The sequence below is a fragment of the Barbus barbus genome (assembly GCF_936440315.1).
Source record: "Barbus barbus genome assembly, chromosome: 16".
Lineage (NCBI taxonomy): Eukaryota > Metazoa > Chordata > Actinopteri > Cypriniformes > Cyprinidae > Barbus > Barbus barbus.
In genome coordinates, this window is record NC_136744.1 from 20,642,021 (window position 1) to 20,928,092 (window position 286,072).

Below are 286,072 nucleotides of genomic sequence, written 5' to 3' on the forward strand. Positions count from 1 at the left end.
TTTTATGCATGTCATTCTTAATAAAAAATGTTGGTTCCAGTAATATTTTAACAAAACTTCATCTTCCTCTGAAACAACATACATCAAATTATATAAAATGGATTGTCAATGGAGAACTTTTGCTTTAAATATGTAAATTTACTTTACATAGTTTCTATTTTAAATAAGTGCAAATACAAAAAAAAAAAAAAAAAAAGTAAATGTAATGTTAATTTCATTTAGCCCTAAATTACTTAGTTTCTGGCAATATTGTTGACTGCACAGATACTGAAATCAATGAAGAACTGACTGAATGTTTACTATTGATCTCTTGCATTATCCTGTTTAATACTGTAAAGCCACTTTTACACAATAGTGTATGACGTGCTATATAAATAAAGGTGACTTGACTTCACTTGAAACATAAAACAATCCAAAATATGGGATAAATTGTGTAAAATCCTTCAAAATTCCTTCACATTAACTAAAGTTTCTTAGAGTGTAGCCAGTTGGCAAAGGCTATTTACATTAACTCCACCCACCACTGTCTGAAAAAAAAAAGTTTCTTCAAACTTAACTAAATTAAGAATTTTTTTTCCATGCAATTAGTTTAGGGCTGTATAAGAAGACTAAAACAAGTTGGTTAAGTTAATTAGTTAATTTAAACAAATGTTTTGTCAAACCTACTAAATAGATTTAAGTTAATTACTAGCAACAGCATGAATTACATTTTATTACCATCATATGTAATATCAGATGAGCAAGTACTGGTCTCAGTACTAACATTAGCAGAGTTATTGCTCACTGAATGAAGGAACAGACATATATTGTAATATGTCACGCAGCCTCCCACAGGCTAAACACGAGCTCTCCTAGCACAATGGTAACCACAAAAGTCAAAACACAAAACTCAAAAACATAACAGAAACTCTTCTACATATCAATATACTAGATATCAATACTAAACACTAAGAAAGACAGACCAAGTAAAGCAGATTTAGCTTTTGATGCCTTTTTCCAATCTATTTGTTATGTGTATTCAGTGTAATGTGATCTATCTAGTTCTCCACTTCACCAATTCAGATATGTTTTGGCTTTAAGTGCATTTATTTGGCTACCTGTCACACAAGACCTTGAATTATATAGTATTTAACGTAGTTCTATTACAGATATCTATAGAAACTTTGTAATAATATATACTGCAGTGGTGTGAGGTGAAATGAAGAGGAGATGGTTTCCTCTTTCATTTCCAGGGATATTAAAGGATGAGATGAACTTTACCCAAGACTCGTTGCTCTATGCGGATCTATTTCAGTATTCTCAATATGAAACTCAAAATGCTAACAGCACAAGAACTTGCGGTGGTCAGAGTTTTCCTGTGGAAACGAGCTCTTCAAAAGCATCTCTGGGTTTGAAGCTGAAGGCAATTTGAATTTTGTTTTATTTCTGCTTCTACTGGGGCTTCAAAGAAGCTGTAAAATGTGAGAAAAAGAGGAAGAGGCAAAGAAAAGTATGAGAATTGAGAGTTAAGATTATGATGGGTATTATCAGCAGGGAAAGACATTGCCGATATCAAGGTTGTATAATTAGCGTAATGCTGAATTAATAATGGACCATATGACATCTCTCACAAATCCTCAAGCGATTCCCTTTGCCACATTCACTCACATTCACATCTTCAGACGATGTCTTAAAATGGCTTAAATGTAACTTTACATACACCACATTACATACACCGGCTACCTGGCATTTTAAAAAGCTGTGTAAAAATATTTACCCAATGAAAAAAAGCGAATATATTGACATTTACATCTTGTCTGCAGTGTTGTGTTCTTTTCTCAACCTCGATGATATGTAACAACACTCCAGTTGTCATAGGAGATTTAGCCAGATTTTTGTGTTCTTTTAACCGCATAATATGCATTTACATTCCATCTCTGTTATCATGAATCCCACACAACAAAAACAGCTCCGATCACAGCGTCCTCCATTCACCGGTTGTTGACGTTTGTAAATGCCGTGAATAAACACGCTATATAAGTAGTAAATGCTACACAATGGCAACTGGCAATCTTGTATAAATGGCTATTGAAAAGTACATTCGTGAGTGAATTTATTCAAATTCCAAATGGATTATAGCCTAGTGTGCCAAGAGTGCTCCCCTTATAATCACTAAAAATCTACACTCATCTTAGTTCATTGCAATCTCACAAAGTTCCATTATATTCAATGACGCTCTATGATGCGATTGGAGAGCAGACGTCTCTTTACGCTTTTGAACTGCTCATTGGTCTGCGCAGCGCCGATGCATCTCGAACAAGCCTAATCTCTAATATAAATTGCATCTACTACTTTTTGTTTGGTATAACGAGATGATTCGCAAGCGTGCAGAACTCAGCACTGAACAAATTCTTGGCGCTCAAAATGAGTGAAACTTTTGAGCAGTGAGTGGATTCGGACTAACTTAAACACCTCTGGTTAGCCATTGAGTTCATGACATCAACAGATATGTCTGCGATTGGCTACAATGCTCACGCCACAAAAAGCCTGGCCCCGCAGGTTGATGGGATTTGTTACATGTTTGTAACAGGAGGAACATGGGGCTGTTTTAAACTGCGTTTTTGAGACTTTGATACATCCCAGTTTAAAGTAGAAATTTTTAGATTTCCCCTACTTTAAAATATATTCAAATTCAAAAGAGTTATTTTAAATTGTAATAATATTTCACAATATTACTGTATATACACATACACAAACGTAATGATAAAGTAATAAATATCACTGATCATTTTACGTTGTTATAGAAAATTAATTTAAAAAAAGCAACAGCATTATAAATGCAAAGGGAATTGTAGAAAATTAAAATAACAGAATAAATTTACTAGTGGTTGATTGCATTCTTATCTCCACTCTACAAAGACATCGCATTTCCAACCACAAGCAGTAATGACTTCAGAAAGGACATAAAAATATGCTCCAATGTGAGCAGTACATACTCAGGGCATGATGGGTTTACAGTCAATTACAAGCTCAATACAGAACAAGAATATGAGATCAAATCAACAACCACAGCACTTAGATAACGCGTGTTCTGTGGCTGAAACAGCTCAAAGAAACCATTAAAAAGCATCATCTTCATTGCACGGCTGGGAAAATCAAGTGGACCACCTCAAAAATGTGTTTATTGGTTCATCAGGACTTCTTTTCATTTTATCTGCAGATGGCCTGGGAGAGTGATAATGAGATTGCATTTTGTTCTGCAATAAATTTGAAAGAGATTATAGCCTTTGAATTCACAGATACACAAATGCACTGCATTGCGGCAGGTCTTGCTATGTTAGAGCTGTTACACTGCAGGAATTTGCATCTCACACATCCAATTCAACACACACACAGGCACACTGCTTTAAAAAGACACTCAAACATGCACACACTTTCACACTTCATGTGTGTGTTTGCGTGCTGCAGTAATAGACAGTAAACCTCCACTGGCTCAGTCGTGCACTGCTTGTCACAACAAGTACCTGAGCATCTCTACAACTCCTCATAAAAAAGGCAGCAATTTTGTGCTAAAAACTTGCACATTTTCACACTGGTTTGGTATAAAAGATTAATTTCTATCATCAAAGCTTAAACAGAGGCTGTAGAGATTTCATCTCTTCAAAAACCTTTCATACTTTTTATATTAAACATACTTTTTCATCATACTTTTTATATGAAACTAATATACTTTTCATACTTTTTATATTAAACTAAATTTACAGAATTCAATAACACATCCTTTACAGTACAGTGGTGGTACCATGATACCGAATGATTACCATATTCATGTACCATGGTATTTACAGGGTACTCCAGGCTATACATTGGTCTCTTGGCCCGGTTAAAAATAGAGATCTCTCAAATACAGTATCTTGCTTTTTTCTAGGAAATATCTTAAGGTCTTTCCAGCAGATATCGGGTCAATACAACATCCCGAGAACCCATATCTTCAAATACCTTCAGATTTGTCCTTTTATACAGTCCCTGTCTGATAAGGGAAAACTGAGACTTGAATTGACAGGAACGGAACCGATTTTTAAAAAGATTCACCCAGTCTTTTTTCAAATGTAAAATATAAAAGGGAACCGTCCTCCACTGCTTTTGGTATTGTGATAAATCAGAAAGACTTCTAAAGTTGCAATTTTGCTTGTATGTTTGTTAATTGTTTATCTTTGTAATGCTGTATCTGTTCGTCTTTGGACAATGAAAAAACAACAAATAAATATATTTTAAAAATTCTAAGTTATTCAACCAGCAGTGACAAGTTCATTACACTTTTTACCACTTTGAACTGAATTACTGATGACAAAAAAAAACTCAAAACTGACAAAAAAAAAACATTAATATTAGGAAATCAACAAGGAAATCAAGATGTCAAAATATACTAATGACCAAAATTACAGAGTAAAGTACTTCTAATAACACTAACTGTTAAAAAATAACATGGTATTACCATAGTTCTGTGTCCAAAAACCCATAGTAGTACCACTGTATAATTTTTGAGCTAATACATTAAAATAAGGTCCTATAGTGTCACGGGACGTGGTTGTAGCAATAGCGCACAACGAAGGAGTAAACGTAAAGATTCTTTAATTCCAATTTGTAATCCATTTCATAAACATCAATCCAGGACAAAGACTAAGGAAGAACTGAGGACTTATAAGACTTATAAGAACCAAACAAAGGGAACTAATGAGATGATTAATACAACACAGGAGAATACAATGAAGGTGATTAACTAATAATGAGAACAGGAACCAAACCAAATAAGGGCAAACAGGATCATACACATGACAATTAGTTAACACAAAACATTTTTTACAATATTTATTAATGTTTTTTTTTTTTTTTACGGTAGATAATGAAAATACAACTGCTCATTGCTAGTTCATGTTAGCTCAGGTCAGTTAATAGACTTCAACATTGACCAAGACTAATAAATACCTTACGTATTTTGCATAGTTAGTTCATGTTAATTAATGCATACTTCTGGTAACAAAAATAACCTTACTGTAAAGTGTTGCCAATTTTTGATAGTTTTTTATGAGGTCTAGGACTTTCTAACACTAAAACACAGAATAAAGCTTCTGTTCTCGCACACAATTTCCCCACGAGTTTGAAAAAAACAAGTTCTCATTAACACATTTATCAGACACAAGAGACAAAAATAGGAAAGCAATTTTTCTGAACAGGTCATCCAGGAGACATAAAAAGGTGATATTGAGTTTCTGAGCTTCGATACCAAGCAGATGTTGTTACTACACAGTCAGTAATCAGCGCACCGATGTGGCTAGACAGGAAGTCCCATGTCGATGCCACACAGGAACAAATCTGACTGTTTTAAAGATGGTCTGAAGGAGAATGAGGAAAAAGTTCTAAATCTAACATGACATGAGTACAAACAAATTCATTCACCAGCCAGGAACTGAAGTTTCATGTTTGAATGTTTTAGCACAGTTAATATTAGAATCTTAAGCCAATGTCTGTGTTATAATGAACTCAATCCTTTAATCTCAGTTGGGAGTCTCATAGAGTCATCTATACTGATTTATGTACTGACTATTAAAGTCACAAATTCAGATGTCTCAGCTTTTAAACAAAACAAGCTAAGGAAAAAATTATCTTCCAGTGATCCAGTGGAAAGGTATGAAGGATATCACCAGTTACAAGACACCATCCCCCAGCACTCTGGAGAATAAACAACTGGCAGATGACTTGAACGAGTTTTATTATCGTTTTGAAAAATCACCCCACAACCGCCCTGAACACCTCTCCACACAACCATTAACACCTCCAGCAACCCCTCTCTCCCCCACACCTACAATTCAAATCAGCGAAGAAGATGTGTGCCAGATCTTCAGAAAGAACAAAAGAAGGAAATCACCAGGCCCAGACGGTGTGTCACCAGCCTGCCTAAAAATCTGTGCTGACCAGCTGGCCCCCATCTTCACACAGATCTTCAACAGATCACTGGAGCTGTGTGAAGTCCCCTCATGCTTCAAACGCTCCACCATCATCCCCGTCTCCCAAAGAAATCCAAAATTACTGGACTACAGACCTGTGGCCCTAACGTCTGTAGCCATGAAATCATTTGAAAGACTGGTTTTGGCTTCTCTGAAGGATATCACTGGTCCCTTACTGGACCCCCTGCAGTTTGCCTACAGAGCAAACAGGTCTGTGGATGATGCTATCAATATGGGACTGCACTTCATCCTGCAGCATCTGGACAGACCAGGGACTTATGTGAGGATCCTGTTTGTGGACTTCAGCTCCGCTTTTAACACCATCATCACGGAAACCCTTCAGAATAAACTAACCCAGCTCTCCGTCCCCACCTCCGTCTGCCAGTGGATCAACAGCTTCCTGACAGACAGACAGCAGCTAGTAAAGCTTGGTAAATACACATCCAATACTCGTACCATCAGCACTGGAGCTCCTCAGGGCTGCATTCTCTCCCCACTGCTCTTCTCCCTCTACACCAACGACTGCACCTCTAAAGACCCCTCTGTCAAGCTCCTGGAGTTTGCAGACGACACCACACTGATCGGCCTCATCCAGGACAGTGACGTGTCTGCTTACAGACAAGAGGTTAAGGAGCTGGCTGTCTGGTGCAGTCTTACCAACCTGGAGCTTAATACGCTCTAAACTGTGGAGATGATCATGGACTTCAGGAGAAACCCCCCTGCTCTCCCCCCACTCACCATCATGAACAGCATTGTGACTGCAGTGGAGTCATTCAGATTCCTGGGCACCACCATCTCTCAGGACCTGAAGTGGGATACTCACATAGACTCCATTGTCAGAAAGGCCCAGCAGAGGCTGTACTTTCTTCGCCAGCTGAGGAAGTTCAACCTGCCACAGGAGCTGCTGAAACAGTTCTACTCTGCCATCATTGAATCCATCCTCTGCACTTCAATAACTGTCTGGTTCAGCTCAGCTACCAAATCACAGAAGACTACGGAGGGTAGTCCGGACTGCTGAGCGAATCATTAGTACAACCCTCCCCACTCTCCAAGAACTGTACTTATCCAGAGTGAGCAAAAGGGCTGGCAAAATCACTCTGGACCCCTCACACCCAGCACACTCCCTCTTTGAACTGTTACCGTCTGGTCGACGCTAGAGCTCTGAGCACCAGAACGACCAGACGCAGAAACAGTTTCTTCCCTCAGGCAATCCATCTCATGAACACTCAACAATAAACATGGAACACACAACTATAATACATTATCCATTCACCACACTCACTTATTCTATTTTTATTTTCTCATTTCTAATTTGCACATACTTGACCTGCACATACATAGTTGTCTATATTATCTTTTTGCTGCTTTTTACATTGCCTATTTGGATGTTTGTATATTATTCTTTTATTATCTGTGTCCTGTCCTGTTGCTGTCTCTCTGTTGCACTGTGGAGCTTCTATCACTACAACAAATTCCTTGTATGTGTAAACATACTTGGCAAATAAAGCTCATTCTCATTCTGATTCTGAAAACAACTCAAAACAAAACAAAAATCAAAAGAATTCACTGGTGTTAATTTAGATAGTGATGTCACAGCTATATTTTAACAATTTATATAAGTATCAATGTATAGTTGTTTTAGTGTAGATTTATCAGTATAAGTCCTTTTATTTGAATTGATATTGATTACTGTGTTTCTTCCCTCAGTCAATACATCTCATGAACACTCAATAAATAAACGTGGAACACACATCTAATTCATTATCCATTCACTACACTCACTTATTTTATTTTTATTTTCTCATTTCTAATTTGCACATACTTGACCTGTACATACATAGTCGCCTATATTATATATTGGTTTTTTTTTTTTTTTTTTGCTGCTTTGTACATTGGTTATTGGCTATTTCTTGTTATTTTGTTTTATTACCTGTGTCCTGCCCTGTTACTGTCTTTCTGTTGCACTGTGGAGCTTCTGTCATTACAACAAATTCCTTGTATGTGTAAACATACTTGGCCAATAAAGCTCATTCTGATTCTGATTCTGATTCTGATAATTCAAAAACCCTCATTATTTTGTGCTAGAAATGACAGCTTTGATTACATTGTAAATTGTCAGCAGCAAACATTTTTGTAAAGAGAAGCTTTTCTCTACTTTGAAACTTGTCAAGCTACAAGCTGCTCTTAATTTAAAGCAGCTTCTCCAAAACTGGAGTATAGAACAACCCTTGTGTGTTTCTCTGGCAGATTTTTTTTTCTTCTGCTCATCATCACTGAACTACAAGAGCAGCTCTGTTTGGCCCCTCTGGCTGTTGGTACTGTGGAGAAGCTCGTTTATTTTCCCTTAATTTTGTGTACATCTTTTTGTTTCTTACAGAGAAAGAGAGGGAGTCTTCGTTAGCTGCTGGCTGACTGGTGCATGTTTAATATTTACTTTATACAGTGACATTAAAGAAGAAGAAGAAATGGAGGGAAAAAGAGAATAAAGTAGAATGTGGAGAGAAAGGCCAAGAAGAAGAAGGAGAATCATAGCGATTACAGCCTCTTCCTCCGTATCATTTTAACAGCCTTTTGACATTTAAGTCTGATACACTTCCACAAAGAACATATACTTCTACTCCTTGAGGAGAAGCTGATCTTTAAGTATGACCAAAAAATGGTAGAGGGAAGAAAGAGATGCTTTTTCTGTTCATGGTTCAGTGATGTTCACTGCAATCTACTGTTTAGAGCTGAAAGTGAGCACTTACTATTCTTTTTCAAAAGGTCACTTTCAGGTCGGCCACTTTGAGATATGTGATTAAAATGCCCAGCTGCTTAGTGGCCTTGCAATACAGAAATCACCGGACAGCTAATTAGAATTGATCCGATCTGCATGGGCTTCATTCCGTATTCCACACACAGACTCGAATCAAACACGAACCACCAACATCCTTAATGTAAAAAAGTGGACAAAAAAGTTAAATTACGATTTTCAGTGACTAACAGCCAAAATTTCAATCTGTTCCCAAAATATAGTATATGGACTACTTTTATGATGTTTTTTTCTTTCCTTAATTGGCAGATTATCAAAGATATTATTGTGTTTTACAGAATAATTATGAAATTTTAAAGCTTTTTAATTATATGTATACATTTTTTTTAAAAAACATTCTTAATTTTATTAAAACATTATTTGTACAATTATTTTTTTAAATAAATTTTACACAATGTTAAGAATCCAATTTAAGCCTTTTGTTTAAATATTATTTTTTGTGCATTTTCCTCGGGATATACATCATGATGGTTTGTTTGGGTAGAATGATAGATGACTAAAGTTTAATTCAATATGTTGTGAAAAAGAAGCAAGAGACATTCTGAGAAAACGTCACACAAAAAATCCCATGTGCATAATTTTTCTAATGTTTCCCCTGCATGTAAACACGAAATATAAAAGCAATTAGTAGAGACGGTCACATGCATGCATACACACTTGTGCACATGCTATAATGGCGTCAGACACAGCTGTTGAGCTTAACCCTAAAGGTGTTTTAGTGATTTGTCTCTCTGAGCTGTGTTTAGCTGTAGTCCTGAGGTCAGATATTGTGGTGAACTCACCTGCTAACTGATCTGCCTGAATCCTGTAAGAAACCATTTTATAGAAGCCATAGTGAACGGACTTTTGTTATTCTTAACACAAAGACAGTATATACTTCAAAGAGCATTCGAGACTTATTGTCAAGAGGATGGCTTTATGGATTCACTCTGCTTGTTCTGCACACACTGTGCCTTTCATTTGTTTGTTGTGCAGAGAATGATGTTGTTTTTCAGCCTGCAGGATGTTCAGAGACAGAGAGAAAACAACACGAGCTCTCATTCATAAACCCTTATTATAACAGCTTCTCTCAAATGTCATGGTGAGATCAAACACGCATAACACACCGCATTGCTTTTTGCTGATTTTGTTTTCAACATGTATATCCTTGTGTTTTTTGTTGTATAGGACAACAAAGACGAAAGCCTGCTGATTGAGATGATACCAGACATGAAATTGTACTTGCAAATTAGTTTTGTCCCATGAATCCTTTATATTTGTACACAGAATTACAACTTACTGTTATCTTGGCAGGATGGTAGTCATAAACACAACTGTTCAAATGTTTTTGATATTCTCTTATACTCACCAAGACCACATTTATTTGATTAAAAAGTAAAAATTGTGAAATATTACCATTTAAAATAACCGTTTACTATTTTATTATCTTTTAAAATATAATTTATTCCTATGGCAAAGCTGAATTTTCCGCAGCCATTACTCCAGTCTTCAGTGTCACATGATCCTTCAGAAATTATAAATATTAATTTCTTTAAAAAAAATTAAATTCTTTCTGACCCCAAACTTTTGAAAGGTTGTATATAAAAGTGATTTCAGCTCATTTATAATTGCTTCAACTGATGGTGCGATGGGGAAAGGATGGAATGCATGGAAAACTGAAAATCATATGAAAATTACAGATTATTTCCGTTTTGGAGAAAAAAAAAAAATCTAATTATAAAAACTAAAAATCCCAAAAAGGACTTCAAAGGTCACAGAACAGGCACGGTTTATAAAGCTGCAAGCCAGTGACCCACCTGGCCCTATACAAAGTCTCAGCTATACAGTCATACTTTCTCTTCTCCAGAAAAAGTGCTTTGAAGAAGTGAATGAGTCAGGAGAAAAGGTCTTTCAAGGGTTGCTGAGAACCACAAGGAGCATTATTGAACATTTTAGAGGAGAGAATTTGAGCTCTGAAAAGTTACAGCGTCAATATTTCAGCAGAGAGTTTTATTTAGAAGGAATAAAGAGGAGAACCATGAAAGATTCACTCAGGGGATGATGTTCCCTTGTCTCATGTGTGTGTGTGTGTGTGAGCGTGCATTTAAATCAGTGATTCTCCTGTGAACAGACCACTATCTCTGCCTGTGAGCACTGACAAACAAACTGTTGTCCCTGAACGTCTGTTAATTTAAAACAAAATGGGCTGTCACAGCATATCAAATCAGGTGTGTTGAGGAAAGCGTTTGTTCTCTGATGTTAGATCAGTATGAGCAGCCTAACAGTGTGAATGGGCTGTGTGTTTGTCTGTTGATGACTGGGCTGAATATAAATGAGAGATGAGTTAAAAAAAAAAAAAAAAAAAAAAAAAAAAGCAAGAAGACAAGAGAGGGTGATTTGTTTTGTCTCTCATTACTCTTTCATTATGTCTCTCAGATGCTTGTTTTCTGCATATTGTACATCATGTTTTAGTTGAACTCTGTTTTTGCTCTTTTGTCCTCCAGCAGATTCATTCTCTCTCTCTGCTTTCATTATGTCATGGATGCTTGGTTCTAGTTTTAATTTAAAGTTTTGTAATTTCTATATTAACTTTTAAAAACCCAATTCAGTTATTATTCAGTAAGTATTATTATTTTAAATGTTTTTTTGTTTTTTTTTGAAAATCCCAAAAAATCATAACGACACACAAGCATTTACAAACATTTATACTTAGAAATGTGAAGTTTCTATTTTTGTAAAAGCACTTTCAAACATTATGCCATAAAATGTTTCTTATTTGATCTGTAAAACTGTCACAGTCTTCCATCCTGGGGCTACTTTTGTGGATGAAAATTAGTTGTGGAGTTTGCTGTAATGTAAATAATGTTTAAAGCGGTCATCGGATGCCCATTTTACACAAGTTGATATGGTTCTTTATGGTCTTAATGAAAAGTCTATAACATATGGTTAAAATTTCTCAATGGTAGTGTAAAAAACACCTTCTTTACCCAGTCAAAATCAGCTCTGTTTTCAGCACGCTGATCTAGTCCAAATGCTAGTGAGCTCTGCTGACTCCGCCCCTCTCCACCGTGGAGTGACGAGCAGACCATAGATATGTGTAGATTCCCTATTCGACCGCTCCAGATACGTTGACGTGGCAGCCATCTCACATTCACCATAATAATCAATGAATATTCAAAGATATACAAGCATATAACTTGCTATTATAGACGCACACAGTCAATGCGCTCAAAGATTTGCAGACAGTTCCAAAAATGGCGGATGGCTTACGTATTGCGGCCTATGATCACGGCCCATAGAAACAGTGATAATGAGGCATCTAGGTAGATATATCTACGGAGCATACTAAACTTAGCCACAAAACTGGCTAACTAGCACATTATTAGGAAAGGCGATTTGCAAAGATTCATTAAAAACCTGATGAAGCTGGATCACGAATGATTTGCGTGAACATAGACGCATTTAGGCAGATCGAGGATCGGTGCATTCACTTCAAAGCGAAAATAACGTTAATCCTCTGCGTCTTCAGCGGCTCAGATCTGGGGAGTAAATGATGACTGCTTTATTCATTATAAAATCCAACAACAAAACGCCTCAATCGGACAGCTCTCAGCTCACTCAGGGCAGGTCTAAGGTAAGACGACCTTGTCAATCAACTCTCATGGGTGGGGCTTATACAGAACTACGTCATTCTGACAGGGCTCTCAGAACAGCCTGATTTGAGAAAGGGGATTTTTAAAAAAAACACTGATTTTTATCATTATAGAATGGATGTGTACACACACACTTCCAACACACATTTATGTTCAAACTACTTGTAAAGTGAATTTTGCACCCGATGACCCCTTTAACATCAATTATATGTGACCCTGGACCACAAAACCAGTCTTAAGTCGCTGGGGTATGTTTGTAGCAATAGCCAAAAATACATTGTATGGGTCAAAATAATAGATTTTTCTTTTATGCCAAAAATCATTAGGACATTGAGTAGAGATCATGTTCCATGAAGATATTTTGTAACTTTCTTACCGTAAATATATCAAAACTTCATTTTTGATTAGTAATATGCATTGCTAAGAACTTCATTTGGACAACTTTAAAGGTGATTTTCTCAATATTTAGATTTTTTTGCACCCTCAGATTCCAGATTTTTAAATAGTTGTGTCTCAAATTTTGTCTGATCCTACCCAAACCACACATCAATGGAAAGCTTATTTATTCAGTTGATTCAGATGATGTATAAATCTCAATTTCAAAAAATTGACAATTAAGACTGGTTTTGTGGTCCAGGGTCACATACTACATTTATGTTTAGTCATGTAGGACTCTTTTATTGGAAACAACTTACAAATGAGGAATACAACCAGCAATTTTTTGTGGTATTTGACATTATGCCGTAACTTGGAACATTGTGCAAAAGGATATTACATTACTTTTGGCATGTTTCATGACACATTCAAAGTGAAAAGTTCAGTAAGTGTTGCTAAAATTGTGTTCAGTTTTATTCAAAACAGATGAATGTGAACCTGTCAACATTTTATTGCTTTGCTTGTTGTATGGCAGCAGTTCGACAATACAATGTCTGGTGAAAGATGGTGAAAGGTCTATCGCATTTGAAAATAATGTACCACCTACACTAAACCCTACCCTAAACCTATCTGATAGGTTTAACAAAATAAACATTAGATAAAAATCATTTGCTGAAGCAACCAGGCCATTTTAGCTTGCTTCGGCAAGTCTTTGATGTCTTTTAGTTCTCTCCACATCACAAGTGCAATGCTGTACCAGGTGAGCTACTGAGCAAGTTTACTATGTCAAAAAAGCCATATATATGGAGCTATTTATGTGATGCAAATCTCAAAAAGTATTTGTTTACTCTTTTGAATAGATAATCAGCCCCTGCGATTATAATTTCTGTGAACAAGAATAAAACTTCTTGTTTTTTGTGTTGGTGGAAACTAGTGAATCAGCCTATATTGATACAAAAACTAATTTACCTGAGTTACAAAAAACTCAGTTAATACAGAGACTAAGAGCTGTCATGATTTAAACAAGCAAGTTTTCCACTATAACTACACTTAACAAGAAAAATACCTGTCTCTGCGTCTTGCTCCCTCTTTATCTTTCTATCGGTCCCAATTTAGTCTTTTTAACAGACTCCGATATATTAGAGTTCCTCTAGTCTCTTCGACCATGACTGAGGTGGTGCCGCTCGCATGGGACTTTTCCCACAATGCTGTGTAAGTTTGGATGTCACAGACAACCCACCGTGTTGTCAGACATCTTGACAAGACACAGAGGCATCATTTTCTTGACGTTACTATGGGAACTGAAAAAAACAAGCCCTCATTAAATGAGAAAATGACAGACGCACACACAAAGAAGCTCGCGCACACACCGAGACTGAAAAAATAACATTAGATGATGGCAGTTGACAGAGGATGCAACCAATCATACACAGACACACATGCACAAACAAACGCACAACTGCAAGTCAGGTAGAGAGAGAAAGAGCAATAGAGAGAGAAGAGATGACAAATGATAAACACAGGATCTTTTAGTTGATAGGGGACACAACAAAGCTGATGGGGGGTTTAGAACATTGAAATACTATTTGAGTTTCTGCACAGTCATCTCAGCTGGAGATTATTTTGCATATTGCATATGTAACAGTTTATGCTGTGATTAATGTCTGATGTTTCTCAGACTGAGAATCTGATAGAAATATCTAATAAATATTTAAATACAACATCAGTAAATCTGATTTGGCTTGCCAACAAGAGGTAAAGAGACTGTAATCCAATTTGACTGACAGACCGAACAGTAAATGTGCTGTGTGGTTTCAATGCCATGTTAAACATCCAGCCATGGTAGATACTCCATTAAATCACCACAAGACAAATGACCTTGGAGGTAACTGTCATAGGAATTTCTATGAATCAATCCATTTTAAATTCTAAAAATGATCAAACTGAACGTTCCAATACTGAATTCTAGTTTTTAAAATAGTTCCAAAGGAAGCTAAAGCATCCAGCATTGTGTGCAATATGCATCAAGCAACACAAACTAAAAAACAATAGAGACAGAGTCTCCACTAAGGGGTTTCAGTAGTAAGAGAAACCCCTGATCTGAAAAGTACAAATTAGATTGGTGATCTGGTTGTGAATTGAATTTGTACACTCTCCAAAATACTTCAAATTTGTGACAAATTGACAAAACATTTTGTGACGGAAAACCCTTAGCTATCGTGGGGCAGTTTTTATTATTGGGGCAGTTGTGGCCTAATGGTTAGAAAGTCGGGCTTGTAACCCGAAGGTCGTGGGTTCGAGTCTCAGGTCCAGCAGGAATTGTACGTGGGGGGAGTGAATGTACAGCGCTCTCTCCACCCTCAATACCACGACTGAGGTGCCCTTGAGCAAGACACTGAACCCCTAACTGATCCCCATAAATGGCTGCCCACTGCTCCGTGTGTGTGTTCACTGCTGTGTGTGTGCACTTTGGATGGGTGCAAACTCAGAGCACAAATTCCGAATATGGGTTATTCGACATACTTATTCCGACATACTTGGCCACATGTCACGTCACTTTCATTTTATCACTTTCTTCTATGGTAAAATGGGTAAGAAAATCTAACCAAATCTCATGAGAATTCATAAATATTGTAAAATTTGGCAATTTTTTTTTAAGTTTCTCCACTGTAAAAAAATATATATATATTTTTCAAAGTTGTAAATTAAGATTATTGGATTATATGTTTTACAATAAATAATTCCATTCTTTCAACTACTAAATTTCATGCATAATACAAATGTGCTATACTTGCCATTTCTTTGTAACTATTTATAAATTTGCTATTTGTAACTATTTTCCTTTTCAGGGAGAACAATTAACAATTAAAAAGCTGTTTACCCTATTCTTGTGCAGTATCAGACTAAACCATCAACTAATAAAAACACTAGTAATGAGTTAAAAAAAATATATACTTTTCTTCTTTAGACCCAAGAAAAATACACTTACTACTACTGACTGATACAGATATTTTTTTAAAATTTAAAAAGTGTTGGAAGTTGAAAAATGTGCTGCCAGACAGTATCGAGTTACTGCTGCGTTGCTCCAGCGATACAGAGTGGGGGAAAGATGGCACAATCTGTCTGGTGGAAAAGAGGAAATGTGAGATGCACACAAACAATACACTCTGCAGGTCTAAGACATCATATTGAGAGAGAGATTGAGAGATATGTGCGTCCCATTGTGCCGTTTATATAATGTATTGTGTATCTGAGCCTTGCTGTCTACCCAGGGCTCTGCTGGATGAGCACAGCTACACACTCTTTTGGAGCAGCAGAAGTTTACACACACAAATACACACAGCTCAGTTACACCAGGGATCTGCCGGTACCCATAAAAAGACGTTTGCACCCCGTTGAGACAACAAATGCTCCCGGATCTCACTCGAAAGACAGCAGGAGGCCGTGAGTATCAGGTATGTCCAAAAACACCTGTAGATTTCTGAACGTTTCTGAATTGGTGATTAGATTCTGGGACACAAAAGTATAAGACCACATTGTTGAAAACAATGTTTGTTTGTTTTTAGTCATTTTTAAGGGGAAAAAATACATATTTTTAAAATAATTTAAACTGGGAATAAATAAACAGATTTCTTTAAAGATTTCAAATAAATATTCTGGATTCTAAGAATGTTTGTGACACTGATATGAACAACTCTGTTGAGAAGATATTTTTTAAGATGTGTTTCAGTTTCACACAAATTTGTGGAGTTCATGCAGTTTAAGTGCTGCTGTCATTAAAGCAAAAGAAGGACAAACCAAATACAGAAACATTTTGTAATTCTTCAAAAACATTTTCACTTCAACTTTTCATTCAAACGGCTGATAATATAATTTGTATATGTTGTATTAAATTAGAAAAGATTGTAACAGAGAAGCATTTTCACTAGTGCTCTCAGACTTTTGTACGTCTGTCTGGTCTTTAATGGGCTTAGATTCTTTAAAGAAGATTTCTACGCAAATCTTATTTGATTTGGTGTGAATATAAAGCAATACACTACTGTTAGAGGAAAGAAAGGAGGAAGAAAAACCCTGTCACACACACATATACACCAATCAGACCACTTGCTACCAAAAAATAAATGTGCATCAGGGCGGACAGAAAGCCTGCTGGCAGAACGGCTTCAAAGCCTGCTCACAGTGTGTGTGTGTGTGTGTGTGTGAGTGCGTGCGTGCGTGAGTGAGTGAATGCTTCCACCCCCACACTGCCATTTTCACACCTGTTTCTATGTGATAAGACTCTTCTCCTTTATTTTACTCTCATGATAATAATGGCTTGTGCCTCCTAAAACATGCACACGTACATTTACCTAAATTAGGTCATAGCTTCTATTGTTTTTATATAAAACTAACTATAATGACTCGAGAAAAATTCTGACCTTATTTAGTTATTTATTTATGTTTGTTTCAGAATTTTATAAAAAAAATGATGGACCTGTGGTATGTGGGCTGTACACATTCTCTCAACACGCAGGTATTCAGATTTGAATCCGATCTGGGCCGTGACCCAATCCTGTTCCTTCCCTCTCTCCCTACTTTCCTGTTAACTCTATATTGTCTTTAAATTAAAATTACTTTTTAAAGATACACATTATTTTATTTATAAATACAACTTATTTTATATAAATGTAAAAAATTATTTTAGAATTGGAGAATATACACTACCATTCAAAAGTTTAGGGTCACTAAGGTTTTTTTATTTTAATTTTTTTTATTAATATTATATGAGCAGCAAATCAGTATATTACAATGACTTCTGAAGGATCATGTGACACTAAAGACTGCAGTAATGGCTGCTGAAAATTCAGCTTTTCCATCACAGGAAAAAGTTCTATTTTAAAATATAGGGAACAACTGTTTTAAATTGTAATAACATTTCTTTTTGTACTGTATTTTTGTCATAATATTATATATCGTGAATAAATTCAGCTTTAGTTTCAAAAATATTTAAAAAATCTTAACCACAAACATTTCTAACAGTAGTAGGCTATATATGATTTATTATATGAATAATTTTTCAGGGAGGTTTTAGGAAGTTCTGTCTGCAAATTTAACCCTGAAGTAACTGCACACTTAAACACACACATGTACAGTAAAGTACCTGTGCACATCTGTTGTTAACAAATAAAATAAAAAATCAGTTCCTTGAGCTACAGACTCTTACTCAATCCACATGTTGGTGCACACATATTCATGTAAAATTAAATAAACACACACACACACAAAAGGCTACAAGTGCAAAATCCACCAATGTTTCTTTCCTGTGCTATTCAGGATCAACACAAAAAACACAGACACAGATAAATGACAACCTGACCACACACACACACACAGAGAGACTCTCTCATCCCTCTGCCTGGTTATGATACTTCCTTAATCTAACATCAGCTTCAACTGAATGGGCAGCACATGAGGTTGTGTGTGTGTCAAAGAGATTAAGAGTGAATCAATATGAGCGATTGGTTGAACTTCTCGTTTCGTTAGCCAGCATTAATCTCTGTGATTTATGAGTGTCTTACATGCACACACACACACACATTCATGATTGTGTGTTTTGTCAACATTGCTCTCTGATTAACGCATATGTGCCGCTGCTGTTCTACATTAATCTCATTTACGGATCACACAAGTGAATCACATATAAGAAGCGATAATAAATGACAGAATGGAGAGATGGATGAGGTCAACACTTCAGAGGACGCCCAAATACTTGTCTAGGCTTGTGATTAAGCAAATCCATCTCAGTCCATTCCTGCAAATAAAAAACCAATACACTCTGAGGAGATGTCAGTGTAACCAGATTCCAGATGCATTGTAGCTCCCAAATGGAAATTATTCATTGAGCAGACAGAAACGGATCTACACCGCAGTTTAGAATCCAAATATTATTGGAAGATTTCAAGAAAAAAATATGAATGGAAGATCTTGAATTTCTGACTTAAACACTACGCTACAGCTTTAGGGGCAACAATACTGCACATGGTTCAAACATTTGGGGTCAGTATGATAAGTCTCTTATGCTCACCAAGGCTGGACTTACTTAGTGATATCATGAAATATAACTATTTAAAATTACTTTTTTGTTTTAATATATTTAAAAATGTAATTTATCCCTGTGATGGCATACATGGTCCTTCAGAAATCATTCCAGTATGCTGATTTAGTGATCAAGAAACATTCAACAAATGCTGAAAACAGTTTTTGCTGCTCAAATATTTTTGTAGAAACCACATTTTTTTCAGGATTCTATGATGAAAATAAAGTTATTTATACAGCCTTTATTTAAAATAGAAATCTGAAAACAATGTAAATGTCTTTACTGTCACTTTTGATCAATAAATTACATCCTTGCTGAATAGAAGTATAATATTCAATGTATTTCATTTACACATAAACTCTTTTCTTACCCACAATGCAGTGGAGGGTATGGGATACTAGTGTGTTCAATTACAGCAGGACCTCAAGGACAGAGGTCAGACGGAGAGGGAATTCCAATCGATCAGTACAGTGGACGGAGACTGACCATGCGGAGCACCGGGACTTTTCCCATGTGGGCTGGTCAACTTGTATTTCAGCTGTCCTGACTAAAATTAGGTAAAAGGTACACAACGATTTTAAAGGAAAACATTGTCACACCAGCCCATTTAAAACAATGTGGCCACATCTGATGGATTTTAAAACAAGTTGCTATTATTATGTATTTCTCGTTTTAGACATTAAAAAAAAATGTAGTTTGTCGTCCAGTTTAATTGTGCTAATTGTGTAATGTACACTACCGTAAAGAAGGTTTAAAACATTTTTAAAGAAATGTTATCAAAATAAGATTATTATAGGCTAATATTTCACAAGATTACTGTTTTTACAAAAAAATTAAAATCAAATAAACATAAGCATAAGAGACTTCTTTCAAAATTATAAAAAAATGTACCAATCCTTTGTACGGTAGGGTAAAAATGTTTCAGACTAGTGTTGGCCAATATACCGGTACAAGTGGCTAGACAACATCCTGAATTGAGAGGGGATCCCTGTTAACTGCATAAACTGACTAACGGTTATAGAACTTTTAAAAATATTAATTACACACAAGTAATTCGTTAAATGGGCAAGTAAACCAACTGTAACTGGACATTAACAGAGGCCAGGGACAGTGAAGATGAACTCAAAGCGGAGAAAACACTGTAGCAGGCAGAGCAAACTCACTTCACCATGCGCTAAATATTGGAAGAAAATCCTAAATACAGATTTTTTGGTGTGGGGGGGGGTATAAATGTATCTCTGTGGGGAACTGACTGTCTTAAGGAAAGTTTAGATGGTGTGTTCATTTAATGTGGTAGCCTATTTAAAAGTTCAGTGCTGCTTTGCTTACAGCAGTAACAAAGGAAATGTTGTGCTGTGCTGCTGTTCCATAAGCGCCACCCACTCTCAGAGACTGAATTTGCGTTCTCATTTAGCCTGTCTGCTGTTTCTGTTTTGTGCAGTCATGTTTTATGTTTAATTTTACAAAGCTAAAGCCAGAACATTCTGTTTCGGCTTCAGATTTTGAAAGTATACAATCTAATTTATATCAAAAACTGCTTTTTGTACATGTAACTTGTTTGTTTGGATTTTTATTAAAATGCAGTTGTTCTGCTACTGTTTTATGCATTCCAATTCATATAAAGACACAGTTAGGGCAAACCGTGATAAACCGTGAAACCACCAGCCAAAATCAATATACCTGTAAATGACCTAAATAATAGAGCAGGGACGGTTTGTATTTGACTGGTAAAGGTCCTAGGCAGTTTCGTAGGCCCAGTCCATCCCTGGATAACATCAAATTAAAAACGTTCCTTTTTCACAAACAGAAATGACCTTTAACTCAGCAAGCCCTTCAACCGTCCTTCTCACTCTCTCTATTCAGAATCTACACTCACACACAGACACAAGTGTAATCTTTGAAAAATGCAGATCTCAATCTAGAAAAGGATTATGGGATGCCACTCCACTCAGACTTGAGGGACAGACGAGAGTAAAGCGAAGGCTGAGAAAACATCCAAAACTTTAACCCTTCAACATGGCCAGCATGTTAACAAAAACCATAATAATATATCAATGACATAATGAAATAACATTGGCTGTGATATAGACGATTATTGCTTTTCGCCAATCACAGAACGCACATAAAAGGTGAACCTATCATTTACTACATGACTCCAAGAACTAACTAAAAGCCATTAAACCAGCACTCAGAATCAGTGAGAGTGAAACAAACTGAAATAACAACAACTGAACAAAAGTTCATTTTATCTAAATATTTTCTCACTCTAAAACTCTGGAAGTCTAAAAAATAATGAAAAGTCCTGCTGGTTGGCTGCGAGTGCAGAAACACTCTGCATGTGCATTACGTGCTTGTGCATGTGTAAAATGAGGAATATGTTGACTCTGTCAGACTGTATTGATCACCATTGGATTAATGGTTCCCAGTGTGTACACTGTAAGAGATAAACACATGCAGGAAAAAGAGTGATTATGTATATAACTGCATCAGTCAGCCTTGAACATTTCTAAACAAAACACCTATACCTTATTATCATTGACAGATACGGCCCATCCACTTTCCCACTCCAGCTAAGCCCCGCCTACTGTTTGTGTTTCCGAAACCAGCAGCATCTTAGACAGCAGAGCATCCTCAGCATCCCTGTGGCTGTGTTCATATCGAAAGCTACACTGCTATTTCATGCTCTGCCAAGTCTAGGCAGTTCATAAGACACCTGCATGCTGTTCAAAAGTTATCATTGATCTCAATGTGATACTTCAGTCTTTCTTTTGTCCTTTCTCTATGGCTCAAGAATCCACAGTCAGGACAAGATGCTAGCAGAGTACGGTATCATTATTTCACCATTTTTTTGAAAGATTGTTCTCTGCCTCTTGTCAGCTGGGTACCGAAGCAAGTAATCACACTACCCTCGGGACCAATTAAATGAGACTTCCCATCATTTCTCCAACAGTCTCACTTCCTGCACCACTAAACAGGTTAATTGAAATGATCAGTTATTCATTGTTCTGTCCATCTGTGTAACATTCTCTCTCCTGCTCCTCTTTAGATACCAGATTCAATTTAGATAAATAATGAATCCTCATCAGTCTTCTGCTGCTCGCTATCCAGGCAGTGTGTCAACAAACACCAACATTATTCTTTGTCTGTCTGTCTGTCCAGGAATCAGTCAATAAATCCATGAGTTGAACCTCCTGACTGTTTTTCTCTCACAGCCCACACACACTCACATCTATCTTGCCATCTAGCATGTTTTCGGTTCTCTCCGCTACACGCAAACACGCACATTCTATCATAGTGCATGGGGACTTTTCTTTGGCTTCCAACTGTTTTAAACTGAGCTTTTTATATTTTCTATCCCTTAACCTTTAACCTATCCCTTGAAGAAATATTTTTGGATTTAAAATAAATGTTTTAAAATTAAAGTTGGCATGTAAAAGAAGTAATGATGTTAAAGCCATGTCATGTAAAAGATAGATCCTTTCTGTATCTAAGTGAAACAGATTATCGAAAAAAGAAATATATGAGTGGGAATTTTGTTCAATTCATTGGTTGTTGTCTGGATAGAGGCAGATCTGAATGTGAGCTTCTAGTCAATTGTACAAAAGAGCCAGGTTTATGTGAACAAACTGAAGTGTCACACATCACCAGAGAAATCGATCATTTCCTCTGAAAATCCAGTTATGATATTCTGATTCAAAATTACAATTTCAAAATAAAAAAAGATATAAATACATTGTTGAATTGATCACAATAAGATCGATAATGCACAATGCACATGAACATAGATAGTGTGAATTTCTATTTCATGATGACTTTAATAGTTTAATATATTTAATATTAATAGTTGAAATAACAAAATTATAACATCAATTATTATTAAAAATGTTATTACTTCAATAATTATTGCAATTAATAATTCAGACTATTTGAAGAAAACAGTTATTAATATTAAACCTATCCATTTTTAATATAACAATAATAATAATATATTCTACAACGTTCAAATTAATAGTTTCATTCTTCCATGGAACACAAAAGCATACCCTAGTGAAAAATAAATATACTAAAATGCATTTGAAACATTCATTTCATGCTATACAAACTACAAATATATTTACATATTTATATGCTTAATAAAAATACGCTGCAATTGCAATTTTAGTATAATGGTATAAGGTATGCATAAAGTCTGCTAAATTTGAACAACTCATTTTTTGCTTAATGCATTTTAATTGTGCGAAAGTGCTGAAGTCTGACTAAAGATATACTGAAGTACATTTGATTGTGCTAAAGTGGAACTATAGCAAGTATACTTTAGGTACACTTTAAATATCTTGCATTTAAAGAATGCTATTATTCAAAGATCATAAAACCCTCATCATCAATATAGTGACACTAAAACATCATTTAGGCTTAATATTAAGAAATGTGCATTGTGCATAGGTAATACTCCAAATAAAGTTTAATTATAATTTTTATATCAGTAGCCTAGTCTCGAGCGATATGTCAGTAAATATGCTAATAGATTACTTTGTTTGTTTTTTACTACACCTAGCTTTATAGAATGTTGATAGTGCACTTCTTCCACCATAGTTCTCAAATCTTTTTCATGTTTGCACACTGCACACATTAACCAAACAGCAGGTTTGACATCAGTGACCAAAAATAATTCTCATAACCAATTGCAACATGCCAAATTTCAACATTGTTACATAAAACCGCTTCAGAAAACTTGGAATGTGGTGTACATGACATACAGACAACTTTTTTTCTTTTTTTTGTCACTCTTGGAGTTTGACAGTCCCTGGTCACTATTCACTTTCATTATACAGAAAAGATTCGAAAGAATGTCCTGCCTTTTCCTTTTGTGCTGTACAGAAGGAAAAAGTAAATTCTACAAGATACGAGGGTGAGTAAATGACGTAGATGACAGAATTTCTTTTTTGGGGTATAACTCTCCATATAAGGCATTTTTAAATATGCTTTATTAAAGCCATTTTTGCTGACAGGGACAATTAGCTGTTCCCAGCCATGTAGGTAATTACAGGTTGTACTATCCTTGTGGGCACAATTTGATCCCAACAACAATGGCAAAAGCTGACCCCACACACATCCTCCATATAGATAGACATAATGCTGAGGAAGTTTATAATGATGATACCCATAATGCCCCTGTGAAGTACCTTTTGCCCTCTCTCCAGGGCACAAATCTGAAACACAGCAGAAATACTATATACACAAAATAGGTGAACAGGACTCATTCAAAAAAGGGTTTCATCCATCCAGCTTTTCCTCTATTCATCTAATCATTTCCTTAATGGGCAAGGTGGTTAGGAGCACAATGTGAAAAGGCAGTTTTTTCTGTCTCATAAAAGACAATCATTACTCGTTTCTCTCTGGCACTCTTTGAAGTAAAAGGTCAAGTTGTTCTGTCTGTGTGAAGGACTGCACTGTGTTTGAGTAATTATCTCGGACTGGAATTGCCGTAGTGTTGGACTAATTATTTTTGCTGTTAGAACCCTAACGAGCAGCAGAACTGTAGGCGTGAGCTGGCGGCTGCTGGCAGAACATGATCAGTGCTTACAAATGATCACTAACAATTAGACAGTCTCCTAAATTTTGCACTAAAACACACATTCAGCCAAGCTCTAAATCACAAAACACTCAGCTGTGCTCCTAATGTCACCTTTGCTGCCAGAACAGGCTGAGTGCGGCTGAACCAAAGTCTGGTCACACAAACCTTTCACATCTGATTGCTGTCTAAAGATGGAGGAAGAGAGATCTCATTTGTGATTTTTCTTTCATGAGACTGAAGACGTTGAGTAAAACTTTAGAAGAACGGATGGATAGATGAATGATTTCACCCAAGACCTTTCTTAGCAACAGCAGAATTCTGAGAATTAGTTCTTATTAGACATCTCCATTTATACTGGAATGTTTTTTTCTTTATCCAGCATAATTCCAAAACTATTTTATTTTTAGTAAATCATTAAATGCCATTAAGTGATTGAGAGCACACAGAATTGGGTGTTTAAATATCAACAAACACTTGAGTCACATAATGGCAGTTACATACTCGGAGAATAATGGAATGGATGAAATGAATAAATTACAAAGATAAATGAGTGAAAAAATTGTTCAGATTCTATCAGCAAGGGAACACCACTTTTAGCAGTGCATTATTCTCTTTCAGCCTTTGTCAAAAACACTTATTCTCTGCTGTGAGTGAACAAAATTGAGCTGAAGTTCAAGTAACATGACTAAAAGTACCAATACTAATATTTCATAACAAAGTTACAAAGTATTAAAAAAAAAAAATGTTTAATTATAAATAGCCATGCATTGCTTAGGTTCCAAAACAGCTCAGGTCATTGCTGTCATCGATCTGTAGAGTAAATCAGTTCTCTTCTTACCTGTGTGCATGAGTAAAAACTTTCTGTTGGAAATATACTAAGCTGTTAACACGCAAGCACGCTCTCAAACTATTTCAGCGAGTGGAACAGCTGTAATCATGTTAGCACTAACTGGAAAGTGTAATCTTGAGCTATAAAGCATGCAGTCACTCGCACAATGAGGATGAAGTATGAATGCTCTCGTGTCTGCAAGGATTACCGCACAAGAATAGCCACTCAATCTCACGGTCCAATGCATATGCGAGACATGCAATGCATATGCACTCACATGTACAAAACTTCAGCCATATGCATACTTGCAAATATGTTCACATTGTAGACAGAATCTCACTCATTCTCTTAACTGCACTGTAATGCACACACATACAATGTAAAACCTGAGAAGCAAAATGGTTTAAATGTAAATGTCTTTAAATCTTGAATTTGGTAACACTTTATAATACGGGTGCACTAATAAAATCATTAATTTATTCTTAACTAATGCACAGATAATCATGAGTTAATGTAAGACTCATGAAGAACTAAACCATTCATTAATGATTACTACATTAGCAACTAATAAAAAGTCTATCTGATTAATAGATTAACTATAATGGCCAATAATTAAATGTGTCGTCATGTATTAATTCTTTACAACATAGTTTGAACTAATATTGTAAATTAAAGTGTTAATTACCACAACGGGTGAAAGCTACGCATTTCAACATCCAGTTGTCTGCTTTAATTAATCATTAGCTAATGATTTACAAAGATATCATTATGTTATGACTTTACTTGTTGAGGCACATGACTATTAATACATTGTTAAGTAATATGTCATTTTAGTTTTGACATCCACAATGAGACATGGATTTCAATCCCTCAGATTTTTGGGCCAAGTGGATTTTGAATGCAGCTTCCAAAAGACAAAAAATAGCCGAATAATATTTATATTTGATACAATCACACAGGCCTGATTAGATCATTCAGTGCGTCATATCATAATCTGCTAAATTGAAATCTGCATTCACTGGCTGGCGCTGAGCCAGATACAGACGCGATTTTACAGCAATGTGCATTGTAACCAATCACACACAATTTTGTTGAGCTTATGAATGCAATGACCAATCGGAGGCGTTCAAATGAGTCACCACTAAAATGCCGGTGTTTTCTTCACTTGCTCACTGACTGAATACCTCTTTCTGGCAAATTCTCTGGTCAGAAACAACAAAGTGCAGATGTGTGTATGAATCTGTAAGTAAGATTCACCTTTTTACCTTGTAATAAGATTTACTCATTTCACAGTGTAAACCGCTTCAGTGATTTTAATGGCCGTTTTTGAGAGTGCTTGAACTCTAGACTGTCAGTAAAAATGTTCTTTGATAATGTAAATGTTCTTTGCTCTCTTTCTGTACAATGAAAGTGTTATGATTAGTAGCCTAATTTGCAATGTTCTTATTCACATTAACTTTCAATGTTAAATTCACATTAAACATAAAGTCAGTCATATTAAAACTATGTTATGGCATGACACCCATATCTGATGTTAATTAAGTAAACAGACAGGTTTTTATGCATAGTTAATAGACTACATTATTAGGCTACTTTGACCATCGCCCACTATAGATCAACTAAATCTATAAAGGTGAGAATCGAGATATTCATATTTCATGATATAGTTAATGCGTTTGGGAATGTTTCGAATAAAACAGAAAAATAAATAAAACAAGAACATAAGTGCTATTGTGGCTGCTGTGTGTCACATGAGGTGTGTCACAAACCCCAAACCATAGCGACTTATTACTTAATTAGTTAATAGTCATGTGTCTTAACAAGTAAAGTCATAACATGATATCTTTGTAAGTCTTTAGTTAATGATTAATTAAAGCAGACAACTGGAAGTTAAAATGCATAGCTTCCACCTGTTGTGGTAATTTTACAATATTAGTTCACTTTAATTTACAATATTAGTTCAAACTATATGTTGTTAAGGAATTAATACAAGATGACGCATTTAATTAATGACAATTCATATATTAATTAATCTATTAATCAGATAGAATTTTTATTGGGTTGCTGATGTAGTAATCATTAATGAATGGTTTAGTTCTTCATGAGTCATACAGTAACTCATTATTATCTGTGCATTAGTTAAGAATGAATTAATGCTTATTAGTACACCAATACTGTAAAGTGTTACCAAATTTTTATTTCGCCATTGATCTTTTTTTTTTTTTTTTTTAAGTATATACATTAGTTTAAGGACAAAAAAAAATCCCAATGGGGTAAGAAAAATAAGATGATGTTTCATATTTTAAATGATATAGGTATTAAAAAGATGTAAGGTGTATTCTCAGAAAATTGTCATAAAATATATTTACATTTATTCATTTATATGCTTTTATCCAAAGTGACTTTCAAGTGAAGACAAAAGAAGCCATTAATAAGTAAGTGTTGTGACAAGTCCTGGTTAGCCTAATGCAGCACACATAAATAAATAAAAAATTTAAAAAAAAAGTAGAATAGAAATAAAATATAGAGAGCTAGTGTTAAAGGGTCAATATATTATTATATTTTTTATAATAAATAAAAAGAAAACAAGCAGATGGAGTAGAAAGAGAATACAGAATGCTAGTGTCAAGTTATATTTCATAATAAATAAAAAGAAAACAAGAATAGAAATAAAATAGATAGTGCTTGTGTTAGATGGTCAAGTTTTTATAAATAAAAGAAAACAAGACAGAATAGAAAGAGTATAGAGAGTGTTAGTGTTAGAGGGACAGACATTTCAAGATGCATTTCAGCGGTCATCGGCATCATAAATCCTTAATTTTATTTTTTATATATTTAGATTTTTTTTTTTAATTATGTACATTTATAACACTATACTTTGTATTATATCACATTTGTATCAAATTACAAAAAAAAACTAGTTAACGCTAATGCGAGGGTGTTTCTAATGCAGGGTCTATGGAAGGGATGGTAAATTTGACATCGTTCTCTCTTCTGACTGCCGTTATCAGTCTCTTTCAATTTTGTTCCTATGATTGAAAGTCGTGAAAATGCTATCGTAGAGTTTTCTTTTGCTATTTGAGCAAATGGGAATGCAAAAAATATATTTGTGGTACTCTCCCATTCACTGCTCTTGAAGTTTACCCAACTATGATGACTTCCGCTGCTGAGAAACCTAGAAATGTGAAGGTTTATTAAGCTACATACAGCTATCTTGAGGCTTATCAATTTCTTAAAAATGTCCTGTGTGAATGTTCCCAATCAGTGACCTCCATTTAGAAAGAAAGAAAATGTTACTATTGATTGCACCGTACATAAAATTTTTATGAAATTTGTAATTTAACTTAATTTAAATTTTGGGGGGTGCAAAATTAAAGAACTGAAATTAGGAAATGGTGCCTCGAAGGACCCAAGGTGGTTCCTGACCATTCTTAATAAAAGCGTTCCTCCAGGAACCATTAAATTTCCTCAGAGAACCACCCCTTTTAAAACGGTGCCTAGAGGCTCTACAGAGGGTTCCGCCGGCATGGCAAAGTGAAGAATCCCAAAAGGTGCCTCCAGGAACATTTAGTTTTTACAGTGTACCTTAGACCCGCCCTGAGTGAGCTGAGAGGGCTGTCTGCCATTGTGTCAGCTCCAGTGCAGAGGAAAACAAGAATATCGCAGATTAAGAGATTGAAGTGTTTAGTTGTTGGATGTAATAATGAATAAGTCGTCATTTACTCCCGACATCTGAGAAGAAGCAGAAGATTAACGTTACTTTCGCTTTGAAGTGAATGCGCAGATCCCCGATCTGCATAACTGAGTCTATATACGCACGAATCATTCGTGATCCAGCTTTATCGACAAAAGAAGTGACGGTTTTTTATTAATCTTTGCAAATCACCTTTGCTTTCCTAATAATGTGCTAGTTAGCCAGTTTCGCAGCTGAAGTAAACAGTACTGCTCGTCGCTCCACGGAAGAGAGGGGCAGGGCGAGCAGAGTCATGGGCATTTAAAGCAACACAGACTAAAAAACGGCTTGATGAAAACAGAGCTGATTTTGACTGCAAGAATGTGTTTTTTACACTACCATTGAGAAATTTTAACCAAAGTATGTTATAGACTTTTCATTAAGACCTAAAGAATCATATCAACTTATATCAAATGGGCATTCGATGACCCCTTTAAATATTCTATGCCGAGAACTTTAAATATTTCACATACTTTTGAAAATCCAGCGTTTAGTTGGACCCTGATAAGCGCTCGTCTTCACAGTTGTAAACTCGACGGCTTTCTTCTTTCGTGAGGGGGTTTGGCATCACGGCATCGTTGTTTCCAGGTGGAACATTAAAGAACACACACGTCTCCCAGAAATCCTGTATAATCTAACCAATCCGATGACGACTTCGACACTCCTGAAGTGTTTCCAGATAAGTGTACCATATGCATCAGACATTTAGCCATCGGTCTGTGGGTGTGACGTCTGAGGCTGAGACTAGGGCCGCATTAACCATTGGGCTCAGCCCCGGGGCCCGAGCAAGGAGGGGGCCCGTGATTGGCTGTGGAGTAGACTGACTGGTCACCAGTAGCGCCGATCGCCAAAGCTGAAGCTTATTTTTTTTTACTTAAGCTAGTATCTTTATTTTTTTTATATTGAAATTAGTAACAGGGGGGGGGGGCTGCAGTAAGTCATAGCCCCAGGGCCCAGCGCAGTCTTAATACGGCCCTGCACACAACAGTTCCAGATGGAAACTAAATTTGATGGCATCTTTATGACTGAGCTTTGTTTAGATCCTGTTAATTGGCATAGATGTTCTCTAACCATAGTGATGGTGATGGGGGCCCAAGAGAGCTGATTAGAGGACAGCACAGGTGGGCTCAAATCACTGTGCAAGAATCAAAGCTTCAAATCTGTACATGTACAACAATATTCAATATAAACTTTTAGAAACACTAAAACTGTTATACAAAAGAAGTACACATTGCAGAGAACAAAATAAACGTACACCCAAAAGAAGCCTTTCAACTATTCACACAAGCCCACACAGAAGCACACCCATACTCCTCACGCTGCAAATCTAAACCATGTCAGCTATCTCATCACGCTTGTGTGCCAGGGCAGCCATCTTGTCGGAGTGTTTCGAGGGTGTATGTGAGAACCACCTGCCGTGCAGACATGTTCAAATGCTTCTCTATATAACAACCAAACACACATTCCCTCCATAAACGCTCAGTATCGGTTCTCATGACTGACACCAGCCCACATCATGCTGGGGGTCCTATTCTTAGCCTCCAGTGGTTCTTCGCTGAATTACGGCATGTTTGGGTGGATTCTGTGACTCATTTGTTTTTATCTCTGTGCTGAAATGTTGAGTCAAGAATTGGACATCAGGAAACAGCAACATAAGGATGAGAGTAAAACTCTCTCAAGATGTAAAGCAAAATGGTAAAAAAGCGACATTTCAGAATCTCAGCTCACTCAAACACCTGTTGTGCTGACCGGGGAGCAGTGTGCTTTTAAGCAAACGTGAGCAAATAGTGCACTTGTGAACAACACTATAATGCAAGGACAAATACTGTTATTTTACACTATAAATGCAATGTGGGTACATTCATTTCTGAGTACCTCCAAAAGTGCTGCAAGTAATCACAATTTGTTTTGGACCCCATTTACAACTGTATATAGCACTGGCCACTTGAAATCTGATCACTGTGCAGAGGTTAGGAGACAGAATGATAGAGAGGAACAGAGAGAACGAGAAAGTTGAGGACTGTGTAAATTATTTAATTTGAAGATTCATTGCTTAAAAGGCAATACTCACCTGTAGCTCCGCCAACACATGAGTTGCACACTGTTCCTTCCAAAACAGAATGTCTGAGAATATCTCTCATGTCTACATGCTTGTAAGTCCTTATAATACTGAGAATGAAAAAAACAAAAAAACACCAGTATTATAAAAATAGACAGATGGATGGTCTTTGTCATCAGATAGTTGCTTCCTAGCAACCAATAAAATCTGCATTTGAGGAAAATAATACATTTTGTATATATATATATATATATATATATATATATATATAAAATATAAATTACTGTCAAATTCAAGGAGTGATGTTCTTAAAATCTAACCTACTGGGAAGAGTGAATGAACAAGTGATTGGATGAATGAATGAATGAATGACCTACACATGTATAAAAACTGAATTTTTCTGCTACACTCATCACAATTTTGACTTGATTCATAATATCAATTTAATCATTTACCATCCATTAATATGATCTAAAAATTCATAATATCAATTTAATCATTTACCATCCATTAATATGATCTAAAAATTCATAATATCAATTTAATCATTTACCATCCATTATTATGATCTAAAAAAAAAAAAAAAAAAAAGTGAAACTATACTTTCTTACCTCACATTTGGTTTGTGTCCAGTAAATCCTTCATATTTTTACACTTACAACTTCTACAGTCACCTTAGGAGGATGGTGATCATGTATGATACTGCTTTCACACTTGTAGCTCATTGTAAGTGTGTGTATGTTTAGTATGATTCTAATTATGTTGATGTAAATATTTTGGTTATCTAAAACACATACGCGTGAAGTTTGACATGCACTTTATTTAATAAAGACAAAATAACACTTTTGAAGAGGAACTGACTTTTGATGTCCAGTGAAAACACCACAAGCAGCTTGACGGTCACACTGCAGCACAGCAGTTTATAGCGCACAATGACCAAAATAACACAAGCTCTTGTGAAACGTAAAGTGCTTTGCAAGTTTCTTTCACTTTTGGCCTAGGTCAGGCTTTTCTTCTTCACGGGCTCCCTCTCAGTTCTGTGCGCGCCCGAAAGGAGCGGGATGCATGTATCGCTACGCGACGCGCGCAAGACACCTTCCCACGCGTTCCCGGGCGCGTCAGACCTGAGCGTGGAGCTTCTCACCGAGAGCTCGAGCTCACGCAGCTCCATGAGTTCCAGCTCGTGTTTGGCGGCGGTTTCTAGCACCCTCTGCTTGTTGTAATAGATGACGAAATTGTTGATGATGGGGTGGATGGGCAGTGCTATGGCGATCACCCCGCACAGGAAGCTGATGGCCGCGTTGCACCGGCCTAGGGTGGTTTTTGGGTAGATGTCCCCATAGCCGACGGTGGTCATGGTGATGATGGCCCACCAGAAGGACTGCGGGATGCTTCTGAACAATGTCTCCGGGTGGCTCTGCTCCATGGTGTACCCTAGCGCGGAGAATACGAAGATACCCACTCCCATGTACATGAGGAGCAGCCCCAGCTCCTTGAAGCTCCGTTTGAGCGCGTACGTGAGCGTCTGCAGGCCAGAAGAATGGCGCGCCAGCTTGAAGATCCGCGCAATGCGCATGATACGGAGCGCCTGCACCGCCTGCTGCACGTTGGCTAACTCCATCATGGCCGTGCCGAGGTACGTGAGAACCAGCACCACGTAGAACGGCAGGATGGCCAAGAAGTCTATCATGTTCATGAAGGAGAGCGCGAAGCGCACCTTGTTTGGGGACGATGCAAGGCGCAGCATGTACTCTACCGTGAACCAGACGATGCACGCCGTCTCAATGGCATCCAGGGCCGGGTGCTCAACGCGGTTCCCCTCGGAATCCTCCACCTGGAGGTCCGGTATGGTCCCGAGACACATCACAACAGATGACACTAGAATGAACAGGAAGGACACGACGGCAAGTACGCGTGCGGGGAGCGAGGACTCTGGTTTCTCCATGAGCTTCCAGAGGAACTTCTGCCACCTTTCATTGCGGCTCACGTTAGGGTCACAGTCCAGATCATCCAGGATCAGTTTCACCTTGTCTGCAATCTCTGCCAACTCTTCCTCCTTCTCAGTCAAGTTACTCTTGCAGCATTCGTCCAAGTAGCTCAAGTCGATCTTCCAAAACTCCATCTCTTTGATGAAACAAATAGGGCAGATTCCGCGCTTCATATGGATCTCTCCAAAGTAGTACACTTCCACGATGCATTTAAACGAGTCGGGATCTCTGTCGAAGTAGAATTCTCGTTTTCCAGGGTCGTAATCATCGCAGAGCGAGGAAATTACATCAAAACTCCGAGTTGAGCAGTTCACTAGTTCGGCAAGCCTGCTGTCCGGATAGCGGTTCAGAATGTCTCCGCACAGCACCAGCCGCACACCCCCGATGTTTACGGCGATTTCTTTCTCGTCGCTGCTCGACGAGCCGTTACAGTGCGCGAACCGGGTCCTCGGTAGCGTCCACATCCTCGCAGCCCTAGTCTCTAAACATTTAAATGGCGTTAAATGTTAGGAACGGTGAGTTGTGAGAAAAGGCGCATGGAGATGCAGGGTCCTCTTATGTCAAAAGAGGGTGCTGGTTAACTTCGTAAATACTAAAGACATGCTAAGAGAGCAAAATTAATCAATTTTGTCTTGGAAAAAAAAGCTTTGATAAGAAAAAGAATCAAGAGAATGCTATCTTGATTCAAGCAGATAACATTTCTGTGCGCTTTTGCGCAGTGAAAGCGCGCAGTTGGCACAGCAGTAACAGGACTCCCCCCCTCCTCCCTGTGCACCTCTCTCTCTTTCTCTCTCTCTCACTCCCTCTGTAACCCCCAATCCTTTATTAATATATCTCGTCTGGTGTTTCCTGCCATTTCCAACCAGTTTTTAACAACTCTTTTGCCCAACTTACAAAAGACCAATAGTAGTGAATAGAGAGCGATTTTAAAAAGGGGAGGGGTTGACTTTTTCTAACGTTTGATATATGTCGTTTCGGGCTCATTTCTGTAATTATTATTGATACTTTTTAACAGTTTTTCTCGCGCAACGCAAATTGTAATTTTCTGTCAATGGTGAAGTAACCAAAACATCGGTTATAAACAGATGAAAATATGGGCTCAATCTTGTCGTAAAGTTTTGTGATTACAGCTTGACAACTGTGGTAAAAATATATAGATGTAAAATCGTTTTTCTCTTTTCACAGGCAATTGTTGTGAAGCTCCGAGTCAAACAGTTTATTACACCAGTAACGTACATAAATCATATGGTTGTGAAAAGACAGTTGTTCACTCACCTGTTACTTGCACAGCCCACAAGATACTTGATATTCCCATAAAGTCCAAGTTGATTCATACATCACAGGCCTTTTTCACAGGAAGAGCATATGTGCTAAATAAAAACACTGAATATAACGTTTCTGAATAAGCATTAGTCACTCAACATTTAGTTCTCAGTCTTTCGGGGACAGGCGCTCACTGGCATCCCTGAGTAATTGCGCCACCCTTAGAAATTTCACTAGAATTGCAATATAGACAACAAAGAAAGATGTGCTTTTAATAGGTTTTTTAAACAGTTGACTGACAACTGAACATTTCCATCATTATCTAGGGAACTTGTACTGACAAGCTGAATATTCATTTGTCACAGTGGGAAACTGCTATTATATAGCTGCTGTTTCATGTCTTTTAGGCATATTTAAACTAAAAAATATGAAGGACAAAACAATTAACGGAACTGCAAGATTAAAAAGAAAATGTACAGTTTCTGCTGGGCAAAAAAATACATTAATTAATTGTAAATTGTATAAAACAAACATGACATTTATGAATATTTAGAGAAAAAGTACTTTTTAGTATCTGAAGCTTCGACTCAATCTAGCTACCCTATGACAACTTGCCCTAGTCTCCCCAATTCATTGAAGCACTGATTTGTTAAGCATTAACCATCAAGTCATAAAAATACATTGTATAATGTTACTTGTTTTCGGTGACTCCTGTGGTCAGCAATGATTTCAATCTGAGAATTATAAAAGCAAAAAAGATTAAAGTAGCAACAGAAGTGGTTCTAGTTTAGAAAATCAGACATTTTAATATTTCAAAGTCAAATAAATCACCATGGAAACAAACCTTCAGATGGGCTGGTATGTGCAAAATACACCACATTCAAAACCACTGCCGAAAAACCAGACAGACCTGGAGAAAATCCCATATCTCCACAGGTATGGCTTCATTCAGCTTGTTTACAGTGAAATATTTAATCCTTATTCAAACATTGCTTGTATAGTAATACAGCACAAAATAAAAAAATCATACTTTCCTGTAATGAAGCAGGTAGACAGTAAAAGCCAACTGAGTTCACTCAAATAACGAAAGGAAAAAAAATGTAAACTGATTTAATTTGGTTGTGCTAAAAATTGGAAACTGAAATGAATTCAATAAAACTACAAGTCAAATGGAAAACAGCCAGCCAAACTAGTTCCCCCATTTAATCTGGGCATGAAAGAAGTGTTCGACTTTTACACGGTTTTGGCAATGCAGTCAGACCAACTGGCACATGCCTATTATACACACACACACACACACACACTCATTCACACCAGTAGCTGTGCAGTTAATCCTCTGGAGTATATAGGAAGAGTTGAAGTGCATCAGTCTGTGGTGTTCATCCACCATACTTTAATTTAAAGTCTCTAAAAGCAGGAGAGTGAAGTCAGATTCACTTCATCCTCTCTCCTGCTTGTTTCTATCACTCTCAGTTCATGTTATTTCACCAGGCCGATTTTCTTGGCCTCGGTTTCATAGATCAGAAGCCTCCACATTTTCACTATAAACACTTCTGCTTCCTCATCCAGTACCTGTAGGAAACACACCCATGATTATCCACACAGTAATCTAACAAAAACATTAACAAAATCCAGGTCATAATTCAGCTCAAAATGAAAAAAAAATAAAAATGTTGTAAAACTACTTTGGTAATGAGAAATATGCTTAATTGTCATGAAAATAAATATTAAAGTATGAGATATGATACTGACGTGACAGGTTTTGTGAGATTCACCCAATATTATTTATTAGGAGTATGTGCAAATATCAAACCACTTTTAAATGTGCTATTTACCATGGCAACATCATCCAGAATTCCCTCTGGCGTGCTGTGAGCCATGACCTGCAACAAGACAAAACACATTAATACAGAGATTGGAAAACAGACAATATTCCCACTAAGATACAGACACAAACACACACCTTTGAACAGACGAAGTCAACTAGTGTGGCTTCCTCTTCTCCAATGTATTCTATGATTTTCTTATTGATCCAGGGGCGGATCCTCCTGTCCATCAATGTCTGTGTGGGCAAAAGAGTCAATACATTACATGCACACGCATCTACATAAACTGCTCAATTTTTATTATGAGCAATTACAAGCCACAATATACAAATAAACAGCCATTTAAAGCAGTCACAGTAATAGCTTGTCTAATAGCTTTTCTCTCACCGTGTCCACCATGTTCCAGTCCAGCGGATAATTAAACAGCTCTTGTTTGACTGTGGGAATTTTCTCAATCAGACTCTTAATATGTTTTCGTTTCTCTTCTGTGTTTACACCAGGCCGTGACCCTGTGACCTCTGCTCCATCTAGGCTAAGGCCTCCCCTTTCATCCTCACTGTAGTCGAGAGGTACCAGCTTCCTCTTTTTGGGCGCTTCCTCCGCCTCCTCCTCATCAAACTTATTAAAGACGCTGTCCACTGCTGCAAGAGCCTTTCGTCTTCCTGCCTGGGGCAATTTAGGACTGCCTGCAGCACCTGAGAGACAAAAAGCAGTTTGAAACCAGGAGAAGAAAGACTTTATGAAAAAATAAATATGAATACTGAATATGTACACAACCATTCAGAATTTGGAGTCAGTAAGATTTTTGTTTTGTTTTTAAAAGAAAGTCTCCTATGCTCACCAAGCCTGTATTTATTTGATCAAAAATAGAATAAAAACAAAAATATTGTGAAATATTTTTACAATTTCAACTGTATTCTATTTTAAAATGTGATTTTTTTTCAGGGTTTTTTGATAGAGTGAGTTCAAAAGAACAGAATTTATTTGAAATTGAAACCATTTGTAACATTATAAATGTTTTTACTGTCAATTTCGATCAGCAATGCATCCTTGCTATATTAATTTCTTAAAAAAAAAAAAAAAAAAAAAAAAAAAAAAAGGACGCCAAATCTTTTAATGGCATTGTAAATAAAAATAGACTAAATAAAAACAAACAAACAAACAAACAAACAGACAGACAGACAGACAGACAGAATTATGCCAAATTTAAGGATGAAAGTATCTATTTAAAAAAATCTGAATCGAGTTGTTCAGGCTGAAGTAACTACTATCGGTTTGATGTTTAAAACAAGGGCTAGGGGTCAAGCTCAATCATGGTAATAAAGTAATTCCTAGATTCCTAGTCCTATATAAGAAATGTCTCACTAAATCTGAATTTGTTGCACATCAGCTCCAATGCTTTTGTCAATTCCTTACAGAAAGAGCTAAAAATCGTTCAAGTAACACAGACCTAGTTTGAGACTGAGGCCTATTTTAGGCCTGAGCTCTTCTGTGGGCGGGGCCTCATGTGAAGGGTTCTCATGCAACGTGACGGCGTGGGGTGATTCGCTGCCAGGTGTGAGGGGCGTGGCATTGCCACTGGCTGACGAGATAGAGAGCGCCATTGGAACAGGTCTGAGTGTGGGCTTCAAGCATGGCTTGACCTCTCGGTCATCATCGTCCTCCTCTTTGTCTTCCTCTCGGTCGGTGATGTTATTGTCTGAGGAGAACGCCTCCTGCTCCCCGCCTTCCTTTCTCTGATGCTCCTCGTGGGAAATGTGCAGCACCTCCTCGCTCTGCTCTTGCTTTACAGGAGCCTGCTGCTGTTTCTCGGCCTCCTGCTCTATCTTTAAGGCAAAAAACAAAGTTAGATGCACAGACACCGACGAATGCAGACATAAAAATGCACACACATACGCACCCTCTGAAGTTCAGCATCAGGGTCTGGGTGTCCTTCTGCTAGGAGTCTCTGTCTGATCTCCTCCAACTCATCTTTCTCTCTTTTTCTGTCCCTCTCATCTAATTCCAGCTCTTTCTCTCTATCTCTCAATCGCTTCTGCAATGCACTGCCCCTGAGAGAGACAAAAAGAGAGCAAGACAAGAATTATAGACAGGGCGAGATAATGTATTTGAACACAACAGAATATATGGGTTTGACTATGGTCACCTACTGTAAAATGATCAATTTGAGAGTAAAAACTGCATTACTGTTATTCAGCTACCTTGACATTAAAGTATTTGCATCATTTCATTGGGTTTGTACCTGTAGTATTTGGGATCATCTCTGTCATCATCATAATCCTCCAGGAACTCTTTCAGGCGTTTGGCTTCTTTAGTCTGCAGGAAAAAAAAGTGTTTTATTTGAATAATTTTCTCTTGGAACTAATTAGGGTAAGACATGTATTGATGATTTTGTGGCCATTGAGTTTCCTACAGTGTGTGTCATTAGACTAATTTCCTTCCTTGTGCTATGACTCAAAAATATGACAAAAAATATCAGACAAAAAGATGGCAAAAATGTTTTAGTAAAAATATACAGATACATGGAAAAAAAAATCGTGAAAATCGTGAAAGAGTTCATTTTTTCTTGTAACTTATTTCAAAAAATGAAACTTTTATATATTTTAGATTCATTACATGTAAAGTACAACATTTCAAAAGTTTTTTGTTTTAATTTTGATGATAAGAGTTTACAGCTTGTGAAAGTCAAAAATCTGTATCTCAAAATATTAGAATATTTACATTTGAGTTTCAATTAATGGGTAAATTCCGGGTATCTCTTGTTCTTTGAAACCACAATAATGGGGAAGACTGCTGACTTGCCAGTGGTCCAGAAGACAATCACTGACATCCTCCACAAAGAGGGTAAATGACAAGGTAAGGGTAAGGGTGAGTTACTGTGCTTGATTGGCCAGCAAACTCACCTGACCTGAACCCCACAGAGAATCTATGGGGTATTGTCAAGAGGAAGATGAGAGACATCAGACCCAACAATGCAGATGACCTGAATGCCGCTATCAAAGCAACCTGGGCTTCCATACCACCTCAGCAGTGCCACAGGCTGATTGCCTCCATGCCACGCTGCATTGATGTAGTAATTCATACAAAAGGAGGCCCAACCAATTATTGAGTGCATAGAAATGAACATACTTTTCAGAAGCCTGAAATTTCTGTTTAAAATATCCTTTTTTATTGACCTTAATTTCATTATCTGTAAGCCATAATCATCAAAATTTCAAGAAATAAAGGCTTGAAATATTTCACTCTATGTGTAATGAATTTATATAATATATGGGTTTCACTTTCTGAAATGAGTGACAAAATATTGGCCTTTTTCATGATATTCAAATTTTTTTAGATGTACCTGTATTTTTGCTCTAAAGGAGATTTTAGATTTTTATAACGGGCATAATTCTACAATTGTTATGTGTTTTATAGATAAGTTATACAATAGAGGAGTTCCCAAATTTACAGTGAGAATTTTGGATTTTTGTTATGCTCATCAATTAATGTAAAATGGGGTAATTGTGTTTCTGCCCCATTCAGTGTATGTAATGGAGTCAGACAGGGAAGCATTTTGTCTCCTTTTTTATTTAATGTTTATTTGGATGATTTATCAAAGCAGTTAAATGGTTGTAGAACAGGTTGTATGGTTGGTTGTATCTTTTGTCATATAGTGTTGGTCTTCAACAGTCACTGAGGATTTGCTCTTGATATGGTTTAGATTTTGATATTAAATATAATGACAAAAAGAGTAATATTATGATTGTTAGGAATAGGGAGGACATGAAACTGATATTTCCTGACTTCTCTCTGTCTGGGAGTGTCCTTAAAGTATGTAATGAGGCTAAATACTTAGGGCATTATATAGCTGATGACTTGTCTGATGATAGGGATATGTATACACAGTGTTGTACTCTGTATGCCCAGGCCAATATGTTGATTCGCAAATTTGGTATGTGCTCAGGATATGTGAAGACTACACATTTTAAAGCATACTGTACCCCTATGTATACTGCCCATTTGTGGCAGCATCACAGAAAGAGCAACATGCAGAGACTTAATGTAGCTTGTAATGATGGTATGCGATTGCTGCTTAAGGTGCCACGATGCAGCAGTGCAAGCCAAATGTTTGTCAGTGCTGGTGTGCCAACCTGCATTGCTGTGATGCGTAATTGCATGTACAGATATATGTGTAGGTTATCAGAATCTGTAAATAGTATAATTTTAATACTGACGAACTTGGCACTAAGTTCAGTCAGGCTTTTTTCAAATATGTGGAATCATTGGCGTTTTAGCACACATGTAAATATGTGATATTGTGGATTCTGTCCTTGTGTGTGTATTTGTATGTTGTTATTGTTGTGTCTTTGTTTGGACCGAGTGTGTCCTTAATAAAGTTTTGATGATGATGATGATGATGATGATGATGATGATATGTACACTACCGTTCAAAGGTTTGGGTGCAGAAATATTTAAGAAATTAATATTTTTATTCAGCAAGAAAGCATTAAATTGATCAAAAGTGACAGTAAAGACATTTATAATCATATTATTTGTTGCATTAAACAGTTTAAATCTATTCGGCTACAATGGATGATTGCTTGAAATTATGGTTCATCCAACTGAAGAGAAAATAAAAAAAAAATTAACCATTTCTGCAAAAATACATAGCAAAAAAAAAGTTTTTACCTCTATCATCATGTGTATAAATAAACTCTGATAGGGAATAGTTTTTATACATATATTCTTACCATCTCTCTGTGTATTTCCTCTTCTCTCTCTGTTTCTTTACTGTAATCCCTTGATTTTTTCCTCTCTCTGATCTGCCAGTTCTTCAGGCGCTGTAAAAGACAAACATCACATTATCTTACGGTGTTTGGTTAACAAGCACAGATCTGTTTGTCCTGCATTTGAGAAGCAGTGTTCTGGAACGGCACAAATTTTCTCTCACCAGCCTTTCTGCACTTTTATGGACCAAAACCTCATACATTAGTTTAACATTACCATTTAGAGTAGATCAAATTTTTAAAGTGCAAAGAGCAAGGAAATCCATGATGTTCCATTATAATCATCTAAACGGTACATTTATGATTCCAAACCTCCTGATAGGCTACTTCTTTTTCACGTAGCTTCCTCTCCAGTTTCCGTCGTTCATACGCCTCCTCCTCATCTTCCTCACGCTCTCTTTTCTTCTCTTCTCGACTCTGCTCCCTTCAAAACACAACGCGCCCACACACAACATTTATTCTGTACATTAGAAACTAGCAATTACACTACTTACAGAATATAAACAACACTTACAAAGGATATAGAGACAAAGATACTCGCTGAACCTTTTACATGGTTCCAGAAATGTCTAAATATTCTACTTTAGAAGATTAATTAAATGAAATATTACAAATATTAGCTTTATTTAACACCTTTATTCTATATTTTATAATTTTTTTATTTATTTTATGTAAAACACATCATATTAATATTTTATGATGGACTGTTTTTGTTTTATTCACTCTTTTCACTCTAAGTTTTAGTTACTTGTTACTTTTAAAATTGTCGTATTTCTTTTAATTATTTATAAACTACAGTTTTGTGTGTTCTGCGCATTGTCATATGAAGCAACATGAGAAACACTACTTGAAAGGTGCTATACAAATAAAGTTATTTTCATTAGTTTTTCCTAGAAGCCTCTGCATTTCAAATGTGTATATATAGCTGAACTTTCAGGAATACACTAGCAAGTAGTCAACTTCTTTGATATGGACAGACATGCACTAAAAGCCACAAACTAATTCTGATTCATGACGTCTTTTAAAATAACATAAAATGGTTTTTGCTACGAATTTATAATTTAATGTGAATTATTTTCAAGTGAAACAGGAAATAATTTAAAAATAAATAAACAAAATCTTGCACATTGTCATAGTATGAAAGTGACTTGACATCTGGCCAAGTATGGTAACCCATACTCGGAATTTGTGCTCTGCATTTATCCCATCCAAGTACACAAATACAGCAGTGAATACACACACACCATGAACACACACCCGGAGCAGTGGACAGCCATTTATGTTGTTGGGGGTTCGGTGCCTTGCTCAAGGGCACCTCAGTCGTGGTACTGAGGGTGGAGAGAGCGCTGTACATTCACTCCCCCACCGACAATTCCTGCTGGACCTGAGACTTGAACCCGCAACCTTTGGGTTACGAGTCCAACTCTCTAAGCATTAGGCGACGACTGCCCCTTAAACTTGCACTTTATTATGCAAAATTATCTAAATTTTTGGTCAGGTAAAAAATACAGATGTTCGTACAGATTCAACAGTCATACACACCTTGATCTGCTTCTGTCTTTACTGCGATCGCGACTTCTCTCTTTCTCCCGCTCTTTCTCCTTCGTTCGTTCGCAGTCTCGCTCTCTCTCTCGCTCCTTCTCTCTCACCTTCTGTCTCTCTCTCTCCCGCTCCTTCTCTCTCTCCCGATCACGTCGCTCTTTCTCTCGCTCTCTCTCTTTGTCTCTTTCTCTCCTCTCTTTCTCAATCTGCTGTCGTTCTCTCTCCTTCTCCTCCTCTAGTTTCTGCAGGGTTCCGGTGGGGAAAGAGAGATATTAGTTCATGTAAGTGTGAGAACACACATATAGAACAAGGGCAAAGTTCCAGAATCACCCTGGAAACAGAAAGAGTTTTAAATAATGAAGCCAGTGTCTCAGTATGATGAAAATCTCATGATTTCAACACTTACACAAACAGATGCACACACAGTATTCCTCTCCCACATAAAGTTTCCCACAAATTGACTGATCCTACACTTCTTTATGTTAGTATCGAACTTGTACATCCTTACTCCAAACAAACTCTGTATTTCTCTCATAAATCAACATCAGATTTTAAAACAATGTTCATTATTTCCAATCACTGATTTATTTTTAAATCGGTTTTGCAGAGATCCGTAATACACTGTATCATCCAAATACATTCACTTTGGCAAAATGAATGAAATCAGAGAGGTGGAATCTCACCCAAGTGTTGTCTTCTGTTGTCCCTCTGGCCTCAGTCACCCAACAAATACAAACAAATATAAATATAGACGCTGACCATGCAGAGACAGAGGTTACAGAAAAAAACAAGTTTCAAATAGGTAGAGTATAAGAACTCTCTGCTCCGAATGGTGAACACTGACAAAAGAGAGGAAAAGAAAAAACAGAGAGAAATGAGGAGCATGACCAAAAAATGTGCACAAAAAAAGTGGGATTGAAAAGATGTTGGACTGATGCTAAAATTTAGTGAGCCAAAAAATTAATATGCAAAGTATATTTTTAGTGAACTTACCTCTCAATAAGCAATGAAAACTGGTTGAGACAGTAGCTTTTATTTTATAATTTTATAGATTTCTTATTTTGAGGGGGGGTATAGATAATACCTTTTTTTATTCATTTTTTCCACTTACACATTTATATTAGTCTGTCCATTAGTCTACCCTTGCAGTGAACCCTTAGGGCTATTTTTACTTCTGTCCCTTAAAGTTTGCAAATCCCTTTTTAGGTTTGCAGTCAGGTTCAATTAAGTTTTAATCTTAATAAGATGTCTTAATAAGATGGCATTACATTGTTAAATGATTAGAGACCTTTTTGATCAGTCTGTTTCCATCATACAATCAAGTAGATCAAGGAAAATTTGATTACTCATATGACGACAGTCTTAAATACACAGATAAGGGAAAATTCTATTCGGATAACATATCAGAGTTGTACTGTATTATTGTATCAAATATAATGTAACAACAGAAAAAACAGAAGAAAATAAATCTACAGATTTTGGAGATTTTTACAGAATCAGAGAGAAAGAGAGAATGGGACAAGAAAGAAAAATAACTTCTTACCTGAGGAATCTTCAGCTTGGTGCGTGCTGTGAAAGGGCGCCCCCCTCAGACTGCAGTGAAAAATACTGCAGTGGTTATTCAGTACTGCATCTCTCACCAAAACCACGCTTTTACACAGAGGACTCACAAAGGTTCACTGAGCTCTGCCCACACAACACCTTCCAAAAATATGGTTTATTGAGCAACTTCTGCTTAAGGCACACACTCAGGATTACAGTTTGTCTCCTGAGGTCAATACATCAGAGTATGTTACATTTCAGCGGGTCTTTATAACACTACTCAGTGCCACATTTCTGAGACCCAGAACCAGTTGCACCTTTGTGGATCCTCCAGAAGGGGGCGCCCAGGATATGAAGAATAGAAAAGGAAGCTCATACTTACATCCTCTATTCCAGCAACTTTTTCCAAAGCTCTGAGATTCATCTTGATTTAGTCACCATATGACCTCTACCGTAATGGTGGGGTTTAATGAACAGATTAGCTTTAGAGGGAGGTTTACAGTTCGTTCATGCACTTCTTGTGTGGTAAATCTATACTGAACTGGTCCTGCCCATCTGCTGTCATTGTTGCCACTCAGAGAAACAATCTAAGAGGCTTCAGCGATCTCTTTTCTATAATCATTCTTTTAGAGAACAGTTTCTAAAGTTGTAATCTGACAAATTTCTAAGCATTCGTTTTGTTAGCTCTTTTGCTTGGATGCTGCTAGGTGAAATAACACAACAAAAGAGGCATTTTTTATAATAAACGTGAACAATGTTGTTTCTTGGATTTAAAAATTGCCTCATGCAGCTTGTTTAAAATGGGCAGGATATCTCAAATTACTACAGATTTATTTGTGTGAATTTACTCTAGTGAGGTGTATTCTCAGTTATAATACTGTGAGTTTAGAGTACTCTAGATGTGGCCGTCTTCAGTCCACAGACTAGGCTAAGAAAAGGAGAGAGAGAAAAAAGAAAGTAGTGTGTTACCTTGTGTGTGTCTCTGAATTTGCTAATCTCTCTGGAAATCAGGTCTCGCTTGTCATCTTCCAGCTCCATAGCATTTATATCATCCTGAGGGAAAAAAATTGTCATACTGATTAGACCATGTGAGATGATCAATTAAATCTTAATAAATTACCTTTAAAAGCTATAATAAGATACTTCTTTCAAAGTAACAGTTACACCAAAAATTCTAAATTCTGTCACCATTTATTCATTTTTATGTTGTTCAAAACTGACTTTCATCTGTGGAACACAAAATTAGAATTTTTAATTACGTATCAGTTGATGTTTTCAATACAATTACAATAAATGGAGAATAAATACACCATAATAAAACATCATAAAATTATGACTTTACTGACTTCAATGCTATATCACTCTTCCGTGATGTCTTTTGAAAAAGTAAGCAAATAAGTAATACAGGTTTGAAACTACATGAGGGTGAGTAAATGATGAATGGTGAGTATTTCTTTAAGTAAAGCTTTCTGGAAAATGTCCCAGTATTTCATTTAAGTCATTGTGACAGGGCTGCTAGGTAAAGTAAAGTAAAAAGTAAAGTCGTGACGTATTGTCAAGTATGGTGACCCATACTCGAAATTGGTGCTCTGCGTTTAACCCATCCAAGTGCACACACACAGCAGTGAGTAGTGAACAAATCCACACACACACACACACACCGTGAACACACACCCGGAGCAGTGGGCAGCCATGCTGCAGCGCCCGGGGAGCAATTGGGGGTTCGGTGCCTTGCTCAAGGGCACCTCAGTCGTGGTATTGAGGGTGGAGAGAGCGCTGGACATTCCCTCCCCCCACCTACAATTCCTGCCGGCCGGGGGCTCGAACTCGCAACCTTTCGATTACGAGTCCGACTCTCTAACCATTAGGCCACGACTTCCCCCAGGTCAGTAGGGTTACCACGGTGAGAGTAAAGAATACCTCCTTCTGGTCTTTACGTTTCTTGCGTTGATGGGCTTCTGCATCCTGTGAGGAGGCTGAGAGCTCACTGGAGTATTCCCGGATCAGACTGTCTATGGCACCTTTCACCATCTGATCACGCCGTTTCGTCCCCTCGTCCAGAACCTCTTCCTCCTCTTCATCTTTAGCCACTTCTCCAGTCTGAGGAGCCTGTATAGGGAAAATGTATTTGTATGTGACAGACAATTATCATGGTTTACAAACTCCTTTTAAACTGGGACATTCTCTGAGATTGGCATGCACCCACAAGCTCTTTCAATCAATGAAACAGGTAAGAAGCAATCATATGAAAGATGTGTTCATATTGATGTAGAGTACAATACCATTCAGCTTCAGTTTTGAGTAAGTATCTTTTGCATAACACTATTTATTTAATCAAAAACACAATGAAAACAGTAATACAGTGAAATATTAGTTCAATTTAAAATAACTTTTCTGATTTAATATATTTTAAAATATAATTTATTCCTGTGACATCAGCAGCCATTACTCAAGTCTTCAGTGTCACATGATCCTTCAGACATCATTCTAATATGCTGATTTGGAGCTCAAGCTCGTTATTTTAATTAATGTGTCCTAGCTGAATGAAAGTATAAATTTTTTTGGTTTACCCCATTTCGTCTCCTCTGACTGGCCTTCCAGGTATCCAGCTGAGCTTTCGTCTTTGCGTCCACCTTCACAAGTAACTTCTTATCACCCACTTGCAGCTCATGAAGCAGTCGGAGGGCTCTCAGTGTGGACTCTGGCTCTTTGTACTCACAGAAACCAAAAGCTACACATACAAACACACATAAAAATCTATGAAGTTCACAATGTTGGGTCAGACAGGGTGGACAGAAGACACAAATTTAGAAATCTGAAGGTCTGATCTTTTTAAACATATTCCTGTTTGCCTAAGACAGCCCATGATAACAATTACTAGCATAATCCTTGATAGAGATCCTTAAGAAACATCTAAACTGCTGGGCCTAATGTAGTATTTGAAAATACCAATTCTTTAATAAATTGCATTACTAGAACTTACCAATAAGATCTTTGTCAATAACAGTGGACAACAAAAGACGGACACTATGTATTGGTGATTATTATAGTATTTCTTTATACCTTGCAGTTTTCCAGAAGCCCCCTGGACTCTTTTCCAGCTGAGGACTAAACCACATTTCTGCAGAAGAGAAGAAAAAGTATCTTGTGACAAGCTGACAATGAAAACATTCTGAGCTAACTGCTACATAACACAGACATTCCCATGAACATCAGGTCAAATGATGAATGCATTACTCAACTTAAAAGGAACATTTAAATTCTGTCCTTATTTACTCACCATCATATTGCTCAAAACTCACATGGACTTTCATTTATCTTCAAAACAAAAAATGAGGATATTTTTGGTCAGCGCACATACATAGAGCACATCAATCAGCAACAAACCTCATTGGTTCTCATGTGTCAAGTAAGTAAGTTTGAACTTCCGTTTACCAAATTTGATGTGCTCTATAACATAAGAGTGAGTAAAAGATGACAGAATTTTATTTCTGGAGTGAACTAATTCTATACAGGTGATGTGTCTGAGATTTAATATTACTGCGCAGATAAAACTTGTAGAATAACTTCCAAACACTCACCGCCAACAACTGTCGCACCAACATGTCAGAGGCCTTTTCTGAGATGTTTCCCACAAACACTGTGGTGGTCGGTCCTGTGTTGTTACCCATACCTTCCTCCGAGTCCTTGTTACGTGTGCCAATGGAGTCCTTAGTCAGCTTCTGAACCACTGGCACTGCAGTTTGTACCAAAACCTGCAGCATATTTCAGGAACAAACAGTAAAGTACAACTGCACAGAGTTTAATAAACACAACCTCTCTGACAGTTCCATGCATCTGAATTTGGATGCATAACACAGGCTTGAATGCTTATTATTTTAAATGATCAGGGGTAAAGCACCAGAAGATCTGGTATGGTCTCTGTATTTAGGATCTGTGTATGGCATACCTTAAATTGTATACATATATGGCACATTGTAAAACTTGATTTTCTTGGAAATATTCCAGGAAATTATTCTTAGGCTGGTAACTGGGTTAATATTCAAAACAAATGAAGGAAACCAAAGCAGTTTCTTTACATACCGCTGGAGAGGGAGTCATCATTCCCACAGGGACTGGGATTATTGGACTTGCTGAGGAAAAATAAAAATAAACAAACATTAAAAACTTCAATGTCAATATATATGAATATGTATATATATATATATATATATATATATCTTATCTTCATGACATACCTGTAGGAACAGTGGTGGGAAACCCAGCAAACTGTGAGGGGGAAATGCCAGGGGGCAACTGGGCTATCTGGTTTAGATGAGGGAAGGACATGTCTGCTGATACTCCGATCTGTCAGAGAGATTGAGAGAACAAAGTCATCTTAACTGTGATTTAACCCTGGGTTTAATATGAATCATACGAATCAACATCCATTGCATCCACAACAAATCTCTACAATTCACTATACCCTAGTTGAACTAACAGGTAGGAGGCTGGCTGGAAAATAAAGATGTTTCCTCTGTATTTACTATATTATTGATTAAGACTCACCCAATTCAGTTTTAGTATCAACGCCGCTAAAAATAAGAAGACCTCCTATCCGACAGAGAAATGGATATATAAAGCCACGTTCAGTAAAATATTTAATGTTTCTCTTTTGATTTGGTCATGCGTTCCTCTGATAATAAAGAGCATCCATAGAAAATACCCAAAATATCGTCAGCGACAAGAATGGCATTTCAGCATGAAATCTTTGTGTGTAAAGATGGGCGGGGCTTAGTGATCTAGTATGGATGGAGGGTTAACAATTATATTTCTCATGCTTTCTCGAGTGTTCGCTGAGAAATTTCTCTTTATCGATTATTAAAAGTTGTAAGTGTGATAGTCCGGGTTGAAAATATTGTCAAGAACGCTTCTGAAGCAACAGGTTGACGGCCTTTGCCACGTGGTACCTGATACTTTTCTCATCGCAAATCAGGAAGGACCAATCACATGTTTATGATTTATTCACTTTTATGATAGATGAAGCGGATGGCGTTTTTTTCAGTGTCAGATACAAAAATCGTTTAAATTAATGCTCAGTATAATAAAAACATCCTGAGATTTGAATGTGATCGAATTGAGTATTCTGCTTTTTGAGCCAGCAAGCTCCCCCTAGAGGAATGACGCTTTTGTGCTTTGGGAAAAATAATAAAAACACTCCGCCCAACGAGAAAATATCCCGGAAATGCTTTGATATACAGCACACAACGTCACATTAATGCTACAGCACCACCATACGTCCAGCTGACTTTTTCTTTTTGCAGAAATAGTAAACTATTTTAAAGCGCAATAATATCGCCAAAATAAAGCATTACCAAGGCAGTCTGACATAAACACAAATTCAACATGACATGCAAAATATGGCCATGTAACGCTACAATGATTATGACAGCAGCGAAACCATGTTAAAAAAAATCTTTAAAAAAATCTACCACCAGATGGAGCCAATATTTACTCTCTCTCCATATGTGTACTCTATTACAGATGGGTGATTAGCTAAACTAAACTGATCAGTCATTAAATCTCAAATAATTATCTATAAATATGTAGTTATGTTTAGAAGCCAACCTCTGAAATTAGGCCAAAGTCATACTGGTATTCCAGACATTTCTATAGAACATAAATATTCAGTCATGGACACTGGATCTGTTTTGACCCACTGTATCTGTAAAATGGGAATTTGTTGACGAGACATTAGACAAGCCAAAAAAAACATGCAGTCGGCAGTGCAGAGATGGAAATTTCCAACACCACAAAAAAAGCATCTCTCACGCCACTCATTCGCCCAAAGCCACGCTCGTCGAAACAAACCCACGCAGACGGAGCTTCTGATTGGCTGGAAGGCTGAGCTTCTGATTGGCTGGAAGGCGGAGCTTCTGATTGGCTGGAAGGGAGGTGTGTCATCGGGTGTGACGCAGGGTTGCCCGCTCTATGAATAGAAAAACGTGGTTCGCGTCTCACTGAGCGGACGAAGCTTCTTTCTTTTTTACAGTCTATGGTCTAAAACAATTGGATGCTGGAGGATTGTTAGATTTTGGTTGGCGGTTTTGAGATTTCACCCAAAACGTGTGGCTTTGAGCTCTACCTTCCGCTGTTCACCAACTCATGAATATGAATTAAGTGGCAGACTTAAAGAAAAACGTCGTGGCAGTTCTTTGAGATTCAACAGCCAGTCTTGAGCCAGAAGAGGAAAAGCCACATCGGGCGACAGACTATTCGTTTCAGTTTTTGTATTTGATTTCAGAGTCAGCATTTCAAGTCAGCATGGCCTTGAGAGGACCACTGTCTAGGTTATTGAGATCCTCGTTGAGTTCCTGCCAGCAGAGCCGATCGCAATCTGTTGCTATTTTGGGAGCTCCGTTTTCCAAAGGACAGGTAAGAAATATAGATTTATTTAATTAGAACTCACTGATGTATAACATAGTGATGTGACGATATTTTAACGATTTTCACTCAGAAAAGGAGAGGGGTGGAGCATGGACCCAAAGCCATCCGGGATGCGGGTTTGGTGGAAAGACTTTCAAATCTGGGTAAATACATCATCAGTGTTACTATGTATTTCTCAATCTAGATAGATATGGATCGGAACTCAAAGGGATAATTCATCCAAATATTAAATTCTGTCATCATAAGTTAAGTTACCCTCCAAAGGATGGGGACTGACCACTTAATCACGTTATTGCATCGTTTTTTCGATGCATTGAAAGTTACATATATTAAACTTTAACTGAGCGTAACAATGTTCGTTTTTAGGGTGAACTATGTCTTTAAATAAATTTGGTGGCGGATCAGAAAAAGATTAACTGTTACGTCATTCAACGCTCCCAACACAATCTGTTTTATGTAGCAATAATAATTAGGCTGTATTATTTTATGACTGGAATACTGTAAGTGAAAGAGTATCGGTCAGTGAAGAAGTTTTTGGATGTTGTCTGGCCGCAGTGAGAGAGAAAGGGAGGGGTAGGTTTTCTGTATGTGGGCCTACGTGAGTCACTGCAGTCCCGCCACACATTCATTCAGCTGCACATAACAATAGGCTTTCCTCATTCACAATAGACTTTAGTGGGGAACTTGAAAGCACAAAACACATCTATTCAAATTCAGGAACGATTTATTGGCCCATTCGCTCAGAAAGCGCCTTTGTATTTCACTGCGCTGCTTTAACATAGTCTTTTTCTGAGTAAAAACGCGGCTTTCAGATGTTAATAATGTGTCTGTGGAGCTTAAGTTTTAAGTCATTTTGCGTTCTGTGAATGACCCTTAACAAAAGGGATTTATTACAGAGGTACAGCAATGAGAAGAGAAAGAGAGGGGCAGATATGTAATGTTAGCCCTGGGACGACTGGCTTAAAATGACTGGAGAACATCCGTGGTTTTTAATTACAAGTTTCCATACTTAATTATTCCTTATGAACTAAATAAACAATGAACGTGTTATGCGTTATTTTATTCTCCCTGGAAATAATGAGGTTGAAGGGAAAACTTCCTCCGTCTACACGACAGCAGTACCACTAGAATTTCACGAATTTTGACATTTTCGATATACTTAAGCAAAAACTAATACTATTTTTTAAATGTTTAAGGCAAGCACTTAAGAGTAGTTAAACAAAATACAAGAAGCAGAACACAAAACAGTGCTTATTTCTTTGTTATAAACATTCATGCATTAAAGGTATGCGAAATATTCTATTCCATAAACGACTACTGTAGTTTTTCCTTAATAATATTGTTATTATTATATATAACCTACCGTGTTTGTATTGATACTCGAAAAAGATGAGCATTTTGACTTAATTTTGAAGTGTATATGTCCGAGCTAAAGACTCGTAATTTAAAAAAAAAAAAAAATTATAAAAAAGCACGCGAGCATGCACCACGTTACCGTCACTGCGCGCGCATTCACCAGTACTGGTAACGTTACTGTAGAGAGAGTGATCTCGTTACATCTCTTTAATTTTAGTATCGACTTGCTACCAGGGTATTACTTTTAACATGCCTAACAGCTACTGCTATTACAAATAGTAATTATTAAATAATTTAATAACAGAAAAGGCGGCGTAATTCGTCTTTAAAGCCAAATGCTTCAGAGTCATGACATTGCAGAGCTCCTGGTAGGAATGCGCGCGTCACTTCGCCTGTCTCGCCTGCAGGCAGTCAGCTGTTAATCACATAAACACCCTGCCCAGCGCAGGCTTGCTTTACGTAACTTCATGTTCCCCATGTAATACGATAGTTCCTGCTATCTTAAGCCTGAAATTTTTTCCGTCGGCGGTTATGAACAAATGACATAGCCTCGAAGAGAGAGACCCCGTTTCACCTTAGCTGTTATATTTATTTATTGTCTCATAAGCTCTTCTACAGACTTATTTCTCTTTGACATTTTATTGGGATTGTTTTTGGGACACTTTAGGACGTTGGATTGCTTGAGGAAAAAACCTTGATATCAGTATATATATATATATATATATATATATATATATAAAAAATATACATACATACATACATACACACACACACACAACCTAATGATGCAATGATTTAATTTAACATCACTTTAGCAGGCACTTGGCATCACATGTTTGGAGTTGTGAAAATAACCATAGCACCTTATATGGCAAGCATTCTTGACTAAACTATGTCAGATCTTACCTTATCCAATGCATCAGATATAGATGTCTTGCTATCTTTACCTACTGTTGGTTGTAAATGTCTTGCATATGGCAAGGTGTTATATTAATTACACAAAAAAAGAGCTGTAATTTAATATCCTCGCTCTCAAAATCCCCCCAAAAATCGGTTAAGCAAAACTGCACATGAACCCGAGTCTTCAAATGCAGTTAAGTCAATACAAACTTAACCCTTACCTCTGTCCTAATTTATGATGACCATCCCTCATGCTTCTAGCATGGTCAACTCCTTAATTCCCTCTTGTATTCAATCAAAAAACATCTAGTATTTTAAAAACACTTATTTAAACTTTAACTGGGCCACGGTATTCACGTCTATTCCTGTTAAGAGGCCACTTGATGGTATACTAGTCCATCATTGGTCATTTAAAATCTGATGAGTAATTCAACACTGTCACGAAGTCACTGTGGCTGGTCTGGTTCTGTCATCCTGGGCCCCATCAGCTGTTTAGACCTTCATCAGTGTCCACCTACCTTCCTACCTACATTTCTATATGATACTACATGGTCAGATTCATGCTGAGATTCAGTGACAGAACTTTGACCTGTCAATCAAACAGTCTTATAAAGAAGCATGATCTTGGTCAGAGTAGGCTGAAAGTATGGAAGCTTTAACACCAATGTTTATTGTAATGGTCACGTGAAGAAAACCTTGACTTGTCATTAGATTATTTATATGTCCCGTCTTGTTGTAGATTACGCTGTGCATGATTTTGGAGACCTGACCTTCAAGCATCTGGAAAAAGATGAGCACTTCATGCACGTGCCATACCCACGCACAGTTGGACGTGCCAATCAGCTGCTGTCGGGAGCTGTGAGTGGTGCGGTGGGGGCGGGACACACCTGCATCATGCTGGGTGGAGACCATAGGTACACCATTTTTTTTTTTTTCTTTATTTAAAGTATTAAAGTTTTTTTTTTTTATGTAAAATCTTGGGCTAAAAATACACTTATCTACAAAGCCATTTATCTCGGTATATAGTTATGAGTGCTTATAATTAGTTACTTATTCCACTAGTCTTTCCATTTATGTCTTTTTGGCACAAGTGCAAATGAATGTTGTAGCGCTCTGGCTAAACTGAGACCAGCTTTATCACTTTGTTTCTGAAAGGTCAAGGTTTGCCTTTTAGACTCAAGAAGGTGTTTGTATTTCCTGCTAGCTTAATCCCAAAATTTTCCAATCAAAACTGGTCTGACAAATGAAAAAATTAAATGTAATCTAAAACTGTTGAATTTGTTCGATTAAAGGCCAAAATCATCAAACATGAACATTTGTAATGCTTTCTTGCCTGCAGCTTGGCGATTGGTTCAGTAGAAGGTCACGCTCAGCAGTGCCCTGACCTGTGTCTGATATGGGTGGACGCTCACGCAGATATCAACACCCCTCTGACGTCACCTTCTGGAAACCTCCACGGCCAATCTGTAGCATTCTTACTCAAGGACCTTCAGAACAAGGTGATTAGCATTCGTGCACAAAATTACGTCAACAGTTAAATGTTGATATCATAGAATCTGTGACATGATTCCTTTCTCAAAGGAGGTAACAGTTGTACATGAATTTTCCACTTGCGTAGTTAGAAAACCATTTAGAACGTCTAAATCTGTTATCTTCTGCTTTCTTACCTGCAGATGCCAGAAGTTCCTGGATTTTCCTGGATGAAGCCTTTCCTGTCTGCCAGAGATCTGGTCTACATCGGCCTCAGAGATGTGGATCCAGGCGAGCAGTAAGCACACTGTTCTATCATACAGGATTTGACACTTGTTGCCTGTTCCCTAATGCCTATGCTACTAAATCACCAATTGTGACAATCTATAGGCTATTTATACAAGTGACATTACCTGTAACCACCAAGAGGGCACAAAATCAAATGTTTATAATGGTCAACATGAGACTGTGACTAAATCGGACACAATTCAGTGGTGAATCCACTATAGTGGATGAACTGTGTGTGTGCTGCATTTGTAAAGAGAAAACGGTATAACTACTTTTATTTTACTAACCAATATGATTTTATTGCTCTCTTAGTATAATCCTGAAGACCCTGGGAATCCAATATTTCTCCATGCGGGATATTGACAGAATGGGCATTCAGAGGGTAATGGAGGTCACTTTGGATCACCTCTTGGCAAGGTATAGTGATATTGCGAAAAACATACACGCTTATTTAACTAGTAGTGGTGCTTCTGTAAACAACCAGCAGCAAATTGCATTTTGCTGTTTATTCTCCATGTAGTCCTCCTGTGTGCTATTGAACTCTGTAAATGGGGGCAGAGTAGTTTTCTGGAGAGCTCACAAGTGGCCTTATTTAACCTGACTTGCATGTTTAATGTCACCTTTAAATACAATGTAGCACTTAATCTGTGTACACTACATCACAATCAAACAACTTATGTAACTTGTCATTGTTATTTGTTTTTATATCAGGAAACAAAGGCCAATCCATCTCAGCTTTGACATTGATGCATTTGACCCGTCCCTGGCACCCGCTACTGGAACTCCTGTTAATGGAGGACTGACCTATAGAGAGGGCATCTACGTAACAGAGGAGATCCATAACACAGGTACAGATGTACCATTCACATAACGCATGACTTTGAAATCAAATAAATCCTTTGATGCTAATGTTTTGTTTCATACTACACAGGTTTACTCTCTGTGATGGATGTGGTTGAAGTGAACCCCACACTAGGAGCGACATCTGAAGCTGTGGAGGTCACAACTAGCCTAGCCGTTGATGTCATTGCATCTGCTCTCGGTCAGACACGTGAAGGTGCACACATCGCCTTCCCGAAGATTCCAGAACCAAAAGAGGACACCGAGCTGCGGCTTTAAAGCACAAGATATTCATCGAGGACTTTGACAAACCAACCACTTTGCATTCCAAAGTCTAAAAGAACGACACTGAAGGGTTTGCAGAGACTGAGCACCAGACTAAAGATTTAATTTGAAGGTTACTGTTGTCTTGGTCAAAAAATTGTCACCTCACTGGTGAAGTGCTGCTATAAGCACATGAGTGAGATTTATTTTATTATACCTACTACCACTAATTTTGCTTTGGCTAAAAAAAGAGCTGGGATCTGGATTCTGTGTTTGAGGACTAATCTAGCAGAAACATTAATATTTTAAATTTTTGTCAGCTGGTATGGGATTAGTGGGTAACCCTGATCATGCTCTGGGACTCTGGGACACAAAAAGTGATCTAAAAGCAAATGTGCGTAACATATTTTTGCAAGCTGAGGTGACTGATTGATTTTCCTTTAATTTGAAACATGTTTGCACTTTTGGACCAGAACTGGTTTTTATCGTATTTCTATGTGTGTATGTTTGTTTTTGTATAGTAGGACTGCTTCTAATGGCTAATTTAATCCTACAGTTTTGGTTAGGTTGAAACGGTGATCTTTTTTAAATAGAGAATTTGAAGTAAGTTATTTTAGTCATTTTCATAACTATTTAAACATACCTTTGAAAAATCATGTATGAATGCATTTTGTACACCCTTTCAGATCTGAATTTACCACCAGTACCAGTATCCTCTTAGGGAAGGGTAGTTTGATTTTGTCATGTTTTTCTGTTTCAGTAAAAATGTTTTGCAATAAACAAATGTACTGGAGACAGACTGTGACTCACCTTTGATTCATTAGATTGAATGATGACCACATCAAAGAAACTATTATATATATAATAATTAGTAGCAGTCAGTATGTGGTGTCCACCAGCTGCTTTATGTACAGTGGAGATCAAAATTAGAGAACAATTTATGAAGACTTAGAAATAATGTAATCTTCATGGTTCAAAATTTGAAATAATTTTAATTGTGGTTATACCATGCTAGTAGAACAGTGTTTTACAAAATAACCAAGGCATTTAAATAAAAACCCTACACCACTGAGAACAGTAACCATTAGCATGAAGAACGATTACAACTAAAATTTCTGAAGGTTACAGCAGTCAAAAATTAGGAAGTGTAGAGACCCTTGCGTTGAATGACTTCAGCACATCTGTGGCCGCAGGACATCGCTAGTTTCTCACACTGTGCTGATGTGTGATCTTGGTCCACTCACTTTCAGTTGGGTTTAGATCAGGGCTACCCGTTTCATTATTTCAATGTTTTCAGCTTCAAATAACTGCTTTACCCATTTTGCTGTGTGACGGCACGGGGCAATGTCCTGCATGAAAATTGCAGGCTGATTGGGTCATGAACAAAGGGAAGGAACCGCATGTTGCCACAGGGGGTTCTGATAAACATTTGTATTCTCTCTGCCCAAATTCTGCTGCAGAAGACATCCCCCTCCTCCACCTTTAACTGACTTCTTTGCACACTTTGGGTTCAGTCTTTCTTTCCCCAGTTTGACACCGAACATAATGTTTCCAATCAGACCCAGATAAATTAAACTTGCTTTCATCACTGAAGTGAACTTTAGACCAGTTCTCCTCGGTCCACACAGTATGCTCCTCAGCAATGGTTAGTCTAGCCTTTTGATTCTTTCTGCTGAAGAAAGGTTTGCAGAGTGGGCTTTCAGTCCAAATTCTCGAGACACTGTATGGCAAGACAGATCCTTACCCTGTTCAGCGCTGAACTGGTGAGCAATTCCATCTTCAGTGTTGAACCGATTCTCTGCATTATCCTGTCCTCTCGTGCATTTGTCTTTTGCGGATGACCTGCCTTAAATGAGTTAGTGACATTGTAAAAATGCAATATTCGAGAAATCACAGATTTGGAATAACCAATTTTTCTTGCTATGTGGCTGCTATTGGCCTTCATCTGGACAACCTGTGGCAGACGGGGTTAAGCCACCTTAGAATGGCTCACCATTTTGCAAAGTCAGTAAAAACTGGAAAGTTAGGCTGCCAGTTAAATAGGGGTTGTCAGAGTTTAAAAGGACTCTTATCTCTTAATAGGCCCCTAGGGATTCTGGGCCCCTTGTCTAAGTCACTGCTTCAGTCCTCATTTGAAATCGGATTCCTGCCCCCCCAATTCCCTAGGCCTGTAACTATGTTCAGTGTTGGGGAGTAATAGTTACATGTAACGGAATTACGTAATTTAATTACAAAATAAAAGTAATTGTAATTAGTTACAGTTACTAAGAAAAAATGTGCAATTAAATTACAGTTACTTATGAAAATGTTAAGGATTACAAAGGGGATTTTTTCCACTAACACTCCCACATACAGATTTGATTGCTTTCTTTCATAAATTGCAGTGACTGCTCTAAAATATGAAACACCAATGTTTCATAAGTTTATAACATGCTTATCCGATAACTCATATTTCCTATATGGCTTTATGGATCTGCTTTATTTTTTTAAGATTAGCGTTTTTTTCTAAGGCATTGTTAGATTCCAGTGTTTCCCCGTCATAGCTATGAAAAGATTTGATTTCAAAACACAGTATCATAGCTATTAATCTATTTCTTGTTATGATTTTAAATCTGTATTTAACCTCAGAATGAGTTTAAAGTAAGTCTGATATTGTGGTGGCTGTGCTTCAAAGGGGACATTGAATGCCCATTTTCAACAAGTTGGTATGATTCTTTAGGGTATTCTTGAAATGGTCTCAGTGGTCGTGTAAAACAACACCCTTTTTACCTTGTCAAAAACAGCTCTGTTCACAGGGAATCATTTCCATGCATAACTCTTTACATGCTAATGAGCTCTTCTCACCCCTCCCCTCTCTTTTGTGGAAGAGCAAAGGTGATTCGCAAATAGTCATAAAAAATAAAAAGTGTGACACTTACTTCTTCTGGAGGTGCAGCTGGATCATGAACAGTGGGTACTGATCCATCCTTGAGTTTGAACTTTTTAACAAAACCTGCCTTGAATGGTCCCTCATTCAGAAAACAGTCTGGAGTAAAATGATTTGCGCAGCCAGACATTAACAAATTTAGTGAAACTGAAGTGACTTGTGGCCAAGTGTGGTGACCCATACTCGGAATTTGTGTTCTGCATTTAACCCATCCAAGTGCACACACAGCAGTGAACACACACCCGGAGCAGTGGGCAGCCATATTGCTGCGGCACCCGGGGAGCAGTTGGGGGTTTGGTGCCTTGCTCAAGGGTCTCAACTCAGTCGTGGTATTGAAGGTGGAAGAGAGCACTGGTTATTCACTCAAAAATCAAAATGGCTTGATAATTGAGACTGTTTAGGTTTTTGGGGGAATAAAAAATTTGTCTTTTTTTTTTTCATTGTAGGGTGGTTGTGTCCACACACTGCTAAGACACATTTATATGCAAATGAAGATATTTTGCATCCGATGTCTCCTTTAAAATTAATATATTATAATCTTAATTCAAGTGATGGATTTTGAAAGTCTGTCAGTAATCAGTGTTGAGGTCTACTGTAATGTTAACCCTGTCTGGTTTACATGCTTGAAAGTGATTAACAGTTGAAAACATTAGAAATTCAGAAAAGTAATCACATGTAATCAGTTACAGTACTTTATTAAAGTAATTGAAAAGTTACACAGGTTGTTACATTTTAAGTAGGGCAACTTGTAATCTGTAACCTATTACATTTCCATAGTAACCTTCCCAAAACTTATATGTTCCACCATTAATCCCTACATACATATCTCAGTTTAGAATGAGAAGTTATGTTTGGTTATTTTTCGGTGGACGCTAAAAAATATCAAACACTAAAACTGTAAGTTTGATCAGCAGTTTTTAATCAGTTAGGCTAAGTAATCATCCATTAATATTTAATAAAAAGTATTTACATTAAAATACAAAGTACTTGGAAGATATGCAGACCTTATAATCGTACTTAAATTTTCACATTTAATTAATCATTTAATTTTGTAATTTTAACAAAACGAACATTTAGATTAGGGATTAATCTTAATTTAATACTCACTTCATTGGAAGGCTATTCAGACACCTATAAAACAATGTGGAAACTTTTTAGGTTTCGACACACCTAGGTGTACTAATTTGATTAGTAAACTAATTTATTACTAAAGTTTAATTGCTCAAATCATTCAACTTAAGTATTAGTAACAGCAACGTTCACTTGTAATTTATTAGTAAGTGACACTAATAAATAATACAAATAAATTAATAACTCAGACAACAACTGATGCTACTCCCCACATATAATCCCATCACGACAGCATAACGTCAGGAGAATGTGATGGGGATTATAAACAATGTATAGCAGGTGAATAACCTGCTCACACCTCAGATCAATCACAAACACACAACTGTGTTTAACTGCTCTCCACTGACACTTCTGCTGTTTTGCCCTAACATGACTAGAAATGCCATCAGTCAGCTGGCAAAAAGTCAGTATGTCAAGGTGACCTGATAGCCCTGGACACTGGTATTTCCACTATAGCAGGTGTTGGTGTCACTTTATTCTCAATCATGTTTACAGTAATCTCTGCCCCCGTATCTGACAGGCTAAACACACCCCTTTCTCTTCCAACCAGGGCTTGTGAAGCAAGTGACGTGCATGTTTATAGCTGTCACTCTCTCGACCTGGAGTACACTCAGCAATGTTTTGACTGATTGGAGGAAAAGCTAAAAGGAAAACACACCCATTTGCTAGAACGAAACCCAAGATCTGCTACCTTTAATGCCACGTTAACACTTGTCACAAAAAAGTCTATTACACAATGTAATTCTGTCAAGATCATTTCGTTGAAAGGGACAGTTCACTCAGAAATGAAAAATCTGTCATGATTTACTCATGCCTCCCAGCCTGTGAGAAAAGAAGATATTTTGAAGAATTAATTTTTGTCCATACAATGAAAGTCAGCAGGGTCCAGTGCTGTTTTGGACCCCATTGACTTTTCCCTTGGAACGGCATTAGTGTAAGTAAATGACGACAGAACTATAATTTTTGAGTGATCCATCACTTTAAAATGATTGAGGTGTGTAAAAATGCAGACAGGTTGCATATATATTATTTGTCACTCCTTTTGCTGGATTTGTCTGTTTACACTGTCCATCCATACATCTACTAGATATGGCACCTTGTTCAAGACTGCTAAGGAGGGAGTAACCCCATCATGCCATCTTTGTACAGGTCCTTTTCCTCCAGCAGTCTGAATGTGACATGGTCACCATCTTCTTTTCACCCTGAGAGCAGTACTTACGCTAATACAGTTTAGCACTTAAAATAACCACCCATACACGTCCATGTGACACTCAGTGTCACAAAAGCATCCAGCATACCGTCATTGAGCCAGACACCCGTGATCATCAGAAATAAGAAGAGGGAACGGTGAAGTCTTATACAGTCTTGTGTGTCTCATTGCTTAATTGCGAAAGAACTTCAAGTAAACCACTCCTGCCAAGATGGCCAGCTCCATGATGATAATGACTGATAGTAGCAGTTTGTTTGTCACCAGTCTGTAATGACAGGAAGGAGGGATGTTTGACACAGTATATTCTCAGAAAGAGATTTGGAAACAATTCTAGTGATGTAAAATGTCTCACCGTCTGGACATTGCGCGCAGGATTTTCCTGCTGCGGCTCAGGTTCTCGCCAGTGTGAACCAACTGATGATGGTGTAAGAGCAGAGACATTGGGAGGGTAAGAGCAGAGGAAGAGAAGAAGTGAATTTATTGTAGACATTTTGCTTGTGCAGTTTATTATCTATTTGTTCAACAATGATAACAATGGGCGCTGGTCTAGATATCTCTCTCTTACTCTGTCTCTGGTGCGGTCCAGTTGTTCTCTCTGTTCTCCAAGCTCCTCGATGATGTCTGTGCCAATCTGGTCTGTCTCTACCGCAATCCGTTGACTTCGCTCAATACTCTTTGACGCATTATTTAGAGACTCTGTCCCCTGGATAAGCAAAGCACGCTGAGACTGCAGATGAGTCTGCAAAAACAAACAAAAATTCAAAAATTAATCACTGTTTAACTAAGACCTGCAGCATACTCAGTTATAAAACCAGTGTAAACCATATTCACTCATAATTTCTGACATGAAATATAGATATTACTTTAACAGAGCACAATTTTCATTTTTGTGTTTCAATTTTTTTATTGAATGGAAAGTGAAATTCATAACAGTCAAAAAGTGTAGTTGGCACTCAGGCAAGGGAGTGAAAATATATTATGAAGCGTTGGCATTTATCATGGAAAGAACCAGAGCTGCACTACCAGACACGTCTTATCTTTATATACACATAGATAAAAGGATAAAGATAATTATAGATACATTGATAATAATAATAAAAAAAAATATATATAGAAATTTTAAATTATAATAAACTTATATAGTGTAATTAAGAACATCATCTAACACGCCATAACAAAATAATCCAATAGTTATATAATGCATCCTTGTTCTTGGTTCATTTACTTTATTCACAATGCATCATGGGTATGAGTCTTTGTACTGTTGTTTGATTTTCAAATACTTTTTTGGCTTGGATTCAAATTATGTAATGCTGTCATTTATCTCAGTGCTGATTGGTGTGGTTCAAAACTTATCTTGTCTAGAATGTCTTACTGAAGAAAGACACTTCAAAATCAAGTGCTCAAACACACACACACACACACACACACACACACACACAAATACTCATGAATGTCCACTCAAAAGGAAGTATATTCTCTTCTTTTCAGGTCTTTCTGATGATCTTCACTTCCTCAGTTTCAAAGAGTTTAGAAACAGGACTCTTGGGACATAATGCATGACCTTGCTCAAGGCAACCTTGTGCGTATGCAACAGAGAGAAAAAAAAAAAAAAATTCTACATGCATCTTTGTTTGTTGAGCAGTGTTTTGTGTGTTTATGGCAAACCGGGTGGATCTGTTTTAGATCCTAGATAACCAGTTTTATTTTTTAGAATTACATAATACTGAAACTTTTGATCAATACACACAACTGTGAAATATTATCCCTGTAATCATTATAAGCATAAGTTGTAATCTTTGAAATACGTTTGCTGTGTCTACTTAACTCAATACATGAAACAATACACTACCAGACAAAAGTTTTTGAACAGTGAGATTTTTTATGTTTTTTAAAGAATTCTCCTCTGCTCTCCAAGCCTGCATTTATTTGATCCAAAATATAGCAAAAGCAGTAATATTGTGAAATATTTTTACTATTTACAATAACTGCTTTCTATTTGATTATATTTTAAAATGTAATTTATTCCTGTGATCAAAGCTAAATTTTCAGCATCATTTCTCCAGTCTTCAGTGTCACATGATCCTTCAGAAATCATTCTAATATGCTGATTTTTGCTATTCAAGAAACATTTTTTATTATTGTTATCAATATTTAAAACTGTTGAGTACATTTTTTTCAGGATTCTTTGATGAATAGAAAGATCCAAAACAACAGCATTTATCTGAAATAAAAAGCTTTTTTTGGGGGGGGAGGCTTCTTTAAAAGACAAAAATCTTACTGTTCAAAAACTTTTGACTGGTGGTGTATATATTGTGAAAAGCACTATATAAACAAGCTTAAATTGAATTTATTAATAAATAGATTGACAGTTATTTTGAATGCATATTTATGACTCACCTCAATCAAACAATACAAAAAAAATCTACACTCAATGTCTGATATCAGTTCACATCAGATTACAACCCCTCAAAATGTAGCACCGTTATTAAACAGAGATTGGCACGTTAGCAGCCTGAATCACTCACAACCTGCTTCATAACAGCAATACCTGTAGCCTGAGGTGAGCAGGCTGTTACTGTGAATCACGCAACTTGTGGAATGCAAGCAACTTTAAAGGTGTGTCATTAAAAAACACACAGGGAACATAGAGATCAACACATCAACGTACTTCCTGTAGGAATACCCTTTTGTGGTGGTGTAAAAGGGGGGTTGGTTTGTAGCCATTTCTAGCTGGATGAGAACTAGAAAGATGTAGAACATTTCTAGAAATCATCATTGTGCAATTGAGCAAGTCGTGACCAAGAAAGCGTAAATTTAGCTTGAAATCAAACACAACAGCCGCAAAAAGACAAATGTTTTCTGTGTAAATCAAATCAAAGATGATCAAATTAGTCTTTTCTCAGTTCCTCATTATATAAATGTGTTCTCTGCTGTCTTTAAAGGGTCAGTACAACCAAAACAGAAATCTGTCATCATTTGCTTGGCCTCAATGTTGGACCCTTCTTCCACCATGAAACATTTTGTGTTCCAGAGAAAACAATGTCATCTCCTAACCATAACCTTTTCAAATGTACCCGAGTGTGTGTAATTCATGACAGAATTTTCATTATTGACTAGATAGATAGACAGACAGACTACTCCTTTTAGTGAAGGTCTGGTTAAACGCAACTCACACTCTGGTCATTCTGAGCGGCATAAATCCCTTGTCTGCCATCTCCAATGTGACTAGAAAACCCTGGTGTTGTTGAGAGGCGTATTTCTCTCTGCAGTTTGGCCAGGTCTCGCCGGTACAGTCGAATGTTTGTTGACATGGGGGTTCTGAAGGATGATGGAGCCCCAAACAGATCCTGTTCCATGCCCTGAAGCTGGGAGAGACTTCACATATTCACTGATAAACTCAGAAGAGGCAGACAGACGGTTCTCATGTATCGTTCAGAAGTCTGGGGTCAAAAAGGTTTTTTATGTTTTTTAGAAGTCTTTTATGTTCACCCAAGTCAGCATTTATTTGATAAAAATATACAAAAATAAATAAATTCTTTATAACATTATAAATGTCTTTACTGTCCATTCTTAATCAATTTAAAGCATTATTGCTGTATAAAAGCATTCAATTCTTTGAAAAAAATCTCACTGACCCCAGATTTTTTAACAGAATAGTGCAAGATAGAATAAAATGAATGAGCAAATGTCCTGTGTAATTGTTTTGCAGTTGCATATACTTAAATTTCACATTTTTATAACAGTAATGTCATATACAATATAACAGCAGTACAATGCAACAATAGTAACTTGTACAGCCAATGTGATTGATTCAAAATACTTAACACTGACTGGATTTTATGTCCTAACAAGGCAGACCGTCAAAGGTTGTCTGAAGCACTACTGCCACCTGGTGTCTAAAAGTCGATAGTACAATAGTCTATAATTCAAATGAAACACAAACTGAATGCAAATCATTCCAAACCTTCACCTTCTCTGCTCTGCTCTGGTTAAATGAGCTATCAACCTGAACCCAATCTGCTGAGACCATCACAATTTTGTTTCCTCATCTATATTTCTAATAAACTTGGCATGGTAAACTACTATGAATACAGTTGGCTTTGTGATCAATTGCTTGTTATTTTTCCTCATTTGATTGTCGCATTGGATAAAAGCATCTGAAAATGTAATGTAAATGTCATCAAGGTGGTCACAGAACTGTGTCAATGCCAAAATATTTTAATGACAGAATATCATGAAAGTTTCCCATCGTTAACTATTGCTTAAAGCTAATGACAGCTGGCAAATCAAATGTCATTTAATATTTATACACACGTGGTCAGAATTGTTGGTACCCTTGGTAAATATTTTTTTGGTGAAAGCATTTTCTTTTCTTGATTTTGTTCTTGAAACCCTCCCAAACAACATGTGGTGATGTAGGTGCTGTTTGATCATTTTCTGACCCCTAGACACAATCTTTTTCTGCAATTCTCCAGCTGTGGTCCTTGGAGAGTCTTTAACCACTCTCCTTTTCACCGTACATTAGGACGATATAGACACATGTCCTCTTCCAGGCAGTTTCATAACATTTTCTGTTGATTGGAAATTCTTAATTATTGCCCTGATGGTGGATATGGGAATTTTCACTACTCTAGCTCTTTTCTTAAAGCTACTTCACTAATTTGTGAAGCTCAATTTTCTTTTGCTGCACATCAGAAATGTATTCTTTGGTTTTTCTCATTGTGATGGATGATTCTGTGAAACAGGAAGGCATGGCTGGATAATTTCATGTTCATAATCACCCTGGAGTGCTCAGAATTGTGAATATGAATGGGAATATACTTCAAAGATACTTTACTCATAAGAATTTCTATGGGTACCAGTAACTGTGGAAAAAACATTTATTTCATAATGATATTACACCCCATTTTAAATTCTTATTCTCCAATGAAATCTTAGATTTTTTTAAATAAAATATCAAAAGGATTAACAATGCACATATTTTTAGTGTTCTTTATCACCTTAATTATATGTTGTCTGCACTATGTTTGTACTTTCTGTACTGGTAGCTCATAACACCAAGACAAATTCCTTGTGTGTGCAAACACACTTGGCAATAAAGCTCTTTCTGATTCTGATTTTCACAGCCTTCTTTGATCATATTTACCAAGGGTGCCAACAATTCTGACCACGTGTGTGTGTGTGTGTGTATATATATATATATATATATATATATATATATATATATATACACATACACTCACCTAAAGGATTATTAGGAACACCATACTAATACTGTGTTTGACCCCCTTTCGCCTTCAGAACTGCCTTAATTCTACGTGGCATTCATTCAACAAGGTGCTGAAAGCATTCTTTAGAAATGTTGGCCCATATTGATAGGATAGCATCTTGCAGTTGATGGAGATTTGTGGGATGCACATCCAGGGCACGAAGCTTCCATTCCACCACATCCCAAAGATGCTCTATTGGGTTGAGATCTGGTGACTGTGGGGGCCATTTTAGTACAGTGAACTCATTGTCATGTTCAAGAAACCAATTTGAAATGATTCAAGCTTTGTGACATGGTGCATTATCCTGGTGGAAGTAGCCATCGGAGGATGGGTACATGGTCAGAAACAATGCTCAGGTAGGCCGTGGCATTTAAACGATGCCCAATTGGCACTAAGGGGCCTAAAGTGTGCCAAGAAAACATCCCCCACACCATTACACCACCACCACCAGCCTGTACAGTGGTAACAAGGCATGATGGATCCATGTTCTCATTCTGTTTACGCCAAATTCTGACTCTACCATCTGAATGTCTCAACAGAAATCGAGACTCATCAGACCAGGCAACATTTTTCCAGTCTTCAACCGTCCAATTTTGGTGAGCTTGTGCAAATTGTAGCCTCTTTTTCCTATTTGTAGTGGAGATGAGTGGTACCCGGTGGGGTCTTCTGCTGTTGTAGCCCATCCGCCTCAAGGTTGTGCGTGTTGTGGCTTCACAAATGCTTTGCTGCATACCTCGGTTGTAACGAGTGGTTATTTCAGTCCAAGTTGCTCTTCTATCAGCTTGAATCAGTCGGCCCATTCTCCTCTGACCTCTAGCATCAACAAGGCATTTTCGCCCACAGGACTGCCGCATACTGGATGTTTTTCCCTTTTCACACCATTCTTTGTAAACCCCAGAAATGGTTGTGCGTGAAAATCCCAGTAACTGAGCAGATTGTGAAATACTCAGACCGGCCCGTCTGGCACCAACAACCATGCCACGCTCAATATTGCTTAAATCACCTTTCTTTCCCATTCTGACATTCAGTTTGGAGTTCAGGAGATTGTCTTGACCAGGACCACACCCCTAAATGTATTGAAGTAACTGCCATGTGATTGGTTGATTAGATAATTGCATTAATGAGAAATTGAACAGGTGTTCCTAATAATCCTTTAGGTGAGTGTGTATATATATATATATATATATATATATATATATATATATATATATATATATATATATAGAGAGAGAGAGAGAGAGAGAGAGAGAGAGAGAGAGAGAGAGAGAGAGAGAGAGAGAGAGAGAGATATAGATAGATAGATAGATAGATAGATAGATAGATAGATAGATAGATAGATAGATAGATAGATAGATAGATAGATAGATAGATAGATAGATAATGTATTATGTCTGACCTCAGTGTGTTTCCCTACTGTCTACCACAGTGACCCTCAGCCTGTGTGTTTATATGCTAAACACTGTGGTATGAAATGTTCACACAAGTTCTTATTTGTTAAAATGTTTATTGAAGTTTATATTGTTATAATGTTTTAATTCTGTTATTTTTATATTTTCATTGTTATTATATTTCAAGCTTTGGCAATATTGTATTTTTTACAGTCATGCCAATAAAGCAATATTGAATTGAATTGAATTGAATTGAGAGAGAGAGAGAGAGAGAGAGAGAGAGAGATTGCACTGCCAAATAACAATTCCTAGCCAATTATTTATATAGGATTTCAGAAGTTTACAAATTACTATAGAAATTTTCACTTGACTTTTCTAAGCCTGATAATCATAATTTTAAGAATGTGTCCAAACTTTCAACCTATGCTTTCAACTAGTAGTGTCAATCCAGACCGACAACTAACTTACCATTTCTTCAGCCTCTGAAACACGCTCATCAAAGTCCCTGACAATCCTCTTCCTTTCCTCTGGACAAAAAAAACTAAATTTATTAATCTCATTAATGTGTTGACATTTACTATATATCACTAATACCATAATAACACAATGCAGATTACACTGAGACTGACATTGGCTCATAATGTTGAATCTGTAGCCTTTTAAGGCGGCATAATAATATTGAGTTAAAAGAAATTGAGTAAAAAGTTTGAAAATAAAAAAAAACTTAGGCTTAAAAAAAATACCAAAACCGTGTTTCTGTCCTACACTCTGATATGCACTCAACTGTCTGAATACTCTCTGTGCGTCCACAAAGCGAACAATATACACATCTGAAACGTCAAATCCTGCTGTCATGGTTGAGTTATAGATATAAAGAGTTAATTTACCTCCCTGGCACCTCTGCGCTCGGTCAGGCATCAACTTCACTTCATCATATAGCGATCTGTACATCTCATGCAGCTTTTCAAACTCCTCAGAAGACATATTGGAGCGATTATATCGAAGCCTAAAGCAAAGAAACGATAGTTCTCGAAGTCAATGTGAAGATAATAAAAGAAAAGCAATTTGGCGTTTGTTGTCGTCTGTAAATAGTGAGAATAATCGGCTTTTCAAGCAGATCCTCGGAACAGTAGCAGACGCTTCCTTGTCGGACCTCGTGATTATAGTTGGCTTTGTTTTTGCCTGAAAACAAAAAGAGGGAAAAAGACCCAAGACGTTATTTAAAAAAATATATAAACACCTACTATGCAGTTATATTATAATATTTATGTGTATTATTTATACTTTATGATACCTCATATTGCTAAATTTAACAAACGTGTGGACTGTTCAAGAGGGCAAGGATATGGACAGCTTGCGTCATAAATACATTATGGGATCTGTAGTTTACATTTTCCAACAAACCCAAATAAGCAGGTTTTGGAAATATGATCGGCCAATCTACTCTTCATCTGAGTGACATCACATATCTGTAATTAACTTGCATAAACGAAATGTTATATGCATGTGTCAATTTTAATTTATTTATTTTCTTAAATATGTGGGTAGATAGTATTTATAGAGTTGTAACTTTTAGTTTTAGTTACTTTTTCTTATTTGTAAGTCGCTTTGGACAAAAGCGTCTACTAAATGACAAAAGTAAGTAAAGTAAGTAAACGACTTATTAAGATTATATTATGGCTTTACTCAAATAAATAAATAATAGACGTTAATATTAGTTTTTAGTTCCTGGAAAAAAAATTATAAAATTCATTTGCAACACACTTTAGTGCCGTTTTTTTTAAATCACACACATACAGACGAGACGTAAAAAAAATATATATATAATAATATTACAAAAATGTAGTAGTAAATGTAAATGTAGTAAATATAACTAAAATAATAATTTTAAAATAAAATAAATGTTTAACAAGAATGACATCCATGACATGAAGATCCATACTATGTTGTTGTCCAGAAACTACAATCCCATCATTCCCTGGGATCACAGCTGTGGATGCGAGTGGGAGGCTGAACACATTTCACACCGACAGAGACAGACAGGAGTAAAGCAGGCAGTTTCATGATGCTTATGCTCGTGGTTATTGCTGCTAGTTTAGGGGTGGTCGCGCTGATTTTAAGGTTGTTTTCTCCTCAAATCAGGTAAGCAATTCTGTCTTTTTTGTCGAGAAAGATTTATGCTATTCAGCCTCATTCGTTTAAAAAAGACTGCATGCATGCATTCAGTCAGACAAGATTCATACATTCACAAGAGCATAATGTGCAGAAGGGATGAAAAATTATGACGTGAGGGACTAAGACAGAAATCCCAGTCTATGGATGTAAAGAAAGCCACTGAAGCGGACAGCCCAGAGCAGTATGAATTACATTCAAATCCGGTTAAATAGTCACAACTGTTAATCGAACCGAACACGACCTTTAAATAACAGGTAACACATTCTACATTTAACACGAGTTTATTTATCGAGTGTAAATTCTCTCGCCACTGTCTTGATGAAGGTTGTCCCGCCTCCACTTGACATGAGCTGCTCTAGAAACCGACCAATAGAATGGCAGCCTGGGCGGAGTCGTCCCGCCCCTCTGCGTTACGGCGCTGCGTCATTGGCTCCAGTGGTTTGGGGGAAGCTTTCTGCGTGGGAAGGATCCCTTGACAGCTAGAAGTGTTGGCTGAATACTTGTTTAGGACTGCCTGTTCTGAAAAAAAATAAAATTACTATATAATAATCAAACTGAATACAAAAAATACTTTTTTTTCTATGATTATACTACGATTATATTACACACATAGTACAGTTATACAGTTATTTATAGTACAGTTCTCAATATACATAGAATTACCTACATTTCACTGCTGGTTATACCCTGTATAATTGTGTATGTGACAAATAAAAATCTTGAAAGAGAGAAAACTAGAGAACATGGAATGACAGAATGGATTCCTGGATGAGCTGTTGATTAGGTCTTCCTTCAGATATTTGAACCCTGACCGCCTCAACTGACCAATCAGACAGCCATGAATAAATGAATTCTTTTCACCTGTTTTCAGCCTTACTGTGATGCTCTTTATAATATATTTCAATGCTTGTGTAGAAAATATGCAGCAGGAGGAGCGTGTCGATGCACAGCACGGTTAGATGGAAAAGTTGCCTTGATCACAGGAGCAAACTCAGGAATCGGGAAGGAAACTGCTTTAGATTTGGCCTCACGGGGTCTGTCTGACTCTTCAAAGTCTTTAATAAATACCTTACATCTTTAGAAATGCCTAATGAAACTATTTTAATAATTAAATTTGAATACACAATAACACTTCAGTTCTGTTTGCTGACAGGTGCACGTGTGATTCTGGCGTGTCGTGATGTGGAGAAGGGCGAAGAGGCTGCAACAGAGATCCGTATACGAGTGGGTGGAGCTAAAGTGGAGGTGAGGGAGCTGGACCTGTCCGACACCTGCTCCATCCGAGCCTTCGCTCAGAGATTCCTGCGAGGTATTGCCTTATGGTATCCAATGCAATGCAAGCAACAACCAAGATACAAAAGTCTTAGATATTTGAGTTTACACCTAATGACTTTTGTGTCTTCATTCAGAGGTTGATCACCTGCACATACTCATCAATAATGCCGGTATCATGATGTGTCCTTATATGAAGACAGTCGATGGCTTTGAAATGCATATTGGGGTCAATCATTTGGGTAAGTGTGACTAATACTTATATTTATATTAATACATGTCAGCAGACTGAATTTTGTCACAAGCAGGTAGTGCTTTTCTTACTGTCAAAAACAAGAAAGCAAAGGCCGCACACCTGTCAGGAATGATTTCAGGACACATTATGGTAAAATCTGTCAGTTAATTGGCACATTTTATGCATGGTATTAAGAAAATCAGGAGATATGGCAAATAAAAGGGTTTACGTATCTTCTGTAAATTATCTATGTACTCACGTCTTCACTTAAATTAGATGTTATGCAGTGTTGTTACTGTTCAAACTAAAATGGTTATGAAATTGTTTTTGTTTACTGAAATAAAGATTAAATTACACTTGAGTACACTTGGAGATTACTTGCGTTTTATGCATGGTATTAATAATATATCAGGAGAAAAAATAAGTTTAGAAGTTAACAAATTCCTGTGTTGTTTATGTTAACTAAAACAATTAAAAATTGAAATGTTTTGTTATATGAAATAGAGCTGAAATAAAATAAAATATTAGATGAAAAACCTGCCTTGGCAACTAACTGAAACAAAACAAGTTTAAGATGAATTACTGAAACCAAAGCTAAAATAAAATTAAAGCTTATTAGAAATGAAATTATATATAAAAAAGAAAAAGTGCTGCCAAACGATTAATCGCAATTAATCGCATCCAGAATAAGTTTGTTTACATAGTGTATGTACTGTGTATATTTATTATAAATATATAAATACACACACATGCATATTTAAGAAAAATATGCTGTTTATATATTAAATATATTTATACAGTATATGATATAAATGATGTGAATATAAATATATACATGTAAATATTTTCAAAATAAATGCTGTATTATGTGCGCATTTATATATACATAATAAATATACACAATACACACATATATTATGTAAACATGTAAACAACTTATTTTGGATGCGATTAATCGTTTGACAGCACTAAAATAAAACTAAAAATGTACAAAACGTTTAGTTCAAAATATGAATAAATATTAATTTAGCCCATAAATATACAAAAATAAGTTTTGACAATTCATTTCTGCACCTCTTTTCATTCAGGCCACTTCCTGCTCACATATGTCCTCATTGGTCTGCTAAAGCGTAGTGCTCCTTCACGAATCGTGGTCGTTTCTTCACTGGCACATAACTTCGGCTGGATTCGATTCCATGACCTGCAAAGTCAGGGCAGCTACAATAGTGGCCTTGCTTACTGCCAGAGCAAGCTGGCTAACGTGCTTTTCACACGCGAGCTAGCGCGCAGGCTCCAAGGTGAGTACTGCTGCACATCAAACAAGAATCTACAAAGAAAAGTGGAATCCCGCCTTGTAGAAGATGTCAATTTGACTTGTATTTCATCAGGGTCAAACGTGACTGTGAACTCTGTGCACCCGGGAACGGTGAGGTCAGAGCTGGTGCGTCATTCTACTGCAATGTCGCTGCTGTTTGCTGTCTTCTCAATGTTCCTGAAGACCCCGAAGGAAGGAGCTCAGACGTCTGTCTACTGCTCCATCGCTGAGGAGCTCCAGTCAATCTCAGGCAAACATTTCAGGTACAGCACACTTTAGAATAGGTTACAGTTTAAAGAGATAGTTCACCTAAAAATGAAAATTGTCATTAATTACTCACCCGCCTTTCATTCCAACCCCCTAAAACCTTTGTTCATCTTCGGAATCCAAATGAAGATTTTTTGATGAAATCCAAGAGCTTTCTGGCCCTTCATAGACAGCAACGCAACTGAAATGTTCCCAGGTCCAGAAACGTAGCAAGGACATCGGTGAAATAGTCCATGTGACATCAGGGGTTCAACCGTAATTTTATGAACCTACAAGAATATTTTTTTGTGCGCAAAATAACTCCAAAAATAACTACTTTATTCAACAATTCTTCTCTGCCTTATCCTGTCTGTTGCGGCTATAGAAGACTATAGAATACCCAAAATGTGTCACCAAAGACTATAGAATGCCTTGAAGGGAATTTGGTTGAACACGCATGTGCTGGTCTTGTTTACATACATGTGTCGTGATACTCTGCTTTGGTTGCCAATGACATCTACTGTCTGGACAAAATTTAATTAAAAACACTGAGACATTTCTCAAAGTATCTTTTTTAGTGTTGCACAGTGTCATTCAAGTTTGGAACAACATGAGGATGAGAAAATTACGACAGAATTTTAATTTTGGGGTGAACATGTGAATACATTCCCTATATTCCAAGTCTTCTTTTTATGTTAAGACCGATTAAAATTAAAAATCATCCATAGTTTCTCAGGTAATGGCATGTTATTAAACCTCTCTCTCTGTCTCTCCCACACAGTGATTGTGCCCCTGCTTTTGTGGCCCCTCAGGGACGGAATGAGGAGACGGCACGGAAACTGTGGGATGTAAGCTGTGAATTACTAGGGATTGAGTGGGACTGAAACATTCATTTGACCTGCTTTTTTCTTCTGTTTTTTTCAAATCCATGCTAGCACAACCCACCTAGTTCTTTCTGCTAGTTTTCTGCTATCATGCCCTTGTGACATACAAGTATGAGTTTCTTTGACTCGAGAACAAATCTGTGAAGAATTTTAAATTCACTGTTTTATTCTGTTTGTATTTTAAATGCTGCTTTAACGCCCATCTCAATATTAATCACATGAATCTGCATATTTGAAGTCTTTTATACAGATGTGCTTTTAACTACTGTGGTACATTCATGACCAGAGATGAATATTTAAATATATACAGTAAAAAAAATAACTTTTGTATTTCCCTTTCTTTATTGACTAAAATATACAAATACTCAAGGACACGTTGCAAATAATATTAACAGACAAGTGATAGATCAAGTTATTTTAATAACTTTATATTGATTTAATGGATCAAAATTATTTTTTAAATTTACACAAAATAAAATAGATAATTCGTTGTTAGACTGAAGTATTGTTTTGTGTAGATTATGATTTTTTTTGTACATATAATTATATTTTTAATAACTTTTAATTATAATGTAATAAGTTTAACATCACACTTCAGGAGACATTTGTTTGTGACTCTAATTGGATTCAGACACAAGTATATCCATTTCTTTGGCAACATGCTGTAGCAGTCTTCCTGATTTTAGTACATGCATAGTGACGTGACGTGGCCAAGTATGGTAACCCATATTCGGAATTTGTGCTCTGCATTTAACCCATCCTAAGTGTACACATGCAGCAGTGAACACACACCTGGAGCAGTGGGCAGCCATTTTTATGCTGTAGCGCCCGGGGAGCAGTTGCATAGGCCTTGTAAACAGACATAGTTCCTTAAAGGAATTGAATTCTGTCATCATTTACTCACCTTCATGTTATTCCATACCTGTGAGACTTACTTTCGTCTGTGGAACATAAAATAAGATTAAAGTCATACAGGTTTGGAATAATATGAAGATAAGTAAATGACATGAAAATTTTCATTTTGGGTGAAATATCCCTTTTAACATATCCCTAAATAAGCAGAAAAGCACCTTCCTTTTTAAACTGTGATTAACTTGACACAAAATATATTCACATTCAGAGTTCACAATATGAAACATTACAGGAGGATCAGAGACAGTTTAATCTGATTAACGTACTGTAAATATATACACATACCCTCTCTCACACATTCATAAACCGTGCACATAATTTCAGGGCGTTAATTGTAGGGTAATCTGTGTTGTAGACAAACACGTAAGCAACATTTCACTGATACAGTATATTTAGACAATAGCAACATTATACCCTGAATCCCTTACTTTCCAATTGCATCTGCTAGTTTAGAGTTTCGCAGTATCTAAGACACTGCGTATATTTGTTCTCAGCGCTCCCTCATCATAATGCCTGTAAATCACACCTTCCCTTTTAACAATACATTTTGTAGTCCAACCACATCTGATTGCAATCTCTAAACTGCTTTTTTTTTTGAGAAATGAAGTGACACTAAATTTATAGGGACACCATTGTAAACTTGCCATGAACTCCACTAAGAATTAATTTAAATGGCAGACTCCAGATAACTTCACTACCATATGACCTTGTTCCATCAGGAGGAGATTTAGTCACAGTGATTAGTCTTTTTGACATAAATGAGAAGAAAAATCCCTTTTCCTGAGGTAAGAGAATAAGCTCAGTCTAATACTAAAGAACACAGATGTGAATGTTGCCATAATTGTAAAATGTTTGGTCAAGTTTTCAGTTTTCTTTCTGATGGGGACTAATAGATCGAGAGGCCTTTTTCTCATTTCATCAGATTCTCAGTGGATGAGGTTTAGTAGTTGGACTGGTCCCAACTTGAGCTACATTGTGAATAGACATGATGTAACAAAAGTGGCACAATGGTGATTCATTTCTTGGCATATTATTTCACTCCAGCCAATCAAAGTAGAGCAGAATACTTCAGTGACCAATCAGAGTTCACAACAGGCATTGGTAGTGGTTATCAGTTATTGCCTTGTCATTGCCGTGGCGATCGTTTCTGATGCTCCGAGAGCCACTGGCGGCAGATGTCATGCATGACAGAGTCACCGGAGCTCTCAGCGGCCCGCATCACATCCTGTACAAATGGAGCCGCCTTCACAAGCTCAAGCTTCACAGCCTGGAGATACGCTGCCCGCAGCTTACTGCACTGAAGATATGCCTTTATCTACAGAGAAAGAGTGAGAAAGAAACAAGTGTGAATGAGAGCATAAGAAGTGAGAGAGAAAAAAAAAGAAACAGACTGAGAAAGAGAGAAACCGCACCTTGTTTTCTGGACTCTTAGATTCCAGAATCAGGCCCTCTAGTTCTTTAGCCTAAACAAAAGAAAAACAATTTTCAGGAATTTACACATAATATAATTATGTAATATAAATATATAGTGGTGGCCAAAATTATTAGAACACTGGTATTTTTCACCAGCTAAAATTTTTTTTTATATTATTTTAGTCAGTTATTTCTATCGTTTGCTGTAGTGTGAAAATATCAGTTTACATTTCCAAATATTCATTTTGCCATTAATTACATTACAATTAATACATACATATATATATAGATAGATAGATAGACACACACACACACACACACATATATACATATATATAGTCATGGCCAAAAATATCGGCACCCTTGGTAAATATGAGATGGGGGGGAAATATCATTATGAAATAAATGTTTTTCTCAAATACACGCTGGACACACTTATTGGCACCCCTAGAAGGTAAAATATCTCTGAAGTATATTCCCATTCATATTCACAATTTTTAGCACTCCAGGGTGATTATGAACATGAAATTATCCAGCCATGGCTTCCTGTTTCACAGAAATATAAATGGGAGGGAAAACAAAGCCCAAATTCTCTTAATCATCCATCACAATGAGAAAAACCAAAGAATATATTTCTGATGTGCAGCAAAAGATAATTGAGCACAAATTAGTGAAGTGGCTTTAAGAAAAGAGCTAGAGCAGTGAAAATTCCCATTTCCTCCATCAGGGCAATAATAAAGAATTTCCAATCAACAGAAAATGTTTTACGAAACTTCCTGGAAGAGGACGTGTGTCTAAATCGTCCTAATGCACAGTGAGAAGGAGAGTTTGAGTGGCTAAAGACTCTCCATGGACCACAGCTGGAGAATTGCAGAAAATAGTTGAGTCTTGGGGTCAGAAAATCTTTAAAAACAAATTGTCACCTACATTAGAGCCCTGCGCGGGACTGTTTTCTTAAACCCGCACCCGCCCGCTCCCGCTGAATTTCTGACCAGGACCCCCCGCTCCCGCAACCTGCGAGTTCCACTCCCGCCCGCGCCCGCAATGTTTGCGTCCACTCCCACCCGCTCCCGCGGACTTTCTCTCAGAGCTTGTGAAAAATGTTCAGAAATACTCAAACTAACTAAGTTAACATCCAGAATAACAGGCTTTAACCATGATTGCGTTTAAATAAGATGAAGTAATGCTAAACCAAAGCACCACATGTGACAAAAAACATTGAGTATTTTTTATTACCGTTATAAAATATTAACCGTTAAAACAAAAATATGGGCACCTCCGTTTTAAAACGTAGAGGCTACTGCATGATACACACATGCAACAAACGATTAATTAAACGATTAACAAACAATTTAACTCCTAACAGACAGTTTACCTGTAAGTACGTTAAATAAGCCAAATATGAAATAACTTTAACTTATTAAATAAATAAACACACAGAACTTAGAAAATAGGCTAGATATAATTTAAATTAAATACAAAACGAAATAAATTAAATAAATAGAATGCCTCAAGAAATCTCACAGATTTCACATTCAAAATAGCTTGCTTAACAGGCTATTGCAAAAAGGAAATAGCCTAAATAAATAGGCCTGCTAAAAAAATATTTAAAAAATAAAGTAGCCTACTTAAACAAATGTGATCACTGGGCCTTACATTGCTTACTCCATATTACTGTGAAGGAAAAGTATATTGCTGACTGACTGCAGTCTCAGACTTGTGCGTCTTTCTTCCAAGATCCGCCCACAAACACTGAATGCAACTAACGAAGTTTAATTCTTTCCCATTTTTTTCGGTGACAATTGAAAATTGTTTCCAGTTGTCTGACTTGCCTTGCTTTGCTTTTGTCATGTAAACAGCCGCTTTAATTTTCTTCTCAACTTCATGTGTTGACTCCATTTTTATTGCACGCCGACCGCCCGCTCCCGCGAGATTTGCGTCGGGTCCCGCGGGAGCCCAAACCCAATGCAGCCCTCTAACCTACATCATCACCACATGTTGTTTGGGAGGGTTTCAAGAAAAATTGTCCTAACTCATCCAAAAACAAACTCCAGCATATTCAGTTATCAGACACGACTGGAACTTCAAATGGGATTGGTTTCTATGGTCAGATAAAAAAAAAGAGCTTCTTTTCCGGACATCTTGTTTAGACACATGGCATCATAGATTCTATCAAATACCAACAGATAAAAAAATCAACAAGTGACTGATTCTGTTAGAAATCTTATAATGGGCCATGTTTGGATCTTCCAACTGTACAATAATCCAAACACAAACCTCAAAAACAACACAAAAATGGGTCACTGAGCACAAAACCAAGCTTCTGCTATCAAGAAGCACCGTCATGGAGCTGGGAATCTAAAGGATCTGGAGTGATTCTGGATGAAGGAATGGTCTCTGATCTCTTGTCAGGTGTTCTCTAACCTCATCAGGCAATATAGGAGAAAATTTAGAGCTGTTAAACTGGCAAATGGAGGTTTAAAAAAATATTGAATAAAATAAAGTGTCGTTAATTGTGGCCAATGTGTATTAGAGAAGAACATTAATTTCATAATGATATTTCCCCCCATTTTAAATTCTTATTATCCATTAGATTTTTGTAATTTTTTTAAATAAAAGATCAAAAGCATTAATTTTAATTTTCACAGCCACCTTTGATCATATTTACCAAGGGTGCCAATATTTTTGGCCATATATATATATATATATATATACACACACATATATACATACACATACATATATATACATATATATACACACATATATATATACACATATACACACACATATATATATATACACACACACACACACACATATATATATATATATATATATATATATACATATACATATACACACACATTTCCAGCATTAGTTTGGGAACTCACATCAGCTGGACTCTTATCAGCCACTGAGACACAGCTGAGCACAATAACATCACAGTCATGTTTAGAGGCTGTCCCAGACTCCCCTACACACTTCAGAAGCTGCCGCACAGACGAGTACTGACGCTGCCGGACAAGGCGTTGTCCGACCCGTTTGTACACCGCCAGTGCCTCGAGCTGGAAGTCCTGCATCACATTAAAGAAAAAGAGAATCAGAGTCAAATGTGAATGAGACAAAGATTCAGTGCGTAACGACTGTGTCATAACTGCTTACCTGTATTACTCGATATGCTATGCCAAAACCTTCCTCAATGTTCTTGCCTCCCAGCATCACCTGTGAAATTTGCAGAGAGAGGTTACAGTGCTTGTGAGATGTTTATTTTAGTTTCATTTAGATTTCATCTTTAGTCTCTGTTAGATTTATGCCAAAATGCACTGTCAACCAGTTTTGCCTTTTTTTAAATACACTGCCATTTAAAAATTTGACCTCAGTAAGATTTTTATTTTTTATTTAAATAGAATTCATGCTTTAAATTGATCAAAAGTGACAGTAAAGACATTTATATTATGTTACAAAAGATGTTTTTTTCTGTATTTTCAATCCAATAAACAAGAAACGTCTATCAAAGAAGTTTGCAAATCTGCATTAGGCCATGCATGTAGTGTAACTGCAGCCTTAGAGTACAGCACGTTAAGCATAATGTGCAGTTTGAACGTTATGAAATAGGTTAATTTTTAACACTGCTTCTATTTCAGTATTCTGTAAGGTTAATGCTGTAAATCATATCCATACAGTATCTCTTTTCCCACAATATGCATTACTCATACACACTTAGTCTCGCGGAATTCAAAACAATCAGCTCACGCAATCAGTGTGAAATCCATTCAGGGAAATACTTACAGTTAAACACTTAAACATAATATACACACAACACAAACCAGAAAAAGAGCAGAAATGTATTTTAGTCATCCATTTTAAATAGTTCATCAAAATATGTCTTACATTTTTTAATAGATATGCAGCATTTCCACTCTCCCCTCATTATAATATATTCTATCCTATAAATGCAAGACGTCAAGAACTGTCGTGAATGCAACCTACAGGTGTGGTTACGATTACTGTTTTTCTGTGAATTTTCACAGGTGAAATCTGGTAATATTAAATCCATCCACACCTTTAGAAAGAGATATGGAAGGAGATTCATCAACTAGATTATGCAACTAGATTGTGTTTATACAGAGGAGCATGCTTTCCTAGCTCACCTTGCAGGCCACGTCCACCTTCATGGGGCTGTTTCCAAACAGAGTGGGTGGGGCATTGTTCCCTGTGAGGGCGGGGCCAACAGCTGTCCTGGATGGTGAGCTTTCACAGCGGTGTAAGAAGCGTGTCACCTCCAGCTGCAGCTCAATTGTGTGTATGTGTCTGCAACATTTATGTTCCATAACCACATTAAAATAGCCCAAAGACAAAATACTGAGGAACATAATGAAAACTCTTATCAGTACTGACTATTTTAATTCAGTGTATGTTATTATACATAGTGCAAATAGTAGTAAATTATATTCACTACAAGTTGGCTTGCAGTTTGCACCTGGCTGCGTTTCATTTCTCCCAAATAAATATAATTCTAAAATCAATTTGACTAAGAAGTTTAAACCCTTTAATACCTGGAGACATCAGTGGAGCTCATTTTCTTCCTGAAAGAGGAGCTGTGTGATTTCCTGCGGCTCTGTTGCTCCTGCAGGTAAGTTCTCAGGTGCTCTTTGGCTCGAATCAGCCAGCGCTGTTGTTCTCCCAGCTGCAGATATGACTGAGCACCGTGAGAAAAGAAGCGGATACAGGTCATAGCGGCACGAATGTGATCCTACAAAGAGAGGGGAGAAAATTATAGCAGCATGCTATAGAAAAGGGGAAAATATATGCATGTGTATTTTAAGCACCATCATGAACTGCTGGAGTTGGTACAGAGAGTGGTAGTGCCCCCTGCGCTGGAGTAACTGACAGGCTGAAAGAAGGTAACGGCCCCAGGTCTCTAGTGTGGGGTCCAGAGTTTCTAACAGACCCTGCAGAGCCCCCAGCCGTCCACGTTCAAGACAGGGCTGAAAGATGCCCTCCAGAAACACACCCTCTGAACACTCCTAGAAACAGACAGAGATTTAAAAAAAAAACAGAAAAAGACAGAAACTTTATAAATATAATAGGGGTGGAATGGTACGTGTATCGATGTCGCCGTTTTAATGTCATAAAATGTATTTTTATTGTTATTAGCATAACTGTTGCAAATTAACATACATTTTATAATTTAAAACGTTTTTAATTTTTTTTGCTATACAATATATAAAAACTAATATGTAAACAACTTTTAAAAATGTATATTTTTTTTATGCCGGTGTCCATCAGCGAATCTGCGTTGTCATGGGAACATCCCAGCTGAAGATAATGGGAAAATTACGTCTCTCATTCTCTCTTTGCCAAGTGCATTCCAAACGACTAAATGACACGCATGTGCCCTGTTCACTCCAAAGTCCCCACTCCAAGGGGATAGGGATGATCACTTCCATTTGAAATTTACCCTGTGAACCGTACGGTTCGATACGCGTACTGTTCGACCCCTAAAATATAAACATACATGTTCCTCGTTTGTCATATAAAACATAACTCTAAAAAAGAAAAAATCAGATTACATATACAAAGTTTTCCATAAACTTGGGATTGGAAAATAGTTTTAGTGTTTTGAAAGAAGTTCACCAAGGCAACATTTCTTTGAACAAAAATACAGTAATATTGAATATTATTTATAATTACAAATTTCAAAGAATTGTTTTCTATTTTAATATATTTTAAAATGCAATTTATTCCAGTGATGGCAAAGCAAGTAATACAGCAGAAACCATTAATCCAGTTTTTAGTGTTAAAGACACTTCAGAATTCATTCTTATAAGGTGATGTGTTATCAATGCTAAAAACAGTAATGCTCCTTAATATTTTGTGGAAACCATAAAAGATATTTTCAGTATTTACTGATGAATAGAAAGTTCAAACAACAGCATTTATTTGAAACAGGCATTTATAAAATGTCTTAAATTATCACTTTTGATAGTAAAAAAAAAAAAAAAAAAGTATAAATTTCTTTTTCAAACAGTAGTGTAATTCTAATAATAAAACTGTGAGGTGTAAAGTGCTCTGTAACTTTGCAGAACCTTGTTCTGTATGTGGGTGAGTGCATCTCTCAGGCAGTCATGGCGCAGGTAAAAGCTGATGAGGCTTAGGTGTGTGCCGTAAGTGAGCTGGTAAAACAGACACTCCGGATAATAGCTGCACCGCTGAATTCTACCCTCTGCTCCATCTAGAGGAGCAGAATCAGAGAGAGCCTCCTCCAGCTCACGCAAAGAGGCCAGGATGTCCTCATCCACCGTCTATATAAAACAAAAACAAAAAAGACAGACAATGAGTTTAGAAACACTTTTTAAGGAAAGTCAAGGATCTTATCAAATCAAGTCTGTGTCTTCTGGGTCTGAGTGTAGCATTACCATGTTCAGAGTGGGTTTGACTGTGGTCTCCAGGTGCTGAACGATCTCCTGCAGAAGTCTCACTCCATGGTTCAGCTGGTTCCGATCTACTGGTGCTTTCAGACAGCGGCCAAACTTCTCCCTGGCCCCACTCAGATTTCCAGCCTTCAAAGACGCCATACCCCATGCCTGCCAAACTCCGTTCGGGTCTAGTCCACTCTTAGTCGACACCTGAGCATTATAAACAAAAACTAATTGATTACGACAGGTCACTAGATTTAAAAACCACATTCACTTTTAATGTATAAAAAAAAGAGCAGCATGAACATTCTGCATAAAATCTCCTTTTGTGCTCAACAGAAGCAAGAAAATCATGAATGTGAGTAAATAATGACATGACAGTCATATTGGATTGAATCTTTACTTTAAATCTCACCTCCACAGCTAGCTGGTAGTGTTCGGCCTCTAGCAGCTGGTTGCGCAGACGTGTCACTGCAGTCATTTCCTGTATATCATCCAGAGATGGAATGTATTTGTAGTTTGCACTGACTAGGATCTTCAACACGTCCACCTTACTGATGTAGCTGTGGACGAAGAGAAAAGAATGAGTTAAAAACAAGTGAAAGAAAGATACATTATATTTCAAAAGTTTGTTTTCAGTAAGATCTTGTACAAATAAATTCATGTTGTTATTCAGTAAGGACGCATTAAACTGATTGAAGACAAACAATGTCTTTGTTACAAAAAATCTCTATGACTTCAAATAAGACGTTCATTTAAATGTTCTATTCATTAAAGACAAAGTATCCTGAAAAAAAGTAATGTGGTTTGCACAAAAATAGTAAGCAAGCCACACAACCATTTTTTACATTGATAATAGTAAGAAATATCTCAAGTGACAAATCAGTATATTAAAATTATTTCTAAAGGATCATGTGGCACTGAAGACTGGAGTATTGGCTGCTGAAAATTCAGCTATAAATTACATTTTAAAACATATTAAAACAGAAAACAGTTCATTTAAATTGTAAAAATATTTCACAATATTATTGTTTTTCCTGTGTTTTTGACTAAGCAAAAGCAGCGTGGGTAAGCATAAGAGACTTTGGAACATAACAGAATCAATTTAATTCTCGTCTCACTCACAGTTTATGCTTTTAAAATTAAAATACAGAAAAAAGATACTACGTTCAGATTACACATGTAAAGGTGTGTGTTTCTCACCTGTCACAGAGTGCAGGCTCATGGGAGCATCCTGCATTTACGAACATGAGTTTGGCACTGAACAGCAGCTGACGCATCACATCTGTCAGCAGACGCGCATCCACCTCAGGATTGGTCAGTCTGCGGGAGAGTGAGCGGCAGTGGCCAATCAGCTGCTGCCCGCAGGCTGCGTGATCACTGTGTAGTGTCAGTATAGCGACACACAGTGATGCACTGGGTGCCTTTAACATAAACAGAGAAAAACTTCAGAAAATATAAATGAGCCAATATAAAAGAGATCGCATTTAAACCAATCACTGTCAAACAAGCTGCATTGTGAGTAAAGAATCACACCTGCTCATAGTAGAACTCGCTCTTCAGCTGCTGGTTCTCTGCTGGGTTTGGACTCAGGCGGTACTGCTTTCGTGGAACATCAGGCAGACTGAGAACCCCATTTAGGACTCCATCAACAGATGCAGGGCTGCCAGCTACTGAGAGATGTTTAGTTTACAATCTTGTAATCATCTGAGTAAAGGCACCAATATTTTGCCATACAACAAAAAAAAGAGATTTGTAAACCTCATGAGATGAGAATGAAAAATAGCTTTTGTGTGTGACATGAACCAAACAGAGACAAGTTTACCTTCCCCCCGTTCAAGCTCCTCATCTGAGCTGCAATAAACAAAACATGAGAAATCAAGGTACATAAGAATCCTAGATTAGGGCGAGAAGCATCAAATTTTCAGCTTTGTTACAACTAGATCCTATTCTGATTTCTCTTAATGGTTCTGGTTCCTTAATTGTTCTTTTAGTACTTATCACTAAAAGAAATACACAGAAATACAAAGAAATAGTAATTTTCACTAAAAGAAATGTTCAAAAGTTTGGGGCCTGTAAGTCTCTTATGTTCCCCAAGACTGCATTAATTTGATCATAAATACAGCAAATAAATAAATAAATAAAAATAATAATAATAATGGTTGGAAATATCATTACAATTTAAAATAGCTTTTCTATATTAATATATATTTCGAAATGAAATTTATTCTTGTGATGGCAAAGCTGAATTTTCAGCAGTCATTACGTCTTCAGTGTCACACGATCCTTCAGAAATTATTCTAATATGCTGATCTGCCGCTCAGAAAACATTTCTTATTATTGTCAGTTTTTTTAAATTACAGTTTAATATTTTTGTGGAAACAAAAATTCTCTTTTTTCAATATTCTTTGATTAACAACTTAATGCATCAATTTAATGCATCCTTGCTGAATAAAACTATTAATTTCTTAAATCTCGCTGACCCCGAACTTTTTTGTAAAAAAAAAAAAGAAAAAAAAAAGAAAGTAATTTCAATTCCATTTTCTCAAATAATGAGGTGATTTAGATAATAATAAACATTATAAAACAATTATTGTTTACACAGACTTTACAATGGCTTTCAGTTTGTTCAAATGTAGCTCAAATACAATCCAATTATTTGCCTTAATCAACTATTATATAGCAATATCAAATGAAAACAAAATTTGGAACCATGTTCCATTTAAACTACTCCAACAAAATTAGCTGCTGTTCAGTACTTTAAAAATCAAACAGCTGGTACAATAACTAAACTGATTTAAGTCTCATAACATAAGTAAATTTTAAGCTGTATGTGTTTGATTCACTAAAACAAATCAGTCATTAATCTGGGAATCATTGTACTCTTGTACAATCAGTTCTTAGCTACCAACCATATTAACAAGTTCAATGACACAAAATCCCTATGACCACTTGTGCACTTATGAAGTGTGTTTTTAAAAGGTGTTTGTGCATGTGTCTTACTCAATGTGGAAGAAGTTGTAGCACTGGTCACAAACTCTGACAGGCTCTTCAGAGCCCTCTACAACCATCTTCCTGCTGGAGCAGGAATGACACACCAGCCTGCCACAGCGTCTGCAATGGTGCCGTCTGTTAAACTGACACAGGAGAAGATTTACGTTAAGACTAAAATTCTTAAAGAGAGGCCTAACAGAGAGCAGAGCAGGAAATCACAGCAGGAGCACATCGTATCACATAAGATTATTCACAGCCCATTTCACATATACACTCTGCCTCTCTCACCATGGTGAATCTCTCCCTCTGGCACACCATACAGATGTGCTTTTTGTGGTCTGGGATCCAGTCCTTGCGGTCAGGGGTTTTTTCCGGAGGGGTGAAAGGGGTGGCCAGCTGCCGGATCCTCTTCCCACTGGGGCGTCTCTCACTGGAGGGTGTATGCATGGGTGTGCTGACTGAAGAAAGTGTGTGCAAACATGACTTATAAACTATAAGGTCTTTTTACCTTCCGGGTTACATGCTAAATAGAGTGTGGCTAAGACAAAAAAGCATGATCAGTGAAAGAGGTGTGGCTTATACCTGCTGATGGAGGAGGGGTGTGGCTTGGAGAAGAGCGGCCGCTCTCCTGGGCTGGACACTGCAGAAATGCATCTTGCAGACTAATGACAGAGTCTGATACAGAAACAGAGAGGAAAAGAAATAGATTAGTGAACAGAAGAATTGCAATATAATGATTTCAAGCCTCTAATAAAGCTAGCCTGACTACATCAGACTTCGTACTTCCGCTCAATTTCAGTTTGGATCTGTACTCAGTCTGATATAGCAAACCAGCTCCCAGATTATCTCCGGCTCTGCACCAGCCATCCAACCAATGAACAGAGGGCGGGCTGAGAGCCGTGACGTAGACCCTAAGCGCCGAATTTAAGATTGTAGTTTAGGTTAGGTATTCGCTCTGTTGTGGAGAATATTCCCGGCATTTGCGAACGAGAAGAGTGTTTGGTTCACATTTTGATTGGAGGTGATGTTGTGGCCCTACTCCCGACAGGTTTTGAAGTTTGAACTGGCACCCTTTTGACAGGTCAGTGTCTCCTTTATTTTCCAGTCCATGTCATGCTGTAATCTTGCAATTAAGTTGCAGCATGTCCGACAGACTCGAAATGAACAAAGAGCTGTGTTTAACAGAACTAATCCTAACTTTGACAGTTGGCTGCAAATATTTTCTTATTTGTCTCTACTGTCAAATATTAGTTTAGATGCACTAATTGTACCGTGGATGCGTAGATTTACTTCACATAATCTGCAAAAGTCGTTCACAGCCATCTTCACTCCGGTACTTCGCTCAATGGTTTTGTTTTCGCCACATACCTGTTTTTACAGCGGACGTTCCAACTCACCAGAACGTGACCACTCTCTGGGTGCATAAGGAAAATCAAGAGCCTTCTGGGCGTAATCTGCCAGTAGGGTGTCAATGTGTTGATTGGTGACGCCGGCGTCCTGAGTCGGCAGAAGGCTCCGTAGAGTGCTGATGGCAACAGTAGCCCAATCTACCTTCAGATTCATCAGCAGCTGCTCCAGCATGAGAAGCGGATCAGACAACAGGGAAAAATAGTCCTGACGAGATGCTTCCGGCAGAGTGAGTAGAACCTGCGACAGGTACACACACACCATGCTATTCTGTCACATTTCTTGTTGCATCTGAATCAGTGTGTTATTCGATTAGGTCAAACATTGTTACCTTGGAGCCAAGGTGAAGGGCATTGATGTGTCGCCTTCGCGCTGGGGTCATCTGACTCTGGAAGTGTAGGGTGAGGTAGTCTGACAGGAAGTGGCAAGCAGCTAATCCAGGTCTTCGATCCAGGGCTCGCTCACTAACCTCCAAACCCACAGAATCAGAGAGAGCCTCCAAGAGCTGCATACAGAGAGACACACAGAGTCAAGCTTTTTTTCTTATAACACTATTCAAAATTAGTTTGGAATATGACTTACAAAGCTAGTCGATATCTATATGCATATGTATAATATGGAAAGCCCGATTTGGGTTCAAGTCATTGACAGTATGAAATTAATTTACAAACTAAGTTTGTCAACTTCATACAGATACAATGGAAGCAAACAGAACACATAAAAACACATATACACACCTGAAAAGCATCTTCTGTGCGATTCTGTTCTAGGAGGTGTAGCAGGTGTTCGGTTTGCAGCTGCATTCGAGACTGATCGGAGACTGAATACAGCTGTACCCACTGGGTACACAACTCAAACTCCTAAAAACACACAAATGTATCCTTCATAATATATGCATTTTTTCATTAAAATTGACAAAATGCTTTCAAAAATACAAAACACTTTATAAAAATTCACTCTGATGATATCTAATTTCCATTGTTTCATAATCTAGAAAACATTTTGGTCTGCTGTAAACAGCTGCAGATACAGTGTAGTGTTGCCAAATCAAGGCAGCACAACAGGTTTCGGGCAAAAAAAAAAAAAATTACCTTTCTCTATTTCACACAGAATGGTTGTTACCTGAATTCCCTCTCATGATGCCTATCCTCCAAGAAAATGCATACTTTAGACAAATTTACAGCAGGGTCTGGTAGCATTAGATGTTATAGAAATCCATTACCTCTCTCTTTTTCATTAAAAATAGCTTTAAAGCTCTACAAATTCATTCTGGTGATGTTTCAACTCCTGTTTCATACACATTTTGGTCTGACATGAACAGCTGCAGATATACAGCAGGGTCAACAAATCTGACAAGGAAGATAACAGACTACCGAAATCTATTACCCCTCTCTATTTCACACAGAATGGCTTTAATGCTACCTTCTATCCTCCTCTGTTTTATATGGTAGAAAACATATAGAGCAAATATGACAGCATTACAGATTATCAAAACCTGTTATCCCTCTCTTTTTCACACAGAGCTGCTTTAACGCTCCTCAAATTGACTCTGGTGATGTCTAATCTTCTCTGTTTCATGCTCTAGAAAGCATTTTGGCCTGATGTAAACAGCTGCAGAAACACAGTGGTGAAAACGGCTGATTATTCCCATATTGCTGGCACAGACAAGTCAATACTACAAAATAATTCAGCACCAACTGGACATTTCAGTCACAGTAATGCAGCATCAATACATCCATTAAATTTATTCAATCATCACAAGAGAAAGACATGTTTCCACTGCCATTTACAGTAGGTTTACACAAAAGTCAGTTGTACTATCCAGTAATAGTTTTTCAAATCTTTCCATAGACTTACCCTGGCCTCTAGCATTAGACTGAATACAGATTCTGGATTCTTTGTAGACTCCTCCCTCAACTCCTGCCATGTCTCGTATGGCAATGGTGGCTGCAAACTCAGCATCTAAATGACAAAATTATGTCAACAGCCAACTTCTACAATATGGACTTTACAGTTTATATGTGCACAAAAACCGGCACAGATTGTAATCCAAAAACAACAGTAATTTCAGCCTCTATTTGGAGCTTATAAAAACAGACAGAAGATGACATGATACTGCAGTTTGTTTGTTTTTCTGTTAATGCTTTCTGGCATGTTTATGCACATTAAAGTGTCTCAACATAAATATATTATTTAAATTATGGGACCACAGTAATACATGGGTAAAAATACAAGCACATAGCAAAACAGAATTCCTTTTGCCAGTCTAATACTGATACAGTAAATAAGTAGAGCATTGCTGTGTCAGACTGACCCGCTGGTACATGTCCAGCTCATGTTTCCTCTGCTGAAGCTGCTCTCGGAGTGGATCCTGGGTGTTCTGATCACTGAGACAGAATTGCAGCAGCTCTAAACACTGTTGTAAAGGCCAACGGTCCAAACCCTGCAGAACCACACGTCCACGCAGCTCCCAGTCCCTTACACGAAACAACTGCTCCGCACTGCTGCATTCTTTACAAAGAGACATACACAAAGATATCTGCAAAACATGCCTGAACTGTTTAATTATGAATATTTATGGGACAGTTCTCCCAAAAACTTTTGTACTTTCAAGGATTTTTTTTATTTTTATTTACACAACATGCTGTCAAATACCTCAACCGAATAAATGAAATCAATTGATTAAAATGAATTCTCTGTCTGAACAAGTATTAGCTATAAAATTAAATTGACAAACACAAAAGATGCTGTAAATAATGCACGATACCAATATAACCCTCTTTTAAATGACTGGCTAGTGCATATTTGAAATTACATATCTCTTTACTGTCTATTGAAACAGTAAAGTAAAAATCACCTTTTCATGTTTGAACCCAGAATAGAATAAGGGGGTTTTTGTCACTTTATGTCACTTTTGATGGTAAAACTGGTAAATCCAAGGGTAAAAACTGTCCAGACACTGTGTCACCCAGGTAAATCTTACCTTGCAGGGCAGTGCATACCAGTAGTTTGTCCCGGAGTCCCCCCTCCTGACTGCAGGGTTGTGCATACAGCTCTAGGAGGTCTAAAGCTCTGTTCAGATCACCCATGTTTAGGGCTTGCTGGAAAGCCTCAGCAGCCATTGCTTGTCCCACATTGCTCTGCAAGCCAGAAAACAACATTCCCATCACAGGCTTCCCACAGAGAGCTGCCCCAAGACCGTCCTCTGCTTCCAACGAGACCCCTAGAACTGGCTCAGCCATGGTCCGTAGGTACATTCTCAGAATAGGGAAGTTTTTAAGCAGGGATTCCCCTTCCTTTGAGATCTGGTCTCCATCCAAAACCACTTCTTTACGCCCAGATCCACGAAAATAGCCTGACCAGCCAGAGGAGGTTGCTCGGGTCACGCCACCCCGACTGGCACTGAGGCAAGCCAGGGCGGCGACGAGGGGGGAACGGGACTTCAGGAAAGACAGCGCAGATGGAGTGAGGAGAAACGAAGAAGGAGGGCATGAAGATGGTGAGGGTGGGGAGGTGGAGAGACTGGTGGATGTAGCAGACATGTCCTCCACAGAGACCTCAGACTCAGAACTGGGGTCAGAGGTTGTGGCAGGGTCAGAGAGGTCAAGGGAAGGGGCGCACTCCTGAGCGTACTGCTGGAGAATTGAGGCAATGCTGGCTGGGCAGAACGCCCCACTGTTGAATCCCGCAATTCTTGGCTGCCCCTGAGAAAAGGTCACAGTCCCAGAATCCCAGAGAGGGAGAGTTTCACAGCAGCGCTGAACTACAACCTGTTGCACACTCAAACGCAGCCGCTCCTGCTGCAGGAGAGACAGAACCCTGCAATAAGAGACATATATGACTGATATGTACATTTGTAAAATGCAGCACTTTAAGACAGATCCTCATTTACCTGTCAGGTGATACCTGTCTCTCAAACAGCAGGAGAGAGAGAAGCTGGGTAGGCGACTGAAGCAACAGTAAAAGAGGATTTCCAAGTTTCACTTCTGTGGACTGATCTAAGATCAGATCACAAATATCAGACTCCGAGCTTTTAATACTTTAAAGATTCCAGTCAACAGAATTATTGAAATAGCATGTCTACTGTCTTACCTTCTGACCACTGACTGCGCACCAGTACTGAAGCCAACACATTGACATAATCAAGGAAGTTGCGTATGTAATCTGGCCTTCCAGGGGCGCTGTCAGGCTCAAATGGGCAGAGCTGGTCTATATACTGTAGGAGTTGTTTCATAGCAGTCCGCACCGGGTGGGAATCGAGTTCAGACTGCTTAAGACCAGCCTGTTCAGCCAGCGCTGTCAGGAGAGAGCTCCCCACCAGACCATCTACTACAGGGAAATAGAAGAAGCCAAAATTAATAACATACATTACATTTTAAAGGGGTCAGGCCACAGAAAATGGAAAAACCTTGGAATGAGAGTTGTATTTGATCTAATATGGCATGTTATTGCATTAAAAATTAAAAAAGTCCCTCCGAAGTCAATCCAAACCATTTAATGAATATAAGCTGCAAAAACATATTTTTCAATTAATTATAATTATGACAAGGTTTTAAGAATTGAAATTATGACATCAAAAATAAAATATGAAATGCCATAACTGATTCCTACATTTTATCTCAGGTTCGACCATTAATTTTTTTTATTTCAACTTTTTGTGTTGTGATGACTGTTTATCTCATAATTTTGAATTTGTAAATGGGCTTCCATTAAAATCAGCCAATGAGAATCAACAAAAAATAATAATATTTATATATATGGTTCAGTAATAAAAAGAATACTGAACCAAATTTAAGTGGATTTAAAATTTGGCCCATTATAATTTATACGGCCCCCTTAAATGTCTGTAGACTACAGAGCACAGAATAAATAAAAAAACTATGACATAATTTACTTATCATAACCAATATTTTAGACAAGAATACATTCTATAAGGTGCTTAACTACAACACAGTGAGCAAAAATTTTAACATTTCTAGGAAAACATTTTTTTTTTTTACTAATATCATCATGTTTTGTGCTAAAGAGTTTCAGTGTGTGCTGAAATTAGCACAAAGACAATGCCAACTTTGCTAATACCAGAGGTGTTGGTGGCAGAGGTCAGGGTTTGAAGTGTGACCTCTAGGCGCTGATTCAGGTTTAGCCGGGAGGCGATACTATCCTCTGTTAATGTTGAATGACAAGACAGCAGCACTTCCTGGGCACTACAGCCAAAGGGACTGTAGACAGCATTTTCCTCTCCATTACAGTCTAGAGTAGAAAAATGTTAAAATAAAGAGGTTATGTAAAATAAAACAAAAATATAAGTGACCATGCAACTGTAAAAAAAAATAAAAAAGTTTACTTGTTCCTTTGCTGGTGGAGGTTCTATTAAGAACCTTGCTGATTTGTTGCAGTACTGAAGGGAAGCCTCTAATATCACTGGTGTGAAGGACCTTTGGATCTACTACTTGCATACCTGCGGTAGGCAAAATAAGTCAGGACTCAGCAATAAAGATGGCCTAATAAAGTTGCTTGATGCCTACTCACCTCTGGCCTCCAGAAAGCTGCTAAGTCTTCTTTCGGCAGTCTCGAGCAGCTGCCTTGAAGTTTTCCACAGTGTGCACTGACAGCAAGAGAGGTCAAAGGCTGCCATAGCTGCAGGGCTCAACTCTTCCAGCAGGGGTTGCACGAGGTCTGGAGAGTCTACAGAGCGCTGCGAGAGCCAGTAATTGTCCCCTAGACAGGGTATCGGCCGGCTCGAGGTACTGAGTAAACGTTCGGCCACATCAGAAATAGAATAAAAGGCCATGCCTAAAAAAAGAAAGACAGCAAGTAGGACTATAGATATCAGTGATCCACAAAAATGTGACCCACTTTATTCATTTATGGGTTAGCCTTGGGTAATTATACTACAATTACACCACCCTGTATCATATTTGTTAAATAAAATCCAATAATTTCTTACAAATTTTGGGTTGCTAATTCCAAAAAATAAATGCCTGTTTTCCTCTAGCACATCACACTCTCTTACGCATTTCATAACATTTTTGCCACAACGACAATTCTGATGTTCCTCTGAACCAGGTCAGAACTATTTGTTAAATTCTAAGATGGTTTTTACATGCATGTTTGAAGACATAATTTTATGCCAAATCCAGGGGTTATTATAGTTAACAAAAACAAAAACTAAAATTAAAAGCATTAAAAAAAAAAAGATTTCATTACCTAAAATAAACATTAACTGAAATAAAAAAAACTAAATCATTCTTATTTTGTGAAAAAAAAACTGTATGCAATACAAACTTTTTATTGACATTTTTGAACTCAGCATCATCAATTATTTTTTTGCAAAACAGCAGAATTTATTTTCGGGCTGCACTTAGTGCTATATAAAAACAATCCAAGTCTATGGCATGTCCTCTTTAGAAAGGTAAATGTTTTTGTGCAATACCTGCAGCTGCTGCGCTCCCAATGCTTTTAAGTGTTAATCTGCTGCTGCTGCCCAATCTGGTCCTGCCTGCCGGAGCAACACCCACTGTGCCCAGACCCTCTGAAGACGAGGACGACGAAGAAAGTGACTGGCTCTCTATCTTTTGCTCCACCTGAGCCAGCTCGGTCAGGACCTCCCGGTACCGGTCCATAAAGACCAGTTCACCTGCACACTCAGAGTTCTCCAAACCATACATCGCAATCACCTAATAAACACACATATCACAAACACATGCCATTAAAGAAGCCCAAACAGATGGATCTGAACAAGCAATGGCTAATGAGGTCCACACAGAATAAATCAGTGCAGAAAATGCTAAAAATGTTTCCCAGATTCTTTTTAGACCTGCTTATATGCTGTCTGTACTCTTAATTGATAGAAAGGGGTAGTAATATGTCAACATGCAGTGACTTCATTATCATCACTGGAATGACATCATCTCTGGGGTTTTAAAGTAAAAAAATGACATCATATCTCACCTGCTGGGCCTCTATGTAGTTGCCTCTGCGTATGCAGGCGATGAGGAGAGACTCAGGTGGGGAGAGCATTGCGGGAACCAGCCAGCTGTGGGGTCCACCACACGGACACACTTCACTCCCGTGGCACACAGCCCCAGCACACACCCCGCCATCTGCAGAACAAGCAATGATCAATGTGAGTGTTTAGCCAGGATGTGGGAAGAAGTTTTAGTAGGTGTGTGAACTGACCTGAGGTGCTGGTGCTGACCTCCCCGTTCTGTCGTTCAGATGAGGCTTGACGCTCAGAGCGGTGCCGATGGTTTCTTCTCTTCCTCCGAACACCTGAACTGCTGCTGCCACTGCCCTGGCGTTTCAGAGGAAGTGCCGGACTGGGGAGTGGAGATGGGAGGTAGAAGCCATCTATAAACAGACACGCATACATTAATGCAGTGTTTTACTGTTCAAAAATTTGGGGTTAGTAAGATTTTTTATTTTTTATGCTCAGCAAGGCTGCGTTTATTTGATCAAAAATACTGTAAAATATTATATTATTATTATTACTACTACAATTTAAAATAACTGTTTTCTATTTTAATATCTTTTAGAATGTAATTTATTCCTGCAATGGCAAAGCTGAATTTTTAGCGGGCATTACTGGAGTATTCAGTGCCACATGATCCTTCTGAAATCATTGTAATATGCTGATCAGGTGCTTAAGAATCATTTATTATTGACAGTTGTGCTGCTTAATATTTTTGTGGAAGCTGTCATACTTTTTTAGGATCTTTGATTAATAGTAAAGATATTTATAATGTTACAAAACTTTGTCAATTTTGATTAATTTTAATGTATCCTTGCTGAAACAAAAAAAAAGACTCCAAACTTTTGAATGGTAGTATATGTATTAAACCCTTGCAACATGAATATCAAAGTACTACATCACATTTCTCACCATTCCCATTGTCATGGTTGCTAGTAACAATCTGCAATCTCCACTGGGCTTCTGCCGTGTATTTAGACAATCTCTGTAACCGGGCGCTGAATGTTTCCACTGTAACAGAACATCCTAGACTCTCTGCCAACTCCACATCGGCTGCAAGCGCCCTGCCATCCTCCTGCCCGACCCCACACACACCCTCCAAGCCCTCCTTCACCAGCCGCAGAATACCCTCCATAACACTTAAATCCACCAGAAACCCCCGACACCCTGACGTCAGGTGACCCAGCTCAGGGTTCATCTGATCAAAATCTCTACTTTGGATCTCTTCTCTCAATTCCTCCATCTTTCCACCTTCTTTTTCTGCACTTAAGACGATCTCAGCCTTGCTCATACTTATAGCACTGTTTGGTTTCATTTTCTCTGTGTTTGTGTCTGGTTGGGTTTCTGTGGCAGTGCTGATCTGATCTGATTGTGGGCTGAAGTCAGAGTCAGAAAGGAAGAGGAGGGAGAAAATATTCTCCAAGAGTTCCAAACGGAATAATGCCGGAACAGCTTCCAGGTACAGCTGACATTCTGATAGGTAGTGCTGGAATAGATCAGAGCATCCTGGGAAGAGTAAAGAATGAAAGGTAAACGGTGTTATCACATTTAGTTAAACTGCCATACACATTTACAGGAAAAGTTTCCCTTGTAAAAAGGGGTACCATGCAACAGTGATGTATACAATGGTTATTACTACCAAATTCATGGCATCGTTATGACATTTAGCAAATTATCAAAACCATTAAAAAACATAACGCTATGGTACCGTTTTGTTACTGCATTAAAAAAAAAAAAAAAGTTAAAAAAATGTATACAATAAAAATACAAAAAGAAATTATACACAAGTAAAAAGGTGGGAAACACCTATTCGATCTTTATTTTCAGCATTTTCCACATTGTAGAATAATGAATTCATCAAAACTATGAAATAGGAATGGGAAATACTAGATGATGCTCGCTTATTGTGACATTTAAATCATGTTAAATTCACTCAAAAAATTTTAACTGGTTTATAATCAAGATCAGCAGCACTGTCACCTTCGGTTGGCTCCTCCCCCTGACCCGCCTCTGTCTGCTGCTGATGCAGTGGCTCACAGTCCAGGCAGCCGGTGTGCATGTGTGCATTCACACAAATGGCATAGAGGGCATACTTCATGGCACAGAAGCCTCGAAACAGAGTGATGTTCCGCTGGACAGAGCTGCTGGGTGGGTCCACGAATGAAGGATCTCCTACAAACGTAGAACAAAGATTTAACGTTTTTGCAGATCTGTGTGTACCCTGCTGTGTCTTATACCTGTTCTTTGCAGCAGTTCCAGAACTCTGTGCTCCTCGTATTTGGCGAAGGGTGTCAGGGAGTGCAGCACATACAGTGCAGAGTGATGGTCCAGCATGTGTAAGTGATTCAGCAAGGCATCGTGGGATATCCCTCTGTACAAGTATGCATATCAGTAAATAAACAAACACATACTCTACCATTCAAAAGCCTGGGGATTGTAAGATTTTTTTTTGCCATCACAGGAATACATAATATTAAAACAGAAAGCAGTTATTTAAATTGTAATAATATTTTTTACAATGCTTTTTACTGTATTTTTGATCAAATAAATGCAGCTTTGGTGAGCACAAGACTAAATGATAGGTTAATGTATATAATATAATATATTCATTAGGTTAAATCAACCTTTTCACAAAAAAGAAAGCATATAACTGTTTTAACTCACGGGTTGTACTGGTCGCACCATTCTAGCACACCAAGTTGAGAGGACAGAGTGCAGGCTAACTCACTCAATACTGAATCATTCGTCTGGGGCTACAGAGAGATAGAGATAAAGAAAAAAAGAACTCAATCATCATTTACATTCACACAAACTAATGTGGAATTATATATATATATATATATATACATACATACATACATACACACATATATATTCACAATCTACAAAAATTGGGTCAACTCCGGAGACAAAAATGGAGACAAAAGATCACTTTTCTTCGGAATGTCATCTACTATATCTAATAGACTCAAACTAATTAAGGTGTACACCTCATAAGTGTTGCATTAGCAAACATGGCACATTTTAGAAATGCTCAAGTCAAGATCACACCTTAGCTGGAGGGGATTTTTGAAGTAAATATGGACTTCTAAAATTAGACTGTTCATATTGAACATTAACTATAATGAGCATGAGTGGCCCCTATTAGACAACAACAAAAAACTTTGTAACATTAGTTTTATTATATAAAATCCTACAGAAATTTAAAATCTATAAAGGCTATAATTTAAAAAAATGGCTAAATCTACCTGAAATTGCCATTTCCAGACTATCTATCCATGGTCATTTTTTGACAAGGTTATGTTACAAAGTACTAGGTTGCTAAAACAACAAATACTTTGTTGGTGTTTACTGTATAGCGGGTTATAGGCCAACATTTCTGTACAACTATAACTAATCTATTATTGTTGTATCAACCCCAAAGCACCTAAAAAAAAAAAAAAAAGTCTCGGTGGGTCATTCTTGACCAGAATAAGCTGCAGAGGGGATGTGACTTTGTACTAACAGTCATATACTGTATTTGACTACTGACCTGTTGGTTATGCAGGACTCTTAAAAGGGTTTTGGCAGAATCCAGGCTTTGACAATGCATCCAGCCCAACAATAACAAGAGGCGGGACAAAGGCTGAAACTCAGCCTGCAATAGTGTTTCCAGTTTGGAAAACTCCTCTCGCTTTATGAGATCTAAACCAGTAAGCTGCAAACAACAAGGATGTACACTGCAATTATAACACTAGAGGAAAAATTGTTGCTTTCATCTATACACTTTTATAAATGTTGTTTTTAAATTAATGAAACTTGATTAACTTGTAAAAGTCTCACTGACTAACTTCAGGAATTGCAGAAAAAAACTGACAAATTCAATTTCACACATTCACTTATTTATTGGCCTCTGTTTGCACCTACCAAGACCTGCTCCAGAAAGTGCTTTCCAGTGCTCAAACACTCAAAGTAAATGGCTTTCCACACCAAATGCTTGTCACCATGACAGCACAAGCCAAACATGACCCTTTCCAGATCAGGCAAGTCAACTAGAAGAAAATAGAAAATAGAGATAGAGGTTTTGACAAACAACAACACGATGTCTGCTTAAAAAAAAAAAAGATCACATGCAAATGGTGTGACAACTGAACATGGTTTGGGAGGGAACTATGACCACATGAGCAGAAGTGTCAAAGTAAAGGAGGTGGCACACACACCAGTAACAACCTCTTTCACTTCATTAAAACACAGCACATATATTGGAATCAATACCACTATTTATGGTGGCTCATATTTGCCTTTTTATACTTTAAATTACTGTTAACCTACAGTTGCTCTAGTTTTTGTTACAAGATACAATACCATTAAGACATTTATAATGTCACAAAAAATGTATTCCAAATAAATGCTGTTCTTCTGAACTTTCTACTCAAAGAATACTAAAAAAATGTATCATGGTTTCCAAAAAATATTACGCAGTACATTGATCATTAACAAAACAGACAAATCTATTAGTAATGTTTCAATGTCAGTATTTGGCTTCAAGATTCATAGGAAAAAAAATGACAGATTATTACAGAAACAAAACGTGATTCTGCACCTGGTTGTCTGTATGATCACAGTCAACTTAATTGACTCACCCGGTGTTTGTGGAGCCTCTCTTAGCAATTTCTCTTTGAGCAGTCTGAGCGCTGTGGAGCTGTACGACGTCAAAAGAACCTGACCCTGTGACCTCAGCAGACATCCCAGAATTCTCTCCTCTGTCATGGGCCCTTCTCTAGCCGACCACAAACCCTTCCAAAGGGTCTCTAGCTGAGCATTTGACCTCTCTGGCCCCCATGGTGCTAAGGCCAGCGCTGAACACACCTCTTCCACCCATTTCTCGTTCCTCTCTTCCACAGGCACGTTCACTCGCTCGGTGAGGTGCTGGATGAAGACGTCCTGTAAGGCGTGGTCTCTGGAGTGGCCTGAGTGCTGAAGGAAGCTGATGAGAGAGTGGCAGAGCCGCGGCTGCTGGCGAGTTAAAAGAGAACGGAGGCAGGATAGAACAGCAGCGCTCAGTGGAGGGGTGGAATCACCTGGAATCTTTCCCTTTACTTCCTCAGAGTACAGGAAGGCTTCATGCAGCTCCTATGGAAGATATAGAGCAAAGTAAAGACGGCACAAAACAAAAATTGTGATCATTGTTTATTCTTTATTGTGACGTATATCTTTATGAAATTACTTCTCAAATGTGAAAAAAATGTAAGATGACACTTGATTTTGTAGAATTGATTGGATCATTGGATTGCTGTCATTTGTTAATTGCTGTGATTGTTTACAGAGAAGAGTTGTTGTAAGGGCGGCACATTCATATTTTTGATTAAATATTATGAGAGCACATTTTGCACATTTGAAAAAAAAAAGTTATTTAAAATTTATATAATTTAAAACAAACATATGACTTTTAGTCATAGTGTATATTTCTTTCAGGACACACATATCATGTCTATAGAGGCTGTCAAAGAGATGATAAAGATCTCAGTAAAAGAAATGATTGAAATTTCCACAAAGCATACAAGACATTTTGCCTTAAGGTGCAGTTATATTTACCATTATTTTGCGAAATTACAAGGGCAAAATAATTTCAGTAGGATTCCATGCAATTTGTATTTTTGCTAAAGGCAAAAGATTTAACAAATCTTGGTTGAATGGACTTGACACACTGACCAACAAAAAACTGCTTGGTTTGAGATTGACTTCTGTGTAAACTGTACTTCATACAACACTTAAATTTATGACAATAGACCTTTTTTCTTAAAAAGAGTCTATTGCAAAATTAAGATTTTTTTAACATGGAAAAGGGATGCAATATTTGTCAGAATGGGAAAAAAAGTGTGAAAAAATAAAATGTTATTATACTGTATGTCTTGCTCAACTGTGCACATGTGCACAACAGCAACTGATAGAGTAGAACCTTATCAGAGTTGAAAGCAAACAAAAATAATCTGAGGTTTGTCAATAAAAAGCCATAAAATTGTTACAACAGTGTCAGCACTCTTACTTTATAATATGCTACACACTTGGAATCAACATAAAGTAGTTGGAATTTGTCATACCTTAAGCACAGACAGTGGCACATCTCCAAGTTCCTCTAGAAGCAACATGAACTCCAGCTCTCTCTTCACAGACCCGCTCACCTGCAGAAAAGGTAACCATAATCTGCATCAGGAAAAATAGTTACTAATAACAGTGATGAATGAAGCATCCATGAAAAATTACATCCAGCGGAAAACGCACACCTTTATTTTAGTCTGCTTTTCCAGAACTTGAAGCCAATACCAGGCCAGCCTGTGAGGGCTGCCCACTGTTTCCCACCTAGGTATAAACAAAAAAAAACAGATGTGTTTCCTAAATTATCTTAACTTTGGCCTCTTGAACCCTGAACTAAATTAAGAGTACCTCTTATAACGAAATTTTAAGTACCACAGTTTCCACCAAAAGTTACTATAACTATTGTAACCACTATCCACAGAAAGAGGAACATGGATTTGATTACATTATTGTTCTCGGTATTGGTTCATGTCGTTTATGACTTTAATGAGCATTCCTGTAGTTTATTCCTGTCAGGGTCACTCACCTGAGTGGGTATGGGTGGGTAACGATGGCTTTAACGATGTTGTGTGGGCCATGGGGATCATCACCGCTCGCATCGCCGAGCTGACCCACGCAGGCTGCCGCGAGCTCCCACTCACCGCGCGTCAAACACCGCGTGAAGAAGCCGAAGAGCTCGCGTCTGGAGGTCTCTTCTTCACGGCCAAACGGATGCATGATAGACAGTCCGCTTTGATTCAGCAGTCTGTTGAGGTCCACGGAAAGATTACTGGCCTCAGATGTGCCATGAAGTATTCCACATCTAAAGTAGATAGGAGGAGAATTGGAAGAAAAAATTATGAGCTGTTTTGTAACCATCTCATAAGTGAGATCAAATCAAAATCAGAATGTATGCACACATTTTTTGTAAAGATCCAGAAAAGCATTTACTTTTAATAAAATAATAATGATTAGATATAATAATACTAAATCCAAAGCCGACAAAAATGTAACGTTACACACTTCAAGTGAGAAGATCAGAACCGGTTAATAAGGTTAAAAACTATTCTTAAGCAGAAAAATTTACAGAATTGATGTCAGCATTTCTTGGATTTAAGATGTCAACGACTACTATAAGGTATTTACATTGCGATTAGTGTGATTTCAACTTTAAACTTATGTAACAGCTCTTAAAAGTGAAATGATGACAGCAAAACAACAGACACTGTCCACTTAAAATAGTTTGGAAGAGAGCAAATTGACTACACTGTCAGTACATCGTTTTACTCTTACGTACAAGAATGAATAAATTATTAAATTAGCACTCACGATTTGAGTTTGTCCTTTATATCTCAGACTAGAGAACAGGGCGTTCAAATGTGTGCCATCAGCTGTGTGTGGCCATGAGAGAGCCGAGTCACGTGACTCAATCAGCTGATCCACGAGCTGTCAGTTCAAGGGTCAAATAAATGACAAATGCATTGAAACTGTGGATCACAATGAGCTGGGCTTCTAATTAAATAACAATGCTTCTTTTTGGTGACAATTAAATTGCTAGTCATTATTTAGATGGAAATTCCTGATGTGATTGCTGATGTAGTCAAGTAATACCTGTTACTTTTCTCAGCGCTGGATAGATGAGCCAATCACAGTCGTTTGTGATAAAGGAATTTAAAAACATTTTATTGACATTCCTTTAGTTTAAATCTAGGTACTAATCATTGGGATTGACAGATTAAATAATTAAATTTTATTATGTTCAAAAGTAATCAATATGATAATTAAAAACTCGCCTAAAAACGCTTCACCTCCCTGCTCGACCATAATAAGCGACCCCTGGTGGAAGACAATTGGGAGATTTTTCGTGCAATATTTGTCTCCCAATAAATAAGCCATTTCTCCCGCAGTATAATACCTGCGGTTAATTTTGATGACCTAAAATATTTTGGATTTATTATGAAAATGTTTTTGTAAAGATGTAAAGTGCGCATGTGTCATTCAGTTATTCTGTCATTTAATTTAATTTAATTTAAACAATTAATGTCTTAACAGTCAGTAAATATCGTATTGAAGGTCTTAAATCGTAAATATTTTATTGTTTCTGTTGCTGCAGTACAGATTATTTGGGTTGATGTCACAATTGTTCTTATTTGTCAAAATCAAATTATTTTAATTTGAACTGAGAAATGTAAATTGTAATAACAGCCAGAATTAAAAATGCTGACATGCTGTTATTGTGGAAAAAAAACCTTGAGAATGACACTAGGAAACCTGATCAGTAATTTGCAGTTTATAAACCTTGGAAACTCTCTCTGGGTGATAAAAGCATGTAAAGAGCCGGACTGGTTGATGTTGGGACTTGGGAGCTAATTATGTCTCTTTAATATGTTGTCCATGTTTGTGATTCCACCATTATATGAGCTTATTCCCAAAGGGAATTAGGTATAATTTGTGCCTTTAATATATAAGAATAAGTAAAGTTATTCAAATAAAGAATTCAAAACTTAAGTTACCTGGATTTGCGTAATTTGTAGGCTAGTGTATTCCTGGAATCACGAGGCTTGGTATCTGTTATAATAACGATATGTGCTGAAGTCACTACTGTGTTTATATCATCATCACTCCCTGCCTGTGATGGTTACTATGGCAACGCAGTGGCGCGAGGCGGGGTGCGCGGATTCGACGCCGGTCTCGCGCACTGCGATGATCAATTCCGTGCGTGACAGCTATTGTCCTCGCGCTTGAAACATAACACCTGCACGACTAAAATAAAGCCTTTCGCGACCGAGGAAAGCATGACAGATAAAGGGAACATCCGAAACGTAAGTAAAATTACAAAGATTTTAGAGTTTATCCGCTACAGAGATTGATTGATTGTGCTGGCACAGGGACTGGTATATTTGACTGATAAATATGTCATATAGTCTATATTTGAGACTGCTACATTTATAAATGACACGACTTGGCAATTTGCATATTTATATAATTTGCAATATTAAAATAAACTGTAAATAGTGAAAAGGATGTTTTGCAGCGATGGGTTTAAGATATCGTGATGATTTTAAATCAGTACAAATAATAAATAATCATTCGTGTTTTGCCTGATTATAGCATTAGATATTTGAATGACGGTAAAGCACTATTCCTGCAGGAGGAGGACTATGCTGGGGAGATCAAAGGGGGTCTACGGCCGACCATGAGGCTGGTAGTGATGGGTATTGTTCACAAGCAGCCCAAAAGGTTCGTATCAGACACACCTGTCTATGCCTTCTCCAGCACATGCGTTCATTTGTCCACTGTCACATCCACACATCCTGAATGACTCGGTTCATTGAGGATGAGACGCGCCTTCACTGCGGTGACACAATGAGCCAGTTGTATCGGGGATTAAACCGTTTTAACGTCTCCAGTTCACACAGGAGCAAAAGAAAACATGGATGCCAACAGAGCACACTAGACATAGAACCCATTTTAAATGCTTGTGGGAAAACACCCATTTAACTGCAATACCACGTATGTGCATGTGTGTGTGTGTGTAATATTAGTATATGTAAAGTATGTATTTTTATGTAAATATATTTATACATACACTATATAGACAAAAGTATTGGCACACCCCTTTCGAACAGAAAAAGGCACTTCCAAAACTGTGGCAACAAAGATGGAAACATAATTCATGTATTTAAATTGTGTTGCAACAGTTTTGGAAGTGTCTAAAATATCTGTACCCAATATGTACAAGTCATTGGTGTTTGGTGATGAGTTTTTGACTCAAGATCTGCATTTAGAGTCACACCAGAGGTGTGCTTAGGACTTTGCTTTCTGCAGACTTGTTAAGTTCTTCCACAATGACAATCATGTCTTTATGAACCTTGTCTTATACACAGAGGCACTGTCATGTTAGATTAGAAAAGGGTTCTGTCCAAACTGATGCAATAAAATTGGAAGCAAACAATTCCCTACAATATCATTATATGCTTTAACATTAAGTTCACGAGTTCACACTTACATATAATTTGAAGGGGTAAGTTTAATGCGTATTTGGCGTGCTGTCCGGGGGGAGGGCTCCGAGCTCGGAGTTTGGCCCGAACCCAGAGTACTCCCCCCCTTATGTAAGTGCTTAGGACTAGAAGCGTGGAGAAGGGGTGGTGGAGGGATGCTGCAAACTGTCAATGGAATGAGGTGAGACTGCTGAGTGTATATATACACCTCTTACCATTGATTGCTGAGTGCTCTCCACTTGTGTTAATTATCTGAACGAGCTCCTCCCGAACTTTGTTAATAAAACATCATATTTGTACTCATGGAAATTACTAAGTCAGACTTGTTTATTAGATGGGGGTGTCCCAATACTTTTGCCTATACAATGTGTACTATACAATGTAGCCACATGCACGAAAAAAGTGCTAATTTGAAAATGTAAACATTGAAATTATTTTATTGATGTTAAATATTAACATCTCTGAAACAACCTGTATACATGAATGTATACCAACTAATCTAACACTTTTTACAGTGTATAACACAAATAAGAAGTAACTAAAATAAAATCTAAACCAGTGTGATGTTTGAGCATGGAATTTCTACAGGGAATACACATTTTCTCCACAAATTGCGGAAATTTATTCTTTTTACTTCTAAAAACATACTGTAAAATTGTATTGTCTGGTAACTTAAAGTTTTTATATATATATATATATATGTTTATGGGGTTTTACTGTAACGTTTTTACATTTGTTTTCAATTAAAATGATTAACATTTTTTACAGTGTTTTCCAGCTGCTGTTGTCCACTTCTGTTTTGCCAGTGTGGGAAAAAGGTCAATTCCCATGAAGGATTAGCCAGCCTGATCTGGGAGAAAAAGAAAAAAAAACAGATTGGACAATTCTGGCCATATTTGGCAACAAAGGGTTACCCAGAAACTGCTGGTTCATAATGTGATTTGTTCTGGAGCGTCTCAGATTCCAGAATTGACACAGTCTATTAAAATGATGCCTGTTTTTAAACTGATGTTAAAAATCTTTTTCTGTCTGTCTCTTTAGTATGGTAGTGTTAGTGGCATGCCAGTCTAAAGGAGAGGGGGATGAGGAGATCGAGGGTGATGTGGGTCTAGAGTTGAAGGTGAACTTTTCAGAAAAGGCTGTGCTTCGTAACGCTCGTCTGTCAGGAAAGTGGGGCGCTTCAGAAACCGCCCTGTCTTTCTTCCCTTTTGCTCCAGGAGAGTCCTTTAAGGTAAAGAATCAAAGTGTGTGTTTAGAGGTTGTGATCACATAATAAAGCTGAAAGGGATAGTTCACCCAAAAATGAATATTCTGTCATCATTTACTCACCCTCAAGTCCAAACCTGTATGAATTTCTTTGTTCTGCCGAACACAAAGGAAGATATTTTGAAGAAAGTTTGTAACCAGGCTGTTTTGGGTCACCATTGACTTCCATAGTAGGGAAAAAAAAATACTATGGAAGTCAATGGTGCCCCAGAACTGCTCTGTTTCCCACATTCTTCAGAATATCTTCCTTTGTGTTCAGCAGAACAAAGACATTCATACAGGTTTGGAACTACTTGAGGGTGAGTAAATGATGACAGAATTTTCATTTTTGGGTGAACTATCCCTTGAAGTCTTTGGTAATGTCCCACCTTTCTGTCACAATAATGTTGTTTCTATCTTCTGTCTCTCTCAGATGGAGATTGTGTGCGAGCACCAGCAGTTCCGTATTCTGGTGGATGGGCAGCCGTTGTGTGGTTTCACTCACAGACTGACTCAGCTCGCATCTCTCACTGCTCTTAGAGTCCATGGAGACCTACAGCTCACCAAAGTGGCTTGAGCAAGTGAAGAATGGTCTGCCATGATGACAGACTTTTCATAGAAGCAACTTAGCTGAGGTTTTAGAATCCTGAGCGTACTGTACACAATTGTCTTAAAGTTCCAGAACTCCCTCAGTTAATTTAAAACATTTAGAACTCAATTCAGTTGGGTATGTGTTTGTTTTGGTAGGCTAATTGGTCATTTTGTAAAATTTCTCCAGTGATTTTTATTTGTAGTGGAAAATGAGGCTGTTCAGTTTAAAATGGGTTTGCGTTTGTTTGGACACATTTGTTGGAGAAAATCTCTGAAGGAGCTGTGTTACCTCATGTGCAACCAGCTTTAATCAATCCAGATAGCATAAAAATTCAAATTAAGAACGATTTTCCATAAACTAGCTCAGATAGATTTCTTTCATATAGTTTTTATATTGCATAATTTACTACCGTTTTTGTTTGCTTTTGATTAGATATTTAGTTTCTTTGGCTCTTTGATACAGAAGCAAAAGTGCCTTCATTTGTTCCATTAGATGCACTTATACAGTAGAGAACTTTGGGTGTTTTTGTAGCAGTAATTGTTGTAATTCAAATTCACTTGCATTTACACATTTGGCAGATGCATTTATCCAAAGCAACTTACATTGCATTCAAGGTATACATTTTGATCAGTTCCTGCATTCACTTAATCAAACCCATAATCTTGACGTTGACAGCGACATTCTCTACAGTTTGAGATACAGGAATGTTTTTTGTTTGCCGGTCTTAAAAAAAAAAAAAAAAAAGTGTTAAATCACTTCAACAGAACAACTCAGAATCTTTTTTTGTTTATTCTTTGTTCATTTGAATGTACCACAGAACAGTTTTGATGGCATTAGGAACCTAAGGATTCATAACTGACACCCGAATGTTCACTTTTAAATGCAATTCCCTGCGATTGTATTGGTTTGAAGAAAAAGGACTCAAAGTCCATCTGAAGCCTATACTTGGTGCTATTAATCTACACACTTAATGCTGCAAATGAAGCATGTATTAAAAGCAAAGTCTACTTGAATGTTTTTTAACATCTAATAATTGCAATATGTACTGTAAACAGTAAACTTTTCTTAAAGAATTTGTAAGAAGGTCTGATTATTTAGGTTATTTAAATGTGTGTTCGGTATGTTTGAAAGAGACAGAGTGAGAGATATGCTCACAGGCATAGTGTGTTTTTAAACCATAGCAACAAACCAACAGATTTGTGAAAGACATGAAGTCAGTTCTGTTACCTGACAAGACAGCCAGCAGGTAAAAACATGCTAATGGCCCATAACAAAACCGCAGGTATGCACATCAAAGATATGATTGCCAGATGACAACTACACAAATGCAACTTTTATTTTACAAAATAAATTTCACAATGATCATCATTTATGCTTTCAAAGTACATTCACTGAATGTATAAGCTTATATCAAACATTAGATACAGACTTTATCAGGGACAAACTTTAGATTTGGGGAAATCTGAATTTTATATGGAAATATTCTATATGTTGACTTGAATGAGGTCTCATGTTGGCCCCATGTGTATTACCCATTTCATTATTACATTTTTATATTAATTTTTTTGTTACAAGCTGTATAACACCGTTTATTCATTTTCTTTGCACATACACAAATACCACATTTACAACTATTAAAACAGCACAATATTTCTAAATGGATGTGTGACAGACAGAAATATCAATTCAGCAAAAACAATAAAATTAACAATGCAACCAATGACCTAATTAAGTTAGTTTTCTAATAGCTTGGATCCAGTCCATCCTCTCTTCGGGTGTAGGCGCCTGAATGTAATAGTGCGTGTCCGTCTGAGTGATGATTTTAAAGAGGTTCCCCTGGACTTTACCTTTAACCCCTGAAGATTACAGGAAAGTGACCATTAGCTTCTGTGTTCACAGTGTTTACCTGTAAATATTACTGCTACCTTGACAACAAGACCCAAATCATTGCTGTTCAGTGTTTTCGGTCTGTGGCAAAGCCTCTACTTAATTTTGATTCATAACTGGAATTGCTTTGTAAATATTCATTGTGAAACAGGTAGTCATCAGACTTCAGACACTTCCACAAGAGTTGTAAGTCAGACTCACCTGACGGTGTGCCGTTATCATCCAGAGCAGACACAAGAGAGCAACGCAGAGATATACTGCCAACAGGAGTGATGTCATCCTGAGAAAATCAGCACAAAAATAAAAATCACATGATTTCTTTAGACTTTAGCATAAAATGTACTTATACAGTCTGTGAATTGCAGGTCAGTGTTCTCACCTTGCTGGGGTCATAATAGTGCAGGAAACCAGGCTCCGCTCTCAGAACAAACAATCTCACCTTCCAGTTTTTCACCTTGTGCCCCTGACACACACACACACACAAAAAAAAGACTATTAGCATCACAGATAGGCACTTTTCAGTTCAAAACTTCTTATAGTGGAGTGCTCACCTGTTTGAGCAGGTAACCTCTCTTCACCAATTTTCCACTGAGTTCCACCGCAGACCGAGACTTCTCTGCTTTCACACTGCCTCGCTTGAGGAAGCTTTGGGACTGTTTGAGAAATAGCCATTTGGTTTAGGACATCTTGTATCTAGCATAAATAAAAAATAAAACAGGAAGAAAGAGATTTGAAACTTACAAAGCAGTAGAGTGCAGTGGAGTCATCGAGGAACTGTTCTCCTAGAGCTGCGTTACGGAGAGCGTCTGCGCTCCTGATCCCGATGGGCCGCAGGGAGGCCTCATCCAGCAGTGCAGAGGCTAATGTTACTGCCTCCACACGGGTCAAGGCCAGCTTATTAAACACAAGCCAGTCCACCACTGCGGAGCCTACACACATACAAACAAGAAACGGTCTGATTGTCTGTGTTCACAAGTTCCAGACAGGCTGCCAGTCAGTATGCTGAATCACTCTAACATAGTTTCACAATTAGGTGGCGACAAGTTACACTCAATCATTCACTCAACAGATAGGTTCAAATACACTGAATCAAACAGGAAAAAACAAGCAACTAATTTGGAAGAAGAAAAAAAAAAACAGACAAATTAACTAGTTATATTATCTCTAAAAGGTAAGGAATCACATTATACTTCACGAGTTCACACTTACATATAATAATAACGGAGCAAGTTTATGCGTATTTGGCGTGCTGTCCAGGGGGAGGGCTCCGAGCTCGGTAATCATTCCCGAGCCCGGGGTACTCCCCTCGACCGGGGAGAGGGTACGAGCTCGGCATTTAGCCCGGACCCAAAGTGCTCCCCCCCTGAGTGCTCCTCCCTGTGCTGGGGTAGGAACCGGCTGTGGTGAGGAGTCGGGGTGGTGGAGGGATGTCGGAAGACGAGAGATAATGACGGTAAGACTGCTTGGTTATTTATAGGGATACTCTCTCGTGCTGATTGGATAGGTGGTGTGATTGCTGATGATGAATTGGCCGTGTTAATTATCTGCGCGTGCTCCTCCCGAAATTTGTTAATAAAACATCACATCATACACATACTGTCCACATAAAAAATTTGAGGCTAGAAAGTCACTTAGATTGCAAAAAATATATACATTTAAAATAAATGCTGTTCTTTTGAACTTTCTATTCAACAAAGATTTCTGAAAAGAATCACAGTTTATACAAAATTATCAAATCATCATATTAGAGTGATTTCTGAAGGATCATGTGACACTAAAACTGGAGTCATGGCTGCTGAAAATGTAGCTTTGCCATCACAGGAATAAATTACATTTTAAATGCAATTAAAAAAAAAAAAAAAAAAAAAAAAAACACATTTCATGGTAAATGGTAAAATATTGCTGTTTTTCTGTATTTTGATCAAATAAATGCAGCCTTGGTAAGCACAAGAGACTTCTTTCAAAAACATTTTAAAATCTTAACATTCCTAAACATTTGAACAGGATTTGATAAAAAAAATTAAGATAATCAGGAGAGAATGTAACCTCTTTAATGATGCACATTCATGCTCTGTGTAAGATCAGTGTGTTTTTGAGTATCTGACCTGAGAAACAGTTGGTGTAAGAGCTGCCCTGCTCAACATGACTGCACAGCCGGATACCATTGTGCACATCATGCATGGAGTCCACCACCTGACTGATAAACAGATACACATTTAGATATGATTTCACAAACACATTCACATATATTGACAAACTACATATATAGCGACCTGAGGTTGACATTGTGAAGCTGGAGTGATGTGGATCCTTTAACTTGTGAAGGGGAGGTGGTCAGTGCATCATCTGGGTTGAGGTTCTGTACCACTGCACCAATCGCTGCAGCCCATTCGTCACGTTCCTCTCTCATGCAAGCCTCCAGAAAGTGCTCCTCTGAAGTGCTGGTCTGCAGCTTCATCACCAACTGCAGGGTGTAAAATGTGGTTACTATGACAAAAGCCTTCAGTCACAGCACTAAACAAACATTTTACATTCTTGACGAGAAGCGGAGCACTGTCTTTTGTAAGAAACAATGTATAAATGAAACTGGCACAAACAACATGGCACAGAAAACTCCATCACTCGGGGTTTGATTACAGCCGTTACACAACATGGACTATAAATCTAAGACATTGCAAAGATTTACCGGGGTAAATAAAGTTTGCTCCTGACATGCTAGTGCATGTGAACATTGCAAAACAAAATAATGAAAGGTTCATTCATGTTAAGCATAACCAGAGGCTGTGAACATTTAAAGCACTTACTAAGACACACCCAGTGTTGGGTTTAGGGTTTAACTAAACCACTGATAAGCCAATTATTTGTTTGTTGACTGTGGAAATAACCAACTATTGCATTATATAAAGATATGCAGTTACTTTGTTATAAATTCCTTTACAGCAGATTATAAAACTGCAGTTTATCGTAACTTGTAATGTAGTTTTGTGGTTAGACAAATATTTAGCATAAAACATCACTTACCGGTCTGTTCTCATACTCCAGGTAAGGGCATGTGATTTTGCAGTCACTCAATGGTATCGTCCCTCGATGGCAGGAATCCCGTTTGCCATCCTCATATTTATAATACAGAAGTCTGTCCGATTTAAGTACAAACCAACGAACTTTCCAGTTTTGAACCACATGACCCTAAAAATGAACGACATTTGTTAATAAGCCCATAACAATTAGAAATTCATTTGTCAGTATATGGGTAGATAAAAAAGTTCAAATGTTTCTTACCCTTTTCACCAGAAAGCCCTCTTTAAGGACGCCGTTACTTTCTGACTTAGTGCCCATGTTAACTAACTGTAGTCTCAATAAGCAGGTAAGCGCTTCTTCAGGTGTTTTATAGCTGCTGCAGAATTCCTCGAAATGTGCGTCATTGCGCGCACCTCCTATCGGCGCCCCCGGGGTTAGGGCACACAATCAACGCTGAGCAAGAAAACTTTGTCTGGGCGTGAATTTGATGAGGAAAAAATAAATAATAATGTTTAAAAAAAAAATTGGAACTAGTAAAGTTTAATTAGGCAAGGATAGAATTAAATGAAAACTATTCTATGAAATCTTACAATGAACACAACTCTCCTTTGGGACATGCTTTCATGAGTCACCAAGACGCAGTCAGATTGAGTCATTGATCTAGTTCAGGTGAGATTCAGCAATTCAGTAACAGGATGTTTGTTGCTATGGCAGTGCAGCTTAGCCCTGACAATAACATTGTAAAACTCATGTACAAATTTTATTTCCTTGGTAAAAAGTGTAAGCTTTACCCTAATAAACCGTATCAGTACAACACCTCACATTAACAAATAGGCAAAAAAATGGTTACATTAATGTTTCGTGTTTATATTAAAATCAGATTTTTTAGAAATGTTATGAATTGTAATTATTTTTTAGTCTAAATACACAGAGGAGCCCAAGTTTAGTTATTTTTCTTTCTTTTGTTCCAAATTTGTCAGTATTTTATTTTAGTATTTTGTACAGCATTGTTCTGAATGTTTCTTCAGAATATTACCGAATTCTAAATGTTACCGTTACTGTAATCAAGTTTGACAAGACTGTTAGGAAAAGATTCTAACATTCTAAATTCCACACACACAAATTTGGACATAAAACTGGAATTTGCCAACAGGCATGAATAGCTGTGCCGAGACATTCTTACACAATCTGTGTGTGGATCGTATATGCTCAGAAATCAGCGGCCATACATGCACTGCATGAAGATGGTAAATTATGGCGAGAACACGGCCAAACAGCAGTTACCAAAAAACAAACAAAAGCTCTTTCACTGTTCATTCACTTCTGTAGTGCACTAGATGGTGCTCTCGCGCAGCAGTTGAGTATTCGGGAACTGACTCAAAACTGATTGTGTGAAATTTTTGACCAGCTTCGTTTTCTGTTATTTGGGGTAAACTATGCCAGTCTATAACATAAACAAGATATCCATTAAAAATCCCCTCATTGTTTTATGTGCTTGTAAAAGAGTTGGAAAATGTGAAAACTTCAGGTTGGGGAAGGTGTAGACCAGGGCTGTCCAAACACGGTCCTGGAGGGCCGGTGTCCTGCAGAGTTTACCTCCAACTTGCCTCAACACACCTACATGGAAGTTTCTAGTATGCCTTGTAAGAGCTTGATTACCTGCGTCAGGTGTGTTCAGGGTAAGGGTTGGCGCTAAACACTACAGGACACCGGCCCTCCAGGACCATGTTTGGACAGCCCTGGTGTAGATGGTGTGATGCAAATGAGCAAATTCTCAGTTTGAACAAGTTTGTGATTGCAGATCCTGGACACAAAGTTAAAATCCAGGACCTGCTGATCCACTTTTAATTGAAACACACAGGACAGACAAAAGTACTGCCCCCTGGTCACAGCTGTGTGTGTGTGTGAGAGAGAGAGAGAGACAGAGGGAGAGAGAGACAGACAGAGGGGGAGAGAGAGAGAGAGAGAGAGAGAGACTGAAAAACATTTCCGCCATATTAACTTTAATGATTACCATATTGACTTTTTTTCTAATATTTAAAATATTATTATTCCTTTTTTTCACATGACTTCAGCAATTTTTATTGTCTTTTATCTTACCATTTTTAGTATTTGATTGTATGGTTGCTATGGATATGAGACATTACACAAATACTTTCACACACAAAGATCAGCTGTTTTACTGGGATTTGCTGCAGCTGGGGGTGTGTCATCAGAAATAACCATTAACACTGTTCAAACAGTGATCCCAAAAGTTCTGACGTAAATTAACTCACACCCGGATGTAGGCCTTTAAAAGAGCAGCACAATCAGAGGGGTTATGAGCACAAACATTTAGATCCACACAAACATCCTTTGTCTGTTTATAATGTTTCCTCTGGGTTGGAGAATGGTGGTAATAAATCACCATATTATGTTATCAAGCCATAGTACTGTTGTCAAATCATATAAAACAAATGAAAGTGTCTTTTATGAACCTACACTCACACAAAATCCCATTCAAATTTAACACAATGGATTCTTTTACAAGCAATGCTATCTTTTTTTTATTTCTATAACATCAGGATGCCAGACTGGGATCAAACATCTTTGTGTATGCCTACAAAATACAGTCAATATGAACAAAATATTAGCTTTTAAAATATCTGTCTTGCATAATATCACGTCCGCTGAACTACAGCATTACTTAACACAGTGTACTTAAACATAAATACAATAAACGCTTTTAGACAAGCTACTGTGACCTGTGCAAAAAGAAAATCTTAGAAATGACAAGGCCTAGAAAGTTAGGTCACCTTGAATTAAGGGTAGCACAAAGGATGTAGAGAAGTGAAATGTGTTAACAAAAGTCTCTTTGTTGCACTTTCTAGTGGCCTTTCCCTTTTTCTTGTTTGTGAGAAGAAATAAGGGACATTCTGAAGGATTGAATTCCATGGAGAGGAATGTAACCCAAACCCTTCTAAAAATAAAAGCTTTTTAGATGGTGTTCACCCCAACACCAACACAGTTTTTACTGTACTTAAAAACAGGTTTATCTTCTTCCAAAAGCAAGCGAAAGTGCAAAAATCTTCATTAAATGCAAATATCTGTTTTTACAGAGAACAGATTCACATTAACTCAGCAGCACTGAAATTGTATGGAGATGATACTGAAAATACTGAACATAATACTTCATTTATGAATTCTGTAAAGTAGGCTAATTAGCTGACTGTCTGCTCTTTATTTGGCCATGTTGCTATACCGACAGTTGTAGAGCTCTGTGTAATACATTTTATTGCACATAATGTCTATGTATCCTGTTCCTGTGTTATGTTTTAGACAGTTGCGTGTTTTCAAAGTACACCACTGAAGAACATAGAATGTTAAATCTACAAACAGCTGAATACATGATTAGCAACACAAGGATCTGCAGAGGGTGGACCTGTAATCAATTTAGACCTGTAAATGAGTCATTTCTACCAGAGTTTTATACAAGCACTTTTTTACCCTACAATAACTATAATTGAAATAACCATACAATACTTAATTATTCAAAGATATAAAAGCTTTTGGAAGTTGCATTTAAAATCCACTTGGCTAAAAAAAGCTCTTTTCTTCATCCTCTCATTTTAGAGTCGACCAAGTCTGTGCCAAAACGTCACCACTTTTTCAGGATTAGCCATGGAATCCCTCCATTGTTCCACTGCCTCAGGAGAACTGCTGTCAGAACCCAAGAGGACCTGGAAATGAAGGAATACACATAAAGACTGAAACTTAGGGTTTATGAATGAAATTAATACTTTTATACAACAAGGATGCATTAAATCAGTCACAGTAAAAGTGACAGTAAACTGATGTATAATGTTTCTAAAATTATATTTCAAATTAATTCTGCTCTTTTGAACTTTCAGTTCATCAAAGAATCATGTTTTTTACAGAAAAACCAAATCTCCTTATTGAATAATTTCGGAAGGATCATGTGACACTGAAACCTGGAGTATATTACAAAAGAAAACATTTTTATATTTCACAATATTGCAGTTTTTTAAAAATCAAATAAATGACTTTAAACGTATTCCATACTAAATGTAGTGAGTTATAATACTGTATGTATTTTGTGCCATACTGACCTGTCCAAGCAGGTGTTTTCTCCGAACAGAGCCACGGCTGTAGAGTTTGACTGCCAGCTGCAGATTCTGGTCCTGATTGGTGAGGGGCAAGTGAAGCACTTCGACCCATTGGATCTGCCCCTCTGATGACTTCATCACCTTCGTCTTCCTCTTCAGTAAGACCCTACCCTCACTCAACAACTCAACCTTCACAAAGAAACCTAAAGAGAACATCCATTTGCACAGTTCATTTTATCAACATTGTCGTATTTGTCATATTCACTCTTCCATAACAATAAACTAAGGGGGGAAATAAATAAGAAATAAGAGGGCTTTCAGGAGGACAATTTAACTTATAATGAAAATATATTTAAAATGGACTAGGATGTAAAGTTATGTTATTGAGAGTGTGTGAAATGATGATTAAAGCTGAAAGACTCACTCTGTCTAAGAGGTGAGGAAGATGATGGAAGGTTTTGAGCACTGAGGATCTGGAGTTGCATTCGACTGTTCACTGGCTGGAAGCACAAGGCCAGCTGAAGCTCAGCATGACACACCTACAGAAACACACAGGTAGACAAAATATAGACACGGTAAGGTTAGGTGTTACGTTGCGTGTGTGTGTGTGTGTATGTGTGTGTGTGTTATGGCAGACTACCTGCTGCGACTTATTCACTGATTTATTGTTGAGACCCAAAACAATTTCTGACCCAGTAACAAACATACACAGCCATTATTCATGAAAAAACGTCCTCTAGACCAGATTCCACTGACTTTCATTCTGGAGCACAGTTCTGTCAAACACCTCATTATTGAAAAGACTTTCTTTTCAAAAAAGCAATTTTCCCTGTTAAGTGTATGATTTCAGTCACATGCACACACAAGCAAAACACGCTGAACCAACCGTTTCCAAATGTTCAAAAAAGTTGGCAAAATCAGCAAATAGTGCCATATCTGATACCTGTATGTGTGTATGGCAGTATTCAGTAGGCCAAACAATGTTTTGATGACCTACTTACAGTGAAATGTACAAAGATGATAAAGTGACAAATTAACACTCATTTTGCAGAATTAAATATCAGAATTTTTATATATATTATGTATAGGTATTTAGATGTTACTTATGATCAACTTATAAAATTTTATGTATATAAAAATGTGAAATATTTCTAAATAATATACAAACGTGCAAGTGTATGCACACAGACTAGCCTATTGTTCAGTTAGGGGTTGGCAAGATTTGTTAATGTTTTTGAGCCTTTTATGCTCACTAAGGCTGCATTTCTTTGATAAAAAAATACAGTAAAAACAGTAATATTCTGAAATATTTTTACAATTTAACATAACTGTTTTCTATTTTAATACATTTTAAAATGTCACATGATCCTTCAGAAATCATTCTGATATGCTGATTCGGAACATTTCTTATCATTATCAATGCTGAAAACAGACGTCTTTAATTTTTCCGTGGAAACTATGAAACATTTTTCAGGATTCTTTAATCAACAGAAATGTAAACATTAATTAACATTAACATTACTTACCATTAACATTAATTAATCACAAATTAATAATTGAAATATTCTGTAACATATTACTTATAGACAGATCAGTATTTTAAGGGTCAAGTTAATTCCTTCAAGAAGTGCTTTCAGCAGTATTGAAATGGCTTGTTTCAGTGTATTGATTTCGTCCTCTCTCTCGCTCTCTGTCTGTCTGTTTCAGCCCCAGTGACCTAAATATCACAGAAGAGACCTGAGCAGAACTAGTGCAGCTGTGTAATTTGTGATGCAAGTAAAATATGTGGTCCAGTGGGTGAGTGCAGCACTCTGGGTAATTGCAGGTGGAAGTTGAATTTTTTTTTTCAAAGAACCTTGCTGTCAAAATTAGGAAGGATCTGTAGAGGGAGAGACATTTGGGATTACATATGCAATCACAAAGAGATACAGCAGGTGAGGACTCACATGTGTTTTAGAGTGAGGCTTGAACTCCAGCCAGTGCTTTGTTTCCTCCAGCCCAAGAGTTCGCAGAGATAATACACACTCTCCCAGCGTACGCTTACGTGGTGTGTGAGCCTGCAGGCACAGCACCAGCGCAGATCTGCGTATCTGCTCCAAGTTAAGAGTGAACACGAATGTCTCCATGAAGACAGTGTCCTGAAAGCGAGACAGAAAGAGAGAATATATTGAGAGGGATAATTATCTACAAACTAAAAACACAACAAAACAATTCTACAAGCTCTACATGTGTTTTTGGTTATCTGAAGTACTATGTTTTTATGCAGCTTTGGTTGTGTGGGACTTTTCAGTCCAGCTGGAATGGTCATCATTCAAGAAACCCAGGAGGGACTGAAGGGAGGGCTGAATAATTCATCACAATTCATTTAAATGATGACAGAGCTTCCGATCTAAATATGCATTTTTTGTAATATCAATCGATGAGGTCTATGATTCCTGGGAAATATTTTTCTCATTCATCGTAATGGGAAAAATTGTGAAATATAGTTCATAAGTTTGGGTTCAGTACAATTTTTTTATGTTTTTGAATGAAGACTCTTAAACTCACCAAGCCTGCATTTATTTAACCAAAATACAGTATAAATATTACAATATAAATTCATTTTTAATTAAACAAATATTTTCTTTCTATTTATGTGACCCTGGACCACAAAACCAGTCTATAAGTAGCAAGGGTATATTTGTAGCAATAGCTAAAATACACTGTATGGGTCAAAATGATAGATTTTCGTTTTATGCCAAAAATTATTAGGATAGTAAGTAAAGATCATGTTCCATGAAGATATTTTGTACATTTCCTACTGTAAATATATCAAAACTTAATTTTTGATTAGTAATATGCATTGCTAAGAACTCCATTTGGACAACTTTAAATGTGATTTTCTCAATATTTAGATTTTTTTTGCACCCTCAGATTCCAGATCTTCAAATAGTTGTATCTCGGCCAAATATTGTCCTATCCGAACAAACCTTACATTAATGGAAAGCTTATTTATTCAGCTTTCACGTTATGTATAAATCTGAATTAAAATGTACCCTTATGACTGGTTTTGTGGTCCAGGGTCACATATATCTATCTATCTATATTTTAAAATTCAGTGTCACGTGATCATTTATAAATCATTCTAATTTACTGATTTGGTACTTTAACATTTCTTATTAAAATGTTTAAATGTTGAAAACTGTGCAAACCATGATACATTTTGTCAAGATTCTATGATGATCAAACATTTCAAAACATTTATTTGAAACTAAAATCTTTTGTAAAAAAAATTCTTTACTGCCAATTTTTATAAATTTATCAGCATCCTTTCTGAATAAAATAATTTATTTAAAACAAAAATATTACTGACACAAAGCTTTTAAATGATTAAAAAAAATAGTAAAATGTTTATATATTTTAAAAATATTAGCTAAATATTTTATTTCATCAGAGTACATGGCTAATTTTGAATGGCTGCCAAAGCAAAAAAGCACCTTTTAGAAGCAGATGGTATAATTCTGGCAGCAGGGAATAATGCTAATCATTTTAACCCCTTGATATCACCAGTGCTGAAGCTTGAATTGAATCTTGGCCGTTGTATGTTTTATGACGGCTGGATTTTACTCACTGTTGATGCTTCCTTGACAGAGCTCTTAAATCGCACTGGCTTGGTCATGGTGATGACTCCTTTGACCCCAATCTTCTGCACCTCCATCCCATCACTATACACACTCAAATCTGTACACTAAAAGAGAGGGAGTACCAAAATGAGAAAATAAATGAGAAACAGTGAGAAAGCAACATGTACAGTTTACGAGCTTTTACAACCACTAAAACCACTGTATGTCAACAAAGGACATTTCTCAGAGGACGAAAAGGAGACGGGGCCATGTTTGTATTAGAAAATAATTGACAGAAATAAAACAAAACAAATATTATGAAATATGAAATCAAACTGTGTGTTAATATTATAAACAGCTCACACTCTAAGATACAACCCCATTTGGTCACTTCCAAACATACAGTAAATAATGTAAATAAATTAACATTAATATATTATGTATACTATATATTATGTGTAAAATAAAGAGGCAAAGACAGACAGATATACACGGAGTTATTTTTCAATTATTTGAAAAAGAGAGATTAAAAATAGCTGGTTGGAAATGTGATTACTTGTTAAAGGTCTCTCAGAGCAACACAGAGGCACCATTCAGCTGGACTCTAGATGGGACACAATGGCCTGTTGTAGACTAGCAAAGTCTCTCCTGGATGAAATCATACCTTCACTAAGGTGATCCACACCTGCTCCACCGCCTCTTCATACTTCAGGTGCACACACACTTTTCCCGGCTCAAAATCCCGCTCATCACCAGACAGCGTGATGGACTCTACGCACACACACACACACCAACGCAAACACATAAATGTTTTATATATAATATTCAGCATAAGTCCTGTTGTTAATAAAGAAAAAAGGAACAGACCAAATTTAAAATCCAACTTTTTGCTCAGTGTTAATTAAAAACACTTTCAATTAAATTAGAAAAATGCAGAATGGTGGACAGAAATCCAGTATATTTTGAGTTTTATTATTTGTGTTATGTGTGTAAAGATCCACAGACCTACATTCTGAAAGTTATCTGAGGACTTGTGTACTGGACCTCAGGGAAAACATTTGGAAGTAATTACGGTGTCTGCCCTTTACGATTTCACAATCTTCAGTCATCTGAGTCTGTCCTGTGTGTGTGTGCGCGAGTTTGTTTGACAGTTTGTGTTTATGTGTGTACACGGTGAGGAGAGAGGGGGTAAGATTGTTGGGAAATAAATGGTCCAAAAAGATCCTGAAAAAAACTAAAGGAAAACCAAACAAATGAAACTGTAGTGGAAATTCCAAGTGATAGTGGAGCGGAACCCTTTCCAGAGAGTTCTATTGGAAGGGAGTTTTGAGGGTTCTTTTGGAATGAGCTTGTCTGCGGTTACGACTTCAGTGTTCCGTCATGAATGGTTACCTAGACTACGGCTGCTCCCAAAGGAATCCTGAATGGAGGATGTGCTGCTCTGGACACTGGATACAGAATCATAACGCTTGGAGGAACAAGAGAGGAATAAATGTTACTGAACAACAGCTCTGCAAATCATTAAATAGCAACGTATTACTGTATGTATACAGCACACTTCAATCAGCAATTTAATCTGTTCTGATTGATAAAAGACCACAAATACTTTTTAACTTAAAAAAAAGAAAGAGAAATAGAGATCTGTTACAGAATAGGAATAGAGATTCCAATAATAATAATGATTTCTGGCATACTAACAATGCATGGAAGTAGTATGATAACAAAGTGATTAATTATTATTAAGTTATTAATAAATATGAATATTGAGATAATTATTCCAGTAACAAATGCAACAAACCAGTTTTGAATTAAACTAGTAATATATCATTAAAAGTAGTTAATATATCTTGCCTTAAAGTTCAAAGTTGATATCCAGACTAACTAGTATAGTGTTTATATAAATAATGATAAATAATAGTCATAATAATGTTTAATAATTATTATATCCCTCTATAATATACACTGCATTTTAAAAGTTTGCCAGTTGTTAGGACTTATAAATAAATTATTACAAATAAATTATTCAAAATTTTGAACTTTCCATTAATCAAAGAATCCTATAAAAATGTATCATGTTTACATAAATATATTAAGCAACACAATCTTTATCAACATTGATAATAGTAAGAAAAGTCTCTTGAGCACCAAATCAGTGTATTACAATGATTTCAGAAGGATCATGTGACACTAAAGACTGGAGTAATGACTGCTGAAAATTCAGCTTTACCATCATATAAATAAATTACCTTTCTTTTTATACATCATATAATAATATCTCACATGTGAACAGGTGTATGGGTTCTCAGCAGCATGTGAACGATACAGTTTTATGGATTGGGTTGTTCAGTGTGTGTGCGTGCATTTGTGTGAACTCACCTGTACGTGGCTCTGAGGGTTTGACAAATCATACATGGAGAGACTGAGTTTCTGTTTGCCACTGTGTTCCAAACCTGTAAAACAAACAGACACAAATCATTTCATTCATTTTCCTCTTAGAAAGAGTCTTAAATACTTGCACTTCTGCAGTTGATTCAGTACATCACATTATGTAATAAAAGTGATTCCATTTTAAATGTCTTCCTCGGTTTGATATTTACAAATGTGCGTTCAGCCAGTAAAGCATTAGAATGATCTCAATATGGCCTCTCAACAATATGATCTGGGACACTGTCAGTGCAAATCTGCCATGAACAATTGGGGATTTAGGAGCAGGAATAAAACAGAAGGTTTATGCACAGGTGAGTAGGAATGTAAATATTTGAGGTTACATGCTGAGAAGTTACGTGCTGCTATGTGATGCTATGAGGAAGTGAAACAGCACTCTTAAAAAACAGCACACACAGGTAATAAACAGGCTTGGGATTTTAGGCAGATCTTAAAGTATCTCACATGTGTCAGGACTGTCATTGGGTCTGTTTTTCAGAATGGGGCGTCTCAATGAGCCTGGTGACACATAGCTGATCATATGACTGCTGTTTAAGGTCAAATCAGGGTCATACATCATTTGACCGGCTCCTGCGAGCTCTGCCTTCCTTTCTGCATAAGTGGTCCTTGTGGCACCTAAAATTATTTGTATCAAATTTTTAACAATAATTTAATAAAATAAAAAATATATATAATTAATTAATTTAATTAAACTAACTACATTACTCATAAAAAGTTATATTGCTTACTCTGTTGCCCAATGTTGTAGCCAGAGTACTGTGATCCTCTCGGCTGGATGTAGGAGGGTTTGAAGGTTGGGATGATGAATGGAACGTCCCGGCCGTCCGGAGGCAGTTTAGACAGCAGATAATCCTCTGATACTCCAACATTCTTCTTCACATCAGACTCAGCAGTTAATTTCGGAGCAGGAGGTCGAACCTTAATTACTATAAAACATTTAAATGTATACAAATACACATTTCATAACTCATATATGCAGTTATATTTATATACAGTGTTTTGTGTGTATGTATAACGAACACAACAATCATGAGAAGGTCTATAGGGGACAGAGAGACTTACTCTGAATCTCTGGTTCATTCTTGGACGTAAATGTCCTGCAGCAGTTTTTGATGTATTCTGTCATATTGAGGATCTGCACAAAAATCACAAACCAATCACATAAAAAGGTTGAAAATAAGATATTTATATGAATTTAATGAAACTGTCTATCAGTAAACAGAATTATATAATTTCTGGTCATCAAACATTTCCAAAATAATGTCAATATCATCACGTCCACTTATGTTTTGTGTGTAGTACAATATTGTGGTGGAAATAAATATATTTTCGAGAGAGAATAAATGGCAACATTGGTTGGCTGCTGTAGTGGAAAAGATGCCACAACTAAAATTACTGAAAATATGAGCTTATAAACATCATAATAATTTTCACATAATGTCACTAAATTATTTATTTCACTCTAGATTATCAACGTTTTATTCACGTAATAATGATTTTCCGTGGTCAGATTGAAAGTTGTGTTTGGGCTAACGTTACAAAAAATGAAAGTTGTGTTTAGGCTAACGTTACAATAAAACATTACAATATACAAATCAAAGACATCTAAAATTGATGATTGAGGCAACTGATGAATGATCAAGGCATTAACAACAGAAAAAAGCTGAGGCATAAAGTGCCCACAGTAGCCCAAAGCTGCAGAAATACATTTATAGCCTAAATATATAGGATATATATATATATATATATATATATATATATATATATATATATATATATATATATATATATATATATATATATATATATATATATATATATAATATAAGGTAGAAATTATTTTAACAATTAATATTAACCGCGTTTTTGTATAAGTTTGTACGTACCTGTGCTGCTGTCCGCGAGGAGATGAACTCTGAGTTCTCGAGAGCTGCAGGTGCTTCTGAAGCCTCCAGTGAACGGCAAAACTTCTGCCTAAGGTTGGGTCCTAGTGTCCACCGGTCCCTAACAAAATTTTGCTCAGGAAAAAAAACGCTGTCTCTTTGATCACTGTGACACAAACGAAGGTTTACACCCCCACACAGTCACGTATATTATGTATATTGATTCTTCAAATCTTTACACATTCAAAACCTCCTTGTTACTGACCCCTTGTGATGACTAATTTGTAGGCCTACATCAAAATTCAAGTCCTTATTATAATAATCGTCTCATTTTATCAAATGCCAAAAATTTCTAGGAATGAATCTAAATTTGCTAATAGTAAACACAAACCAACAAAAGTTCAGGTCATCAAATTTGTGTTTATTGATTGACCAGGCTCTTTACCTGTCAAATAAAAACAGATACACAGAGGAAATTCCGCACAGATGCAATAAGAAATTCTGAGTCAAAATAAAGACTTTTTTTTAGACTTCCCTGGGAAACAGGTGCGGAAGGTGCGCTGCAGACTCCTGTCAGAGATATATAGAACATTTTCAAAAACGTGATTTTATAGCACGTGCAAGCCTGGCAGCTCTCTCACTGCTTAGGGTCATCAAAGGTCAAGAACAAATTAAATCGGCGCTCAAATACTCACATTCACAGTGAGAAAATGTGACACAGGTGCCACTAAACGTAGAAAAACAAATCCAGCTTTACAAAAAACAAACAAAAACAAAAAAACAAGACACTTAAGGATCTGGAATTGTGGCAAGAAAAATCACAATGGGAAATATAGAACAAACAAGAAAAAACACAACATAAATATTCTTCTGTGTACGGGTATATGCGTGTGACTGCAGACGACAAAGACAGCCAGGAAGCCTAATGAAAAACCTGCATTATGAAATATCAGACATCAGCACAAGCTCCGCCCACTAGAGAGCAGACACAGAGAGTGATGACCACATGAGAGTCCACATCCACAGAACAAACAAAATGAAGAAATGCAGCTGCCTGATGGGTAGTGCAGTAACAGGAAGTCCAAGATAGAGGTATGGGGCCATGAAGAGGTGAGAGGTCAGAGGTTCATTTGTAAAGCCTCAGAATGGATGTTCAGAGACAAACATTGTGAGGCGGATGATTGAACTGCCTCGGAAGTTGATGACGTTGTTAACGGTAACCATCTCTAGATCTAGAACGATGGTCTTTGGTCCTTTAATAGGCCGGGCCAGAACCAAAGTTGCACTGATATTACTGGTTTGCTGTGGGGAAAAAGGGAAAGAATGTTTTCAGATTTTTTAAATTCATTCTGAGTCTGTCACTCTTTCTCTTCAGAGTTGAAACACTACTTGCCCACACAGACAAATTATATGAAAACAAACTCTTTCAACAATTTCAACTGGTATTTGATTAGCTAAGGGACTCATAGGACCCATAAAGATTGTGTGGTTTGGCTCCAGAGTAATTTTGAGGGAAAGTCTCACAGAAATCCTACAGCTCCCTCTAGTGGTCACCTTTATATATAAACTAACATTAAAAAGTATGCTGTCTGTAAGATGTTTTAATTGTTTTTGAAAGAATTCTCTTATACTCACCATGGCCGCTTTTTTAAATAAAAAATACAGTAATATTGTAAAATATTATTCAAATTTAAAATAAGCATGTTCCATTTGAATATATTTTAAAATGTAATTTATTCTTGTGATGGCAAAGCTGAATTTTTACTTCAGTCTTCAGTGTCACATGATCCTTCAGAAATCATTCTAATATGCTGATTTGCTGCTCAAGAAAGATTTTTTATTCTTCTTATTATTAATTTGGTGCTCAAACATTTCTTACTATTTCAATCAAATCAGTTGTGCTGTTTAATATTTTCATGGAAAGCGTCAAACAGCATTTATTTCAAATAGAAATATTTTGTAACATTATAAATGTCTTTACTATCACTTTTGATCAAATGAATGCATCCTGAATAAAAGTATTAATTTCTTTAAAAAAAAAAAAATGGTTGACCCCAAACTTTTGAACAGTAATGTAAGTGTTTTACAACAGGCATCAGTTATACAAACAGAAGTCCATTTACCCGCATGTAAAACTCTCGCCCCTCGTTGCCAGACTTGATCTGAAATATGTAAAATGCTCCAGGGTAACGTGTGGTGGCCTGCATTTGAAATATATCAGCAGGAACACTGCGGCCAGAAGACAAATCCATATGCCTGTACAGGATAGTGAAGGGTCGTTCCCGACAAGCAGGATTCTCCGCAGAGCACATGCACTGACTGAGAGAGAAAGAGAGAAGTATATTCAGAACATGGTGCAACTGTTCAACAAAAAGGCAAATGACTGACTAAAGCAAACAGATTTTCGTTTGCCAACATTCATGAACTCACTTGTCACTGAGCTCTATGTAAGGTGGATCACATCTAAGAGGGTCCAGACATGTGTAACCTCCCTGGAAATTGAAACACACTTGTGCTGTTGTACAGGTGTTGTTACCAGACTCACATTCATTGAGGTCTTGAAAATCAAACATACAAGAGACAGAAGTCAGGTTATTAACATCATCACAATCATTAACAGCAGCAAGAATAACTACAACGTCAAGGAAGCTAAATGGTACAGCAGATATGAAATAGCTACTCTTGTGTTAAAAAAAATTCTGCAAATGTCTAAGGTAAATAGCTAATGCCAATAGCAAATTATCTGAGAAAATGGCCATAAACATTTCTTACTCGCTATGAAACTTCTTCTTGATTTTATTTTTTTTAAAGTCTCTCTCTCTATACATACACACATGATTATTACTGTATACTCATAATGCATATTAAAGGCAAATTAAAATACATATTTATGTTTTAGAGGTTTAATATGAGAAATATTCCACATTTGTGTCAACAAGGAGAAATGCACCTAGGAACACTAAGAAAAACATAAAATATAAATGATTCAACAAAATCACATTGAAAGAAGCACACAAAATAAAAATGTAGAGATACCTTCACAGCTCCTTCCATCCTCATACACGTAATATCCAGGCGGACAAATGCAGGAAAATGATCCTGGTGTGTTCACACACGTATGCTGACAAAGGAAGTCTGAGAAACTGCACTCATCCAGATCTATGAATGGGTAGTGAAAAAGACAGACACATTACACTATCAATGCACACAATCACACATGAAAATTCAAGCAACACACATCTTAAACCTCTCTCTAAAAGTTTTAAATTGGTCCCCTGTCTCTCTCTATTCTTATCATCTCTTCTCCTCCCCTTATTACCATTGCAGGTGGTCCCATCAGAAGCAAGCTCGAAGCCCTCATCACAGGTGCACATGAATGAGCCGTACGTGTTCAAACAGCCATGTGAGCATGGGTTTGTCTCACACTCGTCCACATCTGGCGAGGCAGGAAGAGGAAGGATGAGGCACATGTCAAGATTTTCAGTAAACTATTCAACTAAACAATAATGATGTTCCTGTGTCTGTGTGCACCTTGGCATGTCCTGCTATCAGCATTAAGGAGGAATCCAGGGCTACAGGAGCATGAATATGAGCCAGGGACATTAGCGCACAGCTGCTGGCAGTAACCATAGCGACACTCATCAATGTCTAAAGAAAGGTGAGTTAGAGAGCACTAAATACGCAAACAGTAGTCACAACTGAATTAAGACATTGTTTGGTGTCAAATAAGACTGGGTTATTTCATTATTTAAACATCAAACAAACAAAGTAACAATTTGAATGGTCATATAATTAATCTTTGAACAAACAGTAACTGGACAACTACTGTTCAAAAGTTTGGGCTCTGTAAGAATTTGAATGTTTTTACAAGAAGTCTCTTACGCTCACCAACGCTGCATTTATTTGATTAAAAATTCTGTAAAAACAGTAATATTGTGAAATATTATTAAAATGTAAAATAAATCGTTCTATTTTAGTGTACTTTAAAATGTAATTTTTTCCTGTGATGGCAAGTCTGAATTTTCAGCAGCCATTAGTGTCACACGATCCTTCAGAAATCATTATAATATACTGATTTAGTGCTCATAAAACATTTCTTATAATTATTAATGTTGTGCTGTTTAACTGTTGTGCTACAGTTGTGCGGTTTAATATTTTTGTAGATGCATTTTTTAGGATTCTGTGAGGAAAAAGAAAGCTCAAAAGAACAACATTAATTTGAAATAGAAATCTTTTGTAACTTGACTGTCACTTTTGATTAGTTTTATACATCCTTGCTGAATAATAGTATTAGTTATTTTAACAAAATCTTACCCCAATATTTTGAAAAGAAGTGCACTTTAACACTAACATAATAAAAACTGGTTTATTACAGGATTTAGAGTGTACATGTTGTGTCGCATGTAGACATCACAAGTTAAAGCATATAACATCAAACTATCCATTCATAATGTCTGTAAATCTTACCTTGGCACTGTCCACCCACCAGCCAGTAGCCTTCAGTACATGAGCAGGTATATCCACCAGCTGTATTTATACACACCTGAGTGGGGTTACACTGGTGTGACTGTGCCTCACATTCGTCAACATCTAAAAAAAAAAAAAGAAAGATAGCCACAGTCAGCTCCCACTTGTGCGTTTCCCACCACTATCCACTTTAGAATCTCACCTAAAACAATTAATCTTGATGTATGTAACTTCACAACACTTAAACCTTTCATTAATTTCAGAATACTGAATCTGTCCCACTGATAGTTTGCCCTCTGTGGACAGATGTTCTTTACTTTAAGTTTAGCAGGTCTGTTACTCCTCGAACTCCATCCCGACCTCATAAATCTTACCTGACTATCACATTTTACACAAATAGCTAGTCTTGCAGAATGCATTTCCAAAACTGGAGTTCATATCTCTCTGCTCCACTCTCGCTCACACATTATCAGCACAATGCCTTATGAGGGCATCGTATGCTTTAAAAATACCTGAAAAAGCACACTTGGGTCTCAGACCATGAAGTCACATGTTTTAAATGCAAGCAAATGTTACTATGAAAGTGATGAGGGCGTGATGGATTCGGGGGTTGGGGACCGTGTGAAAGCCAGATAATTCGTTTCTTTTGGTTAAAGCTGCCAACAGTCTCACTGTTACTATATGGACAGAGTGATGCAATGGGTCCTGGCAAACCAAGCTGAAATTCCATAATAAGTTACTTGTGCACTTTAAAATTACCCATTCACTTGCATTTGGCATTTCAATGAAAGCATCTAACTGTACAGTGTAATCTAAAGGTAGTCACCTGTTTTGCATTACACCTACCTCGAACTGAACTTTTGTGTTAGCAGCTTAACTATTATAGACATCACAAAGCATATGAGGTGGAATCAATACAGCCAGGTCTGATAGCAGAGATGTGGCCACATGAGATATGAGGCCCAGCTAGGCCCCGGAGAGTGAAGGAGAGCATCTGGATTACATGTGTACGATCACACAAGTCTGATCTGAGGTGAAAGGATCTGGAGCATTCAGGGAATGCCAGCATTTTGGAGATCAGATCTGATCCAGAGACTGTGCAGTAAATTATGCACAAGATTCAAATGAGGGTCAGAGGAAAGACATGGTGTGTAAATGAAAGAGAGGGAAACATATCTGCATGTAAAAGAGGAAGAGAGATCAATTATATAAAATGTTGATGGGTGATATCATTCATGTGGTCAGAATCATGACTTTTACTACACTTTTAACAAGTTTATGGTACAATTCATTAAATTTAACAAGAGGCCCACAAACCAGATGTTGCTGAGGTCATTAAATCTAATCTTACCATCAGAGGTATTCAATCCCTTAAAAGTAAGCCCAGACAAAATCTAAAGACTTTACTCATATTTGGAAAATCTGCAATTCTGTAAAATGGATTTACACATGGTTAATGTGTTAAACTGCGCTCATAACGTTCTAATTGCTAGCTGAAAGCAAAATCAACAAATACGCAAGAGGATGGGGAATTTATATGAATGACAGGTATCATAATTCATACTCACACAACATGCTTGTCTTATTAAAGCAAAACAATTCATCAAACAAAAAAGACATATGCAAGAATAAACTTTTCAGACATGGAAAACGTGTAGATGATTAATATGAACAAACAGGTTGAGGTCAATCCAGGACCCAAGAATCTGGCACCAACTCAAAATTCTTGCTTCTATACGCACATCTTCATTCCAGAGATTTAATGTCCTTAATCTGTTGCCACACAATGATTGTTTAAATTATATCAAAGGCATTTACAGTCCACCTCTGCAATAGTTCAAGCAGGCCGGTCAAGCAACAGTTCCTATGTGAATTAGCTGGAATCATTATACTAACGTGAGGTGTACAGTGAGCCAGGGTAGCAATTATGTTTAGTGTGGAATGTCTAGTGCAGCCACAAAGAGAGTATAATTTGAAAGTGAAATACAGTAAAACACAATAGAACATAGAGAACATAAATGTTTAAATGGAGAAATTTTACACTTTTATCCACTAAATGAGCTCATTTCAAATTTGATGCCTGCTACGGGTCTCAAAAAAGTTGCCACGGGGGCAACAAAGGGCTGAAAAAGAAAGAAATTTGGAAAAGATTTAGCTGGGGGAACATCTAGCAACTAATTAAGTTAATTGACATCAGGTCTGTAACATGATTAGCTATACAAAGGATGTCTTAGAGAGGCAGAGTCTCTTAGAAGTAAAGATGGGTAGAGGCTCTCCAATCTGTGAAAGAGTGCATAAAAAGATTGTGGAATACTTTAAAAACAAAGTTCCTCAATGTCAAATTGCAAAGGCTTTGCAAATCGTATCATCTACAGTGCATAACATCATCAAAAGGTTCAGAGAAACTGGAGAAATCTCTGTGTGTAAGGGACAAGGCCGAAGACCTTTGTTGAATGCCCGTGGTCTTCGGGCCCTCAGACGACACTCATCGGCATGATTATGTCATTGACATTACTAGATGGGCCCAGGAATACTTCCAGAAACCACTGTCGGTAAACACAATCCACCGTGCCATCTGCAGATGCCAACTAATGCTCTATCATGCAAAAAGGAAGCCATATGTGAACACGGTCCAGAAGCGCTGTCGTGTCCTGTTGGCCAAGGCTCATTTAAAATGAACTGCTTCAAAGTGGAAAAGTGTTCTATGGTCAGACGAGTCCAAATTTGACATTCTTGTTGGAAATCATGGACGCCGTGCCCTCCGGGCTAAAGAGGAGGGAGACCTTCCAGCGTGTTATCAGCGTTCAGTTCAAAAGCCAGCATCTCTGATGGTATGGGGGTGCATAAGTTCATACAGTATGGGCAGCTTGTATGTTTTAGAAGGCACTATGAATGCTGAAAGGTAAAGATTTTAGAGCAACATATGCTCCCCTCCAGACGACGTGTATTTCAGGGAAGGAACGAAAAATACGTCAAAGACGACCACAAACTCTTCAGCAGCTGAAAACCTATATCAAGCAAGAATGGGACCAAATTCCAACACCAAAACTCCAGAAACTCATAACCTCGATGCCCAGACGTCTTCAAACTATTTTGAAAAGAAGAGGAGATGCTACACCATGGTAAACATGCCCCCATCCCAACTATTTTGAGATCTGTAGCAGGCATCAAATTTGAAATCAGCTCATTTTGTGCATAAAATTGTAAAAGTTTAAACTTTATCCAATAAAATTTCAGTTTAAACATTTATGTTATCTATGTTCTATTGTGAATAAAATATTGTCACGTGATTTGAAATTCTTTTAGTTTTCATTTTATTCAAAAAAAAAAAAAAAGTCCCAACATTTATGGAATTCGGGTTGTAAAAGCAATCACTTTTTCCTTATCTGAAGAATCAGAAATATCTTCAGCAACTCTTAGGAGCTGCTCAATTCTTTCAGTTTTATCTACACCATCCTACACTGACTTTGCACAGAAAATACAAATGCATAGTTGATACAAAAAAATAAATAAATAAAATCTTTATTTGATACTATTCAAAAGTTAGGGTGCAGTAAGTTTTGTTTTTTTGTTTTTTGCAAGAAATTAATACATCTTTTTAGAGAGGATTACTTGAATTGATCGAAAGATACAACAAAGACATTTAAAATTATTTAATTTTTTATAAAGATGTCTATTTCAAATGAATGCATTCATAATACAATCCTGTGAAAAAAAACTATATCAGGTTTTCCATAGAAATATTAAGCAGCACAACTGTTTTCAGAGTAATTTCTGCTGAGAATTCAGCTTTGCCACAGGAATAAATTACAACTTTAAAATTTTACCAGAGGAATAAATTACAGCTTTAAATCTACAAAAATATTGAATAATATTACTGTATGTTGATCATATAAATGCAGGAGAGACTTACTTAAAAAAACAGAAAAAAAAACTTACCAACCCCAAACTTATGAATGCTAGTGTATATTTAAAAAACAAAATAGCATTACATATAAAGTTCAATGAAATAATACTGACATCATACTTCAATTTCCAGACATCCCACTAATCTAGAGCACATTAATATGTCTGCGGTACTAGAGCCACTCCACGTTTGCTGACAGACACCAGTAGGCAAGTTTCAACTTGAAAAATCAAATAATTTTGGACATTTTTCAAGTTCCCCCCCAGAATAAGATAATTTAAGCTCTTGAATTTTGGATTTTATGCAAAGCATCCACATTCCTGAATCACAAGTGAGCTTTAGATCTTCTTTTCTCAAGTTTCGCCTAAACTGATCTGTCTTTCAGAGGTTTGCATGGATTTTAGAAGTGCCTGTAATCTTTACTGAGGTTAAAGACAGGATTGATGGGATTTATGATGCCACATTTCAGGCCCTGACTGGGTTGCCTGTTTTAGTCCTTTGAGCCTTAGTGCCACTGGCAAGAAGAGGGCATTCCCTGGCTTTTACAAACACACATGCTAACATTAAGATGAATGATGGAATGGTGTAACACGACGTACTTCCTGTACAATTTCTGTTCCATAACAGCATCCCTTAACATAAATAACAAACACAATGTACAAAGAACACAAATTGCACAGCTGCTCAATGACAGATCTCATTCAACAACCACTGACTTCATGTTAGGCATGAGCAACCACAGATGCTGAGATCGCAATAGTTTGTCTTTACGAAATGCTGTTGTACTGAATGTCTCAGTGGCTGTATAAGACCATTATCTGTGTCCAAATTTTAAGACAGCACATTACATTCATCTTTATTACTCAGTCCAAGTTTTTCCCAGGTCAGGACATGTACATATCCGCATAAGCGCATTCATGAGCATATCTGTGCATGTATCTTCTTTATAACATGATTGTCTCGGGCTTAAAAGGTAAAAAAATCTAACATCTTGTGATTCTGCAGAGGAGCAAGAGAAGATTGGAGAATGCATTAACTGCAAAGTCTGGCACCAATTCGAGACAAATCCACAGACCATATCGAAAAATACAGCAAGCAGTCATTCATGCTACCATTTATCATATGGCACGTGAAATAGGTCACCACGCTGACACGAGGAAAGACTCCGACAGCACAATATAACACCTATCTAGATCAAAGCAATAAATCCCAGGAGATATGAACACCACCACATTCAGCTCAACAGCTTCAACAGAAGCAGACCACATAGAGTCAGTTACAAACTGATGATTTACGACGGCGAATAAGACACTCTAAAACCGTCTCGTTGAATTGTAAAGTTGGATCAGAGTAAGCAGGGCTAAATGCCAGTTCCTGTGTGTCTTCCTGCCTCTTCACAAGATGTAGTTTGTTCTGAGGTTCCACAGTATTTTGTGGTTCCACACTAATGACTGATCCAGTCCAAATTACGAGATTCATTCTGCTGAAGTCTTTAAGATGCCACTCAGCCCACCGCAGCCATTACTAAATTACAGTCCAGGACTGAACTGGGTCTTTGCTTCATTTCAGAGCGAGAAGACCCATGGACCATTGCATAAATTGAAGTAAACATAAGACCACAACCTGATGTGACCCAGAGTGAGTATCGATAACGTCTCACAGAGTCTTATTAGCTTTTGTTATTTATTATAAACAAATGGCTTAAAATATTCCAGAATGTATGAAGTTCTTCTTGTGCACTAAACTTGGATTTGGTACCTTATCATGTGCATATTCTTTTAAAGCACTACGACAAGGCATGATAATGTTTAAACATCCGTTTTGTTATTATATTTAGTTAATATTGACTAATGTCTATTCAAATTGTCACTAGTAGGGTATTCTTGTTCATCAGATAATATAATATATTCAGTGACTAGTTTCTATTCTGTTAGTCACTAATGAATATTGATTAGATACTAGTACTTACTACTAGTCACAATCCCGATTCACTAAACTCACTCTCATTCTGACATACAGTATAAGCACACATAAAAAGTTGCTGAGTAAACTAAAGTTAATCTAATGTTGGCGACGATAGCCTTGTGGGCAGTGCGTCGACATGTAGCGCCGTTGCACTTCGGGCGTCCCAAGTTCGAGTCCCGGCTCACGGATCTTTCCCGATCCTGCCCCCCCCCCCCCCTATCTCCAACTTCGTTTCCTGTCTATCTACTGTCATATCAAATAAAAGGCAAAAAAAATCATCTTTAAAAAAAATTATAATAATAAAGTTAATCTAATAAGCAAATTTGGCATTAGTTGAAATATATTGTTACAGTGGCTCTAGTAATTTATGGTATAATTTTAACATATACGGTAACTTACAAAATACCAGCCAATTTACAAAGTCAGCAAAACACTAACTAAATGAATTTATGTTTCTCAAGACTTTAAAAGCCTTTTAAATGCAAATTAAATGAAGTCATAAATTACATTTTTGAAGATAGTAATTGTGCATGCATATATATATTTCTTTCCAAAACTAGAATTTAATATAAATATTTTTTAAATGGTTGAGCTGGTCTGGATGGTAAACTAAAAGCAGTCAAGATCATTATTTGGTGGGTCAGGCACACTAAGATCGGCTGACAAGAAAGAAATGTGTATCAAATCTTCTGGATTTGAATTTGCAACCTTTCAAGTGCCAACTTTAACTAACATTATCAATAAGTTTGGGATAGAGGATAGAGGAATGTATAAAACTTACCAACACATGTGCCATCGGCACCAAGTGTATATCCAAGGATGCAGGGAGTGGACCGGCTCACTATTGGGTAGCTTGGACCAGGGCCTGGACCAGGACCTGCTCCAACAGGAGGAACGTTAGGAATGATTGGTTCAGAGTATCCCAACGATCTGTCAGGGTAGGACTCTTCGGGATAGGAAGGCTCGGGATAGGAACGTGGACTGTTTTGGACATAGGATTGGGAGTAGAGTCCGCGGGGGATGCAAAGGTATCCACCGTTCTGATTTACACATTGCATGTCACCCCGACACGTGTTTGGCAGTGTCCGGCACTCATCAATGTCTGAAAGCATATGTTAGAGGTGGCATAAACAGCTGTATTTGAAACACAAGTTTCAATGAACATTTATATAACATGGTAGAAGTGCCACTAACCAATACACTGTCTGGCACGGCGGTCATAAGTAAATCCATCTGTGCAAGTCTGGAGAGAAACAGGCATTTTATAGTCATTCCAATAAATAAAAAGTAGTTTATGGAGTTCTTTAAGTAGTTATGTTGAAGTAGCTTGATACTGCTATTGTATGTTAAAGTTAATGTTTATGTTAAAGATGTACGACAGAACTGGAAAAACAAAAACAACAAGGCACTCTTATTATGACACAAGTTGAGCAACAGTGCCAAGCTTGAATGACTCAAAGAAAATGCACTTACCTGACTTTTCCCGGAGTGAATGCAGCATATGATACATATTAAAACGGACAACATTCTATAAACAAAAAACAAAATACCTAGGTAAATCATTCTGAAAACAAAAAACATAAACATGTTTAAGTTTCATTCATTGGAATAGGCACTGAATGTCCATTCAAAACCAGGAATATCATCAAACACTCTTCTATAAGTTGGATCATTTTTACAAACTTATTTTCATGGTTTACATATTCTTATGAAGCACCATGACAATGATAACATTTATTCCTTAAAATGATCTAATATCTGTTTTGATACTCTCTCTTATTGTCCAGTAAGTAATCCACTAGTGACTAACATCTGTTAAATATGTCACTAGTAGGGTCTTCTTGTTTTATCTTGGCAAATACTTATTCCAATAGTGACTAGTATCAATTAATTTACATATTCATCACATACCAGCACTTATTAATTTGGTAGTTACCATCCCAACAGTGACAAATAACTATTCCATTGTCGCTGGTAACAAAATAGAAATGTCTTGCCACAAAATTATTTTGGGATCTGTGGTTCAGATATTAACTGTTCACTTCTGACTAGTAGGTATTACCATTATTGCTATCCTTTCCAGTTTCACTATAGTAGCTATCCCATTGGTATTAGTATTGGTTCTATAGAAATTGAAGACAGCTATTTATTGGACATTAGTATGAATATGAATAATTCAGACTACTTAGTACATATGACAAGCTATTAGATAAACATATGACAAGCAATGATAGGAATTAAATCAGTGGCAGGTAGCAACTTGTCACTTGTAACAATGGAATAGTTACTTGTCATTACTGGAATGATAGCTAACAGCAAATGAATAAGTAATTAGCCACTATTGAAATAAGTAATAGTAGCCTATCTAATCAATAGTCAGTTGAAAGGTACTGGATTACTTAGGGGCAAGTCTGAAATAAGCACTATGGCATAAAATAGATAGAAGTTATTTTGTAAGTACTGCATGCTAAAACGGCTTGCTATGAATCACCAGCTGACTAATTAAACTCACCTTTTGTTGGTCGACCAACTCAAGCCACGTAGTTCAAATAACATGTTTATGTGGATTCTTGTGGTTCCCCTGGAAAGATCGTCACACCGTAAACCCCTCGCTGTAGGAAACGAGTTGATCTTTGTGGTTTTACTACCTTTACGGGCTCGCAGGACCAAAAGCGCAAAACGAAGTGCCCAAAGCGCCCTCTCCGCGTACGCGCGTTTACTTGAATGTCGAGACACTTGGCTTTGGTCACCCGATGCGGCCGCCCTGTCGACCGATGGCAGGAACGTGTGAGAACATTGACCAATAGTAAGAGGAGGGTCTTACTATATAAAAAAGAGAAAACTTGCTGTATTTCTCCGTACTCGGCCCACGGATCGTTTAGCAATGCAAATAAACGGGCCCCCAGAGCACTTGGCCAACAGCTGGATCCCATCAAAGACAGACAGCCCCCTTTGGAACGAAAGCGCGCACAGGGAGCTGCCACAGACCCAAACGAGGAGAAGGAAGAAGGCGGTGAGGAAAACCGAGCAGAGAATTTATAAAATGACGAATAATTAAATAGTAAGGCTCACCAGGCTGCTTAAATTTATAGGAGGCTACTGTACGTTATGGTGTGGAGTCCTCACGTCAGACAGACCCCTTCAACCATCATCACTATGAAATATTAGAGTCGTTCAGGCTGTTGGCAAAGTAACAAATAGTTACTTTAAGGACATCATATTCTGACTATAGGTGTGTAAAAGACAGACAGAACATGTATTTATATAAAATAAACTCTAGTTAGTGTATTTTGTAACCAGGTGCGAAAAGTAGCGGAATTTCGAATGTTTGTTTCACTTTTAAATATCAAAAATGTACATATCTCAAATAGCCTTTTTTATAAAATAGTTTTAGTTCACAAAAAGTTTTTTTTTTTCAATTAAAATAAATGAATATTAAACCGTGTTAGTGACACCAGAGCCGTTGAAAAACGTTTTGTAAGGGCTCTGAGTGACACTAAATGACAGTGTCTCACAATTTTTGGAATCTTAATTTTCTATTAACCTAAAAAAACAGAACCTTGATAGATCATTGTCCAAAATTACCTATATAGATTTGTTTAAAAAGTTGACTTCTGCCCACTGATTGGACATGACCACAGTAAGTGTCACCCAGACCTGCATCTTATTAGCTATTGGCCAGTGTAAATATGCTGAAATAGCCTTGTACTGCTAACCTTTGAGCTGTTGACACACTCAGCCCACACACTTGACTGGAAGGCTGCACATACACAGGCAAAATTTGTTTTTATTGTATCCTTTTATGTCAATTAGCTTTGCTTTTGTTTATTGATTAATTGGGTTTAGAATTTGGCAGCATAGCCGTCCAGATGTGGACTGAATTCAGCAGGGAAGACTGTGCTGGGAGACAGACAGTTTATTAGAGATTTTTGGCACCGATTAGGCTAGAAGATGGAGTCAGTGGTCACATCACTGGGTAGCACACTGTCACACTCCCTCTCTGCTTCTCTCTTGAAATAACTCAACCATTCAGTGGCAACTGTGTGAACTCAAGCACCAGGCTTAATACAGTATGGCTAAAGAGCAAGTTTTTTGAGAGTTGCATCAGTTACGAGTACAATGAGCCATTGAATGCATCAGTGATACGTTACAGAACTTTTTTTAAATCGCTCAGACATTCATTAGACTCTTAAATACAAATATTTTCAGATTCGAGGTGATCAAAGTCTGCCAGATTAACACACCCTCTAGGCAAAAGCCCATTTGGATTGAGATCTTGAGATATAAAAGAGGTTTAGACTTGATCTGACGCTGATAAAACAGACAGCAGAGTTATGATAGTTCAAATGTACACAAACTAACAGCAGGAAAAATGGCTGCAAGGAATGTGGGAGGCTGGAGCAGGTGTTCCCTGGTGAGGGCAGGGTTATTTTTTCTGGCTTTGCGAGTGCTGTGTGAGAAGAGTTCACATTAAAACCTGACACCTGCTTACATTCACTATATTCAACACCCTCAAAGTGTTTCCACCATCTAACGCAATGCATTTGCTTCAAAGCACCACAGATACATGCTAGGATTCAAATGTGCCACTACGACATAATAGAAATGTTTGTTTATACGAGGAATTAATAGTAATGCTTAATGCATTGATACATAATACACCTTGATAATAATGTCAAGTTACCGTTCAAAAGTTTTGGGTGTCTTTTTTTTTTTCGAGTCTCTTATGCTTACTGAGAACGCACTTATTTGATCCAAAATGCAGTAAAATAGTAATGTTGTGTAATGGTATTACAATTCAAAATAACATTCCAATTTGAATACATTTTAAAATGCAATTTATTATGCTACTTTCTGTTGATTTGGTGCTAGAATTACATTTCTTATTATCTATTATCACAGGTGGCTGACTAATTTTTTTGTGAAAACTGTCATACATTTTTTCAGGATAATTTGATTAACAAAGTGAAAGAAACAGCATTTATTAAATATGTATGCATATATGCATGTATATATACACACACATATATATATATATATGTATATACATTTGCATTTTCGCAGCCAACAACTGCGTGATGCTATCATGTCAATATGGACCAAAATCTCTGAGGAATGTTTCCAACACCTTGTTGAATCTATGCCACCAAGAATTAAGGAAGTTCTGAAGGAACTAGCAAGGTGTACCTAATAAAGTGGCCGACGAGTGTATATATAAAATATAGTAACAATTTATAAGTCTTTACTGTCACTTTTGATCAATAAAATAAACCTTTGCTGAAAAAAAGTTTTGAAAAAAAATAAAAAAAATCGTACTGACCACAAACTTTTTAATGTATTTATGTATATCCACAACTGGACTTTAAACTGGTTAAATGTTCCCAGAATCTATGCACCAGATTACAGATGTATTAGACATGGTTACACTACAATTGGAATTTCAGACAGGGTTTTCCCTAGACACATTGGGAAGGACGGACATTCCCTTTTGAGGTCAATCTGATCTGATAATGCTCTAGACCACTGCCTCCATAAGCACTTTTAAATTACAGCCTTGCGATTACAAAGTCTGCAGGGAAAAAAAGAAAACACAAATGCAAAAGATCAACAAATGCACTGTTTCCTTATAAGTCTTGTATAATATATGGAAAAGTACCGCACAATTTAAGTATTAGATGTACTTATTAATTACCAAACAGCAGGAGTTCCTTTTGCATAGTTATTAACAGATGTGTTTCTAAATAAAAACACTATTAGAAGTGAACTGTAACAACTTCGTATTAAAAAGCTCTTAAGTGGCTAAATAAATAAAATAAAAGGGAAAATGCAATTATGCATAGAAGAGAATAATTTATTCAGCAGAAAAGAGAAACACTGTTGTTGACTATCATTTTCATGAGCAGGCTTTCAAACTTCAAAAAGATTGATCAACTTTAAATAAACACCAGCGCAAAATATATACCCTAAAATGTATAAATGTATCCTAAATCTATATACTTAAGTGCACCCAACTTTTATGAAAGATATAGTAACAAAAAAGAGAATTACTAAGGCCATTTTCTCAAAAAACAATTCTTCATATTAGGCCTCAAGGAAATGGCGTTTTGGTTGGAACCCATTGAATTAGGAGTCTTGTGTTATAATAAACTAATGTTTATTATAACAGAGGTGTATTATGTTTATTAAACAATTTTAAAATATACAGGTCATTTTTACACTTAATTTGCACGTTCGTTTTCCTTTACGTGTGCATTTTTTCCAAATTGTATATACATAATATTTCTTTCTACCTTAGAAAGGTCTGAATATTGCAGATACATTTTATCTTAAGCCCACTGCATAAACAGTGAAAAATACGATTGATGTACAAATAAATAACATAACTGCACGCTTGTACTGCATGGGAGCAATCTAAATCCAAGATCAAATGTCACTTCTTGATTAACTGCTATTGTACCTGCCTTACCATACGGCCAACCATTCATAGCACTCAAAACGGGAGGATTTTGAAAGACTATCTGTAGCGTTTTTGTAGAAGTGGAAAAGGTTTAATAAATCCATTTGTGTAGTGGATGCCAGACAGCATCAGACAGTCTCTCAACACACTAGAAAAACATTAAACAGCTCTCTTTGTCTAAAAATGACAAGCTGAATGTTTGCACGACATTAAATAAATGTTGGGAGAAGGTCACAAGAATATTCGATAATGTAATCTTCCCCAGCTTGCAAACAGAATTCAATTCTGTCAAATTTAGACCTCAGTTTAGTCAAATTTAACAAGCACGGCAGCCCTTAGATGCTTTATCTTTCTTTTATTCCGATGGCAATCAGCCATTTTAGTAAATATTTGAATCCATGACATGGCCCAGTTTTCTGTTTCCATCTGCCGGAACGTAGTGTCCTGTTAAGCTAAAGTGCTTTGAGTGGCAGTACAGGTGGCTGATATCACTGCTTGAGCAAATTTTTGAGCACAGCTCCACCGCTGGCCTCAGCCGACACAGGTACAGGTGTAAAGGTGGGCAGGGCGTCTGAGATGGACTTCATAAGCAGGTGACCCCCAGCTCCTGACGTGCTGCCTGCACCTCCGGGATTAAGGAGGGGTACGGCTGCAGACCGGGGTGCCAGGAAGGGGTTTGAATCCACAGTACGCTTACCTGGGCCTGAAACACCTGAAAGAACACAGATCACAGATATACAAGGCCTGTTTGTACCAAGAAAGAAAGTTAAGGTAATAGCTATATTGCTGTTCAGACCAACAAGGGATCATAAAACGTAAAATCTAAAATCAGATGGATTCTAATTGGTTGTCAATGTCTGTATCGTTTATCAGGAGGAAAGCAAATGTTCTGAAAGTCATTCCAACGATATTGTTCCTCTGTGTTATTATCGTTACAGCTGTTGTGTGGACTTCCACATTTTCAAAGAGTAAGAACAATTATTAAAACTTAATGGTTAACATCCTTGGTATAAATGGGCCTGACCTATGAAATGTAAAGTTTTTTTTAAATCATGGACTCACCAATATTAAAATTCTGGCCAGTAATGATAAGCTGAAAATTATTTTCATGTTATAGCTGATAATTAACAAACATTTCATATTAAATTTTATACCATTTTGCAAAATAAATAAAAAAATAAAAATATTAAAAAATATATATTTTAAATAATATTATAAATGATGATATAAATATTTTAATTAAAGGTTTAACCTTCTTTTTTTAAAATTGCAAACTATTTATCTTGAGATGCACTGTGTATTACATTAAATATTGATACAAATAAATATATAAAAGACTAATAACTAAATATTTTCTAAAACTACAAATTCTAAAACTATAACTTGTAAAGTTCAGTAAAAATAGTGTAAACAAAAAACTAATATGGGCTAATAACAATAAATAATAATAATAATAATAATATGGTAACAATATATTGTGCATTTCTAGATTTGATACGACATTATACCTGATGCAGGTGTGCTTGCAGTACTCCAGCCAGGTGGGGGCGCACTGATGTCATAAACAGGTAATTTAGGGGCAGGAAGTGCAGGAGTAGACTCCACCTCCAGGAACTTCAGGAACATCTCAGAGAAGGACTTTAAAACACAGACACTAGTGTAAGAGGAAGATGCATGTGTATAATAATGTGCGTGTGTGTTCATGCATTTCTATGCGTGCCTACCGAATTGAGGTTCTGTGTATGGGTAGGCCTTTGGGGAGTGTTGGGTACACTCTGAACAGCTCTGCCTCCCAGCAAACTTGAGACCCATCCGGTCACCCCACTCTTGCCCTCTTCCTGTAACAACTGCAGAAAGAGAAAACAGTAAGTCAGTAGGACAGTAGAGCAAAGGGAATGTATGTGTGTGGGCTTTGGTTGTGTGTATAAAAAATAAAAATAAAAAGATTTTTCCTCTCTTACTCAAGATAACTGTGTAAAGTTCAAAGAGGTACTGCTACAAAAATGTGCCTGTCCTCAAAGCACTCAGACCAGAGCAAATGAATGCAACCTTTGAAATAAAACCACTGAATCAGACTGTATTACCAAAAAAGCAGACTGGGATTATTTTTAGTTTTTAGAGTTGTAAACAAAGAGATCTTGTGTGGAAAACTTAATGTGTAGCATAAAAAAAATTTGACAAAGGAGTGGAGTGGAGCAAGAAAATATGGGTTGAAATGGAAAGTGGATTGTGTGACCCAGAAACACACACACACACACTCATATTTACTTTCCCTCTTTCTTCTCTGGGGGCTGTTGGGTAATTCTGCTCACAACTTGCTGAATAGTTGGAGTCTCTCCTGCCAGACTCCAGCCTACTTCTATGGAATCATGGGTAAGGAAATGCTTTTGGTGTAAGGTTGGCATGAGCCTGTCATCTAATTAAGTCTTTGTCTCTCGCAGTCGCTAACTGCTGATTTCTGCCTGCTGTCTGTGTCTCATATTGTTTGCTTGCTTTATCAAACTCTTATTTCCATCTGTCATCTGTAATAAGAACCATCAGGATTGGACTTGAAACGGGTTATGACGACAAAATTTGAATATTGAACGGCATACTCAGTAAAACAAAATGAGAAAGTGAAAAAAAAAAAACCCATACAGATTTTGACCCTTCGAGGACAATAGCTAAAATGATTATAGCTTTTCCAAGAAAAAAAATAATTAAGCCACATCCTGCTTTATCATCAGAACTGATCGGTTCCTGTTATTGAGAAAATCAGCCCCACCAGGATCAAAATGGAAAAACAGCAATTCGAACAGAAAATAAATCAGCTCTATTAGCAGTCAGCCAAATGAATGTGGTCATATGCGTGCAGAGTTTCCGGGGATGCTGACGTGACATTTAGTACAGGCTGTCCTAACAAGACCAGAAACCTCTATACCCAGATTACGAGCAAGGACCGAACGTAACTTGAAATCATCCTTCAAGAGACTCAAACAAGGACCTTTTTCAAAAGGACCAGCGTGGGCAGCTTGAGGTTTGTGCCAAATTAAACATGAGGTAAAATGAGTGGAAAAGTCTTTTTAACATCTGATAAAAACCTTCACGCTGACATCAAACAAGAGATGATTGAAAAAAAATGTAATTACAGGCTGGGCGGAGAACCGAACATAAGGAGGCAGGAGGTCAAATATTAAATTCACACGTTTAACAGTCACGTTTCAAGGGTGAGACAAGAACTGGAGCAGAGCCACATTTGAGAGTGATGAAAAGTAGGAGGAATTTCACAAAACGGGCCAGACAGAATGGTGAATGGCTGTTCCTTCTCTTGGACTTGACGATATCTGATGAATGTAAATATGCAGGCACATACACATTTGCATTTGCAGAGAGGAATACTGGCATTTAAAAAGTGAATTCAAAAGGGAGGATTAAGAGAAATCTACAGTAGAGAGCGCTGACCCACCTCAGACACCTCATCTCGGTCCAACCCAAGCACATTGCCCATAAGCCTCAGCACCTCAGAGCGCTTGTTTCGGGGGGAATGAAAATAGCCCAGGTACAGATTCTTCATCAGAACCCTGTTTGAGTAGTCAATCATGTTAGATGATATTTCACAGCAACACCCTTTTGAAAATATTTGGATCTACATATATATATGAAATATGTTTCCAGTGCAGATGTGTTTTGGACGCACTTATCCACTTTGCCTTCGGTGCTGTTCAAGAGGTTCATCAGTTTTCTCTGAGCCTCTTCCAACATCTCCTGTCTCGCATCCACTGCAAAACACACACAGGTACAAGTTTAAGTATTTTGTGGTATTTTCCCAAACATTGCTGTCACTGCTAGGCTCATGATTTATGGGCTAATTCATAAAACCATTACATTAATAAAAATAATAATTTGCTAATGTCTGGCTTCTGTCAGATATAGCTGTGTGTCTAAGGGTCCAAAAACTTTTTCCTAAACGCACATGATTCTTTTTCATTTCTGAGTTTTATACATATACACACTACAATTCAAAACTTTGGGGTCAGAAAAATGTTTTTTTTTTTTTTTTTTTTCCAAAGAAAGCAATAATGAAGAAATTATTAATTTTGTAAAGTAAAAGGCATTAAATTGTACAAAAGACACAGGAAAAACATTTATAATGTTAAAATAAAATAGACTTTTCAAATAAATACTGTTCTTTTGAACTTTCTATTTAACATAAAATCCTGAAAATGTGTCATGACTAATGAAAATACAAAGCAGCACAACTGCTCTTCAAGATTGATAATAATAAGAAATGTTTCTTGAGTACCAAATCATTATATTAGAGTGATTTCTGAAGAATCATGTGATACTGAAGCCTTAAGTAGTAGTAATGGCTGGAAATTCAGCTTTGCCATCACAGAAATAATTGACATTTTAGAAGATATTACAATAGAAAGCAGTTATTTTAAGTTGTAATAATATTTCACAATATTACTGTATTTACTGTAATTTATCATCAAATAAATGCAGCCTTGGTGAGAATAAGAGACGTCTTTCAAAAACATTCTTACCAACCCCAAACTTCTCTTACATTTAAGTCACATTATTATGCTGAAGTTCCTTATAAAGTCATAAGTTTTATTTCTAGACAAAGCTAATTTTCCATTCACTGTTAAATTTGGATTCTGTGTTTGTGAGATACAGACAGAGCTTTCAGCAGGAGGTGGTATATGACTTTGTTATGCATTAATGCAAACAGTAGAGAACAAGAGTTTGTACTGAAATAATAAGTATGTGTGTCTGCAGCTTAACATAAACAGTAATAACGGTGGTATGGGGTTCAGTGTGTCTGGGAATGTCTCGCGGAGTAAAAAAGTGTGAGAATATGACGTGCTCTAAATGCCTTTATCACAAACGCCCCTCGCTGGTCCAGACCATTTGGCTCTTGAGAACCCTTTTCCTCTGAGACTTTACCTTCTGAGACCACATGAACTGAGCGATAAGAAAGGGTGAGAGAGTTCCAGTCTGTGCTAAACACCCTGGAATGTTTGTCGGCTGCACTTGTGCTTTGCTAAGCAAAAACGAACCTTTCTTGATCATTATGTCTATGGTCTCCTTAGTCGTTTTTTGACAGATGCAGAAAAAAATCCCAGCGCTCATCCCTCAACCTCCTCTCCCTCTCAGACTGACAGCACCGTATTGTTGATTTGGGGCTTGATACGGAAAGGGATAGGTGAGATAGAACGACAGGGTAGATGGAAAAAGAGAATCTTTGTCTACACAATTTGGCTTCTGACATGCCATAAATATTATCTCTCTGACAGAGAGGAGATGTGAAGGAATGCTAAACATCTATACCATCTACAGACTTGGCTGATCTCTGCATCTCTCTTACAAATACAAACACATGTGTTTCTTAATGTCTGCTCAGATATGAATCAAACTTAATCCACTACATAAAGCAGTCTCAAAGAGTCAAACATAATTTAATGGATCCTGATGTTCCTAGTCCTGTTGTCATTCACGAGAAAATGGTTTACAATGCTGCAAATCTGAGAAAATCTCAAATAATGTGCCATGAATTGTGCGTCAACTCTGCTTGAGAGCTAGTCTTTTCGCAAAACATTTTTGTGGCGTATTTTAGTGTTTTATGGGATTGAGTCTGCTGTAATGGATATGATATTATACGTACTGTGCAAAACAGGTTCATAAGGGTAATTAAATTAGCAGTCACAAAACAAAATGCTTCTTATTAATAAATATTATTTTTATTAACCAATAACCATTACATGAACTCAGTTAAAATGCACATTATGCACATTAATTCAATTGAATTAAATAAATTACTTAAATCTGAATCAAACTAAATTGAGATTTGAGAGATTCTGAATGAGAATCAAACTGACCCAGCCTTAGTTTTTTCCTGTGGTTGATTAGTCCCTAATGGCCATTTCATTTGAATTTTGTGTTTCTGTACTTGGTGTTGAATTGGGTTCTCTTTGAAACATTCGTTTGATTACACCACATCTGTCGCTTGACAGACCAATCATGACAGTGATGAGGGAGTCGCGCCTCCCCAATATATACACCACTGCATAACAGTCCCTACCTCATTCTCGTTCTCTTCCCCGTGGAGATCCTTTTGGAAGCTAGAAAAATAATTTCCTACAGTTGAATCGAAATAAGACTGAAGTTATTTTGTTTGGTCCTTCTCACCTTTTACAAAATCTAAGACCTACTCTGGGCCCTCTTGAAGACAACATCCGTGAGAAGGTTAAAAGTCTGGGAGTTATTTTTGATCCTGAATTAAAATTCGATAAACAAATTAACTCTGAAGTCAGATCCATTTTTTTGCAGCTTAAGGGGCTTCGCAAGCTGAAAGGTTTTCTCAGTTTTAATGATTTAGAGGTTGTTATTCATGCATTCATTTCAATCAGGCTGGATTACTGTAACGCTCTTTATGCAGGAATAAACCAGTTTTCACTATCACGTTTACAACTGATACAGAATGCTGCTGCTCGCTTTTTGACAGGGACAAAAAGAGGGAGCATATTACCCCTGTGTTAGCGTCACTTCACTGGTTACCTGTTAAATTCAGAGTTGATTTTAAGGTTTTTGTTTTTAAAGCACTTCATGGTCTTGCTCCAATTTATATTTCAGATCTTCTCCATTTCTATTCTCCTGTGAGAACGCTTAGATCGTCTTCTCAGAAGTTACTGATTGTACCAAAATCTCGTTTAAAATCTAAAGGGAACAGAGCTTTTTCAGTCCTTGGTCCTATGCTCTGGAACTCCTTGCCTTTATCCATCAGATCATCCCCTACGTTATCTTCTTTTAAATCATCTCTTAAAACATATCTTTTTTCTCAGGCTTTTGCTTAATTTGAATTTACTTTTTGTTTTGTCTCTGTTTGTTTTTTCTTTGGTTATGTTTTGTATTACTTTTTGTATCATTTAATGGTTTTAAATTTTAATATTGTCTTAATGCTTTTGTTAGTTGGTATTTTTGATGTCTTGCCTGTGGAGCACCTTGGTCAGCACTTGTTGCTTTTAAGGTGCTATATAAATAAACTTGACCTTGACCTTGAAGCTATCCTCAGCTATCCTCATTGAGTGGCCGCTAAACTTTTCACGGACGAGCTGATTTTTAGGTATGTTTTAGGTGCTTTTTGGTTGGGAAAATACTCTCTGTTAAAGTGAATATTTTCTTTCTGCTGTATTTTCTAGTGGGGACCAGTGCGTCAAGGCGGGTTCTCATTTTGTTTATCGAGCAGTTGCAGCTTTTTTTCTCTTAATTATTCCCTCACGTTAAGTGGTGTGATGGATCGGTACGATCTCAGCGCATTTACGGGAATAATTTGCTGTAAGACACGTTATTGAGAGGCATGTTGTGGTGATCTCGTTAATCTCACGGTGTTCGCATCTCTGTTATGGCGACTGCGAGCCCATCCAGCAGCACAGCAAAAGGGAAAGATCCCTCTCGTCCGTGTGCATGCAGGTCTATGATCTCGTCTAAAGACTCTCACCCTCGGTGCATAGCGTGTTTGGGAGTTAGACATGCACAGGCTGTGCTCGCTAATCCCGAGTGCTGCCCGCACTGCTCTCAGTTCCCTTTAAGGGTTTTGGAGCGCAGAGTAAGAGTCGGTGCTGCGAATAACGGGGATCTGAGTCTTTCCGCGCCTCCCGCGGAAATTAACAAGGTTGCTCCACGGGCCCAGTGCAGGACTTTGAATCAAACCCTTTGGCAAGGGACAAAGAGGAGGATGAAGATGATGAGGCGATTGCTCGTCTCTTAGAGGAATATTTGGAGGAAGATGAAGAGGATGCTATCCTCCCTCTTAATCTTTCTTCCAGGCCTGGCAGTGTGATGGGTGAGTCCTCCTCCCCCATGCCAGGGGAATGGGACCTTATTGAAATGTGTAGAAGAGCAGCTGCTAAACTCTCTATCGACTGGCCATCTCAGCAACAGGTCCAGGGTGCAGAGAGGGATTTATATGATGGGAAGAGACTGCCATCGCGTACTTCCCCAGTCAAGCAGCTGATACCAACCGTCCCAGCATGCGTCACAGAGATGCGGCGCTTCTAGGACAAACCCTTCTCACATAGGGTTCCTGTTAAAGGTTTTTCTAGGCTGGACGTTCATAATATGGAGGAGTTGGGGATGTCCAAACCACCTCCAGTCGAATTTTTGGTGGCAAGTCAACTCCACCCCAATCGACGGGCAGCCCTATCCTCCTCATCTCCTTCTCTGCCAGGATAGACAGAGAGGCTGTCTACTTCTCTTTTTCAAAAAATTTACCTCTCCTCTGCCCTGGCTGTCAGAGCCCTAAATGCCACCTCACTGCTCACAGCATACCAAGCTGAGCTCATGGAGGAGATGGGGAGGCAGATTCATGCTGGGTCACCTGATTCAGCTTTGTGGGAAGAAATCTGCGTCATTGCAGATCTCAACCTGCACTCATCGAGGGAGAAGGTAAGAAGTTCCTCGATGCCCCAATGGAGCCGAAAGCCCTTTTCGGGACTGCAGTGACAAATATGCGTCAGCAGTGCGACTTGCGCAAGATGGATGGGGAAGCTTTTGAAACTTGCCCTCCCAGGAAGCCGACTGCTCGGCCACCCCAACCCATGCGTCCAGGGTTTGCCTCTGCTTCCAGGGGGGGTCAGTCAGGGTACAGAAACCCTAGCCCCCTCCCCACCTCAGCAGCCAATGCAGGTGGAGGTTCACCCAAAACAGCCCAGCCTAGAAGCAAGGCCTCGTTTGCAGCAGCAGCGACAAAGCATCACCCAACTAACCCTCAGGGAGGGAAAAAGCGGCGGCCGACCTAACCTGTGGTCTGGCTTTGGGTCAAAAGAGGGGCTACAGTACTCACGGAGTCTCTGTAGCACCCCTCTGCACAGCGCAGGAGTCTTGTTCCCCCCCCTCCAGCAAAGAAGCATTGTGATTCAAGAAAAATGTTCAGAGGAAGGAAGTTCTCTTGTTGGAGTGTTGGCACCAGTTCATCCAGTGCCCCACACGTTGTTTCTTCCCTCTCCACCTGTGGGGTTATGCAAGAGAGAAGACGAAAGTTTACACAAGTGCTCCCCTTTGAAAAAAATAAAAATGCTCACGCAGAGAGTTGGCGCGCATGCGCAGTACACCCTTGGGTATTATCCACGATAGAACGTGGTTATCTTCTGCAGTTTGCTGTAATACCTCCACTTTTCAACAGTGTGTTAATGTCAACAGCAGAAGGGGAGTCAGCTCGGATTTTAGAGGAAGAAATAACCTCTCTATTGAGCAAAAGAGTAATTCGGGTGATGCCGCTAGAGGACAGCCAGCACGGCTTTTACTCCCAGTACTTTGTCATTCCCAAAAGAGGCGGGGGTCTCCGTCCGTCCCATCCTGGATTTGCAGAACCTCAACAAACACCTCAGAAAGTACAAGTTCAAAATGCTCACAGTAAAAACATTATACAATGTTATTCGTCTCAGAGACTGGTTTACATCAGCAGATCTGAAGCATCACATAAGCATTTACCCGGCACACAGAAAATTCCTCAGGTTTGCCTATCAGGGCACAGTCTACGAGTTTTTGACGGTTCCGTTTGGTTTAGCGTTGGCCACACAAACTTTTACGAAATGAGTCGATGCAGCTCTAACACCGCTGAGAATAGCGGGTCTCAGAGTGTCAGCTTATTTGGACGATCTCCTCCTCTCTGCTCCGTCAAGGCGGCAGGCGGAGATAGATACGAATCTGCTTGTGTCTCATTTAAAAAGCTTAGGCTTCAAAATAAACGAGACGAATAGCTGCTTAGTGCCCATGCAGGAAATAATTTACATGGGTCTCAGGCTGAACTCAGACCTGTATCAGGTGTTTCTATCAAAGGAGCGCATCAGGTCAATTCGTGGTTGTCTCTCCCTTTTCCAGAGGGGGAAAAAAAGTCCCATTCAGACTATGATTACGTCTTCTAGGCCTGATGGCCTCGGCAGTGTCGGTCATCCCATTGGGACTGTTGCGAATGAGAGAGTTTCAGTGCTGGGTAGCGGCACAGCGCTTATGTCCGAAGCGTCACCTCAACCGAAAAGTGATAGTGTCATTACATTGCTTGCTCGCTTTCCGCTGCTGGAGAGATTCGGCTGATTCGGCTGGTGGAAGCTATTATATTGAGTTATAATAGCATGGGTCTAAGTCCTCTAGAGGGGCTGAGGGCTCATAGTGCCCGTGGGTTAGCCACCTCGTGGGCATTGTTTAAGGGCGTTATAAAGAATGAACTGCTGCGGAGAAAGTGCACAATACAATTTGTTTTATATAAAGGGCTTTAAAAAACTCGTAGGATATAGTAGCCTATAGTTTCAGTTTAAAGAGGCTCGTGCTCGCCCCGTCACATGCTCTGACAGAAAGGATGCGTGTGAGGCTGACAGAGATGCTACTCGCGCTGTTTAATGTGTTTGAGATGTGCTGTTTTCCTTAATGTATAACTTACATTTCACAGGTATATTCTCCATCTGTAAATGTAAAAAAAATAAAAAAAATCATGGAAATTTTTCCATTTTGCTGTCAGAAGTGCATGAGCTTTTGCTTTGCGATTCTCCGCTAAACTTCACAGACTTCATTTTGAACGAGCGCCGTCTCACGCATGCGCGTCAAACAGACAGAGCGCAATGAAATAGGAGCGCAATAACTCGGACTATAAATATAGCTACATTTTGCTGAAACATTTGTAGTTGGACTATAAATGTGACATGTAGAATTTTAAACCTGTATGTGTATGTGTACGATAGCACTTACTGTAAAGTGTAATGGGGTAATCAAAATAGCCTTTTTACTTGATTATTCTGTGCTTTTTTATGATTTAAATTTTTTGTTCAGTAAATTTAACTTCTGCTTTAAAAGGATTATTTGTTACAATGTTAGAATGTAATGTGATTTAACCCTTTTTTGCACATAATATATGCCTACATGTTTACATTCACTTTATTTGTTTAATCCAAATCCAAAACACAGAGATATATACCGTATACCGCAAATCAACCAAAAAATACAGAGATATGGATTTTTGCTGGCCTAAGAAAAAAATCCCTGATTTTTTCACAAAATCCGATTTAAGATTTAAATAGATTTTTTTCCCCCCTACTTAACATCAATCTGCAGATGACAAAGAAATTGTTCAAAACAAGTTAACTTTATTTTGTTTTGATTTTCCCCTCTGAGATTTGATCTGGATTTCCCCCTTGGAGTTAAAGTGCAATCAGAAACAAGAAGCCAAAGAGACAAGATGGCAGTCCCTGCAATTGTAAACAGTGAAAATGTAACATAACATAACGTAACATAACATAAAACGTTAAATTATGTGACCCTTTTTGATAAGTTTACTTTAAACACAAGTTTAACATCTTGCTATTCAGTAGACAGGAGGTAGTTTCATCTCGAAAGTGAAAGTGAAACTAAAAAGTGATAGATTAAAAAGCAAGCGATTATCATGATGCCGGCTTAACATCGTTATGTCTATCAGCCATCGGCAATGGACGATGGCATCGTCTATCGGCCCAACCTATATGGCAAACGTGCAGGGGGAGGGCTGAGCCTGAGCCCATTCGGAACTACGGGAGCCCAGAGAGGAGCGTCGGCGGATGTTAAAGAGAAAAACGATTTTCATTCAAACAAATTGACGTAAACTACACATTCGAGTTAATCGATAAAATCGATTTATCGCCCAGCCCTCACGACCAGGAAAACGGCCTGAGGTGGAAACTGATTCTCTAGGAACCACCATGCTGGTAAAGCCCCTAATGTTGTCACAATAACAGCAGAAATACCAGAGGAATTATCTAAGCCAATATGGGAAATTCAAGTCGAAAGGTTGAGAACCACTGTCCTTGTTGAACAATGAGGTCAAATGCTGAGATGATTTCTAGTCAAATTTTCAAGCTCTGATTTCAACATAGTCATTCACTTGGTGACATTTGGTCTCACCTTGTTTCTTCAGATCTTCTATCTCTTCCTCTTTAAGGTCCAGCTGGTCAGTGAGGCGAGAGGCAGATTCTAGAGCTGCGTTTGCTTCATCCAGGTTTATCTAAGATTCCACACACAGACACAGAACATTAACATAAATACTTGTGTCAAACTCAGAGCAGAAAGGACAGGTTTGTACATATGTCTGTTTGAACTGACTTGCAGAGCGGCTGCCTGATCATGAAGATTTTCTGCTTTAGTTCTCCACTCTTCTTTCTCCCTCTTGTGTTTTTCCAGTTCTGCTGAGTACATGGCTTTTTCTTCTGTAAAGAGAGATCCAAATGTCAACACTGTTCAAAACTGAAGACTTATTGCAGATTCCTCTATTCCCCAAACATTTTTAAAAATAAATATCTGAATATTACACTCTAATATACATTTGTAATTACTTTAATAGCCTTCATTCCGTACAAGAAAGACTGTTTTGTTAATAAATTACAATAACACTGGAATAGCAAAAATAATGTGTGCACTTGCCTTGTTGAAACTGTTCTAGCACCATCTGCAGGTTAGAGAGTGACACTGCATACTGGTTCACCTGATCCTGAGAAGCAAGGAGCTGAATAAGTGCTTCATCTCTCTGTCTAACAGCACCATTCAGCTGCTCCTGAAGAGACTCGACCTGCAGGCTAGCCTGCTGACTACACACACACAGTTAGAGACATTAGTGAGGCTAATACAATATAATGAGTACACTGAAAAACAACCAACAACTACCTCAATATTTTTCACATTTCTTGTATCCATGGCAGAAAGAAAGACTTTCTGTGTTACTGATATAAAACACAGCTGCAAGCAGTGATTAAGGGGCCAAGCACAAATGAGTGCATCAGATCAGTTGAAAAAATTATGAACTAAAGACAATTGTTGTTAAAGCGGGTCTATGGGCTGCCATAGGATCAAGAACGGAAGTAGACGACTAAAGAGCAGGAGAAGAAGACTCAAGAGCAAGAAAAGAAGAGAGGGAGGTGGAGAAGAAGACGACTAATGGATGTAATAGATGTCTTTGAATCTTTGGTGCTTGGCCCCTGATTTTACACGCATATATGAGATGGAAACAAATTACAGTATAAAAAAAGTCTAGTGAGGCCAGAAAGACGCTGGAAGCAAATTCTATTTAATTTTTTTATTATGATTTATTTTTGGTGTTTTTTACTTTTATTAGGACAGGACCGTAATTTAGACAGGAAGCGAAAGAGGATCTGGAAAGGTCCACGAGCCGGGACTCAAACTCGGGACCCCAAAGCGCAACAGCACTATATGTTGCGAGCTGCCCATGAGGCTATTGGTGCCGACAGCAAATTCTGATTTTAAACAAGTAATCACACCAACAGACTAAAACAGACCCACCTTGCACTCTCCACAGCATTGGAGGAAGATGTTAACCGCTCTTCCAGGAGTGCCACTCTGCGTCTCAGCTCTCCCTCTCTGTCCTCAGCTGCCAAAGCCTCACGTGTGTTCGAATCCTCAATCTCTAACAGGTGATTGCGCAAACGCTCCACCTCCTGCTTCAGGCGCTGCTCTTTATCTCGTGTGTGCTGCAGCTATATACAAAAAGTATATGAAAGTAATAATCATAATTCATACTAATATAATAAGGTAACAGTTAATGCTTTCAATCTTTTAGTATTAATCTTTTTTGGTGGGGAAGTCATGGCCTAATGTTTAGAGAGTTGGACTCGTAATCCAAAGGTTGTGGGTTCGAGTCTCGGGCCGGCAGGGCTCTCTCAATACCACGACTGAGGTACCCTTGAGCAAGGCACTGAACCCCCAACTGCTCCCAGCACGCCGCAGCATAAATGGCTGCCCACTGCTCTGGGTGTGTGTTCACGGTGTGTGTGTGTTCACTGCTGTGTGTGTGTGTGCACGTTGGATGAGTTAAATGCAGAGCACGAATTCCGAGTATGGGTCACCATACTTGGCAGTATGTCGCTTCACTAGTAAGGTAATAAAGCACAGCAATGTAAAATTGGCCTTTGCTACCTCACTCTGAAAAGCAGTCGTCTCCATTTGTTTTTGTTTGAGGGCCATCATCACTTGATCTCTTTCCTGCTGAAACAACACTGCCTTCTCCTGCATGGACTTAACTTCATTCAACAATTGGTTCAGCTCACCAGATTTACCCTGCAGTACAGACAAAGGCAGAATAGGTTAACTTCACAACACATATAGAACTAGAACAGTCCAGAACAAGTTGTATGCCTTCATTTGCATTAACATTACAAATGTGAATTGTTCCCACTGCACTTATTTTGGAGAGTGGGTGAACAGGAGAGAATTAGAATGATAATACTAATAATTATAATAATTAAATAAAATTAAAAATTACTACTGTTCAAAATCGTAGGATGAGCAATATTTTTGTTTTTGAAAGAAGTCTCCTATGCTCAATAAGATTACATTCATTTAATCAAAAACACAGTAAAAACAGTAATATTGTGAAACATTACATAATATTTAAAATAACTTTTATTTTTTTATATTTTAAAATGTTATTTCTTCCTTAGAGAGCAAAGGAGAAACCCTCTGGTGCTCTTCGGTCACTTTTGACCAAAAAACTTTCTGTTTTGAATTTGTATCGGTTTCATTGGTATGGTACAAAACTTGGTGACTTTTATGGCATTTGGAATGTGAACACGATTGGAGAAAAATCGAGGGCTTGATTCGAGCCAGGCTAAGTGGTCATAAAAAAATAGTCACACTTGTGGTCTTTGGTCAAAAATGACCGACCATAGGAAATGAATGGGAAATTGACAAAAACACAAAAATTCTGCTAATTTTTGTGTGTACAATCTACAAATGTGCCACAATGCAGAAAAAAAGTACACCACAATGATGGGGTGAAACTCTAAAACATCAAGAGTGCAAAACCAACACATCCACTCACACACACACTTATACACACACACACACACACGTAACACACCTAACTGGTGTGATTGTAACAGCAAATATATCAAATAAAAGTAATAATTCAACTACAGTGCAGCAAAAAGTGGACAGCAATGAAGGGGTTACATTCTGAAACATCAAGAGTGCAAAACCAACACATCCACTCACACACACACACATACACACACACACACCTATGTAACACACCTAACTGGTGTGATTGTAACACAGCAAATATATAAAATAAAAGCAATAATTCAACTACAGTGCAGTAAAAAAGTGGACAGCAATGAAGGGGTTACACTCTGAAACATCAAGAGTGCAAAACAGACACATCCATCCACTCACACACACACTCTCAAAGACACATACACATACATACATGTACATATACACATTCAAATGAATTGGTATGGTTATAACCATATAGCCATAACAACTCAGAAAACTGAAATAAGAGATTGAAATCAGATCAGACCCAGAAGGATTAAGCTCTGATAAAACATTCCTGTTCATTTTTGTTACTTTTTATAGAATTTTAATATTTTGCATAACAAAATGCTTTCTCTGTGTTCAGGTTTGACTGTAGTAATAATAATTCAAAAACTGACGCTTTAAATCAACATTTCAAACAAACAAACAAACAAAAATCTAAACCTTTACAAAAAGTTGTCTTCTACACAACTTCTAAAAATAAGTATTTATGTCTAAAAACAATTAGAGAATTTATTGGCCTTCTATATAGAGCTCTATAGGAATCTATGGGCTAAACCATGGAATTGCAGATGTTTTTCTAATTTTACTCCCACCAGATAGCACTAATTGGGCTTCAAAAATTGGATTTTAAAGGCATTTGCTCCATTTTAAAATGAATTACTTCCAAAATTTAAAAGTAATAGAAAATATTTTATTTTTTATTTTCTCAATGAGAAAAATGTATCATAATTATAGCATAAATATTAATTAGTACAATAAAATTCTCTCAAAATACAAAATAAAAAATATTATTAAACAAAAATGTGTTACGTTGATTTTACTGGAGGAAAAAAAAGGTAAAATTGTAGGTGTCCGGTCACTTTTGACCATGAAGATCACAAGTGTGACTCCCAAATAAGGAGTACCAGAGGGTTAAGAATTTCTAAAATTTTAAAAAGGATTTTAATGTATTTTAATATATTTTAAATAATTTTTTTTGTATTTAAAAACACACAAATAGACAAACCTGCTCTTTATCTTTTAGCATCTTCTCTATGGCAGTGGCCTTCTCATTCACAGCACTGAACTGAAACTCTCGTTCCCGAAGCAGCAGTGACACCTGCATGTTGGTTTCCTGCAGGGCACGGAACTCTGTCTCTTTCTCGCGAGCTTTTCCCGCTATCGCTTCATTCTCCTCCTTTAGCTTCTTCACATCGAGTTCCAGTATCAGGGCACGCTCCTTCAGATTTGTCACAGCCTGCTTCAAGACCTCGTTGTCATTTTCACGATTACGTAAACTTTCACTCACCTAGTTTGGACAGAAAAATGTCACATAAGGTTAGGCTTAACAAACTTATTCAGAGATATTTTTAAGTGTATTTTAGTATCTGAAATCATAACACATTTCATGTGCATGACATTTTACTCTGCAATCTATATCATCTACCTATGGTATTCCACATCTTACAGCATTCTCTTCCAGCCATTCAACACATCAGAATTGTAAGTCACCTGACTGAGTTGGTCTCCCTTGGTCTTAATGAGCAGATCTTTCTCTCTGAGGGAGCGCTGTAGCGATTCTTGCTTCTCTCTGGCCTGCTTGAGCTCCTCTGCATGGCTTCTCTGCTCACTTTCAGACAGAGAAGCAGAATTTGACAAGCGATGATTGTTTTCCTGCAGAGTTCTTATCATGCTCTCCTTTTCTACTAAAATTCTCTGCACTGACTGCAACTCCTGATGTAGGCTCTCATGTTGGCCTGGTGGTGCTGCCCCCTTCAGGTTTGGAGGGGCAAAAGCCTGGGTAGCCTCCATAGCAGAAGCTTCTGGAGATTGCTTGACACTGCCAAGCTTCCCAAGCAGGACCTCTTTGGTACTACTCAGCTTGCTGATGGTCTGCTGCACCTGTGCCAGCTCTTGACTCAACAATCCCAGCTTTTTCTCTTTCTGCTCATAGCTCTGAATAAGTCTGTAGTAATCCACCGAGAGCTTTGAGCTGCAGTCGCTATCTGCAGAAACCTGCCCCTGCAGCTTGAGCAGCTCCTCTTGTAGCTGAGCAGATTCATGCTGCATGTTCCTCACAGTCGTGATCACCTGCTGCTTCCACTCCTCCATCTTCTTCACTTGCTGTTTAAGAGTGTCACGTTCTTGTAGGAGCTCCTCAAACTGGTTGCTGCTAACACCCCCCGAGCCACCACTTACAGAATCGCCTGCACCAGATGTCTGGAGGACAGAGACCAGGGTCTGACATTTCTGAGTCAAAGCGTCAATCTCGATATCCTTCTCACGAATGATGCGGGAGAGGTTCTGAATGGTCTCTCGAAACATCTCTTGACTGCCTGAAGGGTCGCTCATAGTGGAGAGCCGCTGGTTTTCTTGCTGGAGTTTCAACAAGGCGGCTTCCTTGGCTGCAACAATGTCCATAATGCGATGGTAGTCCGAACGCAGCTGGCTGTTTTCTCTGGTTTTCTCGTTGAGCACGGCCAACACCTGTTCACGCTCCACCGCATACGCCTGCAACTGCTGCTGCAGGAACACCACATCTTGACCATGGCCACCAGACACCCGAGCATGGAGCGCCTGGATTTCTAGATCTTTTTGAAGCACCATTTGCGAGAGTTTTCCCAGCTCATTTTGAGAGACCACAAGCTGGTCAAGCTGTCTGGTTAAAGACAGGTTCTTGTCATTTAGCTGGTTAATCTCAGTCTCTTTCTCCTTGATGCCTTTCACAAGCTTCTCAAACTCCACCTTTGAAAGGTCATGTTTCTCGTTACCGTTTTCGCCATTCAGCGACTGGGTCTTGTCCTCCTGTAAGATTTCTACGGACTGTATTTGACTCTGTCTTTGTGTGCTCAGGCCCTCCACTTCTGATTGAAGCAGGACAATCTCGTCATCCTTAGCAGTGATGAGTCTTTCGTAATTGAGTGAGCTTTGTTCATGTCTTGTCTGTGCTTGCTCAAGTTCACTCTGTAGCACCTGCAAAGAACGCTGGGACTGCAGCGTTGTGGCCTGCTGCTCCTCTGATACCTTCCTCAACGATTGGACCTCTTCTTCGAGTTGATCTCTGGCAGCTTTGAGCTGGGCCACCTCAGTCTCAAGCTCTGTGATGATGTCCAGTGTCCGTGGCTCTGACAATAATGGCGGTCTGCTTTGCTGGTCCCTCAGACGGTCTATCTCTTCTTTTAGATGGCTGTTTTCTTCCTTCATGGCTCCAAGCTGTTTGTCCTTCTCCTCCACCGACTTTCTTAGAGAGTCACACTCTTGAGTTGCTCCCAAGAACTTATGCTCTAATTCCTGTTGTGCTTCTGCAGCTTGAGCTTTTAGGATTTTGGCAAAGGCGTCCTTCTCCTGCAAAAGCTCTGAGAGTTGATTTTGGCCTGCCACAGTGATGTCCAGCATCTCACTGGTGTCTTTGTGGTCAGAGACCATCTGCTCCATCTCGCGCTTGAGCTCTGCAATTGCGAGATCTTTTTCCTGATTCAGTTTCACCATTCGCTCGTGTTCGGTCTGTAGCTCAGAAGCATCCAGAGAGCGTGCTCTAGTTAGTTCGTCAATGGTTTGTTGATACTGTTTGGCTTGTTCTGATAGTCGCTTCTCAATCTGGCTTAGCTCAGATTCTAACTGGCTCTTCTCTAATTTCAAGGCTTCAATACGGGTATCTTTCTCCAGGGACATCCTGCTTAGAGAGGCTTGACCCTCTTGGATCTGCTTTTCCAAACTGTCAATCTTTTCTAAAGCCTGAGTGCGCTCTTCTTTCAACTTTCTATTTTCAATTTTCAATTCAAAATCCTCTGAAACGGCCCTCTCGTAGGAGGTCTTCACTTCTGATAACTCTGTTCTCAAGTCCTGGATCTCTTTATCCCTTGTCTCAAGTACCTTCCTGTGTTCCTGTAACGCATTCCCCTGCTCCCCAGAATGACTTAACTTCTCACGAAGTGCAGTAAGGTCTGTCTCTCTTTCCTGAAGCGCCCTCTTGAGGTCAGAGGACTCCTGCCGCAGCTCTTTGCCCAGATCCTGTGACTTGCACAACTTTTCCCTCAACTCTTTTACTGTGGATTCCAGTTGCTGCTTTGCCATGTGCAGTTCATTCAAGGAGAAGGCACTTTGACTTAGCTTCTCCCCCTGAGCTTCCAGCTCCAGTTGAAGAGTTAGTCTCTGGTCAAGGGAGGAGTTGAGATCTGACTGGAGATGGGATTTTTCTGCATCAGCCTGGGTTTTCTGCAGGGACAGCTGTTCCTTCACTGCAATAAGATGCTGGAGAAAGAAAATTGTGTAAGTATGTAGTATATTAACTCAAATTCTAAACATTCAAAAGATCCAATAATTGTATTTTGTCTAATAAAATAGAAGCATACAGTGGTTAAAAAGTGTACCTGTGTGGCCTCCTGGTTCTGCTTGTCCAGCTCTTCCAGTTCAGCACTGAGTGTCTCTATATCAAGATGGGCTTGCTTTAGAGCTCGCTCCCGTTGGTCTAGCTGACTCTTTAGGTCTGAAACTTCCTGTGACAGTTCCACAACACTTTCTGACTCTCCTGCCTTGTGTCTCTCCTCGGCCAGGGTCAGTCTCTCAACTAATGCAAGCTAATAGAAGAAAATGAAAAAATGAAAACGGGTATAAAACTAATGTCAGTTAAGAAAAAATTACCATTTACATGATAACATGCAAGTGTCCTTTCAAAAAGCTGTTGAAATACTGATTACCCCATCTTCAAAGATTTTGTTTTATTACCAAACTTCTGTTCAAATTACAGGAAGAAACAGGTATTAGTGTGTACCATAATTTTGTCAATATACACATACCTTTCCTCTCTCCACCTCTTCGTTCTCTTTCTTGAGGGTATCAATGATGGTGTTGAGCTCCAGTATGTCAGCATGTTCTACTTCTGTAGGACTGCTCTGAATTAAATGAGAAAAAAAGTAAAAAATATTGACACTCATCCCACACTTACATTATTTACAGAGGCAACCAGAAAGTGTCCAATTACATTTTTAATCGACTGTTTTATATTTGAATCCTCAGCATCTAAATATTATTGGGCTACAAACTTCTAAACTGTCCATGAGGAACATTTTTAGCAAATTTACCTCACTGAGAGTCCTCAATCTAGCCATTTCTTTCTCTGCACCTAAAAATAAAATACAAAAATATAACAAATATGAGAGAGCAGTTTATGGATTTTCCCATCCTAGAACATATCATTTGATTATATAAAATTTCTTGTGTTCTCTATACCTGCCAGAGCTTTTTTCAGGGTTTGTATCTCATTGTCATACTGGGCTTTCAGCATAGACTTCCCTTCCTGTTCCTGTACTCGAGCCTGGAGTTCATTTACAGACTTCTGAAGGCGACTGTAATTCTGCAACAATTCTGTATTTTCTGCTGTAGCTTCCTCCTTTTCCCTCTCTAGCTTGGCCTTCTGATACTCTGCCTCCTCCAAACTGGCCAATAGATTGCTGTGCTGTTTGCGCTGAAGCTCCGCCTCCTCCTGTAAAGACTGAATGGTCGATTGCAACTCTTGAAGTTTGGCGGAGTCCTGTACTGAGGTTGATTTTTGGACAAAATTTCCACCTTCTGAAGAAGAACAACATTGTACTCAAAATTCAACTGTTAAGCTATTTTTAACCTACCAAATACAAAAAAATGTTATCTGCATCTAAAAAGTTCAAAAATGTCAAAAATATCCATAAATGTTCCTCCTCACCACTTTGAAGCTGCTCCTCAAGCTCCTCGATTCTCTCCTCATACTCTGCCAGCTCCTCTCTGTGCCGTTTTGAGATTTCAGCCATTTTCTGCCTTTGGGCGTCCTGCAATGCTGCCAGTTCGTGCTGGTGCTCATCCACCTCCCGTGCCATTTCCTCTCTCAGCTCCTGATTGGGTCAGAATCTCAGTTGGGTTAAAAACAGAACCAGGGCTGCGTTCAGCCCAGACAAAACGGTGCAAAATGTTTTTTTAAATGGAAACGGTAGTGCGTTGAACACCTTGTTCTGATGACGCAAGTGTTGCAACTATGGCAGCTGAGAAGGCCATTCTTTGTGTTCTTTTTGAATAATTTTCGGAGCTTGATGAAATCGGTATAAATACGTGTTTAATACTGCAAAATATGCTCAATGTTGCATTCACTGACATGCTGATTGGGCTCACACACACCCACCAAACAAGAGAAAATGCATCTCAAACCGTTTCCAGGAAACATGTCGTTCAACCTGGAAACCTGGAGCAAAACGTTGGGCACCGGTGTGAGCTTGAACGTGCCCCAGATTTCAAGCACTGACCAACAGGAAAGCACCTACTCTGTAACAATTCAAAAGTTTTGTCACCTTGATCATTCTTTGCATTTTCAGAACTTCACCCTGGTCTCCGTTACCATCAACTCCTGGTAGCTTGGATGCCTGATAAATTGAAATATATAAAATATATAATAAATAAATCATCTAATTCTACTATATAGCTCTCTTATGATATAACTGTAAAATTAAAAGTGACCTGAGCAACTCTCGTCCAATGGGCCACTTCAGCCTCTAGACGATGCACCTCATTGGAAAGACGGTTAATTTCCTGCTGTGACCACAGGACATCACTGAGGTCTACCTCATCACCATGGAAGCCTTGATGGACAGCTGTAGACCGGTGCAGAAAGGAAGACGAAGTAGTGGTAGTAGCAGCAGTGGTAACAGGAAGTACAGCAACATCAGAGGAGGATAAGCTGGCTGCAGCCTGAGCAGAATGTTGGAGTTTCTGAACCTCCTCCTGCAGTCCACTCTGACGGGCCTTGAGGTGACTGATCTCCACCTTTACAACAATATACATACACACAATATCATCAGTATGATTCTAAACTTTAGAAATTCTCCCACTATAATTAGATAAGTGTAATCCTTCTCTCAAAATGAATTGGAGTTAGTTTTGAGCCCAAACCTCTTTCTGTTGCAGAAGGGTTCTGTATTCAACTGACTGCTGTTTGACCTGAATCTCTGCCGCCTCTAGCTTCTCCTCCAACTCAGAGTTTATCCTTCGCAAGCGCTCATACTAAACCACACAAAAGCAAATACACCATTTTTTTTTATTATTATAGATGTTAATGCACGGACAAAATGTTTTGAAACAACTTATCCTGTAACTGAATTATTGTGCAGAATTAGGCTTTTTTTTTAAACAATGTGTGCAAATTAAAAGTAGAAATGTCTTCAGCACACAAAACATTAGGCCTCACGACAGAATTGAGAAATATCTTCAGCATCAGACTAGGACTTTTTTGTGCTCAATTAATCACCTCAGATTTTTGTGCTGCATATAAAGTCTCCAGTTCCTCCAATCTAGAGTTGGACATCTGCAGTTCAGAGGAAGCATCTGTAAGAAAGAAAAACATGCTGATTGCTGACATTTAATAAAGTCATGGTTGCTGAAATAGCTGAGCCTACATCTGTGCATTCAGCTCTATTACACAGCAATTGTCTCATAGGTGAACCATAGAGTGACAAATCCTTCCCATTTATCTAAATAAAAATATCTGATGAAAATGATAATGAGAACTTCTGTTCTTCTGTAAACTGTCCACTATTTCTAAGTCACTGAAAGAGATTATACACTGACTAACTACAGGACCTCACCGAATGAGAAGGTTAAAGGTGAACAATCTTTGCCAGGTGTAAAAATATCCTATTAAACCACCAAAAGCCTACTAGCCTACATTTGCATTTTCCACAGGAATCATTTAAAGTCATGGTTTTAAAGGACACATTATTCAATTGGTGGCTGACTGTCCCTTTAAATACCAACATTCCAGGAGGATCAAGTTCAAGTTATTTTATCCCAGCAACTGCACAGCCACAGCAGAATATTGCATCTATAATAACCAACAAGTACACTTAAATAAATACAGACTCTTAAGCAAATAATAAAAGCTATTAAAAAAACACAATATAAATAAAACTCTTGAGAGTGAAAAAAACAACAACAATATGCAACAGCTCTAAACAAGCTCTAAACAGTAAGGTTCTATTTCAACACGGTTCAGGTTCACATGACAAACAAGAGATATTTGCACACAAAGCATACTCCGTCTCAACCCCACCTGCAAATCTAATATATGCACCCAAGACTAACATTTAGGGATGGGTATCGTTAAGGTTTTAACGGTATTACTACTCTTATCGATACTGCTTATCGATCCGGTACTTTAACGGTATTCTTATCGGTACTTTTTGTTTTACTTTGTTTCTTTGTTCATATTCTTACAGTATCTTATCTTATGTATATAAAACACTAAAAATGCCTGCACTTCATCAATTTGTAAATGCACCAGTGTGCAGGTATTTTTAGTGTTTTATATACATAAGATATAGATACAGTGACAACATGAACAAAGAAACAAAGTAAAACAAACTGACAAATACAATAAAACAAACACACAAACGAAATGAAATAAACAGTGCTTTCATTTTTCCATGAAGGTCTACTAATATTAATGTTCAGGTAAGTAATAGTTACAAAAGTAATCAAATGAGCACTGCATAGTTTTCACTGTATGTACTGATAGATTTATGCTTATTAAAGCTATAACGTTGTTCAGATTAAGAGCTGTGGGTGATTTTCTCTTTGTATTTTGTTCTTTGATTAACATTGATGGCTCAAGCTCCAGTCTGACACTTTAAGACAATATACTGACACGCATCGGATTTTCTCCCAACTGTTCTCGTCCACTTAAAACATAAAAGTGAAGACTCTCATAACCGGCCATTTTGACACATTGTGTGTGTATTTTTTGGCATATTTTTGTGTGTTATTTCGACGCGCCCGAAGCTCAAAGTGTGCTTGTCCGTTTTGGAGCACGCCGCCGCGCAGGCACACGCGCGCACACATTTCAGCCTGGGGAACAGCATCACTTGTGCAGATTGTACTTTCAACGTTTTACTATCAAATATGTCCTGCAATGTAGCAACAGTAAAGACGGCATTTTATAACAATCACTGATTGAGCTGATTCAGATGTTAAGTTTTGGTTCGGAGGAACGAATCCGCGCCGCTATGAAGGGAAGGGAGTTGTGCTAGAAGAAATGCGGCTATAATCCTTGGAAGCCAAGATCGAAAAAAAATAAAAATACTTATCTTAATATAACAGCCACAGGCCTAAAGTGTGAGCAGATGTTTGAATAGTTGGTTCTCTCTTCTATCATAATTAAACAGGACTTTCATGTTGCGTGTGCTGAAGCTCATCCGCGTGAGCGCGATCTGGCTTCTGAATTGCGCATAGCAAAAATGCATCATAGACAAACGTTTGAATATTATTGCACATAAAAACAGCTGGCGACATTATATATATATATATATATATATATATATAGAGAGAGAGAGAGAGAGAGAGAGAGAGAGAGAGAACCAATAAATGTATGCGTGTTTTCTTAATTTCTCCAATACCGACAGAAGTACCGAAAACGTCAGAGCTTATCGATACTCCGGTCTTTCATAATTTAGCCCCGAGACCGATTTAATACCGAGTTTCGGTACCCATCCCTACTAACATTAACTTATTTTTAGGGACGCACGATATTTATCGGACAGATAAATTATCGACCGATATGAGAGAAAATGACGTCATTTTTATTGCTCCGATAAATAAATTACATCCGATAACTAGATCCGATAAAGATTGCTTGCTGGTAAATCAATCAATCAGTCTGATTTATCTGAGATTCATCTTCTTTCCGAGTGCAAGTGATTGCAGCTTTAAACTGCAGTTACTCTCAGCATGTGTTGTGCTCATTACGTCATCATTTGCGAACATGTCTTCGCCGGTCTGGAAGTTTTTCTCGGTGGCAGAGGAGGACAATGCCATTGCTATTTCCAACGCATGTCCAGCAAGGATTCCGAAAGGAGGAAACAAGGCATCAAGTAGGGTTGTGACAGTGAGGAAATTTTCCCACTGGTTAATCGATGTGTGTCAACACCTTACCGGTATCACCTCGGTGGATGGGGGGGGTGGACGTCGTTTGAGTCTTCTCTCTTTTCCTCACTTTCCTTCCGTTTTAAATAGCTTGTAAGCTCTGTGCGCGTTTTATTTTCACTTTCAAATTAGTGGCAATTCGGCGTCAAGCAGTTGTTTGTTTTTAGTTCGCTTGAGTTTTCTCACTTTCCTTTGCTTAAATAGCTTGTAGCACCGTGCTTATTTTATTTTCACTTTTAAATTAACGGCAATTCGGCATCAATTGCTTGACTTCAATTCAAGCAACGACAAAATACAACATATAGCTAACTTTTATTAACAAAACGAATAAAAATACACCATGCTATATGCCTAATATAAAATAACAGATAACTTACAAATTTTAAATATGCATGGTAGGCCTATACAAAACTGAAAATCAGTAAAGACTGAGGAACAAATAATTATAAAGCGTAGAACGTTTATTAGTGAGATGGAAGGTTTTGAGGCACGGACTGCATACACCTTGATGTAAAATAATGGGAAAAATATCACAGTTTAAATAAAATAAAAATCAGCAAATACTGTGGAACCAAATAGGCTAAATGAGAAACAAATGTTTAAAAAATAAATAAATAAATAGACCTTCTGATATCACCTTAGATAAATTGCAGGTCAACAGGCTTTTCAAAATCCAAAAATATTTTTAAAACGGGCGCTTTTACATTTTGTTTTGAAACTCTTCTGCCATCATCTTGTCTTTTTCACCTCACTCTTGTCAGTCAGCTCGACTCACTCTCCTCAGGTGATAAATGAAATCTGATCTGTGATGCGCAACTGTCGTTCGTTTGGTGTGCTGCATTGAGCAGCCGTGTTCAGTTTTAATTGTAGTGTCTGTTCTCTAACTGAACTAAATTATTTTTATTACTATTAAAAAAATCAAAATGACAGTGAGGGACGGTGCTGCGGTGGGCGAGTGATAACCGGTGTTGCGACTTGACTTAACCTTGGTATGAGGATGCACTTTATTTTTCTTGAGCATGTACTTTTGTTTTTCATTTTTTTCGAGGCTGACAAATGTCAATGCATTTTTTTTATAATGTATTTGAAAACACAATATTACTGTCTCAGAATTGTAATGCGTTACATGACTCCTGTATTACTTTTGAGTTACTTTCACCAAAATATCTACAGAAGTAGAACTTAACATTCTAAAATGACAAAATGTACTAGAGCCCTGCCCTAATGGCAAAGTGTTTATATTTCGTTATTAAGTTCATTTAGAAAAAACGTTTGGAGCATTTTTTGTTAATTAAATAAGTTTTTTCTTTCTTAAAGTAATGGCCGAGCGGCCAGCGGCAGACCGGCAGGCTGATCATAGCTTATGTTTGATCAATGTAGCCTTCTCAAATCATCATGACTTGCCTAAAATAAAATCTATAGATATACTAAAACAGTTCAAGCATATAACAATGTTTAAACGATAAGCCTAGATAAATGTGCGCTGCATCCAGTAGTTTGTGCGGAGAGTGGAAGCTAAAGCGCAGGACATGGAGGCACCAGCGCAATCAACTGCAATTTTTTTTCAATGGAAACAACTTTTTTGCTCATAAGAGTAATACATAATTCTGAACTGTAAAGGGTCTACTTTTATTTGTGTGCACTCACAATATCAACAAAACGTCCTTTTATCTTGAACAGGAGCGCCCCACAGACATGATAAATATATCTAAAGAAAGCTTTAAATTGCTACTTAACGAAATAAATAAAAACTAAAACAAAAACTATTTAATGCAATCGTTATCCGTGAAGATTCACTTCTCTCCAAAGGCACGTCTAACGAGGAGATGGCGAATCCTTACTATTTCCCTCGGACACATTCATGGTAATTACTTTTGCTGGGGCTTTTGCTTTATTGCGTGCATTTGAAGCAGAACTCTTCAGCTGCTGCTGACGGCTCGTTGCTGCTGCGGGACACTAAACACCGTCGAGCCGCTCTTGACAGTCGCGGCAGCATGGACTCATGTTGTTTCCACCAGCGCGGCAATTTTTTTTCATCAATAATTGATGGATGTCTAAAATATAAAGATAAGGAGAAGCCTAAAACAGGCCCGGCCCGCGTCTGAACTATGATGTTAATATTGGCCCGAAGCCCAGCCCTAGGGACATAAAAAAGTAGGAGCCCGACTTTAAATTAAATTTTAAAACATTATAATAATAATTGGGGGCTAAAGGTGTGTTGTAATGCAAGCGTTACTGAACATGTACCGAGTAAAATATTACTGAAAATTGATTAGTAATGCCTTACACTACTGCGTTACAGCAAAAAGTAATACGTTACTGTAATGCATTACTTTTGTAACGCCTTACTCCCAACACTGCTTAAAGACTATATAGCTTTCTCATCCTCGTGCACTAAAAACGTTGAATAGATGCATTTCTTTATGCATGAAATATTTGAATATAAATTTGTTGTTAATGAGTTGTTAATTGCAGATAAACCATAGTTCTGTCATAATTCTGTTAAACCATTTCTGTTACAAAGTATTGTGGTGCCTTAATAAAAAACATTTGAAGAGTCAGGACTGATGTTTGCTATAGTTAGGCCAGAGCTACTGAAATATCAGTTTAATCAGTGAATCTTAGATTTTGTATTCTCCTGGGTGCACAAACTGCAGATTATATGAAAATTATAATATAAAAATATGAATTTATCGGTATCGGTAATGAGAAGGACTTAATTATCGGTAAAAAAAATTCATATTGTGCATCCCTACTTATTTTCATTATTTAATGCATAAAATATGGATTTGAGAAAAACTAGCACAAACCGCAGGAAGTCTGAGGTTAAACAGTTAGCTAAACTAATTCACTACAAATGTAAATCACTACATTTGGGCATTAAGGAACTCCATAGGGAAATGCCTGCCTTAAAAACACAATAGGGGTGGAGTAGCATAGTGTATAATAGAAATAACTGTATTAAATTACCATTAGTTAGATGATCCTCTTGAAGTATCACGGAGCTAAGCTTAAGGCTACAGTTATGGCCATGGTTCACTGCATGAATCTTACAGGGCTTCACCCACAAACAGTTTTAGTCATAACACCACTCTACAAGTTAACAGCACCTACTAAATAACTACTTGATATTGTGTTGCATAAGAAGTGAAGGAGTCACTTAAATGTAGCCTTTTATCTAAAGCAACTTAAAACAATAATAGTGAGTTGCGACAATCCATCTAAAGCGCTGTCTTTCTCAAGGGCACATTGTATGTAGGTGGTCTCTGTTGTTGAGGAAGAGGACAAACCCCTACCAGGTGTCACATCTGCCACTTCCAAGCAGCCAGCCTAAAAACAGTGCTAATATACCACTGGTAACAATTTACAATTAGTTTCTACATGATAAAAGATAAATACTTTTACAGCATTTATTCATATACTTTGTTATTGCTATTTCTACATATAGCTACAAATATATTTTTTAACATTTCAAGTTATAAATATTAACATTATTATTACTTAATGTATAAGTAATGAGTAAGAATTAACAATAAATAATACTACAATTAACCTATATTATTAAATGCTATTCGTGACACCTAATGTTAACAAACATAATGTTTGGTAAAGTTGAAACACCATGTTTATGTCTAAAAGACAACAAAAGCAGATAATTAAAATGTTTTGTAAGTCTGCTTTAAAACAGGCAAGTCAATGCATCGTGAGACATGACATATTGACTCAAGGTCTGTCTGCTTTGCTGGAAGCTGCTGATCAAAGTTCTCTGTGTGCTCAGTGTGTGTCTGTCCACTCCTCCAAAGGTCAAAAAGGGCAGATTTATTTTTAACACTAGCAAGGGTTTTGTTGGTTAAAAAAAAAAAAACTGTACTTCTGTGTTTGCAAAATTATTGGGCCAGATAAAAGGAACAAGGCAGTGTTACACACCAAAGTACTTAATATTAAGTCCCCATCCACAAAAGAAAGAAACATCCAGCACTTTCTGGATTAAGATCAAGTGCCTAAACTTCAGCCGAAACTACATCTCTAATAGGGATTCAGCAGCTGTATGCAAAGAATTTTTTTTTGGCTCTGTCATTCACTATTCACTTTCATTACATGACTGCAGGTCCCTGACATTTCTTTTAGTGTTTCTCAGAAAGTCAGTCATTTAGGTTTGGAAAAGTATAATAATTTTCATTTTTGAGAACACTTTGCCTTTAATTTCTTCGACCAGATGCCGAATCCCAAACAAATCACATTTTAAAAAAAACTACTAGAGTAGTCATATCTCAACAATCAGACAAAAACAAGTGGCACATTTAACAGTGAGATTAACTATATTTAAATATCAAGCATAACTGGACTGACTGTATTCATAAACTAATCAACATAAACCTGTCACATTCATTAGTATAGCATATAGTTGTGCTCGCTAAATATAAATGCATAATAAGCAAAATGGGAAGTGACTGTTGTCAACTCACCTCCCACTTCCTCGGCGCTTTCCAGCAGAATATCTTTGGTAAAATTAGAGATCTGCCCGGTGAAAGAAGACAAGCTTCCCCCGACCTGACCCAAACTCTGACCCAGGCCAGAGCCTAACCCTCCCAGCCAGGACGACATGATGAGCCGAACCGGATCTAACCCTTAATTAACACGGGCCTCTCAGACACACAGACAATGCATTGAACACACAGATCCGTGCGAGCGAGGGCTTCATGTACTCAAGCTGATTAATAATAACTAGCGTTTTACGCTGGTTTGTTTTTAATAGACGTATTAATAGTTAATCAGCAGCGGATCCGGATTCCAGCTGGTTCAAAACTTCATGACATAAACAAAGACAAAACGCCGGGTTATACGTGTTAAATCCACGGAAAACACGAAGACCTGGTCGCCGGGTTATATCCACAAATGGACAGGCAGGTTTCTGGTACGGGTTTGTTTTGGGTCACTGTGTTTTTCACGCGGATAAAGTGCCAGCTCAACCGCGGCCATCACAGCCGAACTGATCATCCGTCAGCGGAGACGTGGACAGCACAGATGGATTATGGGACGGTGGAGGACCAACACAATCCAGCGCTCTCTTTCCACGCATTAACAGCGACGCCACTGGACAGAAAGAGTCCTGCAATCATGTGATAAAACAACTTTTGTTTTGGCCAAGTTTTGTCTTTAATATCTCTGAGGCCATAATCGAAGTTTTTTTGGGACACCAGATGTGGTGGTGGTGTCAAATATGATAATATTAAATGACATATGTATATGTACAGTGGTGTGAAAAAGTGTTGGCCCCCCTTCCTGATTTTTTACATGTTTGTCACACTTTAATGTTTCAGATTATCAAACAAATTTAAATATTAATCAAAGATAACACAAGTAAACACAACATGCAGTTTTTGAATGACGTTTTTTATTATGAAGGGAAAACAAAATCCAAACCCACATGGCCCTGTGTGAAAAAGTGCTTGCCCCCTAAACCTAATAACTGGTTGGGCCACCCTTAGCAGCAACAACTGCAATCAAGCGTTTGTTATAACTTGCAAGGAGTCTGTTACAGCGCTGTGGAGGAATTTTGGCCCACTCATCTTGGCAGAGTTGTTGTAATTCAGCCACATTGGAGGGTTTTCGAGCATGAACCGCCCTTTTTAAGGTCATGCCACAGCATCTCAATAGGATTCAGGTCAGGACTTTGACTAGGCCACTCCAAAGTCTTCATTTTGTTTTTCTTCAGCCATTCAGAGGTGGATTTGCTGGTGTGTTATGGATCATTGTCCTGCTGCAGAACCCAAGTTCGCTTCAGCTTGAGGTCACGAACAGATGGCTGGATCCTTCAGGATTTTTTGGTAAACAGCTGAATTCATGGTTCCATTTATCACAGCAAGTCTTCCAGGTCCTGAAGCAGCAAAACAGCCCCAGACCATCACACTAGCATTCAATTATTTCTCAAGCACCAAATCAGCATATGAGAATGATTTCTGAAGGATCTTGTGACACTGAAGACTGGAGTAATGATACTGAAAAGCTACATGATACAGCTTTGCCAACACAGGAATAGATACTTTTAAATACATTAAAAAAGAAAAACAGTCATTTGAAATTGTAATATTTCACATCATTACTGTTTTTACTGTATTTTTGAATAAAATGCAGCCTTGATGAGCATAAGAGACAATCTTACCAACCCCAAACTTTTGAACAATATAAAATCATGTATGTATAATTTATTATATATTAAAATATGCGTGTTATTTTTAATGTAATAATGTATTATAAAATATAATACATTTACTGTAGTAACTTCTACATTTTCCTCATCACCACTGAGTACTTCAAAAGATAGAGAGTCACAAAAGCAGCAGGGAGAATTAAGATCATGTCCGTGTTAATATTTATTAAGATAAATCTGCTTTACAGTGTGGGGAATACATTCTGTAATTTCCTGTAACAAAAATAGTCATGATTACATTTGCGTGAAACAGATGAATAAAAGACAAAGAATTCTCAACTGAATAAAACCACACATTTAAATTACACCTTAAATATTTCACTTTATACTGTTAACACTCATGCCAGATTTCACTGAAAGCATTCAATCATGTAAGGACCAAAACAGAAAATAAATGAAGTGAATGAGAGAGAAACAGAGTAACAGAGAGAGAGAAAGAACCGCCAAACAGCATGTCTGTGCAAATTGAAGATGAATGCATACTGAGGCACTGTACAGCAGCCTGAAATTTCCCTAAGCTTAAGCTTTATTAACCCTTACTAATCTCAAACAGGTTATTATGTGTTGTTACAGGTGGAAAGTCCTTTATCTCCCATCAGGATGATTGTGATGCATCTCTGGTGTGTATGTCAAAAGGACAATCATTACCCAAAGGTGTAGTAGTGCCTGAATAGAAAAACATAGATTATGACATAAACACAAACTCATCCAGTTTTCCTTAAATCTTTTCATTCTTCATTTCAACTTTCAAATACTCAATGTTCTGTATACTCACCATATAAATAATAACAAAGACCCTGGCCATGGGGTAACGTCTGAGAAAGATTCCTAGACGTATACTGGAGGAAAGAAATACATTTTAATACTATTGGGACACTGTAAAATACATTTAGCACGCACACACACACATAAAAAAAAAAAAAGATTTCCAGGGACTCAATTACCTGAAGCGGTCGATGGTACTGGCTGCTTTACGAACCTTCCCATACACTCCTGTACCCGGTTCATCTGCATCATTAAACAGGATTGGTGTGTTCCTCTGCCTAGCACCTATACACACAAAAACACACAAAAACAAAGCATCAAGAGTTAAATTATTCTACACAAAAAAGCTTGAGTTAAGTGGTTTGATTCAGCAGCAATTTTATTATTAATATGAAAAATGTAGTTTTTATTATAAATCTGAATTAACTTTTATATTTAGATTTTCTGTTTTCATTATAATTTTACACAAAGTAATTTGGTAATTAATTTTGCTGTGTTTATACTTTTAGTTTTAATTGTAGTTAATGATAATAACCTGTTTATTAAACCTGATTTTTTTTTTTTTAAAGAAGTCCCATAAAATCAGTTCTGGAATTTCCCATCCTGCAGTGCACTGACCTGGTGCCTCCATGGCAGCAATGTTGATGTGTGAGCTGCTGTTCTGACCACCCTGCAGGCTCTTCAGTTGTTGTTCCAGCCTCTCCAGCTGAAAGACCAGAGAGTTTTTCTCTGTGCCAAGGGCCTCTAACATGGTCTGCTTCTGAATCAGTGTCTCTGTCAGCTGGTGCAAACGGCCCTCCAGCTCCGTCTGACTGCTGTTGCTCAGAGCCTTGTTGGTCAGCTAGCAGAGGAATGGTAAAATTCACCATAAAAATTCAGAATCTTGGAGCAGGTGCACAGGTGTTTCTTTTAAAAATATTTTATTATAAAACCTTAATTCCTACATGGGTACCTGGTTTCTAAGCTTTTGGATCTCATCTTCTCTGTCTTTGACACGCCCCTGAAGGGTGATTTTAGTGCGATGATGCTCTTCCTCAATGTACTGCAGTTCCTGCATTAAAATGTATCAACATTTACTCATTATTAAGAATATTCTTCTTTTGAAAATAAAACAATGTAACAAACCACAATATACCCCCTCTAAAAACTTGGATGTGCTATCTATGTTTTTTTTCCCTCTCTCTCTCAATCACATACCTGTTTGGATCTCTCCAGTTCTGCTTCTGTTTCCTGTTTGGCTCTGATCTGCTGGGCATGTTGTTCCTGTACTTCTGCCAGCTGTTCTCTCCAGTTTTCGGTCTCTGTGAGTGCCTGGGTTTCCAGATCCTAGAGGAAACACGAGGAAAATCAAATATGCAGTGTGTGTTTGTATCTGTGTTACAGCTGGCTAATATATGTATCAAATATTCATGATATATTTCCAATGATTTTGCAGTAAATATTTTTATTGTATTCATATTATTTTAATTAAGAAAAATAAAACACGTTTGATGTCTTTCATCATAAAATATTTTAGCAGAATGTGAGCAAATAATGCTATTTATTTCTATGAATTATTACAGTGGTTCATATAATTGAAAATAATTAGATCTCCTTTTTAGTTGTGTTTATTTACTATAGCATAATCAATTCATGTTTTTGTCATATTTTTTAATAACATCAAACATTTATTATATTTCCAATGATTTGTCTGGAAATTCAAATGTTAGATTTTGCTGGAAATTTATTTATAACGTTTTTAAAAATAAATAAATACAAATAAATACATAAAAATGATCTTAAAATATTCTAACAAGATATAAGTAATTGTTATTTATTAGCATGTATTACTATAGTGATGCATATAAATGTAAAAGTATTTATAGAGTTGTAACTTTTTAGTTTTAGTTACTTTTTCTTATTTGTAAGTCGCTTTGGACAAAAGCGTCTGCTAAATGACAAAAGTAAAAAAGTAAAGAGTGTAAAGACCATCGACTCTACCGTGCGACTCCACCGGGCAGGGACACCGGCAAGGGATAGTAGTAGCTTTTTATTTAATTTTTTCATTGATATGTTTATTATTGAAATGTTGTTGTTATATGCATGTGTTAATTTTATTTAATTTCTTTATTTTCTTAAATATGTGGGTAGATAGTATTTATAGAGTTGTAACTTTTTAGTTTTAGTTACTTTTTCTTATTTGTAAGTCGCTTTGGACAAAAGCGTCTGCTAAATGACAAAAGTAAAGTAAGTAAGTAAAGTAAACAAAGCTGTGAGCTGTTAATTTAGTGTAGAATTACAAGCGTTTTACCACTTATGGCCTTTACTTGCAAAAAAACTATATTTTGGTCCTTCAGCCTTCAGTAATTTAAATGCAAAGACAAAAATATGAATACACACACTATATACACAATCAAAAGGCTAAAACATATCAGATTTTTAGGCCATATCACCCAGCCTTTAACTCTACACTGCGATAGTATATTTTGTACCTGTATCTCTGTCCGTAAGCTCTGTATTTGGGCCTGTAGCTTTTGAATCTCCTCTCTATGCAGCTCTCTCTCATGACGGAGCTCTTCGAGTTCAACTCCAGCCCCGGCCCCCTCCAGCACCTCCAGACTTGAGCCTTCCTTCAGACTGCTGATCAGCTTTTCCTTAGACTGGAGGAACAACAACCATGATCCTCCATACACTTATCAAACAGAGATAAAAAGTGAGATGAAAATAAAGAGAGAATGAGACCTGTAATATGCGTGAGGCTTTGTTTTTGTAGTCTTGTAGCTCTTGTTTGGTGTACTCTGCCGTGGATCGGGCGCTCTTGACCTGTTGAAGTAGTTCCTCAGCTCTTTGTTTCTCTTCCATCACCCGACGCTCTGCATTTGTTAATGACTCTGCCAACTGCTGCCGCTCGGACTCTACCTTCGCCAGTCGTGTTGCAAACTCACTCTGTGAGAAAATAGCACGTAATTTAGATCTACCAGATCCATCTTTTTATCTCTAGATAGAGTTTGCCACATAAATTCTGGTTCTGTTTGTTTCTATGACATCTGTTAACTCACTTGCATCTGTCTGTAGCTCTCCTGTTCTCTCTTCACTGCTGCTTCAGCGTCTCTTACTCTGTCCTGTAGTGTCTGTGAAGCCTGAGACTGAAGACTGCTTCCCTCACTGTGATCCTGAAGAATTCTAACACATTAAAAACAGCAAAAGAGGTTGGTTTATTCAGATAAGAGAAGATATAGATCAGCTTGTTTCCAACTAAACAAGAAGTGTTCTTCTGCTTCCATGAATTGTCAAAGAAACCCACCTAACCCTCTCGTTCTGAGCTTCCTCCAGGGCAGAGCTTCGGGCCTTCAGTAGCTGATCTGCCTCGTCCAGTCGTACTTTAAGGACCGCCAGCTGACCATCTTTTGCAGACAGGGCTTCTGTGAGGTCATCAACCTGGGCCCTCAGCTCTCGAACCGTGCGATCAACACGAGACTGGTCAGAGTTCCACTTTTCAGCACGAGCCCTGGAAACGTTCACCTCTACAAAAGTATTGGATTTTATAATTTAATGGCTTCCTAAGCTTTTGTACTTTGTAACAGTGTTGTTATAGTTAATTAAAACTAAAACTATTAAAAATTGTTTTTGTTAATTGAAAAAAATAATTAGAAATAATTAGATTAAACTGAAATAATTAGATTAAAATCTTGAATTGTTATTTTAGCAACTGAAATAAATTGTTTAGTTTGAAGTAATTAAACCTGAAAAAAACTGAAATAAAAATAGAAATATATATATATATATATATATATATATATATATATATATATAATAATAAATATATAATAAAATATATATATATAATAACTAATAAAATTGAAAAAAGCATATCAAATAATAGAATTAAAATGAAAACTGAAATTATAAATATAACTGCAAAAAATTTAAATGTTAATAAATACTTTAACAGCATATATTTTACCAAAAACACATTTATAGTATACAGTTCAGCAAACAGTCTCTCTGGCTCACCCTCCTGCATGTTTTTGGCTCTCTGGATTAAAGAGGCCATTTCCTGGTTGAGAGAAGAGACTTCATTGCGTAAAAGCTGGTTCTCGAGACGAAGGTTGGAGATCACTTGCTCTTGGCCCTGCTGCTGCTGCTGCTGCTGAAGCTCTTGAGGTGGGATCTCCAGCGCTGGCTGGGCCTCTGTGGGAACATCCAGCCCTGGATTCAAACTCTCATGAACATCAGCTGGACAGAACATATAAAATAAGAAAGTTCAAAGAGGATGAACTACATATTATCAAAACAGTAGTGTATCTTTGAACACTATAACACTGTTAAATGCAAAATTTAACAGATCTTAAAATTAATATAAATGTTTCATACTGTAACACTGTGATGCCTTAATTTTTAGCATTTAAGTCATTGATTTTTGTTTTTACATTAAATATATATTTGACAAAATAGTTAAAATAGTATGCATGACATTTTATTATCAATGACTTACTATCATAGCTTTTGTTAATATTTTGAATTAGATTTTGTATTTTTATTAGTAATTTTATTTGTTTAGTATTTTATTTAGCAATTTAGTTTTAGTAAATGTGCTGTTTATATATGTCTATATAGTTTTTATTTTTTATTATTATTTATCAGTTTCAGTTTATTTAGTTTTAGTTATTTTACTACTTTACATCAAACTAAACAAAAAGGAAAAATACTGCCTACTAGCTGAATTAAATAACATTTAAGTTTGCTGCCATTTCACCTTCACATGCTTTTTCATGGCAAACAAAAATTCAATAAATGCATTTAATTAAAATTTAACAAAACAAAACAAAAACTAGACAATTTTGCATCTCTATAAAAAAAATATTTAATTATACTTGCAAGACAAATTAATATAAATATTCTAAATATCAGTTTTTGGGAGTACAGCAAAGGTTATTAACCTGCATTGATATATAAAAAATAAAAATAGCCCAAATTTCTTGCTCTCAGATCAATGTAATGAATCAAATGATGTATGAAGTATGTTTTGTACCTTGGCTTTGGTCTCTGGAGCCATCCTCGGTTTTAACGCTGTGTGAGCTGTTCGAGAGAGAGCTGAGGCTGGAATTTCTGGACAGGCCCGGTGTTGACGACTGGGTTGCAGTAACAGAGGGTCCCATCTGCAGGTCGCCAGCCACAGAAATAGGGGGCATCTGGGTCTGAGCTGACCCACCTGCTGGACCCAAAACCTTAGACACTGTTTCTCTTCGGACCTCCTTTCTTTCGCTCTGCGGTGGGTCCGAACTATTCAAGAAGTCAAAGAGCAAATCATCGTTTACTTCTGGCTTTTTGGGTCGCACAAAGTTGGATGATGCCTTGCTGCTAGAACCCAAAGGTGTGGTGCTGGAGACATTAGCTGTACCGGCCAAAACGGTGGCTTTGGATTTCTTTATGTTCCCAGCAGCTGCGGAGATGAAAGCTGAAGTTCCATGGGAAGAGGAGGAGATGGAGTCCATGTGCTGTTGGGTGGAGCTGTAAGCGGCAGAGTTGTACTGGATCGAATCTGTGGTGTCAGGGCTGTTGTAGGACAGGGAGGACTTCCGAGTGCTTGTTATCAAAGCGCTGGCTGCACCCTGGTCCACTTTATTTAGGAAGTCCTCTGCCTTCCCGGCAAAATCAACAAACCAAGACATCCTGAGATCTTCTGGAAATGAAAACATGCATGCAGAGATGTTAAAGTGATGACATGCTTGCTAGCCTGTCACACCAGTTTCTTGCATTGAACAACTTTTTTGTGCTTTTAAGTTATAATTTGTAATTTTTATTAGAAAAACAGATAAGAGAGACCAACACTGAAGAGTCATATCTGTAATATTTGACTTCTTAAATGCAAACATAAGCATACTTCACATCCAGAGTTTTAAATCTCCTCTCAATAAGCATCAATGCTTGTAGTCTCTATTATGAAAACACATAGAAACTGTATGTTAATTTATTATACTAAGCATATTCCAGCAATAATTATTCATCTGTAGTTGACATTTCTTTATAGTTCTCCCTGATCAATGTTTGTTTACATGTTGCATTCAAATGCACTTAACACGTTGTATTCACACAAAACTGACGTCACTTTTAAATTACCATCCGCTACATTTCGTCTAGCTATCGATTAAATTACACTTGTTCATTTGTAGTGTAAATCCGCTAAACATTACAGTACAGTGCTAAGCATTACATGGTCAGCTTCATGTCTTCTGCCCAATAACTGCATTTAAGGTAATATTTTGTGTACCTGAAGGGGCTCTCGATCTCTCAGAAAGCGGTAAGTAAATCTTGCATGGTCATGTTTTGGAGGACATCAGGGGAAATTGTGTCTACTGGTCCCTCGATCGCTTATCGGTAACTGTTTTTATCCTGGTACTCATCCTGATCTAGATCCGACGTGACCGACGTGGACCAGGAACTACACGAAGGACCCAAAACAGTGCGCCCTGCACAGTGCCTGACTAGAAAAGGTTAAACGGTGTGGCTGTGCCTGATTGTAATTTGGTCAGTACTCTTTTAAATTATAATACCTCTGTGCATTCAGTTATTTTTCGTTGCCCTATTTGAAAGTATGAAAATAATTTTGATTCAAAATCTATAAATTTGTATATTAAATGAATATATGGTGAATATTTTACTACTTTGACATTTCATCATCAAACTTATAATATGAAAAACTAGAAATTTCTTTAAAATATTTCAGGTGTATTTGCTTTCTCTAATCAAAATGTTTCAAACAAAACATTTTCTTGGGATATCTACTGGCGATTATTTATAGGGTTTTACTGCATTTTCAATATCATCCAATTAAGTCTTGTTAAATTATTTTTCTAACACAAGATTTTCAAAATTAAAAAAGAACCTTCTGAAGAGTAAATACACAAGCACGTGAATTATGAAACAGTTCCTCCTTTATTCAGTCATCCTCACTCAAGATCGCTTATTTACAAGGCATGCCACAATAATACCAGAACGGACTAAAAGACTTCATCAATAATTAATGATCAATAACACTTACATCAGCTCTGAGGGAGACAGAGGAATATGGAAGGGGGGAAAAAAGAGCAGTAAAAAAAAAAAAAGTTTTCTTGTCCATGGCAGACACGTTTATTTGATCATTGTCTTACATGAAACAAACGTTTATATTTAGGGAGTGTGATGTCATTATCAAACTCCCTCTCTGATTGGTTGGCTCCTTGGCCTCTGAACCAGCAAGCAGAGTTAAGCAGGACTGTCCTAGCAACCCAGTACATATGAGTTGAGAGAAGAAAAGAAAAAACTTCAGAGCTTTTTCAGGAGGAATGAGGGAGCGAGGCAGACCCAATCACATTATTGACAACTAATTGCAACTTTCCAAAAAGCCCAAGATTTGTGTTGTCTTTTTTTAATAGTGTCCTTTAAGATAGTCATTCACAAGCTTGGATATAAAAGGGCCGTTTCTGAGAGTGTCTGAGAGGGACAAAATATGCTGAATACACTGGTACGAAAAGGAGAATCAAAGGTAACGCATTTCTGTTCTCACGTCTGCACACGCTGTAAATAACTCAGGACTTTTCATCTCTCAAAAAGTGACCCTTCGCAGGAAAAGACCTGAAAGTTCATCAATATTTCCTCTTACAAACAGGTGAAACACACACACAAACTCACACAGTCTCAGACACGCTCGGGCTTAAAGGTATGCACTTATTCTTTCTCTTTATCATACACTCTCTTACACACGTTCACATACTTTCCCCAAAGACACTCACACACAGGGGTGGCCGCAGCCGTAGACCCCCGGCACTGGTGTCCAATCATGCAGAGAGGATAAAAAAAACAAAAAACAAAACGTAGGTCAGATGAGTCCTCGTCTCTTCTTGTAGTCCTCCAGGTTGAGAGATCGGCGTGGTGCTCCATCTTTAACAGGTAATGCATTCGAACTCACCGACAAAGACTTTGATTCTGTGGATGATTGAAATCAATTGTAGATTTTAATACATCAGATAGGATCAGAATCATTTACACATCTGTTCAAAAGTTAGGGGTTTGATGTTTTTGAAATAAATCTCTTAAAAAAACAGTAATAGTATACTATATTGTTACTATTTCAAATAGCTTTTCTATTATAAGATATTTTAAAACGTAATTTATTCCTGTGTTGGCAAAACTGAATTTTCAGCATCATTACTCCAGTCTTTAGTGTCACATAATCCTTCAGAAATCATTCTAATACACTGATTTGATGCTCAACAAACAATAAACCTAATATTTCTGTGGAAACTGTGATCATTTTTTAGTTATTCTTTGATTAAGAGAAAGTTGAAAAGAACAGAATTTATTTGAAATAGAAATTGTAACATTATAAATGGTTCTATCACTTTTGATCAATTTAATGCATCCTTGCTGAACAAACTTATTAATTTCTTTCTTTTTTTTAATGCAATGCACTGCTTATTTTTGCTTTCAAAAATATTAAAATCAAATATGGCTATTAGATCTGAGACAAACTTACCAGCATTAGGAACCTGCAGGTCAATTTTGACATCAAAGTCATGAACTTTAAAAAGGTCCTCTGAGAGGTCACTGGTTGGCTTGGTAACGTCGTTGTCTTTCTGGTTAGGCTGGCCCTGCATAATAAACAAATTAAGCAAGTGAATTCTGGGTCAGAACAGGCTCATGTTGCTGTGGGCGTGTTTGTGCGCGTGTTACCTGTATATTAGCCTGCTGGCTGTTGTCTTGGCCTGAGCCTGAACCATACTTCTGGTTGAGATGAGCTAAAATTGCAGCATGGACTGAAGGATCTCTCGCCTGAGGAAGAAAGAGAGAGAATTCATTTTTTTCAAATGACCAAAAAAGGATGAGCTTAAGAGTGAAGAAAAGCAGCATAGCTGACAGAAAGATGCCTCACATTAGACACCATAGTTGGTTTACACTGCCGTCTGGTGAACGGATCCATCTGCTGGTTCTTCGCGTTCTGACCCTCTGCCTGAAACACAACCAGGACATTTCAGATTACAGAATGTTCTTTAGGAGAGTAACAGCACAAAAAAAAGGTCAAATAAATCACATAAAATAAAATCCTGAGAGGAACACCTACCACCAATGCCTTCTCAGACTCCACAATGTTCCAACTCCTATTCCTCTGGTTGATATAGCTGGAAAAGAAAAAAACTAAAAATTATTATGAAGAGGACAGGTTAGAGGTAATTAAAAAAAAAAATAATAATAATTACTACTTTCATTCTGCAAGGCCACACCAAATTGATAAAAAGTCACAGTAAATACAATGATAATGTTACAAAACATTTCTATTTCAAATAAATGCTGTTTTCTATTCATCAAAGAAAACAAAATCACATTTTCACAAAAATATTAATTAATATTTATTGATTTCAATAGTGATAATAATAATAAATGTTCCTTGAGCACCAAATCAGCATATTATAATGATTTCTGAAGGATGATGTGATACTGAAGACTGGAGTAATGACTGCTGTAAATTCAGCTTTACATAACAAAAATAAGTTACATTTTAAAATGTATTAATAATAATAATAAAAATTTAAAGTTATTTAAAACTACTGAGCTAAAACTATTGAGTAGTTGCCTAGTGAGTAATAATAGTAGTAGTAGTAGTAGTAGTAGTGTATGTGCAGTCATGGCCTAATGGTTGGAGACTTGTAACCCAAAGGTTGCGGGTTCGAATCTGAGGTACGACGGGAATTGTAGGTGGGGGGAGTGAATAACCAGCGCTCTCTTCCACCTTCAATACCACGACTAAGGTGAGACCCTTGAGCAAGGCACCGAACCCCCAACTGCTCCCCGGGTGCCGCAGCAATATGGCTGCCCACTGTTCCGGGTGTGTGTGTGTGTTCACTACTGTGTGTGTGTGTACACTTGGATGGGTTAAATGCAGAGCACATATTCCGAGTATGGGTCACCATACTTTGCCACACTTCACTTTACTTTCACTTTTCTGACCTGATGGCAGAGATGTTTTTGGTTCTCTGTCTGTCAAGTGCTTCTGCCCTCTCCTCCAGCTCATTCAACTGATCCTGCAGCACTTTAACCTTCTCTCCATCACCACTGTCCTCAGCCATGGCCTGCACACACAAGTTGCACAAGATGAGCATGAGATCTCAAATATGCGCTCAAATAGAAACACACACCAATTATCTACTTGTCGTGATATTTTAGAAACATTACAACCTTCTCTTTAAGAAGTTGCGTTTTCTTCATGGCGTAGTTTGGTGGAGCCTTTCGGAATCTGTCTTTTTCTTTGACAATCTGTATTAATAAAAATAAAAAACAGAACCACATTGTTATACATTGATAAAACTGACAACCAACAAAATATCCTATATTAAAGACAATAGGAAACGACATCACCGTGACATACATCCTCAATGTCTTTGTCATTGAATTTGTAGTTGACCGCCTCCTTGATGGACTGCTCTTTTTTGGCAATCTCATCCAGAGTAGGAAGCTGCATTCCTGCTAACATCATCTATGGGGCAGCAACAAGGTTACTACTGTTCATGCACATCCCATAATGCTAAAGGTTGACTGCAGTTCTACAATTAACCTAAAATGCAGCTACACAAAACTTACCGCCTCCCTCCATTTCATGAATTCGTTTTCAGTGAACTCCTGATTGGACACAAACTCAAGTCTGAAGACCCGCGTGTCATTTCCATGTCTGCAAGCATGCAATACACATTAAATCATTTTGGAAGACTAAAGGCTTTTTCACACCGAACGTGAAAATTTGGTGAGAATAATGCTTTTGAATTGAAACAACAGAACCCTATGGGTCTATTCACACCAGACACGACCATTTGTGGCACGAAATAGCGCAAATTATTATTTTTGTCCTGTTTTATATTTTAATAATAAAAAAAAATAATAATTACATTTATCGCACTATACTTTTGTATTATATTACCTTGCATTAAATTACAAACAACTAGTTAACACTAATGCAAGGGTGTTTCTAATACAGCGTCTATGGGAGTGACAGCAGTATCGATCTCTCTTCTGACTACCGTTACCCGGGGGGGGGGTCGTAAAAACAATACTGTGGAGTTTCTTTTTTGCAATTCACTGCTATAGAAAGAAGTTTACCTAACTGTGATATGTGAAAAAGTGAAAAATGAAAATGTGAAAAAGGTCCATCAGATTTGAGCTTAGATCACATTCCCGGAGCAGCAGCTGTTGCACAATCATTATTTCATAATGATATTTCCCCCCATTTTAAATTCTTATTCTCCAATGAAAGCTTAGATTTTTGTGATTCTTTAAAATAAATGATCAAAAGGATTAACAATGCACATTTATTTTCACAGCCTTCTTTGATCATATTTACCAAGGGTACCAACTATTCTGACCACGTGTGTAGCTCATGGTATTTTCTTAACAATAAAGGATGTTTATGACAAATTATAAGCAGGTGTAGTGTTCAATCCATTATAAAACATACAAAGAGTGCATGTCTGCCTATTACAGAATCAAAGTCAACTTTTGATCAAAATCAGAAGTTATTACAAGCACTCAATGATGGTTTTAAGTGGGGTTTAACCAAAAAAAAGTAACAAAAAAAAACAATCGCAAATTTTCAAGTGTAGCTACTAGCTAGATGCTAAATTGTACCTCTATTTATATTTTACATTTACATTTATTCATTTAGCTGATGCTTTTATCCAAAGCGACTTACAATTGCTATATATGTCAGAGGTCGCACGCCTCTGGAGCAACTAGGGGTTAAGTGTCTTGCTCAGGGACACATTGGTGTCTCACAGTGGATTCGAACCCGGGTCTCTCACACCAAAGACATGCGTCTTATCCACTGCGCCATCACCACCCACTAATAATATTTTAAGATATATTATTGAAAGCATTATAGATGGTTTGTATTTCTGGTGTAGAACCAAACTTTATTTATCTTAATTTAATGCTGTATATTGAGCAGCAGACTATGTTAAATCCATATATAAGATGGTACATATCCGAGGAAAAATGCACTGTTGGTTGGCGCCACCTAGCGTGCAGGCATGAATTAGCACAAGGCGATCAATTGTTTTGGCGCTTGGTGTGAAAGCACCGTTCGTCGGCAATTCGTCGCGCTTTTTTGCATCACGCTCAGTGTGAAACAGCCTTAAGAGATGAACGTATATACATTTAGTTTTCCAGTGCAAACTTACCGGAGCTGAAGGCCTTTATTTGTCCGTGTGGACCCCAACTGATAAACTTTAGCCGTCTCCACCACATCAATGATTTCAGCCACCTGCAGGATTTCATTTCAGAAATTCAATCTATAATTCTGTATATTGCACCTTATATCTTAAAATGTGTGCTTTCAGGTTGCATTTGTTTGTTGTGGCACAACAGCTGAAAGATGTTTAACATGAAAAGGATGTGAAATTTTGCACTGACCCGATAAACAGGCTTGCTGCTGCTGTTTCCAATGCCAATTCGAACAAAACAACCAGTGACAGTTTTAGCAAAGAACGGCATGTGACACCAGCGCTCCAGCTTGTGTCGGGACAGCCGGATCCGATTCAATTCATCTGGTAATGACACTGGCTGTGACTTGGGCGGAGCATCCTCTTTCCTAAAACACAGGTGCGTAGTTGATAACATGTGCATATATATACATATATACACCCACACATTAAAAAAAAAACAACAACAGTTTTTTACATTGATAAGCTGAAATGTAGCTTTGCTATATTATAGGAATAAGTTGCATTTTAAATTATAATAATATTTCACTATATTACTGTTTTTGATGTATTTTTAAAACATAAAAATTTTGAATAGTAGTGTATATCTCTATAAGCACATTTTTAATTACCATGTAATTATTTTTTAAATTATTTATTTATTTATTTATTTTTAAACTGATAATGCAAAATCATTTAAGCTGTCCAATTTGTTGCTTTATACTAAGAAGGTTAACATGTCATCTAATACTTACTCCTCCTCTTCATCAAAAGATGATGATCTTGAGCTGCGGTCACTCTTTACTGAAGACTTGTCATCATCATCTTCCTCCTCCTCTTCATCATCTGAGTAGACCTCACTTGTCTTCAGTGGCTGCCTTTTGGCAAGGAGCTCAGCTGAAATGTAAGATGTTATAAATCAGACACTGGCAACACTGGCTATGGAATACTAATTTTCTGCACAGTACACTTTATTCTGCTTACTGTATTTTTTTTTTTTTTTTTTTAAAGAGCTGGGAAACAGTAGGCACTATGCCCAATAAATGTTTCAAGCGTTAGAATGCCAAATTGTAGTAGCATCATGCTGTATGCGAGTGACATCTAGTTATCATGAATTCTTATTTTCATTCCCAGTTTGTTATTCAACATTGTTTGATCAACAATAAGAAATTAAAAACTTACCAGTTCTGTTTTTCCTCTTCTCTCTTTCTGCTTTCAGCTCTTCCATGGCCTGTGACTTCTTGTCCAGCTTCTCGTCTCTCTTGATCCGTCTCTCTTTGTTATGGGACATCACCTGCATGAACAGTAAGAAAAAAAACAAAAGTGTCAGACCATATTTGCATTTATATGTTTTTGGAAGGACTTGTTGTCTACATAGTTTACTTACCACCTGAGTGTCAGGGACCTGAGACTGTTTTCTCTTCTCCTGCTCCTCCTCCTGTTTCTTCTTCTTTTCTTCCTTTTCTTTCTTCTTTGCCGTTTTCAGTTTTTGCTTGATTTCAAACCTTGGGAGAAATGCATTGGTGATAAGCACAGTTTCTTTAAAAATGTATTAAATTCTGTCCATTCATAGGTAGATTGAAATAATTTCTGCACAATACAACCAGTGTTGTTATTGTAAAGTAAAACTAAAACTATTAAAAATAATTGTCAGTAACTGATACCTAATGCACTGGCTAATGTTAACAAAAATAATTGTTGATCATTAAAATAAATCTAAAATAAAATAAAATACAAATATTAAATTATAAAAAAAATTTAATTCAAAAGCTTTGGAAACTAACTGAAATCAGTTTAAGTACTAAAATGACTAAAACGTAAATTAAATCAAATTAAAGCAATATAAAATATTTAAAAACAACACCACATAACAATTACTACAACCTAAACTAAAATTAAATCCAAAATTTAAAAACAAAAGCTAATTCAAATATTAACAAATACTATTTAATAGTATATAAATAATAATAACAAAACACCGAATACAACATTGTGAATATTGCAATAATTTAATGCTCTTTTTATTTGCAATAACCCTTTTCTAAAGACATGTAATTTAGGCTAATTTCTCAGTTCTGCCTTTTCTTGCAAGTACGAAAATGGTAAAACAAATTCAGGCCTTGGTTGCTCAAGATATGAGCTCTGAAATTCTTCTCACCTCCTCTTGAGGACTTCTCTCTTCTCTATACGGTTAAACAGCTCCTGTTCTCTTTCTTTTTCCGTCATCTGCTCCAAACGGGCCCTGTCCTCCTCATCCCCCATTAGATCGTCTCCATAACCATCGCGGAAAACCTCATCCTCTGACGACGAATCAGAATCCGAGCTGGAGGATGAGCTGTTACTGTCGGAGTCTGACACCTCACCTTAAAAAACGTAAAGCAGGGAGAATCAACTTTACTGTTCCAGTTCCAGTGCTGTATTGAAACACAGCATTACAGAATCCAAATCGCTGCCTTACCCTCCTCTGGAGCCGAACTCTCTGCTGAACTGTCTCCATTTGAGCTGCCGGATGAAGCCGTCTTGCCCTTTCGCTTCTTGACTGTGTTCTTTTTTTCAGGCCCTTTGCTAGGCTTCCCTTTCTTTTTGGTTTTAGTGCCTCCAACAGTCCACTAACAGATCAATAGAACACAACGGTAACACATTTAATTTACAAGCACATTTTCACATGGACACTAAGGATTTACTTCAGACCCATAATAAAAGCATTTCAAATAAGCAACAGCACAGAAATAGCTCCCCCAATGAATTAAGTATTGTGGGATTTCTACAAGTTGATTTTGGAATCATGAACTAATATTAAACAAAACAAGGCATTATTTACATGGATAACCAACAAACAATAGTATATTTCTAAATTAACATTAACCTAAATGAATAAATTCTGAAAAAAACATGACTGTTCACTGTTAGTTCATGAAAATGAATGCATCTAAATAAAGATAACAAATTTAACCCATATTGTAAAGTGATTCCAGAATTATAACAGGGCTCAATTACGATTTCAACTAAAAAAGTGTTTAAACTCATGCCACGCATTCGAAAATGCATATTTCCCTACCACACAGTATGCAAAAAAAACAACAAAAGAGAAGTATGTCCGAATTCACTGTATGCGAAAAAGCACCCAGATGACTAACTATTTCCGGCGTGATTCTGAAGTGTGAATTCGATGGACACAAACATTATCCCATGAGGCCACAGGAGAGAATTTATGAATGCCAGTGAAACGACGTAACTGATGCTGATAAGTTATGTGACAATAACAACATGGTGTATATCAGAATTTCATTCATACTACCCATTAGGGATGTCAACGTTTAATTGACAATTGATTAATTGTCGGTAAGAGATGTAATCGAGATGTAATGGTCAATTAATGTGCCCCTATTATGGATTTCTTTTAAATTACCTTTCATGCAGTGTGTAACAAAGCTCTAAGTAAATGAAAATATCTGAAAAATCTGAAAGTGCACCGTGTATAAAGTTATTGTCTCTCAAAAGAAAGAGTCGACTCTAAATCATTGAAACGAGTCGTTTTTAAAACGAATCCCAAGCCGTTTCATGTTGACGTCAACTTGAAACATTAGCATATTGCACGCCCACTTGTTATGCGCGCAGACCTGCGAAAACTTGATTTTCGCATTGGTCTGAATGAAAGTGCAAATTCATTCTTTGCCACTAAATGCCACTTTAGGAGTGTTAAAAGCTCACAAACACTGCTGACCAATCACCGCAGATTAGCATCATGCAAAGGAGAGGTTTGGAAAAATTAATCGTTGAGCGAATTGTTTGGGAGTCGTTGAGCAAATAATGTAAAAATAAATGCATATTATAAGAAAATGAAAGTGTTTTTTGACCTTGCATGCATGTCAACCCCTTGTTGGGGACTACCAAAACCAAAATATGAACCTTTCATAACCCATAATAGGGGAACTTTAATGCACTTGCCCCACCCCAGACCTACAGTGGGGCAAATGAGTATTTGAAACACTGCCGATTTTTCTTTGTTTTCCCACTTACAAAGAATGGAGAGATCTGTAATTTTCATCGTAGGTACACCTCAACTGTGAGAGACAGAATATTAAAAAAATCCAGAAAATCACATTGTATGATTTTTAAATAATTAACTTCCATTTTATTGCATGAAATAAGTATTTGATCACCTACCAACCAGCAAGAATTCTGGCTCTTACAGACCTGTTGGTTTATCTTTAAGAAGCCCTCCTATCCTCCACTCATTACCTGTATTAATTGCACCTATTTGAACTTGTTACCTGTATAAAAGACACCTGTTCACACACTCAATCAATCAGACTCCAACCTCTCCACTATGGGCAAGACCTGTCTAAGGACACTAGGGACAAAATTGTAGACCTGCACAAGGCTGGGATGTGCTACAGGTGAGGGATCAGCCTAGAACTACACGGGAGGACCAGGTCAATGACCTGAAGAGAGCTGGGACCACAGTCTCAACGGTTACCATTAGTAACACACTACACCGTCATGGATTAAACTCCTGCAGCACGCGCAAGGTCCCCCTGCGCAAGGCAGCACATGTCCAGGTCCATCTGAAGTTTGCCAAAGACCATCTGGATGATCCAGAGGAGGCATGGGAGAAGGTCATGTGGTCAGATCAGACCAAAATAGAACTTTTTGGTATAAACTCCACTCGCCATGTTTGTAGGAAGAAGAAGGATGAGTACAATCTCAAGAACACCATGCCAACCGTGAAGCATGGGGGTGGAAACATCATGCTTTGGGGGTGCTTTTCTACAAAGGGGACAGGACGACTGCACCGTATTGAGGGGAGGATGGATGGGGCCATGTATCGCGAGATTTTGGGCAACAACCTCCTTCCCTCAATAAGAGCATTGAAGATGGGTCGTGGCTGGGTTTTCCAGCATGACAGTGACCCCAAACACACAGCAAGGGCAAGGAGTGGCTCCGTAAGAAGCATTTCAAGGTCCTGGAGTGGCCTAGCCAGTCTCCAGACCTGAACCCAATAGAAAATCTATGGAGGGAGCTGAAACTCCGTGTTGCCCAGCGACAGCCCCAAAACCTGAAAGATCTGGAGAAGACCTGTATGGAGGATTGGGCCAAAATCCCTGCTGCAGTGCGTGCAAATCTGGTCAAGAACTACAGGAAACATCTGACCTCTGTAATTGTAAACAAAGGTTTCTGTACCAAATATTAAGTTCTATTTTTCTATTGTATCAAATACTTATTTCATGCAATAAAATGGAAATTAATTATTAAAAAATCATACAATGTGATTTTCTGGATTTTTCTTTTTAATATTCTGTCTCTCACAGTTGAGGTGTACCTACGATGAAAATTACAGATCTCTCCATTCTCTGTAAGTGGGAAAACTTCGGGAAAATCGGCAGTGTATCAAATACTTATTTGCTCCACTGTATGTGGGTCATCTGACATTTCATACAGTTGAGCGATGACAAATATGAGGCAGGGCAACAACTCAATGCATGATGGAGCCTTGAGAACGTAGTTTGAATGTCCCTAAAATTCAAGATATGGGGCAAAAATGCCCGTTTCAGTTTTTGTCTCATATTCACATCAATGAGCACTAGGCTAAGTGCAATATGACAGGAGTGCAAATGTGATACTGATCTTATACAACATTTTAGTAAATAAGAAATGAATATTGTGTTATTTTAGACACAGTGTTGTCTGTTTTGCTCAATTTTGCTAATGAAAATATAAAGACAAAGCAGAACTTTTCGTCTCCGAGCAACACACAGAGGCATTTCATTTCTTAATGCATGTTTTGAACAAATTGGGTAAACCATTTGGTGTGTTGAACGATTTGCCATAAGCGCGTTGGATTTGAAGCGGTGCTGCACTGACCAATCGGTTTATGACATTAAAGTACAGCAAGAGCGATTCAAAAGCATAAGAAGCCGTCTGCTCTCTGTAGCTCTTGCGGTACTTTAATGTCACACACTGATCGATGTGATGGTGATGATCCGATTCAAGTCGAACAAGCCTAATGAGTCAATGGACCTCTCATAAAGAACCATTTACTTCACTCCTGAATAAATCAGCCATTTGAACGAATCAAATGAATAAATGGCTCGATGACTTAATCATTAAGACATTTACCACCACTTACTGGCAGTTTTAGTTTATTATTTAGAATATTATTTCATTAAAGGGGTCAGATGATGCGATTTCAAGTTTTCCTTTCTCTTTGGAGTTTTAAAAGCGGTTTGTGCATAGATAAGACCCCTAAATTTGCAAAGAATAAAGTCTCAAACCCAAACAGATATTCTTTATAAAAGTTAAAACTCGACCACGCCCACCTAAAACACCTCATTTAAACACTCCCCCACATGTCTACATCATGGTGTGGGAAAATTTGATATGAACTGATATGATGTCATTTCGAACAAAATCAGGTCGAAACGAAATTCGTTTTGGCAGATCGAAACCGCTCACCAAAGCGAACTTTCTGGGCAAGTTCGTTTTGGCTCCTAAACACCTTTGAGTTACCATTCATCTGTTGCGATTACGCAATCGGTGGGTGTGTTCTGGAGCTCCACCTTCTTTGACAATTTTTTTCACCAGGTTAATTTCTCATTCAACGGAGGTCAGGTGGGAGAACAACATCTCCAAGTCACTAGCAACATAAATACACTGTTGAATAGCTGAGCTCCCACAAATATATCTGCACCTGTACTATCGCTCGCGGGGAGACTTTAAACATTCAGAGAAAGCATTTAACTCCAAGAAAGAAATTGCAACGAAGCTTGGTGTCGATGACCTGGAGTTATGCAAAAAGCGACACAGAGAAACAGCAGATGCAAGTTTTCCAAAGTCATGAAAAGAATGAAATGAAAGAGTAAAGATATAAGGTATCAAGTACCAAATACATGTGTTTCAAATAAATGTTACACCATACTGCTGCTGCTCCTGCTGTTGTTCTTTCAATAAGCAAATTTAAAAGGCAGAGTAAATGAAATGCCAAAAGAACATACAATAATAAAACGTTATTTTTATCAAATCATGACACCACATAAAATGTAAAAACATGTAATAATTTATCCAGTTTAATAAAAGACCTAGATACACCATCATTGCATCGTTGTTGTGTTTAGGGCATACGCACCAGCATCACGACACATGTTTACATTAATCTACACCCCGCCTCCAGCAGCGCGGGGGTTTTGGAATATTCGAAAACAGTATACCGTCGCTCAGCCTTTTCGGAGTTCTATTTGCCCCAAACGAAGAACGAAAACGAACTTCGTTTGAAGTATATCGGGGCCTTAATTCACATATGCTCAGAGAGTGCTAGCAATTAGATCACGTCAGCATTGTAGCTCATTCTTGAAGCAAAGTTTAGCCTGAATGGTGATTGGAGTCACTGTTTTGGATCACTGCATTTAAACTGAGAATGCAAGTACAGAATGTTGGTGTGTGATAGAGTAAACAGTAATAGGACGTCACAATCGCGCACCTGACCACACCACACGCTACAAAAAATATAACTGCTAAAACTGCCAAATAATGAAAAATCCTAACAAAAGCTCTCGTTTATACAGGCTGTATATTCTTCTTTAGCTACTTTCAAAGCTATGGGTTAACTTTTGTCCAGCCGATCTAGGCGTTTTAAAACAAACACACAAAAAACCCAAATAGCCTTAAAAACAACCCTAAATAATAGGCTGTATAGTAGGAAGGCCTAAAGATTTATTTTCGTTTTGTTACATTATTTAGGCTATTTTCAAACGCGTCAAGTGTACAAATAAAAACAAAAACGTAAGAAAACACAATCCTATATTCCTTACTGAGCGCAAAGCAGCAGTGCAGCCAGCCACAGGTGCGGTTCCCGAGTGTTCGTGGTGCGCTAAACTGTGGCGCTGTTATAAAATAGCCTAAATTAAAGCATTTAAAGTTGGGGATAAAACATAGGCTAATTATATTTAGAATACAGTGATATATAACTGCTAATAAAAGGAATAAATATCAAGGAGTAAATCAATGAAAATTTCTTTATTGGTGAAAAAAATAAATAAAAAAAATTATACAACTGGTCAACCAATGAGAATGTCAGTCGACCAAGACGGCATCGACCGATTAGTCGACTAAAGTTGACAGCCCTAGTAATTTTTATAAACATTCTTAGAAAAAAACATTATTGGTGTGCATCTTGAGACAAAACAAAGGCTCTGATATCAGTATCGGCATTGTCTATTGGCCAAAACTAATTGAAAATTATCGGCATATCGGATATCGGCAAAAATCCAATATCGTGCATCCCTAATTGATGGACACACCGATGTAAGGTGCTGATGTAATGATTTAGCAGACATCCTAGAATACCATTAGTCCTGAGGTAAACCACTGGATTGAAAAGTTCACTCACAGTAACTAATGCAGCAAAACTGTGGTGGTAATTTAGTGCTTAGTCCCTTTATTTGTGAAGTGATAAAATTACATCAGATAAAACAGGCCAGTTGTGAGGAGTATGAACCACTGTGTTTCCCCAACTCTAAACTTTCTGATTGATATTTCTGGACAGTTCAGGCAAATGTATTGAATAGCCAAAATGTTTAATTGCACGGAAAACATCCAAAAAAATCAGCACCAACATTTAATAATAATAGAAACGCTTTATACCTCATCATCGCTGTCTGATGTCTCAGAGTCTGTGGAGGCGGCAGGTTTACTAACAGGCTCTTCCTGTTCATCAGAATCCACACGCTTTCTCTTGGCAAGAGACAGCAGCTCCTGCAAAAAGCAGAGGAAGATTGACAGTTACAATTTTTTTCAAGCACCAATTTATATTTTTTTGTACTTGATGAATCCCCTTTCTTTGCTGTTCATTAAAAAATAAGAAAATGGACAAGCTGTCATAATGGAATCTATCCTTCTCCACAAAATGTTGCTTTATGTTCAAAGCTTGTAGTGCAGGTGTGGCAGCAGAAACAATGCTGTACAGCTATTATGAAGAACAAAAGCAGTTGTACTATTATTTTAATGAACCTGAATAGTGATATGTGAGTGTGCCTGTCAGGGTGTCTGCTTATGTGCTAATTTTATCCTGAAGTACTAGAACACATAACACAGAGGGATTTGGGATAGCTATAATCCAACACTCTTAATAATAAGATACTATATGGCTAGAGTCTAATGCACAGACAGATGTCAAACTCCACTGAGCATGGGGTTTATAGTCCAATTATGACCTGTGATTAAGGGAAATGGTACTTATTTAATCAGTTAGTATTTATAACATTTCAGTTTTTCACTTTTGAACTTCTCAGCATATTATATGCATGCAATATCAAGTGTATGAAATTCAAAAAGAACTTGAATTTCTATATAGGTGTCAGTAATCACACTGTTGTTAGTGTTTGTACTGTGCTCTGTTTGTCTGCTAGCTGGCTAGCTCTATAATTTGTCAACACCATTGAAATGAAAATGAAACGCACAGGTTGTTGTGATGTATTCTAGGGATTTCTGCCTATAGGGGGCGTATCATGGTTCAAATTAATTTGTTCACCATAGAGCAGGGATTTTCAAAATGGGGCCCGGGGACCCCAGGAGAGCACAAGGGAGTGCTAGGGTGTCTGTGGGAAATTTTAATGAAAAAACTGTGTAAAAATGTAACACTAAATAAATAATAGAATGAAAATATACACATTATAGAAGACTATAAAAGTAACTCAAAAGTTTTAAATAAATGATGTGAAGTAAATAATTTAATTTAAAAAAATAGAATTGAAAAAAATTAAACAGTACAGTACCATAGGTAGTAGAAAATAATGCAATAATGTAACTTAAAAGGCGGCAAATATTTTTCAAAGCGTATTTATAAGTCTATTTAGTTATGTAGTTATGTATGCGTTTGTTTATTTACAAAATAAATTCGGTCTTTATACAAGAAACTGTACAGATGCATTTTCAATTTTAGGATGGGGTCCCTCACACACACACACGATCATATTTTGTGTTCCTTGGATAAAAGATTGAAACACCCTGTCACAAAGCAACAGAAATGTTCAATTATTTATTTCTTGTTATTTTTGATTAATTCAAAATTGAAGTTAAAAACCAAAACTGCACAAATGCTACTAATGACTAAATGAACTGCAAAACTGTCAGCTCTCATACCTGGCATCCCTACATTAAAACATTTTAATTTAGCTTAAATCAGCACAAATCAAATGATTACTTATTCTTTGCCTAATGGAATGTTTAAAAGTTTAAAGAAAGCAACTTTAAAGGGAAAAAACTAAACAATGGCCATTAGCAGTTTTCAGCACATCATAAAACACATCTGGTTTAAACTCTTTTGACAAAACAGTAAATTTTATTATTGAACGTTCCCATTTTTATTTTTCATGTGTCAGGTGACTTTTAACTGTCCAATTAAAAAGCTGCTTTCTGGGACGTGTTTTAGAACCTTCGGTCCGCTCTAGTCTCGCGTCATATTTCTACAGCTACAACATAAATAGAAGTTTAGCCGCGGCGCTGTGACGTCATGAAGCAGAAAAGGTTCTAAACGCACGCGGCCACTTTTGTAAAGCCGAATTACCCGCGTACTGCAGGCAGCAATAAAAAGCACGTCAAATATGCCAAATTCAGGTGTAATTGTCTCAAAACCAACACGACGCCCCAAAACAGGGCCCTGCTAACCAGCTAGCTTTCCCACATCACTTAGCATGGGACTTCAACACACACAGTTCTGATACCTTAGTGCCTCAGAGATCGGTAAACAGCGAGGTTTTTGGATCACATTCACATGAATGATATTCCTACCTGATCCAAATTATCATCGCTTGCACTATCCTCCGAGTCAGAGTCAATCACGACCCGACCTTTCCGTTTCTTTACATTCACCATGGTTAGCTGCCTGGCTCCCCTGTGTGTGTTTAAACAGCAGCGCCGCACTCCTCCACACAAAGGCGCTAGAGCTGCACTACGCATGCGCACACGTCGCCCCATAAACACCGACTACACACACAGGATCAGAAATGCGCTGTATCTAATAATTATGCATTATCTGTATACACACAGTTGGCGAAAATTATAATGATATTTGCTAATCGCTAAATGTGATGTGCGCGGGAATCAACTGCGAGAGATATTTGTTGTCGGTAGGACCATAAGGACGTGTGCTTGTTTCAGGTAAGGACAGATATATATGGCGCACCGTGATAGCATGTTTGAGTGGCAAAATGAGTAGTAAGACGCTTTTAAAGCCGTATTTATGTTTATTCGTTAATTTATGTATGTTTAGCTATGATTACACTCGGATTTTTAACATAGTTGTAACATGTAACTGCCATTAAAACATCTAACTTAATCACGCAGTGGCTCTTTTATGTGTTGACTTGTGAATGTCATATAAAGTCAAATGAGATTTATTCCTATTGCTCATCAAAGGAAACGTGTAAGTGTTGGCAACAAAAAGAGACGTCTGTAAGATATTCACATGTATTATGTATTGTATTATGTACATATTTTGTGTTATGTAACGTTACCGTTGTGGGTTTCAGTCTTTTGATCGCAGGAGACCCCCAAACTAAAATTGTAATGCAGCCATATAGTTCTATGTATAAAATCCCAGTTAATCCTAATTAGAAAATTATATACCGTGAACCAATTTAAAAATATTATTTGGAAAATATTTACTGTTTATTAAGTTACAATTCTACATATATATTTTTTAAATTTACTTTAGTACTGTACTGTTTTTCATTTAAATATAATTTTTATTATTTATTTTAATATATTTTAATTATTTACTTATTTTAATCCGAGTTTTGTTTTCACAATTATTTTAATCTGTTTTGTACTATTTATCTAGTTATTTTTGACTATATAGACATTTAGAAGCTATATAGATAGATGCCTTTTAAATTTGGGGATGAGGGTGCATGAGAACAATTATATTTGGAAGTCTGTGGTACCTAAAAAACTGAAAACCCCTGCTACAGAGCAACTGAAGTTTTCAATAATTTGTTCTTGTTATTTGGGATTATTAATCCGGAACAGAATATTTGTAGAAATACCACCTTTAAATTCTTATTCTACCTTGCAGAGTAAACCCCTGCTTTAGATAACAGACATTTTAACTTGGATTAGTGAAAACATTAGAATTCAGAAGATCAACCGACATGATATATGATGGTAAATAAAAAAAAAAAAAAGGTATTTCACTAAATATGTTTCCATTTTTTTCAGGATTCTACTGGATGCTTGATCTGATCGGAAGAGCTACTACTAGTAAATGGCTGTGTCAAAGACAACATTAAAAACTCTGTTTGGAGTTTATGGTGTCATTCACAGACAGACTCTGTTATTGCCATCTACCCTGAGATACTCCGTTATACTGAGCACCAGAAGCATCTATGAGCGTGATTACCGCAGACCAGGCCAGCCTCCAGACACCCGCTGGCCCTGGCAAAAAATACAGTTCGATTTCTCCAAAGGTGTGGAGGGTATCAAGAAGCACATTGGGCTGTTGAAGGATGAGTTTGTCCAGCGCTGGACTGGACCTGAAGGAAGGCCGTTAATAGATCACATGCTGGAACAAACACGTGTCCAGTGGGAGTTCCGTGGACCGGAGAGTCTCAATCAGTGGGTGGTGTCATCCGATCAGGAGATTGGGGGTCACAGTGAGGCATACATCAAACTGGGCAAGAACAACACCTCGTGTTTGCTGTACGGGACCTTGTGCTCCACACCTCCCCGTGATGGAGAGACTCGATACAGTGGATACTGCACTCTGCTATCCAAACAACCGCTGGTCAGTGCCGAGATCCAACATCTCTCCATCTGATCCATTATTCAATTCCTTGTCATTATCTTTTAGACCTCTTATGCACTTTTCTTATTTCTGCATGGGTTAAAGACTAATCTTTGTATAGGACATTGATAGCCACCAATTTATTTGTACAGCAGGTATTAAGAGCTAGTTTTAAAAATATTATGGAAAAGTGTTGATGAAACTGTAATATAAAGACTTATTCCATTTAAAATTGTATTTCCATTGTTTAGTAAACTCCCATCTGATCTGTAAAAATTGCATGAAAAACAAGGTTTAGACAGGGTTTAGATTAATCTTGGATTTGCACTTCCATTCAAAAGTTTAATGTATCATGCTCTCCAAGACTTTGATTAAAAATTCATAAAAAAAACATAAATATTATTACAATTTAAAATAGTTTCTATTTTAATACATTTTAAAATATAATTTATTCCTGTGATGGAAAAGCTAAATTTTCAGCAGCCATTACTCCAGTCCTCAGTATCACATGAATGATCCTTCAGAAATCATTAATTACATGATTTGGTACATATTAAGAAACATTTCTTATTATCATCAATGTTCAAAATTGTTGTACTGCTCAATATTTTTGTGAAAACCTTTTTCAGGATTCTTTGATAAATAGAAAGAATGTTCAAAAAAACATTGTTTATTTGAAATAGAAATCTTTGTAACACAATGAATGTCCTTGTCACTTTTGATTAATTTAATGCATCCTTGTAATAATATGTTATAAATGTTATAAAACTCTAAAAGCTTTAGAGTATGTTATTTGCATGCATTTAAACTGAGCAGTGAAGGAGCAAAAATATATAATTTGACCTTTAAAACATTCCTTTTGTTTGCAGGCCTCATTTGACAGAAAAAAAATATTTGACTGGTCAAGTTTCAACACGTTACATATGCGTATTCGGGGAGATGGAAGACCATGGATGGTAAACGTGTCTGCTGAGACCTTCTTTTCTCATCAGAGAGATGACATCTACAGTTACTTCCTCTACACTAGAGGGGGACCCTACTGGCAGGATGTCAAGGCAGGTCTTAAACAAATTAACATGAATGAACATCTAGAACACACTTCATCTGCAGTTCATATAAAAGTGCATCCAAATCAATCCGTTTTCACTACTGTTTAAAAGTTTGGTGTCAGTAAAAAATATTTAATTATTCAGCAGAGAAACATTGATCCTTTTAAATAATAATAAAAAAAAAAAACCTGTTTCAAATAAATCCTGTTCTTATCAATTTTGATTATTAATCAGAATCATTAAAAAAAAAAAAAAAAAAAACTTAACTGCAAACACTTGAATGGCAGTAATATTTAGTCCAAACTTCTTACCTGTTAACACTTTTACAGATCCCGTTCTCCAAGTTTTTCCTTTCCAGCCGGGGAAGAATACAGGATGACCAGCATGCCCTCTGGTTAGATAAGGTCAGCATGGCTTTCTTGTCTCCTTATAGTTTATCTCGTAATTTATATAAGCATTTAATCTTTGTTCTTTTTTTCCCCCTGATTATATATTTATGAGCATTATGACACAGATTCATTATAACATACTTCAGACTGTTAAATCAAAACTTGTTTGTGCTCTTAGGTAAAGAGTATTGGTTTTACATTGGGGGATAAAGCAGATGGCCCATTTCAGCTGGAGATTGACTTCATTGGTCTGTGCAACGACCTTGCCCACTCAGAGGAGTTCGCATATGAGCTTTACAAGAGAAACCCAGAGACCTAATTGGATTAAAGTAGATTCAGCAATCGTAGAAGACAGACAGACACAGATTTATTAATAAAACTTCAATGGACTTTTGAAGGCCAAATTTTTTTACACATATACAAACACGCACACACAAATAATGACCACATTTAAGACAAAGAATTACAAAGTGATCATTTATGAATATCGCTGAAGTTCAAATAAACATTTTGTGTGACCAATGTTTTACTGTTTTTGTCTTTACAATTAATTGAAGCTCAGTACAAATAACCATTCATACTAAAAATACATTAGGGCAAACACTTTCTTTTGACACGTATATCAAAACAATTTAAGAAGCATAATATCCTTATCTATATATGGATTTAAAAAATGAATGCTTTTGTTGGATGACCTCACCTCATACTAAGCATATTTACCTAGCAAAAAAACAAGTGTTTACAGAAGAGCAAAAATATGTACAAAAGTTTGGAATAGAAAAGACAAAAGCTAAACATGTACAGTGAGAGTCTAAGATAGCAAAACAGTAAAAACGCTGGAGTTAGGCCAAGATCAGACCTCGCCTGGCACCCAACATCTTCTCTTTCTTTTGTTTTCGGTCTTCTGTGTGCTTGGCACGTCGCTCCTCTCTGAAAATTAAAAGGCAAAACATATTCAAAGTGGAAAAGTTTCATTTCAAATAATGAGGAAATTCAAATGTATGCTAGAGTTTAAAGGTTTGGGGTAGTAAGATTTTTGTTATGTTCTCGAAGTCTCTTATGCTCACCAAAGTTGCATTTACTTGATCAAAATACAGTCAAATAATATTGTGAAGTTTTGTTACAATTTAAAACATTCTAATATGCTAATTTGCTGCTCAAGAAATTTATGATCAGTTTTGAAAAAGTTTTTTTTTTAACCTCGTTACATTTAAGATTTGAATATAAAGTTCAAAAGAACAGCATTTATTTGAATTAGAATTTTCAAATTCTAAAAGTATTTCCCTAACAATGTAAAAGTCCTTACGATCACTTTTGATCAATTAAATGCATTCTTGCTGAATAAAGGTACCCCCCCCCCCCCCAAAGAAAACTGACTCGAACACTAGTGACCAATCAGTGCACAACTAAAATAAGCATCTCACCTGGTTTGAACTTGGTGCTGTTTATAGTTTTTCTGGTGTGAAGGAACAGTCACACCAGAATCAGTGTGAACAGATTTATTAAGTGCTGTGCTCTCCTGTTCAGCTCCAAAAGGCTTCAGTTTTCCTGCAGAGGTAAATGAAGACAAAGAAAAGCAAGCAGATACAATTCAGTTCAATGAAGCACTGCCTGACATGATAGTTCTGGGCATGTAATTCATATTTTTGTCTGATTGTGGACATACCTTTGTGTGGTTTGTAGGCGAGTGGACGAGAGAGACTGGCCTTCAGATCAAATGTGTTCTTCTTGGAGACACCAGGGCTGACTGACATGCTGTTGTTCCCATTAAAAACAAATGGAGTAACTCCTGCAAAAAAGCAAGCAAAAAAAAAATTCAAACCAATGCTTCACAAAATCTTTTTTTTTTTTTTTTGGGGGGATAAATTATTATTACTCTTACTAGGTGTCTTGATAGCACCAACACTTTTATTAAGATCAGGTTTGGTAGGAACTTCAGATTTCCTCCCTGGAGTGGAGGTATGAGGGATGAGAGGAGACATACGAGCTGGAGTCTTTACCAGCGAACGCTTGTATTCGTTATCGTGAGTGGTTTGTGAGAACCTAGAGAAGGAAACGCAGCAGTCAACATTTAAGCACAGCTGTAAAAATCGGTTCTATTATAATAAACTATGTTCTATTTAAACACTTTAATTGTCAAAGCTTGGCTTTAGCACCTCAATTTTAATATTAAAAGCATTATAAACTTAAGCAATTAGAGCCCATATTTACCGGACATTGATTTTATTAGTGGTGAGGATAGTTGGCCTGAAGGCGGTGCTGTCCTTCAAAGCAGACTTGCTAGCAGACTGCTGAGTGAGCCTGCGTTTTTCTGCCAATGTTTTTTTCTCCTGCACTCCAGGACTGAAGAGAGACACTCTGCTAGCAGGCACCTTCTAATGGGAGACAATACCAAAGTTTACTTATGATTCGGGTCAAAGTTTCAGAAAAAACATACTTGTTTGACTCTCACAATTTACAATTCTATTTGAACAAGATGTGTTTTTTTCCCACAATTTTATAAAAATTATATTATTTGACAACTTGATAAGGTGATGAATCATGACACACAGATTGATACTACAGCTGATATTCAAGCTGTTTGGTGACTTACAGTTTGAGCCTTTGTTTCAACCGACTTCATTAGCGTCTTCTCTGACAGAGTCTAAAATTACAAAAAAAAAAATAAACCACTAATAAACAAAACATTTGAAACTCAAACTACACTGTTCAAGCCAGTGTTATTTTAGTTTTTAAAAAATAATAATATTTCATAATATTTTTGTTAGCTACATCAGTTATAGTTCTAAATATAGTTTATGTAATATTTATATTTTGTTTTATTTCAATTAACAATAAAAATATATGTTTCAATAGTTTTAAGGTGACAGTCCACCTAAAAAATTTTATATTTGTCACATTTGCTCATCCTTATGTCGTTGCAAACTTTTTTTTTATTTTACTTTTACGTTTTTTTTTATAAATAGTGTTTCCATTTTTTTCTCCAGCGGAAGTCAATGGAAATCAAAACTGTTTGGTTACCAACATTCTTCAAAATAACTTATTTTATGTTCCATAGAATAAAATAAGTCATACAGGTTTGGAACGACATGAGGGTGAGCAAACGATGACCATCCCTTTAACGACAATAACACTGGTTATTATTATTTGACAGGCCAGGGTTTCACTCTCATTGTTACCTTCAGCTCTTTGACAGAATTCCTGAGCACCTCCATTTGTTTGTTCTTCCTTTGGACATAAGAATCGATGGACTCCATCTTTTTGAAGTGAGCCTCATGGAGTTTCTTGAAGTCTAGGGAAGAGTGATTTGCAAATACATTACTCAAGGGCAAAGCTCAGAATATTTGGTTACATGTTTAATGCTCTCAAGTGAAACAGTGAACTGAACAAGATACTGTCTTTTGAATAGTAAGGAACTGGAAAATATATTTTGTTTCATTACTAGGAGTTGTCGGCCGCAGTGCAGGTTTTCTCTTCATCAGGCCCTCAAGACGAGGGATTTTACCCACTGTTCTTCTCCCTACACCTGCAATATATACATTTTAATAGTCAACACCACATACGTTGTGCAGGAACAAATCACAAGGTAGATCTTGATTAAAAGGTTATTTAATGACGTCTACTCTCAGTGAGCAACTTAAAATCAAGGCGGTTTTAACCTTTAACACTTGTCTCTGCAGGAGCACCTTCAGAGTCTGGATTGGTTTCCTCTGATTCTAAAACTTTCTCCACAGGATCTTCTTTATCAGATGCTTCAGGTGGAACTGGTGTCTGTGTGTCCTTGGGTGAGGACACCTTCCTCCTCTTGGAGCCCCTTCGGCCCTCCTCTTGTGCAGTCTAAATGTAATATATAAAAAAAATGAATTACAAAACCCAAGCCGTGGATATAACTAAAAGCAAAAGATGAAACCTTCCAGATTGAAAATAAAACTGCAGCCTACATATGCTCAATAATACCTGAGCAGTGACAGGTGTGGAGTCACAGAGCGTTCTCTTGGCAGTGCGGCCTTTTCCCCGGCGCTCGGTCACAAACGTTGCAGTGTGCGCGCCCTGCGCGTCCGCGATGGATGCATCCTGAAAAAAAAGCATTGTAATTTTGTTACAGCAACTCTTCCCATTTCAGAAAGATTATGAAGACAATAACGTTACACAAAAATAATACTCACATTTTCAGATGTCTGCTGTTGTTGTTGTGAAAAGTGTTCTTTTAAAGCTTTCAACAGCTTTTCAGCCTAGAAACAAATAAGAATTGAGCATTTAATAAAGTAGATTAGATTGTAAGTCGCTTTGGATAAAAGCGTCTGCTAAATGACTAACGTTAAATGTAGATAACGTTCAGTCACAAACTAACTAAATGAAAGGTTTGTGATTTGGCGCATAAACGCCACCAACATAACGTTATGTCAAAATAATTTAACTAGTAAGTTACAGCGTTCGTATTAAAACATATTTAATGAATCTATATTCGCTCATGCAAAATACAGGTCATTTAGTAACGTTACCTTCATATTTGCTTTCAGTCCAACCTTTTTCGCGAGGCGCTGCAATTCCGCATATTTAAGCGAATCCAAATCCATATTGTGGATAAACTCAATGTAAAATCTGCAGATTATTTATATAACTGTTATACTGAAATTGTCGACTATGTGATCCACAGCTAGGTTTGTTTAGGTGGGACTGCCGTTTGAAAAATAACGTGTTTCAAAACCAGCCTTTTCGGCTAGATGATTGGTTGAGATGCCAATGACGACGTAACGCTACATCCAATAGGAAGTGGCGTTTATGTCTCGTCGGTTTTGATTGGCTTAAAGGTTTCAGCAAAGGCGGGGCGGTTTAGGGCGCCACCTGAAATTCAAGCCCATAAATGAATGAACGTGGTTGCGTCTTTTAACTTGTGTGAGCTAAAACAACAAAACTTGCGTATGTAATCATGTCGTGCAGCACTCGTAGTTTTCTCGAAAGCTCTTATGATATCGGTCCATGTGACTCGACACAGACTAGTTCAATTGCAGATCAGCTAAGAGCGGTGAAGGACGGAGAAGTCTGTATGGTAGACTATAGGAACTGCAGTGTTCTACAATGCATGACATGCAACACAGTGCTTGGAGACTCTCTCGGCATCTGTGGGCAAGTCCAGAGCCTCCACAGTATAATTTGTTTGAGTAAGTTGTTCTAGGAATTCTTTTAAAAGCATGCAAATTCTGACGATATGAATGCAGCATTGAATACTTTTGTAAAAAGCACCAAAGTCCAAACACGTGGGTGACTGTGTTGTGATGAAAACCACTGCATTTAATCTTTCCCTTTGAAGAAGTTACTGAGGATGTGAGGGTAAACAAAAAGCTGGAGATGAGTTTGAATGGTCATCTGTCTTTCTCGTAAGTATTGCTGTGTGTTGATCTCAACCATTTAATCGTATGTCCATCATGTGTATGTGCTGGGTGTCCCATTATCCTGTGGTTTCTCTGTCTGTAGGACCTACCAAGTCCTTCACTGTGCTGGTTGCCAAGGTGCCGTTGGCCTGGTTGTTCACTCCACCCCAGAGCACCTGTCTGCTTTACGAAACCTCTTCCTTTTACGAAAAGAACTGATAAACTGGTAGGTGTAATGAAGTGAAGTGACATACCGCCAAGTATGGTGACCCATACTCAGAATTCGTGCTCTGCATTTAACCCATCCAACGTGCACACACACAGCAGTGAACACACACACACCGTGAACACACACCCGGAGCAGTTGTTATTAATTTGTTATAATGTTCACACAAACATAAGTGCACTTCTATTTATAAGGAATTGTTCACCCAAAATGAAAAATTGCTAAAAATCTATCCACCCTCAGGCTATCCAAGATGTAGACAAGTTTGTTTCTTCTTCAGGACACCTTTAGAGAAATGTAGCATTACATTATGGGTGCCGTCACAAGCAGGGTCCAAACAGCAGATAAAACATCATCATAATTTACCAGTAATCCACACAACTCCAGTCCATCAATTAATGTCTGTGAAGTGTAAAACTGCATGTTTGTATGACTGGAGTCATGTGGATTACTCGTGAATTACTGTGATGCTTTTATCAGCCGTTTGGAATGTCATTATGCCGGTCACCTAGTTACTGCTAATGTTACATTGGTGAGCAAGTGATGTATTGCTAAATTATTCAGAATCTGTTCTGAAGAAGAAACGAACTCATCTACTGTCTGGATAGCCTAAGAGTGAGTAAATTTTCATTTTTTTTATGTACATTTTTACTTTTGGCTGAACTATTCAATTAACTTTTTTTTTTTAACAGATTGTCAAATTTTTTACTTTTAATAATGAAAATTGAAAATTTAATTTTACAAATGTTTTACATTTTAGCTACATGCTAAGAAGTGGCACATGTGTTAAAGCCTCCAAAATCAACTTCAAACACAGACTCCTGGACAAAAATATCAAAGAGGTATTTATGCCCATAAATATTGTTTATTTTACAGAAGGGGATCAACGTTATATTTTATTCAATTATAGTATAGGTTGCCTTTACAGATACTCAACTCAGTTGGGTTAAACACTGTGAATTTTTTTTTTTCTTTCTCCTTTTTAGCTGAAGCAGGATTTAGAAGCTCAGCTGAAGCAGGTGAAGATTCTGGAAGGAATGATGGAAAAATTGTCCACACACAATGTAAGCTAAAGAAATGCCAGGCATTGATGTGTACAGTTATGTTATACCTGCTGAAATAAAGTGTATATATATTTTTGTATTATGTATTGGATATCAGTTTCACTCTTTGGAAATGTTTAAAATGAGTGAAATCCTAACTAAATTGGTTATTGTATTTATTTACACAATTGTATAACAGTAAATAAAAATGTATATTGTTTTATTAAAGAAAAACGACTAATCTAATCTCTTACACTACCAGATGAATATAACACTGAAGAAGGAAAACACAACACGTTTATGATTGGCACCATGCTGCTTTTTTTTATTGCTAAAATTTAACATTTTTGTACAAAATCATGCAGGGCGCATCTGTAATGCATAGATCAGACCAAGCATAGAGTTTCACATTCACCAGAGGCAAAATCAGCAACGCAAATCAGGTCATCAAAGCATAAACTTATGTTCTGCACTATCTGCATTGAACATGAAAAAACTTCTCATTTTATTCCATTTAAACTCACAATTGTTACTTTTGGTAAAATGTACTGTATCTTGCCTCACAGACTTGTTAAATTTTCATCATACAATACTCAAATCCAAAAAAGTAAAATTTATTAATACATCTGTGAATGACTTACAGCAGCAATAAACCTTTGGGATTTCATGCATTTGTAAAGAAAGTCACAATATTGGTCCACTCATAGATTTATCACATTTCTGCATAAATATGTTCAAGCAAAGCTTAATTATTGCATGCAGCACAAAAAATTTGTCCACTTCTACCATGCATCAAATGTTTTTTGCACTCTTATTTAAAAAATACTAGTCAATTAACAATGGATCTTTTTAATTTTGTGAATGTATTGTGGTATATTGTTTACCCACGATTCGCTGAGACAATGAATCATCAGAGTGTCACAAACTGCTACCAGAACACTGCTCATATTGCTGTTAATGAAAATAAGCTGTAAATATACATACAGCTTATGTGCGTCCCACAATGGTTTGTATGTAAACATGCAAGGTCAATAGAAGGGCATAAGCCCTGCATATATACTACCTGTGAACTTTCTTCCACCTGTCCAAAATAAAAAAGGTCTTTCATATTTGTCAGACCCTTGGAGCTACCTTCACATTTATTTGGTGTCAATGAATAATGGGGCTGTTAACAACTAGTTCTGTACTACCAAATATGAGCAATGGGATGTTCTGGATAAAACACTTACCACTGTCACAAATATGCTACAGATTTCTATTTCACAAACACCACTGAACAATTCTGACACTATAATTCATGCATAAACTGATTATTGCTTCTAAATGTTGAACCTAATACACATCATGGCTTGCATATCTTTGAGTATATTTAAAAATATAGTTTGCATTCCAGTCATTGAGGTATTTATCTACATTATAATGCTTTGATAACTGCTTTATGCCACTTAATATACTACATGTTACTTTAAAATCTAGAGTTTCTGCTACTAGGAATATTCTACCCACAGCTCTAGTCTGAGACAACATTACCTGATGGAGAATGCAATAGTAGAGGTATGAATACAAACACAGTTCTAGGTTACCTATCAGGACGAGAATACTTTAGTCTTTGTGTCCGATTATTACAGACCAAATAACGTTTCAGGAACAACTGTTTCCAAGGAATTATCTTGAAACAGTTATTAAATGAAACTTCACTTCTTCTAAGCCACCGAGCCAAATTTTCTGCCCGTTAGGGACTGTCGTTTTGATCCGAGTCAACTATTTTGGGCCCAGAACTTAATTTTGCACAGTACAAACTAGGACAAACTCACACAGTGCTTATGAAACATATGTATTTCAGCATGGCTAGCTGCACGTCAATACCAACCGCCATTTTTCTAACCCTCAGTATGCTACAACACATTATTAACTAATAGTGATTACCTGTGAATAAACAACTGTGTTTGCCGATTAAAAACTAAAACGAACAAACTGAGCATGAGTGAAAATGACTCGCCTAGTCGCCTCTTAATCAAATCGATCAAGCTGTAGATGCTGCATCCATGGTGGTTACTAACTAAATCATTATCTGCCTATTAGATTTTCTAAACAACTTTATTATAGCATATACTGAATGTCACTACGGCTATTAAACTCAGCAAGCATCGCTACCGTACATGCATGGCCATGTTTATGCTGGCACTACGAATCCCGCCACCCTAAAGCAAGCGGATGAAACTATACATCATTTAATGGAAGACATTGGTGATTTTGTTGTTTTTGCGAACAACTTGTCACTTGTTTGTACAATATACATATTCATCTCAAAACAAGACAAAGGAAATAAACAAATATTGCACATTTCCCACACTGAGGCCTCACTACTCTTTCTCCCATGAAAATTCATACTCGGTCCATGACACTCTTAATTCTACCAATCCATATGATAGAAACTACTGTACAAACGAAACAAAAACTGGGTACATTTTCTCAACACAGATGAAGTTAAATTCCTATGTTCACAGTGCACTGTTGCTGAGAAACAAGCACAGGCTGTGACCAACTTGCCATAATATATTTTAGATGATACATTAAAACATACTAAACTATTAACAACTATTTAAAAACATTGTGACCAGGGTCCAACATTTAACCATTCTACTGCCTTTCTTCAGGCCTAATGAGGATGATAACCATGAGAATGCTACTGAATTAAAATGACACGCTTATTTCACTCTGTATATTTTCTTGGAAAACATGTAGGACAAATAGATACTGGCAGCCAAACCTTTGGAATAATTCAAATGGTTTTGATTTTATGGTTTTATGCTCACCAAGGCTACATTTATTTGATCAAAAACACAGTAAAAACAGTAATTTTGTAAAATTATTACAATTTGAAATTGCTGTTTTTTATTTTTATATATTTCAAAATGTAATTTATTCCTGTAATGGCAAAGCTAAATTTTCAGCATACATTGCTCCAGTGTCCTTCCGGACACAATCTAATATGCTGATTTGGTGCTCAAACTTTTATTTATTTATTTTTTTAATCAAAATTTAACATTTTTGCTTCTTAATGTTTTTTTTTTGTTTTTTTTATGGAAACTGTGACACACTTCCTTGTAAAAGTTCATTTAAAAGTTATAAGTATGATTTTAAAATAGAAAGAAACTTTTATTTAGCAAGAATGCATCAAATTGATCAAAACAATGTTACTAAAAAAACCTATTTCAAATAAATGCTGTTCAATTAACTTTCTATTACTCAAAAAAATCCTGTAAAAAAATATGTCGGTCTCAAATCTAAAGCTAATTTGAACACTAACAACAATAAGGATCATGTGTAGGGCTGTCGCGATTCGTCGATTTTTAAAAATCGTCGACTTCATTTTGCTCGCGAAAACTAATCTGCCAAATACCGGAAGTGGCGCATTTCACAGACGAGTATCCTTAAAATAAATTATTAGACAATTTTCCAAGGCTGGATGATGTATTAAACCCATTTAAAATCATAATTAAGCATAATTGTGAATTCACAAACGCTATGATTTAATTGAATAATTATATGCGATGCAGTTCTAACAGTATATGCTCTTTAATTATTTCCATGTGTGTAGTTAAGCACGTGCGTCTCACAGTAGCTCCACAGAAACTGTTATCATTTACATGTGGAGCGTCTCAAACTCATCTCTGTGTGTTGTTGTGAGTTTGTGTATATTATAACGTTCATCTGGGAACGCATCGTGCGCCATTTGGTAAATCATTTATAAATCTACACAAACACAGGATATACATCGCGATTTCAAAATAAAAGCTCAACCCCTCACTCTGAGTTTACACGGTTTGATGTCCGCATATTAATGTAATTACAGTGGCTATAGCATTTATGTCTTAAAGAAATGGCCATATATTAAAGATTAAGTGGATATTTTGATTAAATGGTGCTTGGTCAATATTAAACAGTAATGTGTAAAAATAATCATCAGGCCATCAGCGCCCCTGCAGGCCTTTGTTGTGATGCGTAATCTACATTAGCTCTATTGTTTATAATACATTATGTATTTTAACAGTTTTGTTCAATAAAACCATATGATTTCTTGCTTTCAAATACTTTATTTGAAATAATTATTATTGCATCATTGGTATTATATATGTATTTTAAGTAATTTTAAAAGCTTTTGTTCACTAACATATATATAATAAATAATAATAATAACAAATATATATATATATATATATATATATATATATATATATATATATATATATATATATATATATATAATAATAATAATTATAGGGCCCTATGAAATCAGTTTTATTTCCAAATTCATTTTCTTCCATTTTAATTTTTCTATTAGTCGATAGATTAATCTAAATAAAAATAGTCGTTAGTGGCAGCCCTAATCATGTGAAACCAAGTAACGTCTGCTAAAAAATTTAGCTTTGCCATCACAGGAATAAATTACATTAAAAATATTCAAATAGAAAACAGTTATTTTAAATTGTAATAATATTTCCTAGTATTACTGTTTTACTGTGTTTCATCAAATCAATGCAGCCTTGGTGAGCAGAACAGACTTCTTTCAAAAATAGTTAAAAAACTTAATTATTCTTAATTATTTGGCTGCAAGTGTCCAACCAGTGATCTACAAGGTCTCTATATGATTTGTGTGATATTCCAAACCTATTAATAAAATAACATACATGAAGTGAAAAGAAACGTGCTCACTTCTCTTCCAACTGATTTCCAAACCATCTGACAGAGAATGACTCATTTACATTACTGTGTGAAAAGCATGTGAATATAATTTGATCGGAGTGCTCGCTGTGTGGGTCTGAGCTGTGGTAACTTCTGAGGTAGTAAAATAATTATATTTCATCATGTCCTGCATCTCATTAGCGCCCCAGCCCCACTAGAAAGGTTTAACTGTGGAATTTATAAAGCTTATGCTCAGGTCAGTGTGCCACTGTCTGTCTTGGTTTGTCACTACAAGTACATAGAAAACATGGTTCGTGGTTTTGCAAAAGCACCAATATGAGTTCTGAATTAAGAGAACAGCTATCTGTCTACAGTTTGTTGTCGCAGAAATTAAATTTTTCAGCCATTTTCAAGACTAAATAAATGACCAAATAGTGCTTTACTGGTAGGTTTAAAGCTAAGCCATGGAAATAGACAATCGAGAGACGGGAGCTTTTAAAAAAAAACGTGTCTAGGCACTTAATCTGCAGATAATAAAACCGTTGGATGAAGGTACTTCATCTTGCTTGCATGATTTAGTTTTGAAATGTGCATTTGTTTTACCTGCAAAGCAAGTGCGCTTCCACTATTTCCATTTTCACTTTTAACACAACCTGCAACCATATAAATACTACACTGGATTTTATTTATAACAAATATGACCAGAAGATGGCTCTGTGCTGTGGCACAATTGTGTTACTTTTTTGGACACATGAAGAGTTTATGGTTCTTTCATGGATAAAAACAACTTCAGTTGTCGTCTCCAAAGTGCAGAGATGAAATGTTCATAGACCAATGACAGTTGGTATGCTGAACAAACATTTCCCTGAAATAACGCTGGAGGAGTCAACTTATCGGGATGGAGAGCAGTTTGAAGAACAAAGACATGACGGTCTCATCTGCACAGAACGGACATATGAAACAGATCAGATAAGGCAAGGAGGTAGGGTTGGGTTGACAATATTGATTTTAATTCATCTTTATTTTGATAAACCAATATCAGTTTTTAAATCCCAAGATCAATCTTTTAGTTTATGCTATTTTGTTGATGCATGAATAAAACTTCACTAAACATTATTTGTAGCACATCTGCCACCCAATAATCACAGTAAGCCCTAACAGTATTAGCTTTCAAATCATGACAATTTTATGACAAAACTCAAACTATAAATACTATTTTGACAATCTTTAATATTAAACATGGAAAAAAACAGTACAACTTGCATGTACTACAAGCAATTTAAATGTTTGTTTAAATCAACCTAAATTTTATTGAAGTGTTTTAACTTATATCGTATAAATCAAACTAAATTTTTGTGTTGGTGTTGGCTTTAATGCTAAAAATAAACAGCAATTGAATTTAAAAGTTTGGACTTGTTCATTTAACCTCTAATATTATTGAAATGTACCAAATGACAGGGTTCCCTGTATAGTTTATAACATTAGTACATAACTTGTATACAGTGTATCCAAATGAACTGAAATCATAATTTAATAAAGTATCTTGTGTTATTTTTGCTGCACAAATTGACCTACCTGGTCATGAGTTCCTTTCAATACTGTTCCTTTCTCTTCTTGATATGACATATGAAGGGCACTGTTTTGATAAGACAAAGCAGGTTAATTAAGATCTGCATTCTCGTTTAACAATGTAGTTATTAGTTCTTGAGGATTTATGAAAGGAAAGGACAAAGTGCTTGGAAGAACAATGCAAATGAATATTAATACACAACCAAATAATGTGCATCTCTTCTCCTGCACAATGCACGACCATCTACCGAGTGACGCAAGTGCTGGAATGCGAAACTGCAACACAAAGACAAGCTCCTGTAGTACATGCCAACACTCATCGTGCACTTACCGTCTCCGGTGATCTCGTGCTGGTTTCGAACCGAGTGAACTGGAACTAAAAGTCACCTCCATCATACTCGTCGGTTGAGTACGACGGGCCAGGCTCTGCTATGTTCGCTGAGCCTGGCCCCGCTGCGCTGCTGAGGCGAAGGACTCCGCGCTACGCCATTTCGGTCCCGTGTGCTCTCTGCTCTGCTGCTGCAGCGCTCTTCCGGCGCGCATCGGTGTCTGCGCTCCGATTGGACAGCCGAGCGCTCCTTCAGGCGAACAAGACCCGCCCTCTGGGACAACAACAGAAACCAGTCTCACAGGTGAAGAGAGATTTTGATATGAATGAAAAATTAACAGCAGCATTATATATAATAACCAAGAGAAAGGTAGAAAAAAACGCCACAGAGAATCAAAAACACAACAAGAAGACACGTGAACTTTTTTTGAATAATTCACATACTTAATATTTTGTTCATGAATATTTAGGAAAAACTTCAAAATATTTAAAGTCACGATAGCTTTGAAGTCTCTTATGCTCACCAAGGCTGAATTTATCTGATCAAAAATACAGTAAAATTTTAATGTTGTGAAATATAATTACAATATCCTCCTGAGAGCACATGAAGGACACTTTAATGAAGGACATTAAAGTGCATGTGAAGACAAAGGATACATGTGTAACCAATGAAAAAAAAATCTAAACACCACATGATGGACTCTTTTCTCTGCTGCGTTCAGGGAGACGCTTCCGCTCCATGAAGGCGAAGAGAGAATGAGGAGGAGCTTCTTCCCGCAGGCCATTCGGAGTCTTAACCTCTCTCCACTCTAAGCACATCACCCCACACTTCCACTTTGCACATTTTTCAATTACAATCTGCACTAATTTGTAGAAGGTTACGTAAGGATAAATGAGTGGGACTTACATACCATTTGTCTTTGTCTTTAGTATTCCTTTTACTCACTTATACACTTACTGCACTGCACAGCACACGGACACTTTATCACTGACATACACTTTACTTTTTATAGAATCTATATAGAATCATATTCTATTTTTATTCTTCATATCCATTTTTATTCTCACATCTATTTGTTATTTTATTTTATTGCTAGTTTATTTCTGTATATATGTTTACTGTACTTTTTCTATTTGTATTGTTGTAAACTTGAGGTTTTTCTTAATTTTGTTGGACAATTTGTTGGACAGTCGTACAATACATTTCACTACATGTCGTACTATGTATGTATATGTATGTGACAAATAAAATTTGAATTTGAATTTGAATTTGAATTTGATGAAATTCCAAATATTTGTAGCAATAATGTTGGGGAAAAAAAACAGGGTCCTTAAAGTGGATCGCCATTCAGATTGACATTCTACTACACATGTCTGACCGCCTACTTCATTAATTCCATAGGTAAAGTGTACAGATAGGCCTGTGCTCATTTGTGAGTTAAGGCCGCGGAATGACAGTCTCAAAAGAATCTGCAAATACAAAAGCATGTATTTATAGACATTCTTAAGGCAGAACAATAATTCAAAGGACTCACGAATTGTTATGCATGAAATAACGGGTAGATACAGTATTTGAGAATCATTATGTGAGCAAAGAAACAATAATGCACTTGCCGTGTGCATGTGTGGATCTCTCGAGTGCATTTGTGGATTGTGTGCGCGCGTGTGGATCTCTTGCATGCATTTGTGGATCGCCCTGTGGATCCTTGGCATGCATTTGTGGATTGTGTGAGTGAGTGTGGATCTCTCACATGCATTTGTAGATCGTGTCCGCGAGTGTGGGTCTCTTGCATGCATTTGTGGATCGCCCTGTGGATCCTTCACATGCATTTGTGGATTGTGTGCATGAGTGTGGATCTCTCGCGTCTTTGCGGGAGGATTTGATACTGTTTTCACTCCATACATTTCTTATTATTATTAATGTTGAAAACAGGTGAGCTGCTTACTTTTTCAGGATGTTTTGATAAATAGAATTTAAAAGAAAAAAAATAACTGCATTTATTTGAAAAAGAGTTTTTCTAAATGTTGTGGGATGACTTAACAGTCATTTTTGATCTATTGAATGTGTTCTTGCTGAAGAAAAATAATAATTTCTATAATAATTTAAAAATATTACTGACCCTAAACTTTTGAACAATGGTGTATGTGTATGGAATTTAACTACAATTTTTTATGAGAATATTTAAAATATCTTTAAATACAGGAGATTGACACGTGTGGCGGGAGATTTGTTTGATTATTTTGCATATAAATAAGGACAGATTACTGGTTGAATAAATGGATGACTGTATTAATAATATACAACGCGTGGAATGCAAATAGCTAAACAAAATAAATATTTAAAAACCTGGCAATAGTTTTATTGTACTAGCACTGAATAAATATAGTAGCCTGTTGGTATGGCTTGACTTATGCAATAAAATAAGTTAAATGAAGGTGCCTAAAACACGGAATGCATTAACCTTTCCAAACCGGTTTTGTGTAATGTATGTGCCTGAAGCTTGGCCACATTATGTGTTTTGATCTCACACACACACACACACGCAAGCACGCACGCTTGCCTCCTCCCCCCTGTGCTCTGCGCGTGCGTCTGTCTGCGGTACAACATCAACAGAATGAGCTCTCCTCGTTCACTATCAGAAATTAAAACAAACCCTTTACATCCCAAGTAAATAACTCTGTATTTAAGTATTGAGTGCGTTTCAACCTAAATCTCACAGTCGCCTTATCTGGACTAAACTCCGCTGTTGAAAGTGGTAAGACATTTTCTGCGATTTCTTGAAATTAGATTATGTGCAAATGCAACAGTGCTAGGCCGCAGTCTTATGATCGAGCATGCATTTGTTTTTATGGGCGTTAAGATTCATTACACCCGATACATTTTTGTTGCATTTTAAGGCAATTTGGTTTCAGAATGAAAAACAACAACATGTCTTTCAACCTACATGTTTAACAGCAACGCTTCCGCAAAAGTTGTCTATCAATAAAGGCTGGGCTGCAAAACACCAGAGCGACTAGGAAAGATTATTCTCTATCATAAACAGGATACAAAATCCTTTAAAAACTAACAATAACACATGCATTTTTTATGCTGGTTTTAGTGAGACCCGATTGTGGTACGAGCATTGGCAAGCCAGTAGTGCTGCATGCATGTGGGTCTTCTTTATCAGTGTCCTGTGCATGAGACCAGTGGTGATGGAGTTCTGTATGGTTGACTGGGTTTGAATGGGGATAAATCGGCTGAGCAATGAGCCTTAAAATAACAAAATTGATGTAGTCACACACAATGCAAATCGGTTTGATTCAGTAAGTTTCACTGATTTGACTGTTGTTGCCATAAAAGGCTTTACAATGCATCTAAAAAAAAGTTACCAACTCTTCAAGTAAGCCCAAGGCACAAGTGAAAGTAGCCTACACTTATAATATGAGCCATTTGAGGAAGAGTTTATGAACATACAATAAGTCGATTCATTCATTGTAAGAACAGTGGTGTCGGTAACTTACAGTAACATCAAGTTAGAACTGGCCAGGATCTAAAAACAAACAAATTTTCTTTAAAGGGGTCATATGATGCTTTTTTAAAGATCATTATTTTTGTGTATTTGGTGTAACAGAATATGTTAACATGCTTTAATGTTCAAAAAACACATTATTTTTCAAATACTGTACATGATTGTAGGTCCTCTATGCACCACCTCTCTCAAATGCATCGGTTTTTACAAAGTCCCTCCTTCCGTCAAGCGCAGTCTGCTCTGATTGGCCAACTGGCACAGTGCATTGTGATTGGCCGAACACCGCAAGTACTCGTCGGAAAGTAACGTCCCTTTCCATAATCGCGAGCTTCATCTTTCAAAATAAATGTAAAGACAGTTAATAATGTCCTTAGATTTACCATAGACTGTAAAAAAAGAAGGATGGATATATCCTTTCACTATAGAAAAGTGAAGCAAATGCATCTCAGTATGGCCGCTGCCATCTTGAGTAAATGACGTCATTTGGAGCCCGAGTCTGCGCAGTAGAGATTCGTTTGGAGCCCAAGTCTGCGCAGTAGAGATTAGTTTGGAGCCCAAGTCTGCGCAGTAGAGATTCGTTTGGAGCCCGAGTCTGCGCAGTAGTGTCGTGAGGTGGAGCCGCAGTATCAAACTCCCGCAGACCCAATCAACCATAACGGCACGCCCCATTTTTATAGCATCAAATTACTAGCTAAAATCAAACTCATCACAAAAACGAACAATTGAACATATGATAACAACTACCTTAAATGACCAAAACCATATTTCGGAAAATTGTATTGGAAGTGTAATTAATTTTTTTTGACTGAAGTCCCATTCGTTTACATGGAGAGGGCGGGGTTTATGACCTGTACTGCAGCCAGCCACCAGGGGGCGATCAAAGAGCCCACAGCTTCACTTTTCAGGACGAGTGAGACACATCCGAGTTTTACCATCAGTTCAAGCCCGAAAGGGGAACAGAGTCGCGTGACAGACACAGTAATGAAGCTCGTATGTGTTTGCACACAAGCCGCGATTAAGAAAGATGTGTCCCTGTCTTTCTTCCTCTTACACACGCGTGCGCGCACACACAACAAATAACAAAACATACAGTCGCTGATTCAGAAGCGCCAGATTGTCATAGCAAAGTCAGAATTACCTCCTCTCCTAGGTTCACGAAATGCGTTCTGTTGTAAGTAATCTTAATGATTCCTAAATGCATCTACTTTCGGAAGGCCAAATAAAGTGCTTTTGCTTTCGCCTAGAAACACACAGCGTCTGCCTGACATGGCTGCTTCAACAATACTGCGGTTACTGAAACCAAGCCTTCTTTCTTTGCGTGAACATTTGGGCGGCGTTATATTTCCACATTGTGACGTAGACATGTGGGGGTGTGTTTGAATGAGCCATTTTAGGGGGGCATGGACGAGTCTTAACTTTAAAAAAGAATATCTCTTTGGTTTTGAGACTTTAGTCTTTGCAACTTCAGGGATCTTATCTATGCACAATCAGCTTGTATCACTCCAAAGAGAAAGGAAAACTTGAAATTGCATCATATGACCCCTTTAAAACGTGTTCAGACATCACAAATGTGATATTGCAGCATATGGGTCCACACCAAAAGAATCTGCAATATTGTTTACTCTCTTTTTGTAATTTGTCCTGCAGACCTGGTAAAACAACATTTTGTCCCACCTTATTGCTGGAATGACAATAAACTAAATGTGATTTGACTTGTAATAACATGGTATGGTGTCTTGACAGTGTCTTAAAATACCATGGTATATTAATTAATTCAGTACCCAGTGCTCTGGATCTGTTTGGACAGGATTAGTTTACTAAGAAACCTATTATCACATAATCTCATTAGATATGTGTTTAATACATCACATTAAGCAAGAAACTTGCTTTTTGCATTTTTAATTTATCAAATGTAGTTGGTTGTCTACATATTCCATCCACTAAGACAATTTGCATACTGTGTACATACGGCATTCATCCTGAATTCTGCAGAAATAGCAAGATAAGTATGGTAGTAGTATCTATTGCAAACATTCTGAGCTTCTGAACAACCTGTAATGATTAACAGTAAACAAAGATGTAGAATAATGTATCTGTAATAAGCATTAAATTACTAAAGAGGGATTGACACAAAAATCTGGTAAAAATCTTTTATGTGGTAATAAACATCCTGATAGAAGTATACACTAAGGTGCATCTAAAAAAATTTGAATATCGTGAAAAAGAATTTTTTTTTCTGTAACATTTCAAAAAGTGAAACTTTCATATATTCTAGATTCATTACATGTAAAGTAAAACATTTCAAAAGTTTTTTTGTTTTAATTTTGATGATTAGAGCTTACAGCTCATGAAAGTCAAAAATCCAGTATCTCAAAATATTAGAATATTTCCTAAGATCAATCAAAAAAAGGATTTGCAAAACAGAAAAGTTCAAGTTCTTTAAAGTATGTTTATTTCTGCGCTCAATACTTGGTCAGGGCTCGTTTAGCACAAATTCCAGCATCAGTGAGGTGTGGCATGGAAGCGATCAGCCTACGGCACTGCTGAGGCACTACTGGTGAGACTTTAGTTTCGACTGTTTCTCATCTTTCTCTTGAAAATTCCCATAGATTCCATATAATATCATGGTCAGCAAAGCACTTGGAAGTGGTTTTGGCACTCTGGGCAGGTGCTAAAGTCCTACTGGAAAAGGAAATCAGCATCTCCATAAAGCTTGTCAGCAGATGGAAGCATAAAGTGCTCTAAAATCTCCTGGTAGATGGCTGCATTGACTTTGGACTTGATAAAACATAATGGACCAACACCAGCAGACGTCACAGCACCCCAAATCATCACTGACTTCAGAAACTTCACACTGGACTTCAAGCAGCTTGGAATCTGTGCCTCTCCACTCTTCCTCCAGACTCCAGACCTTGATTTCCAAATTAAATGGAAAATTTACTTTTATCTGAAAAGAGGACTTTGGACCACTGAGCAACAGCCCAGTTCTTTTTCTCTTTAGCCCAGGTAAGATGCTTCTGACGATGTTTCTGTTTCAGAAGGGGCTTGGTAGCCCTTTTCCTGAAGACGTCTGAGCATGGTGACTCCAGCTTCAGTCCAATCCTTGTGAAGCTCTCCCAAGTGTTTGAATCGGCTTTGCTTGACAGTATTCTCAAGCTTGCAGTCATCCCTGTTGCTTGTGCACCTTTTCCTACCCAGTTTCGTCCTTCCAGTCAACTTCGCATTTAATATGCTTTGATACAGCACTCTGTGAACAGCCACCCCTTTCAGTAATGACCCTCTGTGACTTACCATCTTTGTGGAGGGTGTCAATGATTGTCTTTTGGATCATTGCCAAGTCAACAGTCTTCCCCATTATTGTGGTTTCAAAGAACAAGAGATACCCGGAATTTATACTGTAGGGATGGTCATTTAATGAAACTCAAATGTAAATATTCTAATATTTTGAGATACTGGATTTTTGACTTTCATGAGCTGTAAGCTCTAATAATCAAAATTAAAACAAAATAACTTTTGAAATGTTTTACTTTACATGTAATGAATCTAAAATATATTAAAGTTTCACTTTTTGAAATAAGTTACAGAAAAAAATGAACTTTTTCACGATATTCAAATTTTTTGAGATGCACCTGTATAGTCATGAACAATGCATGATACACTAGCTTTTACAACTTTTTTGTAAAGACTTTTACAATGCTAAATTGTTATTTTGAACTCTCTAAAAATCTATAAACCACGGTTTCCACAAAATTATTAAAGGGATAGTTCACCCAGAAATTAAAATTATCATCATTTACTCGCCCTCATGTCGTTCCAAACCTGTTTGAGTTTGTTGAACATAAAATAAGATATTTTGAAGAATGCTGGTAATCAAACAGTTGGTCGCCATTGACTTCCATATAATTTTTTTCCCTACTATGGAAGTCAATGGGGACCAACAATTGTTTGGTTCTTCAAAATTCTTAAAAAAAATCTTCTTTTGTGTTCAACATAAGAAAGAAACTTATACAGGTTTGGAACAACATGAGGGTGAGAAAAAGATGACAAAATTTTAATTTTTGGGCTATTTTGAACTATTCCTATTCCTAGCACAACTGTATTAAACATTGATAATAAGAAATGTTTCATGGAGCAGCAAATTGGAGTAATTTCTGAAGAATCATGTGACACTGAAGACTAGAGTAATGGCTACTGAACATTTGGCTTTGCCATCACAGGAATAAATTACATTTTAAATTAGAAAATAGAATAGAATTTTTTTTTTTACTATTTCACGACATTGCTGTTTTTAGTGTATTTCAAAAACATTAAATATTGGCGTATTTAATACAAAACCTCCATTAGCAGTCATTTAGTATACATAAGACCTCATTTTTTTAAGACTCATTCTTATAGTGTGTTTGGAACTTGGTGTTATTTGTTTTCCTGCAGGTATCTAAAGTGTAACCAAGTAGAAGTGCAAAAAAATTGAGAGGGGGAAGAGTGGATCTGGAATGGCCGGAGGAAGAAGAGGAGCGAATAGAACGACATATTGTCGTTCTCCGCTGAGCAGTGAGACAGGTTCCGTTGGCAACGGTAACCACTCCACCAGTTCACCCGTGACAGGTGTGAGGTCACGAACCAGGTGGGGGCACGTTTGAGCAAAATGGTACACATAATAAACTAATGTTCTGTTGCTATGATAACATTCACCTCCAATGTTTAAAATAAAATGCTGTGCGGTCATCAGGAATGGATCCGGGACGGGAATGTCCAGCCCTCCGTTGGCCACTCAGACAGTGGTACCACTGAAGCACTGTAAGATTCCAGAACTCTCCATGGACCGGAACGTCCTGTTTGAGCTCCACCTGTTTGTATGCCATCTTATAGCTCTGTTCGTGCATTATGTCAACATCTACAAAACAGTGTGGTGGTATCCCCCATCGCACCCACCTTCACACACCTCTCTAGTGAGTCACATGTCATAAGTCTTCAATAAAACTCCACAGAAGCATCCAATGTTCATTTTTCCATAAAATTAAGTTCTTTTGTCTCTGCAGAACTTCCACCTCATTGATTATAATATGTTGGTGTTCACCATCATAGTGCTGGCTCGCAGGCTAATTGCGGCCATTGTAAAAGAGGTAATGTGCATTATCTCCTATCTCTTCGTTCCATTTTAATAGCTTTAAAAATGAATAAGTTTTGCATTCTATTCCTCTTCTTTGCTCCAAAGTCATCACAAAGTGGGAAGTTGTCCTTCCCCCACTCTGTCTTCCTGGTGACGGCACGTTTTGCCGTTCTGACTCTTGCAGGATGGAGTCTGTGTCGTTCACTTATTTATCTCTTCAAGACATATTCCGTACTCAGCCTGCTCTTCCTCTGCTATCCGTGAGTAATAAATGTACACATGACATGTTTACAATTGTTTTGTGAGATTTCTAAAGTGAAAGTGACATGACATGAGGCCAAGTATGGTTACCCATACTCGGAATTTGTGCTCTGCAATTAACCCATCCAAAGTCCACACACACAGCAGTGAACACACACCGTGAACACACACCCGGAGCAGTGGGCAGACATTTATGCCGCGGCACCCGGGGAGCAGTTGGGGGTTTGGTGCCTTACTCAAGGGCACCTCAGTCGTGGTATTTAGGGTGGATAGAGCGCTGTATGTACACTCCCCCCACCGACAATCCCCGCCGGACCTGAGACTCGAACCCGCAACCTTTAGGTTACGAGTCCGACTCCCTAACCATTAGGCCATTTCAACAGGAATCCATGTGATCTTGAATTTCTTGTTAAGGTGAAAGATTTCCCTCACTGATTTTGCATCAGGTTCAAGTTGGTTGCACAAATTTGCCACGTTGGCCAACAGAAAGGTGGTTGGTTTGAAAGTGACTTCTGTGTGAGATATTAATAATGCCCATGAAATTCTATTCTATATAAAATCTATAGACAGACAGAGATAGATAGATAGATAGATAGATAGATAGATAGATAGATAGATAGATAGATAGATAGATAGATAGATAGATAGATAATACTTTGATGTTTTGGCTGGTTTATGTATTTAAATGTGCATAAATGTGCAATTATTTTAAAGTAGATTTGAGTCATCCATTCAGAATTTTAAAGTCATAGCTATCTGTTTTATAATATTTGTAATTAATTAAATTGTAATGTATTGTAATATTTCATCTATCTTTCCCCCTCAGGTTTGGAATGTATATCCCTTTCTTCCGACTCAGCTGTGACTTCCGGAGGACTGGATCCATGTCGCCTTTGGGCAGCATGAGTTCTAAAGAGGTGAGCAGTGCTGCTTTGGGCCGTGGGGGACGGGACTATCTGTCCGTCCTGAAGGAAACATGGAAGCAGCACACCAGTCAGCTGTACAGTGTTCAGCCCATGCCCACCCACGCCTGCTGCCTCTCTCCTGACCTCATCCGCAAAGAGGTGGAGTACCTGAAGATGGACTTCAACTGGAGGATGAAGGAGGTGTTGGTTAGCTCCATGCTCAGTGCCTACTACGTGGCATTCGTACCTGTTTGGTTCGTCAAGGTGAGTGCATCGACAGGTGGTCTTTTGTGCATAAATGCACATACAGTGCATACAGTGTGTGGATTAAGAGAACAGGTTTGGTTGATGAGGGTCCGTTGATTCATGTGTAATGAGTCGATAAATTCAGATCAGACCGGCTGTAGGCAAAAATCATTCTTGGTGTTTAAACCAGCATATGCAAATTATTTTTCCAGATATTATTCTTATTGCTTTCTATCTGCCCTCAATGCAAAACTTTGGTTTTAGCGTCATGGGTTTTGTTGAAATTCTTCTGGAGGGAGTTTGTTGTATTAAAAAGAGCATCTGTCAACTGACAATACATTTTTCAATGCAAACTGCTACAAAACAATGAATCATCATTTATATCACAGTTGTTTTAGCTTATGATGCTCATTGCTTATGTTCATTTTAATATGCTGATTTGGTGCTCATGAAACATTTCTTTTTATTATCTGTGTTGTAATGTCAGTCAGTATTAACAGTTATGTTGTTTCATATTTTTATGGAAACCATAATGCGTTAAATCAGGTTTTCATGAATAAATAATTCAAAAGAAAAGCATTTATTTGAAATAGAGCTTTTGTAACATTATAAATGTTTTTACAGTCACTTTTGATCAGATTTCATTGACTAATAGAAGTATTAATTTATCAAAAAAAAAAAAGCTTTTGAACACTAATGTGCATCAAAAATAAGCATTGTGATATATAAAGACATGCTTATGTATATTATAGATTTGTGTGCTAGTGTGTTATACGTGGCACAGCACATTTTGGCTGAAACATAAATATTTTAAATAAATTGCTTTACATTCGTGCATATGGCTCCTTTTTAATTTTTCTGTTTGTGTGTAGAGCACTCAATATGTAGATAAACGCTGGTCCTGTGAGCTGTTCATCCTGGTATCTGTCAGTACCGCTGTCATTCTGATGCGGCACCTGTTACCTCCCCGCTACTGCGACCTGCTCCACAAAGCTGCCGCTCACCTAGGCTGCTGGCAGAAGGTCGACCCTTCCCTCTGCTCAAACGTCCTCCAACACATGTACGTCGTACCTGGGGTTATAAAAATGGCATAAGTTTAAGTTGTGTTAGGTTTGTTTGTGTCTTTGCTGGGTTTTGGTTAATATTCTTTTTAGTGCTAAAATGTAATAGCAGGTGCTGAATGATTCCAAATGCATTTACAAAAGAGCCTAATTTAAATTCTTGTTCACAGTCTGATGTGCTCTTGGCCTTAAAAGAATACCTGCATTGTTTTGCATGTTTCAACATGTTCTTTTGATCTTGGGTGTTGCCATCAACAACACATTTATTTATAGCTTGTTAAATGAATTTGAAGCCAAGCCTTTTTTTTTTTTTTTTTTTTTTTACCTACATTGGTTTTCAAAAATCACAACTAGAACAGATTTCTGTTACGTAACTGATTTTAACCTGTTTTTGCAAAATAATATTAACTCATTGAATTTATTTATTTTTTGCATGTAAGATTCTTCTCAAATTGTGTCAGAAGGCTTTGCTTTTAAGCACATTTTATGTTTTTATGACAATTTTTATTTTTTTTTGTAAGGTGTAATAGCTTTCTTTTTCTGTTTTCTGCAGATGGACAGAAGAGTACATGTGGCCACAAGGAGTTTTGGTCAAGCACAGTAAAAATGTTTATAAGGCCATGGGCCATTATAACGTAGCAGTTCCCTCAGATGTCTCGCATTATCGTTTCTATGTAAGTATAAGCTGTAGATGAAATCGAGAATAAGTTTTTAGATTTTTTAGAAACATTATTACAAAGAATAATATATTAATGGGAATGATATTGCAATAACCACTGTTCCCCTCTTTTTTTCCCTTTCTTTTAACAGTTTTTCTTCAACAAACCTCTTCGAATATTGAACATTCTTATAATCCTGGAAGGTGCAATGATATTCTACCAGTTATATTCACTCATGTCTTCAGAGAAATGGCATCAGATGATATCATTAGCTCTAATATTATTCAGTAATTATTATGCCTTTTTCAAACTGCTCAGAGACAGAATAGTTCTGGGAAAAGCGTATTCGTATTCAGCCAGTGCCTCCAATCAGAAAGTCAGTTAGACAAGGATAAATTGTCAGTCATCACAGATGAGCAGAAAACATGCATGAGAGCTGTTTATTTTTTCTACAAGTGCATTTCTGTCTATGTTCTGACTTGCCATGAAATAAAAAGGAATCATATTTTTGTACTATACTTCTCTGAAGTTTTCTTTTAAAGGACATTCATGTCCTAGTCAGACACAATTGTGTTTTTCTTTATATTTCATTTGAATGTTTATTTTGAATCAAATACTATTTTAAAACAAGTGAGCACTAGTTTTATCATTATTTTAATATTTCTCAGGTTTATCATTAGTCTGTTACTGTACCATAACAGCCTCTAGATGGCAACAAACATCTCTCAAAGCTAAAGATTTCGGTCAATAAGCTGTTTCGTTTTGTGGTATATAGTGTTTTATTAAAAGCCTCTATATAAATAGCTAGCTGTGTGGATGAGGTTTTAATAATTCTCGTGGATCTCAGCGTCTTATTGTGATTATGCGCTCAGTATGGCGAAGGTTCAGCTCTTGAATATTAATTAGATAATCGGGACGCTTCTTTAATGCAGTCCAATAGCAAAAGCGTGTCTCGTTCATATTAGTAACGAAGCTTCACCATAGTACTAGTCACGCTGGAGACGGCAAGCACTTGGTATCTGTTGTTATAACGGACCGCGTATCCTGAGTTACTGGAATGGAAAAACCTACACGGGCGCCTTAAATTTTCGCTGGAAAGCTCAAAGAGCCTCATCCTTGTCCTCGAGCCGGTGAGTAAATCGTTTTGTTCAGCGATATGCCTCATGGGGCATCCTGTGCAAATCCCTTCCATTCAAAATAACCCTCTTCATCAAATGAAAAATGCATTCGGTTTTGCACTGATAAACACATCAAGTCATACGCTAAGATTCTACAACTGCAAAGAAAAAGTCTAGCATGAAATAATACAGGACGACGCTAAAAATCTTTAAAATTGTGCATTAATTAAAATTGTGATTTTGGGGCTGATTTATCTAAAAGCACCATGATTGACCCAGATTGTTTAGTGCTTACAGGCAATAAAAAGGCTATTATAATGTACAATCTATAATATACAAATATCTACGATGCACATATTAATTTATTATATGCAGGGTTTATGCTCTATGTATATATATATATATATATATATATATATATATATATGTATATATATATACTTTTCTATAAAATCTAATTTATTTTACGTCTTCCATTGATATAGAGTTATTGGTGGGCAGGAACATTTGCTCGAAAATTAATTTATAGTTTTTTACCCAACTTATGAGAACTTAAACAATAGGGATACAGTTAAATGTTTTTATTCTAAAACAATAGCTTTTCTTTAAAATTTTCAATTTTCAAAAATGTCAGTGATGTACTTACAGCAAGTTACCTGGCCCAATTAGTTGCAGTTTCTGAGAAACAATATTTAATATTGGTGTACTTGCAGTAATCATATATATATATATATATATATATATATATATATATATATATATATATATATATATATTAAAATTGCTGCAATTTAATAAAATAAAATAAACATATAAAAAACCTAATGGCAGACATATATTATTGTATCCCTGGCGGATGGACAGCAGGCAGCCGGGAGTCCCAGAGAGATCTGAAGCATGTAAAAATATTTCAGCACTGGAGCGCAGCTTGATAACACTGTATTTCTTTACCCAGGGTGAGAAACATAGCAGCAAAATAAACAAACCAGAAAATACCAGAGAGGCTTACTTTATCCATAAAGTTTGGTGGAGTTTGAATCAAGCTCCTTCTTAAATAGGACGATAAGAAGGCATGTCTTGGTAACCAGTTAAATTTATTAAGCATGTTATCTGATATCGTTAACATGGCTTCATGCAGTCACACAAAATTTGAATTTTCCATTCCATGTGTTAGCAGTTCAAGGTCATATATTAATAATTGCTGCCTGTCCTGTAAATGTTTAGCACTGGTTCTCACTGACCTGCTGTAATGATTGAAACCTGTTCACTACAAAGCTAAAATTGACTTTAGTGCAGTGATACCAATGGGACTAAAGCTTGGGACAAACCTTCATATTTAGGGCCCCACATTATTTAATCTGTCTCTGTAGGGGCCCGTATTATTATGTTATGCTCCTGTTTGCCTTCCCACCACAGCCAAAGCAGAAAGAGCTTAAACTTTTCCCATTAAAGTAGATTGCTTTACAATAATGTCAGTGTTTGGTTAAGACTAGTTTATATAACAATATTTTTGCAATTTATGTGGTGCCTTTTGAAAGAAATTGCACACTATGTAGCCTATACCACTAGTTTAGGATCAGCTCTTGTTGTTTTTTCATACTTCTCAGTAGCTGAGAGCTCTTGTCTGTGTGTCTTAGAAAGTGCCACTGCCCTCATGGAAGACAAGAGGAAGAAAAGGAGTCCCAAAGTGTCCCTTCCCCAGCCCCCTCCTCCACCAATCAACCCTCGAAAGCTCTCCGTTCTCCCGGCGAGTAAAAGCGCCACATTCTCGTTGGGTTTACCCCAGCCCCCCTCCCCTAAACCCAGGGGCAAGTACAAGAGATCACTGGGGGCAATGGGTCTGTCTAAAGAAACTCTCGCTGTTCCTGTGGTTCCCCCCAAAAACACAAGGTTTGTGTGTGTTCTTCAAATGGCATATCATAGATGCTAATTTGGTTTGAGTTTGTAATTGATATTTCCAAATTGTGCCTCATGAAAGTGTCTAACAGTGACTCTGTTTCCATTTGTAGGCCTCACAGAGAGAAACCCAGAGCTCCTCAGCCTGCCGGATCCAGCCGCGTGTCCCAGTCCTCCTCACCACTCCAGCACTCATTCCTCACTGACGTCTCTGATGTGAGAGAGATGGAGGGAGGACTGCTCAACCTGCTCAACGACTTTCACTCTGGAAAACTACAGGCTTTCGGTATGTACTAGAGTTTTATTTAGAAGCCTTAGTAGTTTTGGCTTTACTGTTGAGGTATTTTTAAAGAATGCAAAGGTGTGTAAGGGTGGCACCTTTACAACACCTAATTCATCAGCGAGTTGATTCAGATTTGAGAAGTCTAGAAAGGTACTTTCTCAGTTCCCATGGGTGTAACACTGTATTTGCAGGTAAGGTGTGCTCCTTTGAGCAACTAGAGCATGTGAGAGAGATGCAGGAACGTCTGGCCCGGCTGCATTTCAGTCTGGACAGTCATGTGGAGGAGCTGTCTGAAGACCAGAGAAAAAACGCTTCGGACCGCAATCTAGAACACTTGCTTTCTAATGTAAGATATTTTTTAATCTTCTTTAATAATGCATCTCTTGTTGGGTTGCACAATTAATCTAAATAAACTGAATTGTGATATGGCTTAGTGTGTTATCAAATTGCAAAGGCTGCAATTTAAATAATTTTTTTAGTCATGTTGATATATAATCACTGCATTTTTGGCCAAACTGTGCAGCTCTATTAACAAGCACAGCAAATCTGGAACTTTTCCTATTTTATTCGCAATTTTAATTTCATTGTTATCCCAAATCGTGCAGCCCTAATCTTTTGAGTATTCATACTGAACCTTAAACCACAGACATTCATTTTCCCACAAGTTTATATTTGTTCATTTCAGTAGACGCACACACATATTAGTAGAGTCTGGATCTAATGGATATGAAACACCAGTCTACTTGTTCTCTCTCCACTATTCAAGCACTCTGACTCTCTCACACGCAGATACTAAAGGACTGGACACAATAATACCCTGTATATGAATACAGGCCTGTGGCTGAATCTTCTATTATCATCCAAATCCAAGTGTCGCTGTCTGACTGTATTCTTTCATCAGTCTGTGAAGGGCTGGACAGTTGCTATTGATAGTATTTCCCTTCTAGCTGTCAGCTCGGTGGTATGTGGTAGAGAGCCCAGCAGATTATAGTGTGTGAGTGTGTGTGTGTGTGAATTTCATTATGGGTGGTTCACTTAGTATTACAGAGTGTATAGTTGAATCTTAAGCAATTAAATCATGTTTTCCCCATATTTTCATAAAGCTTATGTTAGGACTATTAAGACTTTTGCATTGTATCAGTATTTTTAGGACAACTAAGCACACCCCCTCACCATACTCCATAATGCATCTCAATAATTCACGTTATTGATTATTGACTCTCATTAGATTCTCATTACTGTACTACAGTATTTTTTAATCAGCATTAATTAAAGGCAGCACTACAGATACTACCATGATCTTTTTTTTTTTATCCCCCCCCCAAAATGTTAAATGTAAATAATACATATTTATTTATAACAATATTAATGTTATATTAATACAATATTTATTTAGATATTATTGTACTACAGTAATTAAAATTGGGAGGCAAAAATGATCTTAATAAATATTAAATTAATTCCTTTTTCGGGGTAAAATGTGACTTGGACATGAAATTAAATTCATGAAAATTCACCCATTTATTTTAATATTAGTGTCCAGGAATTCACAGAAGCTAGGTGATAGACAATCAGTGTTAATAACATCTATAAAACAAAAATAAACAATTTAGGATATATTAAATTATTATACTGCTAGGGAATGGTATAAAGAAAAGCATTTCTGCAGAGCAGTTTGTAATTTTTGAAAATGGACAGCCTGTACAACACAAGTCATCTCAGTTTTTGTTAACATACAGGATGAATTCCAGAAGAAGCCATTGTTTGAAGTCTGTTGCTATACTGATTCTGTCAGCTCAGCAGTTATAGATTGGTCTTTTTAAAGCATCAGTGATCAGTGATTTTAAAGCATCAGTGATTATATTGATTTTTTTAATGCATCTCTGTTTTTTCTCCGCTTAGCTGGAAGAATTGAGCAGCTCAATGTATCCTTCCATATTATGGATTGTATGTATTAAAATATGCCATTTTACTTTACCTTTGACATTAACCCCCAAAGTGTTTGGAGTCCTTAAAATGTTAACAAAAAAATAATGATTAAGTCCCATTTTATGCAAATAAAATACAATGTTTATTGACTTTAACAAATCTTTCAGCTTAATCAGCTCTGGTCAAGTAAATGTTACATGGTGTTTTCCCAGGATTTCTGTTTATCCAGAAAGGGTTTGTGTTACACTGAAAGCTCTCACTGCTCTCAGCTAAGCATTTAGTTTTAGTTTCAGTACAACCAGGGATTGTGTTTCTCAAAACATCTTAGCTGAGATTATTCTAAGATCAGTTGTGTCCTAATGGAAGCCTAATGGATAAGTCCAGTATATGTGCAGGAAGAAAGCTGAAGTCAGCATTTTTATGTGTAATAGGAGCTCCAGAGCTTGTACATTACCAGTGCATATCTCCTTAATGCGGTTTATCCAGACAGAAACTCCACTTGGCGGAAAATCAAGACTTACCTAAGACCTGGGTAAGCGGGAAACCAAACCCAGCTGACCATCAAATCACTGTGCCGACCAAAGCCCAAGATGGCCTGGCTACAACTCAACTGCAACTTAATGAAGCACCATCATCGTGATCTGTGTCTAATGCAATGCTAAATGACAACAGGAGCATCAAAGCACATTCTCCATGAAAAAATGGCACTTCTTGTTTTTCAAATGTTTTGATCTTAGCATTTAAATTGTAATATTTCCAATTTTGAGCCTGAAAGCTAAATTGCATCCTCTTTGTTACAGTGTTTAAGTGGTTTATCTGGATAAATAACTGTTCTTACTTTAGGGATTGCATGAGTTGATTTCAAATGTTCAACAATGTCAGAAGTGAATGAGAAGATGAACATTTACATTATCAGTCAATCATCATTTTTATTAACACAATTGATTTTAGTTCATCAGTGTTCTCTGGAAAGATATTGTAAATGGCTGTGGAGTAGCTATAAACTCACTCAGGACTGTTTGAAATCAGTGATCTTAGTGCCTCTTCTCAGTGTCTAGATTACATTGATTGTTTTACCGTAAGGTTTTCATGAGACTCTTAATGATGAAACTGGATCTTTTTGTATATATTTGTACACTAAAATAGACATACACTTATTTAAAATAATGTTATATACCTTGTTTGTAAACTGGAGTTTAAAATAGCTATTTAATGTTGATCTAGGAACAATTATGATAGAAGTTTGTTATTCTTGATGCCACTGATGGAAATGTACAGTATTTGTGTGTTATCTTTGCTTTAAAGTGAAAACATAATGGAGTCAGGCTTACATTCCAGTGGGTAATTCTAGAATTAGAAATGAGTCGACTAGAATTCCTCCATTTCTTGGAGCGCAAGACTGTATTTATACCATGTAGATTTGCAGTCTCTACCCCAAAGCACAAAAGAACGGAGTACAGTAACATCTATAATACAGGTCAGAAAGTTCTGACAAGCCACAGTGGATGTAGGATGAAACTACTGGAGAAAAAAAACTGTGACATAGTCCATAATACGTTACAACCTCACTAACGTCTGTCCCTATAAAAGCCAGTCTTCCCATTTTACACCAGTTTCAGTGACAAACCATCAGCACAACATCTGGACAGGTTTGAGGAAAGGCTAATTATCTACACCAGATTGAATTTTTATATATCATGATGCAGTAATATCACTTTACAGCCGACCTCTGCTACGCCTACCTCCACATATTTCAACAGAGAGTCAGTACTGTTGCCTTGAGGGGAGGTCTGTTTAAATTGATATCAGATTGATTCATGACGGGTTCTGATCCTGCATGAGCATGTACAGGCCGGTTTCTCTTCCCTCACTGCCTGAGTCTAAAGCATTGAAAGAGTCATTTGAAAAATTACATTTGTATTCTTTCTGTGAATTTCAAATATTTCAAAAAGAAAATATTTGTGTGCTTTGCTTTTCGTCCATGTCTTGTTTTGTTTAAGAATGTATATAAACTATTTTCTATTTGTGCGCTTTAAGTAATAAAACTTAATGCAGCAATTCACTCACTTTGACTTTGGACTTTTTGTGCAATTATGGGACATAACCGTTTGTTGAATAAAAGTCATAGAAGCTAGAAAAACAAATATCATGACCTCCTTTTATTAAACAAATGTTACAAATAATAAAAGGATATTGCAAAAGATTAAAATGATGATAGGAAAATAAGTTTTGTTTTATTTAAAGCATTTTGATTGGACAAAGGAAACATGAAGAAACACCTGAAATATTTTTTTAATAATTTGTTAGGTTAGAAGTTTAGAAGCACCGAGAGACATGGCAATGCACTCAAACCAAAGTAGTGTTTGTTGTTTTATTATTTACCTCTGTTTTCACCAATTTGTGCTATAAGACCAACTAAATAAAAAGCCTAACATTTTAACATGTTGTAGAGTGATTAATGGTAATGGATTAATATCTCTTTCAAACAGCGGGTGGCGGTACTGAGCTGCAGGCGAATCTGTTCCTCGGTCTGTTTACAGGGGAAGAAATATACACACAATATACACTATGAACCAACAGAAATGGATTCAGACATTAACTCGATTTCAGGTATTTATTATTATTATTATTATTTTATTACCATTGGAGATTCTCAAGTGTGCATGTATTTTTGGAAATATTATCTAAGTAAATTGCCCTGTGTCGGAAAAGAGCCTGGGTAAATTGGCAGTTTGTGTTGGTTTACAGTCACCAAGTTCATTGTTTTCATTTGTTTATAAAATTGTTGGAGTTTATCTGATTTTCCTTAGTCCTGAGGTGTCTGTATTTTCAATCATTATAATAAATGATAATAAACATGACTAGAGCAGTATCAGGAAAGTAAAGCTAATATTGCGTCCTCTCCAGGCTCAGTGTCGTGGTTATGTTTTGAGGAAAGGTCTGAGTTTGGTTCGGACTCAGTTTGAAGAGATAGTGCGAGAGATTGATGGAGGATTGGATCACCTGCAGTGGAGAGGAAACATCATTCCCAGACCTCACTTCACCGACACTGTGAGCCTCTCTCATTGCCCATATCCCCTCCTGTCTTCTATTAGTAATACATCATAAGCTGTTTATTTGTTACTCGTAGAAAGTATGCTTTAAAGTTTCTTTATCCCTTTTAAGATTTTCATATAATGTCTTGATGTTGCATAATGATATGTGTATAATGTAATCTACAGGAAAGCCTATTGCTGCAGTATGAGCGCTCCAGGTTTCAATCCCATGACTTTCTGGATGATTCAGAGAGGGAACAGAAAACAGAGAATGAGGGCAGTGAGAAATCTCTCCCACAGTCTGAAATTCAGGTACCAGAGAGACATGAAGCTACTGAAACAGCCAGCAGAGACACTTCCACATCTGTCGATGGTATTGTGGACAAGAGAGGAGAGAATGTGGTCATACAAAACCTGATGGATGAATCTAATACACTCTGCAGTTCAGTGAATTCAGATGTCAGCCACTACAGCTTATTTCAGACAGGTGCTTTGAGAAGAGATTTTATTGCTAAAAAGGAAATACAGAGATTTAAAAAAAACAGACAGTACTTGTGAGACACTTATGTACTTGTGTTTTGTTTTGGCAGGAACACATTTGCATTCAGTTTTTAAAGACACAGCTCATACTCCTGACTCTCTGAAGCAGCAGCGGAGCACTTTAGCCATGGAGCTGCTGTGGATTCAGCAAGCAATCGGTAGCAGAAAAAAAGTGAGAAAAATTGAGAATTTTTAACATTAATGTTTATATGTCTCTCTGTGTGTTTTATAGTCTGTAAAATGATTCTGTTCTGCTTCTTTTGTAGTATCTTACCCTCAAACAGAGAATGGATGTGCCACACTGATACTGGACCAGTTCTGAAGCGGACCAACATTTTATGAAATGTTTTCTGATTATTTCTGTATTATTGTGTCATTTACAGCACAGAATGTTTGAGAATTTTTTTAACTATATTTATTTATAAACTTGTGTAGTCCATAGACAGGTTTGTGTTAAAGAAGATTTTTGTATAAATGGCATTTCAGAAATAAATATAATATGCACAAGGAATGGAGATAGGAGAGATATGAATTTTTTATTAACAGAGGTTGCTAATTGCGTCAATGCATAAGTCATCAAAATTCTGATTGGTTCTAAAACCTAGATAAACTTAGACAATTTCCACATATGGACACAAGCTTGAAGCATATCTTCTGATGATTATTTTAGTGACAAGTGATCAGAGGTCCGACGCAATACGTCTCTCCAAAGATGTATATCTGATACGCTGGACATCGGCTGTTTGAACGTTTGTCCTGGACTGTCTGAGCTCCTCCCTGTACAGACAGATACTAACACACATACGCAGAGAAACACTTATCTTACTTCAAGGTTGCCTCAGCCCTAAACCTGGCATTATCAGGCATGGTTACACACACAATGAGAGCAGCTTCTTAGAGAGGAGAAAGGCAGACTAAAGCCATAATCAACTTATTCTCTAACATGCATAAATGTAACTTTGATTAATAATTATTCAAGAAATATTCAAATTAATATTATTATGAAGGCCATTGTAGATCTGCCATCCACTTCTTCACCCTGTACACATACCAGCACTTAAAGCGACAAACTATATAGCAAATTTCGGCAGCATGATGTAAACTAGGATAAATTATTTCACTGCTCTATATATTAGGTTGGAAAAATACAGTTACTTTATTTGTTTGCACATCATATAGTACAACCCCAATTCCAGAGAAGTTGAGACATTTTGTAAAATGCAATAAAATCAAAAATCTGTGATTTGTTAATTCTCTTTAACTTTTATTTAATTGACAAAGGTACAAAGAAAAGATTCTCAATGTTTTCACTGACCAATATGAATGTATTTTGTTTTTGATGGCTGCAACACACTCCAAAAAATTTGGGACAGAGGCAAAATAAAAGTGAAAAGGTTATAGAATATCCATGTAAAACTGTTTTGAAACAGTTCACAGTAAGCATGTGAATTGGTAATAGCTATAGGTATCATGTTTGGGTATAAAAGGAGCATCTCAGTCTTTGCAAGCAAAGCTGGATGTTGGCTCATCGCTTTGTGCCAAATATCACGAGAGAAGTGTCAAACAAATCAAAAATCACATTTTGCAATTCAAAATTGCAAAGAAATTAGGTCTTTCACCAAGTACCATACATAATATTGTGAAAAATTCAGGGCATCCAGAGAAATCACAGTACATGTAGGGCAAGGCAGCAAACCTCAGTTGAATGTGCTTGACCTTTGAGCCCTCAGATGGCATTGCATAAGAAACCGTCATGCTGCGGTGTTAAATATAGCCACATGGGCTCAGGAGTACTTTAGAAAACAACTGTCATTTACCACAGTATGCTGCTGTATCAAGAAATGCCACTTGAATATCTGTTTCTCTAAGAGAAAGCTATACATCAATTATATGCAGCGATGCTAACGGGTTCTCTGGGCCAGAGCTCATCTCAGATAGTCAAAAAGACTATGAAAAGAAAATGTGTGCTGTACTCAGATGAGTCCACATTTCAACTTGTTTCTGCGCAAAATGGATGGCAAGTTCTCAGTCCCACAGACCAAAAGGACCATCCAGACTTTCATCAGTAACAGATGCAAAAGCAAATGTCTGTCATGGTATGGGGGTGTAGCAGAGCAAATGGCATGGGTGACTGGAATATGTGCAAAGGTACATTGACATGGAGGCATACACTGGGATTGTACCGAGACATATACTGCCATCAAGATGATGTCTTTCATGGGAAGTCCATTATATCATGACAATGCCAGGTCTCCTTCTGCAAGTGCTACAACAGCGTGGCTTCGTAGAGACAGAGTGAATGTGTTAGACCGGCCAGCAGATCTGTCTCCTATTGAAAATGTATGGCTCATCATGAAAAGGAGAATCATGAAGTGTATAGCAAATCACGACTGTTTGATAGTTTATATCGGCATAGAGGCATAAACTATATTATCGCCCAGCTCGAATCAGCTAAATCGGACTAGGCTTTAACGTTTGAAGATATTTAGGTATTACAAACATACTTTTAAACAATTGTGAAGAGCTATACTAATAAAATTGATTCAACTGGACAACATACAATGCACAAAATAATAATAATCTCTGTACAGTTACAGTTACAAACTTAAATGTTTTTGTTTGCTGTTATATAAGCTTATATACGCTTTTGACTAGTCAATGTCAAATATAATTTCTTGCTGGTGTTTATTTATTGGTAATGATAAACAGGGGGCTGTTTTTCTTCTTTATCACTCCACGGGTTCTTTATGTCCCTGTGTTTGAATGTTTGTGTTGTCTGTGGGTGATGATAAGAGGCATAATTCACTAAAGACACGAACAACCTCTTCAAACAAACACCTTCAAAATTTTCGAATTTCGAAACCTATTTATTTAGCATATTCAAGTAGAATAAAGTGATTCATTTCAATTTCTAGAGAAATAGAAGTGAAATTGTCTAGATTATGTAATTAATAATTTTAAGTTATATCTGCTGCCCCCTCTCTTCCCTTCCCTCACCGTCTCTGTCTTCTTGTTGCTGATTGTAAAACCCCACAAAGGCCGCCGCCATAGTTAGTAACGCTGCCATGGCAACCAGGAAACACTCCAGTGTGTGCGCGCGAGGGAGGGAGTCTGGGTGAGGTGTTTGAGTCTCTCACACTCAGTGCTTTAATATTAGAAATATACACTGAAAAACAGTCATCACAAATAACAGACCTGATGAATCTCCAGGTGATTAACTGGATTACATAAACGTTCTCTGTAAGTAGTTTTGTGAGTGTGTGTGGATTTACATAAACGTGAATGCTTCTCTGAGCTGTAAGTGAATGAATTTATTAGTTTTTTTATGCATTTAATGTGTGAATGAGTTTTGGATTTGTACTTTTACAGTGTTGTTAACACGTTTTTGGTTCAATTTTGATGGGATAAGTAAGTTATCCTTCAGTTTGTGTTTATTTAACAGGTGTGTGTTAATGTGGCTAGTTTTGGGTCATGGCATCCACTGGTGTCACTTATCACCTGCCTCCAGTCAAGAGTGTGATGGTCTACAGAAATGGAGACCCCTTCTTTTCAGGTTAGAACTGGTTCTGAAACGGTTTTGGTGGGTTGTTTTGTTGCACACACAGTGCTTAAAAATGTTACTGTATAACTGCAGTGATGTGCAACATGTATTTTATTTCATCACTTTCACAGCACTCTCAAAAACATGCATATGTCTAAAATGAGACTGTGTGTGTGTTTTAAATGTATGTCTCTATATGAATGTCTTTCTGGTTCAGGAAGGAGATTTGTGGTAAACCAGAGGCAAATCTCCACCATGGATACATTTCTTAATGACATCACTCTTAGTATCGGAGCTCCATTAGCTGTTCGAACTCTCTATACGCCACGCTACGGTCATCGGGTCGCAGACCTTGGTGACCTACAGCAAGGAGCACAGTATGTGGCCGCAGGGTTTGAGCGCTTTAAGAAACTAGAGTAAGTGTCAATTCATTCATATTGAGAATAAGATGAATAATAATGCTTTCCATCAATGTTCAGTTATCTGAGACTCAGAGGTCTCAGTGTTTGGACACTTCAGCCACACTTAACATTGTACGAATTACAATAAATGTCAGTCAGTGTTGTTGTTGTTGTTGTTGACTAAAACTTTGTTTTCAGAAATTGAAATAAAAGTATTTGATGAAAAATAAAAAAACTAAATGAAAATGAGAAATGTCAGGTAACTGAAATAAATATGATGAAATAAAGAAGTTTTTTACAAAAACTACTCCAACTCTGAAAATATATAATTAATAGCTAATATATTAAATATATCAAAATAATAAAGATTATAACAGTATATAAATAATAAAGTTGTACTAATTTTTGTATCCAATTGGTATTTTTAGTAGATGTATGAAGACACTTTTTTCAGCTCACATTTTATATCCTAAGTGTTGTGTTCTGTATCATTTTAATTACAAACCAGTTTATTAAATGTAAATGCCCTTAAATTAAAATCCCTTCTTATAGAAAATGACCTTTTCGAGAGGTGTTAATATGAAATTAAGCTTAATATTCTGATAATGGCTAAAAGATGCATCATATTTTGCTTGTCTTTTCTGTATATGTTTAGTTATCTAACTGCAGGACTGAAGAAAGGTCCACTTTGCAGAGTTGTGGAACCAGCCCAGGTAAACATGTGAGAGTTCAATACTTCTTTACTGTTTATTTTTTATTCAGTTGAATAGATCTGTGCAATTAACTTATGTCATGGTATTCTAAAGTTTAAATTTAGGCATCAAAAATCATACAAGATACAGTCAGTGTTTCTGGTTTGTTATGTTGTGTTTGTGTTTTTTGTTGCTGTGGATGCTTAGCTGAAATGTGTCATAAAGAGGAGGAGAGGGAGTGAGGGATGTGATTGTCCCTTCCAACAATAGAAGGCCAGGGGAGACACGCTGCTCGTGTTATCAGATTAGAAAGCTTGTTAGGGCTTGTTTAAGTGCCTGACCCCGTAATGCTGCACACAGAGCTGCTAAAACCACTGTTAATAATAGTCTTGAGAGCAGGGGACACTGACTCAGCGTCAACACACACTGCATCTTTGATTTTACGCTGATGGAAAATCGCTGGCTGCACATTAACCTGCTTATTACACAGCTCATTATTAAATAAATAAATGGACCTGAAATATTGATTTCCAATTATTTTATAATGTCGCGATAAAGAGGTCACAAAGTGATATGAGAGACATGAACCTTTCAGGGAAATTAGTTTCTTCACGACCAGTTATACAGTTTAACTGTCATTATACAAAAACATATGACCTTAGAAATGCTGCGACTGACTAATCAGATTCAAGTATTCTGATTGTAGTTGACATAATACATTGCTAATTAATATGCAACTCTTTTCCCAGGTTAAAGCGCTTGTCAGGCATAATGTGTCTGCAAAATGGAGGAAGGCCATCACTCTGCCCTGCATCATACAGTGAGAACTCAGACATTTAAATGCACACTTTTCTTCTGTTGACCAGTTTCTCTTATCCTTTCGCAAGAGATCCAAACTTCATTCTCCTCTTCACATTCACATAGTGTATTTAGGAATGGAGACATCCTCAGTCCTGCCATGCGTCTGATCATTCCCCGCCACATGCAGAAAAATCTAGAGCAGATCCTGAGCCTCATTTCTGAAAAAGCCATGCTTCGCACAGGAGCCGTGCGCAGGTATTCAGTCACACATAATGTTTGTTTTATAATATACTTATGAGGCATGCCATATTTATATCCTCACACATTGTATAAGGTTGTTTTCATTTCCACAATCAATTCACCTTTCACCTCTCAGGCTTTGTACTCTGGAGGGTTACACAGTGACCTCCATAGAGGAGCTGGAGAGTGGGCAAAGCTATGTAGCTGTGGGAACAGAGAGGTTCAAGAAGCTTCCATATGTGGAGATACTGCTGAACAAAGCAACAGGCAACAGTGCGGACAGGTGATGTTGGTGAATAATTGGGATAGACAGTAATGTTGGGACAGACAGTAAGTTTTTTTTAAGGAAATTAATACTTTTATTATTTATAATAGTTCCTATGCACTCTATTCATCAAAGAACCCTAAAAATGTATCACAGTTTCCCCAAAAGTTTAAAGCATCACAACCAATTTCAACATAGATAACAAAATAAATGTTTCTTTAAAGACTTACAGAAATGATTTCTTTAGGACCAGGTGACAGTGAAGACTGAAATAATGGCTGCTGAAAATTCAGCTTGCTATCACAGGAATAAATTACATTTTTAAATATATTCAACCAGAAAAGAGTTGTTTTGATTGGAATTTTACTGTTTTACTCTATAGCAAATAAATCTAGCCTTGGTGAGCATAAAAGACTTCTTTCAGAAACATTAAAAAGTCTTAAATAATCCAACATTTTGAATGGTAGTGTACGTATAAATAAATCAGGATCTGTCTGTCTTCACTGTAGACATTATGCAGGAGACAGAGGATTACAGAGAAGAATTGAGGTACTTTTTATATCCAATATACAGTGGAGTTGAATTGCATCTGAGAAAATGATTAGCTTTTTAACTAAAAACATAGCAAATCATAAAAAATTTAACATTTATTTGAGTAAAAAGATTTATAAAAAAAAAATTTAATCTAAAACTTTATTTCCAGGGCTAATGTGGTCTCAGATTTATGGACTCCACTGTATATTTAATTTTAATATGTTAAGAAAATATATTTACATGAGACAAATTGTTTTATTGAAGTTCTTTAATATTCTGTTGTGACGATCCAACTCAGAGTAGAAAGATGTTTCCTCAGGACAGCCACAGTGACTCCACCCTAATGAATTCACCTGAGGTAAAAACCAAATACATTGTTATTTTCAATATGCATTGTTATTTATATATATAATATTGTGTAAATGGTGTCTGCTTTCAGAGGCAAGGCAGGCGTGTAAAGTCCACAGGAGATGAGGTGGAGCGAGAGAGCTCCCCTCAGCCGGTTAAGAGGAGAGGAAGGAGAGGAGAAAGAGAGGAGAACTCGGTTTTCTACGCCAGGCCTGTGAGAGTCCGCAGACACCCTCCCACAAACAGACCACCTCCTAGAGCTGCAATAGGTGGATGCTGAATAAATAAAAAATAGTATCTCATTCTGTGTCTAAAATGTAACTTTTTATTAAACTGGTGCATTCTTTCTTGTGTGATATTGTTTAATTGTGTTAGATGAGCCCAGTGTGTTTAAGGCCTCTGAGAGCAGGATGAGGGAGGAGGTTCGATATGCTGAGGAGGTCGCAGAGGATGAAAACACAGCTGTAGAGCTTCCCATTGACCAGGTACACCTCTCATCTTCTGTCTCATCTCATCTCGTCTTCTATAAAAAAATTTATAATTTCAGAGAGAAGCAGAAGTTGTGGAGGATGAGGAGCTTCTTGAAAGGGATCAGTTTGATACAGCCAATATAAATCATGTGAGTGTGTGAAATACACAGGAATTGAAAGTAATGATGACTCGATCATGAATTAACTCACTGTTTCTTGTATTAAAGAGGGATTCTACACAGACTGAACAACACAGGCCATCAGCTGATCTCTCCAGTGAGAACGGAGAGAAAGAGTTTATAGCATCAGAGAGGGAGACATGGGACGACACGTCAGCTCCACAGAGAGAAGCACAGCAGGGATACACGTACAGCAAAGAGTCTCGGCACGATACAAACAAACATGATGCTGTAAGACACACTGCATTGAGCATTGACGTTTTTTGCATTTTATTATTTGTGTTTCACTTAGGCGTGCACAGAATTGAATCAGCTTAAAGTATATGTATATTTAATAGAATGGTTATGCTATTATTATACTGTATATTATACTATCAAATCATGCATTGTTTTTCAGGCCTGCCATCTATGTACAGTAAAAAGCCTTGATGAGTTGAGATCTTTTCTTTCTGTTTAAAATTAGGAGTCACCCACACGGCATTCCAGATCTTCTTCATCATCTTCATCACCCAAAGTCTCTGAACATTCCCCACGAAGTGAAGTAACACAGCAAGAACCTGTCAGTTTAAGTTTTAAACAATATATTTAATACATTTAATCATACATGCAAATGATGCTGTAGTGTTTTGAAATATATTTTCCCTTATATAGTGTCATTTAAATTAAAGGCCTGATATGATGGTACACTCTCAAAAAAGGTACCAAACTGTCACTGTTGTGGTACCTTTTCAAAAGGTACTAATATGTAGCATTTAGGGGAAAATAAGGTACATATATCTTTTTGTACAGCCTCAGTGACAGAACTATTTGATGTGTGAGACTTACATATTTTGATATTATTAGATTTGTGTGTAAATATTAACCATCTAAACAATTTGTTGCTCTGTGTGTGTGTGTGTATCAGACTGGGGTTTCCCATGAGGAACAGACAGACAGGGATGCAGAGCGACCTCTCCAGGCTGAAGATGATGCAGGAGACAGAGACACACCTTTACAATCCACACACATTCTCTGAACATGGAGTTCACTATGAAATTGGCATCGTTTTAGTGAATGAATGGCATTTAAAATAATGTACCCTTGAAAATGTACAGTGATCTTACAGCATGCAGAGATTCACTGAGAAGTGTTTTTTATTTTTTTATTTCTTCTGTTTAACAAAATAAGACCTCTGAATGTAAAAGACGTTTAAAATAAATGTATTTAAACACTGGGCACTTTCACATTATTAATATGAATCCATATAAATATCAGTTAATAATACAATATATACAAGTATTTTGTGTGTTCCACAATCCACATACACTTAAAAGTTACTTTTTCCACAGTTGCATTTAAAGTGCAAAACATTTGGATTCCACCAACATGGTTCAAGTACAGATATAAAGTACAACCATCACCTCTTCTCAGCACAAGTTCACAGCACATACTGAAAATGAAGCAGCACAGATATTGTGTCAGATGAATGTGTGTGTGAGGTGTGATCACATAGCTGGAGCAGATCCACAGTCCTCATTAACCTCATAGTACAGTGGCACGTTTCAAAGATCACTTATGTTGTGGGCTCCTGCGCCATCTGTCTCAGAGACAGAACTCAGCACGCACACAGTCACTCCAGACATGATGAGTAACATACCCAGCACAGCTCCTACATGAGCAGAGACAGAGAGTCAAAGACCTGTGTAGCTACAGAGAGAGAGAGAGAGAGAGATGTTAGTAGCACAGAAGCTACTTACTCTTTCCTCCAAACTCTTCTCCAAGCAATTTACCCTTTAATTACATGAACAGAAATGTGAGGGAGTTCACCATGGGAACAGCCTTTTTTCAGGAATGGGTTTGAGCCTCCCCACAAGATCGCGACCAACAACAGACAAAACACTTCACCTACAGAGAACATTATTAGGACAGACATTATATTACATGCATTAAAATCAACAGTCAATTCAACTTTTAAACCGCAACGTGGCGCTTCTACATTAAACTATTCAGAACAGTAATTATTGTAATTGTTATTTTATGTTTACTCAATAAACAGTTCAGAAAAAGCACCAAAATATCTTGTTTTTTTAAGATATAAACGTATTTATATGCAGAAATACGAGCAAAGCATCACTCGCAGTTTTATCACCAATGACTGTAATTTTATCTTCAACACTGTGGAGGTGCACTCAGTTATTAGTTTAGTTAGACACAGTTGTAGACAACATTGTCAAAACCTTTCAAATACTCAGAAAAATACACCGCAGTCTTACTTGTTGACACCATTTCTATTCTTCCGCAAGCAAAGTTCCTTACAGAGCGACGAATCGGCGAGTCACTATGGAAACGGACGCTAAGAAAAGGCTCGCCATGCTGTTAATAGGTGTGTTCGACGTCATGCAGCGCCATAAAAACCGATCGGCGGCTGACTTGAAGCAGTGCATGCCGGTTAGAATTTTTTTTTATTATTTTTTATTATTATCAAATGCATATATTGAACAATTAACATTCAACAGTATAATAAATGTTACAAACATGGTGTTCAGGTTTCCTGGAAGAAAAAATTTAATAAAAAAGACTAAAATAAAATAACAACAATAACAAGGAGGGTATACATAAATAATCACAACAATAAAAAAAAGAGGAGTTTAGTTGGTTGAGTGTGTTCATAGTTTTGATTGCTTTCCGATCTCTTCCTTGAAGAGTTTCAAAATAAATCCTCAAATGAATTTTGAAGTGGGAAATATTGGGCTTCCTTTCTGACCATTTACATTTACAATTTACAGAAAGAAAACAGTGTAATGAAATACTCTTTGAGAGAAGCAGTCTTGATCAGCGGAAGTTAAAAGTAGCTAGTTAGTGTATTTACTTGTCTTATTATTGTTTATAGGGAAGTTGTCATTGCCAGGAGACGCTTGTTTTGTTTACTATGTGGAGACGTGTTGATATCTCGTTTGGTCTCTTTCTGTCTCACATATCTAGTCAGTGTAAAAAAATATATATATTAAACAGGTTTGACTACTTTAGTAATTTCCATGAGTACAGATCTTAATGTTTAAGCATATAATGATATTTTAGGGAATTGTGTACTTCTAATTTTATAGCAACAGTTTGGACAGAACCCTTGTCTAGTCTAACATGACAGTGCCTCTGTGTATAAGACAAGGTTCAAAAAGACATGATAGATTCAGTCAGTGTGGAAGAACTTGACTGGTCTGCATAAAGCAAAGTCCTAATCTCAGCTGAACACCTCTGGTGTGACTTTAAATGCAGACCTTGAGCTGAAAACTCATCACCAAACACCAATGACTTGCACACTATATGGACAAAAGTATTGGTACACCCCCTTCTTTAGAACATATGGAGGCACTTCCAAAACTGTGGCAACAAAGATGGAAGCATAATTCACGTATTTAAAAACTGTATTTCCATCTCTGTTGCAACAGTTTTGAAAGTGTCTAAAATGACTGTACCCATATATAAGTCATTGGTGTTTGGTGATGAGTTTTCGGCTCAAGGACTGTAAGTCACTTTAATACATATGAAAATTGCATGAATGTAAATGTATCAGCGTGTCAAATTTACAGTAGTTACAAGATTGCAATTATAACCTATTCAGCCCCCCCTCTCTCTGATTTAGTATATTTTGCAGTCATCATGCTATCGAATAAAAAATATAATGGATAATAAAATATTTTTTATCAAGAATTAAACAAAATAGTCAATATAAAGAACAATGCTCACAGCCATATGATTTCAATTCATTTCATACCTTCACAGCCACAGATATCCCACAGGCATTGTCTACTGATTTTTACCTGACAAACTATAAACTGGTTTCCACATAGTTATGAAATACGCTAATAATAATTATACGTAAATTCTTAAGAAAAAACTTTAGCCTTACCATATCTGACAAAGTCATTTAAAGACAAGTGAAAGTAAACAAAATCATTTACAGTGTAGCCAACTTAGCAATTTTGTTGCTAAATTTAGCAACTTTTCAGACTATCCTAGCAACTTTTTCTTTCAAAAGCACCTAGCAACAAATTTATCAATTTTTGAAAATTATTTGGCAACTTTTGATAAGTGAAAAAAGAGGAAATCAAAGATGCCAGCAGTACACACATCACATGAATGAAGTTAGCTGCTAGTTGCAATTGTTCAATTCAATAATGATAATAATTGTTCATTTATGATACACTTTGTTAGCTTGTACCTGCGATTGTTGATCAGTTAGTACTCTGTAAGAAAAATGGAAAAGATACTAGTAATTTTCTAGGACATTATCCATAATCCATTCTAACCCTGTAACCTGAAAACACAGGTTGTCAAAAAAAAAAAAAAAAACAATATGGAAAATTCTTTCATATTAACATAGTAGATTGTGTCCTATTATTACAGACTTTTCTTAGAGTGTAGCATACTAACTAATTACTAATACACTGATTGTTGAGAATGTGAGTATTAGTAGTTTACTAGCTATTTAAAAAAAACTTAATTTGTAATCATTCAAAAATGTAAGTGTTCAATAATAAAAATACAGTTATTTATATTTTAATATTATATAAAGCATATTATTTTACAAACTAACCTAAATTAAAAAAATTTGATGTGGCAAAAATTTGCGTCGTGATTACGCAATAAGGTCATTTAGCAACTTTTAGCAAGTAGCTTGCTTTAGCAACTTTCTCTGAAAATTAGTTGGCAGCACTGGTAGTGCTAGACTGCACCTGGACGTGATGCTACTTCCTTTCACATTTCACTTGTTCTGCCACGTGACCGCACTGGTTTCCAACAAAAGAATGACATTTGAAAGAGCAGTGAGCGGGACTCTATTCATAAAACCTATTTCCTCAAGCTATCAAGATTGAGCACCTGGTTTTACCACCTGCCAGTGTCCGTTGGCGTTGGGTATTTCCTGCTCGACCATAGCACCACAAACAAAGACATCAAGACAGCTGGCTTAATGGCATAGAGGCTACTCACTCCGCGTTGCAGCCAAACTTGTCCATTCATGGGGCTGAATCTCAGAGATGTTTCTTTGTGTTGCACCTGGATCATCAGTGTTGGTAAGGCGAAACAAGCATTTTATAATAGAAGCTCCCGGTTCTTTTTATATAAAATCTTTTAAAGATTTTTTTCATTTATTTTTGTTATTGATTTTTTTATGTATAACTTATATGATTAATTAATTCTATATGAATATTACAATCATTGACATTAGTAATATTATACCGTTCACTTACTAATGCGTTTTTATTTTGAATGTGGTTTTGGGTCTTGCCTCCACACATTCACCACGTGTTCTTTTGTCAAGACGGCTGTTTTGTTTCGATGTCTGTTAACCAAAAAAACTTGGCTATGTTATGAGCAATTCTATTATTATATTTTATTTTGCATGTGGATTTTACAGCTTTTTCTAAAATGAACAATAGGGATGTTATGTCCTTTACTTGTAGTTGATGTGCCGCTGTCGTGATGTTTACAATTAACCCTGTAACAAGAGGGATATATCTTCCACTGTTTTGTAGAAGTTTGACAAGAAAACAAGATTCATTTTTCAAGACACTAAAACCACAAATCTATATTTATATAGAGAAAAAAATTATAGATATGTTTGAATTAAAAGATTGTTGCTAATCTGTTAAACTGCCTGATCATATTTTCTAGCCTCTTTTGGGGTGAATGTTCCTGAAAGGTGTTTGCTGGCAATCCGAGGTCGTCCAGCTGTACTGGGCTGTGAGTTCACACCTGATCCTGACCTGTCCAGTTTGGTGGTTACCTGGCAACGTCAGGAGGATGCACGAGTCGTCCACAGTTTTTATTATCAACAGGACAAATTGGACAGACAGAGTCCAGAATATCACAATCGGACCTCATTGTATATTTCTGAGCTTGGTAAAGGAAATGCCTCTCTAAGAATGCATCCAGTTGGACCAAAGGATGCAGGCCGGTACCTGTGTCAAGTGAGCAATGCTAAAGGGACAGGAAAAGCACTGATAGAACTGGACTATGGAGGTATGTTTTAAACTTAAAATAAACAGAATATTTTAAAAAGCTTTTTATATTTATTATAGCTTGAACAAGAACATAGTTTAACTTGAGGTGATTGTAACTTAATTTATCTTATTCCATGGTTTGTCTGAATACTCGATTCTGATTGGCTGGCAGGTGTTGATTTAAATTTGTTTAACTGCACAGGTAGTTCCAGGTCAGTTTAATCACCGTTCCATATAAATATTCTGCTTTAATTGATGCACACAAACCAACACACATCACTCGAAGTGATGTGACAGACAGACAGACAGCTTATTCAGTGCCGAGTTGTGTAGAATGCCATGTTATTTGCTACTGTATTTACTCACTCTCTGAATTTGTGTGTTTTTCAGCCTTTTATTCAGAGCCCAGGTTCAACATTCATGTGAACTCCACTTCTGTGACAGTGCAGTTTGAGACAGAGGGTTTCCCCAAACCTGAGGTGATCTGGCTGGAGGAACACAACCAGAACCTCAGCTATCACCTGGAGATCCACGACCAGACAGAAGATGGACTTTTTTACATAAAAAGCAGCTATGAGGTCCAGAAGCCAGTGGTTAATGTCACATTTACACTAAAGAACCACCTCCTGAACCAGAACCTGCAGAGATTGGTGTTCCTCAGCTTTGGTAAAGACCTTCTTTCGCTCTGAAGTTTTCAGAAGGCATTCGCTATGGAATGGGGTCAGCAATGTAAACTTGTGATTTTAAAATTCAAATCTATGCATGCACCATCAAAATGGAAGTATAAAAGCCATTGTAATCATGGTTTGTCTATAATGAATGCATGCTATATAGAATTAGATGTTCAAAGCCGGTGAAAATGACGCTGAATATGTGCTATATGACTTAAATTGCTTAAAAATACCTAAATGCAGCTGGAGGTATTACCAAACGTGAGGGACTTTGTAAATTCAATTCTGCAAAGTTCTCTGCAGGCACAGATTCTACGTGTCTGTGCGCATGAGGCCATGCTTATAATCGTACAATAGTTCATTGTATGTCAATGGAAACACATTCTTCTCAGAAGAAAAGAATGTAACAGTATGGTTTTTAACCAGTTTTGCTGGTTAATTCATCCTCATACTACATTACAACTTAAATGGAAAAGCAGGCTTATACGCTTAAAATTACAAAAAGAAAAGATGATAAAGGAACTGGCGACATAAAAAATTGGTGATTTCTTCTAAATATAGTGTTTGGGGAAAACCCCCCATTGACATCAGGTTACAGTGAGTTATTTTTTTACATGCAAATCATACTTGAAAATTTGCATGTAAAAAATTTGCATGTTTGAAAGTCTAGATTGTGCAGTAACTGTAACATTTAGGTTAAAGTCGTGACGTATTGTCAAGTATGGTGACCCATACTCGAAATTGGTGCTCTGCGTTTAACCCATCCAAGTGCACACACACAGCAGTGAGTAGTGAACAAATGCACGCACGCACACACACACCGTGAACACACACCCGGAGCAGTGGGCAGCCATGCTGCAGTTGGGGGTTCGGTGCCTTGCTCAAGGGCACCTCAGTCGTGGTATTGAGGGTGGAGAGAGCGCTGTACATTCACTCCCCCCACCTACAATCCCTGCCGGCCGGGGACTCGAACCCGCAACCTTTCGATTACGAGTCCGACTCTCTAACCATTAGGCCACGACTTCCCCTTGTGTCACAGGTGTGTCACTACTTTGAAATCAGAGAAAATCAACCAAAAATGTTATTGAATTTTCCATTTTTCCTTTTTAGGACTGAATAAATAATATTCATGAAATGTATTGCTGTCTCTGTGTGAGCATAGTTTCCACTCTACTAGATTTTCAGGACTAGAGAATGAAAAACAAAGCTCACTTTCTACTAAAGGGTGATTTTATCTGTTCAAGACACAAGCTGGTTGTGGCCTATTTTTGAATTTCCTACATGTCTGCAGAGTTCTCGAATATCTTTTGTAGTTTTCAGGTATTAAGTTTCTGAAGCTTGATTTTTAAGTTGAAGTTAAATTATCTAAACCCAGTTTAACAATAGTTATAGCTTGAGGTAGGATTGATGCAAGCTTTGATGTACAGCTTATATCTAACAAATGCATCTTTTTTTGTTTCAGATGAGGATGAAGATGGAAGCACTGCCATCATTATTCTCTCAATACTGAGTGTCATTCTGTTTGCTGTTGTGATGTTTTTACTATTAAGAAAACAAATAAAGCCCTAGTTATGATCCTCCAATCTCGTTGTCATCACTATAGTCACTTTCTGGCATGTTGAACCATAATTACTCCAAAATAAAATATCTGGCATTGTTTATGGCAAAGAAAAAAGGAACTGATGTTGTTCTAATGTACAAGTGATATAATTATTTACTTGCCATAGTGCTGTTTCAAACATACGACTTTCTTTCTTTTGAAACACTAAAGACGACCTTTTTGACCGTGTATACAGTGAAAGTTAGTTGTGTCTAGATCTCATTAACTTTAACTGTATCAACAAAACATTCTTTTTTGAGTAAGCCAAGATCCAGATTATAAATTAAGATGATAATCAGATGCCCTCATGGAATTTTATTCCTGTGTGTTGAGTCAGCTGTTACTAAAAATACTGATTTGCGCTGAGCTGCCTAGAAAGAGATTTAAAGGACTATATATTTTTTGTAAGCTACAATATTGAATGAGAATGAAAAAAGCAGTGTAAACTTGTGGGACTTTTAGCCTGACAAGCGCCAGGAAAAATCTCTTAAACAGGCAACAGACAGAGTGCAACGGTTGGTATTGGGGTGGTTTGTAATGAATGGATGGCATAACCAATGAATGTTTAAGCCCTTTCTTGTTTGTTAGACAAAAGTTAAGTGCTCAGAATTTGTGTTACTGCTCTAAGTATCATGAACAAACTTAAAAATCTGCAGAAGTTTAGTGTATTACTTAAATTAAGGTATGATGTTAATTCGATTGACTTTAACTCATACAGTTCAGAATCATGTTTATTGCAGTGGTTTAAATATGAAATATTTCATTGAAAATTCAAAGTGTGAGGACAAATAACTTTGTTGATGAGTTATATTTTAAATAAATTTCATATGATGGATTTTGATGAACATTTAAAGAAAATACTTCTAACACACTCATATGACTCCTACTTACAGTCTGTTACTTTGTTGGCATACATGCTGTTCATACAACCATTCTTGAGTAAAATGACCTTTACTGAAGAATTTTATGCAAGAATGATTATGAACAGACATGTGCTCTGCTTGTGTTTCATCAATATGACCATGTGATCATGGGCCCATTGTATTTTGGTGGGTAATAATAGCTCAAATGTCAAGTTAAACCTGCAGGTGATGTACAATCACAATAATGCAACAAGTTGAAACATACATTGAGTATAGGCTAGAGCAGAGGTGTCAAACTCTAATCTAAAATCTAAATCTAAAATCTGTCCACAGAGAAGGGTTCAATCATCCATATTCTATAAAATGGATATATATTTTTTTAAATGATGAAAAAGAGCTTGTCTTATCAAAAGCAACACTTGATAGTTTAGAAGTTGTGTCCTCGCTTTTTGTCAACACTGTCAGACATTAATTAAAAAATTTAAAAAAAATCAGGCAATATCAGGGGAAGCTGTCACTCTAATGGACCCCTTGCCACATTCCACCTCTGCAGAGTACATCAGTGTCAGGCTCTGATACGTTTTATACTTTTATAATATTTTAAATCCTAATGTTAATATTTCCTGTGTCACAACCATGATATGTCAACACCATCTTCCAATTTGAAGTATTTAGATGATTTTATTCTCCTGAAGCAGGTTTTATTAGCATCTAGTGTCAACAGAGAAAACAAAATGGCTATGAATTGCATTTGTTTTGTAAAAGAAATGGCAAATTTGTCAACACTGTCAGATGTCAACACCGTAAGATTTTCTGACAGTGGTGACAGGCCAATGACGGAGTTGACACCGAACTTGAAGTCATCATATTTTTTTGGTTTTCATTTTTAATTATATTAAATATAAAATAGTGTTTAATTTTTCTAATAATGTATAAATAAATATAGAGCATATATTGCTTTTGTTGATTGATAGTCATCATTTTACCAGAGTTAGGGCTGAGGGAACAAGGCTGAGGGAGCACATAACTGCATAAAACATATCTATATATAAAAGAGTTTGTATTCTGATCATATATGTTCTGATATTTTTTGGATAATTTGGATACATTTTTAAGATGTTTTAATGTGAATATTAAAATCCTAGTGAATGTAAATGGGTAGAGGTAACAACTAATTGCTTTATTTGTTCATTTTTCTGTTTTTAATACTTACCTTGTTACCAGAGCAGGTGTACAGCTGACATTTAAGAACACTTAATTATAAATCACTTAAATGTGAATCTTGAATAAAAGCTTTATAAACAATAACATACTCACTGTTTGTTGTGTTTGTTTTAATACAGTAATTGATTGATTCAATGTATTAGAAAATGACTACAAATTCTGTTTTTTGTCACCACTGTCAGATGAATATTTTGATAATGTTTGATTATGACGTTTTATTTTTGTGGAGGAATTGATGGTCACATGTGAAAATGTAATCTGTCTGCTAACATGAGAATGTGTTTTGAAATGTTAAAAACATCTTGATTGCAAAATAAGTGATGGCAAGGTAAAAAGCACATTTTGATCAAAAAGACAAATGTTGGGAGGATAAATCAAAGCATCGCTCAGTACATGTAAGATGTACATGTAAGGTACAAAAAAAATGTAGTTTAATTTGTCTGAGTACATGGTTTTAGTTTTTTAATATTGCACCTGTTTTGTCCCACTTCTCAAGAAACAGTGTTTAACAACACTATGAAAGTGAATAGCAGGTACAATAATGGTAGTGCAACCATAGATATCTATGGGTACAAGATGCTATAATATCCTATTTAAATATCTTTTTATAATTTAAAATGTTTTATGTGTAATTATGTTACGATAATTGACATCAGTTTCAGTTCAATTGCCAATATGTTTTTATGGTTTATATTATTTGGTACACACTTGATCTTTTGTTACTGCAGGGGAGACCGAGGGCTGTAACACATTTTGTCTTAATGTCTGTTAACCAAATCTTGGTTTAAAATTATATATTTGGTTTAAATCTTGGTTTAAATATATATTTGTAAAGTACAGAGGGTGTTGCTGTGACTACACTAAAACTTGAAGGGGTAATTATAATTCACCTTTAAATGAAACCAATCATTTACTTTGCAGCCACGTGTACATGTCGTTTGTTTCTTCACAAAGGAAAGCTTACATTTGGAATGAAATGAAAGGCTAGTAAATTTTTATTTTTGGGTGAACTATCCTGTAATTTTCGCATATAATCTCAAACCAAATAAGCTTGTGAATAGCAAGTTACGTTTTACTTTTAAAAAAAAGACCAAACAAAATTAGAAATGTGATTAATTTTATATATAGGGAAGGGAAAGGGAAGTAGTGTGTGGCCAAGTATGGTGACCCATACTCGAAATTTGTGCTCTGCATTTAACCCATCCAAGTGTACACACAGTAGTGAACATACACCCGGAGCAGTGGGCAGTCAATGTTGCGGCGCCCGGGGAGCAGTTGGGGGTTCGGTGCCTTGCTCAAGGGACTCACCTCAGTCGTGGTATTGAGGGTGGAGAGAGTGTTGGTTATTCACTCCCCCACCTACGATCCCTGCCGGATCTGTGACTCGAACCCATGACCTTCGGGTTACAAGTCCGACTCTCTAGGCCACGACTGCCCTCGGTAGAAATCGTGTTTCCCCCTTGGGCCCCTCCATTGTCGGGCCATTAGAATCATCCTATATATATATATACAGTGGTGTGGAAAAAGTGTTGGCCCCCTTCCTGAGTTTTAATTTTTTTGCATGTTCGTCACACTTTAATGTTTCAGATCATCAAACTAATTTAAATATTAATCAAAGATAACACAAGTAAGCACAACATACAGTTTTTAAATGAAGGGGTTTTTTTTATGAAGGGAAAACAAAATCCAAACCCACATGGCCCTGTGTGAAAAAGTGCCCCCCCCCACTCACCCGTTAAAACATAACTGTGGTTTATCACACCTGAGTTCAGTTTCTCTAGCCACACCCAGGCCTGATTACTGCCACACCTGTTCGCAATCAAGAAATCACTTAAATAGGACCTGCCTGACAAAGTGAAGTAGACCAAAAGATCCTCAAAAGCTACACATCATGTTGAGATCCAAAGGAATTCAGGAACAAATGAGAAGGAAAGTAATTGAGATCTATCAGTCTGGAAAAGGTTATAAAGCCATTTCTAAAGCTCTGGGACTCCAGCGAACCACAGTGAGAGCCATTATCCACAAATGGCGAAAACATGGAACAGTGGTGAACCTTCCCAGGAGTGGCCGGCCGACCAAAATTACCCCAAGAGCGCAGCGACGATTCATCCAAGAGGTCACAAGAGACCCCACAACAACATCTAAAGAACTGCAGGCCTCACTTGCCTCAGTTAAGGTCAGCGTTCATGACTCCACCATAAGAAAGAGACTGGGCAAAAATGGCCTGCATGGCAGAGTTCCAAGATGAAAACCGCTGCTGAGCAAAAAGAACATAAAGGCTCGTCTCAGTTTTGCCAGAAAACATCTTGATGATCCCCAAAACGTTTGGGGAAATACTCTGTGGACTGACGAGACAAAAGTTGAACTTTTTGGAAGGTGTGTGTCCCATTACCTCTGGCGTAAAAGTAACACAGCATTTCAGAAAAAGAACATCATACCAGCAGTAAAATATGGTGGTGGTAGTGTGACGGTCTGGGGCTGTTTTGCTGCTTCAGGACCTGGAAGACTTGCTGTGATAAATGGTACCATGAATTCAGCTGTCTACTAAAAAATCCTGAAGGACAATGTCCGGCCATCTGTTCGTGACCTCAAGCTGAAGCGAACTTGGGTTCTGCATCAAGACAATAATCCAAAACACATCAGCAAATCCACCTCTGAATGGCTGAAGAAAAACAAAATGAAGACTTTGGAGTGGCCTAGTCAAAGTCCTGACCTGAATCCTATTGAGATGCTCTGGCATGACCTTAAAAAGGCGATTCATGCACGAAAACCCTCCAATGTGGCTGAATTACAACAATTCTGCCAAGATGAGTGGGCCAAAATTCCTCCACAGCGCTGTAACCGACTCCTTGCAAGTTATGGCAAACGCTTGATTGCAGTTGTTGCTGCTAAGGGTGGCCCAACCAGTTATTAGATTTAGGGGGCAAGCACTTTTTCACACAGGGCCATGTGGGTTTTGATTTTATTTTCCCTTCATAATAAAAAACTTCATTCAAAAACTGCATGTTGTGTTTACTTTTGTTATCTTTGATTAATATTTAAATTTGTTTGATAATCTGAAACATTAAAGTGTGACAAACATGCAAAAAAATCAGGAAGGGGGCCAACACTTTTTCACACCACTGTATATCATCCATCATTCATATACATACTTTTTTTGCCGCCTTGTTATTATTACATCTTTGGCAAGTCACTTCCCATCTGCTCATGGCTTCCAACTTTCTTCCTCTCTCTTACTCCACATCCAGCATGAAGCTCGTTTAGCCTCCTTTCCCATTCTACGAGCAGCATGTTTCTTGCTCTTCTTGTCCATGCCTAAATCTGACATCAGCCGCCATACTGATTGGGCTACAACCTATTTCCACATGAAACAGCCATGTCTGCCATCTTTTGCCTTTAGCACTCTTGAATTAAAGGCTGAGTGATACTTCAAGGCCTTCCTCTCGTGAGCCTCATCAAAGCCCTCCTCCCATGGCACAGTCAGCTCAATTAAGATGATTTTCCGGTCTTTGGCTGCCATAAGATGATGTCTGGGCAAAGAGCTGTGTGAACCACTTCGGGGAACTGCAGCTTCCTTCCGATGTCGACTGTCATTTCCCAAGAGTCCGTGGCCTGCAGCAAGTTTGATTTTGCTAATGCCTTAATTACGGAGAGACTGGCTCCCTCCTTGATGAAAGAGATAGCTTCCTTGCCTGTGCCGCCTAGCCTCTTCTTGCACCTCTCATGCTCAAGTGTATCGGCGAGGGACAAGAGCACCGTGTCGTGGCGCCACCTGTATCGAGCTTGGGTTAAAAATGTTTTACACCCTGACAATATGTGTGCCAGTGTTCCCTTTTGACAGTAAATCTTGCATTATGGGTCATCCCTCAATCCCCATGGATGCAGCTGAGATGGTGAAGGAAGGGTCTCATACACAGAGCGCAGTAGGAAGGAGATAAATGTAAATGATGGCAAATTCAACATGATAACTGGTTATATATTATGCATATCTTCTTTACAAATATATGTAGCCTATTTGAATATCAGCAGATTTGTATAGTCAAATGCCTCTGAGTTATACATTATCCAATACAGACAGCTTATTCAGTAAAGAATTGTGGAGATTTTGAGGGGGGTTTAAATGGACTAAGTTATTGCTGGTGCATCTTTGCTTCACACACAAATTCAGAGAGTGAGTTCTGTAACCTCTGACTTAACTCACTGTCTGAATATGTGTGTGTTTCTCAGCCCTTTATTCACAGCCCAGGTATCATTCATATGAACTCTACTGTGACAGTTCAGTTTGAGAGAGAAGGTTTTCTCAAACCTGAGGTGATCTGGCTGGGGGAACATAACCAGACCCTCAGCTATCACCTGGAGCTCCACGACATGGACTTTTATTACATAAAGAGCAGCTATAAGGCCCAGAAGCCAGTGGCCAATACACTAAAGAACCACCTCTTAAAACAGAACCTTCAGAAACTGGTCTTCCTCAGCTATTAATTGTAAACCCCTTCTTTCAAACTACATTCATGGAAGGTATTCATTATAGAATGGGGTGAGTGGTGATATTAAAACTAAAACCTTTCAAAATAGAAGTGAAATATAATAGCCATTAAAACATTCATTGTCCAAAATAAATGTATGTTGTATACAATAAGATATTCAAAGTCACAGTGAAAGTGATGTGCTTCATTACTAAAAGGATTTAAACATGGTAAAATAATTTAAAAGAGCTAAAAACTATGACCAAATTCCTCAAACATCTGAGGGGTTGTGTGTGCACGAGGTCATGTTTGTTATAATAAGAATAACAGTCCATTGCATGTTAATGGAAAAAACATGTTTCACATCACCACAGAAGAAAAGAATGAAACAGTCATTTAAAAAATATTTTTACTGGTTAATTTAGCCTTATTCCACACTACCACTTGAACAAATGTGCTGTCACCTAGGTTAAAAGTACTGTCATCTAGGAGGAAATGTGTTAACTGTTTGATTCTTTTCCTTTTTTTTTTTTAACCCAGTTCCTTGTTTTTTAACCAAGACAAAGACTGTCTTAAAAAGATGAAACTGAAGGCCATAGTCATTTAACACACGCTTTATTTGATTAATAACCAACTATGTGAAATTATTGCTACAGTACATGTTGTGTTAATGCATAATTAATGGATAAGCTAACAGAAGGGTGCTGGGTTGTGATTTATTCTAAATGTAGTGTATGGGAAAAAATAGCCATCAGCATCAGTTTACTCTGCATGATGTTTGAAGCAAGTCATACAACTAGCTGGATTCTACCTCGTTTGTACAGATTTGTTGTGTAGCCGTCATTCAAGTTATAATATGTCACTGATTTGACTGCAGAGATTACATTTAGTCAAAAAAATTCAAAGAAAACAAAACACATTTTTTCCCATGCAGGTTACTTAGTTTTTACTGCCCTTTTGTAAGAATGTACTGAATAAATAATTCATATTTGTGAAATGTATCACTACCGTGTGAACAGAGTTTCCACTGAACTGGATATTCAGGAGTTTCATGAAATGATTAAACTTTCAGCTCACTGATGCTCAATGGGGACTGCACCTTTTCAATACCCAAGCTCACTGGGGCCTTTTTATGGTGTTATTGAATTTCCTACATGTCCCTGCAGGGTCTTCAAAGTTTAACAGTAGATCTCAGGTATTAGGATTCGCTCCTCAAATAACATGTGCTTCAAGCTTGACCTCAATACAGAGTTAAATCAAACCCAGTTTAACAATAATTATGGTTATGATGTAAGACTGATACAGTCTTACATGAGATGGAAGTATCGCAATCACTGTATTATTGCCTATGAAAGTCAGGGGTGTCCAGTGTTGTTTTGGATCTCATTAACTTTCATTGTGTGGACAAAACAGTTGAAACTCTTTATATAATCTTTTGTGTTCCACAGAAGAAGGTACGTCATGCAAGTTTGGAATGACATGAAGATGCATAACTGATGACAGAATTTCAGTTTTTAAAGTTAACTACCAGGATATAAATGTGATGATAACCTGATGCCCTCATGAAACTCTATTCCTGTGTGTTTGTGTCTGTTTTCACTACTGTTTACTGTTAAAACTACTGTTTTCAGTGAGCTGCCTGGAAGAGAAACATAAAGATCATAACCTTACGCATATACATTATGCATGTAGCATATATATATATATATATATATATATATATATGTATATATGCATGCATGTAAAAGAAGTATTGAACACGTCACCAATTTTCCCAGTAAAAAAATAAATAAATCACCAGATGTCGGTGACATCCCAAGTAATCTATACATACAAAGAAAACAAAACAAATAAGTTCAGAAATTAAGTTATGTGTAATAAAATGGAATGACACAGGGAAAAAGTATTGGACAACTGAAATTAATTTAACACTTCGTATAAAAGTCTTTGTTGGTAATGACAGCTTCAAGACGCCTCCTGGAGAAACTAGTCGTGTGCATTGCTCATGTGATTTTGGCCCATTCTTCCACACAGTCTTCAAATCTCGAAGGTTCTGTGGGCCTCTTCTATGAACTCTGATCTTTAGTTCTTATTTTCAATTGGATTCAAGTCAGGTGAGTAGCTGGGCTATTCTGGCAGCTTTATTTTATTTTTCTGAAACCAGTCGAGAGTTTCCTTGGCTATGTTTGGGATCATTGTCTTGCTGAAATGTCAACCCTTGCTTCATCTTTATCATCCTTGCACTGTAGGTGGTGGGACTGAACCAGCTAATTTCCACTGACAAGGGGCATGATTGCTTTCTAATTACTGAAGGATTTCAGCTGGTGTCTTGGCTTTCCATGCCTTTCTGCACCTCCCTTTCTTCATGTGTTCAATACTTTTCCCCTGTGTCATTCCATTTTATTACACATAACTGAATTTCTGAACTTATTTGTTTTGATTTCTTATAGATTACTGGGTTGTTACCGACATCTGGTGAAAATTTCAAGTCAACAGCACCTTTAGAAATTAATTTACTGAGAAAAATGGTGAACGTGTTCAATACTTAATATACCCGCTGTGTATATATATATATATATATATGCTGTCCTTGTAGACACAAATATTAATAATAATATGGCACAATATATATATACATTTATTATTATGTATTTGATGATAAGCTTAAATTGTTCAATTCAACAAAGCCATCAACATGGCTGTCCCTTCCCTATGTTTATTGTGAAACAAGAGAACAGAGAATTAGGATGACACCTATTTTTGAAAAGGTTTATGGACAGAGTGCAACGCTTAGAATGTGTGTAATTATATTCTGGATTTGCATGGCTTAAAGTTCACCTGATTGTCTTCATAGTTCTATTACTGCTTAAGATAACCAGTACAAATTCAACATATGCAGATGTTCGGTGTATTACTTATGTCAAGGTATGTAGAATAAGTAATTTTACCTTGTAGTGTACAGAATCATGTTTTGCAGTAGTTAAAATATGAAATATTTCATTGCCAATTAAAAGTGTATAAACATGGTGGTATTGTTATATTTAAAATAAATTCCATATACAATATTATAATTTTTTTTAAATAAAACTGCACAACGGTCAATAAATAAATAAGCTGTAAAAAGATTAAGAAATTACTTTTGGAACATATCCATATGACTCCCACTTACGGTCTCTGTTATTTGTGTAAATTATTTAGAAATCCATTCTTGCGTAAAATTAGTGCATTTTGCAATTATTTTCATTTTACGCAAGAACAGTTTAATGAGCATGTGCTCTGTTTGCATTTCATGAATAACGCCAGTAATGTTTAGCACAACAAGTCGAAACATGCATGCAGACATTTTGGGAACAGCTACAACACCATGCATTAACACTCATGGTTCATCACAGGGAAGGTCTCTGCTTGTTCTGCTTCTGCACTGCTAACCAAACGATGCCAATAACCAGAAGAATGCAAACCACTAAGAGGACAGCAAGTACTATGATCATATGGCCTGTGGTGTCCTCATCTGAAACAGAAAAAGATAATTTGGTTTAATGTGTGACATCTGTTTGATAGTGTCAAATCAACTGTTAAATCCAGATCCAAATCTAAATCAAGTATTATAATCACAGCATATAAAAAGCAGACGTGCTTGCACAAAATCATTCAAACTTATTATTACAAAAACGTCTTGAGCTTTACAATCTCTAAGAGGAAAAATAGCCATCATTATGCAGGCAAATATATTTTTGAATAAACTGAATACAGCTTAACTATTAACATCACTGATCCTGTTGACACACTGGTGGGCTAGTTCTACATCCTTTGTGCAGTATAAATGTGCTCTTCACTGATGGACAATGTTTGCAGACTGTAATGAGGCTACAGAAGCTGCAATCATAATTTGCCAATAAAATACCCCAAATTGCAAAACAGCTGCCATGATTTCAAGACACAATGCCATTTAGCCATATAGTTATGTAAATATTTTTCATAATTAGGACTGCTAATTATGCGTTTCCCAACCCTTTTCTTGGAAGCACACCACAATACTCTCTTCCTAATCAAAATCCCTGATTTATTTCCTGACACATCAGCTCATTAGTAGTGAGTCAAAACTACAATACTGCATCCGAATATGCCTACTTTTCTACTATATAGCATGTGAAAAACAGTACTGTTTGTCTGAATACAGAGGATTAGGAGGTAGTCACACTAAAAAGAATCTTTTTGAAAAGATGCTGTAGAATTCAACTTCATATCATGAATGTTGCAAGGTCTGTAGAAATGTCACATGCTCACATCTAGTGTGACCACAGCATTACTCCAAGATTCTAAAGTGTGCATCTGGAATCACTTCATAATCCAAAGAAGCTATGGGAGACAAGTTGTGAAGATCAGTGTCAGCTATAGTCTGCCCCGACCCAGATTCCACTCCACAATAGATATTTGATCATGCTCATTTTCAAAAATGGTTTAATTATTATAGAGATGATTAAAGGAGCAACTTCATTTACATTAAGGGTAGTAGACTGTAATTTAAGGTTTGAGATTAGGATGTTCGGGGTTCATGGGCCAACATGGTGGATGTAGTACTTAAACCACCTACGAGGGGTTAGATCAAATGGAAATGATTGTTCAAGCCCATAGCCCACAGGCTAACCCTAAACCTGACCATTAACCATTAATTATTGGTTAATAGGAGTGCTGATACAGGAACATCTCATACTTGGGTAAATTACAGTAAGTCTGACTTTAAATTCAAACCATCTAAAAACACAGAGTCATTCTCAGTTTAACAGTTTAAATTGCTAGTAATTACCTTCTGGTTTTGAAGAGGGTGTAGCCAAAATAATAAACAAAATAATGAACAGTCTCAGTTTCAGTGCTGCACAGGAAAGATAAAACTGCACTATGAGATAACACTCCAAAGTTGTGTTACCAACGCTCAAGCCTCTTTAAATCATCCAGTACTTAGATGAATTTAATTTGCCTTTGCTTTCTTCTACATTATGAAAAAGTGTACAAATATGTGCTTCCACCTCTATCAGTCACATCAGCATTTCATAACAGGAAAAAATTATCTATGTATCAACTGAATCATTGTCTTATCTTTCCATAATTATTTGCTGTTAGACACGTTTAAAATCCTGCCAAAAGCAGACAAAGGAGTTCTTTGTAATATAGCAAGAAAATGAAGGCAACAAATTTCACTTGTAACAAGTCATACATGCCTTAAATGCATTAAGTAATGAATGACATGCTTCTAACTGTCAGTTTCTCACACACCATTTGCACACAGTAAATAAAGGTATTTACCATAGCTGAGGAAAACTGGTCTCTGCAGGTTCTGGTTAAGGAGGTGGTTCTTTAGTTTAAATGTGATATTAACCACTGGCTTCTGGGCCTCACAGATGCTCTTTATGACATAAAGTCCGTCTTCTGTCTGGCCGTGGATCTCCAGGTGATAGCTGAGGTTCTGGTCATGTTCCCCCAGCCAGATCACCTCAGGTTTGGGAAAACCTTCTGTTTCAAACTGCACTTTCAAAGCAGAGGAGTTTACATGGATGCTTAACCTGGGCTCAGAGTAAAGAGCTGAGAAAGACAAACATAATCAGCAGCGCTGTGTTAAAATGTACATCTTAAAAAACGTACATCTATGTAAAGTGCATATTAATTGATCTTATCAATAAAGTAAAGTCTAGCTGATCGACTGTTTTACAGTAAAGTATAGCTAGAAAACTTTGTTCACATGAAATCAAAATTTAAAATGTATTTTTATATTTCAAGGTTTTCGTGGCCATGAGAAAGCTGAAATATGATACATCCACAGCAAAACCACAGTTGGCATATTTTGCTAATTTCTCAGGATATTTAATCCTCAAATAAAGATAAACCTAAAGATAAAATGAAAAAGGAAGATGAATGGCTATTTGTTTTCAATTACTTTTATCTGTGTCAAAATGCACTGCGTGTTTCTGATTCAACAAACTGACTCCTAAGAGTCCAGCTGTATGCTTTTGAATCACAAAAGTACTGACTTGAACTAGCTGCTGTACATTTCAATTCATACGTTTATTTTTTGTGACTGAAAATGAAGCTGGGAGCTCCTGGAAAGTGGAAACATTGTACAACATATTCTCTCCAGTGTTCATCATATGCTTACCTCCATAAGTCACTTGCATCAAGGCTCTTCCGGTTCCCTTTGTATTGCTCACTATGCACAGGTACAAACCTGCATCTTTTGGTCTAACTGCTGCAATTCTTAGAGAGGCATTTCCTTTATGAAGCTCTGAAACATACAATGAGGTCCGATTGTGGTATTCTGGACTCTGTCGGTCCAATTGGTCCCGTTGATAATAGAAACTGTGGACAACCTGTGCATCCTCCTGTCGTTGCCAGGTAACAACCAAGTTGGAGAGGTCAGGATCAGGTGTGAACTCACAGCCCAGTACAGCTGGACGACCTCGGATTGCCAGCAGATGTTTATAAGGGACAGTCACCTCAAATGAGGCTGGAAGGAGACAGTGAGAACAATTTAGAGTTGCTTGAAGAAACACCCCTGGGCATATTTGTAAGGGGTCATATCATAAGACATCAAAATTTCCTTCATATTTTAATGTATTATGAAAACATAAACATTGGACAGCAATGATACAGCAAAAATGTTCACAGTCTCAAGCTCTTCACTGGCAAATATCCTGAGCTGTGACATGAAAAAAGCTCCATCTCAAGCTTGTAAGAGCCCTAAATATAACTGGCCACAGTATGACTGTAATCAAGAGCTTTATGGGCTTTCCTGTAGCTCAAATAGTAGCGCATTGTGCTAGCAATGCCAAAGTCATGGGTTTGATTCCCAGGGAAAGCAAGAGCTGATTAAAAAAAATGTAAAAACTGTAACTTGAATGCAATGTAAGTCGCTTTGGATAAAAGCGTCTGCTAAATGTAAATGTATACATTTAGTCATTTAGCAGACGCTTTTATCCAAAGCGACTTACAAATGAGGACAATAGAAGCGAACAAAACCTGTAGATTAAACCTGTTTAATAAAACACAAAATAATATTTTTCTTCCTGCTACACTAAAAATAGATAAAATAAAATAGATAGATAAAATCTAATAGTAGGAAAATAGACTAAGTATACTTATCTAGAAATTCAGTCAATGTTTGCCCTTCTATATAGTGCAGTGTTTCTTTACATTCTTTCTTGACTCTGTAATTATTAGGGCAGGGACTGAACACATATCAGAAAGCCAAACCCTGTAGAGGGGGAAAAAAACACCTCCAATGTGTATAAACACCAACACGGAACAGCAACGGTAACACAAATATCTTCATCCACAAACCCTTCACAACCAAACAATCCTGAGCTCTGATGTGAAAGAAAAAATAACTAACAAAAACAAAACACTTTTAAGAGCCCTAAAAGTAACTGATCACTGGTAAAACATCTATAATATTATGAAATATTTCATATTTAAAAATTGCTTGAAAAAATATTTTAGAACATGTAGAACATCAGGAGCTAGACCAACCAGGTTCATCTGTCTTAACTCCAATTCAGCTCTGCCAAAATATTTTATTTGATTCGAGCCAGGAGAGGAAAGAAATAATTTAATCAAGTAAACATTTTAAGATTCAGTTCAGTTCATATTTATCTGCCAAGACTAACAGTTTTTAATTTTAAGGGAAAAAGAGAAAAAAATCCCTATAGTTAAATGAAGGTCACATTAAAACTGTCTTAGAAACGTTTTACCATCCCTTCATCGTTGTGCCAGCCAGGCACAGACATTCAATCTTTAACTAAAAATGTGAATACATTTTAATTTTTTTACAAGTTGGTGTAGCCTACTTGATTTCCAAGATATGCATAGCCTATGCATGACACAGTGACACTGTTGTATATTATAACGCCTTTCGATTTCTTTTCATTAAATGTAAGTCTTACCCACAAGAACATCCACGACGCACAAAAGGAGCCAAAGCATTGTGCTTAGAGTTCAGGAACATGGTTTGAATAACGAAGCAGTTCAGTGCAGCGCTGATGATCACATGCCAGTAAGAAATAAAACTTATACATCAATCTTCTTCAGTCTTCTTCTTCATGATTTACATGATCTGTAATAAAGCCATGGCATCTGTGTGCTCCGACTCTAGGACTTGAGCGTCCCGCTTCCATTCCTTTCAAGTTAGGACAACCCCAGCCCACACCTACAAGATACGTCACATATAAAATGGTAAAAATGTGACACACAGCAGCCACAACAGCACTTGTTTTATTTATTTTTTCCTTTTTATTCGAAACATTCCCAAACGGATTAACTATATCATGAAATATCTTGATTCTCACCTTTATGGATTATGTTAGTTGATATGGGCGATAGTCAAAGTAACCTGTCTGTTTATGGGTGTCATGCCATAACATATTTTTAATACGACTGACTTTATATTTAATGAGAATTTAACATTGAAAGTTAATGTGAATAAAAAGTTAGGCTACTAATCATAACACTTTTATTGTACAGAAAGAGAGCAAAGAACATTTTTACTGACAGTCTAGAGCAAGCACTCTCAAAAACTCCCATTAAAATCACTGAAGCTGTTTACACTGTGAAATGAGTATCTTACCTACAGATTCATACACACATTTGCACTTTGTTGTTTCTGACGAGATAATTCGCCAGAGGGAGGTATTCAGTCAGTGAGCATGTGAAGAAAACACGCATTATAGCGATGACTCATCTGAACACCTCTGATTGGTCATTGCATTCACAAGCTCAACAGCATCGTGTGTGATTAGTTATAATGCACAGTGCTTATTTACCTCTGCCCACTAACTTCACAACATTACAAAAGACTTATACTTATGTGCATTTCCAATGGCGCAGATGGTAAAGCCCGAGTCCGCGTCTGCCTTTCGCCGAAATCGTTCTTCTCCCTTTTTACATCTCTTATTACATCGGAAAGGCATTTGTTTTCAATAAAAATACAAATGAAGGAAATAATCGAAAAGTTAAAAAAAAAGTGTCGGGTAGGATTAGGTGTATCTGAGCAGCAGGTACGCTCAGATGCTTTACTTTGCTGTGTCTCGATGCGCGAGAAACTAGTGAAAACACAGAATGAAGTTTCATTTATATGGACTCTGACTGAGCCAAGTGCAATAGAGTTGAGGAAGCAGCAGTGTGGAATTCAAGGCTGTAGCTAAATGAGTTTAATTTATTAGGGCATTCTTCATGTCATGTGGACTGGATTTGACTGACGGCGCTCTGAAAAGTGCACAGACATATTCGCTGAATTAGAGATGGTAAAAGTGGATGGGTCCAATATCATTGGTTTTCCTCCATACAATGGTCGACGCCCATAAACACATTATTAATAAAATCAAACTATGTACAGTATAGCATGGTTTATTAATAACGTGTTTATTGCGTTTGGTATTTTAAAAACACTGTTTTAATGCATTAAGCCACGTTAAGCATTTTAAAATGTCCTGGCATCTGGAGATTTGCCTATAGCGGGCAAACTGACTGAATAATATATTTGAATATATGTTGTGTATGCTGGCAGATGAATTATAACACGACACAATTGTCTGCTGTGTTAACTCACGTTAGTTTTTACTGAACTGTTAACTGCGTAACTTTCCAATACAGTCATTATATTGGGTCACCCCTAGAGGGCAGGCTTATCACAAAACTAAGATACCCAATAGTACATACATTACACTTTCCTTCCCCACTAGATTAATCATACTAGGAAATAAGAAATACATAACTACAACTTACTGTATAACATTTACAGTTAACCTAAACAATGCTAACTACAACAAAGCTACAAATCAAGCCTTTGTGGAGGTTTTCTATATCTCTCAGGATAACGTCTCTGAGGTTCAGGTGCAACTGGAATCATCACAGCTGGTTTGACATCGGGCAGTTCAGAGTCGTTCACATTAACTGAGGTAGGAGGGTCAGCCTCAACAGCCTCATTGTCCTTGTTATTTGAATCAGGGACATTGTCAGGTGAATCGGGAATAGACAACAGTGATGGTTTTGTCTGACGATCCACCAGCTGATCAGCATGGCGTCTCCATGTGTTATCTCCAACCTTTACTGTGTACATCAAAGGTCCAGTTCTGGTGGTGATGGTACCCGGTTGCCACTTTTCCAGTCTGTAGTCACGTGCTAAGACTTCTTGTCCTACTTGGAAGTTTCTGGTTGATCTGTCCTTCATGTGTGCAAATTGTTTGTTTTCCACATCACGACGAACATCAGGTTTGATGAGATCCAATCGAGATCTTAAATTTCTCTTGAGGAACATCATCGCTGGTGTTTGACCAGTCGTGGAGTGTGTGGCATTTCTGTACATGAAAAGGAAGTTGTCTATTTTGTGTTGGATCGAGATGTTGTCATTGTCCATTGCCTTTATTGCTTTCTTGAAAGTCTGTACAAATCTTTCAGCCAAGCCATTAGTGGCAGGATGGTATGGTGCGGAAGTGATGTGCTTGACTCCGTTCAACTTCATGAATTTCTGAAACTCGTCTGAGACAAACTGTCGTCCATTATCCGTGCAAATCTGTTCGGGAAGTCCGTTCCTGGAGAATATTGTTCTCAGCACAGAAACAGTCTTTTCGGATGTGGTTGTCTTCATTGGAACAACTTCTGGCCACTTAGAATGCGCATCCACGGCAATCAAGAACATGGAGTCCTTGAATGGTCCAGCAAAGTCGACGTGGACTCTTTGCCACGGTGATGACGGCCATTCCCAGGGATGCAAGGGAGCTAATGGTGGTGAGTTCTGGGTCTTTTGACAACCTGGACAAGCCTTGGCCAGGTCCTCAATCTGCTTGTCAATTCCCGGCCACCACATATAACTGCGGGCAAGGTTCTTCATCTTTACAGTGCCTAAATGTCCTTCATGCAGTGTGTCCAACATCTTACTGCGCAATTTTGAAGGAATTACAACTCGTAATCCACACATCAGAGTTCCTTGACACACAGAAAGTTGTTCTCTCCTCGCTGAGAATGCTGGATACAGTGAGATCCCATGTGCTGGCCATCCTCGTACTGTGATGTCATAGACCTTAGACAATGTTGGGTCATTACGGGTTTCTCTCTGGATAGTGGCATTTGCTACGGGTAACTGACTCACGACTGAGGTGTGAAACACATCAGCTGGATCCATAGCCTTTGACTCTACCATCATCTTCAATGGAAGACGTGACAAGCCGTCCGCGTTACCATGTAGTTTGGTGCCTTTGTACTCAATATCATAGTGGTGAGCACCCAAGAAGAGTGACCAACGCTGCAGCCGTGCCGAGGCCATTACTGAGACACCCTTCCGAGCGTTGAAGATTGAGACCAAGGGCTGATGGTCTGTGATCAGGGTAAACCGTTGACCATACAGATAATGGTGGAATTTCTTTACACCCCACACAAGACTAAGTGCTTCACGATCTATTTGTGTGTAATTGCGTTCTGCTGTCGTTAATGATCTTGATGCGAAGGCTATTGGTTTCTCGGTGCCATCTGGAAACTTGTGTGACAGCACTGCACCGATTCCATATGGCGACGCATCGCATGCTAGCCTGATTGGCATAGATGGATTGAAGTGTGTCAACACTACATCAGAAGTTATGAGCCTTTTGGTCCTTTGGAAAGCTTGCTCACAGCTGTCTGACCATATCCACCGTGTCCTTGTTTGCAACAATGCGTTCAAAGGATGTAGTTCAGTGGAGAGGTTTGGAAGAAATTTGTTGTAGTAGTTCACAAGTCCTAGATATGATCGGAGTTGAGACACATTCTGTGGATGCGGAGCACTTAATACAGCTTCAATTTTGTCCTGCGACTTGTGTAGACCATCTTTGTCTATCACATGACCACAGTAAGAAATCCGCGACCTGAAAAACTCACATTTTTCTTTATTGGCTCTTAGTCCATACTCACACAATCTCGTCAGCACCCGTTGTAAGTTTTGGAGGTGATCTGTATCATCCTTTCCTGTTACAATGATATCGTCCAGGTAACACTGTGTTCCTGGAATACCCTGCAACACCTGGTCCATTGCTCTTTGCCACAATGCAGGGGCTGAGGCAATTCCAAACACAAGGCGGTTGTACTGATAGAGCCCTTTATGTGTGTTGATGGTCAAGAATTTCTTGGATTGCTCGTCCATCTCCATTTGGAGGTAAGCTTGGGCCAGGTCAATTTTTGAGAAGTGTTCTCCACCAGACAAGGATGCAAAAATGTCTTCAATGCGTGGCAGGGGATACTGTACTGCATGAAGCACTGGATTAATGGTCACTTTAAAATCCCCACAAATACGGACATCTCCTGTCTTCCCCTTTTTGATCACTGGGACTATGGGTGTTGCCCATTCACTCCATTCGACCTTTGTCAGAATTCCCATTTTGTCCAAATTATCCAGCTCTGCCTCCACCTTGGGACGAATTGCGTACGGGACTGGGCGAGCTTTAAAAAATTTTGGAGAAGTGTCTTCTTTCAACTCCAGATTCGCTTTTATTCCCTTAAGTGTTCCTATTCCTTTCTGAAACACAGGTTCTGCATTTTCTATAATTTGCGCTAGAGTCCTTTGTGTCTCTTTGTTTGTGACTTGTTGGGACACTTCCAGGTTTTTTATTGTGTGCCAGTCCAGAGGTATTTTCCTCAGCCACTCGCGTCCGAACAATGCAGGCCCTCCATTTTCTAGCACATACAAGTTCAACTGATGCTGATTTTCTTTGTACTTCACAGTTACTGATAATTTTCCTTTCGGAGACACTTTTTCACCAGTATAGGTCTTTAATATCACTGATGTGTTTTGCAGTGGTATTTTTGAGAACAGTCGTTGGTAATCGGCTGCTGAGATGACCGACAAGGCCGATCCAGTGTCTAACTCCATTTTGAGTTTAACTCCTGACACTTCTGGTGTAAGCCAAATAACTCTTCGATCTATGTCCTTAATATGGTACAGTTCCAAACATGAAAGATCATCCGTACCTGAACTGGTGCTTGCTTCATTTTCAGTTACTTGATGTACAGTGGCGGATTTACGTTTCACTTTGCGTGTTCTGTCTTTTGGAATCCTCGGTTTATCCATTTTGCATACTCTCTCAATGTGCCCCTTTTTATGACATCTCCTGCACTCTTTATCCTTGAACCAGCAGTCATTCACATCATGAGACATTTTTCCGCAGCGATAGCATTTCTGTTTTCTTTCTGATTTCAGTGACAATTTATTTGTTGCACATTCCATTGTTTTTTGTTGCAATTCCAATGCATCTTTTGCTGCAGTCTCCATGGATATTGCTATGTTCAGTGCACGATTGAGTGTCAAGTCTTTTTCTGTTAACAGTCTTTTTTGTGTGCTTTCATTGTGCATTCCACACACAAGCCTGTCTCTTAATGCATCTGCCAGTCCAGCTCCGAATTGACAATGTTCTGACAATCGGCGTATTTCAGCTATGTATTCGGAAATGCTTTCTCCTTTAGCTTGGTTACGTTTATGGAATCTGAATCTTTCCGCAATTACTAGAGGTTTAGGGTTCAAATGTTCATTTAAAATGTCCACTATTTGCTGGAATGTTTTATCCGCTGGCTTTTCAGGGGTTAACAAACTACGGAGCAATCCATACGTCTTTGCTCCCATCACGCTCAGCAAAACGGCCACTTTCTTCTCATCTTCAACGGCATTAGCCTGACAGTATAACTCCACTCTTTCCACATAAGTTCCCCAATCCTCAGCATTACTATCAAATGCGGCGATTGTTCCAATCATTGACATTTTTGCTCGTTTGCAGTTTAGCGTTACACATTAATTAGCTTTCTCTCTCGTTCATGTAACTCACACGCTCATTTTGCAATCTTTCTTTTCCTGTTTGTGTCCATTCAGGTCTAGTTGTTGCACGCGTGGTGTTGATCCAGACTCGTCGCCAATTTTGTTGTGTATGCTGGCAGATGAATTATAACACGACACAATTGTCTGCTGTGTTAACTCACGTTAGTTTTTACTGAACTGTTAACTGCGTAACTTTCCAATACAGTCATTATATTGGGTCACCCCTAGAGGGCAGGCTTATCACAAAACTAAGATACCCAATAGTACATACATTACAATATATTTTGCCAATATCTCGCCTTAGACAATACTTCCAATATTTCCCTTACAGTACACAATAACTTTACATGAAAAATTGGACTTTCAGTAATTTTTTATTTTAAAAATTGTGTTCTGTACATCTATGAAAGGATGTATTGGCATAAAACTCACTGTGAATCACTAAGTAATACAAGCTTTACAGTTTGACAATGTGTTATTTTAAAAGTAATTTTAATTAAAAATACATCGGACGTTTTTACCCAGTCGGTGGAATTGTCAGACGGTCCCTTAACCATCAAGTATATAGCGCTTTAAACCGCATATGCAACCACTTTATATCGACATTTTTTTTTAAACACATTATTAATGAATCATACTATACTGTACATAGTTTGATTTTATTAATAATGTGTTTACTGAGTTTGGCATTTTAAAAATACTCTCTTAAGGCATTAAGCCAGGTTAAGCCCTATTACTTATGGGAGGAAAACGCTTTACGGGTAATTACGTTCTTATTCTGCGTTAGCGTTACGTTCTTATTCTGGACTCATCTGCTTGTCTATACATGGCATGCTTTATTAATAATGTGTTTATTGAATTTGGCCTTTTAAAAACACTGTTTTAATGCATTAAGCCAAGTTAAGCATTTCCAAATGTCTCGGCATCAGAAGTAGCCTACAGCTGCTTCCTTTTACACTGAAATGCCTTCCGTTTGCACTGAAAAGTTCACGCACGGCACATCCACACATGAAATCACTTGCATATCATATATAAACAACTAAATTTGTTTCGTGGCCTAATGGTTAGAGAGTCGGACTCGTAATCGAAAGGTTGCGAGTTCGAGCCCCCGGCCGGCAGGAATTGTAGGTGGGGGGAGGGAATGTACAGCGCTCTCTCCACCCTCAATACCACAACTGAGGTGCCCTTGAGCAAGGCACCGAACCCCCAACTGCTCCCCGGGCGCTGCAGCATGGCTGCCCTGCCCACTGCTCTGGGTGTGTGTGTGTGTGTGTGTGTGTGTGTGTGTGTGTGTGTGTGTGTGTGTGTGTGTGTGTGTGTGTGTGTGTGTGTGTGTGTGTGTGTGTGTGTGTGTGTGTGTGTGTGTGTGTGTGCATTTGTTCACTACTCACTGCTGTGTGTGTGCACTTGGATGGGTTAAACGCAGAGCACCAATTTCGAGTATGGGTCACCATACTTGACAATACGTCACGACTTAAAGCATGCGTCTTTCTTATCAGAATTGTATATGTTTGTGAATTTTATTTTGTATGTTTGCACAAGTGTTTTATGGGTGCGTATGCACGCATCCAGTTTATATGTATGTGCGAGTGTTTATAGGTGTATATGCATGGATCAAGTTTATATGTATACGCAAGTTATGCACAAGTGTATATGCATTCATTACTAACAAAATGTATTGGTATGGATTTCATATTAGTGTGAACGTGTCTTTCATATATATATATTTTGAAAATCCAATAGTATACATGTGAGTAATTTACATGCATGTGTTTTATGTATGTATTGATAAGCAAAGTTTGATTTAAATCCTACGTGGCGCCTCATAGTTTCACAATACATGAATTACACTTACTAGTAACAGTAAAATGCTGCAAATAATTTTTTCTTACACTGGAAACGCGATTTACACCTTTAAGCTTCTCTTGCGCATGCAAATTTAATTTACGCTTACAGTCTTATGTACACTTCCACAACTCTTACCCTGCGCATGCAAATCTTTATGGCATTATTTTACCCCTATAATTTTACCTTCATATGTGCCCCACCCAGGGATCTAGAGCAGGACTGAGATCTAAGAGTATGAAAGCTTTTGAGTCGTCAGTCACTAATTACAAGGGCAAGGCTAAAACAGCAGTATTAACAGGAATTTAGTCTTAAGCTTAAGTCTTAAGCTTAATTAAGTTTAAATATTTTTTTATGCTAATGATGAAGAGACATATAACTGACAGTTATTAGCCTATAGAGACTTCAGACTCCAACAATACAGAGATTAAAGACATCTCTAAAACAAGAAACTTGCACATTTTCTTTGATTAATATGTATTCACTTAGTAGACACTTTTATCCCAGGCTACACACACACACACACACACACACACATCAATCGAGGTGTTAATTTTTATAGTATTAATATATTCATTTAAATATACATTTTTTAAAACTTGTTGGCTTTTCTCTGCACATGATGGGTATTTTTGTTGCAAGCGTGTGTCAGGGCAAGAGCGAAAGGTTCTTATGTTTGTTTCTCTCTTCTTTTATATCCTTTTGTGCCCTCGAGTACAGGGCGGGTCTGTTAAGAATAGCCAGTCTGGGCTAAATTAACCGTGGGTGTGTGAGAGAGAGAGAAAATCCCATGCATATGGTCAGTCAGAATAGCCCCGTTCTGCTCTATATTTAGTCTCTAAATGCTGGTATGGAACACATTAAAGTTTAGAGCACATATTTAAAAAGCCAGTGTCTCTAATTTTTTATTTTTTATTTTTTTTACAAGTTAGTGTAACCTACTTGATTTCCAAGGTATGCATACAAGTATGACACAATGACACTGTTGTATATTATAACACCTTCCGATTTTTTTTCATTAAATGTGGTTTAAATAACAAAGCAGTTCAGTGCAGCGCTGATGATCACATGCCAGTCAGAAATAAAACTTGTACATCAATCTTCTTCAATCTTATTCTTTACTATTTATGTGATCTGTAATAAAGCCATGGTCAGAAGCTAAACAGTACAGTATCTGTGTGCTCCGACTGTAGGACTTGAGCATCCCACTTCCATTCCTTTCAAGTTAGGACAACCCAGCCCACACCTACAAGATACATTGCCCCACCTGGTGATCAAATATTTAAAGAGCACTTCTAAGAAGATGAATGCTTTTGAGTACAGTAGTCACTATTTACAACGACAAGCTTAAACAGAAGCTTTGATAAGAATGAAATCTTAAATAAAATTTTATTTAAGATTTTATTAAATTAAATCTTAAATAAAATTTTTATAAATAAAATTTTATGCAAATAAAAGAGATTTGACTTACATTTAAGATACTTGTCTGACATTTATTCCTCAGAGACTTCAGTTCAGTATGCAGATTAAAGACATCTGTAAAACACAGTGATGGAAATTTGCCATTTGCACTGATTAACATGCATTTAGTAGACACTTATTAAGTGATAAGTGACGTGTCACGTGACATACAGCCAAGTATGGTGACCCATACTCGGAATTTGTGCTCTGCATTTATCCCATCCCAGGCCACGACTTCCCCACAAGGAATTCCCCCACAATGGTTACAAATTACAAGTAACTTTAGAAGTACTATAATCATGCATACCATACACATATATTCACGTTTCATTCCGCAAGTAGACAAAGACACATTTGAGTAATTCTAAGAATGTAAAGTTGATGAATGATGAAAAATAATAAAATATCAAATTTGCTCTAAACATTAATGTTCAAAATTATTCAACTCCCAAAAGTCAAAATCGGTGCAGTGTTTTATTGTTTAAAACCACCAATAAACACTGCTTGGGGGTGCTTAGAAGCTTCTGTCACCTCTCTACTGCAATCTTGGCCCATTGCTCGCCAGAAAAAGCTTTCAGATCACTGATAATCTTTGGCTTTCACATTGCCACTGCTTTCGTCAAATTCAACAAAATATTTTGAATGAGAATTAAATCTTGAGACTTAAAAGGCCACTTAAGAACATTCTACGACCAATCCCTGAACCAAGCATAAGCAGATTTGGATGTATACTTTGGGATGATTGTCCTCCAGGAAAGTCCATTGATCATCTTCAGTCTTTGCATCACAATAAAAGGCATCACAATCCATCATGCCTTTCATACAGTTTTGATTTCTATTTCCTGCAAGAGTAAAACACCCCCATAACAACACTGCTTCTCCTCCATGTTTGACCATTGGAGATGGTGTTCTTCTGCTCATTAGCTTTTGACTTTTTTGGACCAGACATACGCTGATTCATAGGTCCAAAAAGTTAGTTGGGTCACATCACTCCATAAAACATTCATCCAGAACTCCACAGGTCTATCCAAATGAATTTTAGCATGTTCAAGTCGGCCTTTTGTGTTCTTCTTGGTCAAGAGGGCCATACTTGCCTTGTGTTCTTATACTCTGCATTGAAATGTTTTTCCTTCTTTAATCTTTCAAATCCATCTTTTCAAGTTCATGTTTTCCTCAGTTGCTGTGATCAATGATTTCATGAATGTACTTTTTCTTCAACACACTCAAATGTTTTTTTGGTAAAACACATTTTAAGCTAAGGAATAAGGCTACCAGCTGTGTCTCTAGGAATTTTTAATGACTTGGAAATCTTCATATAGCCTTAGACTTTCCAAAGTAGCTAATAAAACTATTTCTTCACTTCAGCTTCTCTATAGCTTTTGTGAGAGCTCTGTTAACTTATCAAATTGGCTACTCAACTTCAGCACATGCATGGGCTAATTGTATGTACGTGTGTAACAACTCAAGCTACTTCTATTTTCTAATAGTTTCTAAATGCTTAATTGTGTTTTAGGATAAGTTTGTTACCCACCATACAAATAAGTGACTAAAAACAGAAATGTTGAATAGAATAATTATGATATAGCTGTATTATTAAAGAATCTTATAACTAAAAAATATTACATTGTATATTGACATTATCACTTTTAATATGGCAGTAAAGTGTTATAGATACATTTTTTTAATGAGAAAAGCTTGTATTGGGGGATTCCATAGCCTACTATATAGTCCTAATTATTACATTTTAGTGTTGTACTATGCACATTATGGATATTCTTATCTTGCTGAATTCTATGGAGCACAAAGTTGCAAGCTACGTTTACATGTTACGTCAGTGTGATCAGTGCGTTTCCGACCATGTTATCACACAGGGAAAACTAGCAATGAATTACTACTCTGTTGTATATTTTGCGTCGTATACTTTTATATTTACATATTTCTGCGAAATAATTGTTTTAAAATAAACGGTAGCGTTTATAATATGGTGTCATTGTCTCTTACAGTATATTATAATGTAGGCGAGCAGTTGTCCCCCCCCCCCGGACTCACTCACATTGGTATGAGCCGTATCTCACGCTGCCTGGAAACATGTGGCTGTGTTTTTACCGGCTTGTCATGTAGATAAATATATCTCGGCTTTTGATGAATAAATCAGTGATACAGTATGCAAAACGACTGAGAAGCAAGAATACACAGTTGTTATCTCGACAGACAGGAACCGAAAGGGCTTTTACGGGCTCTCTGGATCAGAAAGGTGAAGCCTGCGCTTGGTTATCTTCCAACTGTTCGAGGTACTTCTTCTTTTAAATCTTAATGATTAACTAGTCGACATATGCACGGATCGGCGCAGTTATTCAACAGATTTTGGGGAATTCAGATTTGCTTGTCAAATAACGTTAGGTGATTGCCACGTTGGAAGCTGGATGCAACGATACTGATTGCATAACAGTGATTAGAAGCTCTAACTTCCTTTTACTCTCAAGGATCGTGTTCATTTTTAGAGGATCTGATATGTATGATTTGGGTCCTGGGCGTTTAAATCGGTACCGAATGTGTCAGAATGCAACGTGGGCTTGTTAGTGGCGCATTTCGCTTTGTGTCCTCATAGCGGCGCTGCTGTGCCGCTTTTAACATTAGGAGCTTTTCTTAGACCAGTGATGTCAAAAGTATCACCTGGGAGCCCACAACACTGAATATTATATAGCTTTTTGATACCAAGGACCCCTAGATAGGGTGATCCCTTCCTTAAAAATATGAAACCAAATAGTGTTCAGATCTGGACTGTGACCAGGTCAAAACATAAGCCTAATGGACTTGTTCTCAAGCCGCTTCTTGGGTGTTAATTAATTAATTTTAATGAATTAATTAAACTTTATTTCCAGACTCAAGGTCCATTAGCAAGAAACAGACAACACAAACCAAAACAGTACACATTAAAAAAGACAGTTCTGCCAATACTTCCTCATAGAGGACTGATATCGCACATCAGTAAGCCTAGGATTTGTCAACAACATTATAATATTATTATGTGAATTGTCTAGCCAACAAATACATTTATACATCAAATTTCTCATTAAAGCAGGGGATGATTGTACTCTTGCCTTACAGAATATATCACTTGCACTGCATCTTGTTTTTTTCAGCAGGATCCACATACAGTCATTGTACGCAACCTGAAGCTTACATAGGCTCTCTTTCTTAAACTTAACCCACAAAGGAGCAGTATAAAAAGAAGTACAATATGCTCTAAAAAGGTTTATCTTTACCTGATCTGAACACACATAAAATTTTCTCACCAACATATTTGCTTGAGCATAAAACTTACGACGTTGCCTATACATATCATCAACATCACTCATTTCATTGTTAATGATATGACCTAAATATTTTGCAGTAATACATACATTTAAAACTCGGCCTGATAAATAAAAATCTGGGAAATTCAAATCTCAATGTTCTTTGGTTCTACGTATCATGGCAACACTCTTTTTTTGTATTGTATTGCACATCCCATAATCAGAACATATATTAAGCAACTGTTGAAAACCAGCACTACTTGGGGAAAAAGCAACTAGATCATCAGCATACATATAGTGATTGACTGTGGTATTACCAAGCATACATCCAGTCCTACAATCGCTTAGTTCTTCTGACAATTCGTTCATATAGACATAGAGACACTGCTCCGGGTGTGTGTTCACGGTGTGTGTGTGTTCACTGCTGTGTGTGTGCACTTTGGATGGGTTAAATGCAGAGCACAAATTCCGAGCATGGGTCACCATACTTGGCTGTATGTCACGTCACTTTCACTTTCACTTTTCACTTTAAAAAGAGCTGGTGAAAGTAAACCTCCTTGGCACACTCCATTACTTACTCTAAATGAATCTGAGACACAATTACCTCAATTTTATCTGCATACTTTGATTAGTGTACCAATATGTAAAATTGTTTAATATACTATTAGGTATGCCCCTTTGTCTTAGTTTACTGAACAACTTTTGATGATTAACTCTATCAACAGCTTTAGAAGCATCAATAAAGCCAATTATAACAGTGGAATTTTGTCTTTTATACAGTTCTACTACTTCCTCCAGAGCATATATACACAAATCAGTACTATGGTGAGCCTTAAAACCGAACTGATTGTCTGTGGTATCAAGATAAACACCTAATCGATCTAATATGATTCTTTCCAAAACCTTTGACACAACACTCGTTAAAAAGCAATTGGTCTACAGGTGCATCTCAAAAAATTAGAATATCGTGAAAGTTCATTTTTTCTTGTAACTTTTTTCAAAAAGTGAAAATGTCATATATTCTAGATTTATTACATATAAAGTAAAACATTTAAAAAGTTTTTTGTTTTAATTTTGATGATTAGAGCTTACAGCTCATGAAAGTCAAAAATCCAGTATCTCAAAGTATTAGAATATTTACATTTGAGTTTCATTAAATGACCATCCCTACAGTATAAATTCGGGGTATCTGTTGTTCTTTGAAACCACAATAATGGGGAAGACAGCTGACTTGGCAACGGTCCAAAAGACAATCATTGACACCCTCCACAAAGAGGGTAAGTCACAGAGGGTCATTACTGAAAGGGGTGGCTGTTTACAGAGTGCTGTATCAAAGCATATTAAATGCAAAGTTGACTAGAAGGAAGAAATTGGATAGGAAAAGGTGCACAAGCAACGGGGATGACTGCTAGCTTGAGAATACTGTCAAGCAAAGCCGATTCGAACACTTGGGAGAGCTTCACAAGGAGTGGACTGAAGCTGGAGTCAGTGCATCAAGAGTCACCACGCTCAGACATCTTCAGGAAAAGGGCTACCAAGCCACTTCTGAAACAGAAACAACGTCAGAAGCATCTTACCTGGGCTAAGGAGAAAAAGAACTGGGCTGTTGCTCAGTGGTCCAAAGTCCTCTTTTCAGATAAAAGTAAATTTTCCATTTAATTTGGAAATCAAGGTCTGAAGTATGGAGGAAGACTGGAGAGGCACAGAATCCAAGCTGCTTGAAGTCCAGTGTGAAGTTTCTGAAGTCAGTGATGATTTGGGGTGCTGTGACGTCTGCTGGTGTTGGTCCATTATGTTTTATCAAATCCAAAGTCAATGCAGCCGTCTACCAGGAGATTTTAGAGCACTTTATGCTTCCATCTGCTGACAAGCTTTCTGGAGATGCTGATTTCCTTTTCCAGCAGGACTTTAGCACCTGCCCAGAGTGCCAAAACCACTTCCAAGTGGTTTGCTGACCATGATATTACTGTGCTTGATTGGCCAGCCAACATGCCTGACCTGAATCCCATATGGAATCTATGGGAAATTTTCAAGAGAAAGATGAGAAACAGTCGATCCAACAATCCAGACGAGCTGAAGTCTCAGTAGTGCCTCAGCAGTGCCACAGGCTGATCGCTTCCATGCCACACCTCACTGATGCTGGAGTTTGTGCTAAAGGAGCCCCAACCAAGTATTGAGCACAGAAATGAACATACTTTTTTTACATAACTTGAACTTTTCTGTTTTGCAAATCCTTTTTTTGATTGATCTTAGGAAATATTCTAATATTTTGAGATACTGGATTTGTGACTTTCATGAGCTGTAAGCTCTAATCATCAAAATGAAAACAAAAAAACTTTTGAAATGTTTTACTTTACATGTAATGAATCTAGAATATATGAAAATGTTACTTTTTGAAATAAGTTGCAAGAAAAAATGAACTTTTTCATGATATTAAAATTTTTTGAGATGCACCTGTATATTTATCCAAACTACCTACTTTACCAGCCCTATCCTTAATAACAAGCAACAAGGTAACTGACAAGATAGACTCTGGCAACAGCCCATGTGTCATAAAATCAGTGAAGCAAATTGTCTTTGCGGTTGTGGGCAGGAGCGTTTACTTGTTGAAAAATAACATCTAATTGTTCCTCTTTAGATAACAACTTTTCATTTTGGAAGCATGCTATTCTGCAGTATTCTTTTACACTCCAAAGCATTAATTGACTTTTCACATTGAAGCAGCTCACCAGTACCAGCAGCTAGGCTACATAATGATGCATCTTCCTCCATGCTTTACTGTGGTAGAGATGCATTAATTTTTGTATTTCTCACCAGATCTTCAAAGACACCACTCTGGTGCATATCCCTTTCTATCAAGTTTCATGACTCCACACAATTCTGCTGAACCACTCTGAATCAAACGCACAGTTTTCTGCCAAAAACGTTCTGTCTTTGATATTTTTCTGAGACAGCAATGGCTTTAAGGAGTGCATTTGCTTAATTCTTGCTAATTTCCTTACCTGTAATTTGTGGTTAAGACTATTAAAAGCTTAGCGTTCAGCTGTTTTGGGCTTGGCCCTTATTTTTAATTTATTTTAATTTTTTTGCCCAGGAGTGTATGTGAAGAATATTTACCTTGTATTAAATCGGTTAAAGTGACATGTTCAGACATTTAAAATATTGGTAACACTTTTGCTAACATTAGTTACTGTAGTATGCTAATATGTACTAACTAGGAGCAATATATTTTTACAGAATTTATTAACTATTGTTGTTTTTAAGAGAACAGTTAGTTGTTCATTGTTTGTTCATGTTTGTTTGCAGTGTATTTACTAATGTTAACCAATACAAGTTTAGAATTAAAAATATCTATTAGTAAATGTAGAATTTTACATTAATAAATGCTGTAGCGGTATTGTTCATTCTTGGTTCATGTTAAATAATGTTAAGAAAAGAAACCTTATTGTGAAGTGTTAGCAAAATTATAATAAAATTCATTTGGTGTTTACTTTTGTTTAAAATTAGGACTATCAGAAAGAATAAAATAACGTTTTTTAAAGGAATAGTTCACCCAAAAAGGACAATTTTCTGGAAATTTACTCACTTTCTCAGGTCATCTAAGATATGTATGAGTTTGGAGAAATTTAGCATTACATCACTTGCTCACCAATAGATCCTCTTCAGTGAATGGGTGCCGTCAGAATGAGAGTTCCAACATCTCATAAAAACATCACAATAATTCACACAACCCCGTCAATTAAATTCCCAAGAAGCCATGTTTGTAATAAATCCATCATTAAGATGTTTTTAACTTCAAATCACTGCTTCCGGCGAAAATATGAGTCCTCTATCCATAATAGTGCTTTCTCAGTTTGCCATTGTTCACCTTAGATGTAGCATTACCTAGGATTCATTCTGTGTTCTCTCATGTGTTTTTACATGCATGTAAAGATCATTCCCAGTGTTGTGTGTGCTGATTGGTGGTGACCATGAGGAAGTGTAAGAACTGTGGGGGGACGGACATTGATGTGGACCAGGCACGGGGTGATGCTGTGTGCATGGGCTGCGGCTCGGTGCTGGAAGACAACATCATCGTTTCCGAGGTAACCTTCGTGGAGAACAGTGGAGGAGGATCATCTGCCGTTGGCCAGTTTGTTGCTGGTGACTGTGAGTGATGATTCATCTACTCCAAACAAGGCCAGTTTTGCTGTGAATTTAATTTGTTTTGATATATTAATGAAGGAATAATCAATATGAGAAGCTGAATATTTTTTTTAATATTAGTTGTTGTCTGAAATGTTCAAACGGAGATAGGGTTGTTGTTAGGAACCTTGACTGCAAACTGTTCTCTTAAATTGTAAATAATCTCCTAAATTATCTGTAATATTCTCTGTCAACTATCAGCCTGTGAGATATTTTATGCTACTACAATCTGTTAAAATTTCTAGATTTGAATAATCTTTTGAATGTAATTACCTTCCTAGATATTTAAAAATTTTGTACAGAGCATATTTTTTAATTACCTGGTGTGATAAATCAAATGGGGGTAAATAGTTTATAATCAAATTAATATAATTGAAAAAATACAGATATTTCCTCTTAAAACTCATTTAAATGGGATAAGCGTTTTTGTTTTGAACGGCAGTACCGTCTTCAAACAGCAGGTGGCTGTCAAGTTTTTTTTTTTAAATGTTTTGCAATGAAGACTTTAATAGTAAAATCTTACTTTCAACAGCTTATCTACTTTTGGCAAATATTAGATATAAATATGGGTGTTGTTTTTGATAAATCATTAGAAGTATTGGGTAAACTGAAGATTACTAGACAAGGCAGGTTTATTTGCACAACGGTAATACAAAGTGTATTTAATAACATGTAATAACATAAAAATATTAAAACCAAAGAAAAATTTCATTTCAAAAACATTGACAAATAAAAATGGAAAACGAAAGTATAAAGCTTGGTTATGAATTGTGTGTGTTCCTGTTCTCCTAATATTAGCATTACTGATATATTTAATTTTTTGCTGTGTTGTAGCATCTGGAAATGTGCCATCATTGGGAGGAAACTTCCACACGGGGGTTGGGAGGGAGTCCAGAGCTGCCACTCTGCAGAATGGTGAGCGTTCATGTACAGTATGTGCCATTCATCTAGCCTTTATTTACCCTTCGTGACATTCAGAATTTTCAGCTGAATTTTCAGCAGCCATTACTCCAGTCTTCAGTGTCAAATGATCCCTGAGAAATAATTTTAATATGCTGATTTGGTGCTCAAAAAATTTCTTGTTATTATCAATGTTAAAAACAACTGCTTGAAGTTTTTGTGCAAGACACGGAAAATGTTTTAGGATTATTTCATAGAAAGTTCAACTGTAGTGTTTATTTAAAATATAAATGATTTGTAACATTATAAATGACTTTACTGTCACTTTATTTTTTATATTACTTTATACACTGCATTTTAATCTGGCCATGCTGAATAAAAGTTAATTTCTTTCTGAAAAAAAAAAAATGATAGGGATCCCAAATTTCTTAATGGTTTTAACTTTTTTGATTTTGTGACATACTTAAGGTATCTCTATACCCTTTATATGACTTTCATTCATTTCTCATAGAGTTTGTAGTCTAAATGTTTGAATTGCTTTGTCTTGATTCCTATAGGTATAGATGCTAATTTATTCTTTGCCTTATATATAGATATCATTGTAAAGTCTATTTTGTCTTTATTTAAAGGTATAAACTATTTTTTGTAATATATAGTTCCTAAGTTTTCCAAAGCATTTCGAAAGTGATTTCCTGTGAATATGAGACATTGCTATGTGTCACTGACAATTTACAACTTGTACAGTATCATGTGTTTTAGATATGTTCGTATAATGTTCCATTCCATTGAACAAAACGATTGAGCAAGATGTTTAAGTATATGCGTTCTTTGTTTTTAAGAAAGAGGGATTCTTTGAAAACTGTAGGCTTGTGAAATGTGGTTTCAAGTTAAGTGTGCGAGAGCCAGATGGTAATGGTTGTTTTTCAAAGAAGCTTATTAAGCTTGAGAAGTCAGAAGGTGTGGTGCATTTATGTGCTTTTGTGTAGTAACCGATGAATCAGTTTGGTCAGACAACCGTATGTCTGTGTGTGTGCTGGGAGGGAGTTGCAGAGACCACTTTAGTTGTGTGTGTGTGGGAATGTACACGTATGATTAATAGCCTCATGTCTGCATCGAGATTTATACTGTCTGTGTGTGGTAAGAGAACAAAAGATGCTCTGTGAGATCTTGAGTCTGTATAAACAGACCTGCTTTCAGATTGAAGATGCTCTCCTCCCACTCTAAAAGACTCATATCTGTTCTCAAACAGCACATCCACAGCAGGTGCTCATGCAGAATCTAAATAAACCTTCATTTTTGTAGTAACTTTGTAGAAGCACACATAATTGCTGTAAGTATTTTGAATACAGTTAAACTATTAGTTTTTGATGTTAACTTTAATAATATTAATTTATTAATTAGAGGCACATTATTAGATCAAAATTATTTTCCCTAAAGCAAGCAACTAGAGGCAAAACGTTTTTTTTTTTTTCCAATTCACTGGTACATTTTTTGATTGATTGATAGATAATTGTCTTAATAGTGGGGAAAAAAACCCATCCAAAATAGATATTTAAGCATTTATCACATTTTACGTATCTAAAATGAATAGTTTTTTCCTGCAATGAGACAGAAATCTCCTCTTTTAGTAACCCTAGTTTTATTCATATCCATATCCTGAAGGGTTTTACAGAGGGGTTTGTTCATATATCATTCTCCTGATTTATACAGCGTTTTATTCCTTAAACATAGTGAAAATGTATTTCCCCGCCTTATAGTTTTTTTCTGCTAATGTCTTAAAATAATGAACTCAAAAGTGCATCAATTGTTCTTGTTTGTGTAGATTTAAACACAACATGGACTGGTAATGCAAAGACTCTTTGTTCAAACCCCAGAAGGCCAAATCAGGGGCTTTTACCATTGTGTGTGTCCTCTATTAACTTCTAAGGGACTAAACCTGCTGTAAATGTGCTGTAAAAAAGCATGACTGTGTTGTTTTGGTTGTGTTTTATTCAGCTAGGCGACAAATAAACCATATTGGTCATCAGCTTCAAATGAATCAGCACTGTCTGGACACTGCCTTAAACTTTTACAAGATGGCCCTCTGCAAGCATCTGACCAGAGGGCGCAAATCATCCCATGTCATCGCCGCCTGCCTCTACCTCGTCTGCCGAACGGAGGGAACACCTCGTATCCTTTTGGCCATGAAGTGATGGAAGCATTTAGAGAGAAAAGAAAAGGTCTGTTATTGAGGGTTAATGGTGGTGTGTATATATATATATATATATATATATATATATATATATATAATTACATATTCAAATAATGTGATGCATCAGAGTTTTTGTCAGTGTGATCTTGCTTTAGGTCAGGGTGCAAGTTTATGACGGGAAGGTGTTTGCAACAGTCTAGAGCTGTTCCCAATCCCACCATAATATTACAAGTCACAGGTTATGTAAATACAACTTTTTGTCGTTCTCACAACCTGTTATCCTTCTGTCAGTCTTTGTGCATTTGGCCAGTGGGATTTAATCAGAATCAGAATCAGAATGAGCTTTATTGGCCAAGTATGTTTACACACACAAGGAATTTGTTGTAGTGACAGAAGCTCCACAGTGCAACAGAAAGACAGCAACAGGACAGGATACAGATAATAAAAGAATAACAACAATTAACCAAAAGGCAATGTACAAAGCAGCAAAAACACAATATATAATATAGACAACTATGTATGTACAGGTCAAGTATGTGCAAATTAGAAATCAGAAAATAAAAATAAAATAAGTGAGTGTGGTGAATGGATAATGTATTATAGTTGTGTGTTCCACGTTTATTGTTGAGTGTTCATGAGATGGATTGCCTGAGGGAAGAAACTGTTCCTGTGTCTGGTCGTTCTGGTGCACAGAGCTCTGTAGCGTCGACCAGATGGTAACAGTTCAAAGAGGGAGCGTGCTGGGTGTGAGGGGTCCAGAGTGATTTTACCAGCCCTTTTGCTCACTCTGGATAAGTACAGTTCTTGGAGAGTGGGGAGGGTTGTACCAATGATTCGCACAGCAGTCCGGACTACCCTCCGTAGTCTTCTGAGGTCAGATTTGGTAGCTGAGCTGAACCAGACAGTTATTGAAGTGCAGAGGATGGATTCAATGATGGCGGAGTAGAACTGTTTCAGTAAGTCCTGTGGCAGGTTGAACTTCCTCAGCTGGCGAAGAAAGTACAGCCTCTGCTGGGCCTTCCTGACAATGGAGTCAATGTGAGTATCCCACTTCAGGTCCTGAGAGATGGTGGTGCCCAGGAATCTGAATGACTCCACTGCAGTCATGGTGTTGTTCATGATGGTGAGTGGGGGGAGAGCAGGGGGGTTTCTCCTGAAGTCCACTATCATCTCCACAGTTTTGAGCGTGTTAAGCTCCAGGTTGTTAAGACTGCACCAGACAGCCAGCTCCTTAACCTCTTGTCTGTTATCAGACTCGTCACCGTCCTGGATGAGGCCGATCAGTGTGGTGTCGTCTACGAACTTCAGGAGCTTGACAGAGGGGTCTTTAGAGGTGCAGTCGTTGGTGTAGAGGGAGAAGAGCAGTGGGGAGAGTACGCAGCCCCGAGGAGATCCAGTGCTGATGGTACGAGTGCTGGATGTGAATTTACCAAGCTTTACTAGCTGCTGTCTGTCTGTCAGGAAGCTGTTGATCCACTGGCAGACGGAGGTGGGGACGAAGAGCTGAGTTAGTTTATTTTGAAGGGTTTCCGTGATGATGGTGTTAAAAGCGGAGATGAAGTCCACAAACAGGATCCTCACATAAGTCCCTGGTCTGTCCAGATGCTGCAGGATGAAGTGCAGTCCCATGTTGACTGCATCATCCACAGACCTGTTTGCTCTGTAGGCAAACTGCAGGGGGTCCAGTAAGGGTCCAGTGATGTCCTTCAGATAAGCCAAAACCAGTCTTTCAAATGATTTCATGGCTACAGACGTTAGGGCCACAGGTCTGTAGTCCAGTAATTTTGGATTTCTTTGGGACGGGGATGATGGTGGAGCATTTGAAGCATGAGGGGACTTCGCACAGCTCCAGTGATCTGTTGAAGATCTGTGTGAAGATGGGGACCAGCTGATCAGCACAGGTTTTTAGGCAAGCTGGTGACACACCGTCTGGGCCTGGTGCTTTCCTTCTTTTGTTCTTCCTGAAGACCTGGCACACATCTTCTTCGCTGATTTGAATTGTAGGTGTGGGGGAGAGAGGGGTTACTGGAGGTGTGAATGGTTGTGTGGAGAGGTGTTCAGGGCGGGTGTGGGGTGATCTTTCAAAACGACAATAGAACTCGTTCAAGTCATCTGCCAGGTGTTGATTCTCCAGAGTGCTGGGGGATGGTGTCTTGTAACTGGTGATATCTTTCATACCTTTCCACACTGAAGCAGGATCACTGGAAGATCATTTTTTCCTGAGCTCGTCAGAATAATTCCTCTTTGCCACTCTGATCTCCTTTTCCAGTGTGTATTTGGCCTGTTTGTACAAGACTTTAATCCCCTTTCTGTAAGCATCTTCTTTGACCTGACGGAGCTGTCTGAGTTTTGCAGTGAACCATGGTTTGTCATTGTTGTAGATTAGATGAGTCCTGTTAGGAATGCACATATCCTCACAGAAACTGATATATGATGTTACAGTCTCTGTGAGCTCGTCCAGATCGGTGACAGCAGCTTCACGATTTCCCCGTTGATTCTGCGTCGTGATCTGCTCTGATCAGCTGATAATTAGGCAGATGTAGCACGCTAAGATGGCACTCCTATGTTTTGTCTGGTAGTTTCTAAGATATTATGGCTGAGTTCACAATAACATACTAAAGCAGGCCATTTCAGTTGGAATCAATGAGGTTAGAAATTTTGTGTGAGGTAAAGGTTTTCCCCAAACAGATTTTACAACTTGTTCAAATTGGTCATTCAGCTTAGCTGCACTGACCAACAGAAAGCTGCTTGGTTTGAAAGTGTCTTCTGTGTGAGATGTGCTGTATAAATTGCCTGTAGACAAAGGACCTTCTTTCCTTTATTTTTTGCGACCATAAATTTTTGCAGAAATTTCGCTGATGTGACCTCACCTTAACATGCTACTTTTTACTATCTTTACTTTTACTACAGTTGTAATATGTGACAACCTAGTACATTTGGTAATTGCTTAGGTTACACCAGAGCACACTGCTTAAAATACTGTATCCCACAATGCAGTGTGCTTGTCTTGTCCACCTATTTCCAGTGTGATGAATGAAGTGGAGGTAGATACAGCTGTTTTTATTTTAGTGGACTACAAAAAAATTACATTTTACTTTCACGATGATAGTAATGTGATAACAGATGTAGTAGACTACTTTTTGAATCATTTGTAAGTGTATAATACTCAATCCTATGTATACTATTTGTAGTAGTAGTCAGTATACATAGTGTATACTGTTGAGTATTTAGTAAGGAGTATTGTTCTGCATAGCTAGTACACTAAAACTTTCATTTATCATCTTAGTGGAGTTCACAGCTTCTAATTTACATAATTGTGATGTATATATCTGCAAATGTATACAAGAAGAGACTGCAGAAGAATATAATAAGAAGAAATAAAGTGACTCAGATTGCGTTTCACAGACAGAAAGTTAAGCGGTACGGAAGAAGAGAGGTTGAGCAAGAGGGGTCCACCGTGGGAGCTTATAGTCAATGGTGTAAGTCAGTCGTTTTGATTAAGTATCCTCACGTACGTCTGTCTGCATTCCATACCGCATACAAACTCTCACAGCGTCTGATGCTTAGTCATATAGCCTTGGTTCCCCTGTGTGTGAACACTCATGATTATTTTTGTAATAATCATCCTACACTCTCACACTGACTCACTGAGTTGGAGTCTAACACAGGTTGTTATCTTTAGTGTGTTATGTGTATAAAATAATCAGCTTCCTGTTTAGCCTACTCTGCATCAAGACCTCATCTGGTGTCTGAAACGGGATCTCGCTTGTATTAGAGTTGGCTTTTTCATGGTGTTTATGTGCATTCAAAGTGAGGCAGGAAATAAGGCAGGGTGTGTCTCTCAGGAGACTGCATTAGGACTGCATTACACAAAAAAACTTGACTGGAACACCCTGCTTTAGTTAATGATAGTTTGAGTTGTTTTTAATAATCTTGTAGGGGTCGGGGATGAAGCCTGGCAGTAAGTGCACATCCTCCAGCAATTTGCCTCATGTGGCGCAAATTCATGATAATTTCCGGTCAATTAAAATGAGCAAATAGATCTAAATAAAAGCTTTATGGATTCATTTTACTTTTAATGTAAAGCAGGAATGAATGTGTTGTCTTTCTCGTGGAGACCAACTCAAAACGTTCAGTCCACCAGCATGAGGTGCAATCAATAACGTTGACTTTTTACAGATGGATGGATGTTTAATTGCACCAGTTTATTCTGTTATATAAACTTTACATGTTAAAACACTTGAGTATGACGTGATTTTATTCAGCTTTCATATGCCCTCTACAGTCTAAAAATGGCACTCACGTATGTGTGCATTTGGTTTTTCTGGGACGATGCTGCTTGCTTTCACTTGTCCAAAAAATGCATAAATAGAGGCAACAGAAGCTGACAGCGTGTATCTTTCCGTCTCTCTGAGATTACGTAATGTACGTGTTCAATCAGACGTCTGGTAGGGTTACATAAGAACTCATGAGAGAGCTTTCACTTTCCGCCCAGGAGGATGGGTGGGTGGGTGTGGGTGTGTGTGTGTGAGAGAGAGAGAGTGAGAGAGTATTGTTGGTCTCAATCTCCACTGGAAAGGGTAAATTTAGCCAAACAACTAGAAT

General features: G+C 37.3%; 23 protein-coding genes across 42 annotated transcripts in view; 11 read left to right on the plus strand and 12 right to left on the minus strand.

Annotated features, from left to right (window-relative positions):
- Positions 1-32,072: 32,072 nt before the first annotated feature.
- LOC306882135 (voltage-gated potassium channel regulatory subunit KCNF1-like) lies at positions 32,073-33,527 on the minus strand (the record flags this gene model as incomplete). The annotated part of the gene is made up of 1 exon (XM_079436618.1): positions 32,073-33,527. The coding sequence occupies one exon, from the start codon at positions 33,525-33,527 to the stop codon at positions 32,073-32,075; it is 1,455 nt and encodes a 484-aa protein (XP_079292744.1).
- Positions 33,528-35,108: 1,581 nt separating this feature from the next.
- On the minus strand, positions 35,109-48,726 carry LOC306882295 (RNA-binding protein 25-like). The gene is made up of 18 exons (XM_079436830.1): positions 48,554-48,726; positions 48,244-48,352; positions 48,089-48,138; positions 47,587-47,760; positions 47,069-47,126; positions 46,576-46,736; positions 45,926-46,114; positions 44,975-45,058; positions 42,464-42,705; positions 41,234-41,345; positions 40,886-40,975; positions 38,395-38,468; positions 38,053-38,203; positions 37,603-37,978; positions 36,540-36,847; positions 36,290-36,388; positions 36,162-36,209; positions 35,109-35,898 (listed from the first exon to the last, which is right to left on the minus strand). Exons 2-18 carry the CDS (start codon positions 48,332-48,334, stop codon positions 35,806-35,808), a joined length of 2,400 nt encoding a protein of 799 aa, XP_079292956.1. The 5' UTR covers positions 48,335-48,352; positions 48,554-48,726; the 3' UTR covers positions 35,109-35,805.
- Positions 48,727-49,926: 1,200 nt separating this feature from the next.
- On the plus strand, positions 49,927-56,347 carry LOC306882421 (arginase, non-hepatic 1-like). The gene is made up of 8 exons (XM_079437023.1): positions 49,927-50,419; positions 50,502-50,574; positions 53,427-53,601; positions 54,027-54,186; positions 54,361-54,455; positions 54,758-54,862; positions 55,157-55,293; positions 55,377-56,347. Exons 1-8 carry the CDS (start codon positions 50,309-50,311, stop codon positions 55,562-55,564), a joined length of 1,044 nt encoding a protein of 347 aa, XP_079293149.1. The 5' UTR covers positions 49,927-50,308; the 3' UTR covers positions 55,565-56,347.
- A 3,714-nt stretch (positions 56,348-60,061) lies between these two features.
- On the minus strand, positions 60,062-68,641 carry LOC306881990 (vesicle transport through interaction with t-SNAREs homolog 1B-like). Of its 2 annotated transcripts, none has more exons than XM_079436401.1 (6): positions 68,365-68,641; positions 67,946-68,004; positions 63,993-64,184; positions 61,382-61,555; positions 61,169-61,230; positions 60,062-61,081 (listed from the first exon to the last, which is right to left on the minus strand). In XM_079436401.1, the coding sequence occupies exons 1-6, from the start codon at positions 68,459-68,461 to the stop codon at positions 60,988-60,990; spliced, it is 678 nt and encodes a 225-aa protein (XP_079292527.1). In that variant the 5' UTR covers positions 68,462-68,641; the 3' UTR covers positions 60,062-60,987. The 2 variants fall into 2 exon arrangements, with proteins under 2 accessions (XP_079292527.1, XP_079292528.1); XM_079436402.1 differs by having other exon boundaries at positions 60,271-61,081; positions 63,993-64,194.
- An 865-nt stretch (positions 68,642-69,506) lies between these two features.
- LOC306882372 (retinol dehydrogenase 12-like) lies at positions 69,507-73,916 on the plus strand. Its single transcript, XM_079436947.1, has 7 exons — positions 69,507-69,619; positions 70,568-70,686; positions 70,806-70,961; positions 71,062-71,166; positions 72,248-72,457; positions 72,548-72,737; positions 73,502-73,916. The coding sequence occupies exons 1-7, from the start codon at positions 69,540-69,542 to the stop codon at positions 73,602-73,604; spliced, it is 963 nt and encodes a 320-aa protein (XP_079293073.1). The 5' UTR covers positions 69,507-69,539; the 3' UTR covers positions 73,605-73,916.
- A 21-nt stretch (positions 73,917-73,937) lies between these two features.
- On the minus strand, positions 73,938-101,208 carry LOC306882373 (zinc finger FYVE domain-containing protein 26-like). 2 transcript variants are annotated; one of them, XM_079436949.1, is made up of 41 exons: positions 101,106-101,208; positions 100,324-100,599; positions 99,986-100,061; positions 99,803-99,883; positions 98,345-98,834; positions 97,629-97,753; positions 97,255-97,419; positions 96,387-96,475; positions 95,960-96,093; positions 95,703-95,894; positions 94,635-95,228; positions 93,932-94,102; positions 93,704-93,855; positions 93,186-93,429; positions 92,282-92,545; positions 92,097-92,210; positions 91,832-92,002; positions 90,845-91,081; positions 90,645-90,750; positions 89,736-90,571; positions 89,067-89,263; positions 88,610-88,714; positions 87,490-87,612; positions 87,084-87,257; positions 86,743-86,992; positions 85,928-86,020; positions 85,634-85,803; positions 85,355-85,488; positions 84,177-84,205; positions 83,888-84,021; positions 83,555-83,775; positions 82,767-82,914; positions 82,352-82,561; positions 82,022-82,237; positions 80,762-80,959; positions 80,489-80,685; positions 80,084-80,243; positions 79,095-79,154; positions 78,824-79,006; positions 75,929-75,979; positions 73,938-75,831 (listed from the first exon to the last, which is right to left on the minus strand). In XM_079436949.1, exons 2-41 carry the CDS (start codon positions 100,512-100,514, stop codon positions 75,643-75,645), a joined length of 7,674 nt encoding a protein of 2,557 aa, XP_079293075.1. In that variant the 5' UTR covers positions 100,515-100,599; positions 101,106-101,208; the 3' UTR covers positions 73,938-75,642. The 2 variants fall into 2 exon arrangements, with proteins under 2 accessions (XP_079293075.1, XP_079293074.1); XM_079436948.1 differs by having other exon boundaries at positions 83,888-84,024.
- A 1,241-nt stretch (positions 101,209-102,449) lies between these two features.
- LOC306882042 (galectin-related protein B-like) lies at positions 102,450-107,193 on the plus strand. Of its 2 annotated transcripts, none has more exons than XM_079436475.1 (4): positions 102,450-102,598; positions 102,888-103,016; positions 104,819-105,008; positions 105,456-106,691. In XM_079436475.1, exons 2-4 carry the CDS (start codon positions 102,973-102,975, stop codon positions 105,597-105,599), a joined length of 378 nt encoding a protein of 125 aa, XP_079292601.1. In that variant the 5' UTR covers positions 102,450-102,598; positions 102,888-102,972; the 3' UTR covers positions 105,600-106,691. The 2 variants fall into 2 exon arrangements, with proteins under 2 accessions (XP_079292601.1, XP_079292600.1); XM_079436474.1 differs by having other exon boundaries at positions 102,464-102,598; positions 102,928-103,016; positions 105,456-107,193.
- LOC306882041 (pleckstrin-2-like) lies at positions 106,414-110,870 on the minus strand. Its single transcript, XM_079436473.1, has 9 exons — positions 110,781-110,870; positions 110,523-110,687; positions 109,775-109,965; positions 109,607-109,698; positions 108,243-108,430; positions 108,053-108,154; positions 107,881-107,964; positions 107,703-107,781; positions 106,414-107,470 (listed from the first exon to the last, which is right to left on the minus strand). Exons 1-9 carry the CDS (start codon positions 110,835-110,837, stop codon positions 107,343-107,345), a joined length of 1,086 nt encoding a protein of 361 aa, XP_079292599.1. The 5' UTR covers positions 110,838-110,870; the 3' UTR covers positions 106,414-107,342.
- A 3,257-nt stretch (positions 110,871-114,127) lies between these two features.
- On the minus strand, positions 114,128-121,798 carry LOC306882563 (tandem C2 domains nuclear protein-like; the record flags this gene model as incomplete). Its single annotated transcript, XM_079437287.1, has 11 exons — positions 114,128-114,238; positions 114,629-114,828; positions 115,050-115,164; positions 116,572-116,763; positions 118,236-118,352; positions 118,892-118,998; positions 119,620-119,695; positions 120,604-120,677; positions 121,117-121,287; positions 121,401-121,598; positions 121,735-121,798. The coding sequence occupies 11 exons, from the start codon at positions 121,796-121,798 to the stop codon at positions 114,128-114,130; spliced, it is 1,425 nt and encodes a 474-aa protein (XP_079293413.1).
- A 1,159-nt stretch (positions 121,799-122,957) lies between these two features.
- Positions 122,958-135,906, minus strand: LOC306882427 (fibulin-5-like). Its single transcript, XM_079437034.1, has 11 exons — positions 135,407-135,906; positions 134,368-134,422; positions 134,089-134,137; positions 133,676-133,996; positions 127,023-127,145; positions 126,087-126,203; positions 125,875-125,991; positions 125,592-125,714; positions 124,986-125,112; positions 124,679-124,874; positions 122,958-123,857 (listed from the first exon to the last, which is right to left on the minus strand). The coding sequence occupies exons 1-11, from the start codon at positions 135,448-135,450 to the stop codon at positions 123,696-123,698; spliced, it is 1,434 nt and encodes a 477-aa protein (XP_079293160.1). The 5' UTR covers positions 135,451-135,906; the 3' UTR covers positions 122,958-123,695.
- A 2,303-nt stretch (positions 135,907-138,209) lies between these two features.
- On the minus strand, positions 138,210-169,341 carry LOC306882080 (thyroid receptor-interacting protein 11-like). Of its 3 annotated transcripts, none has more exons than XM_079436534.1 (22): positions 168,787-169,341; positions 161,652-161,728; positions 161,297-161,407; positions 160,865-161,170; positions 160,699-160,770; positions 160,083-160,248; positions 159,614-159,949; positions 159,466-159,506; positions 159,181-159,276; positions 158,755-158,961; positions 155,897-158,635; positions 155,412-155,693; positions 153,281-153,421; positions 152,648-152,841; positions 151,775-151,938; positions 151,457-151,560; positions 151,259-151,358; positions 143,028-143,109; positions 142,797-142,911; positions 141,076-141,198; positions 140,860-140,989; positions 138,210-140,063 (listed from the first exon to the last, which is right to left on the minus strand). In XM_079436534.1, exons 1-22 carry the CDS (start codon positions 168,923-168,925, stop codon positions 139,840-139,842), a joined length of 5,949 nt encoding a protein of 1,982 aa, XP_079292660.1. In that variant the 5' UTR covers positions 168,926-169,341; the 3' UTR covers positions 138,210-139,839. The 3 variants fall into 3 exon arrangements, with proteins under 3 accessions (XP_079292660.1, XP_079292659.1, XP_079292661.1); XM_079436533.1 differs by having other exon boundaries at positions 159,614-159,952; XM_079436535.1 differs by lacking the exons at positions 160,699-160,770; positions 160,865-161,170; positions 161,297-161,407; positions 161,652-161,728; positions 168,787-169,341 and adding an exon at positions 160,360-160,487 and having other exon boundaries at positions 159,614-159,952.
- A 1,335-nt stretch (positions 169,342-170,676) lies between these two features.
- Positions 170,677-177,698, minus strand: LOC306882387 (golgin subfamily A member 5). 4 transcript variants are annotated; one of them, XM_079436978.1, is made up of 14 exons: positions 177,547-177,698; positions 177,160-177,212; positions 176,308-176,958; positions 175,290-175,484; positions 174,580-174,799; positions 174,335-174,458; positions 174,018-174,221; positions 173,768-173,935; positions 172,494-172,622; positions 172,249-172,347; positions 171,915-172,137; positions 171,476-171,581; positions 171,307-171,370; positions 170,677-171,197 (listed from the first exon to the last, which is right to left on the minus strand). In XM_079436978.1, the coding sequence occupies exons 3-14, from the start codon at positions 176,945-176,947 to the stop codon at positions 171,117-171,119; spliced, it is 2,253 nt and encodes a 750-aa protein (XP_079293104.1). In that variant the 5' UTR covers positions 176,948-176,958; positions 177,160-177,212; positions 177,547-177,698; the 3' UTR covers positions 170,677-171,116. The 4 variants fall into 4 exon arrangements, with proteins under 4 accessions (XP_079293104.1, XP_079293102.1, XP_079293103.1 ...); XM_079436976.1 differs by having other exon boundaries at positions 175,290-175,511; positions 177,547-177,687; XM_079436977.1 differs by lacking the exon at positions 177,160-177,212.
- A 492-nt stretch (positions 177,699-178,190) lies between these two features.
- LOC306882476 (RNA polymerase-associated protein RTF1 homolog) lies at positions 178,191-194,416 on the minus strand. The gene is made up of 18 exons (XM_079437119.1): positions 194,285-194,416; positions 192,140-192,250; positions 185,958-186,108; positions 185,658-185,862; positions 184,887-185,004; positions 184,682-184,793; positions 184,255-184,396; positions 183,711-183,888; positions 183,479-183,561; positions 181,890-181,977; positions 181,678-181,785; positions 181,488-181,565; positions 181,260-181,381; positions 180,376-180,433; positions 180,187-180,264; positions 179,988-180,086; positions 179,791-179,905; positions 178,191-179,240 (listed from the first exon to the last, which is right to left on the minus strand). The coding sequence occupies exons 1-18, from the start codon at positions 194,366-194,368 to the stop codon at positions 179,134-179,136; spliced, it is 2,037 nt and encodes a 678-aa protein (XP_079293245.1). The 5' UTR covers positions 194,369-194,416; the 3' UTR covers positions 178,191-179,133.
- Positions 194,417-194,422: 6 nt separating this feature from the next.
- Positions 194,423-198,317, plus strand: LOC306882478 (complex I intermediate-associated protein 30, mitochondrial-like). 3 transcript variants are annotated; one of them, XM_079437125.1, is made up of 5 exons: positions 194,423-194,653; positions 195,713-196,277; positions 197,147-197,332; positions 197,656-197,730; positions 197,894-198,317. In XM_079437125.1, exons 2-5 carry the CDS (start codon positions 195,759-195,761, stop codon positions 198,032-198,034), a joined length of 921 nt encoding a protein of 306 aa, XP_079293251.1. In that variant the 5' UTR covers positions 194,423-194,653; positions 195,713-195,758; the 3' UTR covers positions 198,035-198,317. The 3 variants fall into 3 exon arrangements, with proteins under 3 accessions (XP_079293251.1, XP_079293253.1, XP_079293252.1); XM_079437127.1 differs by having other exon boundaries at positions 194,647-194,710; XM_079437126.1 differs by lacking the exon at positions 194,423-194,653 and adding an exon at positions 194,657-194,918.
- On the minus strand, positions 198,060-211,126 carry LOC306882477 (nucleolar and spindle-associated protein 1-like). 5 transcript variants are annotated; one of them, XM_079437122.1, is made up of 13 exons: positions 210,943-211,126; positions 210,618-210,678; positions 201,882-201,947; positions 201,673-201,789; positions 201,402-201,552; positions 201,158-201,241; positions 200,895-201,007; positions 200,309-200,359; positions 199,927-200,090; positions 199,598-199,758; positions 199,382-199,504; positions 199,140-199,263; positions 198,060-198,645 (listed from the first exon to the last, which is right to left on the minus strand). In XM_079437122.1, the coding sequence occupies exons 1-13, from the start codon at positions 211,005-211,007 to the stop codon at positions 198,558-198,560; spliced, it is 1,368 nt and encodes a 455-aa protein (XP_079293248.1). In that variant the 5' UTR covers positions 211,008-211,126; the 3' UTR covers positions 198,060-198,557. The 5 variants fall into 5 exon arrangements, with proteins under 5 accessions (XP_079293248.1, XP_079293247.1, XP_079293246.1 ...); XM_079437121.1 differs by having other exon boundaries at positions 199,927-200,087; positions 201,375-201,552; XM_079437120.1 differs by having other exon boundaries at positions 201,375-201,552; positions 210,943-211,121.
- On the plus strand, positions 202,530-205,022 carry LOC306882687 (protein Mis18-beta-like). The gene is made up of 5 exons (XM_079437513.1): positions 202,530-202,877; positions 203,027-203,093; positions 203,191-203,313; positions 204,074-204,155; positions 204,300-205,022. Exons 1-5 carry the CDS (start codon positions 202,646-202,648, stop codon positions 204,384-204,386), a joined length of 591 nt encoding a protein of 196 aa, XP_079293639.1. The 5' UTR covers positions 202,530-202,645; the 3' UTR covers positions 204,387-205,022.
- A 2,388-nt stretch (positions 211,127-213,514) lies between the features above and the next one.
- LOC306882216 (transmembrane protein 39B-like) lies at positions 213,515-223,211 on the plus strand. Of its 2 annotated transcripts, XM_079436707.1 has the most exons (10): positions 213,515-213,695; positions 217,061-217,457; positions 218,883-219,075; positions 219,181-219,400; positions 219,491-219,574; positions 219,667-219,821; positions 220,649-220,991; positions 221,846-222,033; positions 222,588-222,708; positions 222,845-223,211. In XM_079436707.1, exons 3-10 carry the CDS (start codon positions 218,945-218,947, stop codon positions 223,076-223,078), a joined length of 1,476 nt encoding a protein of 491 aa, XP_079292833.1. In that variant the 5' UTR covers positions 213,515-213,695; positions 217,061-217,457; positions 218,883-218,944; the 3' UTR covers positions 223,079-223,211. The 2 variants fall into 2 exon arrangements, with proteins under 2 accessions (XP_079292833.1, XP_079292832.1); XM_079436706.1 differs by lacking the exon at positions 217,061-217,457.
- Positions 223,212-223,428: 217 nt separating this feature from the next.
- On the plus strand, positions 223,429-229,980 carry LOC306882262 (coiled-coil domain-containing protein 28B-like). Its single transcript, XM_079436776.1, has 6 exons — positions 223,429-223,823; positions 225,449-225,701; positions 225,821-225,993; positions 226,182-226,336; positions 227,893-227,915; positions 228,406-229,980. The coding sequence occupies exons 2-6, from the start codon at positions 225,466-225,468 to the stop codon at positions 228,557-228,559; spliced, it is 741 nt and encodes a 246-aa protein (XP_079292902.1). The 5' UTR covers positions 223,429-223,823; positions 225,449-225,465; the 3' UTR covers positions 228,560-229,980.
- A 455-nt stretch (positions 229,981-230,435) lies between these two features.
- Positions 230,436-232,739, plus strand: LOC306882030 (IQ domain-containing protein C-like). 2 transcript variants are annotated; one of them, XM_079436459.1, is made up of 5 exons: positions 230,436-230,529; positions 230,858-230,970; positions 231,141-231,441; positions 231,545-231,666; positions 231,761-232,003. In XM_079436459.1, exons 1-5 carry the CDS (start codon positions 230,502-230,504, stop codon positions 231,797-231,799), a joined length of 603 nt encoding a protein of 200 aa, XP_079292585.1. In that variant the 5' UTR covers positions 230,436-230,501; the 3' UTR covers positions 231,800-232,003. The 2 variants fall into 2 exon arrangements, with proteins under 2 accessions (XP_079292585.1, XP_079292584.1); XM_079436458.1 differs by having other exon boundaries at positions 230,446-230,529; positions 230,827-230,970; positions 231,761-232,739.
- Positions 232,740-234,556: 1,817 nt separating this feature from the next.
- Positions 234,557-240,180, plus strand: LOC306882404 (doublecortin domain-containing protein 2B-like). Of its 3 annotated transcripts, none has more exons than XM_079436999.1 (15): positions 234,557-234,704; positions 234,937-235,047; positions 235,253-235,451; positions 236,092-236,149; positions 236,878-236,948; positions 237,053-237,184; positions 237,306-237,452; positions 237,944-237,983; positions 238,267-238,326; positions 238,408-238,585; positions 238,692-238,801; positions 238,864-238,935; positions 239,014-239,196; positions 239,429-239,524; positions 239,870-240,180. In XM_079436999.1, exons 2-15 carry the CDS (start codon positions 234,966-234,968, stop codon positions 239,978-239,980), a joined length of 1,539 nt encoding a protein of 512 aa, XP_079293125.1. In that variant the 5' UTR covers positions 234,557-234,704; positions 234,937-234,965; the 3' UTR covers positions 239,981-240,180. The 3 variants fall into 3 exon arrangements, with proteins under 3 accessions (XP_079293125.1, XP_079293127.1, XP_079293126.1); XM_079437001.1 differs by having other exon boundaries at positions 234,581-234,734; positions 238,288-238,326; positions 239,870-240,178; XM_079437000.1 differs by having other exon boundaries at positions 234,586-234,734; positions 239,870-240,178.
- A 3,521-nt stretch (positions 240,181-243,701) lies between these two features.
- LOC306882906 (V-set domain-containing T-cell activation inhibitor 1-like) lies at positions 243,702-247,198 on the plus strand. Its single transcript, XM_079437899.1, has 4 exons — positions 243,702-244,016; positions 244,618-244,965; positions 245,337-245,612; positions 247,080-247,198. The coding sequence occupies exons 1-4, from the start codon at positions 243,962-243,964 to the stop codon at positions 247,184-247,186; spliced, it is 786 nt and encodes a 261-aa protein (XP_079294025.1). The 5' UTR covers positions 243,702-243,961; the 3' UTR covers positions 247,187-247,198.
- Positions 247,199-254,291: 7,093 nt separating this feature from the next.
- LOC306882437 (V-set domain-containing T-cell activation inhibitor 1-like) lies at positions 254,292-262,433 on the minus strand. Of its 2 annotated transcripts, none has more exons than XM_079437049.1 (5): positions 262,385-262,433; positions 261,709-261,967; positions 259,922-260,269; positions 259,075-259,350; positions 254,292-257,281 (listed from the first exon to the last, which is right to left on the minus strand). In XM_079437049.1, the coding sequence occupies exons 2-5, from the start codon at positions 261,764-261,766 to the stop codon at positions 257,157-257,159; spliced, it is 807 nt and encodes a 268-aa protein (XP_079293175.1). In that variant the 5' UTR covers positions 261,767-261,967; positions 262,385-262,433; the 3' UTR covers positions 254,292-257,156. The 2 variants fall into 2 exon arrangements, with proteins under 2 accessions (XP_079293175.1, XP_079293176.1); XM_079437050.1 differs by having other exon boundaries at positions 261,705-261,967.
- A 10,504-nt stretch (positions 262,434-272,937) lies between these two features.
- LOC306882897 (transcription factor IIIB 90 kDa subunit-like) overlaps positions 272,938-286,072 on the plus strand; it is a 49,931-nt gene continuing 36,796 nt past the window's right edge. The window contains exons 1-4 of the mRNA XM_079437892.1: positions 272,938-273,186; positions 278,125-278,340; positions 279,211-279,291; positions 281,272-281,445. Of these exons, the coding sequence (XP_079294018.1) occupies positions 278,163-278,340; positions 279,211-279,291; positions 281,272-281,445 (433 nt within the window). The 5' untranslated portion in view covers positions 272,938-273,186; positions 278,125-278,162. The remainder of the gene's footprint in view (positions 273,187-278,124; positions 278,341-279,210; positions 279,292-281,271; positions 281,446-286,072) is intronic.

Bases quoted from the DNA above. Each gene is read 5' to 3' on its own strand.
- LOC306882030 (XM_079436458.1), top strand. From the start codon at position 230,488: ATGAACCAACAGAAATGGATTCAGACATTAACTCGATTTCAG. The intron at 230,530-230,826 runs GTATTTATTATT...CGTCCTCTCCAG, and splicing joins AGACATTAACTCGATTTCAG to GCTCAGTGTCGTGGTTATGT. The intron at 231,667-231,760 runs GTGAGAAAAATT...CTTCTTTTGTAG, and splicing joins CAATCGGTAGCAGAAAAAAA to TATCTTACCCTCAAACAGAG.
- LOC306881990 (XM_079436401.1), bottom strand. From the start codon at position 68,461: ATGTCTTCTGAGGAGTTTGAAAAGCTGCATGAGATGTACAGATCGCTA. The intron at 64,185-67,945 runs GTAAGTTAGTTG...AGTCTCTCCCAG, and splicing joins TTTCAGAGGCTGAAGAAATG to CTTCAGGGCATGGAACAGGA. The intron at 61,556-63,992 runs GTGAGTTGCGTT...TTGTTTTTGCAG, and splicing joins CCGCTCAGAATGACCAGAGT to ACTCATCTGCAGTCTCAGCG.
- LOC306882477 (XM_079437120.1), bottom strand. From the start codon at position 211,007: ATGATGGAGGTGACTTTTAGTTCCAGTTCACTCGGTTCGAAACCAGCA. The intron at 201,948-210,617 runs GTAGGTCAATTT...ATTTGTTTCTAG, and splicing joins TGAAAGGAACTCATGACCAG to GCTGAAAAGCTGTTGAAAGC. The intron at 199,759-199,926 runs GTAAATATGGGC...TTCCTTCTCTAG, and splicing joins ACTAATAAAATCAATGTCCG to GTTCTCACAAACCACTCACG.
- LOC306882042 (XM_079436474.1), top strand. From the start codon at position 102,572: ATGACAGATAAAGGGAACATCCGAAAC. The intron at 103,017-104,818 runs GTTCGTATCAGA...CTGTCTCTTTAG, and splicing joins GTTCACAAGCAGCCCAAAAG to TATGGTAGTGTTAGTGGCAT. The intron at 105,009-105,455 runs GTAAAGAATCAA...TGTCTCTCTCAG, and splicing joins CTCCAGGAGAGTCCTTTAAG to ATGGAGATTGTGTGCGAGCA.
- LOC306882216 (XM_079436707.1), top strand. From the start codon at position 218,945: ATGGCCGGAGGAAGAAGAGGAGCGAATAGAACGACATATTGTCGTTCT. The intron at 219,401-219,490 runs GTGAGTCACATG...TTGTCTCTGCAG, and splicing joins CACCTTCACACACCTCTCTA to AACTTCCACCTCATTGATTA. The intron at 222,034-222,587 runs GTACGTCGTACC...TGTTTTCTGCAG, and splicing joins TCAAACGTCCTCCAACACAT to ATGGACAGAAGAGTACATGT.
- LOC306882404 (XM_079436999.1), top strand. From the start codon at position 234,966: ATGGCATCCACTGGTGTCACTTATCACCTGCCTCCAGTCAAGAGTGTG. The intron at 238,327-238,407 runs GTAAAAACCAAA...GTCTGCTTTCAG, and splicing joins CCCTAATGAATTCACCTGAG to AGGCAAGGCAGGCGTGTAAA. The intron at 238,936-239,013 runs GTGAGTGTGTGA...CTTGTATTAAAG, and splicing joins ATACAGCCAATATAAATCAT to AGGGATTCTACACAGACTGA.
- LOC306882387 (XM_079436975.1), bottom strand. From the start codon at position 176,947: ATGTCTTGGTTTGTTGATTTTGCCGGGAAGGCAGAGGACTTCCTAAAT. The intron at 174,800-175,289 runs GTGAGCCAGAGA...ATACTTTTGTAG, and splicing joins AGCCAAAAACATGCAGGAGG to AGGTGAACGTTTCCAGGGCT. The intron at 171,371-171,475 runs GTAATTGAGTCC...TCTTTCCTCCAG, and splicing joins AGTACCATCGACCGCTTCAG to TATACGTCTAGGAATCTTTC.
- LOC306882373 (XM_079436948.1), bottom strand. From the start codon at position 100,514: ATGCATCCGTTTGGCCGTGAAGAAGAGACCTCCAGACGCGAGCTCTTC. The intron at 99,884-99,985 runs GTGTGCGTTTTC...CCTTTTCTGCAG, and splicing joins AAAAGCAGACTAAAATAAAG to GTGAGCGGGTCTGTGAAGAG. The intron at 90,572-90,644 runs GTAAATGAGGAT...CTCTTATTGCAG, and splicing joins AGACAGGTATCACCTGACAG to GGTTCTGTCTCTCCTGCAGC.
- LOC306882262 (XM_079436776.1), top strand. From the start codon at position 225,466: ATGGAAGACAAGAGGAAGAAAAGGAGTCCCAAAGTGTCCCTTCCCCAG. The intron at 225,702-225,820 runs GTTTGTGTGTGT...TTCCATTTGTAG, and splicing joins GTTCCCCCCAAAAACACAAG to GCCTCACAGAGAGAAACCCA. The intron at 227,916-228,405 runs GTATCCTTCCAT...CGGTTTATCCAG, and splicing joins GAAGAATTGAGCAGCTCAAT to ACAGAAACTCCACTTGGCGG.
- LOC306882906 (XM_079437899.1), top strand. From the start codon at position 243,962: ATGGGGCTGAATCTCAGAGATGTTTCTTTGTGTTGCACCTGGATCATC. The intron at 244,966-245,336 runs GTATGTTTTAAA...TGTGTTTTTCAG, and splicing joins GATAGAACTGGACTATGGAG to CCTTTTATTCAGAGCCCAGG. The intron at 245,613-247,079 runs GTAAAGACCTTC...TTTTTGTTTCAG, and splicing joins ATTGGTGTTCCTCAGCTTTG to ATGAGGATGAAGATGGAAGC.
- LOC306882437 (XM_079437049.1), bottom strand. From the start codon at position 261,766: ATGTTCCTGAACTCTAAGCACAATGCTTTGGCTCCTTTTGTGCGTCGT. The intron at 260,270-261,708 runs GTGGGTAAGACT...GTCTCCTTCCAG, and splicing joins TGTGCGTCGTGGATGTTCTT to CCTCATTTGAGGTGACTGTC. The intron at 259,351-259,921 runs GTAAGCATATGA...TGTCTTTCTCAG, and splicing joins GATGCAAGTGACTTATGGAG to CTCTTTACTCTGAGCCCAGG.
- LOC306882041 (XM_079436473.1), bottom strand. From the start codon at position 110,837: ATGGGCACTAAGTCAGAAAGTAACGGCGTCCTTAAAGAGGGCTTTCTG. The intron at 108,431-109,606 runs GTCAGATACTCA...GTATGTGTGTAG, and splicing joins TTACACCAACTGTTTCTCAG to GCTCCGCAGTGGTGGACTGG. The intron at 107,782-107,880 runs GTGAGAACACTG...TGATTTTCTCAG, and splicing joins ACTATTATGACCCCAGCAAG to GATGACATCACTCCTGTTGG.
- LOC306882427 (XM_079437034.1), bottom strand. From the start codon at position 135,450: ATGTTATTTGAACTACGTGGCTTGAGTTGGTCGACCAACAAAAG. The intron at 125,715-125,874 runs GTAATAAGGGGA...ACCCATTCATAG, and splicing joins TGATGGGACCACCTGCAATG to ATCTGGATGAGTGCAGTTTC. The intron at 125,113-125,591 runs GTATCTCTACAT...TTGATTTTCAAG, and splicing joins GGATGGAAGGAGCTGTGAAG to ACCTCAATGAATGTGAGTCT.
- LOC306882080 (XM_079436533.1), bottom strand. From the start codon at position 168,925: ATGTCGTCCTGGCTGGGAGGGTTAGGCTCTGGCCTGGGTCAGAGTTTG. The intron at 158,962-159,180 runs GTATGTGTATAT...TTCTTCTATTAG, and splicing joins AAGAGGTGGAGAGAGGAAAG to CTTGCATTAGTTGAGAGACT. The intron at 151,939-152,647 runs GTGGGTCTGTTT...GTGTGTGTGTAG, and splicing joins AATGCTGTGGAGAGTGCAAG to TCAGCAGGCTAGCCTGCAGG.
- LOC306882421 (XM_079437023.1), top strand. From the start codon at position 50,309: ATGGCCTTGAGAGGACCACTGTCTAGGTTATTGAGATCCTCGTTGAGT. The intron at 50,420-50,501 runs GTAAGAAATATA...ATTTTCACTCAG, and splicing joins CTCCGTTTTCCAAAGGACAG to AAAAGGAGAGGGGTGGAGCA. The intron at 54,187-54,360 runs GTGATTAGCATT...TCTTACCTGCAG, and splicing joins TCAAGGACCTTCAGAACAAG to ATGCCAGAAGTTCCTGGATT.
- LOC306882687 (XM_079437513.1), top strand. From the start codon at position 202,646: ATGTCGTGCAGCACTCGTAGTTTTCTCGAAAGCTCTTATGATATCGGT. The intron at 203,094-203,190 runs GTAAGTATTGCT...CTCTGTCTGTAG, and splicing joins AATGGTCATCTGTCTTTCTC to GACCTACCAAGTCCTTCACT. The intron at 203,314-204,073 runs GTAGGTGTAATG...TTTACATTTTAG, and splicing joins CGAAAAGAACTGATAAACTG to CTACATGCTAAGAAGTGGCA.
- LOC306882478 (XM_079437125.1), top strand. From the start codon at position 195,759: ATGGCTGTGTCAAAGACAACATTAAAAACTCTGTTTGGAGTTTATGGT. The intron at 196,278-197,146 runs GTCAGTGCCGAG...TTTTGTTTGCAG, and splicing joins TGCTATCCAAACAACCGCTG to GCCTCATTTGACAGAAAAAA. The intron at 197,333-197,655 runs GCAGGTCTTAAA...ACACTTTTACAG, and splicing joins CCTACTGGCAGGATGTCAAG to ATCCCGTTCTCCAAGTTTTT.
- LOC306882295 (XM_079436830.1), bottom strand. From the start codon at position 48,334: ATGTCCTTCCCTCATCTAAACCAGATAGCCCAGTTGCCCCCTGGCATT. The intron at 47,127-47,586 runs GTGAGTGTTTGG...TCTCTTCTGCAG, and splicing joins TGGTGCGACAGTTGTTGGCG to AAATGTGGTTTAGTCCTCAG. The intron at 41,346-42,463 runs GTGTGTATGACT...TGTGTTTTGAAG, and splicing joins AAAGACAGAAGCAGATCAAG to GGAGCAGAGTCGAGAAGAGA.
- LOC306882372 (XM_079436947.1), top strand. From the start codon at position 69,540: ATGATGCTTATGCTCGTGGTTATTGCTGCTAGTTTAGGGGTGGTCGCG. The intron at 70,962-71,061 runs GTATTGCCTTAT...GTCTTCATTCAG, and splicing joins CGCTCAGAGATTCCTGCGAG to AGGTTGATCACCTGCACATA. The intron at 72,738-73,501 runs GTACAGCACACT...TCTCCCACACAG, and splicing joins ATCTCAGGCAAACATTTCAG to TGATTGTGCCCCTGCTTTTG.
- LOC306882476 (XM_079437119.1), bottom strand. From the start codon at position 194,368: ATGGTGAATGTAAAGAAACGGAAAGGTCGGGTCGTGATTGACTCTGAC. The intron at 192,251-194,284 runs GTAGGAATATCA...TGCTTTTTGCAG, and splicing joins GCGATGATAATTTGGATCAG to GAGCTGCTGTCTCTTGCCAA. The intron at 185,863-185,957 runs GTAAGGCAGCGA...ACGTTTTTTAAG, and splicing joins GAGTTCGGCTCCAGAGGAGG to GTGAGGTGTCAGACTCCGAC.